General features: G+C 40.2%; 1 protein-coding gene across 4 annotated transcripts; it reads right to left on the bottom strand.

The window, feature by feature from the left end:
• Positions 1–118,587: 118,587 nt before the first annotated feature.
• LOC126175973 (nuclear receptor coactivator 5) lies at positions 118,588–274,603 on the bottom strand. Of its 4 annotated transcripts, none has more exons than XM_049923070.1 (10): positions 274,433–274,603; positions 274,097–274,269; positions 242,232–242,339; positions 229,044–229,251; positions 196,443–196,592; positions 196,233–196,277; positions 182,079–182,231; positions 168,538–168,737; positions 128,468–128,830; positions 118,588–120,443 (listed from the first exon to the last, which is right to left on the bottom strand). In XM_049923070.1, the coding sequence occupies exons 2-10, from the start codon at positions 274,251–274,253 to the stop codon at positions 119,845–119,847; spliced, it is 1,983 nt and encodes a 660-aa protein (XP_049779027.1). In that variant the 5' UTR covers positions 274,254–274,269; positions 274,433–274,603; the 3' UTR covers positions 118,588–119,844. The 4 variants fall into 4 exon arrangements, with proteins under 4 accessions (XP_049779027.1, XP_049779026.1, XP_049779028.1 ...); XM_049923069.1 differs by having other exon boundaries at positions 274,466–274,603; XM_049923071.1 differs by lacking the exon at positions 196,233–196,277 and having other exon boundaries at positions 274,466–274,603.
• Positions 274,604–288,358: the final 13,755 nt, after the last annotated feature.

Genomic DNA, 288,358 nt, shown 5'->3' with positions numbered 1-288,358 from the left:
CAACTGAGTCACTATGTTGTCTCCTCCTATGTACATCTCATGAAAAGAGCTTTAATGTAAAAATTAGAGAGAATTGAGTGCATACAGAAGCTTAGCAGCAATTGCTCTTAACTGCAAAACATTCATGACTGGAGCAGGAAAACAGGGAAATAGCAGTGGTGCACCAAGTACTCTCTATAACTCTAGTAACTGGTACAATGGGACGTACCCTCTGCTATATACTCTACAGTAGTTTGCAGTGTATGGACCTAGATGTAGATGTAGATCTTCTTCTCACACTGTAGAAAGCTTGACCTGCAAAAGAATGGAAATTTGTATTAAGAATCAATGATGAAGAAACTCCGTAAAATCTCTGTTGACACTACTGTGGTTCAAGTCTGGAATGACGATCAGCAGACAAGGACAAAACAGAATGTCTAAATACTAATATTGTGCCAATTTATAACATGTAAAATATGGCTTAGAATTCTGACACAGGTGTTCATTCAAAAACATGCACAATTTCATGTCAACAATCTACCATTTCCAGAGGTTTAAAAATACTGCACCATCATATGAATATAATTATAAACAGTATTAGCATTTGCAGTTCAAAGCTGCTAATGGCTAACTACCTCCTGGGAAAACTAGGCAGTCACTATAGTCGCTAATAACCAAATAATGTATTGGGTTCTGAGTCATGTAATATCTTTTTAAGGACCATTTTTGCCTTTGTTAGCCTGACTTCAAAATCACATAAATATTTATACAGGGTATATCAAAAAGGATCACCTCATTTGTACATGTCTATATTTCTGAAACTAATAAACACATACAATGAATTTTGTTTTTTGATGAACAGGGAACCTTTTCATTGGTGTTCAATATCCCCCTGGAGATGCACAGCATATGTCAGTGTGGCATTCAAATTGTTTCCACACTGCAGCGAGTGTGTCTCGAGTTACATCTTCCACAGCTCCTGTTATTTGATGTCTCAGTTCATTCATATTTGTTGGTAATGGAGGCACATAAACAGAGTCTTTTATAAACCCCCACAAGAAATAATCACATATAGTCAGGTCCAATGGCAAGGAAAGCGTTTCTGAAGAAGAGAAATTTGCTAACATCGAGTATAGATTTAAATGTCAGGAAGTCATTTCTGAAAGTATTTGTATGGAGTGTAGCCATGTATGGAAGTGAAACATGGATGATAAATAGCTTAGACAAGAAGAGAATAGAAGTTACAGAAGAATGCTGAAGATTAGATGGGTAGATCACATAACTAATGAGGAGGTATTGAACAGAATTGGAGAGAAGAGAAATTTGTGGCACAACTTGACTAGAAGAAGGGATCAGTTGGTAGGGCATATTCTGAGGCATCAAGGGATTACCAATTTAGTATTGGAGGGCAACGTGGAGGGTAAAAATCATAGAGGGAGACCAAGAGATGAATACACTAAACAGATTCAGAAGGATGTAGGTTGCAGTAGGTACTGGGAGATGAAGAAGCTTGCACAGGATAGAGTAGCATGGAGAGCTGCATCAAACCAGTCTCTGGACTGAAGACCACAACAACAACAGTCAGATCCAGTGACCTTGGGGGCCTGTAACGTAAAGCTGAATCATTTGGTCCAGTGCAACTGATACATCATTCAGTAATCCTTTAATTTAAAAATTCCTGCACTGCCAGTGTGACATGATGGCCGTGGCCATGTAAAACTTAAGAGTACGCTCTTTCCAACAGTATGTTGTTCACACACATATCTCAAATAACCTAACAATTATGATTTGTTTAAATGGGATTATTCTTTTTGATATACCCTGTATATACACACACTCTGCAAGAGAACTCTTTCTGCAAATTTATGCAACTATAGCAGGAGTTTGTACAGTGGTAGTATTTAACAATACTTCCTCCTGCATTTCTCACAGTTTTCAGATGTCAAGCAGGGCTAAAGCTAGATCTTGTGAATTTTTCAGTTACTCATGCATCGATATTGCATGTGATGACACTGTGTGAGACAAATATCATATGATTGTTTGATTAGTGCATGACAGCATATCAAGTTCACCGGTTCATCATTTGGCCAGCCCTAGTAAATTGCTGATTCCATTCCAGCCATACTTAAAACACAGCTAATATTTAGAGAACATACACACAGAATGGCATTACATATAAAGATTGAAAGAAATGTATCACATACAGAATTGCTGAGTTACAGATCATGTGTCTCAGTGCTCTCATAAGGAATTAGCCCCTCCAACTACATTATGCCACCATTCCTCCAAATCACTTCCTGAAACTGATGTTTACAAATTCAAAGCCTTAAGTTAAACAATTACATTCATGAATCTAAACCTTGCTGAGGTAGAGGTAGAAGGAGAGGAAAGGAGGAGGGGGTTGGGCTTACATGCCTCAACAATAGACAGAAGCCTATAAATGGAATGGTGTGGTATTTGTGGAGAGGCCAGACTAACCTGTGATTTCTGAAGACAGGTAGTAGTCGTTTTTGTAGATGAAAGGGCAACAGTCTGGATCACTGATGTGGCCTTGTAACATTAGCCATGAAGTGCTGGTGCTGAAAACAGCTGAAAGCAAGTTATTTCTCCAAAGGACATGCAGGTCTATTGTGTGGCTTAATCATGAGGACATCCTCTTGGGTAAAACATTCCAGAGACAAAACAGTCCCCTCTTTGGACTCCAGGAGGGGTTGACTCTGGAGGATGTTATCATCGGAGAGGCAAAACTAGCATTTTTTGGGTCAAATTGCAGAATGTTAGATACCTTAACTGGGTAGGTAGATCAGAGAATCTAAAAATAGAAATGGATAGGTTGATGTCAGATACACTGAGAATTAGTGAAGTGTGGTAGCAGAAAGAGAAGGACTTTTGATCGCACAGGTACAATATTATAATGACAAAATCAAACAGAGGTAGGGTCTAATTCAGGTATAGGTGAGTAAGCTATTAGGAACACCATAGTGAACGTATTACCATAGTGCAACTAAACCCAAAGCCAATACCTACCACAGTACAAGTATTGAAAGAAGGTATGATGAAATAAAACAAATTATTCTGACAGTTCAGGGAGGTGAAAATTTAATTGTGATGGAGGACTGGATTTGGATAGTAGGAAAAGAAAGATACGGTAAAATAGTAGAATATGGACTGGAGGAAAGTAATTAATGAAAGGATAAAATATAAAAATGAAGTATGTGAAAGGGAATACAAGCACATAAAAAATGAGACTAGCAGGAAATGCAAAATGGCTAAACATGAATGGCTAGTTGAAAAGTGCAAGGCTTCTATGAAGCATTCTTAAACAGAGCAAAGTTTGATGTTGACTATAGGGAAATTAAACAGTCTTTTGGAGAAAAGAAAAGCTCACATATGAACTTCAAGATCTCAGATGGAAGCCAGTACTAAGCAAGGAAGAGAAGGTTGAAAAGTGGAATCAAAGGCTATAAAAGGGAAATGTACTTGAAGTCAGTACTATATAAATAGAAGATGAAGTAAATGAAGATATAGTGGGAGATATGACACTATAAGAAGAACTGAACATACCACTGAAGGACCTACATGGAAATGAAGCCCCTGGAGTAGAAGATATTCCCCCATAATTGTCGATATCCCTGGGAGAGCTGGCCATTACAGAACTATTCCACCTGATGTGCAAGATATACAAGACAGGCGAATTTTCCCCCAGATTCCAGGAAGAACATGACAATTCCAACTCCAAAGAAACCAGGGGCTAACTGGTGTGAAACACATGCAGTGCAAAATACTGACATAAATTATTTACAGAAGAATGAAAAAAATGGTGGAAGCTGACATTGGGGAAGATCAGACAGGTTTCCAGAAAAATGTAGGAACTTGTGAGGCAAAACTATTCTATGATTTATCTTAGAAGATAGAATGAAGAAAGGCATATCTACATGAATATAGAAAACACTTTTGATAATGTTGACTGGAATATGCACTTTTTTAATTTTGGGAGCAACAGCATGACCAGTCACCGACAACAAAGTCCTGATGCTTCACCCACCCTGCCACGATAATGACTACGTCAGGTGTTGGTGTGCAATGGGCTTTTATAGAAAAAAAGCACGCTTGTAATAATAATAACATGTAACAATAATATATGTAGCCACTATAACACAATCATCTTACCGAGTGAGTTACAATGGTTATGTCTTACATTATATAATGATGGGGTAGTTAAATAAGAAAAACAACAAAGATTTGAGATTTATTTTATTTACATTTCATTTCAGCAATGACACATAGGCTGCATTACATCAAGGACAACAACAAAAAATACTGATTCCCTTTTTACAGTATTTCCCAAATAACTGTTTCTTGTATGCAGTAAATTCAGCAAGTATTTCTCTCAAACTGGTGAGAGTTCCTTTAGCTTCTTCTTTTGACACCGTATTGATGTATTGTTGTATATCATCTGCATGCACACTGTACATACAGAGATAGTTTACAATGTCTTTATACACTGTTTGAACACAAGGCAGCCCATCCTTCAGTATTTCCAGCACAAGGCATAGTGCCAACCTTAAATCAAACAAGTTTGTAAAGGTAGAGTGTTGCAGATAAATGGATCAATCTGCAGATGTCATCATGAGTGTCGCACTGTCGTACAATAATGTTATAGAAAGCGTTAACCCACGCAGTAAATGTCCAGAGATGGAGAATACTCAGAGATCATCTGTTCATTGATGTAATGTTGCGCACAACACACTTCATCACATTCCAGCTCCATAAAACGCACTTTAAAACTTCTCGATGCATTTTCAATCTCTAACACAACACGCCAGTCAATGTCCATTGAGGCTTCTATACCAATATTTAAGCTCTTTGAACCACCAGCTGTTAAAAATTATATGTTGAAGTGAAAAGCAGTAGAGCTATGTGTGTGTGTGTGGGGGGGGGGGGGGGGGGAGGGGGGGGGGGGAAACCAGCAGCTTCTCATTCACCACATCGAAAACCTGTCCTTGCAATAACACTGGAATGTTCTGAGGTGGTACATACATCAGAGACCAGTACTGACCTGCACCATGTGGTGTACGGCCTCCAGCACAGTTCTCCTGAGAGTTGGGGACTTGCTGGGTGTCTAAATCAATAATTAGGTCAAACAATAGCAGCTCGTTGTCTTGCTCCAGCAAGTGGGCTATGTGTGCTACGGGATCCCATGGTGCTGCTACTGCTGCTGATCCTGACAGACCAGAATTCACTACAAGTCCTGAATAGGTGATGGTGGCAGCTGCTGGTACAGACAGCCCAGAGATCGCTGAACAAAGAACAAGAAGAAGAAGAAACAATAAGAATCACTGACAATAACACAGAGTTGAACAAAGAAAGAGAACTGCTATATGCAGTAATAGTAGCAACGACATGTAATGAGTACTAACTTTTACACTTCTTCTGCGATGGAGAGGCCAATGAGGGTCTCGACTGCTGACTATGGGTCATGGTTCTTCTTCTTCCAGAGACTGACTGTGACTGCGAGTGGTGATCTGTTGCACTCACCTTATATTCCCTACATCACGATCATGTGACCGAAAATTAATTATTTATCGACTTCAGCAGTATTTCTGGAATGATTCCCAATCTGCCATTTGCCTTGGAAGGATGGAGTTCTCACGTGTGACGGTATTCCGCAAGTATTTACAGGGTAAATGCTGATTTGTTTGAGGTTCGGTCTGACCGCTGACTGATGGCACGTGCAGGCTCAGCAGGGCACAAAGAGCAACAGAGAAAGAACACCTGTTTCGACAGGAATTTCTCGGATGCTTTTGCTCGGGGATTAGAATGTCTTCCGTTCTGTCAGTTGCAGAGCCTGAGAAAACAGCTGCGCATGGTGTGGCCGCTTCTCAGGCTCTCTCAGGTGTGGTGCAGTGCAACAGCCTGTGCGGGCACCATTCTGTGCTGTCCAGTGGATGGCGCATGCTTTGCAATCAAACGATTTTTAACAGTGCAATTATATGTGACGGGTGTTTCATCATCGTATTCCTTGTGCGATTGGAATAAAAAAAAAAGCGATTGATTTAATTGCTTCTTTACGAGCCCTGCATCTTCCCAAACAGCAGAGAATGATGAGCAAGAGAGGTCCAAAACCTGCAGACTGATTTTTTTATAAATAAACAATAGACCTTCTGCTATGTAACTGAATTTCCTCTCATGAGATTCTTCCTCTCCAGGACAGAGCCATCAGTTTCCAGGGAAGGGCGAGGAATGGTAGGGGTAGGGGAAGGGGTTTGCCAGAGGCGAAAGAGTTCATTACTTGATCAATTTAATTAAGTAGTCAATCAAATTGATGGAGTGGGATGTGGCTATTTGAATAACTCAGGCCTGAAAGTGTACATGTATCACTGAGGGGGAGGGGAGGTTTTCTAAGGGTTGGAAGGAGGGGGGAGAGGATAGGGGGGGGAGGGAACAATAGGTTAAGGACCTGTCAATCAAAAGGAAGGATTATCCCCACGAGATCAACCTGTCAATCAAAAGAGAACAATATGAATTTAATAGAGGGAAACATTCCACGTGGGAAAAATATATCTAAAAACAAAGATGATGTAACTTACCAAACGAAAGCATTGGTATGTTGATAGACACACAAACAAACACAAACACACACACAAACTTCAAGCTTTTGCAACCAAAGGATCCTTTCGTCTTTCCCTCTCCTTTCCTCTTTCCTGATGAAGCAACCTTTGGTTGCGAAAGCTTGAATTTTGTGTGTGTGTGTGTGTTTGTTTGTGTGTCTATCAACATACCAATGCTTTCATTTGGTAAGTTACATCATCTTTGTTTTTAGATATAAAAGAGAACAATAGGTTTACTCCTGAGTGCATACTTGCCCCTGATGTAGGCAACCCACACTAACAGAACACCCTGATGCTGGTCTTGCACTACTACTTCCACCTGTATATGTACTTGCATATCTACACTCCAGTTAAAGTGGGAACCCAGTTTCATTATTTTTCCAAAACGTATTGCTGATTAACATGTTTGTATTAATGTCCAGAATCTAGATGAAGAGGATGTATATTGCTCCATAAGGTTGCTTCTGGCTAACAACAGGAGTTAATTTTCAGAGAGAATAATGCCAAGAGTAACACTGCAGTTCCTGGAGTCACTTCACTTCAAGTATGCTTCTCTTCAGAAACTTGTTGAGATTATGCATAAGGAGGACATGTATATGACCAGACCCACTTATCCAGACGATGCAAAGTTTAAGATTGTGATGAAGAAGGGGTCTTTCCATATGAATACCTTGATTCAATGTAGGGACTCCATGAAACCACATTGCCTGACACAACTGCATTCTCCAGTAAACTAACAGGCATTGCCGCAACAGATGCAGAGTATGAGCATGTGGTGAATGTTTGGCAGGAGTTCAGCATCCTTAATAGAGGAGAATGTGCCAGATTATACATCAATACTGATGTATACATGCTCTCAGATGTTTTCGAGAAACTCTAGTGTATGCCCGGGCACATGGCTACTGGGTGAAAGGCTGCGATTCATACGAATAAATCACGAAGAATTTGACAGGTCCGGATATGCGGGCAATAATCCATTTGAAATAACATCTCAGAACAAAAAGGTTATTGACCTGATGAAATCTGAGGTGAATGGTTTGCTGACTGTGGAGTTTGTGGAGCTCAGATCTAAGTTATACAGGTATCATGTAGATGCTGGTGCCACCCACAGGTGGGCTAAGAGTGTCCATCATGTGGCCTCAAAGGCTATCTTGATAGAAGATTACAGAGGTGCCTTCTCAAGGGCATTGGCACAGCTCCACATATGGTTCATCAGGTAATATTTGTATTGCTAAGCCATGAGGTAAATACTGCTCTTCAACTGAAAGTAGGGCTGTCCTATCACGACAACAAATGGTTCATATGTGGGCATAAGATCAGGACCCTCCTGTACTCACACTATTCATTAGTTATTGACTGTGTTGCTGTATATTTGTCAGTAAGCAGTTGGTGTGTTTATGTGCGTGTACGTGCAGAATAGTCTGATGGGTCGTTTGTCATAGTTGTGTGTGTGTGTGTGTGTGTGTGTGTGTGTGTGTGTGTGTGTGTGTGTGTGTGTGTCAGAGAGAGAGAGAGAGAGAGAGAGAGAGAGAGAGAGAGAGAGAGAGATATGGGGCGCTAGAGAGAGAGAGATAGAGAGGGAGAAAGAGAGAGAGAAATGATTGATTGAATGTAAATAGAGTAAGCAGAATGAAACCAATGTATATATTAAATGATGATCTGTCTAATCTGAATGAATTGTAAATATTGTATAAAAGAGTATATAGAAACAAAATGGGAAATGTAGTATTTAGGTCTAGATTAGTACCTGAGATTATTTCTTTATAGAGCTGAAAGAAACTAGAAAATCATAAATAGAAAAGAAACAATTAATGTAATTATAGTGAAAGAAATGTAAATACCGTAGCAAGTCAAAGTACTTGTTATACATGAAATGTAGAATCCAAGTTCATCTAGTTTTAGTACATATTGTATATGAGATTATTAGCTTAAAAGAAAAATGTAAGGACATCACCCACATCCATGCCTGAGGCAGGATTCGAAACCTGCGACCGTAGCGCTTGTGCGGTTCCAGACCGCCTAGAACCGCTCGGCCAACCTCGAATGAAAAGAGGCTTATGCACGGCTGAGCTAGTAATAAAAAACCATAAGAGAGGAGGAGGGGAGCTCAAATCTTATTGGTTCATTGGGTTTCCCCTCGCTGTGAAGGGTTGACCAACAATTTTTTGCCATGTGGCCACTGTAGAGTCACGTCCTTGAATATAACTCACACAGTTGCCTAAGTCTTATAGGGGGTTCCCTGGGTAACACTGATCAATTCCCGATGATTCACCAACATAGAGGGAGTGCGGGGAACCGAGGAGGCTGTGTGAGTAAGCCGATACCAGATGTGTATCTTGACACAGGATTTGATAAGATTATTATCTGAGTTGGAACGCCCATGATAGGGGTATCTTATTACAAGCACGCATTGATATCACTACTGCAGGCTGCCGAGATCCTGCAACTTTTCTCAATGCCTATCACAATGTTTTGGAAAAGGTACTCACCAGAAGTGATGTATTGCCCGATGTTTACCTGTCCCAGAATCCCCACTGCTACGTTACTTTAGTTACCACTATGTCTGTAGTCTTGAGCAGTGATTTCTAGAATTCCATTGTGATATTTATATTTATTGCGCCAGCCATTCTGATAAAGGCGAGAATCACGGAACTCTCCTGTTTTGTCTATTACTATCGGACATAATACGGAATTCTGTTCTTTTTTGCTGGAACCTCGATTGTAGTGTTTCATGTACTTTCGCCTAGATTACAGTTTTCAGGCACTCAAAGACTATGACGGCCCGGCTTGGCTGTCAGATTTTTTTACAAAATCTAACTGCTTTTCTGTATTTTTCTCACGTGTTTCGCTGTTTGTATGCCTATCTTATAATGCTAGGAAAGTTTTACTGCAGATTCGCTATTTTCTAACTTACTTGTAACTTCTACACTACTGGCCATTAAAATTGCTACACCACGAAGATGACGTTCTACAGACGCGAAATTTAACCGACATGAAGAAGATGCTGTGATATGCAAATGATTAGCTTTTCAGAGCATTCACACAAGGTTGGCGCCGGTGGCGTCACCTACAACGTGCTGACATGAGGAAAGTTTCCAACCGATTTCTCATACACAAACAGCAGTTGACCGGCGTTGCCTGGTGAAACGTTGTTGTGATGCCTCGTGTAAGGAGGAGAAATGCGTGCCATCACGTTTCCGACTTTGATAAAGGTCGGAATGTAGCCTATCGCGATTGCGTTTTATCGCATCGCGGCATTGCTGCACGCATTGGTTGAGATCCAATGACTGTCAGCAGAATATGGAATCGGTGGGTTCACTAAGGTAATCTTATGCGCATGGCCGTAACGGTTCGTGCAGCCACGTCTCGATCCCTGAGTCAACAGATGGGAAAGTTTGCAAGACAACAACCATCTGCATGAACAGTTCGACGACGTTTGCAGCAGCATGGACTATCAGCTCGGAGACCATGGCTACGGTTACCCTTGACGCTGCATCACAGACAGGAGCGCCAGCGATGGTGTACTCAACGACGAACCTGGTTGCACGAATGGCAAAACGTCATTTTTTCGGATGAATCCAGGTTCTGTTTACAGCATCATGACGGTCGCATCTGTGTTTGGCGACATCGCAGTGAACGCACATTGGAAGCGTGTATTCGTCAACGCCATACTAGCGTATCACCCGGCGTGATGGTATGGTGTGCCATTGGCTACACGTCTCGGTCACCTCTTATTCGCATTGACGGCACTTTGAACAGTGGACGTTACATTTGCAATGTGTTACGACCAGTGGCTCTACCCTTCATTCGATCCCTGCGAAACCCTACATTTCAGCAGGATAAAGCACAACCGCATGTTGCAGGTCCTGTATGGGCCTTTCTGGATACAGAAAATGTTCGACTGCTGCCTTGGCCACACATTCTCCAGATCTCTCACCAATTGGAAACGGCTGGTCATTGGTGGCCGAGCAACTGGCTCGTCACAATACGCCAGTCACTACTCTTGATGAACTGAGGTATCACGTTGAAGCTGAATGGGCAGCTATACCTGTACACGCCAACCAAGCTCTGTTTGACTCAATGCCCAGGCATATCAAGGCCATTATTACGACCAGAGGTGGTTGGTCTGGGTCAGATTTCTCAGGATCTATGCACCCAAATTGCGTGAAAATGTAATCACACGTCAGTTCTACTATAATAAATTTGTCCAATGAATACCCGTTTGTCATCTGCATTTCTTCTTGGTGGTGCAGTTTTAATAGCCAGTAGTTCTTGTATGATAAAAAAAATGAGGTTAAATATATTTCAATTCTTTCAATTTAAATCTGTGTTTCATACTAATATGTCGTGTTCCCCGTTTGGCACAACTTTGCCACAGGAGACACGAAAGCGGTCGAAGACGTCCGTCTTCTGGTCGGCTCCTGATCGTTGTCAGAAGGCTAGTTTTTGATTATGTAAAGACTTCTATTTGGAAAAGAACAACCTGGATTTCTTTACGTAATCAGTATGAATTTTATAATTATCTAAGGGACCTTTAACAATGAACAGTAAAAAAATTGCATTTGCAAATGAAATCATTAATAAATGGGGCAGCTATGAGTTGTACAGAAGACAAGGGGCGGCCTTCTGTACACGACCAGGATGCCGCAGTATTCTCTGCTGTAGTAAAGGCTGTTTGACATTTATAAAAATAATATGGCATGGAGGTTAAAAAAGTATAAAGGAAAGGAATATAATAAGAAATCTGGTAAACACTAAATATATTCAAACAATTCTCACAAGCAATTAGGGCTTATTTATAGACAATATAACTTACATAAGTACTTTTCTAAGCCTGCCCTGCCCTGTGCTGTCTCCTTGGTTCACGTTTTTGTCACAAATTACAGTCATTACTTTTCTCCTTCGTTAAAGACAATTCTTGCACTGTTCAACACCTTCATAACAATAACTTGCCGATTTACAGTTTCGAACATAAATTACTTGAATTTTATTAATTAATAATGTTGTCTCCATGCTGGCAAGACCGCTCACTTTTACAGCTTCAAGTCGACCTTCTTTACGTTTTCACATTACAAGCATAAGTACATTAAAATCTGAAGATCTACAAAAGTTTGTTACTGTCATCTTTTATTTAGATCGAAGCGGAACGTCAGTTCAGCTTCTGTTAAAACGTTTCTTTGACTGCGCAATCGATGTCTTAGCGTCCGCGCTAGATGCGCATCTCTACAATTATGTAAATTATATAAAACAAATGTCTTTCAAAGAATATGTCTCATCTCATAAGTTGATCATTTAATATAAAGATAGGTGAATGCCTTTCCAAGGGTACTCACAGCTTTCATACTTCGGAAATCCCAATAATATTACATCGCTTCCCGCGTGAGGAGTAATGATTCTGAAAGATCGTTACGACTCACGCGCAGTCGTAATATTATTGGATTCACGTACTTAGTGAATGAAGTATTTAAGGATCTCTCCTTGTAGGGAGCAAAACAAACATAACATAAGGCACACAGAATTATATACGTTTCACACTAAGTCGTCAAAGCTACTCACAGTTGCTTGATCATTAACAAACTTGGTCGTGGCATGATGCCATCATAAGTGTTCAAGGATTTAACATAGGTTCCTTTTGTCATTTACTCGGTTACATCAATAATCAGTAAAATATACCCACTTTGGCGTGCCGAACAGTTCACGCTCAAAACTTCATCTAACAGAAATCGGGAAAATTATTCATATTTCCTAGTATGCTTTTGCTCCCAGCAAATCAGATTTACATCACGTTTTGATAAGTAACTGCAGATACGTATTAACCAACGAGCCACGATCGTCAATACACACAATATACACACGTCAAGTCTTTTGAACCAATTTCCAAATTTCTTCCCCTACCGGGTAGGACAGAAAAGTAAGAATGCTAAAGAAGAAAACTACAATAGGATAGTGCAAGGAAATGAAAGATACGAAGATAGATAATAGGTGAAATAATCAGTTGAGCAAATTCATTCTTCGGCTCCACCGTTTTTAGTGCCATCCACGTGGCATAACTTGACTTCAGTATTAAAATGTCGCACAAATCCGCTTCCAAAGCATCTTCAAATACATCTCAAAATCACGGCATGCGGACATAGCAGAGGAATATAAGCAGATTATCTCAGTCCTCAACTAGGTATCTTAGTATCGAAGGTTTCTGCATGATACTCATGACATAGGAATAGTCTCTCTAAGTTTCTCCAATACAGGGCCTAATTATCATTATAAATGCATATTTCTTGACTGGTTGACTCATAGTAATAAATAAATCAAAGTTGCTCTCCAGTTGCGAGTACTATTATTCATTTCTTTGTACATTAACTATATGTTCATGCTTACACTCAGTGTAATCTACAGATTACAATGTATCAGTTTTGCATCGTACATGGTTCTAGCGACTTAAAATAGCAATCCTTTGAAAGCTTATCTTAGGTTATTACTTCACATATACGGACATTCTAGTCTGAATGAGGGATTTAAAGAAAACCTTTAGTACTTGGTAAAAAAAAAGGAGATTTGCCGTAACTTGAACTAAAGCAGCAGGTGGCACTTTGGCACATCCCTTACTCAATTCAACGACTGCAGCCCTCTATTGCTCAAGAAACTTAAAACTACCTTAAAACTAAGGCAAATCTTATTTTCCAAATACGTAGAGTACCTTCTTCAGTCACTTAATATCCTTCCAGCTCCATCATTACTTTGTGTCCACCTCACTCAAATGATTACGTCACCTGCAGAATACATGTACATGCTGTTGACTCACATACTTTCTAAACAGATCACACTCTTGTTTCAAGTTGCAGCTTAACATAATAAATGATATTTTTTTAATGTTTTTCATGGTACTTCTTTAGGTCTACATGGTGGTAAAGTCCTTTTATTCGTGCACTAACTGGATCTGCCAACACGTAGCAACCAATAGTGACTTCCTGACTATAACAAACGGTCCTTTGTATAGGTGTTGTCACTTACGATTTTTACGTAAGATGAGAGATGGTTTGAAGTGTGTCCTCAGAAGAACACGCTCGTTCAGGCGATACGACAGAACTTTATTGACATGCTTGTCAAATGCCTTTTTTCTTAAACTGGCATGAGATGTGATAGATATCAGGGCTTGTCTTAACTTATTATCTAGGTTGACTTCTGGACCTTGTATCTCGGGGATAGGATCAGTCCATTCATTGTTTCCTTTTGCCTGGAGTTAATTCTGAAGGTGTGAAACCGGTCGAAGTGTGCGGAAGATTATTTACAATCTCTTTAACGAAATCGACCCACCGTGTTTGCTGGTTCGGTACATAGGTGCGAATAAAACGATTAAATTCTTTGAAGACTCGTTCTGTCGGGTTACTTTGCGGTCTAAATCTTGAGATTAGAATCTGTCTAATACCATTATTGGCAAGAAACTGTCTCCACTCTTTTCCAACGAAGTTTGAAGCATTGTCAGACAACATGGTTTCCGGCTTACCAAAACGAGGAAAATAATCCTTTTCTATTCGTCTTATTAAAGATTCTGCACTGGAAGACTTCATCGCGTATAAACGCACGTGCTTAGTGAAGAGGTCTAACAAAACAGCAAGGTACTTGGCACCTCCTCTTCCTCTAGGAAGTGGACCCGCATAGTCGAGACTGACTATTTGGTTAGGACACTCAGTGTAGATAGGATTCAAAGGCAAGCCATTCGAAAGATTGAAGGGCTTTGCCTTCTGACAGATTAAACAAGTGCTTAGCAGTTTATGAATTCTCTTATGGAGATTGGGTACGTAGCAATAGGCAGAAATGTTTCTTTTACACTTCTCGGGGCCATAATGTCCCCAGGATAGGTGAGTGTACCATATGAGATATTCAACGTACTCCTCAGGAATACAAACACACCATTGCTCCGTCAACATAGATGTACGATGAAATAAAACACCATTGTGTGATTTATAAAATTTCGACAAACGATGATTGGGGTTGTCTTGTAGAAGCTGTTTGACACTCTTCCATTTACGGTCACCTCCTTGCCGAGTATCCATCTGTCGGCAAAGACGTAGAAAATAACTACGATTCAAGGGATCTTTCATAAGGAGTATCTTGTGATTGGAAGTCTGTTCTACAAATTCCGTAGGTTCCGGCATACCTTCCGGCATGCGTGACAGTGCATCTGCAACGATGTTGTTCTTGCCTTTCACGTAAACAATTTCGAAATTGTACTCCTGTAGAAATAGGCACCAGCGAGTAAGCCTCGGAAAGCTAAGAGCATGATGGTCGGAATACACTTATCGGATGGCCATAAATGTAATAATTAAAACGGCGGAACGCCCAAACAACTGCCAATCCCTCTAACTCTGTAACAGGGTACGATCTCTCGCACTCCGTCAGCACACGACTGGCGAAACTAACTATCCTAATCTCTTCTTTGTCTCCAGTTTTCTTTAGCTGGAACAAACAAGCGCCCAAGCCTTGAAATGAGGCGTCACAAGAAATGCAGAATTCGGAGTTCATATCCGGATGACTGAGGATATTGCTATTCAGAAGAGCTTGTCTGATTTTGTCAAAGGCTTGCTGACATTCAGAGGTCCATACCCAATGAACGTTTTTCTTTAATAGATTGTGCAACACTGGACTGTTCATGGATTGGTTTGGTATAAAGCGACGAAAGAAAGACGTTAACCCTAGAAACCCTTTTAATTGTCTTTTGGTGCAGGGCACAGGGAAGTTCCTTATTGCAGACAGTTTGTTAGGATCGGGAGAGATTCCCTCAGAAGAGATAATAGGACCAAGGAATTTTACTTCCTTTTTTAGAAATTCTGATTTCTGTAAATTGGCAGTAACGCCAAAGTTAGCAAACCTCACGAAGATTTTCCGAATCAAGTCAAGATGTTCCTCCCATGAAGTCGAGGCTATTAAGATATCATCGACATAGACAGTTATTTTGTCCAGTAAATCGTGACCTAAGACATGGTCAAGTGCGGCGATAAAGACACCTGAACTAATATTCAAGCCAAAGGGTACGACACGAAATTGATATGACCGACCCGCAATGATAAAGGCCGTGTACTTCCTTGAAGATGGCGACAACTTCACCTGCCAATAGCTACTTCGAAGGTCGATGGAGGTTAGAAATTTGATACCATAAAACCTTTGCAGTTGCTCCTCCAATGCTTCCGGTCGGGTACACACAGGAACAATAATTTTGTTGATGTTCCTAGCGTCTAGAACAAGCCTAACACTTCCGTCCTGTTTAAATATAGACAATAATAGGCTCGAATATGGAGAGTCAGAGGGCTCAATTATTTTCCAGTTTAACATTTTGTGGATTTCCTGTCGTACTGCTTCCTTGCGGGATTGCGGAACTGCATAGGTGGTTTGACAGTAGGTGCTGTGGGGGTTAACCTTCATGTCGAATACATAGTTGGCTATGATTCTCGGTTTCTTAGAAAACACATTGATAAATTGTGTCAACAGGTCGTATAGTTCCTTCCTTTGTCGGTCACCTATTCCGTCAGATTCATTAGCCTTCGTCAGTAATTCTTCATGTGTCGGTAATAAGTCAAAGTCTTCGTCCGCATCTCCTGACTCGTCTAAATAATTGAAATATTGTTGTCTAGATGTGAGCTTGCGGAGCTTTACTTTATGTTTTTGGCTGGACAACTTAACTTTGGTCCTCATAAGTCGAATCACTATACTCTTATCACTGGATCTGAGAGTACATGTACCTTCATACAAATCTATGATGACACGATTCTTACGTAGAAACTCCATTCCTAGGAGGCAAGGTACTGACAGATTTTTAACAACTAGAAAAGTACATGGTACGGTGTCTGATGCAAATCTCACTGGTACATGAATTTGTAGCGTCACCTTTTCAACTAAAGAGCCTACAGCTCCGGATACGGTACACCCTTGTACTGGCAATGACAGAACTTTTGCTACAGAACACACTTTTTTATATACACATAAAGACAAAACATTGATATTGGCACCAGTATCTATTATAGCGACAAGTGGTACATCATGAATATGAATCATAGTGGATGCCTGAACCTGGTTTTCCTATAAATCCTCACCATTCAAAACGTCATTCTCCTTCAGCTAGTCATCTCGTAAGTCAGTCATTGTCATATCGTATAAGGTTGATTTGCCCTCTAATGAAATCGCTCCCAACATGTTCCGCAGCTTCCCCAAGGAGGCAAGAAAAAGAGGCTGCTTTTAGTTTTCCACGTGTTCATTAGATTGAATTTTGCTCACAATTACTTTTGAAGTACCGGGCGGTCCGCTCGGTACGAAGTTTGCTTCCGTATTCCACCTAAGTTGCGAGCTATTTGCCGGAATTTCAGTCGAGATGGTGTGTGTTGGCGGGTTTGCTCGCGCATAATAGATGCGAGAATTTTGAGGTTCATGATTTTGACTTTCATAGTTAGTAAAAGGTGGAGGACTGTTCCTAAAGTTTGGAGCATACCGTTGTCTGTACTGCATGGAAGGATCTGGAGCATTTCTTCCTTGAGAACAGTGCTGGAATCTAGGCTGGTTACCATACTGCTGTTGACTGTTGGCGTTAATCCAACGTCCTTTTCCATTGAAATTATTATTATTTTGGCGATCGTTATTATAGTGATAGCGATCTTTGTAATTAACTGGTGAATTACCGTATTGCTGTTGTGTTGTCTGGTATATGGGGTGGTACCTGTTTTGATCCTGGAATTTATGTTTCTGCTTTCCGTTACGGCGATAGTAGTTGTTATTATCACACGGAACGCCGTGTCCTTTACTGTTGTTGAGTTGGTATGACATACCTGAGTCTGCGCCTACACGGTGTGGCTGTGTAGTGTGCAGGCCAAGATTACAATTACTCCGCGCACTTGCACGCACGTCTTCTTGAATCATGTCAAGGTTGTCAAGTACTGACAGAAAAGCCTCCGTGTCGTCGTCACTGACATTTACTAACTTCTCCCTGATTGATACCGGTAGCTTTGACTTAAGGATCATAATTACGTCCTTCGTGGAAATGGGCGTGTCCCAGTATTGTATTTTTCGCAGGTATTTCTCAAAGTAACTACGGAGACCAGCACTTCTCGTGTTAAACGGTTCAGCATTATATACTTCCTTTCTAAGGCGTTGTTGTATACCTGAACTCCAGAATTTGTTCAGAAATTGCTTTTCGAAGTCAGCGTAATAACGGCTTCTTTTTATTTAAGTCGTGTTGAACCTTGTTTTCTATGTACTGTTTCTTAGTCTCGGCCCATTCTACAAATTCTTTTCCTATCGTGGAACGTACGTTTGCTGCAGCATCATTCACCCTCTTTTCAATGTTAATTTCGGATAGCGCCTGTGTCAGGTCATTGACCTGGCCTTGCAGAGTGATGACATTGTCTGCAAGCTTGTTTACTTTAGCTCCGACCTCAGTGGACTTTTTTGAAACTTCCGTTGTAACTGCCTGGCAACTTTCGATTTGTACCTTGATGTCTTTGTGCACGTTACCTACTGTGCTCTCACATGCATCTACCTTCTGCAGAATACCTTCTATCCTTTCATTAACTTTAGTACTTAATTCCGAGATATATTCCACCGTGACTGTCCTTATTCTTGCCTCTAAGTTGGCATCAATATTATCTAACCTGTTTTTCATTGTACCAATCATGGTATTTAGGTCAAACCATTTTCGCTCTGTCTCCCGTTCCTTTTCCCTTTCTTTTTTTTCCTTTCTTGTCTATCTCGTTTTTGTAATTTATAAGCTTCCCTTTCCCGTTTCTCCTGTTCTCTATCACCTTATTCTTGTAATTTATAAGCTTCCCTTTCCAGTTTCACCTGTTCTCTTTCTTGAAAAAAAATTCTCATCATTTCAACCATCGAATTTTCTCCCGCTTGCTGTGACGACGATTGCTGTGACGATACGTCACGCACACCATCATCGTCTACCGTTCTCTCCATTCGCGAATCGGGTCTGCCTGTTCCCGTTCGCGAACGTAGTGGGTATGACTTGACAACTGTGTCATCACCGTCATCCACACTGTTTGTCTGCTTTCCTTTGTCATCTGCCATTTTTATTTTCAAGTTTGTGCCGTAACTGCTCAAAGAAATATTTCGCGGCACGCCGATCGTCAACTCTCAGATGCGCGCGCTGATAGTCAAACGTCACACCGCGGTAGGTGACAATTGCAGAGCTATACCGGGTAGAAGACAAGATGGCACCTAACTTTGAAAATAAGTGACAAACACCTACTAGACACTGAATCCTGCTATTATGGCATCCATCTTGTGTTCTTAACCGTAGCAACAATGAAGATGCTGATAATACTAACAAATAAACTTTGCATGAAGAGATGATCAGAAATGAATTCTAACTACGTAAATAAGCAACTCTGCAAGGAAATAACAGCGATAGGATAAAATGAAGCAGTAAGGAAAGAAATTCCGGAAATCAGTTTTTTTTATACAAGACGCGAGGTTTTATGCGTAATGAAAACCGTACTTACATCGGTCGTTTTGCGCACTGCTGTTATTTTTCGAATTTTCTTTTTTTTTCGCTTCCACGGTTTTGTTCAGTACTTCCTTTACGGCTTCCCGATGTCCACCGGATGACGTCATTAAACAATAACAGAACAGATTAAAAAATTTTTATCAGGTCCCTGTTCGGGCACCACATCTAGTATGATAAAAAAAATTAGGTTAAATATATTTCAATTCTTTCAGTTTAAATCTGTGTTTCATACTAAAATGTCGTGTTCCCCGTTTGGCACAGCTTTGCCACAGGAGACACGAAAGCGGTCGAAGACGTCCGTCTTCTGGTCGGCTCCTGATCGTTGTCAGAAGGAGGATAGTTTTTGATTACGCAAAGACTTCTACTATTTGGAAAAGAACAACCTGGATTTCTTTACGTAATCAGTATGAATTTTATAATTACCTAAGGGACCTTTAACAATGAACAGTAAAAAAATTGCATTTGCAAATGAAATCATTAATAAATGGGGCAGCTATGAGTTGTACAGAAGACAAGGGGCGGCCTTCTGTACACGACCAGGATGCCGCAGTATTCTCTGCTGTAGTAAAGGCTGTTTGACATTTATAAAAATAATATGGCATGGAGGTTAAAAAAGTATAAAGGAAAAGAATATAATAAGAAATCTGGTAAACACTAAATATATTCAAACAATTCTCACAAGCAATTAGGGCTTATTTATAGACAATATAACTTACATAAGTACTTTTCTAAGCCTGCCCTGTGCTGTCTCCTTGGTTCGCGTTTTTGTTACAAATTACAGTCATTACTTTTCTCCTTCGTTAAAGACAATTCTTGCACTGTTCAACACCTTCATAACAATAACTTGCCGATTTACAGTTTCGAACATAAATTACTTGAATTTTATTAATTAATAATGTTGTCTCCATGCTGGCAAGACCGCTCACTTTTATAGCTTAAAGTCGACCTTCTTTACGTTTTCACATTACAAGCAGAAGTACATTAAAATCTGAAGATCTACAAAAGTTTGTTACTGTCATCTTTTATTTAGATCGAAGCGGAACGTCGGTTCAGCTTCTGTTAAAATGTTTCTTTGACTGCGCAATCGATGTCTTAGCGTCCGCGCTAGATGCGCATCTTTACAGTTATGTAAATTATATAAAACAAATGTCTTTCAAGGAATATGTCTCATCTCATAAGTTGATCATTTAATATAAAGATAGGTGAATGCCTTTCCAAGGCTACTCACAGCTTTCATACTACGGAAATCCCGATAATATTACGTAGTGTAATTTCTTTTCGAGCGTTACAAGAACCAGATTGCGTTTATTTTCGTACTTCCTAGCAAGTGTAAACGGTTCGAAATTTCGGCAACGACATTAAATGTATATGAAGATAATAACTGTGCCCAAAGAACAGATACCATTGATGACCGTGCAGCTTCTCTAGAATAAATGATGATTAATTGAAACCCTCAGCTGCCGACAGGTGTTGTTGATACACCTTGATGGGGACAGCTGAAAATGTGTGCACCGGCCGAGACTCGAACCCGGGATCTCCTGCTTACATGGCAGGCGCTCTATCCATCTGAGCCACCGAGGACAGAGATGAATAGGGACTTATCCCTTGCACGGTTCCCGCGAGGCCCACATTTCCAACTGTCCACGAACTACATACGTAATGTTCCTGATAGATACTTTCCCATCCACTCATTACTCGCGCCCACTAAAGTGACTATTCCTGTAAGAGTTCGGGCAACCTGTGCGCATTCGCACAGACGACCATCAATGGCCGGGTAACCTTTAACTATATATGAAGATAGTAACTGTTCCCAAAGAACAGGTACCATTGATGACCATGCAGCTTCTCTTGAATAAATGATAATTAACTGAAACCGTCAGCTGCCGACAAGTGTCGTTGATATACCTTGATGGAGACAGCTGAAAATGTGTGCCCCGACAGGACTCGAACCCGGGATCTCCTGCTTAAATGTAGATTAGCAATGTCAATGATCCAATTTAGAAGTTATCGTCTTATTATCAGAAAGATCCTCCTATCAGAGCACAGAATAAGGTGAATATGTTCCTGTTTAAAAGACCCTGACTGAGAAGTGGTGTACCAACAGTCTCTTTCTACCTTCCCCAGTAACTTTCAAAAATTTGGCGTGCAAACGTATTCGCATTCTTTTTAACATCCAACTCACCTTTCACTCCCACAAGCTCCACTAAATGTAACTCGCTCACACAGACTAATCCATCGCTGTAAGTCATTCGTACCCATTCACTCCCATCTCCCCATTCTCATTCACTCAGCCCAGCACATTGTCATTATTTCTTTGAGTCTCTCTAATTGTCACTGTCTCCTGTCTCACATTCTCCTTCGTTCTTTCCTACTACTTCTGTCTCTTACTCTCACTGTTTCCCTCTTGCTCTTTCTTAATGCTACCGCCTCATCATTCCTTCTCAATGCTACTCTCACATCTCACTATCGCTGTCTGTCTATTCCTTGTCGTCATTTGTCATAGACTCTGTCGCTCATTATCATTGGCATTTATCCATACCCATCGTCTCCTTCTCTTCCCCACTGGCACTGTCTCCTTCACTGTTTTCCAAAACTCTTCTATAACTATCATCTATGTTGCACTGCCTCTCTCTCTCTCTCTCTCTCTCTCTCTCTCTCTCTCTCTCTCTCTCTCACACACACACACACACACACACATACACACTGCCATTGGCTCCCTTATTCTTTCTATACCACAATCACTGTTTACTATCTTTCAGTATTTATTACTTTTACATCTCTTTCCCATTGCCATGTCTCCTACTCTCTTAGCATACAAAAATTCGAATATGTTAAAATGCTAAATTTTTTGGGAGAGTTGGTAATGTGGTGTCACCGCCAGACACCACACTTGCTAGGTGGTAGCTTTAAATCGGCCGCGGTCCATTAGTACATGTTGGACCCGCGTGTCGCCACTGTCAGTAATCACAGACCGAGCGCCACCACATGGCAGGTCTTGAGAGACGGACTAGCACTCGCCCCAGTTGTACGACGACTTTGCTAGCGACTACACTGACGAAGCCTTTCTCTCATTTGCCGAGAGACAGTTAGAATAGCCTTCAGCTAAGTCCATGGCTACGACCTAGCAAGGCTCCATTAGCCTAACAGTGCTTGTATTTAAAAAGTCTGATTTGTATCGTCAAGAGCGATGTACCACAAGGATGAAGTAAAGTTAAGTATTAACGCAGCTACGTACTTTTCTTTATAGCATTCCTCACGTATCCTGTTTCAGACCTCACGCCAGCCGGAGTGAATGACGCGTGCCCTTTCGGTTACCTCGCATTGTGTCTAGACTGTCTTGTCTAGACACAACAGGTAACGTGTTGAGGAAGGTGGAACGAGGCAACTGGTAGCACACTTTTCAGTTAGAATCTTTTAAACAAGAGCATATTCGTCTTTTTGTGTTCTGATAGGAGCATTTTTCTGCTTATTCCCCGCTTTTCCCTGCTACAGCAGGGAATGACACTGGTATGAAAAGAACTTTATGGGTCAGTGAAATTTTCATAGTTTACTTGTGTGAAACTGAACTAATTTTACACCTCACACAGTCTGGAACCATGCGATCGCTACGGTCGCAGGTTCTAATCCTGCCTCGGGCATGGATGTGTGTGATGTCCTTAGGTTAGTTAGGTTTAAGTAGTTCTAAGTTCTAGGGGACTGAAGACCTCAGAAGTTAAGTCCCATAGTGCTCAGAGCCATTTTGAACCATACACCTCACACCGAATTTTACATGCACAAAAATTTTTGTTGTTCTTCAGTACTCGAATATAGGGTTCCCAGAGCCCTTCTGATGATAACGAAGACACTTTATAGAATATTTTTCCGTGCAACCTAACTTCATAAACTACGTTTTCGCCTGACATTTTTGGATGCGTATTTTACGTGAACAAGTAGGGTAACTTTGAACCTCTGTATGTCGGAAACGGATAAAGATATCAAGAAAATTATCAAAGTTTTTCGAGATCTGGATCTTAGGAATATATCGTAAATATTACAGCCAGTTTCTGTGCATAGCCGTCTTGGAATCCGTGGCTCGGTTTTGGTACCCAAAAACCATATTTTTGGTGTGTTTCTCGATAACGGATACAGGTTTTTGAAAACAGGTCGATGTTACTTCTAGGTAAATGCTTAGAGAACACACCATTAATGGTTCAAATGGCTCTAAGCACTATGTGACTTAACATCTAAGGTCATCAGTCCACTAGACTTAGAGTTACTTAAACCTAACTAACCTAAGGACATCACACACATCCATGCCCGAGGCAGGATTCGAACCTGCGACCGTAGCAGCAGCGCGGTTCCGGACTGAAGGGCCTAGGACCGCTCGGCCACAGCGGCCGGCACACCGTTAATATCTGAACAATTCCTTGCTGTTAGTTATTAAGATATCCTACTGACGGCGAAAAAAATTATGAAAAACGCTTTTTTTCGGATTTTCTTAGAAACTTTCTATGAAGTAAATGGTGCTTCCATAAGCTCCTTCAAGCACATTGTACATCGCATCCAACGCAAAAAGAACCAACTGATTTGCTCCGTTTGCTTAAGCTGAAGGAAGTGTGCAATATTCAAAAATTGACCCTTTGCTGAAGTATAGTTACACCAAGACGATAATTCTGTTGGGCATACAAATGGTCCCTAGTCCAAGGGCTATCCAAACCCTTGACCCTACCTCTCTACCATGAATAGAACCCGAGGTATGAGCACCGGAAGATCCCGTTTTTATGCGCGGCTTTTTGGAACATAGTGGCAGCGCATGCCATTGCAAGCGTACCGATTCAGACCAGTCGGCACCTATAGAAATTCGATCAATAATGCATTCCTCCACCGATTTTTAACAATACGGTTCTACTTTCTATCAACACACAACAAAAATTCTGAAACGAAGTGTTCCGAAAGACAACCTACGTCGTTTTCTTTTACTATCGGCTTTAAGTGAGTAGGAAATTGTCGACTTTTTAACTGTTACGTAAAGGGCTAGGGAAACTTATAGACAACAAACTAAGCTGCGAAAATGTTACAAGGATTGAGTCCGAGCAGTTACCTAAAGATGAAATGGGAAATAATGAAAAATATTTCAGGGATGTCCGAGAGTGACATTTGGGTCTGCATTGTCTTTCGACGGTAAAAAAATGAGTCACACGCCTACTAGTGTATTCTAAACCAAAATATCCGTACTCATTATACTCATGATAGGATAAGAAAACCTTCCACCTACGGATGTCCAAGGAATCGAACTTCCATGTATGAAACGGCTTCAAACGTCGATTACTTTATGAATGAGATAGTGAGTTAAATATTTGACGTTAAGCATGTCAGCGAGAAAAAGTTTGAAAAAGGTTCGAAATTATGTTCGTAGGTTGTTGGAAGTAGATAAGGCTTTCGATATCAAACACTGGCTGACTAAAGTCTGGCTAATTTCCTCTCCACTCTAATTTTTGCACAACTCACTTTTTGTGAGGCCGTATCCCCTGAGCTATGTCACACAATGATATAATTTTGCAGGTACATTCAACGGTGTACGAGGATACTGTCTGCAAAGTGTTGTTTTGAATGGAGTTACTAGTAAAAACGTGATAAATTAAAACGTCATGCCTGATGCTTTAGTTTTATTGCATGAACGGCGAAAAGGTAGCAAGCTTTTTTCTTTTTTTTCCTTTCATCGTTTTGGGGGTAGCCAGGGAGACAACGTTTCGAGGGGGTTTGAAATTATGTGTAAGGTTTTTGGGAGGAAGCTACGTACTTTCATTCTCATATACTCGATGAATTCAGTTTGGGTAATTTGAGCGTCCTTAATTACCATGCCTCAAGACATGTACACAGTGTCTAACGGCAGTACTTGTCTTACTGTATTAAAACTTTAACATGAGATTACACCTCTTAATGAGTAGATATCGACAGCATTTTACATTTTCACGTTCGCTCAGTAACCATACGAAATACTTCAAAATCACATTGTTCAAAAATGGTTGAAATGGCTCTGAGCACTATGGTACTTAACTTCTGAGGTCATCAGTCCCCTAGAACATAGAACTACTTAAACCGAACTAACCTAACGACATCACACACATCCATGCCCGAGGCAGGATTAGAACCTGCGACCGCAGCGGTCGCGCGGTTCCAGACTGTAGCGCCTAGAACTGCTCGGCCGCCCCGACCGGCAAATCACATTGTTGTTGCCCCTCTAAGTCATTAGATAGGCAACCTGCAACTAGGATTGTGCAGCGGTTTAGCCGCTTAGTGATACAGGTGCTTCACGAATCAGTTTTCTTTTTTTCAAAAGTCACCGAAAAATGCACGGATATTCCGTAAATCGGATAATCCGCATTCTAGTTATGAGGAGCCTGTGTCATACAAGAAAAGGCAAGGCATATGAGATGGTACTCAGAGACACCACACGCAGACAATTCCCAGTCATACGACCACAGATTTTCATACACAATATTGAAATAAACAGTCAATAAAATGTCAGAGTCGAAAAAAATAGATCACACCATACTCTTTGACTAGGTGACCAACCTGACATATGCTTGTCAGCAAAGTTACGTTACCTGCAAATAAAGTTAATATTTTTACTCAAAATATTCGTGATTTCTTTCGATCGAAGAAGTTATCTGGGATTCCGCGTTGAAAAGCAGTTGCTTGAAATGAGAGAAAAAGGATTACCACGGGAAGATGAAGAAATGTTGTGTAATCGCTGCATAACATTATTAGTAAGTCTAATTGAAGAAATAAAAAGCAGGTTACCAGAAAATTTGACGTTGACGAAAAAAATTTCTAGAACAAGTGTTGAACAAGCACTTAATCACAACAAAGAAAATTTAATTTGTACAATGGCTCAGTTAAGTAAAAGAGTAGAATTTATAGCAAGTGGGGATGATCAACGGCGACAAATTCATTTGTTGGACTGGAACGAGACCAAAGCTACAAAAAAAAATTTCTGAATCTCTGTCTGACCATGATATAATCTAACTTGTATCTTCCTGTATCACCCAATCTTTTCCAAGTATACCTCCTCCTCTGGTGATTCTAGCTAAAACTTGTTGCAGAACTCAATTAGTCTTTCTCCTCTCTCATTCCTCGTCCCAAGCCCACATCTTCTTAGCAGATAAACACGTAGCCATTGCCTGAGACGCCATAACAGTCTAGCGTACTTACAAATGTCCGCAGCGACCTTCGGGCACAGAACATCCTGTCAGAGAGGGAGGAAGGCCGATCGCCCACTGACGGGAGAGACGCCGCCGCCGCCCACGCCACCTCCACCACTGCCCCCGTCTCCGCCACCCGCATCCGGCCGCCCCCAGCTGACGCTCGCTTTCCCTGTTCTCAACAGAAAGTGTTCCAGGCGGCTGTTGCTGGTCGTTTGCGAGCCCCCCGCCCCCCTCCCCATCACAGGCACAACTACATCTACCACTGCATGGTTACTCTGCAATTGAGCAGATGCATAGATCTCCTTTCCGATCATTTCACTGGCTTCACTCTCCAACAGCACATAGGAAACATGAACACCTAGCACTTAAATCTTTCCGTGCGAGCTCAGATTTCTCTTATTTTATCACTACGGTCATTGCTCCCGGTGCAGCTTAGAATCAACAAAATGGTTTCACATTCGGGGGAGAAAGTTGGTGATCATAAGTTCGTGAAAAGGTCTCGCCTTTCATTCAACGTTTGCCACCCCAACTCACTTATGATATCCGTGACAGTCTCTCGCCTATTTTGTAGTTATACAGAACGATCTGCCATTTTCTGAACTATCTTGGTGTCCTCCGTCAATTCCATCTGGTACCGCGCAGAAATACTCTTAAGGGAGGACGGATGATGTAGTGTAGGCAGCTGCGACGGGCAGACCGAGAACTACAAAGTTCTCGATTCCAAACAGCCCTCGATTACTGACGTCGGTTCTCGGTTTTCAGTTCTCGCTTTGCGATGTCAGAAAATTGTTGACACAAGCGTTTATATTCCGACCAATCACAGTTAATGTAACATTAAGCTGTGCTTTGTCTCGATTTGGTAAATTTAATACAGAAACGTAGGACAGCCATGTAGCGTAGGGATTATACTGTACATTAGTGCTGTGGGTTTGAATCACGTCGAGTATTTTATCGTTCCGTTGGGGGGCTCTGAGCACTATGGGACTTAACATCTATGGTCATCAGTCCCCTAGAACTTAGAACTACTTAAACCTAACTAACCTAAGGACAGCACACAACACCCAGCCATCACGAGGCAGAGAAAATCCCTGACCCCGCCGGGAATCGAACCCGGGTATCGTTCCGTTGTCCAAAATGAGATGAAAGTTTTACGTTCTCAGTTATATACTTGTTTCTATTTTTAGATGCTGCCTTTTATTACAGGAATTCAGGCTACATCATTGATTTCGTCATTTGTTACACAAATTACAGTAGACGCTCGTTTAACCGAAGTAGCCAGTTCGGTTTAACGAAGTTTGAATTAACGAGATTTTTTTGTGCAAATGTACGACTGATTTCACTTTTTCTCTTGTTATCGCTTTTTCTCTCGTTACGGGTACCATCGAATGAGGATGGTCTATTTACATGACCTCTTACACTGTATATGTGCAGCCGTATTTCTGGCATTTGTTTAACCGAGAAATTTTATGTACTCTATATATTGTCAAATGCTTGCCATCATTTTTTTTTCCATCAATACAGTAACATATATACTGTGGAACACATTGTACCCACTGAATTAGTGCATTATGTAATACAACAATAATACAATAAGAAACACTTTAATGTGCTGTTCTTTCTGTTTCAATCAGAATACATATTTTAGTTTACAAAATTTTTATCCATTGCATATTTATTTCTATGCATTAATTGTTGTTTGTGAGGCTGTTGGTCGTTATATTATGGCATGAAACGCCAAGGAGACATGAGAAATGGCAACAAATCTCTCGTGCAACATCAGTGTGGGATAGCGGTGTTCAAAAATGGTTCAAATGGCTCTGAGCACTATGGGACTTAACTTCTGAGGTCATCAGTCCCTTAGAACTTAGAACTACTTAAACCTAACTAACCTAAGGACATCACAGACAGCCATGCCCGAGGCAGGACTCGAACCTGCGACCGTAGCGGTCACGCGGTTCCACATTGAAGCGCCTAGAACCGCTCGGCCACAACGGCCGGCTGATAGCGGTGTGATATCTAATGTGCGACAGTAAAGCATTATAATTCTCTTCAGCATCATCAGGAGAACTGATAACTGATTCTTTGTCAGCACAGATGTTATCGTCTGCCTGCGTCCATTTCAATATATTGACGATACAAGAGAGCACCAGTCTGGTGTAAGCCTGTAGAAGAGCAGCGTCAGAATCCAAAGTTACTTCACCATTACGCATAAGTTCAGATGTTGCATCATCGGTTTCCTCTTCAGTTTCAGCGGCGTTACCAGTTACGCTCCACTGAGGCGATTTTGATCCAATGGCTGCGGACGGCTCGTGATGTTAGCTAGTAAGAAGACAACCTCTTGTTTGGAAGTTCCAGGTCATCAAACTGATATTCTGAGAAGTTGTACAAAGTTCGCAAATTATTTCTTTTCCCCACAGCCGTTTCCTGTTGAACCTGCAACAGCCAACTATGGAAGAGAGATTTGGTCATCAAAGCTTTATTGTTACTGTTGTGACTTGGCAAGACAGCCAAGCCACTATGACCTGTAGCCGAAAGGCACGCGTCTAAGCTCACGCAGGCTGGCGTGAGGTCTGGAACAGTTATAGGAGTTTATAGTAGGAAGAAAAGTACGTAGCTTCTGGAATACTTAACTTTAATCCATAATTGGTGAACATCGGTCTGACGGTACAGGCATCACAAGATAAATAGCAAATGATAATGGCGCCTTGCTAGGTCGTAGCAAATGACGTAGTTGAAGGCTATGCTAACTATCGTCTCGGCAAATGAGAGCGTAATTTGTCAGTGAACCATCTCTAGCAAAGTCGGCTGTACAACTGGGGCGAGTGCTAGGACGTCTCTGTAGGCCTGCCGTGTGGCGGCGCTCGGTCTGCAATCACTGACAGTGGCGACACGCGGGTCCGTCGTATACCAGCGGACCGCGGCCGATTTAAAGGCTACCACCTAGCAACTGTGGTGTCTGGCGGTGACACCACAGTTACTCTCGTAGCGGCATGGCTGGTTGAATAGGTCGACAAATTTAAAACAAAGTGGATTTCTTGTGTTTTCCAATCACGAATGGTTTGAGCTACTTGGAACCATCAGAATTAAACGCAAGACCTTTGCCAGTCTCTCCTTCCTGCGTTTTTCTCCATGACATTTTCCGCCACTGACATTATAGTATTTTTTCAGGCATCAAGCTATATAAAACGCCGACTAGAATCGTATTTAACACATTTCTTGGGTGATACAAATGAGAGAACTTGGACTGAAATACCCCCGCCCATTCATTGGCATCCTCCTCGTTTACTCTGTGTGCCTCCCCAAAAACTCTGACAGCACTGTTTCCACGTCTCTGCTGAAACCACCATAGCCACAGCAATTGCACGAGCATTTTCTTGACTCTTGGGGCCGGACAACGGAATTGGCCGTGAGCGCATTGTTGAAACCATTCAAATAGGGAATCCTCCACTCCTTCATGTTTTATTCGCTTCATGCCCTTGCTATTGCCACCAAATGAGCAACTTACCAGACTTCCAGCTATTTTCTGTCTTGAATTTGTTATCAATGAGACACAAGACTTCGTGATCGGAAAGTGTTCTGCAATCTGTGTTTTAGTATTCTCTTCATTGTCCATAATTTTTTTTAATTATTACGGAAGAAAAGAATAAGTAGATTAGTAATTAGTTTCCTTTATTATTAAGTAATGAAATATTCACGATCAATAAATGAACATAAGATAAATGAATTGCCCGCATCTCGTGGTCGTGCGGTAGCGTTCTCGCTTCCCACGCCGGGGTTCCGGGGTTCGATTCCCGGCGGGGTCAGGGATTTTCTCTGCCTCGTGATGGCTGGGTGTCGTGTGCTGTCCTTAGGTTAGTTAGGTTTAAGTAGTTCTAAGTTCTAGGGGACTTATGACCACAGTAGTTGAGTCCCATAGTGCTCAGAGCCATTTGAACCATTTTTGATAAATGAATCAGCAAGTCAAGGGCAAGGACATACAAAAAGTTCTATAACAACAGTTAATTATTTAAATGAATTAATCTTCTTCAGACGAATCATTTTTGTCTGGGTCACCACCATCGTCGGTTTCAGATTGATACGATTCTTTGGTACCGATTTCTTTTACAACGTTTGGATTTCATATTCGTTGCAGCATTTTCCTTCCAACCTCAAACCACAGCGTATTCTTAATATAACAATTAAAAGATTTCACTTCATTCTATTCCCCTGCTTGTTTTTTATTACATTCATACTGCTCAATAGTATCGGCACTGGAATGACAGTATTAGCAGAGTAACTGCAAGAGTCGCCAATTCCTCGAATCTGGATTCCCCTTGAACATCTTTGAAATGCAAATGAATTTGTCGCCATTGATCATCCCCACTTGCTATAAATTCTACTCTTTTACTTAACTGAGCCATTGTACCAATTATATTTTCTCTGTTGTGATTAAGTGCTTGTTCAACACTTATTCTGGAAATTTTTTTCATCAGCGTCAAATTTTCTGGTAACCTGTTTTTTATTTCTTCAATTAGACTTACTAATAATGTTATTCAGCGATTACGCAACATTTCTTCATCTTCTCGCGGAAATCCTTTTTCTCTCATTTTAAGCAACTGCTTTTCAATGCGGAATCCCAGATAACTTCTTCGATCGAAGAAATCACGAATATTTTGAGTGAAAATATTAACTGTACTTGCAAGCAACGTAACTTTGCTGGCAAGCATATCTGTCAGATTGGTCACCTAAACAAACGAGTTTGGTGTGATCTACATTTTTCGACTCTGACATTTTATTGACTCTGTTTATTTCATTTAATATTGCGTATGAAAATGAAATATATGCGTAATCAATCTCGTTCGCATACATAGCGTGCAATAACTCTGCCATGTGACAACTTTCGCGCACTTTAGCTATGGAAAAAATGTGTTTTTAGCTCTGACCATTGCGTGTATATTCTTGATACAGCGGATTCTATTGATAACCACCTTGTCTGACACGCAGAACTATTTTTAAGAGTTTCTGTCCATTGTTGATGGGTTTGTATAGTTCCTTATGAAGAGGTTGTCTGTAAGAGGAGCGACTGAACTAATCATATGTATCTTTAATTAAAAAATTTTTCATGACTGTGATTAATTACCTCTCCAAAATGGTCGACCATACGTATACTAGTATGCATGGCTGTGAATAATGCAAGTCTTGCTTCTCCCTTTTTTTATTCGCGATGGGCTCTGACTTAAAAGCAATTTTAGGCTGCATAGTTAAAACCTGCAACAATTTACTTAGCCAAAGAGTGGTCAAAGTTGTAAAACCGATCAATGAATGATTAATCAATTAAAAAAAGGTTGTTTACCTTTTTATTTTGTTGATGCTTCTTTGACATCCCATGAGACTTCAAATCTCCATAGTGACTTCTTAAAACTGCACCAAAAAATTTGCACTTCTCTACCTGACTCGTAGTACTGTCAGTAACTTGAAGCTAATCTTTTAAATGTGGATCTTGAAGCCAAGAATCCCGAAACGTTTGCGTATATTGTTGTTTCGGCGTAGTTATACACGTATGAAATGGTGAAATAATATCATACATTAAGTATCACAATTGTACAGTGCACACCACGAACGACGACAGTCGAGTTACTTTTTCTGCGCGTCTGACGTGACGCACCCTGCGTGAGCCAACAAGCGCTCAGTGGTTATCCGAAGCGAGAACGAAATAAGTGAGCACCCATTGTTAGAAACCGGTTGCTGCACTCCCCCCACTTGCGCAAGCTGCCTTCACTCGTGAAATGAACTGTAACTAGGGCTACTAAATACTGTTCATTCTGTAGGAAATCCCCGCATGTAGTTTATCGAGTGTGATGGTTCGTTTGATGTCACCTTGTAATGCATCAGTATTGTCTTCGCAGTAAAAGTTAAATACTCTTTAACTCAAATAACGTAGAAATAGCATATTTCGAAACACATAAATAGCTTAGTTTGTTGAGAGATCGCATTTTCAGTAACTGAAACTGAATTCTAATAAACCACTATAATAATCCACCAGCCACTAGAAGCAATATTTCGCCACTTTTAGTGGAAAAACCACTAAGTTGGCAACACTGGGCAGAGAGCTCTCTGGATTGTTGCGTGGTGAGCACGGAGTGCGGCCTACTGGCCAACCCCTGTCTTTCCCCGCCTTTGCGTCTTACACTGTGAAAATCATACGTGAGCATCAACAGGGCGATCGGACAATTGCTGAGAAATTCAGTACATTACTGACAAGGGAACCTCCCCATCGCACCCCCCTCAGATTTAGTTATAAGTTGGCACAGTGGATAGGCCTTGAAAAACTCAACACAGATCAATCGAGGAAATAGGAAGAAGTTGTGTGGAACTATGAAAAAATAAGTAAAATATGCAAAATGAGTAGTCCATGCCAAAGATATGCAACATCAAGGATAGCGTCAGCTCACGAGCGCTGTAGTCAGCCGGCACGGTAGCTCAGCGTGTTCGGTCAGAGGGTTAGCAGCCCTCTGTAAGAAAAACAACTGAGTTCATCGATGAACAACGAACTTCAACGGATGTCTTACGACGTCCGGCCCGAGCAGAAGCAACGAACAAAAGCGAACAAAATGAGATTTAAAAAGAAAACAATAGTCTCGTCGTTAGCGTGAGCAGCTGTGGAATGAGAGGTCCTTGGTTCAAGTCTTCCATCGAGTGAAAAGTTTACTTTCTTTATTTTCGCAAAGTTATGATCTGTCCGTTCGTTCATTGACGTCTCTGTTCACTGTAATAAGTTTAGTGTCTATGTTTTTCGACCGCACCGCAAAACCGTGCGATTAGTAGACGAAAGGACGTGCCTCTCCAATGGGAACCGAAAACTTTTGATCGCAAGGTCATAGGTCAACCGATTCCTCCACAGGAAAACACGTCTGATATATTCTATACGGCACATGACAGGAATATGTTGTCGACCCAACTAACTTGTAAACTTGGTGAATGGGTAAAAAGATTCTTCTACCTTGCCCGATTTAGGTTTTCTTGTGGATGTGATAATCACTCCCAAAAAAGTGATGAAATCACAAGAATTTGTCTCATAAACTGCAACAAATGAATGCAACAGTTTCACAGTCGCACAGTTTTCCCTGTGCTCTGTCAAAACATAAGTTTTTAACGTTTTAAAATTTTTTCGTGTGTACACTGTCAAATCCTGCATATGTCCAAGCAAATCTGAACATGTCCTGGAACTTTGGAGAGCGAAGTTGATTGTGTGTGTGTTCCTGAACTTTGATAATTGTCTGAAAATAAAAAATTAAAATTTTCAGTCAACGGAAGACTTGAACTACAAATACCTCTCGTTTCACAGCTGCGCACGCTAATCACAGGACCACAGCGCTACTGAGCTGATGACGTCCTTAATGTTGCATATCTTGAGCATGGACTACTCAGTTTGTATATTTTGCTTTTTTTTCATAGTTCCACACAAGTTCTTCTTGTTTTCTCGATTGATCTGTGTTCAGTTTCTTAAGGCCTATCCACTGTGCCAACTTATAACTAAATCTGAGGGGGGTGCGATGGGGAGGCGCCCTTGTGAGGAAAACTATGTGAAAATCATAACGGAAAATACTGTAGTGCACAGCATTATGTATGTACATACTTTTTCGGTCTAGACGAAGAATAAGATATGGTAGGTATATGTAATGTGAGCACTAAATTTCAGATTGTAGTAGCTACGGTACGAATTATCCGAAGTTCAGTTTAAGCGGTAGATTTTTCGATACAGTTCAGTACGAACCGAGCAGCTGTATTGGTGGAGGTCGTGTTTAGGTTTGTTCTGCCCATCTCCGTCACGCATTCTCCGGCAACCAATGAGCGTGCAGCAGTGTTCTCAACGCTCTGCTGTGAATGTCGTAGCCAATGCGAGCATTAAACGTGATCGTAGCTAGTTATTTATTGAATTTTTATTCCATTTGTTTCGAGTTGTCACTGCTGATGCTGGTGATAAGCGACAAATTCTGTACAAGCAAACAAGAGACATAATCTATGGTATACACGCTCTTTTCAAACGCAACGCGCGTATATGGGCGTACCAGAAACGTAGCTTGGAAACGGCAATAATGCAATTCCCTTCCGAGTTTCGAGTCGCGCGAACTGCCATTCCTCGTGAATTAGACTAAAGTACTGGTTAACCGAATTTTTTGTTTATTCGATTTCAAAATAACGAGCATTTACTGTAGAACGTTGAACTGAAATATGTAATAAAACATACAATATAGTTGCAACATCAGATACACAGAATTAAAGTACGAAATGTTCCATTAACTTTCAAAACCGATTGTGAAAATGAAAGTGGAGAAAATATTTTGTAAACAAGTTGTGATGAAGATAACGAAGCTGTTTAAGACCAATGTACGTGGAGAGGCAAAAATCTCTGTGGGCGCACCGCAAATACGGGCAAATGCTGCCGGAGACTGTCACGGCGGTTGGGTTCCTATCTGTGGAGGTGTCGAAAGTCGTCAGCTGAGTAGTCGTTTGTGGTCTCGGGCTAGCGCCAGCTACGCCTGGAGCGGAGGTCGCAGTTCGAATCCTACTTGGACCTGGCTTTTAATATACAGCAGCGCCAAAGAAACTGGTAAAGGCATGTGTGTTCAAATACAGAGATATGTAAACAGGCAGAATACGGCGCTGCGGTCAGTAATGCCTTTATAAGACAACAAACGTCTGGCGCAGTTGTTAGATCTGTTGCAGGTTATCAAGAATTAAGTGGGTCTGAACGTGATATTATAGTCGGCGCACGAGCGATGGGACACAGCATCTCCGAGCTACGGTAGCGATGAAGTGCGGATATTCCCGTACGAAGATTTCCGAGTGTATCGAGAATATCAGTAATCCGGTAAAACATAAAATCTCCGACATCGCTGCTATCGGAAAAATATCCTGCAACAACGGGTCCAACCACGACTCAAGAGACTCGTTCAACGTGGCAGAAGTGCAACCCTTCCGCAAATTGCTGCAGATTTCAATACTGGGCTATCAACAAGTGTCTGCGTGCCAATCATTCAACGAAACATCTTCTATATGGGGTTTCGAAGCCGAAAGTCCTCCCGTGTACTCTTGATAACTGCACAACACAAAGCTTTACGCCTCGCCTGGGCCCGTCAACACCAACATTGGACTATTGATTGGAAACATGTTGCCTCGTCGGACAAGTGTCGCTTCAAATTGTATCGAGCGGGTAGACGTGTACAGGTATGGAGACCAATTCATGAATCCATGGACCCTGCATGTCAGCAGGGCACTGTTCAAGCTGTTGGAGGCTCTGTAATGGTGTGGGGCCTGTGCTGTTGGTGTGAGATGGGACCCTTGACACGCCTAGATACGACTCTGATGGATGACACGTATGTAAGCATCCTGTCATCATTCATCCATTCATGTCAATTGTGCATTCCAACGGACTGAGGAAATTCCAACAGGACAATGCGACACCCCACACGTCCAGAATTGCTACAGATGGCTCCAAGAACACTCTTCTGGGTTTAAACACTTCCGCTGGGCACCAGATTCCCCAGACCTGAACATTATTGGGCATATATAGGATGCCTTGCAACGTGCTGTTCAGAAGAGATCTCCATGCCCTCGTACTCTTACGGATTTATGGACAGCCCTGCAGGATTCGTGGTGTCAGTTCCCTCCAGTACTACTTCAGGCATTAGTCGAGTCCATGCCCCGTCGTGTTGTGACAGTTCTGCTTTCTAGCGGGGGCCCAACACGATAGTAGGGAGGTGCACCAGTTTCTTTGCCTCTTCAGTGTACGTGCTATTGCCAAGTGTATTCTCATTGTGGATAGAATGACAGTGGCAGACAACGTCATATTTCAGTTCGTTGTGCTGTTCATGTGTGAAAATATCTGATGGAAATAATGCATATTTTGTGTGAGTTAAATGCAATTATGAAATTTGAACGAACTTGTATGGCACATGCGTGTATTTCCGCATATCTTTTGAATCCCTGGAGTAGCCGCATCTGATTTGTACGTAGTATATTATTACTACGTACTATGTGGTCAAAATTACTGTGAGTGTGAGAACTGTGTGTGACTGTCCTGGCACACTTATAGATGGGATTGGGAGTAGGATGACAGCTGCATTAATCGAAAACCATCGATATTTTTGTCAAATAAACAGTGTTTATCATTGCTTTGGTGACTGACAATACATCTACTATTTATCTCAAAGTTTTTCGAGTAGAATTCTGTGGAACAGATAGTTTGGAATGAACAGAATTCTTTAGAATCTTCTATAGTGAACTATAAAGTAATCCATCGTGTTTCCATCCCCTTACGTTTTAAGAAACTATTCCCCTACATACACACGTACATGCATACAGCACAACTTATATATGTCGATAGGACCAAAGCCCAAAAAAATTAAACAGCAAAGTATGCGAAACGCCATACAGCTTACAGCTAACTGCAGGTGTGTGTTTGACCGTGTGGCACGGAGTAGGATACCAGTATTTATAAAAAGGCGACTGGGAGAAATCTGATTGCTAGCTGTAGGAAGAAGTCACTTTGTAATTATTCGTTGCACAGTGACTGACAAACCTATTACGGATTGGCGTAATACGGATGATAACATAACTTGTTATTAGAATAAACTACAAGTATATTTTTTTTCTTTGCAAGAATTTGTCCACACAGAACGTTTCATAGGCGACACAGCGAAGTTTGCCAAAGCAATTGCCGCCGCCGCCACGCTCTTAATACCCATAGGAACTTAGAAAAGCCTACATGCCCGGCTCGCAACTGGAAACTCGCCACTACGGACTCTGCCCTCAACCACCGCGTGGCGCTCACCGCGGCTGCAGCCATCAGCTACCCACTCTCCCCAACTAATACTGTACACATTTGACTCGCAATTAAGCCGCGTTTGCGAAGGCACCTTGTATTTTTAGTTCAGTTTACTAAATAACTCACGGAACACCTTTCATTGACAAGAAAATGGCTAAAATGTTACACTACTGGCCATTAAAATTGCTACACCAAGAAGAAATGCAGATTATATACTGGTATTCATTGGACGAATATAGTATACTAGAACTGACCTGTGTTTACATTTTCACGCAATTTGGGTGCATGATCCTGAGAAATCAGTACCCAGAACAATCACCTCTGTCCGCAGCTCCTGGTCGTGCGGTAGCGTTCTCCCTTCCCGCGCCCGGGTTCCCGGGTTCGATTCCCGGCGGGGTCAGGGATTTTCTCTGCCTCGTGATCACTGGGTGTTGCGTGATGTCCTTAGGTTAGTTAGGTTTAAGTAGTTCTAAGTTCTAGGGGACTGATGACCATAGCTGTTAAGTCCCACAGTGCTCAGAGCCATTTGAACCATTTGAACAACCACCTCTGGCCGTAATAACAGCCTTGATACGCCTGGGCTTTGAGTCAAACAGAGCTTAGATGGCGTGTACAGGTACAGCTGCCCATGCAGCTTCAACACGATACCACAGTTCATCAAGAGTAGTGGCTGGAGTATTGTGACGAGCCAGTTGCTCGGCCACCATTGACCAGACGTTTTCAATCGGTGAGAGATCTGGAGAATGTGCTGGCCAGGGCAGCAGTCGAACATTTTCTGTATCCAGAAAGGCCTGTACAGGACCTGCAACATGCGGTCGTGCATTATCCTGCTGAAATGTAGGGTTTCGCAGGGATCGAATGAAGGGTAGAGCCACGGGTCGTAACACATCGGAAATGTAGCGTCCACTGTTCAAAGTGCCGTCAATGTAAACAAGAGGTGACCGAGTCGTGTAACCAATGGCACCCCATACCATCACACCGGGTGATACGCCAGTATGGCGATGACACAACACGGTTCCAATGTGCGTTCACCGCGATGTCGCCAAACACGGATGCGACCATCATGATGCTGTTAACAGAACCTGGATTCATCCGAAAAAAATGACGTTTTGCCATTCGTGCACCCAGGTTCGTCGTAGAGTACACCATCGCTGGCGCTCCTGTCTGTGAGGCAGCGTCAAGGATAACCGCAGCCCTGGTCTCCGAGCTGATAGTCCATGCTGCTGCAAACGTCGTCGAGCTGTTCGTGCAGATGGTTGTTGTCTTGCAAACGTCCCCATCTGTTGACTCGGGGTTCGAGACGTGGCTGCACGATCCGTAACAGCCATGCGGATAAGATGCCTGTCATCTCAACTGCTAGTGATACGAGGCCGTTAGGATCCAGTACGCCTTTCCGTATTACCCTCCTGAGCCCACCGATTCTATATTCTGCTAACAGTCATTGGATCTCGACCAACGCGAGCAGAAATGTCGCGATACGATAAACCGCAATCGCGATACGCTGCAATCCGACCTTCATCAAGTCGGAAACGTGATGGTACGCATTTTTTCTCCTTACACGAGGCATCATAACAACGTTTCACCAGGCAACGCCGGTCAACTTGCTGTCTGTGTATGAGAAATCGGTTGGAAACGTTCCTCATGTCAGCACGTTGTAGGTTCTCGGATCTGTGTTCAATTCTTTCGATTCTTCAAAGTTCTCGATTTTGCCTATCTCTACTGTAGACATTGTACATCTGAAAACGTATGTCTGCAAATTCACAACTCACTGCAAATCGAATTCTCACGCGTAACAAACAAGTAAAGCTGCTCACACTGTTGGTAAGTAAGTGAAACATGTATTAGGTTGATACCTAAGCTCTTCACGGAATGTATTAAATCAGGTGCACTCCCGAAGTTATGGAAAGAAGCTAAGGTAAAAGCGGTACTGAAACCAGGAAAGGATGGAGATAATCCAAATAACTATAGACCGATCTCACTGCTTTGTACCTCTTACAAACTATTTGAGAGAATATTACTGGCCAGACTAGCACCATACATTGAGGCGAACCTCCCGGACTATCAAGCAGGGTTCCGTGTGGGAAGGAACTGCTGTGAACAAGTTTTGTCCCTTACAACATATATAGAGAAAGGCTATCAGAACAAGCTGAAAAGGGCCTGGTATTAATAGATCTTACATCAGGCTATGACACTGTCTGGACCGAAGGCCTACTGCTCAAGCTTACTCGAATTATCAAATGCAATCAGACGTACACATTACTAAAAAATATGCTGACAGGCAGGAAGGTCAAGGTGTATCTCCATGGAAAGAGCAGCAAAAGCACGGTCATAAACAATGGCCTGCCGCAGGGGTCAGCCCTGGCGCCGACCCTTTTTAATTTATACATATCTGATATGCCTAGCACCAGGTCGCGTAAATTTGGGTATTTGGATGATCTGACCATCGCATACCAACGCAAAAATTTCGAAGATCTTGAAAAAACATTGAGTGCGGACCTTGAAGCGCTGAACACCTACTACCTTAAGTGGCATTTGCATCCCAACCCCAATAAAACGACCAGTACTATAATGCACCTTAATAACAGAGCTTCAAGCAGGAAACTACTGCTTTCCCTGAATGACCGGCATATCAGACATGAAGATAAGTCCAAATATCTGGGAGTAAAATTAGACCGCACTCTAACGTTTAGCTCCCATCTGGAAGACACCAAACAGAAATTAAAATCTCGAAATGCCATTATGTCAAAACTGGCCGGAACATCATGGGGGTGCGGAGCTAATACACTAAGGACGTCAGCATTAGCCCTCGTGTACAGCGTGGCTGAATATTGTTCACCAGTCTGGGCGATAAGTGCGCATGTAAATAAAGTAGACACCCAATTGAAAGAGACGATGAGAATTATCTCAGGCACACTTAGGGCTACCCCATGTGACTGGCTCCCAGTCCTTGCCAACATAGAACCCCCTGATATAAGGCGCTCCATGGCGACCTCAAGAATATATAGGAAGATCGTACACAATCCAGAACTCCCTATACACCAAGACTTATCACCCATCAACAGGCTAAAATCTAGGTCCCCCTTTTGGAAGATTAGCAGGAAATTACAGGACTTCGACCCAAAGCTAGGCTAGGGGGAATCATGGCGCAAAGGGACACACAAGAACCAAAAGCTTATATATTACCCCAGCAAGAAGATAAATGGTTTTGATCTCCCTCGGAAGCTCTGGGTTGCCTTAAATCGCCTTAGAACAAGCATGGGAAGATGCAAACATCTAATGAATAAGTGGGGACTTGCGGAGAGTCCCGTGTGTGAATGTGGTGAAATCCAGACAGTGGACCACCTACTGGTGTGTGAAGTGGTAGGATACAGTGGTGAACTGAAGGACATACATTACCTGCCTGACCTAGCCATAGATTGGCTCAAAACTATAAGTAGCATTGTGTAGTGTTGTAATTTCCTGGTGGATTGTAAAGACACTGTAATATTTGCCTTGTATATGCCGAACGAATAAATAAATAAACCTAAGTTCGTAGCGTTTCTGTTTTGCATGTTGGTATTCCGGTTGTTATGGGTTTATTTATCGAGTGTCATTTTTTATTTGTAGTTCGCTGTTGTTACTTGAGTTTACATGTTGAAATTTTGTCATTTGAAGATCGTGCGAGGAGCTGTGCACGCTAGAAAATGGAATGCCAAGTAGAGAAATCGGAACGTTTCCGACGTATTCTTCTGCTTGAGTTCAGTATACGGGTGAAGGCAGCAGAGGCAGCCAGCAACATTTACTCCGTGTATGTCGATAATGCCATTGAACAGAACACGACAAGAAAATGTCTCGTTTTAAGGAGGATCGTTTTGACCTTAGTGACTTTCCGCGTCCAGGAAGATCGTTTAAAAGCATTAATCCACAATGCTCCAAATCACTATACTCGAGAACGGGAAAATGTAATGAACTGTGATCATTCCACCATCGTGCAACATTTGCGTGCAATGGGAGAGGTTCAAAAATCTGGTGTATGGGTACCGACTGCTATAAGCCAAAATCATAGAAATTTGTGGGTGGTCACACGTGCAATTCTGCTTAGTCATCATTAATCGGCTCGTGAACAACACCGACCATTTCTTTCCTGTATCATTGCTGGTTACGAAAAATTGTGTCTTCATGTTAACATACGGGAAAGAAAGGAATCGTTGAGCCCAAACAAAGCAGCAGCTCCCTGTACAAAGACCTGCGCGCACCTGCAAAAGATAATGTTATGCATCTGGTGGAACAGAGACAGTTTGATGTACTTCGAATTGCTTCCCCGAGGTGTACTGCTAACCTTTATTGTCAACAACGGAGACATCTTGCAGACGCAATCCAAGAACAACGATCAGGAAGACTGAGTGCATTCATGTTTCTCCACGATTACGCCCGCCCGCAATGTACTGGACTGACAAAAAACGCTATACAGTAGTTGGGTTGGGAAGTCATTCCACGTCCGTCTTATTCACCTGTCTTGCACCCTCAGATTCTCACCTTCTCCGCCCTCTATCGAACTACATTCAAGGAACTTCCTTTCCGGATGAAAATGCGATCCGAACATGGGTCGACGAGTTCCTCACCTCAAAACCATGGAATTTCTACAGTCGCGGAATCGTAAAGCTACCCCAGCGATAGTAGATTGTTGTAAATAGTGAAGGAGAATACACTGATGAGCCAAATCGTAAAGCTACCCCAGCGATGGCAGATTGTTGTAAATAGTGAAAGAGAATACACTGATGAGCCAAAACATAATGACAACCTGCTTAATAGCTTGTTTGTCTGTCTTTGGAACGAAATACATCAATGATTCTGCGTATCAGGGATCCAACAGTTTGTTGGTACGTTCGAGGAAGTACGTGCAGGCCCCTCTTTTCCACCGAGTACTCTGTGCTGCAGCACTGTGAACACCACTGAACAGGAACTGCAAATAGTCTTCGATAGAGAGGGCTCTCGATGCCATATGATGGTCACCCTTATCCCACCTCTGGTAGACACCTTCCAATGTGCGATAGGCATACATTTTTGAGCGTAGACCTACAAACTCCACAATCGGCAATCCATTCGATTCGTCCTTCATAAGAGCAATAACCTTGTTGTTCTGCGGAATAATAGCATGAGGATTATTGGTCGTATATGAGGACGTGTCTAATTCATTATTGTGACACCTAATTACTTCATATGGATCGCACTTCTTCACCCCATAGGAGAAGCTAACTGTATCCATACAAAGTAATTTAGGATCTGCGAAAAGAGTTTTCGCAAACCTATAATAAAAGCGGTACATGTGGAGTTTGAATAGGTCTAGTATGCACATCCCCACATAAATAGGTCTCGTAAACTCTACTGCAGTCTTCACCACCTCCACAGCAACAAAGTTCTTATTGAATATGGTGACCCGCTTAAAATTTGGTCTGGCAGTGCATTTTCTTATGCCATAACGCCCATTCCATTCGGTTCTAATCAAAATTTCTCATCGTTCCCTCAAATTCTCTATTGTTTTACCGAAAATCGAATTATTCATTAATTTATAAAAATCTTTCTCAAAGTCACATGTCACGGAAGCTCTCTGTCTCGTATTCAAATCAATATACTCCTTCAACCAGGGGGACTGCTAGAAGGAAATAGCATTGGTGATTCTAACCAGCTCCATACCCAAGCTGAGGCACTGCTGGAGATTATGACAATGAATAATTTATCTCCGCTTGTCCCCCAGCGTTGTCATCAGTTTTGGTGTGCAGCCTCCTCCTGGAACTAGTTGCTCTGGACACAGTGGCAAATCGGCGTGCGCATCACGCAAACTAATAGGGTATGTGAGTTCTGCCTCTACCACATGCCCTACATCAGAATCAGCTGCCATACCCCCTTGATTTTTCCACCTAATCCCTTGCATTCGTCTTCAGGCACCTATTGAAACTCACCAATTGGCAGTGATTTCTGCATGACATGCCCACATAACTTATTCATGCCGAGGTACACTCTTTGACATAAACTCGACCGGCGGCCGGCCGCTTCAGAGGCTAAGTCCGCGCCGATCGCGACATGGGACAAAAAAACTGGCCAACTCGCTAATTCTCTAAGTCCTGTTATCTGCACAATCTGGCAACACTGTAGACTGCGGCACTTCCTGGAGGAAAACTTGTCCCAAGATAGAGAGACTCTAGGCTGATTACGCCTGTGGTCTAGCGGTAGCGTGCGTTGTTTCTGTTCATAATGTCAGTGGATCGAGAGCAGCTGGCATAAAATATTTTTATAGCCTATTCTGTCTGAATGCTGAAGACGTGAATGTAATGGTAGCGCAGATTCAATCTATTTCGCTTTGTGACACACCGATATCAAAATTTTATCTAGTAACGATTTTGCGGCAGATTTCCTGCAGACTGTCCTCCTCTGGACGCCGTATGCGGCAAAGCTCCGGGATCCATTTGCTGACTACTGGCAGCGGCCGTGGCGACAGCAGCGGCGCTGCACTCCGCCGTTCTTTATCGAAAGCGCCTGCTACCGCTCATCGCTTTTGATGATTTAAAACGCTTTATTATTAAATGTTGCTTCACAGAAAATTTCTACAATTTCCATTCACGCTCTGATTAGTAGGCGGGTAATCGGCAAGAGCTGAGTATGGCCCGAAATTAATTTTATAGACTGGGACGAAATTAAACCACCTCACTACATTCGATGAATTTATAAATGCTTCATACCTCGTTTCTTTTCCTTTCAAACTTAATTATTTGTGCAACTTTTGGTCAATGTTTGGATGTTTTCGTCAAGCCAGAGTGAGCGTCTGTGGTGTAAAGTGTATTACAGTTCTTGTTTCATTCCTTATGGTAAGTCTATGCGATAAACTGTGTGAATACCTTGCAATGCAGGCTCTGTAGCAGTGCAGGCACATTGCACATTTGGAGTTCCATGTATGGGTTCATGAAGTATTTCTTGTTGATCGGAAGTGATAGTTAAGGTCATCAGATTTAAACCAGAAAAATTTGTCGTTTTGAAGGTTTCAGAGAACGGAAAGGAATTGCTAACGCTGGTGTTAGAAAACGTCTACAGTTAAATGCTATTGCAAAAATTTAGAAGATGGGAACTATATTAATGAACATGTGCACTTCATAAACAACCTTCCGACATGTTAGACCTATATGACGAACAAAGCTCAAATTTATATCGTTGACAGTCGGTTTGATTCTTTTCAGGACCTATTTTACAGTGAAGCACCTTGGAATTTGCAAAGCAGAAATCCATGATATTAACTTAATTTACTAAGTCGAAATCGGACGAAGATTGATGTTTAAAGGCATTCTTCAGATTTCGCATCAGAAATTTTTACTAGCAGTTTGCAACTCCATTAATTAAAATGGAAAATAAAAGGTTGTAGTCAGCGGCTTCTACCGTGATTCGAACTTATAGTACAAGCACTGCAACGCACAAGGGAACCTCTGAGCTAACGACACACTGGCGGCCAGAGGCGGACTGTAGTCACTGCGATGTTGCCTGAGCCTCAAAACGCAACCTTAAACACACAAACAGAGGAGGAGGAGATTACTGTTTTAACGTCCCGTCGACAACGATGTCATTAGAGACGGAGCACAAGCTCGGATTAGGGAAGGATGGGGAGGGAAATCGGCCGTGCCCTTCCTAAGGAACCATCCCAGCGATTTAGGGAAATCATTGAAAACCTAAATGAGGATGGCAGGGCGCGGGATTGCACCGTCGTCCTCCCGAATGCACACACAAACAGGTGTTACTTATGTGAAGAACGCCGTTCTTGGAGTCCAGAAATTAAATATACTTTCTAATTGTGTCATCTTGCAGTGGATTATATCGTACGAGTCTTCGATGTGGAAAACGAATGTCAAGTGAATTTAGCGAGGTAACGCCGACCTACACCCGGAAGTAAATGCACTATCAGAGTGTTGACAAATACTTGCTACGACGCTTCCATTTCTCAGCTCTCTGACGAGGCAGCTCTTCAGCGAAATGCTTTCCGTGATTCTCCGATACGGTTCTTCAGAGTGGAGACGCGCGCGCACGTTTTGTTTTTATGCGGCGTTCTCCCCTGATGGTTTCTGACGTCGCCTTGTGGGCTATGTATACATATGAGACATTCAATTATCATTAATCCAGAATGATACAAGTTCCAGCTTCCGGCGTGGAAGAAGGCTGTTGACGCTGACATTATATCATTTCAACGTAGGGAAAGCAAAACGGATCATTCAATGTTTCTCATTCAACATAAAGCATGTGAGATAAATTTCCGTAACGTTCATAATCATCTAAAAATACAAACGACGTAAAAATACACCGGAAGCTTATTCGAATTGAATATAATGTAAGATACCAAACGCTTTGCACCTCGATGTCGAATTTGTCCACTTGCAATCGTTTGCAGCATGCACGTAGAATGTCATGATTACCACGAGAATGAAGAAATGTGTTGGCAAGGATGGAAGCAAGAACAGACGCAGTCAACCAATATTCTATTCCTCATGGCATTCATTTCATTTGACACGTAAGAAGAGGTAAAGCGGGAATTTACTTTCGTTAACACGAAAGATATGCCGCACATATTCATAACGAGGAAGTCTGCGTCTTCATACGTTTCCTCCTTGAAATCTATATGCTCTATTATATACTAAGTAGCCCGATCATTGTTTCAGTAATGTTACCCTCTTGTTTGACCCCGTAACGATGAACAGATTCCAAATGCATGTCTCTGCGTGAAAGTAGCTGTTCGAACCCTTCCTGGGTTGTTTTTTGTGTTTTATTGCTTGGAATTCCTGAAGCAGATCACTGTGCCTTCCCCCCTCGTGGGTTAGGTCTCAAAACTAAACCGCTTTGTATCCAATGGCATAATATATTCATACAGCATCAACATAAGACTCTTGCGAATGAGAGAATGACAATAACAATCGTAACAAGAACAAGCAAATAATGAATGATGTTTATTCCAACGCAGAACAAGAATGGCTTTAAATATAAAAATCTATATCTATATCCATATCTATTGATCTTTGAGTTGGCACAATGCAAATATATTCTTAGCATTTAGTTATAGAATTTAGTTCTGGATGTTTGCAGAGAAAAGGAAAAGTCGGTACTTCTCGCTAGTGTAATATAATGTGAACCAGCAACTACCCTTTCCTTAGAACACGACTCAAGCAGGTCCTCAAGTAGGCACTGCTGCATTCTGTTCCCTGACATTGCTCTGATGACGGTTAATGCAGATAGTTCCGATTATGAAATACAAAACGTATTGCAGGTTAGTTCCTAGGATAGTAACATTAAATTTGCGTTGTAGACGGCACATGAACGCGACGACTATCCATATTACTCATCAATATAAAAAGACAATATTTTGGGAATTTAGCAGGATTACTCAAAATGAATTCTGAACTTGGGTGACTGACCGCACAGGTGCTAAACGTCGTCAAGAGTATACGATGTCCTAATCGCATTAGGAATATGAAGATCGTCTTCGACAGCTCGCAACTTTCACATTGCTATCTCCACCCTACTCCAGACAGCTCTCGGTGGAGTTGCACTACGTTGCCGATGTTATGGAAGGCCTTCAAACCGACAACAGACCACATATTGAAAAATACAAGCGAATTCTCTTGCAGCGTAAGCTTATTGTAACTAATCTAAAAATTATTGGAGAGGAACATTGTCCTATTCAAAAAAAGTAAAATGTTACACACTGTTGACGTCAAACGGACATTATCTATGTCCTGCCTTGTGTCCTACTCATCTATAATATCAAGTGTACTATGAAAATGATTATATATAATGGATTATAAGGTAATGCATTGATACCAGATGGTGGGGGCCGGATGATGTGGCCGTGCGGTTCTAGGCGCTTCAGTCTGGAACCGGGTGACCGCTACGGTCGCAGGTTCGAATCCTGCCTCGGGCATGGATGTGTGTGATATCCTTAGGTTAGTTAGGTTTAAGTAGTTCTAAGTTCTAGGGGAATGATGACCTTAGAAGTTAAGCCCCATAATGCTCAGAGCCATTTGAACTATTTAACACAAAATGACATTAAAAATTTAAGTTATTCACGAGCAGCTAGTTGAGAATATGTATGAACATTAAATGACACGACGAACCGTCTTGTTCTGCATATGGATTCAAACCCAGCTCATGCAGACTAAGCAAAGATTTCGTGACTGACGGAAACTAACAGTCATTCCTGATTAGGCATACAGAGAGTGATATACCTCGATTTTAGACAGTATCAGTTAGCAAATATCAACTTTAAATTGCATAACGCAAACATTTTTAACAGACGCGAATTCCTACACAGCATCTATTGTTCCTGTTAACGAACTACGAGAGATGTTAAATATTGCTTCTTCACAAGTAACTTACTTGAAATGCCATGAGGTAAAGCTGTGTGTTGGACACGGATTCGAACCTGGAACCTAATCGGATTGCTATCGAAGCACAGTCAAATGTGACATATCGGAATTTCGCGGCAGTAACTAGATGTTTTAACTGAAATGACGAGACGAAACATTAATTTTTTCCTTCCCAGGACTCCAACCCGGCACCTATCGCTGTTATATTCTAGAGAAAACTAACGTTAAATATGGGTTTGTTGCACCAGCAGTGACATGTGAGCATGTTTGAACTGAAATAATATGACGAAGAGTTCAGCGCTCACTGGGAATAGAGCCCCATACATATCGTTGTAGACTACACACAAAGAGACGTCAGCTACCGAATTTTTCTCCACCAGCTGCTCAGAATAGCATCTTGAACTTACAGTCATCTCGCGAATAGTTCTGTGTCTCACTGGGAGTTAAAAACGTCGGATATCGTTAGTGTTGACAGCGAATGAAAATACATTAAAAATCAAAATTATTATCCACCAGCAGATAGGTGTTCTCATGCTAGAGCTTGATAATACATAATTAAATCTTTAGTGCCGGGCCAGGATTCGATCCCATTCACGCATAATATGTGAAGGTGTTGAGGAATCTGCAGTTTTGAACAAACAACAAATTGTAGCTGAGCTGTATTGCCACGAAGGGATCAAATTCCGCGTTAAGGGCGGTCTGAGTTGCATTCCCAGTTCAGAACCAATTTTATCGACATACAGAAGCTCAAATAAAAGATGGAATAAGTGTCCTGTGACCATACATAGCGTTTGTGTCGTCACTTGAAATAAATAACTAGTATAAGAAAGGTTACTGGTGATAGAGTTTCTACATGTCGCCACTCCAGACTTTATTGGGGTTCAACCTACCGTCTACTTGGTAAAGAAGGAATATCATCTTTAATGTGAATTTTCAGACCACGCAGCCATTATATCTCCTTCACTTGGTGTAGCCAGGAGAGAATGGAATCTGTCTCTCCCTGTCTAAAATCATTGACTGATGTGGGAATCGAACCCACACCATAGGTATAACAACCTACCATCCGTCCAACAGATCACGAAATCCTTTTCTCTGCGAGTCATTTTTCTATCGTAACGCAGTTGCGCCACACTGGATGAGAATTCTGACACACAGGCTCCCTGTAATAATTTGCAGCATGTTCAGTAAATTCATTTACTAGGTTGACCGAATCACCATGAACTAGCTGCCTCGGTTACCCAGTGCATACATTCGACTATTTTGTAATCACAGAAATAAAATCACGTTACTGCCACCTACACACAACTGCCAACATTGTAGGATGCAGAAGTTTAAATAGGAAGTGTTCCTTTCCACTTGAGCTATTCTATTGCGCTATCTGTTACTAGAAAACATCGTTCAGTCCAAAAGAAAAGCTGTAACTGTTTGTCTCTCAGAAGTCAAGACATGGCCATATGCATAATCTCACAGTGCTGTGGAATCCAAAAGGTCTGGAGGAATAGTTGCCGAGCTCTGGAGCTGTTGTAGCTACGTGTCAGCTTGTAGCATAGATAAGATGTCGCGAGTTCGAATACATTCAGTGCTACATTTTTTAAAACGCAATTCTGCTCTCTGCTGAAGTTATCAATCTAATGGAACTTAGAACATAATTCCCTTCACTTCTCAACCCAAAGTAGTCGCTTGTGGAAAAAGGACTAACTACTGTGACATTTTGTTCTATTCTGGTTTAATAGACAGCAGGCAGCAGATACATCTCGAAGATGTGCAGGGAGAGCGCATCGTGCCATAATATGTCAGAAAAGAATTTTCTACATTAGCCGTCGTGTGGTAGTGATATTTTATTCTTCTTCAAACTTTGATTGACAGCTTTAACTCAGATCAAATTTTCTACATGCATGTAATCAATAAACTGCATGTGCATTGTCAGACTGTCATAGGTAACAACAGAGAATTCGCATACATCGTTGATGATTAATTTCTCTCTCATGTTTACTATTGTTTTAACAACACTAAAGGAAACCTTACGAAAATTGTGCACTGTATTATAGGAAATGAAATAAAACTAACCATGATAACCTTACGACGAAAGTATCTGTACACAAGCAAGCCTCTATCGACACGAATTAGTAAAATACTACTCACTTAGATTTTGATTGGGTCTGTGTTTAATTGGTATGCTGTGTCATACTCATGAGGTATGCAAATGTGGCATTTCATAAATATAATTACGTATTCCTAGAAACCCAAAATTCGCTTGACAGCAGCGGAAAGAGGCGTTACCTGTTGTGCAGCATTGTAAGTTTTTCAACATTGCACTGTGAGCTGAAAGCATTTTCTTGAGATTTCCTTATTGATGTTTGATCTGACTGCTTGTAGCTCTTTCACAGAAGGGATAAAAACGTTTCAGTTAGTGAGACTGGAACTGCGAACCGTAACAGACGCTGTTTCACAGGTCAGCACGTTACCACAGAGCTGGCGAGGAGGTATGGGTCACAGCGTCCTATTACAACGGCAATAGTAACTAGAACTCGTAAACCGCTATTTAAAGGTCAAGATTAGTTGCGATTTCCAGTTGCAACGACTTTCCTGGGCTGAAAACCGTAAATTTTCAATCTTTTGTTACCCTTCAAGCTATAATAACTCAGATTATTCAATGGAAATGACAGGTAAAATCAAGTGAACTTTGAGGCTTAATTCCGCGCACACCAGGAAGTAACTCGTCGATCACAGAGTTGCCAAACATACGTTGCCTTGTTGCCAAATCTCAGTTACAGTACCAGCAGGAAGAAGACGAACCGATGTGATCCTACAGCGGTCTGGGAAGTGACCATAGCTGGTGTCTCCAAGTCGCGGCTGCTACGGCCTGGAATACGTAATGCGTCTGATTCGCTTTCTGTAACTAGGTTTAGGGACTGGACCGTAGTTACTAATAATACTCAGAACTGACTGCAAACTGAGCATCATAAATCAGTAACTCTCATTGTTGTTTTTATATTTCTTTCGTAAGTGCACACAAAACTAAGAAAGTCATTCACAGGCGTTTTCGTGCCTCGCCGATAGTCGAGCACAACATACAAATAAAAATAAAAAAGAATGTGTGTGTGTGTGTGTGTGTGTGCGTGAGAGAGAGAGAGAGAGAGAGAGAGAGAGAGAGAAAGAGAAATAAAAAGCAATGAGAGAGAGTGTAAAAAATTGTTGTAAAGAAATTGAATCATGGTATTTAAAGAAATCTTTCATTAAAATGACACGTTCCACATCATTACAAAATGTCGTATTCAGGATCTATGGAACAAGAGTTAATCTAATGTAATCTAATCTAATCTAATCACATCATATTGATGATTAGCCACGAAGAGTCATGAATTACCGAAAGTTTTGCCAATACCAGTAACCAAATCTAAACTTGAAAATAAAAGACGACAGTTTTTGTAATAAACCGTGACTCCTATCAAGACCCTTTCATCCCTGTTATCTAACCACGAAAGATGTCTGATATACCTCCATTCTGAAGTAACAAAGTGTGCATGCATTTAAAGATGAAGTGCATGATGTGAAGTTCTGTGACGGAGATACGAACCCAACACGTAATCCGATTGTTAACTAAGAAAAATCAAATGTTACGTATCGGTTTTTCTTACGAGCCGCTAGGTGTCTGAATCTAAAATAAGGAGACAAACTTTTGTGCCTAAGCGACAATCGAACTGCACACCTACCGTGCATCCACGAATATAGCTTAAGTATCAGTTGCTTACTCATGAACAGTAAGATGTGTGCGTGTTTGACCAGAAATAACGACACTTGTTGCGATTGTTGGCAACACATGAACAGACATTGAAATTGCGCGTTAATTTTCACTAGCAGGTGGGTGTGCACTTGATAAAACTAGAAATGAAATTATGAATATTTTTGTACTGGATCAGGTTTCAGACCCACATACTTACCTTTGGAGGAGACCTAGAGAAGATTGCAGTCTTGGGAAAAGGAACGAGAGATTCAGATCCTCGAAAGAGGAGATACGAATTCGAATCACAGTCCAGCACCAAATTTTTAAACGTCTCTAGTTCAATCAAGTACAAGTAAAATAAGAGCCCTGTCCCTTTAAATGGCTATCGGTTCATCAAATAAAATAAAATTTTCTAATGTAAGTAAGCTTACTGGCGACTGTATTTCTTTTTACCATGACTTCCGCTGTGTCATTTCCCAACGTAAACCGGCTCTGCCCAGTTGTTAATGAAGGAACGTGATGTTTAATGCGGATTCTGGATTATAACGTCTTGCTCTTGAGGTTACCAGAGGTAAAATAAATCTGTTTGTGCCTCTTAAAAGTAAATGCCTGAACCCACCCATTGCACCTGTGATAGCTCGTTCCACCAGACCGTTGTGGCCACATTACCCAGCCCAAGGAGTGTGCTGTAACGGATGATGTGCTTAGCTTACAAAATTAGTCACGGTGGAAAAAATGCGAGTCTATTAAATGGTCAAGTAGAAGCAAGCTTCTGACGCAGAGATTATGCTATTCTCATGTCAGCAGGATGTAAAGACTCTTCTAGGCATCATAGGCAGAATGTGAAGCCATTTTGATTTTTCACAAATTCAGCAAATTTCTTAGTTCGAGAAAATCCACTGTGAAGTGTGAAGTTGCCGGATAATTCGATTATTACTGTTATTATTAATATCATTTTATTCATACTGCTACTGTACCACAAGTGCTTGAACATCATTTAGTGCCGTTTGGTCACTATAGAAGTAGTTTCCCAAGAACAGGTTCTTTCCCTGTCTACGGAATTCTTTTCATGTTAATATCAAATACCAGGAATTACTCGTAGATTACATTAAAACTAACGTAATTGACGAAGACGTTACTTGGTAACAAAAACGCACTGCCTTTCTTCATTTACTTTCGCCTAGAAATGGCTATCGAGTACTGACAAACCAAAAGGAAAGAGATCTTACTGCCTTCCGATATACGTTGCTGTTAGTTCTTCCACATGATTTGGTTGGCATGACCTGTTTCAAGTAGTGTATGACAGACAGTGTGAAACGTCCCCTTTTAACTATTTATACATATGAAACGTCCACTTAGAACAATTATACAAGCCTGTGCTTAACCTGACACACAATATTATTTAGCGCAACGCAATCTGACTTTCAATAACCCCTACAAAACAATGGCCCTGACTAACTTTAACCTATACCTTTTACAAATCACTTACCTCACAAAAATCTTCACTACTCAAGCTACTGCAAAACAGCGAGCGCCACTACTGCCAGCTAAATAAAAGATTCAAACCACTGAAGGTACTAACTACTGATAGGGATAGTTAGCAAATGAAAGATATTAATAGAGAACAAACAATGTATTTACCTTAATATTCATAATTGACATTCAGTCTTACAGATTATCAAAACTCCGCCATCTCTCTCCCCACGTCCACCACTGCTGGCGGCTCACCTCCAACTGCGCAACGCTATGCGCTGTTAACATATAGCTGCCCCTCTACAATGGCAGACAACAATGCAAACTAGCCACATACTGCACACAGCACAGCCAGTGATTTTCATACAGAGAGCGCTACGTAACGTTGCCAATAAGAAAACATAAACATCAAACTTACATAAAGAAAACATAAACAGCCTACTTACATAGCCCCCATGCTCCCCACAAAAAATTTTACAAATGTTTTTGGCCAGTGGCCAATAATGATTTGTTAAAATTTTTCATAATTACACTAACAAAGGTATCCAATGCACACACTTATTGATACAATGTTGGTCAAAAGCTAAAATTTTCTCACAGTCCATAAAGACAGTCCTGATCATTCATCATAATAGTAATTACAGTTTTTTTCACAAAGTCTCATTAGTAAAAGAAATTGCACACAGAGGTAGTGGATTTCCATGCAGTCTTGAAGAAGTAGTGTTGTCCTTCCAACAGAAAGACAGTGCTGACTCTTGACATGCTGACAGGTAATGGGCCACAACAGAGCAAACCCACAGCAGAGTCATTTGACGTTTTGAAGAAGATTGGTAGATAGGTCATCAAAGAGTAGACCCACTGTAGTCCTGGTAGAGATTGTGGTAGTTGTGGGCCACCAGAGGTGTAGACCCACTGTAGTCCTTGTAGAGATGGCCAGCAGCCATCTGTTGCGACTGTGCAGGTGCACAATCACCATTGAAGAGTCTTGCGGATAATAGAGCAAGTCCATAACCACCACTTGTGCACTCACAAAGTTTTTGGAATTGTCCTTAGAACCAGCAATGCTGTTATCCAGTCCCTTGCTGAATTAGTAACACACGTGCAAACACTATCAGTCCCTACTTCTCACATATTGTCCATATACTATGACCAACAGAAATGTGTGCAGTGAAATGAATGCTTTCAAGTTACTTAATTTGATTAACTGGCGTCAATTACAATTATATAACATAAGAATACAATTACAAAGATACAAAATACAACATTAAAGACATAACAATACAGATAATATTTGTAGTAATAGGGGCTTTACAAAAGAATAGAAATAAACATATACATCAGTGTTACAGGAATGATGACATGAGTACATACATAAAAGATCAGAATCACTTTTGAAACGTCAACTTCGCACATGAGCATTAAAACAGAATAAATAATGTCTAAACATCTTTACAAGGTAAATAACAGAGTATTAGAAAAGTTCTACAACATAACTGTCATCAGCTAAACACATAAAGACAGAAAAAAAAACACAAATACACAAGGGTACACAAACATATAGAGGGATGACACAAAAGGAAAGGACAGGGTTTGTTTTACTGCAGTATTTTGCATGGAGATCTCCCTTCGTTCATCATTATTCCCAAAAGTCCTATTTATACCTCCTTCCTGTATTCTATTCATATTTCTTTCAAACTAATTATTTCTGATTGTACAATACTCATTGGGGCCCAAATCTTTTTCATATAACTTCGCAATGCATTCTTTACCTATTCTCCATAGTCAGTTTTTTATATAGTCTACCCCCTCTTAAGCTAACTTAAATCTACTGAGCTCAGATATATATATCAAGGGACGAGGCAATGCAGCAAAAAAAATAATTAACACAAACATCAATGGCAAAATATAGAAATGGCAAAGCAAGCAGCATAAATTAGCAAAGCAAGTGCAATATTACAACTAATATAAGGCAATGCAGGAAACAAGAAAAACTAGCTTAGAAGAGTAACACAAAGTCAAATTCAGTAACACTATGCCTGACAAACAGCAGCAACTTATACCTAAACATGACATAGCTCAAGCAGAAAAAATATTACAGGAAACAACAATGCAGACAAGGGAAATGCATATTTACATCTTAATGTCTATGTAATTAAAGTGGTCATCTTAATGTCTATGTAATTAAAGTGGTGCACCATAACAACTTATTGTAAAAAAAATATTACCATGTACTTGAAAAGAAAATTTTGTTTTACTGTTGCTAGTTCCTTCTTATTGTTCTTTCCTTTCCAAGTGCTCCTTTTTTAAAGAATGTGGATTATAAAATAATTATTTAATAAATCTGTTGACAGAAAGAGTTCACATTAGCAAATGCATTTCATTTTATAAAAGCAATGCTGCAACACAGCTGGAAACCAGATATCAAATGAAATAAGCAATTACGCAAACCAAAGCATAAAAATATCATTCAGTAGTCATGTGACATTTCATTTCATAAGTTAATGGCTCTCAACTCTCGTAGAAAGACACTTGTCATAATCAGGTGTGCAGATGTAAAAATATTTCTTGTCATTTTGTTAGGCATTTCAGTAAATATCATACATTTTTAAGTAACGAGGGTGTCGCATTAGCGATGAAAGGCACATCCTAATGGCTTTCTTTTCTACCTGAGCGTCTGAAAAGGCTTGTTCTCCAGGTGTCTGACACACCTGGGTGCCCACGTCGCATTATGTGCAGGTGGTCACTTAACTTTCTTACGGAAATATTTACGACAGCAGTTTCCGCTACAGTGACAGTCTCATATAAAAATATTTCACAGGTCAAGAATTTGCGTTACAAATCTGTAGAGACAAAATCCAATTGACATAACAGAGTCCAAAAAATTTTCGTCGGCATTGTAATACATTCACGCATTTACATACATATCATAACTCTTAAAGTACGATTCTCGGTTTCCAACAACCTTTTTCACAAACCAGAGTCCCTAACCACTACTCATTATTCCTTACCTTATTCGTCGACACTTCTTCAATATTTCATCATAACAGATACATAGCATACTCAAATAACTCATATAGCATCAGCTTATTGATCATAAACATACCGCAACAGCATAATACACATAGTCATCGTAAAAATAACACCATAACACCTCAGTCAAATCTCAAAAACGTCGTAGCTTTCTGCAATTGTTTCAAAATCTAAAGAAAATTCTCTGCTCATTTCAGTAGTGTCATCTACCTCAAACGTACTTTAAAAATCATGATCTCACACCAAATACATCATTCAAAGCTTTCATAGTATCACAATGGTACCAAAAAATATGAACAGTTCACACAGTACAGACAAAATACAATTTCGTAAGTGTGAAGTTACCCAACTGTGCAATTGCGTAAACATCTGTCACTGACGTAGTAAAAAAGATTTGTCTCTCTCAGTTAAATGATCAGATAGCTGTGTAATTTATGTGTTAGAGAAATATGGTACCGATGTGTAAAGTTGTATAAGCAAATACCATATTAGCTAGGGCTCCTTGTGCTTGCCAAACACATGATACACAAAGTAGGCGTGTACCCCCCTGAGGTTTATTGTAATTATACCCTCAGGTGTTACAGATTTCAGCAATGGAATGAAATGTATTGCGAAAAACTTTCTTTGTAATTCAAAAATCTTTAAAAATAAATGTTTTAAGTACAAAATTAATCACTCAAATACGTGTCCTGTAGCGCTAAATGTGCGTCTTGCTGTAAGATAATCTCTGGGAAGTGTCGTAGTTATTGTCCTCCGAAAGCTAAGTTCTGCAGAAGTCAATGTACTTACCTCATGATAAACAAAGTGAAATGCTTTGCGTATAGATAACTTAGTTATTACGCTTATTGCCGCGATGAAGGAATTATTGTGCTGTAAAGTATTGTTGTGCTACGGAAAAGGCTGTCTCATTGTAGCTATACCACAAAAGTTACTACTAAAACATGTCTCACTTTATAGAAGAATTCAGAAAAAACTGTGCAGATATAAAACAGATACACCGCAAAAGCAACATTGTAAATTGTCACGCATTAGCAGCGTCGTGATAAAATCGTGTAGCTGTCACATAAACTAACCACTGTGTCATCTGGCATTTCACAGAAAGCACCTCAAATCCAGAATCCACTCGTAAGCAAACCAAAATGTTGCATGAAAATTTCATTAGCAGTGCTGGTATATGTTCTAAGTATGTAAGCCGTATATTCGTTATGTAATCGTGCAACTAACAAGGAAGAATGTATAAATAACAACACTGTGTCGTCTGTTCGCAATAACAATGCATTCGCAATTACTTGTCTAAGTTACCTATGTTCTTGACTGGATGGTTAGTTAACTTTAAAAACATAGTTGCATGTTAACAGTTTCTCAGTGGGACAAATTGTACAAGTAGCGTGAAGTGACAATTGCAAAGACTAAGTTAAAAAGCAGATTATCTGTCAATAAATGGTTTTACATGAGAAATGTGGTGTAAACCTTTACTCTTCCTAGTACGCAGAGTTTCAACTTCAACGCAATTATCATGTGGTATACGTCGGATTCTGTAAGGTCCATTGTAAACTAGAAAGAATTTGTGACTCAAGTGTTTCTTCTTATGTGACAATGAATGAGCTTTAATGAGAACTTTCTGACCAATATATAATTTCTTTGCATTTGCTTTACCGTGTAGTTTTCTCCTTTTGTCTGCTGCAGATTTTATATTTTTAAGAGCCAAATCAATTATGTCTTTGTGTCGAAGTTTACGTGTATTCGGGAAAGGTACAAGCTCTCTGATTCTGTTCGGAGGTTCTTCATTCTTCAGTACAAGAGTAGGTGGTAAAGCAGTGGAATCATGAGGCATTTCATTCAGCACATTTTGAAATAAGTGTAAATATCTGTCCCAATGCTGATGCTTTCTGTGACAATAAAGTCTGCAAAGCTTATTGATTTCTTTCATAATCCGTTCAGACGGGTTACAATGTGGTGAATACAATGAAATAAAAACAGGTTTGATTCTATGATTCCGAAGCATGCGTGACCAAACAGCAGATCTGAATTGCGGTCCGTTATCTGAAATGACTTTACTAACGTGTCCAACTTCACGTAAAAAATTTTTAACAAAGGCGTTGGATACAGACCGTCCAGTGGCTTTACGTAACGGAGTGAAAGAAACAAATTTTGAAGTAAGTTCAACAGCGACTAGAACGTACGAAAATCCATTCGATGTTCTGACAAGGGGTCCCAAGAGATCAACAGCAGCAAATTCTTTTAATTTAGAAGGAATAATAGGAAACAACGGAGCACGATGTGAGATAGTAGATGGTTTCGCCTTTTGACAAAGTTTACAAATAGACAAGACTCTTCGAATTCGCTTTTCCATATTGTTAAAATAACAAGTCGTTCGAAGAATATGATAACATTTTCGTGGACCAAAATGTGCGTAGCTGAAATGAATGTACCAAATGAGCTTATTAACAAAATCGTCTGGAATGCAAAGTACCCATAGCTTGTCATCAACAGTGCAGCGTTTGAAGAGTATGTTGTTTCTAACCAGGTAATAATGCCGAATCTGAGTGTGTGTCTTTTCATGCCATTTACTTTTGATATCTTTCCAAATCGGATCTTTATCTTGTTCATGAGCAATGTCCTTTAAAGATGTGGTGATGAAGTTTTCAAAGGCGACTTTCTGAATGTAAAGAATACTGAAATTTTTCTCGAGGTTGCCTTCTGTGTTACTTTTCTCAAGCCCAGCCGGTGCGCGTGACAGCGCGTCCGCAACAATGTTCTCCTTGCCGGGAATGTAGACTATTGTGAAGCGGAATTCTTGCAGAAACAATGCCCAACGTTTTAACCTATCATGATTTAATTTTGAAGACATAAGAAACTGTAATGCACGATGATCACTGTATACTTTTACGTGCTTACCAGAAAGAAAGAAACGAAATTTGTTAAATGCCCAAACGATAGCTAAAGCTTCTAATTCAGTAACGGAATAATTTTTTTCAGATTTTGTTAGCACTCGGCTAGCAAAAGCAATGGTTTTCTGTATGGTAGTGTCAGTTTCTATGGCTTCTTGAAATAAGTGGGCACCAAGACCGACTTTAGAAGAATCTGTGCTAAGGCAGAAATCTTGTGACAGATCTGGATGAGCTAGTATTGGCGCGTGAAGTAACGCTTCTTTCAAAGAATTGAATTCCAACTGTGCTTGTTCGTCCCAGTTCCAAATAGTATTTTTTCCAGTGAGAGAACAAAGTTTAGGTGTAACTAGAATTTGCATATTCAGAAAACGACGGTAAAAATTTACGAGACCTAGAAAACTGCGGACTTGTTTTTTTTGTGGATGGAACTGGAATGGCGCTAATTGCTTCTAACTTTTCAGGATCCGGCTGAATGCCTTCAGAAGAAATAATATGTCCCAAAAACTTCACCTTTGACCTACCGAATTCTGACTTTTCCAAGTTAACTGTAATTCCAGATTCTGCAAAAATACGTAACAAACTGTTGAGGATGCGGTTATGTTGTTCCCATGAAGCTTCTGCTATTAGAATATCGTCCACATATAAAGTGATGTTACGTTTTAAGAACTCAGGTAATATGGAATTTAACCCACGAATGAATGCTGCTGAAGAAATGTTCAAACCAAAAGGAAGTTTCCGAAACTGATAACAAACGCCGAAACAAAGGAAAGCTGTGTATTTTCTGCATTCTGGATGAAGTTCGATCTGATAAAAGCTGGATCTGAGATCAATGGAAGACAACACTTTTACACCATTAAAATTTTGAAGAAGTTCTTCCATCGTCTGCGGCCTGTCTGTTTCAGGAATGATGATAGTATTAATTTGTCTCGAATCTAAAACAAGCCTGATCGATCCATTCTTCTTCTCAACAACATGTAATGGGTTGTTGTATGAGCTTACTGCAGGCTCAATAATGCCGTCGACAAGCATAGATTGTATTTCTGTTCTAACACGGTCCCTATAATGCGCCGGAATTACGTATGGTCTAACACAAAATTTAGTATGCTCACGAACACGAAATTGGTATTGAAACCCCTTGATTGTTCCTGTTTTGTGAGTAAAAACTGTGGAATGTGCTTGTAAAATCTCAAAAAGGTCCTGCCTATCAGTGTCATTACAATTCTCAATTGTCTGAATTTTATTCTGAATTAACTCATTAATTTCAAATATGCCGTCGATGTCAACCCTGTCAGTACTTGCAGAGTGATTGTTGGTGTCTACTTCCGTAGAAAATTCCGAACTGTTGTCTAACAGAACGTAAAGCCGATTAATTTCCTCATCATGGTTTGAGAGCCAGTCTTCAAATTTCAAAGCTATTGACTTACCTTCTTTCTCTAAACTTATTTCAGCATCGTGAAAGCTTAAGATTGCTTTATATTCATTCAAAAAGTCTACTCCCAGTATAATTTCCGTCGACAATAATGGAACAATAAGGAAGTTCATAGAGAAGCTGTGGCTTTGACAAAAGAATTCTAAATTGGTTTGTTGGCGTACATCTACACTTTTTCCAAAGATTGCACCTTGTAATTTAATCTTACGTAACGGAAGTGTGGGGCAATCGTTCGCTTTGTTGCATTTGCTAAAAGCTGTTTCGCTAATTACTGAAATGGGACTGCCAGAGTCAAGTACTGCCGTAAATTTTACGTCATTTACAGTAATGTGAATCACAGGATATGCAATGTTGTTACGTGTTACGTCGTGTTCCTGGAGTAAGATGTCCCTAATGTCTTCCATTTTTACGTAATTACTAGCTACGGCAGCTGCGTCATCAGTTTCATAAGTACGTCTTGTGGCTGCCAGTGGTGTGAGTCATCGCCTATTGTCTCTTTGTTGGCGCGCGTCGTTATTGGGATTTGGAGGCCTAACTTCCACAAATTCGCCTTGCCGAGAGGGCCCAGCACTGTTTAAATCTCGCCAGTTCTGATGCAATTCAGGTCTGTCGTTACGATCATATCGTCTGTCGTCATGTCGGTAGATTCCATAGTTTCTTTCTTGTCGGTCACGTGGTGGAGAATTTCTCCTTGAATCGTAACTACGCGCTGGACCGTTGCGTCTAAAGTTATTCTGTCTCCCTTGATAATAGTTATTTTGGTTCCCATATTGTCTGTTTCTCTGATTGTCTCTGTGATAGTCATTACTGCGGAGAGGTGATCTTTCCCTGTAACTATTACTCTGCCAGTGGTTGTCATATGGGTGGTGTCTGTTTTGGTCACGATTTACGTTGTAAGAATAGGTTTGTCGTGGCCAATTATTGTTTCTGTCGTCACGGAATTGTGACGGATGTGACCTGTAATGATTGTTTTCCTGTTTTCGCATCCCGCGACTGTCTGTGTCAATTTCCAGTTCTTGTAACAGTCCCTGAAAAGCTTCAATGTCGTCTTTGCAACGTCCTGCTAAAATAATATGTCTCAAATGTTCGGGCAGTTTGATTAAGCAAATGCGGATGAGTTCTGAGGGGCTGTATGGGTTTGACAGGTATTGATTCTTGTGCAACATGTCTTCAAAATATTTGACAAGACTGGAAAATTCAGATTGTTCAAAGTGTTTCATCATCATGATGCTATGTTTTACGCGGTCTTGTGTGGCTTGAGACCAATATGCTGAGAGGAAGGCATGGTAAAACTCTCCTTCACTGTGGCAATCGTGAATGACCGATCGCATTCTTACAGCTGGTTCATTCTCCAAGTAGCCACACATAAATTCTAATCTGTGCTCCAATGACCAGTTGGGAGGGAAACAATGAGAGAATTGATGGAGCCATGCTTGTGGATGAATGTCGTTGCCAGAATTCTTAAATGTTTTGAATTTACGTGTAGTAATGAACAGCTTATAGTCAAAATCATCGTGTCGGCGAGTAGCATGTCGGTCATTGCTACGTCGTGTCGGCGGTTTCATCTCAAAATTCGGTGTACCTTGCCAATTTCTTTCATAATTACCGAAATGCCCTGTGTTATTATTTTGTGGCTGTTCCGTATTTCTATGTCCCTCTTCCCTTATTGGGGCGCGAGTGTCCTCTGAAATACGTAATTCTTGTATTACCTGTGTCAGCTGATCTTGTACTTCCCGCATTTCTCTTTTGTATTGCGTATTAATTTGATTCTGATTTTGTTTGAATTTTCTTATTTGTTCATACTCTTCTGTGTCAATGAAGGCTACGGGTCTTGTGTCATTCAGATCATCATCTACCTTTGTAGATAAATTAGTGACCTGATCCGAAAGTTCGGCTACTTTCTCTGATAATGAACTAATTTCCTCCATGTGTCTTTCTACTGTGTCCTTTAAGTTTTCCTGAGTTTTTGCAAGTTGCGTTACCGAATCGGTAGATGCAACTGAGTCAATTTTAGCCCACAAGGTCTCATGATTTTCATGAACAATGGTTTGCAGCTCTTTTATGGCTGCTTCGTGATTCTGTAATGCATTTTCATGCAGCGAAAAAATAGGTTGGAAATGCTCACAAATTTGTGTTTTTACGTCATTACAGACTTTTTGACATTTCGATTCGATTTTATGTAACTCAGTAGTTAAATCTTCACGTGTTTGTTCAAGCGTTTGTTCCAATGAGTCTAACTTTTGAAGCTTTTGCTGTGTTTGTCTCTGATTTTGTTCCACTGTGTCTAACTTTTGCAGATTTTGTCCCATTGTATCTAACTGTTGCTGTGTTTGTTTCTGATTTTGTTCCATTTTTTGCATTAATTGCAATAATAATGTATTAGTGTCTGGAATCTGTTTCTCTATGCTCTTTGGCAGTGCGTTTTCACCGGCAGCATTCACATTTTGACAAGCAGAAAATGTGTCTTGACTCATTTGAGAAAACGGTGAGGACGCAAAACCTGAATCTACAGTATTTGCAAAATTGTGTCCTATCATTTCGGATTCCCGAGGCGAGCTGTTGCCGACCGATCGATCGATAATGCTTCCCTGTTCACTACCTGTTTGACTGTCTACGCCATTGTTTGACGCCCGCTCCATTTCCCTATGCACAGTTACCAAATTACTACTTTGAATATTAGTTAATTCATTACATGGTGGCGCTAACACATTGCTTTCGTCTTCACTGTCGTTTCATAGTTTACTTTGGAGCCGAGTGTTACGTTTTTCACACGCCATTATTGAGACAATATTTCACACGATAACACACAAAAACACAATTTGAAGAGCAAAAATAAGAGAACACATTAACATAGCACTGAAAATAATATCTAGTTAATTGCAGCAGCGAAATACTTGGCGCAAAGCTACATGCATGCCACAACTGTTTTACTGTACAACAATGAAAGACTGCAACTACAAAGGAGATTCTCTCTACAATTACGCACTAGCAATAAACAAAAGCTACACTAAATACACAAACTACAAGAAAAAAATCAGAAGATTCCAGTGAGGTATCCTGGCAGGGTCGCCATATGAAACGTCCCCTTTTAACTATTTATACATATGAAACGTCCACTTAGAACAATTATACAAGCCTGTGCTTAACCTGACACACAATATTATTTAGCGCAACGCAATCTGACTTTCAATAACCCCTACAAAACAATGGCCCTGACTAACTTTAACCTATACCTTTTACAAATCACTTACCTCACAAAAATCTTCACTACTCAAGCTACTGCAAAACAGCGAGCGCCACTACTGCCAGCTAAATAAAAGATTCAAACCACTGAAGGTACTAACTACTGATAGGGATAGTTAGCAAATGAAAGATATTAATAGAGAACAAACAATGTATTTACCTTAATATTCATAATTGACATTCAGTCTTACAGATTATCAAAACTCCGCCATCTCTCTCCCCACGTCCACCACTGCTGGCGGCTCACCTCCAACTGCGCAACGCTATGCGCTGTTAACATATAGCTGCCCCTCTACAATGGCAGACAACAATGCAAACTAGCCACATACTGCACACAGCACAGCCAGTGATTTTCATACAGAGAGCGCTACGTAACGTTGCCAATAAGAAAACATAAACATCAAACTTACATAAAGAAAACATAAACAGCCTACTTACAAGTGTTTTAGAAAATCTATTGTTTCCCTTTCCAATAAACAGAAGTATTTTCATTCTTATCTGTCCAAGTACAAAATTTTCGCAATATTAGTGCAAATTTAATATTCGCTTCTATAATGTATAAAAGTATTTCACAGTCGCAAAACTCGCATCCGAAACGTTGACCTTACACTTAGTCGCTGACCATAAATTCTAGCTCAGAGTGACACCAGTTTAAATAACCTAATGTAGCGAAGACTGTTTGCCAGTGCTCTTTCTCACCGGAAAATACGCAATTGACTCATTTGGCTCCATAAGTACACTGTAACAGTAATTTCTGTGTGAAATTTGTCAGTAAGCTTTCGCCTTCCAACCGGCAAAATACGAAAGAGTACGGCCGGTAAACAATTCACAAACCACGATTTAGTGCCGATAAGACGATTACTTTAAACATTGTCGAAGCTGAGGGAATTTAGTTTCTGCTTAAATCGTCTTAAGCAGCAACGTTCACAGATATCTCAAATAGGAAAAAGCTGAATATCCAGGTACGAAGGTTGTAAAACAAACTTCCCACAGTTTGTGTCAGGTTGATCTTTTCGTCTGATAACACTGCTTAAGTATTTTGTCTAAGAGGTATCACAAGTAGTATCCCTGTAGCTGTGGGAATCATTGATTGAAAACGAGTTTAACACCAATGGGTACAGTGCTACTATATTTTCAAAATTATTATCAACCTAAGTCTGAGTTCATCCACAAACTGAGGCGTATTTATAATATTGAAGCTAGACTGTGTATCCTTGTCTTTCTTGAGTGGTCATTGGAAGGCGTTTACACACACGTATACAATACTATGAATACTTCGAACGCTATGGTTAAAGTTGCTCTCATAAACTACTTTTTTTTTTAAATTCTTCTGGGTCTTAAGCGTGCAATATGTGTTGTAGATACAGTCTCAGACCAAAAAATTGACCGCCGAGTCGTTCACGTAAGGTGGACAATACAGTCATGCTCCTCTCAGAATTCTATATCTGGCAATATGCTCGATCTAGCAACATGTAGACTGCGGCACTTCCCAGAGGAAGTCTTGACTCCAGTCTTAGTACATTACTCTTGACTACGACCGTAGTCTTGAGGTTAAACGCGAGACCAGCTAATATGATATTGTAGATTCGCTTGAATTACACTCATAGCTTCAGCACCGAGAGGAAAGGGGCGATAAAAATGTTGTCGATATGTGCTTTCGGTCGCCAGACGTCATATTAGCTGGTCTCGCGTTTTACCTCAAGACTACGGTCGTGTTCCATCACCGGTATGAATAAAATGATATTAATAATAACAGTAATAATCGAATTATCCGGCAACTTCACACTTCACAGTGGATTTTCTCGAACTAAGAAATTTGCTGAATTTGTGAAAAATCAAAATGGCTTCACATCCTGCCTATGATACCTAGAAGAGTCTTTACATCCTGCTTACATGAGAATAGCATAATCTCTGCGTCAGAAGCTTGCTTCTACTTGACCATTTAATAGACTCGCATTTTTTCCACCGTGACTAATTTTGTAAGCTAAGCACATCATCCGTTACAGCACACTCCTGGGGCTGGGTAATATGGCCACAATGGTCTGGTGGAACGAGCTATCACAGGTGCAATGGGTGGGTTCAGGCATTTACTTTTAAGAGGCACAAACAGATTTATTTTACCTCTGGTAACCTCAAGAGCAAGACGTTATAATCCAGAATCCGCATTAAACACCACGTTCCTTCATTAACAACTGGGCAGAGCCGGTTTACGTTGGGAAATGACACAGCGGAAGTCATGGTAAAAAGAAATACAGTCGCCAGTAAGCTTACTTACATTAGAAAATTTTATTTTATTTGATGAACCGATAGCCATTTAAAGGGACAGGGCTCTTATTTTACTTGTACTTGATTGAACTAGAGACGTTTAAAAATTTGGTGCTGGACTGTGATTCGAATTCGTATCTCCTCTTTCGAGGATCTGAATCTCTCGGAACAGTATAGTTCAGTCATTTCGTTCCTTTTCCCAAGACTGCAATCTTCTCTAGGTCTCCTCCAAAGGTAAGTATGTGGGTCTGAAACCTGATCCAGTACAAAAATATTCATAATTTCATTTCTAGCTTTATCAAGTGCACACCCACCTGCTAGTGAAAATTAACGCGCAATTTCAATGTCTGTTCATGTGTTGCCAACAATCGCAACAAGTGTCGTTATTTCTGGTCAAACACGCACACATCTTACTGTTCATGAGTAAGCAACTGATACTTAAGCTATATTCGTGGATGCACGGTAGGTGTGCAGTTCGATTGTCGCTTAGGCACAAAAGTTTGTATCCTTATTTTAGATTCAGACACCTAGCGGCTCGTAAGAAAAACCGATACGTAACATTTGATTTTTCTTAGTTAACAATCGGATTACGTGTTGGGTTCGTATCTCCGTCACAGAACTTCACATCATGCACTTCATCTTTAAATGCATGCACACTTTGTTACTTCAGAATGGAGGTATATCAGACATCTTTCGTGGTTAGATAACAGGGATGAAAGGGTCTTGATAGGAGTCACGGTTTATTACAAAAACTGTCGTCTTTTATTTTCAAGTTTAGATTTGGTTACTGGTATTGGCAAAACTTTCGGTAATTCATGACTCTTCATGGCTAATCATCAATATGATGTGATTAGATTAGATTAGATTAACTCTTGTTCCATAGATCATGAATACGACATTTCGTAATGATGTGGAACGTGTCATTTTAATGAAAGATTTCTTTAAATACCATGATTCAATTTCTTTACAACAATTTTTTACACTCTCTCTCATTGCTTTTTATTTCTCTTTCTCTCTCTCTCTCTCTCTCTCTCTCTCTCTCTCTCTCTCACGCGCGCACACACACACACACACACACATTCTTTTTTATTTTTATTTGTATGTTGTGCTCGACTATCGGCGAGGCACGAAAACGCCTGTGAATGACTTTCTTAGTTTTGTGTGCACTTACGAAAGAAATATAAAAACAACAATGAGAGTTACTGATTTATGATGCTCAGTTTGCAGTCAGTTCTGAGTATTATTAGTAACTACGGTCCAGTCCCTAAACCTAGTTACAGAAAGCGAATCAGACGCATTACGTATTCCAGGCCGTAGCAGCCGCGACTTGGAGACACCAGCTATGGTCACTTCCCAGACCGCTGTAGGATCACATCGGTTCGTCTTCTTCCTGCTGGTACTGTAACTGAGATTTGGCAACAAGGCAACGTATGTTTGGCAACTCTGTGATCGACGAGTTACTTCCTGGTGTGCGCGGAATTAAGCCTCAAAGTTCACTTGATTTTACCTGTCATTTCCATTGAATAATCTGAGTTATTATAGCTTGAAGGGTAACAAAAGATTGAAAATTTACGGTTTTCAGCCCAGGAAAGTCGTTGCAACTGGAAATCGCAACTAATCTTGACCTTTAAATAGCGGTTTACGAGTTCTAGTTACTATTGCCGTTGTAATAGGACGCTGTGACCCATACCTCCTCGCCAGCTCTGTGGTAACGTGCTGACCTGTGAAACAGCGTCTGTTACGGTTTGCAGTTCCAGTCTCAATAACTGAAACGTTTTTATCCCTTCTGTGAAAGAGCTACAAGCAGACAGATTAAACATCAATAAGGAAATCGCAAGAAAATGCTTTCAGCTCATAGTGCAATGTTGAAAAACTTACAATGCTGCTCAACAGGTAACGCCTCTTTCCGCTGCTGACAAGCATATTTTGGGTTTCTAGGAATATGTAACTATATTTATGAAATGCCACACTTGCATACCTCTTGAGTATGACACAGCATACCAATTAAACACAGACCCAATCAAAATCTAAGTGAGTAGTATTTTACTAATTCGTGTCGATAGAGGCTTGCTTGTGTACAGATACTTTCGTCGTAAGGTTATCATGGTTAGTTTTATTTCATTTCTTATAATACAGTGCACAATTTTCGTAAGGTTTCCTTTAGTGTTGTTAAAACAATAGTAAACATGAGAGAGAAATTAACCATCAACGATATATGCGAATTCTCTGTTGTTACCTATGACAGTCTGACAATGCACATGCAGTTTATTGATTACATGCATGTAGAAAATTTGTTCTGAGTTAAAGCTGTCAATCAAAGTTTGAAGAAGAATAAAATATCACTACCACACGACGGCTAATGTAGAAAATACTTTTCTGACATATTATGGCACGATGCGCTCTCCCTGCACATCTTCGAGATGTATCTGCTGCCTGCTGTCTATTAAACCAGAATAGAACAAAATGTCACAGTAGTTAGTCCTTTTTCCACAAGCGACTACTTTGGGTTGAGAAGTGAAGGGAATTATGTTCGAAGTGCCATTAGATTGATAACTTCAGCAGAGAGCAGAATTGCGTTTCAAAAAATGTAGCACTGAATGTATTCGAACTCGCGACATCTTATGTATGCTACAAGCTGACACGTAGCTACAACAGCTCCAGAGCCCGGCAACTATTCCTCCAGAACTTTTGGATTCCACAGCACTGTGAGATTATGCATATGGCCAGGTCTTGACTTCTGAGAGACAAACAGTTACAGATTTTCTTTTGGACTGAACGATGTTTTCTAGTAACAGATAGCGCAATAGAATAGCTCAAGTGGAAAGGAACACTTCCTATTTAAACTTCTGCATCCTACAATGTTGGCAGTTGTGTGTAGGTGGCAGTAACGTGATTTTATTTCTGTGATTACAAAATAGTCGAATGTATGCACTGGGTAACCGAGGCAGCTAGTTCATGGTGATTCGGTCAACCAAGTAAATGAATTTACTGAACATGCTGCAAATTACTACAGGGAGCCTGTGCGTCAGAATTCTCATCCAGTGTGGCGCAACTGCGTTACGATAGAAAAATGACTCGCAGAGAAAAGGATTTCGTGGTCTGCTGGACGGATTGGTAGGTTGTTATACCTATGGTGTGGGTTCGACTCCCACTTCTGTCAATGATTTTAGATAGGGAGAGACAGATTCCATTCTCTCCTGGCTACACCAAGTGAAGGAGATATAATGGCTGCGTGGTCTGAAAATTCACATTAAAGATGATATTCCTTCTATACCAAGTAGACGGTAGGTTGAACCCCAATAAAGTCTGGAGTGGCGACATGTAGAAACTCTATCACCAGTAACCTTTCTTATACTAGTTATTTATTTCAAGTGACGACACAAACGCTATGTATGGTCACAGGACACTTATTCCATCTTTTATTTGAGCTTCTGTATGTCGATAAAATTGGTTCTGAACTGGGAATGCAACTCAGACCGCCCTTAACGCGGAATTTGATCCCTTCGTGGCAATACAGCTCAGCTACAATTTGTTGTTTGTTCAAAACTGCAGATTCCTCAACACCTTCACATATTATGCGTGAATGGGATCGAATCCTGGCCCGGCACTAAAGATTTAATTATGTATTATCAAGCTCTAGCATGAGAACACCTATCTGCTGATGGATAATAATTTTGATTTTTAATGTATTTTCATTCGCTGTCAACACTAACGATATCCGACGTTTTTAACTCCCAGTGAGACACAGAACTATTTGCGAGATGACTGTAAATTCAAGATGCTAATCTGAGCAGCTGGTGGAGAAAAATTCGGTAGCTGACGTCTCTTTGTGTGTAGTCAACAACGATATGTGTGGGGCTCTATTCCCAGTGAGCGCTGAACTCTTCGTCATATTATTTCAGTTCAAACATGCTCACATGTCACTGCTGGTGCAACAAACCCATATTTAACGTTAGTTTTCTCTAGAATATAACAGCGATAGGTGCCGGGTAGGAGTCCTGGGAAGGAAAAAATTAATGTTTCGTCTCGTCATTTCAGTTAAAACATCTAGTTACTGCCGCGAAATTCCGATATGTCACATTTGACTGTGCTTCGATAGCAATCCGATTAGGTACCGGGTTCGAATCCGTGTCCAACACACAGCTTTACCTCATGGCATTTCAAGTAAGTTACTTGTGAAGAAGCAATATTTAACATCTCTCGTAGTTCGTTAACAGGGACAATAGATGCTGAGTAGGAATTCGCGTCTGTTAAAAATGTTTGCGTTATGCAATTTAAAGTTGATATTTGCTAACTGATACTGTCTAAAATCGAGGTATATCACTCTCTGTATGCCTAATCAGGAATGACTGTTAGTTTCCGTCAGTCACGAAATCTTTGCTTAGTCTGCATGAGCTGGGTTTGAATCCATATGCAGAACAAGACGGTTCGTCGTGTCATTTAATGTTCATACATATTCTCAACTAGCTGCTCGTGAATAACTTAAATTTTTAATGTCATTTTGTGTTAAATAGTTCAAATGGCTCTGAGCATTATGGGGCTTAACTTCTAAGGTCATCATTCCCCTAGAACTTAGAACTACTTAAACCTAACTAACCTAAGGATATCACACACATCCATGCCCGAGGCAGGATTCGAACCTGCGACCGTAGCGGTCACCCGGTTCCAGACTGAAGCGCCTAGAACCGCACGGCCACATCAGCCGGCCCCCACCATCTGGTATCAATGCATTACCTTATAATCCATTATATATAATCATTTTCATAGTACACTTGATATTATAGATGAGTAGGACACAAGGCAGGACATAGATAATGTCCGTTTGACGTCAACAGTGTGTAACATTTTACTTTTTTTGAATAGGACAATGTTCCTCTCCAATAATTTTTAGATTAGTTACAATAAGCTTACGCTGCAAGAGAATTCGCTTGTATTTTTCAATATGTGGTCTGTTGTCGGTTTGAAGGCCTTCCATAACATCGGCAACGTAGTGCAACTCCACCGAGAGCTGTCTGGAGTAGGGTGGAGATAGCAATGTGAAAGTTGCGAGCTGTCGAAGACGATCTTCATATTCCTAATGCGATTAGGACATCGTATACTCTTGACGACGTTTAGCACCTGTGCGGTCAGTCACCCAAGTTCAGAATTCATTTTGAGTAATCCTGCTAAATTCCCAAAATATTGTCTTTTTATATTGATGAGTAATATGGATAGTCGTCACGTTCATGTGCCGTCTACAACGCAAATTTAATGATACTATCCTAGGAACTAACCTGCAATACGTTTTGTATTTCATAATCGGAACTATCTGCATTAACCGTCATCAGAGCAATGTCAGGGAACAGAATGCAGCAGTGCCTACTTGAGGACCTGCTTGAGTCGTGTTCTAAGGAAAGGGTAGTTGCTGGTTCACATTATATTACACTAGCGAGAAGTACCGACTTTTCCTTTTCTCTGCAAACATCCAGAACTAAATTCTATAACTAAATGCTAAGAATATATTTGCATTGTGCCAACTCAAAGATCAATAGATATGGATATAGATATAGATTTTTATATTTAAAGCCATTCTCGTTCTGCGTTGGAATAAACATCATTCATTATTTGCTTGTTCTTGTTACGATTGTTATTGTCATTCTCTCACTCGCAAGAGCCTTATGCTGATGCTGTATGAATAAATTATGCCATTGGATACAAAGCGGTTTAGTTTTGAGACCTAACCCACGAGGGGGGAAGGCACAGTGATCTGCTTCAGGAATTCCAAGCAATAAAACACAAAAAACAACCCAGGAAGGGTTCGAACAGCTACTTTCACGCAGAGACATGCATTTGGAATCTGTTCATCGTTACGGGGTCAAACAAGAGGGTAACATTACTGAAACAATGATCGGGCTACTTAGTATATAATAGAGCATATAGATTTCAAGGAGGAAACGTATGAAGACGCAGACTTCCTCGTTATGAATATGTGCGGCATATCTTTCGTGTTAACGAAAGTAAATTCCCGCTTTACCTCTTCTTACGTGTCAAATGAATTGAATGCCATGAGGAATAGAATATTGGTTGACTGCGTCTGTTCTTGCTTCCATCCTTACCAACATATTTCTTCATTCTCGTGGTAATCATGACATTCTATGTGCATGCTGCAAACGATTGCAAGTGGATAAATTCGACATCGAGGTGCAAAGCGTTTGGTATCTTACATTATATTCAATTCGAATCAGCTTCCGGTGTATTTTTACGTCGTTTGTATTTTTAGATCATTATGAACATTACGGAAATTTATCTCACATGCTTTATGTTGAATGAGAAACATTGAATGATCCGTTTTGCTTTCCCTACGTTGAAATGATATAATGTCGGCGTCAACAGCCTTCTTCCACGCCGGATGCTGAAACTTGTATCATTCTGGATTAATGATAATTGAATGTCCCATATGTATACATAGCCCACAAGGCGACGTCAGAAACCATCAGGGGAGAACGCCGCATAAAAACCAAACGTGCGCGCGCGTCTCCACTCTGAAGAACCGTATCGGAGAATCACGGAAAGCATTTTGCTGAAGAGCTGCCTCGTCAGAGAGCCGAGAAATGGCAGCGTCGTAGCAAGTATTTGTCAACACTCTGATAGTGCATTTACTTCCGGGTGTAGGTCGGCGTTACCTCGCTAAATTCACTTCACATTCGTTTTCCACATCGAAGACTCGTACGATATAATCCACTGTAAGATGACACAATTAGAAAGTATATTTAATTTCTGGTCTCCAAGAACGGCGTTCTTCACATAAGTAACACCTGTTTGTGTGTGCATTCGGGAGGACGACGGTGCAATCCCGCGCCCTGCCATCCTCATTTAGGTTTTCAATGATTTCCCTAAATCGCTTCAGGCAAATGCCGGGATGGTTCCTTAGGAAGGGCACGGCCGATTTCCTTCCCCATCCTTCCCTAATCCGAGCTTGTGCTCCCTCTCTAATGACATCGTTGTCGACGGGACGTTAAAACAGTAATCTCCTCCTCCTCTGTTTGTGTGTTTAAGGTTGCGTTTTGAGGCTCAGGCAACATCGCAGTGACTACAGTCCGCCTCTGGCCGCCAGTGTGTCGTTTGCTCAGAGGTTCCATTGTGCGTTGCAGTGCTTGTACTATAAGTTCGAATCACGGTAGAAGCCGCTGACTACAACCTTTTATTTTCCTTTTTAATTAATGGTGTTGCAAACTGCTAGTAAAAATTTCTGATGCGAAATCTGAAGAATGCCTTTAAACATCAATCTTCGTCCGATTTCGACTTAGTAAATTAAGTTAATATCATGGATTTCTGCTTTGCAAATTCCAAGGTGCTTCACTGTAAAATAGGTCCTGAAAAGAATCAAACCGACTGTCAACGATATAAATTTGAGCTTTGTTCGTCATATAGGTCTAACATGTCGGAAGGTTGTTTATGAAGTGCACATGTTCATTAATATAGTTCCCATCTTCTAAATTTTTGCAATAGCATTTAACTGTAGACGTTTTCTAACACCGGCGTTAGCAATTCCTTTCCGTTCTCTGAAACCTTCAAAACGACAAATTTTTCTGGTTTAAATCTGATGACCTTAACTATCACTTCCGATCAACAAGAAATACTTCATGAACCCGTACATGGAACTCCAAATGTGCAGTGTGCCTGCACTGCTACAGAGCATGCATTGCAAGGTATTCACACAGTTTATCGCATAGACTTACCATAAGGAATGAAACAAGAACTGTAATACACTGTACACCACAGACGCTCACTCTGGCTTCACGAAAACATCCAAACATTGACCAAAAGTTGCACAAATAATTAAGTTTGAAAGGAAAAGAAACGAGGTATGAAGCATTTATAAATTCATCGAATGTAGTGAGGTGGTTTAATTTCGTCCCAGTCTATAAAATTAATTTCGGGCCATACTCAGCTCTTGCCGATTACTCGCCTACTAATCAGGGCGTCTGTCTCCGTTGCTTTTGAGCGTGAATGGAAATTGTAGAAATTTTCTGTGGAGCAACATTTGATAATAAAGCGTTTTAAATCATCAAAAGCGATGAGCGGTAGCAGGCGCTTTCGATAAAGAACGGGGGAGTACAGCGCCGCTGCTGTCGCCACGGCCGCTGCCAGTAGCCAGCAAATGGATCCCGGAGCTTTGCCGCATACGGCGTCCAGAGGAGGACAGTCTGCAGGAAATCTGCCGCAAAATCGTTACTAGATAAAATTTTGATATCGGTGTGTCACAAAGCGAAATAGATTGAATCTGCGCTACCATTACATTCACGTCTTCAGCATTCAGACAGAATAGGCTATAAAAATATTTTATGCCAGCTGCTCTCGATCCACTGACATTATGAACAGAAACAACGCACGCTACCGCTAGACCACAGGCGTAATCAGCCTAGAGTCTCTCTATCTTGGGACAAGTTTTCCTCCAGGAAGTGCCGCAGTCTACAGTGTTGCCAGATTGTGCAGATAACAGGACTTAGAGAATTAGCGAGTTGGCCAGTTTTTTTGTCCCATGTCGCGATCGGCGCGGACTTAGCCTCTGAAGCGGCCGGCCGCCGGTCGAGTTTTATGTCAAAGAGTGTACATTATATAACTCGAATCAAGGAATGCGTTGAACCTGTCACCCATCCGCGGGTTATTTGCCTTTGCATGCCTATGAACACATTGGCAAAGTTCCCCACGAATCCCTCACTCAAAGAAAAGAAGCATGTCAGCATCGGTCAATAATTCAATGCTGCAGTTCATTTTCTTGAGCATTGCGTCCCAAGACAACCCAGGTGCTGTGTAATAAAAGGTGGGATCCAGAGAATACGTGGTCATACATAGACTTCGGAATTTCTTGAAAACGTCCACAAGCAAGCGCATGTCCATGTAAAGCCGTGCGTACTCTCCTAAAGTGAGTGGAAATATTGAATTCCCACCAGACATTCAAGGCATGCTCATACTCTGCATCTGTTATGGCATTCCCTGTAAGGTTGCTGGAGAATGCAGTTACATCGGGTAGCCTGGTTTCGTCGAGTTTCGCCGTACTATCAACATACTCATATGGGAAGACCCCCTTCATAGGGACAAGTGGCTGGCCGCTGTGGCCGAGCGGTTCTAGGCACTTCAGTCTGGAACCCCAAGACCACTACAGTCGCAGGTTCGAATCCTGCCTCGGACATGGATGCCTGTGATGTCCTTAGGTTAGTTAGATTTAAGTAGTTCTAAGTTCTAGGGGGCTGATGACCTCAGATGTTAAGTCCCATAGTGTTCAGAGCCATTTGAGCCTAGTGACGAGTTGAAACTTTTCCTCATCGGGAAATGTAGCTCGAGTGATATGCATATCCCCCCGAGGTAGAGTTTCAATGAGTTTGTGTAGTGGCGCCTGCATAAGACGTAGCGTATCAAGGAAGCGGAGCGTAATTCTTGGCGTCATTCATTTGGAGAATGAAATGTATTTTTCGACGCTCTCAGGTAGGACACTGACCTGATCTTTCTCCAAACCGAAATCAGCAAAATGCTCAACTAGAGAGTGAGCGTCATACCCACTTAAATTATGGAAGAAAACGGGTCTGTGTCTAGGTAGCTTGTACTTCAAATTACACGAATTGTGAGCTGCACCATAGAACTTCCCCGTAAGATGACAGTTGTCCTTAGGAGGAGTTTCCACTATTCTATGTAATGGCAGTTGACAAATATGACAATCAACCGTGTTATTATACAAATCTTCATTCTCCTTCAATTTGGTCGTGGGAACATTGCCACTGTAAAGCTTATCAGCCTCCCATGGAAGTTTTTTGAGCTCAGTGAGCAGCCAAACCGCAGGGCTGTCCCTGACATAAGATTTGTAGCGATTAAGACTGGAATCATGACGATACAATTTGGTACGCTGCCGCATATGGTACATGTTTTTCTCTAAAGGTGGTACACGAAGCTGTAGGGCCACCTTCACAGCGGGTCACAGGAGCGAGGAGGCATTCAAAGACGGTGTACACAACAAAAGGACATCACTCCTGGTGGTGAGCATTCTTGAACTTTATGAAATTTTTGTCCTCAGTAGGCATAACAACATGTACTGGATCCTTGGAAGTGCAGTCTACTAGATGCACGGATAATAACTTGTCTGAGGAGAAATAATTCAGACACCTTAAGCAAATATGTTGCTTAAGTTCATGTTTATTTGTCTGGGTGGAAAGGAGTCGGGACATGTCTGACCCAAACATAGTGATAATTATCACCTTCAGAGAAGAGCAGCATGTTTACATGCAGCTCACGCTCACCTGCGCGCGGGAAAAACGAACACCTAAACCTTTCTGTTCGAGCTCTGATTTCTCTGATTTCATTTTGATGATCATTCCTACCTAAGTAGGTTGGGCTCAACAAAATATTTTCGCATTCGGAAGAGAAAGTTGGTGACTGAAAAATCGTAAATAGATCTCGCCGCGACGAAAAACGTCTTTGCTTTAATGACTTCCATCCCAACTCGCGTATCATATCTGCCACACTCTCTCCCCTATTACGAGATAATACAAAACGAGCTGCCCTTTTTTGCACCCTTTCGATGTCCTCCGTCAATCCCACCTGGTAAGGATCCCACACCGCGTAGCAATATTCTAACAGAGGACGAATGAGTGTAGTGTAAGCTGTCTCTTTAGTGGACTTGTTGATTCTTCTAAGTGTCCTGCCAATGAAACGCAACCTTTGGCTCGCCTTCCCCACAATATTATCTATGTGGTCTTTCCAACTGAAGTTGTTCGTAATTTTAACACGCAGGTACTTAGTTGAATTGACACCCTTGAGAATTGTACTATTTATCGAGTAATCGAATTCCAACGGATTTCTTTTGGATCTCATGTGGATCACCTCACACTTTTCGTTATTTAGCGTCAACTGCCACCTGCCACACCATACAGCAATCTTTTCTAAATCGCTTTGCAACTGATACTGGTCTTCGGATGACCTTACTAGACGGTAAATTACAGCATCATCTGCGAACAACCTAAGAGAACTGCTCAGATTGTCATTCAGGTCATTTATATAGATCAGGAACAGCAGAGGTCCCAGGACGCTTCCCTGGCGAACACCTGATATCACTTCAGTTTTACTCGATGATTTGCAGTCTATTACTACGAACTGCGACCTTCCTGACAGAAAATCACGAATCCAGTCGCACAGCTGAGACGATACCCCAGCTTGATTAGACGTCGCTTGTGACGAACGATGTCAAAAACTTTCCGGAAATCTAGAAATACGGAATCAACTTGAGATCCCCTGTCAATAACGGCCATTACTTCGTGCGAATAAAGAGCCAGCTGCGTTGCACAAGAACGATGTTTTCTGAAACCGTGCTGATTACGTATCAATAGATCGTTCCCTTCGAGGTGATTCATAATGTTTGAATACAGTATATGCTCCAAAACCCTACTGCAAACCGACGTCAATGATATAGGTCTGTAATTCGATGGATTACTCCTACTACCCTTCTTAAACACTGGTGCGACCTGCGCAATTTTCCAATCTGTAGGTACAGATCTAGCGGTGAGCGAGCGGTTGTATATGACTGGTAAGTACGGAGCTATTGTATCAGCGTAATCTGAAAGGAACCTAATCGGTATACAATCTGGACTTGAAGACTTGCCCGTATCAAGCGATTTGAGTTGCTTCGCAACCCCTAAGGTATCTACTTCTAAGAAACTCATGCCAGCAGCTGTTCGTGTTTCAATTTCTGGAATATTCCATTCGTCTTCCCTGCTGAAGGAATTTCGGAAAACTGGGTTCAATAACTCCGCTTTAGCGGCACAGTCGTCGGTAACAGTACCATCGGCACTGCGCAGCGAAGGTATTGACTGCGTCTTGCCGCTTGTGTACTTTACATACGACCAGAATTTCTTCGGATTTTCTACCAAATTTCGAGACAATGTTTCGGTGTGGAACCTATTAAAGGCATTGAAGTCCGTGCCAAATTTCGCGCGTCTCTAAATTTTAGCCAATCTTCGGGATTTCGCGTTCTTCTGAACTTCGCATGCTTTTTCCGTTGCTTCTGCAACAGCGTTCGGACCTGTTTTGTGTACCATGGGGGATCAGTTCCATCTCTTACCAATTTATGAGGTATGAATCTCAATTTCTGTTGCTACTATATCTTCGAATTTGAGCCACATCTCGTCTACATTTGCATAGTCAGTTCGGAAGGAATGGAGATTGTCTCTTAGGAAGGGTTCTAGTGACACTTAATCCGCTTTTTTAAATAAAATTATTTTGCGTTTGTTTCTGGTGGATTTGGAAGAAACGGTGTTGAGCCTAGCTGCAACGACCTTGTGATCACTAATCCCTGTATCAGTCACGATGCTCTTTATTAGCTCTGGATTGTATGTGGCTAAGAGGTCAAGTGTGTTTTCGCAACCATTTACAATTCGCGTGGGTTCGTGGAATAACTGCTCGAAATAATTTTTGGAGAAAGCATTTAGGACAATCTCGGAAGATGTTTTCTGCCTACCACCGGTTTTGAACACGTATTTTTGCCAACATATCGAGGGAAGGTTGAAGTCCCCACCAACTATAACCGTATGAGTGGGGTATTTATTTGTTACGAGACTCAAATTTTCTCTGAACTGTTCAGCAACTGTATCATCGGAGTCTGGGTGTCGGTAGAAGGAGCTAATTATTAACTTAGTTCGGCTGTTAAGTATAACCTCCACCCATAGCAATTCGCACGGAGTATCTACTTCGACTTCACTACAAGATGAACCACTACTGACAGACACAAACACTCCACCACCAATTCTGCCTAATCTATCTTTCCTGAACACCGTCTGAGACTTTGTAAAAATTTCTGCAGAACTTATTTGAGGCTTTAGCCAGCTTTCTGTACCTATAACGATTTCAGCTTCTGTGCTTTCTATTAGCGCTTGAAGCTCAGGGACTTTCCCAGCACAACTACAACAATTTACAACTACAATTCCGACTGTCCCTTGGTCCAAGCACGTCCTGTATTTGCCATGCATCCTTTGAGATTGCAGCGCACCCCGTACTTTCCCGAGGCCTTCTGACCTAAAAAAACCGCCCAGTCCACGCCACACAGCCTCCGCTACCCGTGTAGCCGCCAGCTCAGTGTAGTCAACTCCTGACCTATTCAGCGGAACCCGAAACCCCACCATTAAAAGGACGGGAGAGGGAACTGCCACTAGCCACAGGGTCTTCTCTATTACTAACACTATAACTACAACTAGTCGATGTATTTGGCGAGGTGGACAGGGGTGTGTGCTGTACCTCACGTGATCGGCGAGGACGTGACGGCGGAGGAGGAAACGCTGCGGAATCAGGCCGCTGCGAGCAGCCTGGATGCTGCAGCCCCAACCCGCTAGCCTGAGGGAGGGCGGCCCATGGACGCCGGAGCGATACTGTGGTGGGGCCTAGGGGGGCAGCAGCGACTGAGGCGGGGGCGGTGGCGGGGGTGGCGGTGGCCGCTTCCAGCGCGGCGACTAGCGGTGCTCTTACCGGCGATCCACGACTCACAGGACCTCATTTAGATGTTATAGCCGGCCGGAGTGGCCGAGCGGTTCTGGGCGCTACAGTCTGGAACCGCGCGACCGCTACGGTCGCAGGTCCGAATCGTGCCTCGGGCATGGATGTGTGTGATGTCTTTAGGTTAGTTAGGTTTAAGTAGTTCTAAGTTCTAGGGGCTTCTGACCACAGCAGTTGAGTCCCATAGTGCTCAGAGCCATTTGAACCATTTTTTAGATATAGTCTTCGCCGCCCCCGGTACCCGAGCCATGGCGTATTGCGGGAATTGTTCCCCCTAACACGATCGCTGTAGAATAATGAAAATAAATAAATACAACGTTCTAGACGTCGCCAGCTGTCGCTACTGCTGCAAGGAAAGAAAGGATGCTATTTGTAAGCTGTGTGAGTATGTGTATTACCTGTCTTGCTCTGGCTCCTTGACAGCTCCCTCATCTCCTCACGACGACGAAGGTCTCTCTCCATCTCCTCCACCCACTGTGGCATTTCACCTTCGCCTGAATTGGGGAGGGCCCATCGATTCATCCCCCTATATCACCTGCAACGTAATGATCTAATAATAACAAAACATACACACACACAGAAACTATGGGGAAACTATATATATAGATCTGCAACAACAAAGAATATACACCGTATTATTATACAATGCAGTTTAATTATGTATACACAGTACAATACGAAATTCCTAGTGAAAAAGTAACATTTATCGATTTTGGTCCCTATAAATCATCTCCAACAATCTTAGTCTCTTTGTTCACAATACATTACATATACAATGAAAGACATATATACGGCATACGATGATATTGTGCTGCTGGTGCAGTTCGTGCCACTGCTGTTGCTGCAGCTGCAGCAGCAGCAGCAGCAGCCACTGTTGTTGTTGCTGTTGTTGTTGTTGTTACTGCTGCTGCTGCTGCTGGTGCAGCTGCAACCCATGTTGTTGCTGCCACTGCTGCTGCTTTTGCCACTCAGATGCATCTATTACCCGCTGGATATATTCTGAAACAATAAGACATATATTCGATACGAAATTCTCAGTGAAAAAAGTTACCGTTATCGATTTTGAACTCTCGAGATTATCTACTGACTCGCTGGTCACACCTGTAGTGCAAAGATGGAATACAGACTTACAATGCTGCCGATGGAGCAGCTGGTGCCTCTGTGTCTGCTGTTGCACGATAGGGCTCATAGTATCCACGCTTTGGTGTTGGTGGATATGTGCTGTAACAATAAGAAGAAGAAATTGATCAAATGCTATGAAATTCTTAGTGGAAGAGACAGTTACCGATTTGAATCTATATTTACCAGATAATTTCCCATCATGCTCTATCGGTCGCTGCCTTTTGCCGCCACTGACACTACGGACGGTACTTGATGCCGCTGTTGAACGTTTCAGTTTTTGTACCTAAACTGGTAACACGCACGCAAGAAAGGAGCAAACTGACGCGTACGAGCGAGAACAAGACGATCGACTACACACTACAATGGTTGATGGAAGAATGAGGACGACTGGGGGCAGAATGGTCCTTATATACCCTCTGCCCCATCAACCCACCACTTCCTTCAGGGAAGGAGCCAATAGGAACAGGGCATTCTACCCCACCGGCAGGTGAATGCTTGTCTGAGCACGGTGGACGGGTTGGTGCAAGCCTCACCATGCTGAACAAGTCTGTGCCGGTCTGCGGGCACTGACTGTGTCCTGCTGGTTGTGGAATTTTTGCTATTCAACAAAACCGAACGTAAGTTTTCGCGATAGCTTTACGTTCAGCTTTTTATGTATCTAGGGTTACCACTGATATGTCTGCGTAAGCAGAAGAAACTAACGATCAAAGTCCAAAAACAATTTATTGGACTGTTCAATTAACCAAAACAAATCCTCCAAGCGTAACACCAACACAAAACAGTGATCCGTCTTTGAATCACAATTACATAAAAGAATAATATAGAAATCAACTGAAGTAATTTCCTACTAATCTCAGCCAGAGACTTCTCCGATATACCAAGCCTAATCCAAAGATCAGCGAGAAGATGCGAGCCGGGCTGCTGGGGCGGCAGCTATCCACGTCTGTGGCGGTCGATGAACTGCCGATGTGCGGCCGAGCGCCGGCCTTTATAGCGCTTCGGCGGATAGGTACCTCGGAACTATTTTCCATCACGGGGTTTGACATGTGAAAATAGTTCCGGGATCTGCAGCGACCTCTTCCTTATGTTTATGTGGGCGGGTAGTGGCCCCTGGTGGCCGCTGGTGTCTTTGCTGTGTTGTTGTTGTTGTTGTTGTGGCCGTTCATCAATATTGCCTGTCGGTTGTGTAGTGCATTGGTGTGCCTGCGAAGCGGGCAACCCGCGGCTGCAGGCTGTCATTTTGGTTGCTGATACTCTAGGCGCCGTGATGTCTGGTGGAGAAGGCCACAGTAGCCACAATTTCTATCTAACAAACGGGAACGTTTCCCTCAAATTGACTAAAAATGGACGTAATTTGGGAAGCATAAATCGAGCAAAGCGGACACTTCACTGAAGCTTACAATAGTAAAAGGTTGGAGCAAATTCTCCTTTTAGCTGTGAACAGCTGCAGATACGTATTTGTTTGCCAATGTCAGGCGCTAACATTTATTTTAGAATTGCTGTTGATTTTACTATGCCCAATGTCACGCTTTTTGTGGCTTTGGAAACATCAAACACTTTGCAGCTTAGCGTGTAAGTATAGTTCACCGATTTCAAAGACATGATGATTTTTAACGGTATAAAAAAAATGTATAGCATTTATTGGCCGGGATATCCCCTTCGACGTTCGGCTGCCGTATTGCAAGTCTTTTTAAGCGACGCCACTTCGACGATTTGCACGTCAATTATGATGAAAATTATTAACGGTATGATGGCACAGTTGCTAATTTCGCTGCTGTTACTAATTGCCTCTGTTTGAATGAATTCGAAACAACGTAAATGTCCAGTTCTTTACGTGCTTTCAGAGTGAATGTTTGATTTGTGCTTTACGTCAGGTAAATGATACTTAATATCTGCTATTCCACCATCCGCAATCTGCTTCATAGTCACGCCTCCCTTGTTTTACGAAAAAATTAACCGCTACACGACTCAGAATCACGTTCCTGTAAAGCTCAAACTAAAATGACATAAGGGAAGCTGACGGGGGCCCATCAGTGTGGCATCAACGCATTCGAGTCACAGTGCTTAACGCGTGGCTCATACTTTGACACACGTCAGGTGGCAAGTAAAATACACTCCTGGAAATTGAAATAAGAACACCGTGAATTCATTGTCCCAGGAAGGGGAAACTTTATTGGCACATTCCTGGGGTCAGATACATCACATGATCACACTGACAGAACCACAGGCACATAGACACAGGCAACAGAGCATGCACAATGTCGGCACTAGTACAGTGTATATCCACCTTTCGCAGCAATGCAGGCTGCTATTCTCCCATGGAGACGATCGTAGAGATGCTGGATGTAGTCCTGTGGAACGGCTTGCCATGCCATTTCCACCTGGCGCCTCAGATGGACCAGCGTTCGTGCTGGACGTGCAGACCGCGTGAGACGACGCTTCATCCAGTCCCAAACATGCTCAATGGGGGACAGATCCGGAGATCTTGCTGGCCAGGGTAGTTGACTTACACCTTCTAGAGCACGTTGGGTGGCACGGGATACATGCGGACGCGCATTGTCCTGTTGGAACAGCAAGTTCCCTTGCCGGTCTAGGAATGGTAGAACGATGGGTTCGATGACGGTTTGGATGTACCGTGCACTATTCAGTGTCCCCTCGACGATCACCAGTGGTGTACGGCCAGTGTAGGAGATCGCTCCCCACACCATGATGCCGGGTGTTGGCCCTGTGTGCCTCGGTCGTATGCAGTCCTGATTGTGGCGCTCACCTGCACGGCGCCAAACACGCATACGACCATCATTGGCACCAAGGCAGAAGCGACTCTCATCGCTGAAGACGACACGTCTCCATTCGTCCCTCCATTCACGCCTGTCGCGACACCACTGGAGGCGGGCTGCACGATGTTGGGGCGTGAGCGGAAGACGGCCTAACGGTGTGCGGGACCGTAGCCCAGCTTCATGGAGACGGTTGCGAATGGTCTTCGCCGATACCCCAGGAGCAACAGTGTCCCTAATTTGCTGGGAAGTGGCGGTGCGGTCCCCTACGGCACTGCGTAGGATCCTACGATCTTGGCGTGCATCCGTGCGTCGCTGCGGTCCGGTCCCAGGTCGACGGGCACGTGCACCTTCCGCCGACCACTGGCGACAACATCGATGTACTGTGGAGACCTCACGCCCCACGTGTTGAGCAATTCGGCGGTACGTCCACCCGGCCTCCCGCATGCCCACTATACGCCCTCGCTCAAAGTCCGTCAACTGCACATACGGTTCACGTCCACGCTGTCGCGGCATGCTACCAGTGTTAAAGACTGCGATGGAGCTCCGTATGCCACGGCAAACTGGCTGACACTGACGGCGGCGGTGCACAAATGCTGCGCAGCTAGCGCCATTCGACGGCCAACACCGCGGTTCCTGGTGTGTCCGCTGTGCCGTGCGTGTGATCATTGCTTGTACAGCCCTCTCGCAGTGTCCGGAGCAAGTATGGTGGGTCTGACACACCGGTGTCAATGTGTTCTTTTTTCCATTTCCAGGAGTGTATATATCACGGAGTAACGGTAGAAGTTATGTAGGGAACATGTAATAATCAAAAGCGTTCCCATGCCGATGACTATCAGTTTCATATAAACACCCAAGAGCACACTACACGTATTTCTTGATTTCACCAGCTCAAACACCCGGCAAGCAGTGACATTCCCTTTTCCCTTGAATCCATAGTTCTCAAGGTTCATTGTAGTAGCATATTAAGGAAGTAAAAGCTGTGGAATATATTTTCTAATGTGTAGCTACAACTCTGTTGTTGAACAAGCAGAGCTGCGCAGTCACAATCTCCCTTTAATAGCAATAACTGAAGCATGACCATACTTTGCACACCACACTCACTAACGCTCGTGAGAACTACGGCATTACCATATTCAAAGACATCCAGGACACACTTGAAGTTGAATAACTGAATGACGATGGAATCATAGTGATTATTCAGTTACATAAAGCTAATGCGCTGAAAGAGACAAACAAAAAGAAAATTAACTCCGAATGAACGTAGTCTAGTATATTTTGCACTTATAATGATTCTTAGCCAGGGGAAAATTGTGTGTGGTGGAAGCTATGCAGGGAACACACTGATACAAACCCCGACTTGGCTGTCTGAATATATACAAAAGACGCCACTGTGTACTGCCTGGACTTACAAGTATCGAAAATATGAAAAGGTTTCATGGAAGTGGTGAAATCGATAAACAGAAAAAACTCTAAGGCTTTTTAAATTGTAATTACATCCTTTATTCATCGACAAATACGTAATGGCAGGAGACTTCCTTGCAGTGCGAAAACGACACTCAGCTGGTGCAGTTTGGACGTATAATAAATTTTTTATATACCTATAACTGATAGTCAGAAATGTTGTGCTGCTGCTTGAACGTTAAGGTACTGTAGCTTATGTTCTGACATACGTTTGTGGGAAGTAATCAAACTACTATTCATGTAAAAACAAAAAAAGATTGAGTATGTCTAGTCGTAATGGACAAGGTGAATTGTGATTTCAACGCACTGAGAAGTATATCTGCACGTAAGTGGTGATAGATTCATTTCGTAACAGCTGCACAATATCAATGCAAGTGCTCAACTGGACCTGCTATAGTGTACAAACAGGGTGGACAATACGGCTGTAACAATACGTCCCCTCATCGGCAACCCTAAGCGTACCCTCGCATTTTCATTGTTGTTCAATAGATAGTGATGTTGATTACAGCACACCAATTCACGTTGGTGATGTCTTTCCAGGCATTATGTCTGCGGGTGCGGTATTCATTGTCACACATAGTGCCGGGTGCCTGTCCTTCATAACACTTGTTTGAGAGAATCTTGGCAGGATGCAGCATCTTCCAGAAGCACTGATTCGAAGACTTTGTCAGATAATTTCCTAGGACTGGGGCGAATCGAGACATATAGCCGGTGTGAGTGTAGGCATACCATACTTTTTTCGGGTGCTATACAGATATACAAACTGCTATACAGTTATAAGAGTCGAGGGACATGAAAGGGAAGCAATGGTTGGGAAGGGAGTGAGACAGGGTTGTAGTCTCTCCCCGATGTTATTCAATCTGTATATTGAGCAAGCAGTGAAGGAAACAAAAGAAAAATTCGGAGTAGGTATTAAAATCCATGGAGAAGAAATAAAAACTTTGAGGTTCGCCGATGACATTGTAATTCTGTCAGAGACAGCAAAGGACTTGGAAGAGCAGTTGAATGGAATGGATAGTGTCTTGAAAGGAGGGTATAAGATGAACATCAACAAAAGCAAAACGAGGATAATGGAATGTAGTCGAATTAAGTCGGGTGATGCTGAGGGAATTAGATTAGGAAATGAGACACTTAATGTAGTAAAGGAATTTTGATATTTGGGGAGCAAAATAACTGATGATGGTCGAAGTAGAGAGGATATAAAATGTAGACTGGCAATGGCAAGGAAAGCGTTTCTGAAGAAGAGAAATTGGTTAACATCGAGTATAGATTTAAGTGTCAGGAAGTCATTTCTGAAAGTGTTTATATGGGGTGTAGCCATGTATGGAAGTGAAACATGGATGATAACTAGTTTGGACAAGAAGAGAATAGAAGCTTTTGAAATGTGGTGCTACAGAAGAATGCTGAAGAGATGGGTAGATCACATAACTAATGAGGAAGTATTGAAAAGGATTGGGGAGAAGAGAAGTTTGTGGCACAACTTGACTAGAAGAAGGGATCGGTTGGTAGGAGGTGTTGAGGCATCAAGGGATCACCAATTTAGTATTGGAGGGCAGTGTGGAGGGTAAAAATCGTAGAGGGAGACCAAGAGATGAATACGCTAAGCAAATTCAGAAGGATGTAGGTTGCGGTAGGTATTGGGAGATGAAGAAGCTTGCACAGGATGGAGTAGCATGGAGAGATGCATCAAACCAGTCTCAGGACTGAAGACCACAACAACAACATACAGATATAAGAGATAACTGCACTGTTTGTGTAAAATGTGTATATATTGCAGTGTAAAGTTAATATGACTTACGTTGTGGCATAGCCAGAGAAGATGAGAGTGTGTCCTATTGTGAGGGATGCATAGATTCAGCACATCGATAACCCTGAGGGTATGAGAGAGATTTTTTTGCGTGGAAAATTATGTGCCCTATAGATACTGAGATTCATTCTAGAACCACATCCATCAAGAGGAGACATAACTTGTACATCGATCGGTATCAGACTGCAGAAGCAATCGTAATATTTAATTGTAGTTACACTGGTGACCATGTTCCTGGCTCCCAACATTCTTGTCAGTCTTGTCTGTATTTGATGATCTGTAGACAACATTTGCGGGGTTTAACTGTCAGTGTAATTTAGCGATCTGTGCAAAATAATTTTGCCACTGAAAGTCTCGTCTGCAGAAAATAATGGCGGACGGTGCTCCCACACCTGCAACAGCAGCTCTTTGATGTGGGAATTCAGTGACAAATGGGCTGTGCCGTTAGGATCGTGAGCAAGAGAGAAAGCAGCTTGTGTTATTCTGAGAATTGATTTCTGCAGTGTCTGCAAGGGTGAGTCACACTGCAAATAGGTCTTCGCTCCCGTCCAGTTGCGTCAGCAATGGTGCCTAGGTGAACACGTATTTCGACAGGAATTTCTCAGGTGTCAAGTATGAAAGGGATGTTGTCACCTCATGCCTGCATGACCCAAACGGGCACCTGTGCATGGCTTGGCAGCTGGCGGTACATCCCGACTTCTGGGAGCGTGTGCGGTAGTGTCCTGTGTGGTCCAGTGGACAGGGGGCAGAGAGAGCAGTGTGCATGCTCATTGGTGCCTTTTCTTTTTAGCGATCTTTGTTTAAACTATATTCCATCGATTTGACTGACCGATAGGATGCCATGAATTAAAAAAAGAAAAAAACTACCTCATACGTGTGAAGAACATCGATTTAAGTAATTTGCGTAAATTTTTTATATCAACGTGGTGTTAGCGGTACAGTAGTTAATGGGAGGGATTGCGTGAGCGGGTCATGTGGAGCAGAACAGCAGGTTAAGTGCAGAACACTACGCTAATTTGCTTAATTTTTATGTAAAACGCTGTACAATAATTTAAGGGGGTGGGTGACGAAGAAGAATGCGCGAGTTATGGCGTTCAAAAGCATGCAAAATTCGAAAAGTGTAATAGAAAATGGTGGGAGGTATCAAAGGTGATACAATAGTTTACGGAAATAGGAGTGACATGGGAAACCATTTAACAGATCAATAGGTTAAGTGCTGACAAATGACCAAACATTAGGTTAAGACACCCAGAGTACAGTGCCGAACATTAGGTTATGCAGCATGTTTGCCCCATATAATTGCTTCTTGCAAGACTTCCATGTTTCCAAACAGCAGAGAATGATAATCAAGAGAAATCCAACCTCCACAAACTGAAATTTTTATAAATAAACAATATACCATTGAATTTCCTGTTATGAGATCCTTCCTCTCCACCAATTCCCATATATTCCATAAACTGCCTTGAATCCTCTAAATTGATGAAATAAACAATATTCCACACACAGCAATCGATTTCCCTCAAAATGACCGATCAACTGAGTCTTTTTCCCGCCAATTTCCGGGAGGGAGGGTGGGAGTGGAGGGGGGATTATCAGAGGAGGAGAGGTTAATTAACTGATCAATTTAATTAAGTAGTCAATCAAATTGAAAAGGGTGAGAGGGGAGCATATTCCAGTAACTCAGACCTGAAAGAGTACCTGTAGCAGCGAGGGGGGTGGGGGTTGTGGGAGTGGGAGGGGTTGGGGGAACAATTGGTTAAGTGCCTCTCAAACAAAAGGAAGGATCCTTTTAGCAGAACAATAGGTTAAGTACCTGTCAATGAAAGGAGAACAATAGGTTTGCCCCTGAGTCCATACCTGCCCCTGATGTAGGCAACCCACACTAACAAAATCCACTGGTGTGGGCCTAGTCCCTCTACTAACATGGTGGTCAGGCAATGGGTCCTCCGGGTCCGCTTGGGAAATTTCCTATGCAGGAACTTGCAAACAGCCATTGACCAATGCGGCGGAGCTCCATTTTGTTGAAAAATGGTGTTGGGTTGCAAGTCTTGTATCTGAGAGTACAGAAACTGCTCCTACATGTCCAGATATACTGACCCATTCACTGTTTCTTCCACAAAGAAGAATGGTCCAACAATCTTGTCGTACATTAGCTCACACCACACATTTAGTTTAGGGTTATCACGAACATGTTCAATGACAACGTGCGGATTTTTCGAACCCCAAATCCGAACATTATGTCTATTAATCCTTTCAGATAGATGGAAGGTTGCTTCATCTGAGAATAAACATCTTTCCAGGAAGCTGGCATCCATATCGAGATGCTGCAGCATATCCACATCAAATTGTTGTCGGTATGGTTTGTCATTAGGCGTCAGATGTTGCAGAATTTGCACTTTGTGAGCACACATACGAAGATGCTGGTTAACTGCACGATGCAATGTTGATCGAGGTACTTCAAGTTTCCTAGATGCTTGACGAATTGACTTATGTGGGAAATGTTGGTCTGATGTCCTCCACTGGCTCTTCTGAAACTCTGTAACTTGCACCACCAGAATGTTTCAGAACGCTTCCTGTTGCCAGAAACTTCCTATACCATTCCTTAATTGTTTTCACACGACGATAATTTCTTTGCACAGTAATCGGCGATTTTGTTTCTGCAAACCACACTACTGGTTGCGCGTGCTGCTGTGGAGTCGCCATTTTCACTTGATGTGACTGTGCTGCACTCTAGCGAAGATACTTGACACTTCTGACACTCGAATATAAATTCTTTGAGATACTCTACAATGTGGTGCAATTTGCATTGTCGTATCTACTGTGGTTTTTCTCTTCTGGATCCTTGAAATCAGGGAGTTTTGAGTGGGACAGCCTGTAGTATTAACCATTTTTATGGAGCCCTAAAAAATTGACGTTTTATTGGTAAATTACGTACATTAAATGTCATCTGCTTACTGCTTACTTTGCAGACTGGAGACAACATTGTTTGTACCTTCCTCTGAACCATATGGTCACGTAGCTTTTCTATCTCTAGATACATAACTCTGTATATTAATTATTCTTAAAAGACTGTGACAAATTCTAAGTCCAAATTCAGTAATTTGTTTTGGGAAACCATTCAACTTTTAATTGAGAAATTCAAAATTACTGTTCCAAACAATGAATTTACCTATATTTCGATTATCGTATGGTATATAATTACCAACAACTCCGCCAAAGCCGGTCCCAAGCCCAGCTGAAAAAGGAGGAGAGGGAGGAGTAACACCTCGTCAAAACACCTTGGTTCACCTGGCCCAGATGATAATACCTTGTGAGGGCCCCTTGCCATTGATACATTGAAGACATCAATGGCAGTGAAGGCGGAGATGAAGATCATCGGTACGGAGGAACTGGCGGAAGAGGCAGCCCAAACCCACTAGCGTCTGTTTTGGAATCCAGCAGGTAGTGGTCAGCGTCTGTTCACCTAGTTGGTGCAGCTGCTCGATACTCTTCTTGATCTCAACAATCAAGTCGGAAACATGTAACCTTCATAGAAGATCACCACTAAACAAGTTTCAACTTGAAGAAGCATGGTGGAACAAAAGGAAAGAATTCCGTTACCCCAGGCATCAGCCTAGACTGAATCTTCCTGGTCACCCTATCCTGGGGGACCAGGAACGTCATACACAGAAGAGTCGGAACTTCTCAAAATCTCTAAGAGCAAAACAGAAAAACTTCATAGGAACTCTCAACACAAACACATTCTCCAAAGAATGTAAACTCAAACAACTCACAAATACTATGGAAAAATTCAATATAAAAATCCTTGCGATTCAAGAAACACGATTTACTGATGAAAATCATTTTGATTCAGGAAACTTCAGAATCTACAAAGGAAAACCTGCAGTCCAGCTGAACAAGGGACCCAAACAATTTGGCACAGCTTTCGTTGTGCACAAATCAATTACAGACTCAATAATAAATTTCCGTTCAACATCAGAAAGCATCTCGACAATCTCAGTAAAATCTGGAAACAAGGCATACGCACTGATAAATGCACATGCGCCCACAAATGATTACAATAGAAAAGATCCACAGGCAACAGATGACTTCTGGGAACTACTGGAGGAAACCTCAAATAAAATCCCTACTCATCACGTGAAAATTATGTTAGGAGATTTCAATGGACAACTCGGCAAAGAGAAAAAATTCAGGAAAACAACGGGAACGGCGAGAGACTGATAAACTTCTGCAAACATTTTGATCTTAAAATCATGTCTACACAATTCCTTAAACCTGTAAACAAACTTACAACATGGAAATCACCTAATTCAACTTTGGGTGAATTTCAGATAGACCATGTTGCCATATCTAATAATAATACCAAAGAAATACTCAACGTACGAACCAGAAAGGGATTTTTTTAAGTCAGATCACCATCTGCTGCAAATAAAGATTAGATTTCAACCTAACAGAAAGAAACCACCAGTGAACAAAACAATTAGAATTGATCCAGAATACCTTAAACTTAAAAAGAGGGAAACTCTCCAGGAAACTGGGCAATCAAACGCAACGAACTGGAAGGAAATTGCAGAAGTACTGAAAAACACTATGAAATTTGGCAAACCCCCAAGAAAGAGAAAACACAGATGGTGGAACAGTGCATGTGATGAAGCAATAGAAGAAAGAATTGAAGCTTGGAAAACTTTCAGTAGCAACAAAACTATAGAAAAATAGCAGGAATTTTTGAGAATACAAAAGAGATCATCAGAGGCAATACGAAGAGAAAAACGTAGATATGATATAAGCCGACTTAAAGAAATTGAACAAGAATTTATCAAGAACAACACCAGAAATTTTTAGAAAATTTTCAAAGAAAACCTAGACGGTATTAACCACATAATCTGAGCTTTCGCTGGCCAGATGGGTCACTGGAAACCAACCCTGAAAAGAACTGTCAAATTTTAGCTAAATATTTTCACTCACTTCTCAAATGCGAGCCTCCGACAGAACAACTAGATTTCGAAAAACCCACATTCAATCCCGATTCAAATCCACCATTACTTACAGAGGTAAGCGAAAAAATCAATTCTTTGAAGAACAACAAGTCTCCAGGGGAAGACTGAACCATAGCACAAGTATGGAAATTAAATGACAATAATCTCACACAAGCAACCCACAGAATTATATGAAATATTTGGGAAACTGAACAAATACCTGCAGACTGGAATTGTGCATTAATTCACTCTCTCCACAAAGAATGTGCAAAAACCGATCCAAATAATTACACGGGGAATTTCCCTGCTTCCTGTAATATATAAAATCCTTTCAAAGGCCCTGTTAAACAGACTAGAACAAGCGGGCCAGTTAATAGGGGAGTATCAGGCAGGGTTTCGCAAAGGTCGATCTTTCATCGGACAGATATGGAACTTAAAAACGATTTTGCAAATGAGAAGATGTAGAAATACTGTGGTAACTTTTGTCGATTTTAAAAAGGCTTACGATTCAATAGATAGACAAACATTATTTCACACATTAAAGGAGTTCAGGATTGACAGGAAAACAAGATCAATTATTCAACAGGCATTAACAGATACAACCTCCAAAGTTAAATTCATGGGAGAAACATCAGAAGCATGTCATATCCATACTGGTGTTCGACAAGGAGATGGAATGTCCCCCCTTCTGTTTAACATGGTTCTGGAAAAAATTGTGAGGAGATGGGAAAAGGAAATAAAAGGAATTCAGCTTGGGATTAAAAAAGAGCAGAGAATTAGGGTGAAGTCTCTGGCTTTCGCGGACGATCTTGCCATTCTAAATAACAATAGAGAGGAAGCCAAACTTGCATTGGAAAAACTATACGAAATCTCACAGAAAACTGGGCTACAAACCTCCTACGAGAAAACACGGTATATGGAAAACAAACCTGTAGATAATCTCCCCATTACTATTCAGTACGGGAAAGTGGCACAAGTTGCCCACTTCAGATATCTGGGAGAGATAATCCAACCATCAGGACTGAACTCAATAGCCAATGAAGATACAATCTCCAGATTACAAAAAGCATATAAGCTCACTTGGAATCACTATGTGGCGGTTTTCGTTACATCAACATCGACAAGTGCAATGAATATGGATGATACAATACTCTATGGTATTCTGCGGTTTGAATTCACTCTGTTTTTTTATCAGTTGCATTGATTTGATTTTGTAAATGACATTGACAATATTATACACATGTATAATGCATTATTCAAACTACAACTTCTCCCGGATAATTATTTTGTTCAAATTGCACAAGAATTCCACCTGACGTAGTGTAATAATGTTGGTTGTAAGCTGTGTTCATATCACTAAAATTACAGATCGTACATCAGAGCTTTTATAATTTTTTTGTCTTCGATGGATTTAATTATCCTTAGCAAATTGATCATGAAAAGGAACCACAGAATACCACCCGCACCCAACACTGACGTATGCTACCAGAAATATTTTTCTCCGTGATTCGTGCGTGGTTTAATTTTGGTCACATACATCAGCAATGAAATCTTGTTCAACAATAAATACCATCAGCACTGTTCTTAGAAAATGCAGTCTGATTCGATTAATTTTTTCTTTTGTAAATAGAATTCTGTACCACCGGTGCACATTTATTTCTTACACATCGGAATATTGAAAGTTTGCAGTTTCAAGTAATTCAAATTTGCCGCTGTAATAAAAGTTAAGATGGCGGCCAACAAAAGATAGAGGATTTCTTTTTTAATTAAGATTTTCCTTTTCCCAATAAATCATTTAAATTGATGCCACCAATAAAAAAATTATTAAATTGTTTTGAAAATTAGTTTAACACAAACCTATGCTATTTTCAACTAGAAATACAGACGAAGTTGCTATATAATCGCAACTAACAATGTCTCTGCTTCTTGCAGCTACACTCCTGGAAATTGAAATAAGAACACCGTGAATTCATTGTCCCAGGAAGGGGAAACTTTATTGACACATTCCTGGGGTCAGATACATCACATGATCACACTGACAGAACCACAGGCACATAGACACAGGCAACAGAGCATGCACAATGTCGGCACTAGTACAGTGTATATCCACCTTTCGCAGCAATGCAGGCTGCTATTCTCCCATGGAGACGATCGTAGAGATGCTGGATGTAGTCCTGTGGAACGGCTTGCCATGCCATTTCCACCTGGCGCCTCAGTTGGACCAGCGTTCGTGCTGGACGTGCAGACCGCGTGAGACGGCGCTTCATCCAGTCCCAAACATGCTCAATGGGGGACAGATCCGGAGATCTTGCTGGCCATGGTAGTTGACTTACACCTTCTAGAGCACGTTGGGTGGCACGGGATACATGCGGACGTGCATTGTCCTGTTGGAACAGCATGTTCCCTTGCCGGTCTAGGAATGGTAGAACGATGGGTTCGATGACGGTTTGGATGTACCGTGCACTATTCAGTGTCCCCTCGACGATCACCAGTGGTGTACGGCCAGTGTAGGAGATCGCTCCCCACACCATGATGCCGGGTGTTGGCCCCGTGTGCCTCGGTCGTATGCAGTCCTGCTTTTTGCCGCTCACCTGCACGGCGCCAAACACGCATACGATCATCATTGGCACCAAGGCAGAAGCGACTCTCATCGCTGAAGACGACACGTCTCCATTCGTCCCTCCATTCACGCCTGTCGCGACACCACTGGAGGCGGGCTGCACGATGTTGGGGCGTGAGCGGAAGACGGCCTAACGGTGTGCGGGACCGTAGCCCAGCTTCATGGAGACGGTTGCAAATGGTCCTCGCCGATACCCCAGGAGCAACAGTGTCCCTAATTTGCTGGGAAGTGGCGGTGCGGTCCCCTACGGCACTGCGTAGGATCCTACGGTCTTGGCGTGCATCCGTGCGTCGCTGCGGTCCGGTCCCAGGTCGACGGGCACGTGCACCTTCCGCCGACCACTGGCGACAACATCGATGTACTGTGGAGACCTCACGCCCCACGTGTTGAGCAATTCGGCGGTACGTCCACCCGGCCTCCCGCATGCCCACTATACGCCCTCGCTCAAAGTCCGTCAACTGCACATACGGTTCACGTCCACGCTGTCGCGGCATGCTACCAGTGTTAAAGACTGCGATGGAGCTCCGTATGCCACGGCAAACTGGCTGACACTGACGGCGGCGGTGCACAAATGCTGCGCAGCTAGCGCCATTCGACGGCCAACACCGCGGTTCCTGGTGTGTCCGCTGTGCCGTGCGTGTGATCATTGCTTGTACAGCCCTCTCGCAGTGTCCGGAGCAAGTATGGTGGGTCTGACACACCGGTGTCAATGTGTTCTTTTTTCCATTTCCAGGAGTGTATGATAAAACAATTAATACAAAATTATAATTAAAAGAGGAAGTGAACTTTCAATAATTAATCATAAATAGTTTTAACGCATTTGGTTCTATTTATTTTTACCATCAAATGAACATAACAGTACAATAATTTTACATTAAATGTTTTTCATGTAACAGACCGCAAATCGATTCGCGTCTTGCGTCGGCGATGTACATCAGAAGAAGACGACAAAACAAAAGAAAAGTGTGACATAGATTAACAAAGAATTTGAGACAAATATTGACTCTGTTTTACAGAATTATCATCTTTTTAAGAAATAATTACATAATTGAATGAATATTATCCACACGTTCATATTACACTCGTAATAAAAAAAAATCCTAAGAAATTTTGGTCTTATGTCAAAGCGGTTGGTGGATCAAAACAAAATGTCCAGACACTCTGTGACCAAAATGGTACTGAAACAGAAGATGACAAACTAAAGGCCGAAATACTGAATGTCTTTTTCCAAAGCTGTATCACAGCGGAGGACTGCACTGTAGTTCCTTTTCTAGATTGTCGCACAGATGACAAAATGGTGGATATCGAAATAGACGACAGAGGGATAGAGAAATAATTAAAATTGCTCAAAAGAGGAAATGCCGCTGGACCTGATGGGATACCAGTTCGATTTTACACAGAGTACGCGAAGGAAGCTGCCCCCCTTCTTGCAGCGGTGTACCTTAGGTCTCTAGAAGAGCGTAGCGCTCCAAGGATTGGTTCAAATGGCTCTGAGCACTATGGGACTTAACATCTGTGGTCATCAGTCCCCCAGAACTTAGAACTACTTAAACCTAACTAACCTAAGGACATCACACACATCCATGCCCGAGGCAGGATTCGAACCTGCGACCGTAGCGGTCACGCGGTTCCAGACTGAAGCGCCTAGAACCGGACGGCCACACCGGCCGGCTCCAAAGGGTTGGAAAAGGGCACAGGTAATCCCCGTTTTCAAGAAGGGACGTCGAACAGATGTGCAGAACTATAGACCTATATCTCTAACGTCGATCAGTTGTAGAATTTTGGAACACGTATTATGTTCGAGTATAATGACTTTTCTGGAGACTAGAAATCTCTCTGTAGGAATCAGCATGGGTTTCGAAAAAGACGGTCGTGTGAAACCCAGCTCGCGCTATTCGTCCACGAGACTCAGAGGGCCATAGACACGGGTTCACAGGTAGATGCCGTGCTTCTTGACTTCCGCAAGGCGTTCGATACAGTTCCCCACAGTCGTTTGATGAACAAAGTAAGAGCATATGGACTATCAGACCAATTGTGTGATTGGATTGAAGAGTTCCTAGACAACAGAACGCAACATGTCATTCTCAATGGAGAGAAGTCTTCCGAAGTAAGAGTGATTTCAAGTGTGCCGCAGGGGAGTGTCATAGGACCGTTGCTATTCACAATATACATAAATGGCCTTGTGGATGTCATCGGAAGTTCACTGAGGCTTTTTGCAGCTGATGCTGTGGTGTATCGAGAGGTTGTAACAATGGAAAATTGTACTGAAATGCAGGAGCATCTGCAGCGAATTGACGCATGGTGCAGGGAATGGCAATTGAATCTCAATGTAGACAAGTGTAATGTGCTGCGAATACACAGAAAGATAGATCCCTTATCATTAAGTTACAGAATAGCAGGTCATCAACTGTAAGCAGTTAATTCCATAAATTATATGGGAGTACGCATTAGGAGTGATTTAAAATGGAATGAGCATATAAAGTTGATCGTCGGTAAAGCAGATGCCAGACTAAGATTCATTGGAAGAATCCTAAGGAAATGCAATCCGAAAACAAAGGAAGTAGGTTACAGTACGCTTGTTCGCCCACTGTTTGAATACTGCTCGGCAGTGTGGGATCCGTACCAGATAGGGTTGATAGAAGAGATAGAGAAGATCCAACGGAGAGCAGCGCGCTTCGTTACAGGATCATTTAGTAATCGCGAAAGCGTTAGGGAGATGATAGATAAACTCCAGTGGAAGACTCTGCAGGAGAGACGCTCAGTAGCTCGGTACGGGCTTTTGTTTAAGTTTCGAGAACATACCTTCACCAAAGAGTCAAGCAGTATATTGCTCCCTCCTACGTATATCTCGCGAAGAAACCATGAGGATAAAATCAGAGAGATTAGAGCCCACACAGAAGCATACCGACAATCCTTCTTTCCACGAACAATACGAGACTGGAATAGAAGGGAGAACCGATAGAGATACTCAAGGTACCCTCCGCCACACACCGTCAGGTGGCTTGTGGAGTATGGATGTAGATGTAGATGTACATGTAGATATATATCGTGGATGTAATATTGCCCCTTGGGCTGATAAAAAAAAAAATAGTTTATTCACCATGTTTATTTATCATCACCTTTTTTTTTTTATCAGTCCACATAATCCACGAAGATTCATGTCCAAATATTTGACTTCAATGTAACTTGTCACAGAAAATTGTATTTGAATTGATAAAAAAAAAAAAACTCCGTGACTGTATTGCCTCAGAAATTGCTTCGGATACTTCCCGGATTATCTTATTCCCCTCCCCCATTCGGGTTAGCTGGAATCGAAAAACCGGGATCAAAACCTTCCAAGGGACTTCAAGACAATACACTCACCTACTATTTACAGTGAGGCTTGACATAATTGAGATTGTACATACTGGAACACGAATTTATGTTTCTGTCGTATGTGCGAAATACATTGAAGTTTTATGATTTTTTTAACAGTTTTAATACCGTTCTTGTATTAATGTTCGGTACATTAGCACCTCCTATTAGTCCTTTCTAAATACAAACATTTTATTGCAAATATTTTTTCATGTCTTTATGGCAATATAGCCCCTTCCTCTTCGTCCAGGGAACCGAGTAAGCTGCTCTACAATAGGTCTTGTGCGGGAATACATTCATTTTATACTGATAATCTTTTATGATACCAGGTTGTCCAACGAATATTTCATGATATTCAGACAATAATTCGGTCAATTGCTTAGCCTCAGAAGTATTAAGGCAAGTTGTCTCCTTTATTTTTTCTTGTATTGGTTGCCACGATGTCATTCGCATCGCTGGGTACATCGTTATTTCGGCTTGGACTATGTATCTGCAGGTGCTCTTGGTTCAACATTAACATCTTCTGTTTACTGACAGAAAGGTGTACCTTTTGCATTAATGGAAGGTTTGCACCGAACTCCCGATTCAACATCAAAGCTATCGGTCGCTGTTGGTGATTAAGATCACACGTCCCCCGGTCAAGATTAATTATACCTTCCTTTTCCCGAAGGAACTCACGTCCAAGTACCACTGGTACGGATAAGTTTTCTATCAATAGAAACGTGCATGTCAAGCGATCATTTCCTAAGGTAACTTCCGCCTGTGTCTGGAATTTTATGGTTTGTGTCTTATTTCCCAATGCTCCAATAACCTTGCAACTTGCGACGGGTAAGATCGGTAATTTTCCTAGTTGCGAAACCTTCTTGAAAAATTGCATATTCATTACGGATACATTTGCACCTGTATCAAGCAGAATTGTAGTTGGTATCCCATTTATACTCCCGGTGACACTTGCTTGAATTATTTCCTTTTCTACCTTATTAGAAATGACAGGTTCTTGATATAGCTCATCTTCTAATTTATTTCCATCCTGATATCGAATCATGTTTGTAATGTGCTTCTTCGACCTATTGCCTTCCTTGTTGCCCTCGGTCGCCTGGCGAAGGCCTACAGGGACCGCAATTAGTTTGTCGGCTTCAATGAATTTTGTTTGGTGTCAAAAAGTACCTCTGTTATTTTCTCATTTTGTGAATTTTCTGTTGTACTTGGAGGTGGCCTGCTTGTATCCCACCACGGTGGATATTGGCTGTTTGACTTCGGAATAGCTTGGACATAGTTTACCGGCTGGCCTGTATTAAAAGAACCTTGCGACGGTTGCCAATGGCTTGATCCTGGTTGCCGCCAATATTCGTTATCTCCGCGCATATTCTTTGGCTTATCTTTGTATGGACTGTTTGGTCTGTGATCATTCCGTCTTTTTCGGTTATTAATGTCACTATGAAAATTCTAATTCTGATTATGATGCTGCCTTGGATTACCATTCGGCTGTTGGTATTCTTCGGCTTTCCTATAATCCTTGTTATTATTATCGTTGTAACCACAGTCTTGGTTGTATTTGTTTCTATTCCTGTTATTGTTGTGATTGCTGTTTCCATAAGATTTATTTTTATTTTGTTTAGGACTAGCTTCGCCCTTATTTCCCTTGTTTGAATTCCATGAATTCTTTCCGTTTCGACTGTTTGTATCGCTGGTGACATCAGAAGTTTTTCTGGCGTCCTCCTGCACAAGATCCAAGGAATCGATTACAGACAGAAATTCTTTTAAGTCGCTGTCTGTAACGTTGAACAGTTTCTCTCTAATATGGATTGGCAGTCTGGCTTTTAGTACTCGTAATAAATCTCTAGTGGTAACTGGCTCATCCCAGCATCTGGTCATGTTAACATATTTTTCAAAATACTTCCTTAATGAACCTGATTTCGGATTATAGACTTCGGCATTGTATACTATTTTACGAAGTCGCTCTTGAATAGACGCTGACCAAAATTGATCTAAAAACGCCTTTTCAAAGTCATGAAAGGTTTTACAAGTTTCTGCGGCATTTAATGATGCATCACCAGAGATATGTGATATTACAAATTGTATCTTTTGTCCTTCTGACCATGATTTTGGGAGAACACTTTTGAAATTACGGATAAATACAGGGTGTACGTTTCTTTTCCTTTCTTCATTGAAGATCTGAAACTGACGATGCTTGATGAGACTCTCTTCATGCGTCAGAGTTGTTAGTAGCATTGAACTGCTATCATTTGCAGGTGTTGAATTTACCTTTTTACAAGTACATTCTACTTCGTTATCATGATTGTTTCTTGTTATCACGCATTGCTGTGGTAAAATCATTTGATTACCAAAGTCTGGTTTTCTTTGCGGCACAACAAGATTCGGTGTAGAATGTTCTGTGTACGTTTGCCTGTCAGCAGAAGTGTTGTTATTGCTGCATACTGACAGATTTTGTGGGTTACGGTTTTCAGGATACATCGCTCTGGCTATCTCGGTTTTGACTTGCCTATGAATTTCGGAAGGAATTTCTTCTTGCAATGTTTCGACGGCTGTGGCTAGAGCTTTGAATCTATTTTCAAGTTTATCGACATCAGCTTGAAGGCTGCTAACCCGAATTGGAATTTTCACTAATGGTTAGATCGTGGATTTCACTGCATCGATCTCTTGTTTCACATGATTAGTAATTGCACTATCCCGTTCGTTTAAAGTTTGATTGATCTGGCGGACAATTTCCTCATCTCTTTTAATAAATATGTTGTTGATATTTTCAACTAATTTCCTTTCCCTTTCTTGGTATTTAATTTCTTGTTCCTGTCTCTCTCTAGCCCTTTCTTCCCTCTGCTGGATAGTAAATTTTTCGAATAATGCTGTTAACATATCCTGCAACGGCATAGCTTGTGCGTTGTGCACTTGTGCCCCTGGGTCGGTACAAATAGTGTCTCTATTTTCTAACTGATTGACTGGTGGAGTGCCAGTTTGCTTCGGCAGCTCTTCAGTCTCACTACCTGTCGGAACATCATCTACAAAATTGTCATCGGTAATTAAATTCTCTAATGACTGAGTAGGAGTGCGAACAGATTCTTCTACAGGAGGATCTGATATGATTTCTACCTCCTTATCCTCGCTAGGTTTAACCAGTTTCCTGAGCCTAACCATTTTATCTATCGTATTTGTCTATGCGCCATTCAGTGTGTGGCCAATAATAGCAGCTTATAGGGTAAAAAGAAAACTATGAATTCTTTTAAGCATCTTCTAGCATTGTGGGATGCTAGAAATGTAGTTAAGGGAATGGTCTCGGACATTTTGCTTTAACGTGTATGTGAGTAACTTATTGGTAATGATAACCTAACCTGTGTAGTATTTGGGCCTACATTTCCGACAGCAGCCTATTTGCCTCTTTTCCCAGAATATTTCTCGGCAGTAGCTCTGTCAGTTTTTCAGGAATAACCAAACATAGCAGAATTGGAATGTACGTCTACTTTGATCATCTGCTTGATTTTACTTTTGAATTTCATTTTGAGGTTTTCAAAGTATATAAGTCTGTATCATGTTTTGTGATATACCAATAGTTAGTTACTTAGTTAAATGTTCCATATATCGTTTACACAAGAATATGCCTCTTTGGTGATTATTTATTAGTTTTTACATTTTTTAATTAAAGACAGACATTTTAGTATTTTTTTATTTGCTCATTACAGCAATAGATAATCTTCTGAGGAATAGGAGGAGTTATCAAAGTTTTCAATTTAGTTTCAAATTTTACTTTGCTGTGTGTGTCAGGCAAGTGAAAAAAACATTTAGTTGCAGAATTGTGAACCCTGTTTGTGCTCTAGACAAAATCTGTGTGTCATAATGAATGTCATTATTTTCTTCTAGTATTTTAATTATGTAAATCATTGATCCTGTTGGGGTCCAGTGGATTATTTACAACCCACTTCATGACAGAATAACTATACTGTGAAATGGATAGACTGCTACCCACACGCCGAACACAAGGCAGGCACGACGAAAAGAGAGTTCACATAAATTTTCAACCAAAGCTTTCTTGAAAAAGGGATTACAGCACACATACATGTTCATACAATCGTACACAGAAAATTCTCGCACACATGACTGCTGTCTCCGGCTGTTCTAACCAGGATCTTTCTTAAAAAGGGGGAGAAAATGTCAACAATCAATAATAATTATTGGCGACAGAAATTTAGGGCATGAATGCTGCCCCAACAATCAATGTGCTTACGTAGCCGCGTGTTGTGCGGGGCAAGACCAGTGTGACTCGGATGTCGGAGCATTTGCGAGTTGAGAGGCAACGAAAAAAACAGGAAAGAAGAGACTCTGGGTAAAGCAAGACAAATCTAAAGTCAAATGATAGAAATGAAAGCGTTACAATAAAAGTAAACTGTGCAACAATTATTCATGTATACAAAAGAAAATATTGCTTTAATTGCTCCACTCACGAACGAAATGTGGTTTCTTTAAACTTTAGATTATGATAGGATCAATTAGTTCATCTGTAAACTACGCAAGCTGACATTTGTGATGAAACAGCAACGTTTCCACACAATCAAAGCATCCAAACGGTCGAAACTGGGCACACGCACATCAGAGTGATGCCACGGGAAGAATGAAAGTGGTGAATCATGGAGGAATGAATGTGGTGAACATAATGTTTTGGGCTAGTGAAGATGGCGGACATCGGTTTCAAGTTTGTCATATAATGTCACCTCCCTTCTTTTTTTACCTCCATGGCATTACTACGTGTCAATTGAGTTCACATGGTGGCCACTAGGAGCACTGACGTGGTTACTTCTTGCCATGGCGTGCAGGCATTCCGTTGTTTAGTGTGTTACGTTTTAGATTATCCTGTTGTTGACTGCTTATTGAGACTCTTGCTCTTAGCATATGTCAATGAATTGTTTCCTCCAGTTAAGTTAATTCTATTTTCACGGTTCTTGTGGTTCCTATAATTTGGAAGCATTCTAATTACGGAAATAAAGTGTGCTGAATGTAGGAGCCACCTGAACGCCATTCTTCCACAACAAAACATGAAATTTAGCCGCAAGTCTCGCGCACAGCAAGATTTGTCATAGTGGTGACCTCGACGTGATTTGTGGTCCAAAATACGATTTACAAGCGTCAAGAACATCGCATTGAATAACAGAAACTTGTCAGAGGTAGCTGCACGAGTTCATCCTTCTGTACACCAATTAATATAGAGCTCAAGTGAGGGCAAATGGTTTTGATAGATACAGGATCTGATCTCAGCATTCTGTCATGGGACAAGCTACACAAATATCGCCTGGCTACCATGCTTCAACTGTCGGCTGCTAACAGCCCTGTTATCATGACGTACAGCAAGCAGAATTTGTGCTGGAGCTAAGTCTATGGTGTGCTTTGATATGGAACTTTGTAATTGCAAATGTGATGGAGTCTATCATCAGCGCAGACCTCTTGGGACGTTACTGCCTGATTGCCAACATCACCAATGCTCGGCTGCTGGATACCATCACTGCTCTGTCCATCACAAAACTTGCTCAGTTGCGTAAACATATTGGACTAAAATTAGCATCCTCTGTCAGTTGTTATAATTAGTGTACATCTGAACCTACGTCACTCTGTCACATACAATGCTAAGGCGGATCAGGCTGCCCAACCACTTCCCCGCTCTCACGAGGCCAGCAGGGACTCCCCACAGGTACATCGTGATACCGTGCACTACAGAAGGACCTCTGACTTCATGCAGGCCCAGACAATTAGCTCCTGACGTGTACACAGTTGCTAAGTCAGAGATTGACACTATGCTAATCTTTGGTATCATCCGTCTATCTAAAGAGCTCTGGTCGTCATCTTCGCAGTTCATCCCAAAGAATGCAGAATACTCCATGGCCACCATACAGCAACTTCCATGCTTTAAATGCAAGAACGATCCCAGACCATTACCCGGTACCTCTGCTACGAAACTATAACAACGCATTGTGTGGGAAACAGGTATTTAGCATGTTAGATTGGGCCAAAGCATACACGCAAATCCTGGTTGCTCAAAACCACATTCCAAAGATGACCATTATAACACTTTTTGGTTTGTTCGAAAGCTTCTTCATGACTTTCAGCCTGAGGAATTCTGCATAAACACGGAAACAATTCATTGAGTCAATGTTACGAGAATTACCATGTCGTTTCGCCTCCCTTGATGAAATGCCTCTATTCTCAGCAATGCCAGAGGAGCATGAGCAGCACCTCACTTAGGCTATCGAGCACCTACACGCATACAGCATTATTTTGAACATCTCTAAGTGCATGTTTGGACAAGCAGAGATAACGTTTTCGGGTCACTTTATTTCGTTGGAGGAACCACACCCTCTGCCAGAGAAAGCTGAAGCCAGTTTGAATGTTCCTCGCCAAAAGAAAGTGAAAGAATGGCGCAGGTTTCTTGGAGTGCTCAATTTCTACTGCTGCCATCTGCCACATGCAGTAGAACTTCAAGAACCATTTACAGCACCTCTGGCTTGTTCGAAAACAAAAGACAGGGCACCTGTGCAGTGGGTACAGAAATGATAGGCGCCATCAAGACTGCTAAGAAGAGCATAACTGAGGCCATTTCCCTCTCATCCTGCTTTAGATACCCCCTTTGCACCAGTAGTCGACGCTTGCCAGGTACCCACTGACACAGCACTGCAACAGAATGTTAATGAGACTTGGCAACCCCTTGCTTTTATCTCTCAGGAATTGTCTCCAGCACATATAACTAACTGAGAATTGTTGGCAGTCTATGTGTCTATGAAGTATTTCCGTCTGCAGCTGGAGACAAGAGTATTCACAATGTACATGGACCACAAACCTCTGACCTTCGCCTTCTGCCAAAACAGCAGCACCTCCGAGGCACTTAAATCAGTTGGAATTTATTCCTTAGTTTTCCTTCAACATTAAGCATACTTCGGGACTGAACAATGTAGTGGCAGACTGTTTGTTGCACATCGACATGAACACAGAGACAATCGACCTGGCTCAAGCTCAGCAATCCGACCAAGAACTCCAAGATTGCCTGAACAGTGCTATGGCAGATCTGCAGCACATGCTCATTCTCATATCAGAGGCAAACACTAAGGAGTACTGTGACATGTACAATCGTAAAGGTGGCACAGTGGTTAGCACACTGGACTTGCATTTGGGAGAACAATGGTTCAAAACCATCTCCGGCCAGCCTGATTTAGGTTTCCCGTGATTTCAATAAATCGTTTCAGTCAATTTCTGGGATGGTTCCTTTGAAAGGGCACGGCCAATTCCCTTCTCCATCCTTCCCTAATCTGAGCTTGTGCTGCATCTTTAATGACCCCATTGTTAATGGGACGTTAAACACTTATCTCCCCCTCCTCCCCCTCCAACGGACAAACTCACCTGTTTGTTCCAGCAGAACTGCACAAATGATTATTTCACAGCCCGCCCATTTTTGGTTAACCCTGAGTGACAGCAATGATGCTCTAGTCATTTCATATGACTTGGGATAAAAAAGGATTGCCATTAGTGGTCTTGTGCATGCGTGAATTGTCAACACAGCAAAGTTTCACATCATGTTTACTGCCAGTAGGCAAATCTTGTACATGACCGAGAGGTTTGGCCACATACAAACTGATGTCATGGGACCGCTACTACCATCAGAAGGTCAACAAAATTTGCTAACCATTGTTGATAGATTCACATGCTGGCCAGAAGCTATTCCTGCAGATAACATCTCCACCAAGATGCTACCTGCTGCATTTATGTCCAACTTGTGGTGTCACCGCCAGACACCATACTTGCTAGGTGGTAGCCTTTAAATCGGCCGCGGTCCGTAGTATACGTCGGACTCACATGTCGCCACTATCAGTGATTGCAGACCGAGCGCCGCCACACGGCAGGTCTAGAGAGACTTCCTAGCACTCGCCCCAGTTGTACAGCCGACTTTGCTAGCGATGGTTCACTGACAAAATACGCTCTCATACGCTCTCATTTCCCGAGAGTTAGCATAGCCTTCAGCTACTTCATTTGCTACGACCTAGTAAGGCGCCATTACCAGTTACTATTGGTGCTGTAAAACATGTACCGTCAAGAGCGATGTTCACCATTTATGGATTAAAGTTAAGTATTCCACAGCTACGTCCTTTTTGCTAGTCTAATTTCCTTGTTCTGTTCCAGACCTCACGCCAGCCTGCGTGAGCTAAAACGCGTGCCTTTCGGCTTCCTCTCAAAACCGGGTTTGCTCTCTTGCCAATCCACAACACAACTGGGTAACTTGCTTTGGATGTCCACTACATAAAACACCTGACGGAGGACACTAATTTGAGACCGATTTGTTTACACAACTCAGCAAGTTTTGCAGTGGATCACATTACATAATGAGTTATCATCCAACCAGTAATGTCATGGCTGAGCAGTGGCGCCGGTCCCTGAAAGCCGCCCTCGTGTGTCATGAATCTAAGTGGACGATGCCTCTACCATTAGTTCTGTTTGGCCTATGCCCCACAAGTAAGTCAGACCTCAACGCATCATCTGCTCAATTGGTCTGTGGGGGAACGCTGTGGATGCCAATTGAGTTTGTCGATCAAAGTGCCTTGAAATGGGACATATCACAATCACTGCAGTTCATAGCACATTTGAGAGAATGGATCTCGCATATGCAACCGCAACCAACGTCACAACATGGCATGCAGCAAACGTCCATCCATAAAGAGTTGAAGTGCGGTACACACATCATGCTGCGAAAAGATGGTGTCAAACCTGTACTCATGCCACAATATATTGGACCATATCGTGTAGCAGTGAGACAATGAAGAGAAACACTGTGTCTATTGACTGAATTAAACCAGTGTTAATCTTTAGATGATCACTTGCCCCGACACCGATCAACACTATTGTCCAACAGCAGACAGCCACCTCTCACAATCCCTGTATGCAGATGCAATGTCAGACATAGTCGAGACACCTGACGCACATGCTATACAACTCAAGGCCGGCGCCTGAGGCAACTAATGAAGACGATGCTCCACTTCCCCATATGGTAGGAACTGTGGGGTGACAAGTGGTCATGCAGCTACCATCATGCAATTGGCTGGCTGCTTACTATGTGTCAACTGAGTTCACACACACTCCGCTAGGAGCACTGATGTGATTATTCCTTGCTGCATCGCACAGATGTTCCATCGTTTTGGGTGTTATATTTTAGATTATTCCGTTACCACTTACTGATACTGTTGCTCTTAGTGTGTGTCAATGAATTGTTTCCTCCAGCTATGTTGACTCTATTTTCATATTTCTTGTGATTCCTGTAATTTCGAAGCACTAATTATGGAAATGAAATGCACTGAATGTAGGAGCCCTGTGAATGCGTTTCCTCCACAAGAAGACCATGAAATTTAGCTGCAAGCCTTATGCACAGCAAGACTTGCAACATCCCTTCTCTTGGATACCACATATTCTGGTTCTCTTTTTCACAAGAATCTGCTGTCTGATACATCAGTCTCCCCTGGTCTCTTCTACGGATATATCCAAAGAACATGATCCTTCTTTTCCTAATAGTGTCCAAGATCCTCTTTATCTGGCTATATGTACTGAGGTGACAGAAGTCACGGCAGCAGTATCATGTACATAAGATATAAAAGGTCAATGTGCTGGCAGAGCTGCCATTAGCATGCAGGTAATTCATGTGAAAATGTTTCCGGCATGATTACAGCCACATGACAGGAGTTAATAGTCTTTGAATGCGGAATGTTAATTGGAGCTAGATGCATGGAACATTCCATTTGGAAATCGTTAGGGAATTCAATATTCAGATCGCCACAGTACAGGGCTATTACAAATGATTGAAGCGATTTCATAAATTCACTGTAGCTCCATTCATTGACATATGGTCACGACACACTACAGATACGTAGAAAAACTCATAAAGTTTTGTTCGGCTGAAGCCACACTTCAGGTTTCTGCTGTCAGAGCGCTCGAGAGAGCAGTGAGACAAAATGGCGACAGGAGCCGAGAAAGCGTATGTCGTGCTTGAAATGCACTCACATCAATCAGTCATAACAGTGCAACGACACTTCAGGACGAAGTTCAACAAAGATCCACCAACTGCTAACTCCATTCGGCGATGGTATGGGCAAATTAAAGCTTCTGGATGCCTCTGTAAGGGGAAATTAACGGGTCGGCCTGCAGTGAGCGAAGAAACGGTTGAACGCGTGCGGGCAAGTTTCACGCATAGCCCGCGGAAAATTGGCTCGTGCCAGAACTGGAGACCGACAGCGCCGACTTCATCTTTCAACAGGATGGTGCTCCACCGCACTTCCATCATGATGTTCGGCATTTCTTAAACAGGAGATTGGAAAACCGATGGATCGGTCGTGGTGGAGATCATAATCAGCAATTCATGTCATGGCCTCCACGCTCTCCCGACTTAACCCCATGCGATTTCTTTCTGTGGGGTTATGTGAAAGATTCAGTGTTTAAACCTCCTCTACCAAGAAATGTGCCAGAACTGCGAGCTCGCATCAACGATGCTTTCGAACTCATTGATGGGGACATGCTGCGCCGAGTGTGGGAGGAACTTGATTATCAGCTCGATGTCTGCCGAATCACTAAAGGGGCACATATCGAACATTTGTGAATGCCTAAAAAAACTTTTTGAGTTTTTGTATGTGTGTGCAAAGCATTGTGAAAATATCTCAAATAATAAAGTTATTGTAGAGCTGTGAAATCGCTTCAATCATTTGTAATAACCCTGTATTAGGAGGATGTCAAGAAAACCAAATTTCAGGAATTACCTCTCACCACAGAAAACGCAGTGGCTGATGGTCTTCTCTTAACAACTGAGCAGTGGTGTATGCGTAGAGTTGTCAGTGCTGAGAGACAAGTAACGCTGCGTGAAATAACCACAGAAATCAATGTGGGACATATGTCACATGTGTCCATTAGGACAGTGCAGCAAAACAGCTATGGGCTATGGCAGCAGATGACTGACCCAAGTTCCTTTGCTAACAGCTCATCACTCACAGCAACTCTCCTGGGTTCACGAGCATTTCAGTTGGATCCTGTACAACTGGAAAACCATGGCTCGGTCAGATAAGTCCTTATTACAGTTGATGGTAGGATCTGAGTGTGGTGCAGACTTCACGAAGCCATGGACCCAAGTTGTGAACAAGGGACTTTGCAGGTTGGTAGTTCCTGTATAATGGAATAGGCTGTGCTTACATGGAATGGATTGGGTCCTCTGGTCAAACTGAACCGATCACTGACTGGAAATGGTTATGTTCAGCTACTTGGATACCATTTCCAACCATTCTTGACTTCATGTTTCCAAATAAAATGGTTCAAATAACTCTGAGCACTATGGGACTTAACTTCAGAGGTTATCAGTCCCCTAGAACTTAGAACTACTTAAACCTAACTAACCTAAGGACATCACACACATCCATGCCCGAGGCAGGATTCAAACCTGCGACCGTAGCGGTCATGCGGTTCCAGATTGTAGCACCTAGAACCGGGCGGCCACCCCGGCTGGCTTCCAAATAATGTTGGAGTTTTTACGGATGACAAAATGCCATGTCACCAGACCGCAATTGTTCGCAACTGGTTTGAAGAACATTCTTGACAACTCGAGTGATCGATTTGGTCACCCAAATCACCCGACACGAATCCTATCGAATATTTATGGGACATAAGCGAGAGGTGAGTTCGTGCTCAAAATTCTGCACCAGCAACACTTTCGCAATTATGGACGGCTACAGGAGAAGCACGGCTCGGTACTTCTGCAAGGGACTTCCAACAACTTGTTCAGTCCTTGCCACGTAGAGTGCTGCACTGTGCCTAGCAGGAGGAAGTCTGACACAAAATCGGGAAGTATCCCACGACTTGCCGCCACAGTGTAGCTCTTTCTTCATTTATCTTCTATATTCGCCATTTCTTGTACTTTAAGGTCCCAATATCCTCCATTCTACAAGTTCTAGTCTCGTATGTACTCCTGTTCTTACTAGGTTCAGATTTTCTGATGGATATGACTTCAGGACAGCTCACTGCCTAGTAATGTCTCATTTCTACATTGGTTGAAACAAGTCTTCTTATTGTAGATGTTAATAGTTCGCCTTATGCTAGATTCATTTTGTTTACTCTTGCTCCCAGTGCTTCTTTTTCTGCCAGAACAGTTTCTATCCAATCTCCTAGATATTTAAATCACTCAATCTTCTGAATTCCCCCCCCCCTCCCTCCCCTCCTATTGTCATCCATCTAGGAACTTGAGGAGTAGCAGTGTGGAGGGTGGCTCCACTTGCTGCAATTGCACTTCTTAAACACATTTTTTTCCCATTATGAGTGCAGTAAACTTGCTATAGTTACATGACAGGACTTATTTCAGAGAACTTAATTCCTCACTGTGTAATTTCAGAATTTATAATGGAATAATTAGTTTAATCTTTTAAATGAATTGTTATAAGATATTCAAAATTTTCTACATCTACAGAACGTGTGGAATACAGATTTACAAAGAGCAAATAGATGGTAGCTTCATTGGTTCAAAGGTGTTGCATTGGATAATTTCCTGGAAGTTGCACAATATTTCAACAAGACAGCTGCTCGCCATCTTATGCGGCTGCAAATTGTGACCCAGTGTGAGCACGGGCAGGGTGTTGGCACCTAGTTTATGTATGCAGGCTCCAATTCCTTGTCTATGTTGCTTCAATTCATTTGCAGCCGACACTGCCTTAGTACCGCCAATGCTGATTCCCTTGTGTTACTGAGCTGAAATCCTATGTCTCTGTTAATCAGGTCATTATTTGTACATATGTTGAATGCTTCTTTAATACTGAGCCCCAGTACATGGAAGCAAACAAAAGGATCTTTGTCTCTCAGTAGTTCGTGCTGCCTCCCGTGTCAAGACTATGTTCAGCCACAGCAAACTTTTCTGGTGTGACGTCTATGTACAATGCATCCATGCTTTAACAGTGAGACATGTGCCAGTGTATGATTTCCACACTGGCACAGGCTATTTTATATCCCTGGTTTCCTTAGATGTAGGCTGTCTTTAACAGAAACCAGCACTTTAACGTGTTGCAGAGTGGCTCGCTCATTCTATTATTTTCGTGATCAGCCAGCCACAGTCCTCTGCTGTGCAGTTTTAATTCCTTCTGCCTTTTTTCTCTATGTTGTTTTTGTTGCTGTGCTCTGTTTTCCGTGTTGTCTTACCATTGACCATGGGGCTTTTCTTCCCCCGGAATTTTTATTTTAGTGCTTCGCCTGACTGGTGGATGGTTTCACTATTCTCTGTGTTTTCATGAAACAAGGGACCGATGACCTTTGCAGTTTGGTCCCTTTAATCTTTAAACCAACCAACCAACCAACCATTCGCATTGGAGGGCAGAAGATACGTAGTATTTGATGTTTCTTGAACAGCCTGCCAATCTTAAAGAACACACCATCAACATAGGGTAGAAAAACAGTCCTCGTGGAGTTCTCTGTTTCTTCTGGCTGTTCTTCAGCTTTAGTGTATGCAGGTTGAAATGCACTACAAATTGGTTTATCAGAGTAAATGCTTTGTACGAACACCGAGTGAAGATGATTGAGCTCTGCTGATAGTCCCTCTGCATCTGAGGTAACACTAGACCTATGAATGAGAGCCATAATATACCACTGCATCAATTGGGTGATGGCAGCTCATAGATACAAGTCAGCAGCAGTTGTTTTATGAAGCACGCTGTGACCCAGAGAAATGTCTTCTTTTCTGTGGACCAAGACATCTAAGAACAGGAACTCTCCATTTTTCTCCACTTCCATGGTGAAGCTAATGCTCAGATGAAGGGAGTTAAGATGTTCCAGAAATGCAGGAATGATTGCTGCCACATGTGGCCAAACTACAAAGGTGTTGTCTTCATATCTCCAGAAACATTTAGGTTTCAACATTGCTGACTGAGTGCTTTTTCTTTGAAGTCTTCCATAAAAAGGTTAGCCACTATGGGAGACAACGGGCTACCCATAGCAACACCATCAATTTGTTCAAAATATTGTTCACTATATAAAAAGTAAGTAGAGGTAAGTACATGTTTTAAAAGATGTAATATGTCCTCCTCCAACTAAGCTCCATTAGTTGTAATTAATCTGCCAGATCCACTTATGTGCACAAAGACACATCAGAACTCACTAATACGTCAGCTGGTTTGAGAGGCTTCAGTAGTCATTTGAAATCGATCAAGATTCAAATGTGATGTTAACATTTTCCTAACAACGGGCTCAGAAAAGAAGCCTGATATTTTGCTAGGTAATATGACGGGGCTCCTATATTTCTCACAATAGGGTGAAGCAGAATCCCTTCCTTATGAATCGTAGGCAGCCCATAATGTTATGGTGGAACTGGCGATTGTACTCTTAAGCTCTTTTTCAGAATTTTCAGGAAACTGGCTGGATTTGAGGAGCACAGATGTCTTCCATTGTACGGCATCCGCTGGAGCCTTCTGGAGACAGCAATATGCTGAGTCCTGCAGTAAATCCGTCATTTTGACGACGTAAGATGTTTCAAGCAAATGAAATGTATCATTTCTCTCGTCTGCAGGTAAAATCACTATTTGCATCCACTACAAATACCTTGCTTATGAAGGATTTTATCAGTGCCACTGAGCAAGGTATCTTAACTTTCTTGTTAGACTGCTGAAGAAATAAGGCCAGAGACTTTCAGGACCATAACTAGGATGGCTACACCCAAGCAGAACATCAACACTGAAGAAAGAAAAGTGCTCCATTCCTTAAAAGAAGTCCATGAACTGGGACTTCATCATTAAAGAAGCAGTCAAAATATGTACAAGTAATAACCTGATTAACAGAGAGACAGTATTTCAACTCAGCAAGGCATGGGAACCAGCATTGGTTATACTACAGCGTCATTGACCGCAAATGAATTTGACTAAACACAGACATGGAATCGGAGTCTGCACACTTAAACTGGGCACCATGAATCCTTTCAGGAGCGTACATTATATTCGCAACATAGTTGCTACTATTTTGTTAATTTTCTCATTATCCAACCTACGGTTGAACACACTATTTTGCTTGGTGTAAATTGGCATCCTTTAAATGTGCTTTCTTTTGTCAATAACCAACATGTATCTCAATTATTTTGAAATTTATTCTTACATGTATCTATCAATGTCAGTAATGGGCAACATCACAAGCAGTTGAAGCACAGGCACCACCATATGAACATCTCAGTGTCAACATGAGACAATGGCCAATAGCTAGTGCGAATATCAGTCACTTTAGTTGTTTCGTTAATAGTATAATCTATAAATAGTGAAAATTGAACACTTTTTATGTGACATTAATTTGTATATAAATCCAACTTTCTGTTGTGTGTCAATAAGGGAGAAGATCTAACAAAAACGGGTTGCCACTGTCACAACTTCTCAGTGTAGTGGACGTGCTAACCTGTGATTAAATCACTTTACGAATTCTTACTGACAAGCTGATCATCACGATGATATGAGTGGCAATAAATGTGAAAAGGTGTCAAGCTAAATAATTCAGTGTTGCATCTATCATTTCAAACTTTGTTCAAAACCAGATTATAGCAAGCTACCAGACACCGGGAGGCAGCAGTGTGACAACTAAGACAAATTCAAATTAATAATCCTAGCTACCTTGCTGCATGTCATACACGGTCTCTACTAGGAAGAGACCTGTAGGCTTGCTGCAGCTGCTTATATCCGTAGTTGCATGGTTTGATTAACCGCTTCTTCTAATGAATCCGACAATATTGTCTGCAAATGCCAGTTTACCTGTATTTCTTTTTTCTAGCACCCACTCCTTTCACCTCCCATCACCATTCCCTGATCAGCTTACCAAGTACACAGTGAAAGAGCAAAGGGGGTAGAGTACTTCCCTGTCTGACTGGTTCTGATCTTTAAGGTCTCTCAACTTGACGTTGGATGTTGTGTTGCTTAACGTCTGTTTAATCAGTGCACTGTATATTCTATTCAAACTCATCTCCTCCAAAGTTTGGAACAGCATTCATCAATCTACTGAGTTACAGGTTTTCTTCAAGTCTATGAATGAGAGCACAAAACTTTTGCTCCTGCTTCTGAAATGTGATTTTTCAGATTCACGATGTATACTGCACATTACCTGCACTAAGTCTCCTAGGTATTCACCAATTTGTAGATTTAGTCTCTTTTCTGCTCCATTCAGCAATGCTTTCAAGAATATCCTATAGGTCACTGGTATCAACAGTATTATTCTGTGTTCCTACAATCCAACTTCTTCAATGTGTGTCAGATGTATTAATGCTGATGCCTACCCTTCTGGAAGCTGCTCTTACTTGTATTTATGTAACAATTTGATAATTGTATTCTCGTTAGAATACTTCAAAAGTTCAGCAATGATTATATCTTCTATAAGAAGCTGTTTTGTTGTTTAAGATATTTATGATGCTCTTCACCTCTTTTATAGTTTGTGGTTCTGAGTAGGGATTTGGTATTTTCTGGTTATCACGGAATATCTCAGACAGCACTTCACAGTTCATGAGCCGTACAGAAGTATCTGGCCAAGATCCAGCTGTTTTGCATATATCATCACATACTATCTCTCCTTCCTTGTTCTTAAAGATGAGGTTTTGGAATCATATCTACTAAGTTTTGAATGTCCTACAAAAGTCTTGTATATTGTTCTTTCAGAAATCCATTTCTATTTCAGTAAAGTGTTATCTCTTATATTTTCTCTTGCGATTCCTCATAGTTTTGACAATGTTTTTCCTTAGGCCTTGGAAGTTTTCTACACATTCTGGTGCCTCCTGAAATTAGCAATCAAGTTACATTTTACAACACTCTTCAATTGGTTTGTCTACTTCTGCAGACACCAATTTGTGTCTCCTCCTTTTCCCTAGGCAAACTGTATCCTTTGACCTGACAAGCAGTGCATCTATCAAGAGAAGTAGAATGAAAACCAAATACCGTCATAATACACAGTCCGTGAGATATGCGCCCTCTGTTTTTACATTTCGATACTGTCACCAATGTGGTAAAGGGATTGGCATAGTGCCACATCACAGGTGCACACAGTTGTTGGGTTATGACCTTGATTGCTGGCAACTGGTCTATGAGGTCTGTTCAAAACATTCCAGAACTTTCTCCACAAAATTTTGCTACACTTACCTTTTACTTATTGTGCATGGTCTCTTTGAAATACTCTCCTCCACAACTGATACACTGCTCCCAACACCATTTCCACTTCCGAAAGCAGTCTTGGTATGCCTCTTGAAGTCAAAGAAAACTATCAGCATGGCTTTGATATTTGACCTGACCTGACGAGCTTTTTTTTGTCTTTGAGAAATTTCCCCACCCACTGTGAAGACTGAACCTTGGTCCCAACATTACAAAGTACGCCTTAAGCACTCATCACCATAGACTTCCTGCATAATTTGGTGCATCTCTGTAAAAGTTTTTTTTAAGTTGCATGCAAAATTTAATGCAGATGCATTGCTCCTCTTAACTCCATCTCAAAATTCGCAAACTGTGTGACACAACGTTCTACTCAACACAGCACTGAACAATGACTTACAGACATACAACAATGAAATTTTCAGCAATTACACATTAAAAACAGGCGTGTGCAGAGATGCCATCCGAATTTCACTGACCTTCTAGTGGGTTCATCCAAGTGTTAAGATGGAGGCAAGCAAAGTAGTGCAGTTCTGGGAAGGGCGCACATCACTGCAAGATGATCTGTGTCCAGGACAGGCCCACAAGCCATTATCCCTAATGTGATGGGGGTGAACTGAAAAACTCGTCTGTATAAACTGACAAACTGTGGAGAATGAAATCATGTACAGGTTAGCATTAGCCATTGCTCTGTGCATGCCATCATCACGAACCACTTGCAATACCACAAAATTTGCGTGCAGTGGGTGCCGCATCACTTGACAGAGGGACAGAAAGTGGATAGAATGGCGTCAGGTCTGAGAAATCTGCTGTGACACAACAAAGAAAGGCATGCATTACTGTCCCATACTATCACGGGAGGAAATGAGGTGCCTCAATGTTTGTCTTGATCACACAATTCGCCGATGACATTGTAATTCTGTCAGAGACAGCAAAGGACTTGGAAGAGCTGTTGAACGGAATGGACAGTGTCTTGAAAGAAGGATATAAGATGAACATCAACAAAAGCAAAACGAGGATAATGGAATGTAGTCGAATTAAGTCGGGTGATGCTGAGGGAATTAGATTAGGAAATGAGACACTTAAAGTAGTAAAGGAGTTTTGCTATTTGGGGAGCAAAATAACTGATGATGGTCGAAGTAGAGAGGATATAAAATGTAGACTGGAAATTGAAAGGAAAGCTTTTCTGAAGAAGAGAAACTTGTTAACATCGAGTATAGATTTAAGTGTCAGGAAGTCGTTTCTGAAAGTATTTGTATGTGTAGCCATGTATGGAAGTGAAACATGGACGATAACTAGTTTGGACAAGAAGCTTTCGAAATGTGGTGCTGCAGAAGAATGCTGAAGATTAGATGGGTAGATCACATAACTAATGAGGAGGTACTGCATAGGATTGGGGAGAAGATGAGTTTGTGGCACAACTTGACAAGAAGAAGGGATCGGTTGGTAGGACATGTTCTGGGGCATTGAGGGGTCACCAATTTAGTATTTGAGAGCAGCATGGAGGGTAAAAATCGCAGAGGGAGACCAAGAGATGAATACACTAAGCAGATTCAGAGGGATGTAGGCTGCAGTACGTGCTGGGAGATGAAGAAGCTTGCACAGGATAGAGTAGCGTGGAGAGGTGCATCAAACCAGTCTCAGGACTGAAGACCACAACAACAACAACAACAACAACAACAACATAATGAAACCATTCGCAGAAAAGCAGTCAATTACACTGTTAAGAACTTTTGCTGCTCAATGCCCCCTCTAGATGGTGAGTAAGTGTAGCCTAATTCATACTGTCTTTGCAACATTAGACTTTCTAAATCAGCTCCAATCCTCCTTGGACACAGAGGAGAGTATGATAACCCATATCAAATCATCTTTTGAATACATGTAAAACAATCTAGTAAAATTAAACATAACATAAATACTACTAGATGTTCCCATTAAATGTGTGTCTATTGTGCATCAGGAAAATATAAGTCAGTCTGTATGTGGCAACAGAACATTACTCCTCCTGAACCAATATCCATTTTGTAAGGAATGAACTCTCATTTCATCAATCAAGTGCATAATGAAAATCAATATGTCATACCTTGCTGACTCGCAAAATCATTCTTTCTTTACAGCAATCCATGCAGGACTGCAATTGAGCACAGTAGCATTGTGCTGTTGTTGCAGCGCAATAACAAGGAAATTGTATTAAAAACATAATTTATGTAGATATTTACATTGAAGATATGTTAACTGTGCACACAATTAATTGATCAGGATTTTGCCAATGTTTTCAGTACGCAGGGCACTCAAATCTGTAAGTGGCCAGTAAATAAGGTATACTTCTGTTCTGTCTTTTTAAATACTAAAATATATTTCCTCTTCACAGATCACCATGACGAGAGTCGATTGCAACTTCCAGGACAAGGATTTGACAACACAGCATCTGAGAGCATACAGTGCAAGAAAATGTCAATTAAACAAGAGATTTTATGACAATTTGCAAAAAGGTTGGAAACCAAACTTTTTCAATAATATGTCCATGAATTCCATTCCTTCACAACCATAACACTTACACATCAAATGAAAACAGAGACATTCAATACTTTGGGGTGATGCTACAACATTACTTGCATCACACTGTGAAACCACAAGAGAAGCCTGAAGCAAGGGGTCAATCATAATGAAATGGATACTAGACATGAGAAAGCCAAAACACCAGTAAACTGACTTGTATTAAGAGTGGAGATAGTTAGGAAGAATGGATGAATACACTAGCCTGATGACAACAATGCAGTGCCTTTGAAGCATACCCATAGCATCAACGAACCATTAGTATTACAGATTATAGACACTGCCCCCCCTCCCCCCGCCCCACACACACACACGCACAACAAATCAACAATGTCTAACCATAAAAAACTAATTAATTAATGGGTACAAGAGTATCAACATTAATGTACAAAAAAAGAATATATTACATATTTTATTTTTAATTATCTAATAAAATGCTAACTATACTTCAGTATATGGTTACAAAAGAGATAAAACCATTTATTAATTTAGTTATGACAACATATTACACTGATAATGTAAATATTACTACTAATAAGTCACAGATACTAGTCAAAGCTTATCAGATTATTAGAGGAGGTAATCAACATTGAAGTTTGTCACATACCTCATTTTTGTTACTTTATTTATTTTTTGGAAATGTTCTCTGTTGATGATTTACAAGGACTTCATATACCACCAACATTATTCACTTTTTCATCTCTGTTCAGTACAACCCTCATTTTTATAGAGCTGTCCAGTTTTAACATATTTAACGTAACAAGGTAGTTCTTCAGAACATCGGAGGTCTGTCAGCTGAGGTCATTTGACAGTAATCTTAAGTACTTCACTAAATAACACTATGTCCACAGGCAGTATGCACACAAGATTTTTGACGTATTACGTTTCACGGTTTTGAATAGCTTTATCAAAACCTCACACATTTTTGTAAATTTATTTAAGGTTTTTGTAACACAATGATTTGTTGTACTGGTAACAACATTACAATGCTTTTGAGCTTCTTATAAAAGTGTCCCATCACAGTAATCTTTCCCACTTGGCAAGTCATAATATCCAGTCACAAACAGCTATGTTTTATTTCTTCATTTCATAACCTTCGTACATTAATTTCCTCTGTGGATACACCCATTCCATCCTGAACTTCAATTAAACTTCTTTTAATGACATATGGATTATGTTTGAATAGCTTAGCTTCAACAGACATTTCCATACAAGGACCAGAGTAAAAAAAAAGGGGGGCTTCCATCACAATATATCTTACATAAAAACTGGAAGCACGCAAACTTATAGATAATCCAGACGAGTACGGAAATGCCTTCGTAAGTAGAAGCTATGTGTAAGGCAATGTAATGTAGTAAAAAATATTTCCAGATTACATATTCATTTTCTTTTATTTTTATCATTTTTATATGACACTGGCATAACATCAGATTTAAAATAATCATAAAATAATACAAATGAAAAAAAAACAAATATAAATATTGTATTGTACAAAACTATTCGCATTTAAAGTACAACATTCACATGATGGATCTGTGTTTTGCGAGAAGAGAAAGTAATATCAAATATGCTGCAGGAAGGAATGTGCACATTATATGTCAAATAAAAAGGCAAGCATAGGGGAAAACATATTTAATGGTAAATTTATTGGGGTGTTTCCATTATCCCCACTGGGATGTAAACACACTGTTTTCCAATTGAATGGAATGTGTTATATATCCTATTGCACTTGACACACACACACACACACACACACACACACACACACACACACACACACACACACACAAACCGACAGACAAAAATATCAATGTCTATCTGAGAAGGCATGTGGAACAACATTATCTCTTCTATAAAAAAGGTGCTCTATGCAGCATTTAACACAGTCCTGAAAATTATTAATTCTTGTAACAGTTTATGTGCCTGGAAAATGTATGGTGGAAAGAAAGAAGTCATTTATTTGAAATTGAAAAATGATAAACATAGAAAAAATTACATTTATTTCTTCATTCTATACAATGAAATATTCCACAAGTAACATCCAGCAAATAAAATTTAACACTGGATTCGAATTTAATTTTATGTCATGATATTTTGATCTGAGATACTAAGCATTCACTCACAGGAATATGCGATTAAATTTTGCACAGCTGACGATGACAAAACCACAGATCTGTACACAGTACCTTCTGTTAGTATGTCGGCATTTTCAGTCACACACAGTATAAAAATTCTAAACAAATTTGTACTTTACTGTGGTCAGCTACTAAGTCAAGATATTTTACATGACAATTGAAAATTAATTATTTGTTAAGATTATCCACGTTTCATATGCCTGCAGCTTTGTGCAGCTATGTAATCATTTTTGTGCCAACATTCATACTGACACTGAAGCTGTTTATGAAAATTCACTATGAAGGGGGGGAAAAAACAAAAAACAAAAAAAAAAAACCACAAAAGAAACAATTGTCCATTGGAAAACAAGTCTTCTGTTGTTTTTTTTCCTTTCAAACAAAACAGTTTCTACAGTACTGGGGTCAGCACAACTACCATTAATTTAATTAAAAACATGACTTGGACTGCTTACAAATATCTGCATGTTTGCATGTTCTGTCTCAAGATATGAATTTCAGTATGTCACTTTTACATGAGAATTTATGTATGCAAGTCAACACACACAAACCACACGCAACCATCAAACACCCATCCACTCTCTCCCTCCGTTTATTTATGTATGTGTGCACTTTCCCTGCTAAATGGCTTTTTTTCTTCTCAGCATAACTAAAAAAAAGGAAAATACTATTGGCCACATCAATAGTCCATGAAACATTTTGTTAAAAAGATGCAAATATGACTTAACTTATAATGAGTGTCCTACACTGAATCCATGAACACCATGATCTAAAATAATTATAATAAAAATATACACTGTCATTCCTATCTACTTTATACCTACAAAGGTATGCGGGGAACAAGAGGATACAACTGACATATAAATCTAGAATCGTCGACCAGATGAGGCAAATGCCCCAAACAGTGGTTGTGCTGGTGGCGTACTGAGAGTGGACGAAGTGGATACAGTGACACTTTGGCCAGAAGCAGAGGTTGGTGTAATTTTGTGGAGCAGGTTGCCTTGCATTAAGCTGTCAAGTGCCTTTTGTACAGCCGGATCATTCAGGAGAGGTGCAGGAGTGCTTGGTTGAGAGCCACTTGACCAGCTGGATGGTGCTGGTGCTGACACCGGTGTGGGCGGAGGAACAGGGGCCAGGTTACTCATGTTGTTGAGATTACTCAAACCAGTCATACTGCTCATACTGCCTATACCGCTGCTGGGGTGGCTCATACTGCCAATACCACCGCTGGGGTGGCTCATATTGCCAATACCAGCACTGGGGTGGCTCATACTGCCTATACCGCTGCTGGGGTGGCTCAAATTGCCAATAGCGCCGCTGGGGTGACTCATATTGCCAAGAGCGCCGCTGGGGTGACTCATATTGCCAATAACGCCGCTGGGGTGGCCAGGAGTGCCACTATTTGAATTGTTCAAAATGTTCAGAATACGATGTTGTAAATCCACTTGCTGCTTTGCTGGTGGCTCTGTAAAAGAAGAAAGAGAAATGAAACTGAAACTGCATTACATCCTATTCACACGTATGAAATTAATTTGCCAACATTATTTCAGTTCCAGCTTATCTATATTAAAATGCTTTCATTTCTTTTCATTTATATAAAATTGTTTACAGCACTATTTATTTCGAGAATCAGTTTTTAATCCTTAAAAGAGTATGCATAATGCTGTCCATCATACACCTGTGACCGTAACACCTCTTTCTTTTCACATGAAATTGTCCAAGATATTTGCTCAACTCAGTTTCTTTACCTATAATGAGCATTTACTGTCACAATGCCCTAAAATAAGTTACTCAAAATAATGTTTCAACATTTTCATGTATCAGGAAAGGGTAGATTGAGTCAGGGGACAAGGAGGAAGAAGTGGTGGTGATTAAACAGCAACAAATATCGTTCCAGAAAGAAGGAAAAAGTGGCCTTCTATCAGCTTGGTAAAATAAGCACAGACAAATGAGAAAGCTATTCAACAGATGAGAGACTGAAAGAATGTATGATGAGAGAAAGAAAATTAAGGTGTGAAGTTTCCCTGGGGTATTTCTGGCTTTTAGATTTCTCGGGTGTTAACCTGGGTCATGTTGGTCAACTGCCAATGCGTCTAGGCATACACTAGGGAACTGTATGCATGGTAGAAGAGAGCCACCATAAACAACCTGAGTTAGGCACTGAACCCCGAACTAGGCTGAGGGGGGAGAGGGGCGAGTGGGGTGAGGGGGCAGAAGCGAAGTGTTCTTGTACAGTGAGGCCCACACACCAGGCGATACCACAGACTGCAGACTGTCATTTGCAGCTGAACAGCTTTACACCTACTACCACTACTACCCATTGCACAGTTATGGGGATGATTGAAGTGACTGGGGAGGGGGAACAGCCATAAATATAGGGCGCCAACACAAACAGAGCAATACCCATCAGAAATCACCTGAAGATGGGAATGAATCTGTTTGCTGAAATATCATGCAGAACTTACAATGTGACATGGGTGGACAACCAAAATGTATGAGATAAAAGAAATTATTCAGATAGCTAAAGAAGACAAAAATTTATTATCACAAAAAAGAAGAGAAGTAAAAATTGTAAGTGATCATGAGCTGAGAGAAAGAGATGTAAGGTGGTGACAGCTGGAGGACTTTTCCACACGGCATAATTCCGTCATTGCCAGCTCTCACTTTAAGAATCAGGAAAGAAGCTTGACAAGAACTAGAGACACTGGAAGGTTTCAGATAGACTGAATAATAATATGAGGAGAGACTTCAAAATCATATTTTAAACCGTAAAACATTTACAGGGGCAGAGAAGGTGTCTGACCGTAATTTATTATCATGGTTGCAATTACTTACAGAATAACAGAATACTGATAGAAGCTGACCTGGGGAGAGATCAGTGTGTGTCCAAGAGAAATGTACGAACAAGCACAGTAATAATGCTGATATGATTCATCTTAGAAGACAGAAGGGAGTGAGTGAGAGTTGTAGTCTATCTCCAACGTTATTTTATCTGTATATTAAGCAAGCTGTGAAGGAAACTAAGCATCAATTTGGAAGGGAGATTACAATTCAAGGAGAAGAAATAAAAAGTCTGAGGCCTGCCAGTGAGATTATAATTCTGTCAAAGACAGAAAGGACTTGGAAGAGCAGTTCAACATACTAGATGTCTTGTGAAGAGGTTATATAAGATAAACATTAACAAAAGTAAAGCCAGTGTAGTGGAATATAGTGTAATTAAATCGGGCAGTGTTGAGTACATCAATTTAGTCTAAAAGCCACCTTACTGCTTAGTTTCCACATGCTCACATTTCCCAACCAAATATTTACTACAATGATACTACAAGGCAGTGTTCTCTGTACCTAAGTAATCCACCTCAATACCAAACCTTGTGCCATGACAACATGTTGAATGCCCCTACTTGTTGCAAATTATCCATCACTCAAATTGGATCAAGGTGGAGCAGTCTCACCATAAGCACTGTAACAATTTGAGTGCACTATTACCGCAGAAGGAGAGGTCCCCAGCAGTGGGATTGACTTTTTGAAAGCATGCAGTGATGTAGGTTAATATCCCACGCACCACACCCTGCCACAACTCATCCTGGTGGGCCTCTGCAAGTGAGGTTTTTTTTAATAGCGATGATCAACAGCATTAAAAAGCAGTATTTTACTGACTATTTGCGTGGTGTAATGGATAGGGTACTAGTCTAGTCTAAGACCCTCACTTTAACTCAACCTTCCCACGTCAACTTTCCTAATAAAATGTATATTCTATACAACGCCCTCTACAGATGGATAAAATGTGCCAGGGTTGCTGTCCTGTATCCCTATACAACTATTATTAATTAAAAATTAATTAAAGAATTTTTTGATAGCTATTCTCATGCAGTTTCTTATAAAATTTAGCACCAATCAAGAGTAAAAGAAGTAAATAAAATGTCAGTAAGGTTGCCCAACTTTTTCCACGCAATAGAGAAAGGTTGCCAGATGAAAATAGGTAAGCCTGTGAGAGTAAATTAGCATCTCCAAGTTTCCTTATATAATCATAAATAAAATGCTGGTACCATATTTACTCGAATCTAAGCCGCACTTTTTTTCCGGTTTTTGTAATCCAAAAAACCGCCTGTGGCTTAGAATCGAGTGCAAAGCAAGCGGAAGTTCTGAAAAATGGTGGTGGGTGCCACTACAACTAACTTCTGCTGTCGAATATATGTAGCGCTACACAGGCATGCTTTGTAGGCACAAAGATAAATACTGGCACCAAATCCTCTGCGTCAGTAAATAAATTTAAAAAAAAAAAAAAAAAGGTGGAAGACGAGCTTTTTTTCTCCGGCCCGCATTTCGGCCACTGCATTTTCATACATTATCCAATGAAGTAAATACAAATTCCGTATTGTTCATCTTCGAATGTAGCAGCATTTCAATGTACTACGAAAATCCGACTGGCAAGACTGTTTGCGATGTTTGTCAATATGGCCAACTCTACGTTCTGAATTTTTTCCTACCTGTGAGAAGAGATGGTTGCTAATAGGAACTTCTATGAATTGTGAATCACATGCAGTATTCTCTTCACCATAAGAATAATACGAATTAAACATTTTGCCATGTATTGTTTCGTGTTTGCTGCTATCTCATTTAAATCCTGTCTGCCTAATAAACTACGAAACTAGAGTGAGACAACAGCAAACGCGGAAGAATATGCATATCATGCCATGTTTATATTCGTGTTATTCTTATGCCTAATAGTGATACAGTCAGAAATGAAGCACAGCAATTGACTAGATTTTTAAATCTAAGATGACTCTAATTTCTGTGCAGAATGTAATGTACTAAAGAGGCACCTGTAAAGATTTTCAAACGGAGAAAAATTTTCGCTAAACTCTCGTTCAGAACATCTTCTATCATACGCAGTGTATTATTTGGTTCTTGTTGTTCATTATCAAAGAAAGCAGCAGTGTAAGTAACAACAAATAGCAGTCTCTTGCCATTGTTTCGCTAATGAGACGATTCCTCTCTTCTTTTTTTTATTGTAAGTGGCGGTAGTGAGCACAAAAGCAAGACATGCCGCGAGCGGCGACAGGCCATACATACGCACTATCAGAATGCGACAAACAATGCATGACACAGTACAGTAATGCATTTTGAGCTTAGAGTGATGTTAACACCTATAACAAAGAAAACGGCGCTTATCAGATCAAAGAAAAATAAGCAATCAATTCAAACCAGATGAAGCACGTGAAAAAGGAAGGGTACCCGTATAAAAAGAGACGGAGCACCTGACGCGTAGCAATGGCTACCTGGTAAAGCTTAACTGCTAAGGTTACGATTTGAACCAAACTACTGTAGCTGTATCATCATTCATTTGACCTAAATTGTGTTTCACATTACAATGGACCAACTTTGTTTCGATTTGGAGATGCGGCCTAAAACTTTTCTCTCCCCTTGAATTTCGAGTCTCAAATTTCAGGTGCGGCTTAGATTCGGGAAATTTTTTTTTTCCTTAATTTCGAGTCTTCATTTTTCAGGTGCGGCTTAGATTCGAGTAAATAGGGTAATTTTTATTGTGAATAGGGTTGTCTTAGGAAAAATAAGCAAATCTTAGGGTCATCATGATTTTCTTTCTCCACCAGTGATGGTGAAGCTGTGTAACACTGTAGCTGTTCTGTTCAGTTCAGTTCAGGAACTTCCTCACAGTATTATTAAAATGATTAAAACAAGCATTGCTAACAATGGAACGAGACATCTCCGGTCCACTACTCTCAACTGATCTTTTTTTTTGTTGGTGTGTGTGTGTGTGTGTGTGTGTGTGTGTGTGTGTGTGTGTGTGTGAGTGTGAGAGAGAGAGAGAGAGAGAGAGAGAGAGAGAGTGAGAGGGAGAGGGAGAGAGAGATGATGGAGAGGGAGATGATGGGGAGGGAGAGGAGGGTGGACACTGACATTGCCACTAGCACCAATGCCGGCAAGTCCACATTAGCCGACACTGAAATCTCAAGTCCACACTGTATAGCCAACGCAAACCTATGTTGAAATAGTAGATGGATTTTACTTCTTACACCAGATCGCATTTCCTTCCACAAATCTTTGATACAATAGCTAAATCACTTCTCATTAGACTTTGTTCAAGTAAAGCTGCAGAAGTACATATTATATTTCACAGCTCTTCAATGTTTTCAATCAAGGATTCTGAACAACAAAGTTGACAATGGTTTGATATTCCATATATGATTACAGGACCTCCACAACCGAGACATACAAATTTTTGTTAAGTCCTAAGAATTATCATTATAAGGAAGCTTTGGATACAGGCCTCACAATATTATTGGGAGAGTGAACATTTGGTATCAACTTTGCAAATGAAGAAAGTCTTTATAACCTTTGGGAGTAAGTGCTACTCTTTTGCACTGAAGGCAACTCGCGTAAGAACTGAAAAAAATGATCATGAATGTCAACACGAAGAAGTGAATATGCGATTTATGTTTTGTATTAGCAAAATTAACCAACTTGACACATTTAGTACAAGCCTCCTATACTGATGTTTTAATAATTATCTGATCAATATGTATAATGTTTCTGAATTAGAAATTTAGTTGGCATGTTCACCAATTAGGACAAAAATAATAATGATATTAACTGTATCAATTGCACAGAATTAGCACCAAAGTAGAGATCCTCATTATGTTAAGTCTATCAGAATTTTAGGTGTTTACAGGCTGATCACACTGATGCTTTGTACACTAAAGGAAAAGTCAGACCTAAATTTTTTTCAAAAAACGAAACCTACAAAAGATCTTTTGCGTCACAAACAGATGAAGTCGACATTTTCATTGATGAAAAAACTAAGATGGTTCAAGAGCTTAATGCTCTATATATGACATAAAGCAGTGTACACTTGTTAACAATCCAAGATTTCGTATTTTCCAAATGAATGATTCAGTGAAGAAAGAAAATGAGCAGCTTTCATGCTGAATCTTGCAAATGGTACACGGATGGCTATTTAAAGCCAAGAGCCTTTACAAGTTAATAAAATTTTACATTATACAGGCAGGGAAAATAATGGTGAAATTCCTCAGTATCAAGATTTCAATACTGCTACTTCTGATGTATCATTTTCTGAAAAAGTATAATATTTGAACACTCTATTTTAAATTATATGATAAATTAAATTGTTTCTATTATAACTAACACATTAATCACTTTTTAAAGTTTTGATTCATTTTTTCACTTACATTTATTAACCCTATTATGTAAACAAATTATGTAACATTTGAAAGGAAAGTGAATATTATTTACATATCATTATTATTATTATTATTATTATTATTATTATGTTACACATTTACACAGTGAAAATTATTGTCTGCTTCCAAACACAAAACAATGAGTGTAGATATCAAACACCACAAAATCTTTTCCATATTTATTAATATTTTTCCTTCTTCGTCCTGGTCAACTAGTCAACTGTCAAGTCAACTGCTTCTTTCCCTGAGCTGTAACTGCCGCCCAATGCTCCTGCCTTCATTTTTGGTGTTTTTCTTTTCTCTCACGGGTTCAAGTCTTCCTGTATTCAGCTTCGGCTGTTCCTGGAAACATCTGTGCATTCATGTTTCCTTGAGCAGATCATGCTCATGGATACTTTAAGAAGAAATTTTAGGTCTCAAAGACCTTTTCCGACATCATTTCTGTGAACCATACGCCTTTGTTTTCTTATCTTGAAAGTAGGTTAATATACTTCCAGGGCTCACTCATGAGATGGACATGAAAGGCAATATTTCTTTTCTGAAACATGTCACTATCTTCTCCATGTGTTTGTATAGTTCACAGTTGTAATGCCTCCTTTGATGGGACCAGGATTGTTTGAAAAATCTTCCTTTCTTTGGTCTCATGTTTCAACATTAAACCTTTCTTTGTAACATTCTCTGCCACATATAAGGCCTACGGTATAATAACAGGGTAGGTATTGTCTAATTTTGGCACTTAATGAAATTGATCTCTTACTGTAGATACCTTTAGTCAATTGTTAGGCCATTTTCATTTTGCTAATGTGCAATACAAAGGCTTCTTTCTCAAATAGGTTATGCTGTATCCATTCACATAGGTATTTAAATGTTTCTGCAGGATTTGTTCACTGTGTCTTCAATTGGTTAAGCTATTTTGTTGCCATATCTCCAGAGCCTGAAATTATCACTAGATCAGCCACGAAGGCTAGACAATTCATAGTGGAATTTATACACTTCTAGGCTTGTCTATTAGTAATATTGTTGTTATTTATGTCTTTTTCTCCAAATCAGATTCTTGGCAGAAAGACTGTAGTTTTTATCACTTTTTAAATGCTGTTAATGTTCAAATAATTATTATTTTTAGTAATAGTATTTTTAAATCATAATTGTTACTACTATCAATAAAAATATTATTTACTCGAAAATGGCTTCTTGGTGATATAGTAAACTGTCTCTCTATTACACTGAGAAATAAGTATTCAAACTCTCTTTAACTCGGTAACTGTTTCACACAGCTGTTATTCTGCATCTTTCTCTGTTATAGAGGTTCCTATGTTTAGTGTTTCTCTGTTGCACTATATTCTCATATTACAGAAACTTATAGTTACAACAACCCTAAGATTCACCTACTTTTCTTAAGCCAACTGTATATCACCGTGTTTGCAATAAAATTATCAGCATTTTATATACAATTATATATGGAAATTTGATGAGGGTAATTTACTTACACTTGCTTACTTATTTCCACCTGGCAACCTTTCACTATTGCATGGAAAAAGGTAGGGAACATTATCTTAGTGTTTTATTTACATCTTTTACTCTTCATTGGTGACTGCAGAACTATCGCAAAAAATTTCATTTATTAATTTTTAACTGAAAATAGTTGTGCAAAATAATTTATTAATATTGACTGCACAACAGTATTTGTAAAACTGTATTTTTTATTACAAGATGTGAATCTTTTTTAATAGTAACTGTCAAACAAAAATTTAAAACATAGCCTACCTTCTGGACTCTCAATGGCTGTGCAGAACCAGCTGACACACCATCTTTCATTCCCGTTATATGTCACGGTGAGTGTAGACAATATTGCAACAAGAAACGTAAGTACACCACTAGCCCCTATCTAGAAATTTCCCACTTCCTGCAGGAAACAATGCTACTGTCAAGTATCTGTCCAATTTTGAAGTCTGTTAGATTCTGACTACAAAATAAATTCAGGCAAACTGCTGTTTAAAGGTGGTAGATGTTCATAAAAAGCTAAAGTACATGGTATAGATTGCCATGGTTAGCAATACAACAGAATTTGCTGCTCACTCACTGCTCCCCTCCTGGCAATTATCCTAACTCAGCCAAGCTGGTGTCACTGTTCACCTTCCTTACTGAGCTTAAGCAATTATGAAAAAGGTAGTCTGAGAAGTGAAAACCATTTCATTCCAACCAGCACTTAGGGATATAGTCATCAGTTCAGGTTGATCCAAGCAAACAAGAGAGAGTCTGACAAAATTACCTTTAGCTGGTGGCATGTCCTTAGCGTCACCAAGTTCAAGCTTCAGCTGGAGTTCTCTTTTGTCCTGAAGATAACGAATGATGCGATCATACTGAAGCACAGTCAGCTGTCTGTTGTCTGCCAACAGGTTTAACAACACCTGGATAGCTTCTGGATGCCTGTCAGACAGCGAAGGGCCTACAGATGGAGCTGCAGGTACCACTGATATAGGAGCTGGCACACTCGGCCCTGCACTCACAGGAGCAGTTGGTCCTTGAGTTGGTCCCGGAACCGGTGGACCAGCTGGTTTCTCACCACGCATGTGTGCCTTGAAGTCACGTTCTATCATTGGGATGGCATCCTCCAATGGCATATTTCGATGTTCTAGAAATAAACATGATACCGTGACACAGAGTACGAAAAAGGTAAAACAGCTGACACACACAACACAACAATTATCTATATTTTTAACACACCAAATCATTTTAAATTGAAACAATGAAGATTTGTTTCAGTACAGTACAACAAATGGCAAAAAAAGGTGACTAAAGTGCGAGTCATTTACGACGGCGGCCGTGTTTATGTTAGTTCTGCGCATCTGACGTCACAAAACACAGTCAGCCAATGAACAGAGAACAACGTTGCCAGAGCTTGACTGCAGTGCAGAGCACGGACGAGTGTCTCCAGTTTTAGAAACGTTCAGTCATAAATAAAGTAATTGAACAAAAGCAATGTCTTGATAGCAGACTTTCTTTTATAGAAAGTTTGGAAAAAGCATTCTTTATACCAATTGCTTCATATTCTATTAATTAATTAAACCAAACAAGCAATAAGCCTCCTAATTCCGGCGATAGCAAGGATAGGTGTTTGTATCATTCTCACTAACCGCTTTTTCGCAATAAAGAACAGCGGTAATTGTTTATTTCCTATGAAACGTGAATAATTCATAGTCGTACTAACAGTGTTTGTCGGTATTTTGCGTGACATTTTAAAGTGCTCCGTGAGGTCTATTGAACGACGAGCTGCAGTAGCGTAATGGTTAAGGTGTTTGGCTGTGAAGGAAAAGGTTCTGAGTGCAAACCTTGTTCGGTGCTTAATATTTTCTTTATTTAAAAACAATATCGAATTTTATTCATTTGAATGTAATTTTTTGAAATTTCTAGTGGCAACTAAAGTCGACCATATGGAAAGTATACGCTACGGACTTTTACCTCTGCAAACTCATCAAAATTTTGTGCAATGGTATACTACATCTAATGCTGCAAAATAACTGCGTTGAACATCGAAACAAAATTAAGTCATTTATGGGGGGAAGGTATCAGTCAAGAAGATGTGAAAAAATCAAATTTTTGGGCCAAATAGTTTTTGTGAAATCAAATGATAAAGTGTGTCAAAGCAGTCAAAACACCATGTACGTGTCTGCACAGGCAAGCAGTGCAGTGATGACAAAATCGCGCACAGTGCGGAATGTGGGGAGCACGTCTCTGTAGCAGTGAGAGGGTTAATGCGGCCGTGGTGGCTTTACTTCATAAACTGCGCACGCCCCCCTAAACATAAGTTTACGAACTATACTATGGCGCTGCTTCTCTTGGCGCGCGCAACTGGCAACACAGAAATCTCCCGGGTCTGGGCGGTCCTGTGCGAACCGCCAAGATAAAAGAATTGAATTATAGTAGATGACTAGTACATTCTTTGCTATCCAATATTAGAAATTTTCAACAAAAGTAAGTGGAGTATGATTCTAATTCTGATGGTAGTGGCTGAATTAATAGAACTCAGTTGTCCTCAAATGTACCGACTGCTTTTTGTTTCCTGCCAACTTTACCCTGCAAACTATGTTTGGTGCATTTCATGTCAATAAAGTAAGAAGGTTTAAAATTCAGTTACACATAGAAGTTTCACAAATGTTAACATGATATTTCTGCTTTCATAGATGTCTACACACTACACATACTGTTGCCTGTTGCCTATAGTTGATATGTGACCAAAAGGTAATCAATGGTAATCAACAACAGCTGATTTTGCTAATCCCATCAGTCACTTTGCCTGCTGTCTTCGAGTACCTGGGTAATAGCAATGTGATACAACATGTAGTAAAATTCTCAGCTGGACAATTATGAAGACACATAGCATATTAAATACAGAACTCATAATTTAAAGATTACTCTTTTGTAATTATGGGTACCTGAATTACTCTTTTACTTGATACAGTGCCAAAATTGAAAGATCCTACGCTTAACTAAACAGAGCAGAGGTGTTAGTGCTTTATGTCTTCTTTTGTTTTGTCCTGCTCTTGTTTGTGCACAACAAAAGACCTACCATTTGAAATGTAGCACAGGCATGGTGAAATATACGTGTTTATTGCTTTCACTCAAGAGTGACATTTATAGATGTGACAACACTGCTGTATACTGTCAAAGACTAATACTGATTAAGTATAATTTAGTCATATAACAATTTGCACTGAAAACTATGTGGAAATGACATTCTAGCTGTACATATCACTACGTCATTTGAAGTACCTCATAAGTAAAGCTGTCCTGAAACTGTACACTGGTGTGTCACCTGAATGCCTTACTAGGTATAGTCCCTGCCCTTCGACCAACCTAAGAACAGACTCTTTCAGCCACTTGTATGAGGATACACAGTTCAATGTGGATTCATAATTATGGTACAATTTGGGAAATGCATAAAGAATTAACAGAGCTGAATTAACACACCAACTTTCAGAAAAGAAACCACATATTGGACCTGTCTTCAACCCAAAGGTTTGTTTCAATATATCAATGCTATACTAGGCATGGTCTTATTGAAGTTGACATGCCCTCATCTTCCTGTGACCTATGAACCATTGTAAATGGAGCTGCAGTTTAAAATGTACCCGAAAAATGATGAAACGCCACGATTTTTCACATAAATCACCGTTAAAAATCAAAGTAGCAATAAGTGACAAAAAACAAAAGGGCTCATCCATGGACATTTGGCTCTGCAATCTGACACCCACACAAAATCTGAGCCATGCCGTATTTCAAACACTATAAGACTCGGCGAACTATAAGATGCAACTTAATTTTTAAGCAATTTTTAAAAAAAAATAATATTTTTATCATTAGACTGCAAAGCCAGACTAAAAAAAATTCTTAGGTTTATAAATCAGAACTAAACTTCAAAATCCCCAAAAATCATCATCTGAACTTTTCTTGGTTTTCTTCTTCAACAATGTTGTCCTCTTCATATATAAAATGGTCTTCCCTGCCATCGAGAGTATTACTTATGGCACTTCTTGAAAATTTAACAAGAATGTCTTCTCTCACTCTAGACCATGACTGTTTTATCCACCAACACACTTGTTTGACTGTAGGTCGTGTCAAAGCTCACTTCAGTGTGAATTCATTTTTGGTTTCATACACCATCATCCATTTGTTCCTTCCTGTCTCGTATACACTTTAAATGGTTTATTTACTGAGACATAAAGAGGTTGCAATTGTGAAGTAAGTCCTCCAGGAGTAACAGCAAGCTCTGTGTTTCCCTGTCTCAATTTCCTTTTCACAGAATTTTGACTACAAAACTGATCGACCACGAGAAGACAACTCTTCTTCAATAAAGCACCTTTCCTTCTCTCCCACACCCCGTTAATCCATAATTTCATACCAGACTCATCCACCCAACCCATGTCATGTATGTGAACAACACCTAGCAGTATTTCAGAAGGCTTTGCATTGTTTTGTGCTTGAAAATACTCACTTGATTAAGTTTAGTACCATCAGCACAAGAGGAAAGTACAACACTATAGTAATTTTTTTTTCATTACCACTTATTTTTATAGTTACAATTTTAGCAGCTTTCACAGCAACTGTTACTCGACACATCGAATGTAAGAGAAGTTTTGTTCGTTTTCACTACCTGGATTAGTTCGACACTGGTTTTCTTTCAATGTTGAGTAATAAAGCAATGGAAAGATAATATTCGCTCTTCATACTCATGTGGCGTGTGGCATTTTCTGAGATGTTTTGGTTGTGGTTCATATGCTAAGTCCATGGTGCTTCATAAACCTGTACTACCAACCAACTCCATCCTTAGTCTGTTAAATTCCACTGTAGCGCTAGCTTACAAGCATGTATTTGAATCATTTTTGTATTAATTTCAATGCCAGTCTGACGGTATCCTTGAATCCATTTCAATATTCTGTCTTCTAGTCTTGGACATTTTGCATTCCATCCTCTATTTGCATATTTAGTCTTCTTCATTTTTCTTCCGTTTTAATCTACAGTTCATAACCAATAGACTGCGGTCAGGGTTATAAATACAAAATCAAATATGGGTAATGCAGGCCTAGGTCTAATCATGAATTAAAAAATAGGAGTATGGGTAAGCTACTACAAACAGCATAGTGAACGCATTATTGTGGCCAAGATAGACATAAAGCCTATGCCTAATACAGTAGTACAAGTTTATATGCCAACTAGCTCTGCAGATGATGAAGAAATTGATGAAATTTATGATGACATAAAAGAAATTATTCAGGTAGTGAAGGGAGATGAAAATTTAATAGTCATGGGTGACTGGAACTCGAGAGTAGGAAAAGGGAGAAAAGGAAACATAGTAGGTGAATATGGATTGGGGCTAAGAAATAAAAGAAGAAGCCATCTGGTAGAATTTTGCGCAGAGCATAACTTAATCATAGTTAACACTTGGTTCAAGAATCATGAAAGAAGGTTGTATACATGGAAGAACTCTGTAGATACTAAAAGGTATCAGATAGATTATATAATGGTAACACAGAGATTTAAGAACCAGGTTTTAAATTGTAAGACATTTCCAGGGGCAGATGTGGACTCTGACCACAATCTACTGGTTATGAACTGTAGATTAAAACTGAAGAAACTGCAAAAAGGTGGAATTTAAGGCGATGGGACCTGGATAAACTGAAAGAACCAGAGGCTGTACAGAGTTTCAGGGGGAGCATAAGGGAACAATTGACAGGAATGGGGGAAAGAAATACAGTAGAAGAAGAATGGGTAGCTTTAAGGGATGAAACAGTGAAGGCAGCAGAGGATCAAATAGGTAAAAAGACGAGGGCTAATAGAAATCCTTGGGTAACAGAAGAGATACTGAATTTAATTGATGAAAGGAGAAAATACAAAAATGCAGTAAGTGAAGCAGGCAAAAAGGAATACAAACGTCTCAAAAATGAGATCGACAGGAAGTGCAAAATGGCTAAGCAGGCATGGCTAGAGGACAAATGTAAGAATGTAGAGGCTTATCTCACTAGGGGTAAGATAGATACTGCCTACAGGAAAATTAAAGCGACCTTTGGAGAAAAGAGAACCACCTGCATGAATGTCAAGAGCTTAGATGGAAACCCAGTTCTAAGCAAAGAAGGGAAAGCAGAAAGGTGGAAGGAGTATATAGAGGGTCTATACAGGGGCGATGTTCTTGAGGACAATATTATGGAAATGGAAGAGGAGGTAGATGACGATGAAATGGGAGATATGATACTGCGCGAAGAGTTTGATAGAGCACTGAAAGACCTAAGTCGAAACAAGGCCCCGGGAGTAGACAACATTCTGTTAGAACTACTGACAGCCTTGGGAGAGCCAGTCCTGAAAAAAACTCTACCATCTGGTGAGCAAGATGTATGAGACAGGCGGAATTCCCTCCGACTTCAAGAAGAATATAATAATTCCAATCCCAAAGAAAGCAGGTGTTGACGGATGTGAAAATTACTGAACTATCAGTTTAATAAGTCACAGCTGCAAAATACTAACACGAATTATTTACAGACGAATGGAAAAACTGATAGAAGCCGACCTCGGGGAAGATCAGTTTGGATTCCGTAGAAATGTTGGGACATGTGAGGCAATACTGACCCTACGACTTATCTTAGAAGAAAGATTAAGGAAAGACAAAGCTACGTTTCTAGCATTTGTAGACTTAGAGAAAGCTTTTGACAATGTTGACTGGAATACTCTCTTTCAAATTCTGAAGGTGGCAGGGGTAAAATACAGGGAGCGAAATGCTATTTACAATTTGTACAGAAATTAGATGGCAGTTGTAAGAGTCGAGGGACATGAAAGGGAAGCAGTGGTTGGGAAGGGAGTAAGACAGGTTTGTAGCCTCTCCCCAATGCTATTCAATCTGTATATTGAGCAGTAAAGGAAACAAAAGAAAAGTTTGGAGTAGGTATTAAAGTCCATGGAGAAGAAATAAAAACTCTGAGGTTTGCCGATGACATTGTAATTGTCAGAGACAGCAAAGGACTTGGAAGAGCAGTTGAACGGAATGGACAGTGTCTTGAAAGGAGGGTATAAGATGAACATCAACAAAAGCAAAACGAGGATAATGGAATGTAGTCGAATTAAGTCGGTTGATGCTGAGGGAATTAGATTAGGAAATGAGACACTTAAAGTAGTAAAGGAGTTTTGCTATTTGGGGAGCAAAAAACTGATGATGGTCGAAGTAGTGAGGATATAAAATGTAGACTGGCAATGGCTAGGAAAGCGTTTCTCAAGAAGAGAAATTTGTTAACATCGAGTACTGATCTAAGTGTCAGGAAGTCTTTTCTGAAAGTATTTGTATGGAGTGTAGCCATGTATGGAAGTGAAACATGGACGATAACTAGTTTAGACAAGAAGATAACAGAAGCTTTCAAAATGTGGTGCTACAGAAGAATGCTGAAGATTAGATGGGTAGATCACATAACTAAGGATGAGGTATTGAATATAATTGGGGAGAAGATGAGTTTGTGGCACAACTTGACAAGAAGAAGGGACCGGTTGGTAGGACGTGTTCTGAGGCATCAAGGGATCACCAATTTAGTACTGGAGGGCAGCGTGGAGGGTAAAAATCGTAGAGGGAGACCAAGAGATGAATACACTAAGCAGATTCAGAAGGATGTAGGTTTCAGTAGGTACTGGGAGATAAAGAAGCTTGCACAGGATAGAGTAACATGGAGAGCTGCATCAAACCAGTCTCAGTACTGAAGACCACAACAACAACATTTTTTTTTCAGTTCTTCTTTACTAGCCCGCCAATTGTGAATTGTTTTTTCTGTTGGTGGAGGTCAGAAATGCTGCTCAGCTGCTCTGTTTCCATGTTCTTCTGTATAGGCTTTTACTTTCAATTTATGGCCCGCACCATACAGATACTTTTTATTTTTTTCCATTACAAAACTAGCTACTAACAAAAATGTTGTAGTTACTGGTAACAAAAATCACTTTCAATTGAAATTCACTGGCACTGTAAACTGCAATGATGCATCATAGGCTAGGGTTGGGCAGGATGAGACAGTGTTAGCAAGCTTGTGAATCCCTACAATTCATGTTCATCAGTGTACTGTTGCTGCCAGTTGAACCCATTGTTTCCACATAGAGATAGGTTTCCCGTGGCATTGAATATACGGCTATCTTTAAGTCTGATGGGAATTTTAAACCAAACATGTACATTTTTATATTAATTTCTAGCATAAGACGCACATGAATTTTGAAGGCAATTTTTTGAAGGAAAAAGTGCACCTTATAGTTTGTAAATTACGGTAATCCTTTGCATAGACAGTGCACAGTACCAATGTGTTCCAAAACAATGCGCGCAAAAACACGATTTTTCAAGAATTCATATCTTGGGTTCTAATGATCACAGAGATATGGTGTCAAGTGTTTTGGATAGCCTTGGCCTCAAAATCATTTGTATACCAACCGAAGCAAGAGGCGTGCTGTAGTTATCATATGGACACCACACGGAAAGAAGGGGTTAAGTCCACTTTATAGATTTTGCAGGAGAGCAATTTTGAAGTTTAAAACTTTACAGTTTCCTTGGTTATTGAAATATGCTTTTGTAATTTATACAGTACATTCTTTAGAATTCCTTAAAAATGGAAAAAAATATTATTAAAAATTGGACCCTGGATGTCTTTTTATTCGAAAGTCTGTTTTTTAATTTCTTTGTGTAATGCACTAATTTGATTGTGAAAGTCAGAATGTAATGTGATATTGGGATGACACTTCACTATAAAACTTCCCTGCAACTCTCTTGAAAGTTCTATTCTTCTCTGAATCTAGAAATTATTGCACAAGATGTTCACAACTGATCAGGTTTTAGAAACAATACTGTTTATCGATATTCTGTTTTTATTTTGATTGAACTCATGTAAATTATAATGATTAATAACCCCATTTCTCAACTTATCTTTAAATCACCTGGTATAAAACTACCAACAATTATTCAATAAATGGTTACAACACATACATTAAAATATAGTTAATAGGAGGTAATTTCAGTTATCAGCATAAACCACAGTTTTTATAACCCACAGTCTTCATTTCTCTCACTTTTTACATATTATAAACAAAAAACACAAAACGTGTTTGTAAATTGACTGCTGGAAAGGAATATTTGTACAGTACTCTTTGGCCCCGTGTCACAGAACACATTCTTCAATTCTTGCAGATCACAATACTTTTCCTTGGCGATAGTTAGTAGTCCCATAACATTGGACATGTGACCTCTTATTAGCATAGTATCTCAATAGGTTAGTTATAATAAAGCAGGACTTGCTATTTCACACGCTGACATGACCTAGTTTCATTTAATTACTATGACTAAAGTCTTTACCAGCCTACCTTTGTAACACGGTGAAGGGAACAAAATCTCTCCTCCTTCAAGTTCTGGTTCCTCTTCAATTCGTCCAGCAAGAGCTATAACAACTGATGTGATCCAAGACTCGTTGTAAGTGTCATGATGTATGATAAGCCTTGGACAGTGACGATCTATCTTCATCTCCTTAATAAATCGTGGTGGGAATGAACATTTTGGTCAGTATCTTGGTTGCAAGAAATCAGTCCAGTCACGTATCATTGAGCCATCAACTTCAACAACCTAAGAAGGAATGGGTTTTGCATGTGCATCTTTAATTATGTCTGTCCAGTCGTTTGGGAGTTCAGCTTTTGTTTTACGTCTGATGAGGCCCATGTCTTTGTCACTTTCCAGGTATGAATGTCCTCTTACTTGGAATGTCACATGAATTGATTCAGATCGCATGATGGACAAGATAATGGATGAACTTGAAAAGGTTGTAGTAGTTGTTTTGAAAACCATACGAGTCACAGAAGATTTCCAAATTTTTAACCTCATGATCCAGACATGAAGTAACAATGATGCAGGAAAGAAACTACTTCATTTGAACCTTTCTTCCCCTATAGTTTCATTATATATGTAAAACCCTGCATTACTGTCTGAGAGTCAATGTTTATTAAATAGATAAAGAGAAAGCTGTCACTTATAATAGACAATGATGGTGTTAGAAGATTTCATTGGAAATCCATAAAAATCGATTCTGTGTTTGTAAACTTTCTGCTTCTCTGTTGAGACTGTCTTTTACACTGATAGAATGCATCAACAATACGGCGGTGCAGTTCATATTCAATCTTCTCTCTCTTAATATTACATTGAACGTGTGCTCTTTCTTTTCCATCTGTTGCATGTGCAAGTTGTGCCTCCTTTGAAAGTTACAGAAAATGGGATGTATCACTTCGAGGGAAACCGAATGAGATATTAAATATTTTACAATAAGTTTCATATGACACGGAACAAGTAGAATGTGTCTCTTGAAACATCTTTAACATCATCTTGATTGTGAGTTCATCAGGCAAATACAGTTTCTGTGTTTTATTTGTGCTGTAATGACACGACCATCCTTTAAATGACTTGATGCAAGAACAGATGTTCTGCTCTGTTTGTGTTGAAAGTTTATGAATCTGTTTTTCGTGTTTCCCTTATTTATCAACTGGCGCATCATGCCTTCATTTTTTAAGGAATTCCTGACAGTTTCTAATCTTTTTTTTTTTTAAATGCCATGCAGTGATATAAAGGCCTTTTGACAAACAGACAAATCTGTCACAGTACTGTCTCTCATTATTCTGACCTTATAATGAAATGTATAATCACGTAAAGTAGCTACTGTCTCATCTCTGCAGGTCCTTCGGCGCGGTACATTGTCAACAGAAATCAGTCCTGTCAGGTGACAACTTTGCTCATTTCAGTCCTTCATCAAATTGAAATTAGAAATTAATGTAGACTTCTCTGGATCAGTTAGCAAATCAGTAGAATTCTTCTTGCAGCTGTAATGCTCACCTATTTCACATGACATTGTTCTTAGCTTTTTAGATACTTCAGATTGACTACCATAGCTCTGTCTTTTTCTAGACTTACCACTGCAGCTTGACTCTGGATATTCCATCACCAGTTGAAACACCGACCTCAATTGGATTTTACACAAAATTCAATTCTATCTACCACACCACAAAGTGCTGACGCGATTTTCAAAGCTGCTCTGTCTTAGCACAAACCACGGCATGAAATTCACCTCCACAACAGCACAAATCAAAGAAACTTATGTCAAATCTGCTCCTTGTTAGCTTCGATAATAGATCTACACCTATATTCATACTCCGCAAGCCACCTGACAGTGTGTGGCAGAGGGAACATAAGAAAGATCAACGACGACATTGCATTTAACAATGTCAACAATGAAACTTCCAAAAAAGCAGACAAAAAAAAAAAAATCAATACACCTCAGAAATCCACACCTGCTGGTCTTCACCCTTTCTGTCCATGTATTGGACGGTCTCGACCTATTTTCTTCATGTGTATCATACTTCAATCTGGCTGCAACTCCATGACTATACCCATCACATTCATTTAAGTTCACCCAACTAAAAGTAAATCTGATGAACTTCATAATGATACCACTTAACTCATTTTCGTGAAATTTGGACTTAACCCCTTCTTTCCGTGTAGTTTTCATATAGTACACGGTGAAAATTTAAACATCGCCCAATTCCTCCAGCCTAGACAAATTGAGCAAATTGATTGATTATTTTACAGTAGGTGTGTTCTACAGAGGGCCTTAGGTAGCTTATAAAAGCACCATTCGTTCATGGACGGTTTAAAAAAAAAAAAAAAAAAAAAAAAAATACTTTTTGTATACAAAAGGTACCAACTCTGGTGATGGCCACTTCTATAATTTCTACTCACAGCAAATCGTCAAACTTTTTATCATATGCTCGTAAAATTATGTTCATGGAGAATAACTTTTTTTTATCATTATATGTGACAGAGATCCAGAGGTTCGAAGTTACTCTATTTATGCACATAAAATGTGCACATAATATCCGAAATGATGTGTATATTTAGTTTTAACTGATATAGTGAACACATGGCAAAGGGTTCTGAGGTCACCAAACTATGTTTTAAGTAGCAATTTTTTCCACCAATAAAATATTACAATGCACTGTCTCTATAATGGGCACTTCACGGCTATACATCCTGTAATGACCAGGAAATTGTTCAACAGTGACACCTGGTGGCGTAAGCAGCTTACAAAAAACTATCTTTCCATACAAAATTCCTTGAACATGAAAACCAAACAATGCATTTTTGGTATACTGTAGGTGTAGCCTAAAATGTTGTGTATTTTTATGTAAAGTAGTGTAAAGTGGACGTGCATTTGATGGGAGACGATTTTGTGTTAACCTTATATCATGCGTTCTTATTTGATGTTTATATGTGTCAAAGTCTGTAGATATTCCAACCTGGAGTTTCCGCTGTTTGAAAGTGTGCAGAAATATTGAAGTACCTAAGAAAACTGTCAAAACTTTACTTATCTACAGAATTTGTTTTATGTAAGGAGCACACCCTGCCGTAACATGGGAAAGGAAGGGATCTAGCTGAAAAATGATCCTGTCAGAGCACAAAAAAGGTGAATGTGGCCCTCTTTAAAAGACTGACAGAAAAATTGGGGACTAGCTGCCTCAATCCTCATTCCAGGCTTCCTCGCCAAAAATTTGGGGATTCAATCACATATGCACCTTTTTTGTGCTGAAAAAGCGTAGCACAGAGACAGGGACAGCGCAAGAGAGAGGAGACAGTGCCAGTGGGAGGGAAAGACAGAGGAAACTGACAATAGGATGGGGAAAGTGGCAGTGAAAGAAAAACAGAGGTGGATGAAGACAATAACAGTGGGAGATAAAAGAGATATTGATGGTCAGTGAGAGAACACACACACACACACACACACACACACACACACACACACACACACACACACAGACGCGCGCGCGCATGATAGGTGCAATCAGTACAGACGGGTACCTGTTGTTGAGGGACCAGACATACGTATGATTTTTGAAGAGGGCAGCAGTTTTTTCTGTAGTTGCAGGGGCAACAGTCTGAATGATTGGCTAAACTCGCCTTGTAACACCAACCAAAACGGATTTGCTGTACTGGTACTGCAAACAGCTGAGGTTAAGGGGAAACTACAGCTGTATTTTCCCAAGGGCATGCAGCTCTACTGTATTGTTAAATGACGATGGTATCCTCTTAAGTAAAATATTCTGGAGGTAAAATAGTCCCCCATGCGGATCTCCAGGCAGGGACTACTCAGGAGGACTTCGTTATCAGAACTGGCTGTTATCAGAGAAACAAAACTGGCATTCTACAGACTGGATCGTGATGTCAGATTCCTTTATCAGGCAGGTAGGCTAGAAAATTTAAAAATGGAAATGGATAGCTTAAAGTTAGATATAGTAGGAATTAGTGAAGTTTGGTGACAGGAGAAACAGGATTTCTGGTCAGGTGAATACAGAGCTATAAATACAAAATCAAGTAGGGGTAATGCAGGATGATAACAGAAATTATTCAGATAGTTAAGACAGCTGAAAATTTAACAGTCATGGGGGCTGGAATCTGATAGTAGGAAAGGAAGAGAAGAAAAAGTCTTAGGTGAATATGAGTGGGGGGGAAAGGAATGAAAGAGCAAGCCGGCTGGTAGAATTTTGCACACAGCATGGTTTACGAATCATAAACAAAGGCTGTATACATGGAAGAGAGCTGGAGACACTGGAAGATTTCAGATTGATTATATTGTCGCAGAAGAAGCTGAGTAGCGCCGTGGTGCAGTGGTTATGATGCTGAACTACTGCATGGAGGGTGAGTGAGTTCAAAACTCACCTGGACAGTACAATTTTAATTTCTATATTCGGTTCGAGTACATTCTAGAAGTATCCACAAATGTCAAGAATCATTGAACTGGAATGTTCTGTAGCTGCATGTGTACTGTATGTGTTCTGGCCGGAGGCAGTTCGCTCCGTGCTCTTGTATGTGCAAGTGCTGAATAAATCTTCATTAAGTGAAGTTAGTGTTCGTCACTCATCTAATTACACCTTCTTCTACGTGACATTATTCTGGTGGAGACACTGGGTATTGGAACTTGCGATAGCACGCATTATCAGTGGCAGTGCGCATTATCAGTGACACTGTGGCTCCCATCAGGCCGTGGCAGAGCCACTGTTTACATGGCGAGAAACCTGAGTTAGAGCCATATTCAACACATCGCAATCTATCAGAGACAGAAGAAGAAGGGCACATTACGATGACAGCAACTGTGTGTCACCGCATGAGACATCCTTCCAGGTTCTCTGGTGATGACGGCCAAGATCTAAACAAGTGGCTGAAGGTACATGAGTCTATAGCCAAATTTAACAAATGGGATGACACCGCGTGTTTGGCTAACATATTTTTCTATTTGGAGGGCACTGCCAAGCAATGGTATGAGAACAACAAGGAGAAGTTCACAAGCTGGGAAGTATTCCAGGTGGAACCGCACAAGTATTTAGGTGACACACAAGGACAGAAGTACAAGACTGAAGACAAATTAAAAGTGCAGGGCACAGCATCCAGGAGAAACTACACCATCCTACATTCCAGATGTCTTGGAGCTGTGTAAAATTGTGGATCCGAGAATGAAGTAGGAAGATAAGGTTGCACATCTCATGAAGGGTGTTGCTGAGGACATGTATGAAGCCCTACTCCTGAAAGAGGTTTCGACAACAGACAACCTCATATAAAAAAAAAAATTATAATAATAATAATAATAATAATAATAATAAACACCAATATTACACGCAAGAAGTTTGAACAGCTTCCAAATGTCGTATCGATGTCTGTGATGGAGGCAGCAACTGATTTCACAAGTGTTATTTGTCAGATAGTGAGAGAGGATGTTCAGAAGGTACTTGGATTGCACAGCGAGCAAAAAACTGAGATGCTTCAAGAGGTCATAAGAGAGGAAGTGGAACAGACATTGAACCCAATCTCTCGTCCTTCATTTCCCTTTAAAACAGTGAAAAAGTCGAGACCCAGGCAGAGTTACATTCCTACAATGCCGCACAAGGAACCTGTTTGGGCACCAAGGAATACTGACCCAGGATAACCAACCAGTATGTTTCCACTGTGGACAACCGGGACAAGTGGTGCGCCATTGTCGAGAAAGATGGCAGATATTTGATGAGGCCCGCGCCAGAAGACAGCAGTCAGATCTTGGCCGATGCCAACTCCGGGACGACGAAGATGAACAAGACGACGTGGGTGCAGGACGATGTACGACACCATCGCCGCAAGCTAGCTGCTGGAGAGGACGCTCTCCAACATGCCGATCAAGGTCTCCATCGTCGTCTGGAAGCTCCAGCCGATCACCTACCCACCTGCAAAACTAAAGGGTGCGACCTTCCTTGGTGGTGAGGCCACCAAAGCAAAAATTCCTCCGCTGTTGATCACTACAAAAATGATAGGAAACTACATTGATATCCTCATGGATGGCCAACCAGCCAAGCTCTTGTGGACTCTGGAGCATCATATTCAGTGATTTCAGAGAAGTTCCGTGCCCAGTTGCAGAAAACCGTATTCGTCGACAACAAAACATCTCTGCTGAAGGTGGCTAATGGGAAATATGTAAAACCTACAGGAAGATGTACCATTTGTGTGGGAATAAGGGCCATACACAGCCCTTAGAATTCATTGTCTTACAAGAGTGTAGTTGTGACGTCATTCTCAGATGGGACTTTTTGAAAGCTTCTCAGGCAATTATAGATTGTGGTCGTTCGAAGATTATGCCGATACTGTAGACAGGAAGATGCGCATCCGAGTGTGTGGAGACTATGTTTGCTGGATGATGTGATCCTTCCTGCAGTCAGCACTAGAAAGGTAAATGTCACGCATCATGCCATGCATCACCCGATGGATCTTGTAGTGGAATGTAAGATAAGCATACTACTGAAGAATAACTTGGTCATCCCAGCCTCTGTCATCTCATTTAAGAACAGATTCTGTGAATTGTGGATAGTTAAAGGATCTACTACCTCATCAAAGTTCGTCAAACTTTTTCTACAATAAAAATCGAAATGCTGTTATCTAATACTGATAAAGCTGTTAATACAAATAATACTCAAGACTGGTGTGGTTTCTCAATTTGATTACGTCTATTTTGACACTGTCTGCTAGATAAAACAAAATAGGCCTTTCTAATATTGCAGCAATTTTGTAACATACACCAAATAAATGAGACTGTTTTGGCACAAATGGTCATTTTTATAACACAACAGAAAATAATTCATGAAGTACCAATATCAAATGCCTATAAGCCCCTCTATCTCTTTGTTAGTATTTGTTTCACATCTTTATATGAGATTTTCCATTAATCATTTAGATCACCTATATGGTCCACATCCTTCATTGTTTTGTCCCTTTTGTTAGCTATCACTTACGTCTGTCATCTTAACACTTTCTCTTCTTCAGTGTTTTATATATACATAAATAAATATTTTCGTCACCAACTGTGCTAGTTTCATCTTCCTCCTATTATCTTGTTCCGTTTATAGTCCTCTTCTCTTTTTTATTTATTGATTTATTTATTCAACATTCCATAGTTTTAACGTTCGTTATTCGAGGTTTCCCAGCCAACAATCACTGCCAACAATCTCTTCCACACCTACCAGTATCATCCATTTCCGTCAATTTCTTGTTGCTGGCGATATTTTTGTGCCATTGGCTCTCTTTCTCTGCCACAAGGAAATTTTTTTGGGACATTTCTGCGCCACCCGCGATCTTTTTTGCGGCACTCGCGATCTTTTTTGCGGCACGCGCGATCTTTTTTGCGGCACGCGCGATCTTTTTTCGCCACTCGCTATCTCTGTTTTTGAGCAACGTGTGTTCCTTTCCCCTGATCTGGACATACTTGCTTGGTCTGGTCAACTTTTTCTGTATTTTTCTTATTTAGTGATCTTCCTTTGGTATTGAACATCACCAAGACAATTTCTTTCTTTCTCGTCCTCCCTCCCCGTTTTATTCCTTCTTATGATTACTATTTCAACTTTAGTTATTTAATTTCCCTACCCACCAGTTACCCACTATGTACCCTAATCCTATACCACATTATCTTCATTCATTCCGGAAACATGCATTCACCGTAGCCAAACTGCAATCCCACATACTTTTCCTCCGGTCCTGCTTAACCTTTGGAATTATCCCTAAAGGGCTTACCTTAAAAGTTCCCATCTCCGGGTGCAATTCCTCCTTCCACCAGTCTCTCCTGGACTTCCAGAACCTTCAATCCTTAGCCCTTACCCAACTTGTCCTGAATCTCTACACTACTTCATGTAACCACCACTCCCAACAGCTCCTATCTCTCTTCAAAGTCCTTCACCTCTCAAACCGTTGCTTGGAGAACACACTCAGGAACATCATCCTAGAAGCCAGCTGCAAACTTGAGTTCCATGCCACACACCACCTGAAAAAACTATCCACAGTGCTACTGCAACACCTAAGAAGTGGGGTCCCTCTCCCTATCCCTCACAAACACCAACCACAACAGAAACTTCTACAAACCCACCTCATAGCCAACAAACCTAGCCTAGCCACCCTACTCAATCTCCCCATCCCAGCACATACCCCACACAGACCAAATCTCAACTATAACCGCAGTCAAATGCCACATATCACTAGTTCCAATTCAGTCCTAAACCTCTCATCCAGATCCCTCTCTCCTCCAGAGACATTTGTTCTATCAAAAGGCTTAACCTTTAGCCCCACACCTAAATTCAACCACACTGCCCTGGTTAAAGATCTCCTCTCATTCACCCGGAACCTCAACTGGAAATATCACTTCACTACCCAAACACAGCCCCCAAATACTAGACCCAGTGTTGAACCCTGTCTAGAACAGTTCCGACTGCCTTCCCAAAGGGATCCTCCTCCCCTCCCCCAAAACCATCCCTTGCAGACATTTCAGGAATTCCTCACATCCAGTGTTGCCTCCCAGTCCTTCTTGAAGAACATCCCGACAACCCCCAACATCACCCCAGCTGAATCCCGTGCCATTAAGGAGCTGAAAATAGACCGCTCTATTGTCATCCTCCCGGCGGATAAAGGCTCCACAACTGTCGTACTTGACCGTGTGGAGTATGTGGCAGAAGGACTGCGTCAACTCTCCGACACCTCAACCTACAAAGCTGTTACCCAGGATCCCATTCCCTCCATCCAGACTGAGCTGCAAAAAATCCTAAAAATCCAAGGTCCCTCACAAGGCCTCACAATGGCTTCCATAGACTTACTCATTCCACCTGAGCCACGTACCCCTACCTTCTACCTATTACCCAAAATCCACAAAGAGAACCATCCTGGCCGTCCCATTGTAGCAGGCTTCAAAGCCCCAACCGAACGTATCTCAGCTCTGGTAGACCAGCACCTCCAACCTATCACCCGCATACTCCCATCCTACATCAAAGACACAAACCACTTCCTAGAACGCCTCAAATCCATTCCCACTCCTCTCCCACCTGAAACCTTTCTTGTCACCATAGATGCTACATCCCTTTACACAAACATCCCACATACCCATGGTCTCTCTGCCCTTGAGCACTACCTCTCCCAACGCCCACCCGAAGATCTTCCAAAAACCTCGTTCCTTATCACACTTACCAACTTCATCCTCACCCATAACTACTTCACTTTTGAAGGCCAGACCTACAAACAAATCAGGGGAACGGCCATGGGAACCAGGATGGCTCCGTCCTATGCCAACCTCTTCATGGGCCGCATGGAGGAGGCTTTCCTGAAGACCCAACAGCTGCTTCCCCTGGCCTGGTATAGGTTTATAGATGACATCTTTATGGTCTGGACTCATGGTGAAGAAACACTCCTTAATTTCCTCCATAACCTCAACTCCTTTTCGAATCTGAATTTCACCTGGTCCTTCTCCAAAACCCAAGCCACCTTCCTGGATGTTGACCTTCATCTTGTTGAAGCTCACATCCACACCTCTGTCCATATCAAACCCACAAACAAACAACAGTACCTTCACTTTGATAGCTGCCATCCATTCCACATCAAACGCTCCCTTCCCTACAGCCTAGGTATTCGTGGCAAACGCATCTGCTCCAGTGATGAATCCCTCAACAATTACACCAATAACCTGACCAGTGCTCTCCTCTCCCGCAACTATCCTGCAGACCTTGTCCACAAACAGATCTCCAGAGCAATACATTCCTCCCCGTCCAATAACAATGTTCCTACCCCCAGACCACACAGAAGCATCCCCCTTGTCACCCAATATTATCCTGGCCTCGAAAACATCAACAAATTACTCCGCCAGGGATATGACTTTCTCAAGTCAACCCCTGAAATGAGATCATCCCTTGACAAAATTCTCCCCACACCACCCAGAGTTGCCTTTCGTCGCCCCCCTAACCTCCGTAACATCCTTGTTAAACCCTACAATATTCCCAGACTACCTTCTCTACCCAGCGGTTCCTACCCCTGTAACCGACCCCGCTGCAAAACCTGCCCCATGCATCCCCCCACAACCACCTACTCCAGCCCCGCTACTGGTAAAACATACACAATTCAAGGCAGGGCCACGTGTGAAACTACACATGTCATTTATCAACTGACATGCCTGCACTGCACAGCCTTTTACATCGGCATGACAACAACTAAACTGGCTGAGCGCATGAACGGACACAGACGAACTGTCCGCCTAGGTGATGCCCAATACCCAGTAGCGGAGCATGCCCTCCAGCATAATTCTAGGCACCTAGGAACCTGCTACACTGTATGTGCCATTTGGCTTCTCCCACCCAACACCAGTCCCTCTGAACTGCGGAGATGGGAACTTGCACTCCAACACATCCTTTCATCCCGCCATCCCCCTAGAATGAACCTACGTTAAACAACCTCACTCCCATTTACTCTTCAGTCTTCTCCTCTTTCCCTTTCCGCTTTAGCCATTCACGCATCTTTTCATCCTACATAGTTGTGTTTATCTTTACATTATATACCTCTTTACTTCTGTATGCATCCTCTTTGGTTTGAAGCTGGCACAGTACTTACAGTAGAATATCTTTGGCTTTCCTCTGACAATCATGCCTTGTGATATTATTGGATTTACTTCTGTATGCATCCTCTTTGGTTTGAAGCTGGCACAGTACTTACAGTAGAATATCTTTGGCTTTCCTCTGACAATCATGCCTTGTGATATTATTGGATTTCAGACATTTTGCATATGAGAAAAGGACAGCCACCAAGCTGTAGTTTGTAATGATACTAAGCATGACAACACGAGAGTAAAAAAAAAAAAAAACGAAATCTGTTTATAACGTTCGCCTACACCAAGACGCGCGGCCAGCGTTTAAAAGGTACTTTTAAATACTATGACTCGCTGGGCGCAGATATTTAAAATCATTGCCGCAGCGCTTGATAGCAAGAAGCTGCGAAACAGAAGAAAGAACAATTTATCATTTGTTAGGAAAATTCTAGAGTCTTTATAGTTAGTTGTACTTCTGGTCGCCGATATGTTAACATGTACTTCATTACCTTTAATGTTTGGTTGCCGACTTGTTAAGACGTGTTGTGTAGCACCGCTACAAGTTTAGTGTGAAAAACCACGTTATCATCAAGAAAGAAAACGCTTTTGTAAACTTAGTGACGAAAAAAAAATACTTACGCGCACGCCAGGACATTTAATTTTTACAAAATATCACACATACAAAAGCAGCGATTGTTGGACTGATCCATGTATGAGAAAAACATAAAAATGTAAGTTTTGTATTCATTGTAAATTTGGTAATGTTTATAGTTTAACGCCTTTCTTCTTTGAGAATATACTTTTCCTCCACTATACAGAAAATCTATGCTTATTCTTTTCTTTAAATTAACCACAAATAATGTTTATGTTTAAATGAACTTTGTTACAGGTTCGCTCTTTATCGCGGTGTGTCGATTGTATTTGGGAGACCATTAACGTGTTCAGTTTACGATCTGACAATTTTTTTTACAAAATTTCACTGTTTTGCATTCATTTCCAATTTTTTTTATTATTCAAATAGGTCCCTTAGGTAATTTCATTGAAGAGTCTGATTGCGTGAAAGCAATCCGGGTTAAGAGGTCATTTGAGAAACTATTTTCACGCAATCAATCCGTACGTCTCCTAAACACAATCGAGAACCGACGCATCATCGATCATTCATTAATTTTTCTCTTTTTCCAAGTCGTACCAAGAAACGGCCAAGGAGAACTGCCGTGAGTACGCAATCTAGTGTTAAAAGGTTGCATTCTTTATCTTGTCGGCAAACATTGCCATGAATTATCAACATCAATGTCATATTTGGTTAAATGTTAAAAGCCAAAAAACCTTTTAACGCTAGAGCCTCCATCCTTGCTACCATCCCTATTTTCCTTTCCCTGTTGCTTCATAGCCTGGGTTGTGAGTAACTGAATCTCCTTTCCCTTCTTCCCTTTCTTTCCCCTCTCTCCTCCCTGATGAAGGAACATTTGTTCCGAAAGCTAGGAATGTAAATTTTCGGTTCTGTTTTATGTGTATCTATCGGCTGTACTGAGCTGAGGTAAGTACTGGCCAGCCCCTCTATCTCTTTGTTAGTATTTGTTTCACATCTTTATATGAGATTTTCCATTAATCATTTAGTATCCAATAGGTTGTAAGTTATACTAATAATTTTCCACTTCTGTTTCATATTGTAAATAAAAACCCGGGAAGCTACTTGAATTCCTGGCACCACAGTGGAAAGGACAGATATACTGCATGATGAACGCCGTAGACAGCTAACACAGAAAGTGAAAGCATCACGAAGTGTAGTGCTACGCTATTAAACTGTAACTGAACCACAATGAGTCAACAGATGCTCGAACATTGTCCACTCTAGTTTAGTGAAAATAAGCACTCACTGTACTCATGTATTAGTTGTTAACCTCAAGAGAATGTAATTTCTGAATTCTATCCTCTGAAGTGTGAAATGAACATTCACTTTATTGTTATAAGCAAATATGGACCAAACTTAAATATGCACATAAATGTTAATCTTGGTATTATGGAATGAAGTGACTGATGAACAAAGAGTGAAAAACTATTTTGAAAAATGATAAATATCTGATATATGTTTATAAATGTAATTTCAATTTATGTACTTTGTACGCCAGTAACATTATGTAAATGTCACACCAAAAATCACGAATATCTCATGAGGACAAGAGGATCGAGGTAATCCTTCGGCATTCCCTGTCTCCTCATGGGAGGCAATGTGATATTCGCTATTTTTGGCTTCATTAAAACAGCAAATAGTTAATACTTTCAGCTAGAAGGCAAATACTTGTTTATAAAGAATGATTAATGTATAATAAGGCGTCGCATAGCGATGGTGGAATTTCCTAAATAAAGTAATTCATCGTCTTCGGGCGGCAACATAAACAGAAAAATACGGATAGATATGCGATCCTTCACTATTTTCTTCGCTGGAGAACAAATGAAGCCTTGAGCACTATAGACTTGTACTGTTTTTCTTAAGTAAGACAGACGCAGATTTGTGGCGGTCTGATCTAATTTTTTACTAAATAAATAAAAACGTGTTCAGTCTAAGTTTGAGTAAAGTGTAACAAGAAGAACTGTTATAACTTATCGTGACGACGCACGAGCAACTCAAGAGGACAATGGCTATATAAAAGAGCACTCAATGGACATGAAACGGACATAAAAATCTACTGTCATTGTAGTACTAAGCTTAAGGTACGAATATAATAGAGGGAAACATTCCACGTGGAAAAAATATATCTAAAAAGAAAGATGATGAGACTTACCAAACAAAAGCACTGGCAGGTCGATAGACACACAAACAAACACAAACACACAAAATTCTAGCTTTCGCAACCAACGGTTGCCTCGTCAGGAAAGAGGGAAGGAGAGGGAAAGATGAAAGGATTTGGGTTTTAAGGGAGAGAGTAAGGAGTCATTCCAATCCCGGAAGCGGAAAGACTTACCTTAGGGGGAAAAAAGGACAGGTATACACTCGCGCACACACACACATATCCATCCGCATATACACAGTGTCCTATCCTATTCTGTTCTGTCCCATCCTATACATTCCCTTCATTTCCTTTTCCTCCTTGTGATTGTGTGGCAGCAGACACAGTCCCCTAATGTGGACAGCGGAAGATCCTTGGAAACCAGAACGACATTGATGCACATAGGCCTTACTGCGAAGGGATGGATAGCGTTCTGTAGTCGTGGTGAAGACAAGCTATCTAAGGGGTAAGGCCCTGAAATAAAACCTTGGCAGGTGTCCAGGCCATGAGGTGGCAGCCCCACCAGGACACTCGGGGCCTGTGGGCTGATAACCCGCACCACCAAAAAACACATATCACAGAAACTAAAAGGAGAAACAGCCAGATGGATCTTAAGGATATGACCTTTGGCCTGAAAAGGAAAACCCGTATCGGTTTTTGGAATGTAAGGACGTTGAGAGAGGCAGGAAGGTTAAGACAAGTTGAAAAAGAGATGGAGAACTATCGACTAGATATATTGGGACTAAGTGAAGTAAGGTGGCCAGAATCTGGGGAATTCCAAACACAAAATGGTGGAGTGTTGCTGTATGCGGCTCAGACTGGTGAGGACGCGATGCACAAGAATGGTGTAGGGCTCTTACTATCTAAAAGCAGCAAGAAGAGCTTACTGGAGTGGAAACCAGTCTCAGAACGGATAATAACCGCACGCTTTAAAACAAATGTGCGATATGTCACTGTAATTCAATGCTATGCACCTACTGAAATAGCTAAAGGAGAATTAAAAGATGCATTTTATACAGAGCTTAACGGAGTTCTTAGACAGATAAATTCTAGGGACATAAAAATTTTAATGGGTGACTTGAACGCTAAAGTTGGTTCAGAAAATGAAGGGCTTGAGCATATCACGGGCGTGCATGGCATGGGGATCAGGAATGTAAATGGTGAACTGTTGATAGCTACATGCGCTCAACATGCCCTAGTCATTGGAGGCGCATTGTTTCCACATCGTAACTGCCATAAGATAACATGGGTTTCTCCAGACCACATTACCGAAAATCAAATAGACCACATAGTCATAAGTCACAAGTTCCGACACTCTCTGTTAGATGTCAGAAATAGAAGAGGGGCAGACGTTGGAAGTGACCACCACCTAGTTTTGGCGGAATTCAGACTGAAGATAGTGGCAAATAGAACCAAGCTCAATCATAGGTGCAAGAAAATAGAGGTGGCAAGATTAAAAGACCAACAGATCAAAGAAACATTTGCCCTTGAACTACAAAACAGATTCCAGGTCCTCTCTGAAGAAAACTTTATGGAAGAGGGAATTGAATCGTGCTGGCAAAAAATCAAGAACTGTTATTTAGATATGGGAGAAAAAATCCTAGGATTTAAGGCACATCAAAGGAAGGAATGGATCTCCGATGCTACGTGGAATGAAATCAGCCACAGGAAAGAACTAAAACTTAAGTTAAATTTTTGTAAGACAAGAGCGCAGAAGAGCGAAGCGCATAAAGAATACATGGAGGCAAACAAAAAAGTGAAAACATTGCTACGTCGAGATAAAAGGAAATGGATAGATGAGCAAGCAAAATTAGCAGAAGAGGCAGCAAGACAAGGAAATATGAAAGACCTCTACAACATTACCAAACGGTTGTCAATGAAGAACTTCAGACATGAAGGACCAGTTAAGAACAAAAATGGTGTGATGCTTACAACTCAACAGGCACAGCTACAGAGATGGGAGGAGCACTTCAGGGAACTGTTAAATTGTGAAGACAACCAAGAGAAACAAGTACGAGATGTTCCAGAGAAAGTCGAAGAAGACCAAAATATAAATTTGCAGTGCCCCACAATGGACGAAATTAGGATTGCCTTGAAAACACTAAAAAATACAAAGGCTCCAGGCCTAGACAACATAGCACCGGAGCTCTTAAAAGCCGATACTGAAAGTACTGTTAAAATGCTCCATTCTTTGCTGAAGCATATTTGGCTTGAAGAGAAATCTCCAAAGGAGTGGAAAAATGGCTTGGTGGTAAAGCTCCCAAAAAAGGGAAATTTGTCAGACTGTAACAACTGGCGTGGTATTACATTGTTGTCAGTGCCCAGTAAGGTCCTCACCAGAATTATTTTAAACAGAATTAAAGAATCCCTTGAAAAGCGACTGCGTAAAGAACAGGCCGGTTTTAGGGCACAACGCAGCTTTGTTGATCTTATTAACACTCTTAGGATCATCTTAGAGCAAAGCAAAGAATTCCAAGCAACCATGTACCTGGCATTCATTGATTTTCAAAAGGCCTTCGATTCCGTGAAACATAAAGTGCTCTGGCAGGTGTTGCGGAAGTATGGCATACCACAGAAAATCTTAAACATCATAAAAGATCTATATGATGGCTACGAATGCTGCATACTCCACAAGGGAAATATGACAGAGCCCATAAAAGTAACAACTGGAGTCCGGCAGGGTTGCATTTTGTCACCAACACTTTTTCTACTCATTCTAGACTCTGTTATGAGAAGAGTCACAGCAGGCAGGAGACGAGGAATCCCGTGGGGGATCCACGAACGTCTGGAGGATTTGGATTTTGCAGAGGACATAGCTTTATTAGCTCCAAGGCTGACTGATATGCAAGCTAAATTAAGCTTGCTGAAAGAAGAAGCAGAGACTGCTGGCCTCAAGATAAACACAGGCAAAACAAAGGAAATGAGAGTAAATTCAGGTAACATGGAGATGCCCCTGTTAATAGGTGAGCAGCGAGTGGAGACTGTCAACTCATTCCTGTATCTGGGTAGTATAGTGGCGGAAGATGGCGGAGCTGGAGATGACGTGAAAAACCGCATTAAAAAGGCAAATGCTGCCTTCATACAATTGTATCCAATATGGAAAAATAGGAATATCACATACAAAACAAAAATCCGTATTTTTAATACAAATGTGAAGGCCGTCCTGTACGCCAGTGAAAGCTGGAAAATGGATAAAAAGATAACAACCCAGTTACAAAGCTTCATAAATAGATGTCTTCGACGCATCATGAATATCTGGTGGCTAGAAAAAATATGTAATGAGGAGCTCTGGCGAATAACAAACCAGATACCTATAGAAGACCAGATACGAGAGAGAAAGTGGGGCTGGTTGGGGCACATCTTGAGAAAACCAGATGGAGCCATCGAGAAAAAAGCACTGGAATGGAATCCCCAGGGAACAAGGAAGAGAGGAAGACCAAGGGGCACATGGAAGAGGACAGTGGAAGGGGAAGCAAAAAGAGTTGGCAAGACCTGGGCAGAATTGAGGCAAATAGCCAAAGACAGAGACGGATGGCGAGGTCTCCTGGATGCCCTATGCCCCCATAGGGGCCAAAGGAATTAAGTCAAGTTAAGGTAAGATATATGTTTTAGTTATAATGAATATTTGTTCTGGAAATACTGAAACATTTAGCAGTGCTCATTCCTATCATCTCCTCAGTATTATTTTCATTTTAATTATGCATTTTGCTAAGATTACAGACGCCAAGATCAGCAGTCCAATGTGCATGTTACATTGATAAAAAGAAAACTGTTTCATCGTCTTCTTGCATCAGCTTTAATATTGAATTTCCCTTTTGTGTGATGTTGCAGTTGTTTTTTGTGCCCTTAAGAACCTTCTGGTCCCTTAGGAAATTGTTTTGTCATAACAATAACTTCACAACCGGGTATGATCGTACCTACGATCATGAAGTAATTAGAAAGACGATAATGCAATTTCTTAATCAATAGCACGCTAGTTGTGACTGCCTCAAGCCACGCAAAACTGCAAGTAAAAACTATTCACATTTCATAATGCAATATTTTATGACAATGGTCAATCCATGATTCTTACGCCATTTGTGATCGATAAAACAGTAAGCGAAATCTCAAACACCACAGGCCTACATTGATGTTTTAAGCACCTTCTTGCTTCCCACTGTTGAAGAGCAATTCGGGGATGGCGATTGCATCTTTCAACACAACTGAGCACCTGTTCATAATGCATGGCCTGTGGCAGAATGGTTACACGACAATAACATCGCTGTAATGGGCTGGCCTGCACAGAGTCCTGACCTGAATCCTATAGAACACCTTTGGGATGTTCTGGAACGCCAACTTTGCGCCAGGCCTCACCGACCGACATCGATACCTCTCCACAGCGCAGCACTTCACGAAGAATGGGCTGCCATTACCCAAGAAACCTTCCAGCACCCGATTCAATGTATGCCTGCGAGAGTGGAAGCTGTCATCAAGGCTAAGGGTGGGCCAACACCATACTGAATTCCAGCATTACCAATGGAGGTCGCCATGAACTTTTAAGTCATTTTCAGCCAGGTGTCCGGATACTTTTGATCACATAGTGTGTGTTACTACACAGTGAATATGGCAATATCTCTGCCTTGGGTAAGAATTTATAAATCTGTACTTTTCTTTCGATATAACGACGCTCTGCGTCATAATCATCATCATCATCATCATCATCATCAGTTATCTGCTATATTAGCAGGTCCTTTGCCTCTCCATTTTCTGCGATCCATTGCTTCCTTCTTAAGGCTGCTGTATGTTGTACCGTCCATCATGTCATCCAGTATTTGGAATCTCTTCCTTCCTCGCTTCCTTTTCCCTTCTACATAACCTTCTAAAACTGTTTTTATCAGTCCGTCATTCTTTCTTAATATATGCCCAATACAATTTCTTTTTCTTCTCTTTATTACTTCTAGTAACTGTCTTTTCTCTCCCACTCTTCTCAGTACCTCTTCATTTTTTACTCTGTCCATCTAATTTATTCTTTCCATCTTCCGCCATGTCCAGATCTCAAAAGCCTCCAGCCTTTCTCTGTCTTTTTTCCTCATAGTCCATGTTTCAGCGCCATATAGAAGAACACTCCATACTAGACATTTTATGAGTCTCTTTCTGAGTTCTCTGTCCAGACCGCTGCAGAAAATTCTCCTTTTCTTATAAAAGGCCTCTTTTGCCACTGCTATCCTTGTTTTAATTTCTGTGGTGCACTTCCAGTCGGTGTCTATCCTGCTTCCAAGATACTTAAAATTTTGCACCTGTTCTAGTGTTTCTCCATTCAGCACAATTTTTATTTCCTTATTTCCTCCTATTGCCAATACTTTTGTTTTATTTGTGTTAATTTTCATTCCATATTTTTTTCCGTTAGTTGCAATGGTGTCCACCAAATCCTGTAATTCTTTTTCCTCTGTGGCTAGAAGGACCATGTCATCAGCAAATCTCAAACACCCTATTCTTCTTCCTCCAATTTCTACTCCTTTGTCATCTAATGAGCATTGGTCAATCATATTTTCCAAGTACAGGTTGAAAAGAGTATGTGATAAACAGCATCCTTGTCTTACTCCTTTCCCTAGTCTGATCCAGTTTGTACTTTCTCCTCTCACTTTAACTGAAACTTTATGATTAAGATATAATGAGTTTATAAGTCTTCTGGTTTTCCAGTCCACTCTCTTCTCCCTCATAATAGTCGCCAGCTTGCCCCAAACCACATTGTCAAATGCCTTTTCTAAATCGATGAAGCACAAATATAGGTCTCTTCCTTTTTCAATAAACCTTTCTCCTAAGATTCGTAGGAGCCCTATTGCATCTCTGGTGCCCGTATTCCATCTAAAGCCAAACTGCTACTCGCCGAGATTCTCCTCTATTCCTTTTTCAAGTCTTTTATTAATTATTCTTAACATCACTTTGGCTGCATGTGAAATGATGCTGATTGTCCTGTGCTCACTGCATTTCTTGGTTCCTTGTTTTTTCGGTAATGGAATCATTACTGTTGTCAAAAAGTCCTCAGGCCATTCACCACTGTCATATATTTTATTACATAACCTCAATATTTCTCTTATTCCATTGTGGTTCAAGCATTTTAGTATTTCTCCCGGTATTGTATCTGTACCTACTGCTTTACCATTCTTCATTGCATCAATGGCAGACTTTACTTCTTCCATTATGACGGTCAGTCCTTTCTCATCACTTATACTGTTGTGTGATTCAAGTTCGAGAGTTTCTGGTTTGCTATTTGTGTCATACAGCTCTTTTATATATTCTTCCCATCTCTGGAGGACATCGTCACAATCTTTGTACACTACCTCTTCATCTTTACTCAAAATTTCCATAGTAGCACTTCCTGCTCTGTTTTGTTCCTATGTCATAGTCTTTACTCTGTTGTATAGTAAGTCGTATCTTCCCTTCCTGTCCAGTTCTTCAATTTCATCACATTCCTCTTTTAGCCATTTTTTCCTAGCCTGCTCTGTTTCTCTACGCAGTTCGTTATTTAACCTTCGGTATATCTTTCTTGCATCTTCAGTGTTCTTGTTTTTCAATTTTCTTCTCTCCTCCATCTTGGAAATAATTTCTTGTGTGACCCATGGTTTTTTTGACCTTTTCCCTTTTACATATCCTATATTTTGCTATCCTACTTTAATGATTCCTTCTTTCAGCATATTCCAGTACTCGTTGGCATTATCAGGTGCTTCTTTGTCTCGTAATGTGTTTAGAAAGTCCCGAGACAGCATTTCTTTAATTTGTTCTTTGTTGGACTTTATCTTCTCTAGATCCCACTTCTTCACCATTGCCGCCTTTTTCAGTTTTTTCATTCTTATTTCCATTTCTGCCATAAGTAAGTTGTGGTCACTATTAATATCTGCACCTGGTAATGTGTGCACCTTCTTGATTCCATTCCTGTATCTTTCTTCTACCAGTATAAAATCGATTTGGTTTCTGTATTTATCCCCTGGTGATTTCCAAGTGTAGAGCCTCCTCTTATGGTTTTTGAACCATGTGTTTGCTGCTATCAGCTGCCTTTCCCTGCAGAAGTCAATTAACCATTCACCTCTGTCATTTCTCTTTCCAAGACCATGACTGCCTACTATGTTTCCCTCTTTCCCTTCTCCCACAATGGCGTTCCAGTCTCCCATTACTATTTTGCAGCATTTTTTATTTTCGTCCATTATTCTCTCTATTACATTGTACGTTTCCTCTACAATTTGGTCATCATGTTCTGAAGTTGGCATATACACCTGGACAATCAGTAAATCTTTTTGTGCTCCTTTCAGCCTTACACCAATAACCCGGTCATTTGCATAGTCTACATATTCCACACATTTAGCCAATTCCTTTGTCATAATCATTCCTACTCCATTAATTCCTTTTACTTCTCCTCCTGAGTAGTAGAATACATATTCATCTGACTGCAACACTCCATGTCCATTCCATCTTACCTCAGCAACTCCTACGAGGTCCATATGATTCTTTTCCATCTCTCTTTTAAGGTTTTCTAGTTTTCCTGCTTGTAGCAGAGTTCTGACATTCCAGGTACCAATTCTCGTTTTGATTTTTTGCCTCCTTTCAAGTTGTCCCCCCCCCCCCCCCCCCCCCCCCCGAGATCCGAATACGGGACTATTTTACCTCCGGACACTGATTTAACATGAGAGGAAGCCATTTTTTGTGCATAAAATGGAGACTGCATTATGCAGGGAAGATAATCTGCGGTGGTATTCCGTTGCCTTCCGCAGTTCTGGAGGCCGCCCGTAACATGGGATACAGACGCCTTTTGCAGCCGCCCGCTCCGGGTCAGACGCTGCATGAGAAGTATAGGTTGGAAAATGAAAGACCCCTAGCCCTCAAAACCTAATAGTGTCAGGGTCGGAAAAGAACAAGAGCTGACCGAGGGTGGCCAGATAGGAAAGATAAAAGTGAGGAGCCTGGCATAAGTAAGTGGAAGCAATGCCAGGACTCAGCTCGGGGCCCCGTGGTCGCCAGCCACGTATCACTAGGTGTGACTCCCTGCGTCATAATACTTGTGCATAATGTAAATATATTTTTTGGTGATATGTTTATTCTGGTTAGGATTTTCAACTCTGCAGAAAATATTATTCAGATGGCATATGACTAAAGTGATAATATTTCATCACTAAAAGAATGCCCTAGCGCAGGATCAACATAGCTCATCTCAAACCAACACTTTTTCGACTTTTTTCACACCTTTATCTCTCCCTATATACTTTTATTTTTTTATTTTCACTTTAGTCTCATGTTACCCTTTCCACCTTCTAATACCATGTCAACCTCACACCATCCCTACAACGACCCCATTAAATTTTATTACATTCCCTCCGCAAACATGCCTTCACCCTAGCCAGATAATGCTCCCATATTTTATTTACTCAGGCTTGTCTGACATTTGGCATTACCCCCAAAGGCCTCACACTCGAAGTTCCCATCTCTGGCTGTAATCCTCCTTTCCATCAGTCCCTACACAAGTTCCAAACTGCACAATCCATAGCCCTCACTCGCCTAATCCTTCACCTATACATCGACTCAGCCAATGAACACACCCGTCAACTCCTATCCCTAATCAAAGTCCTCAGTCTTTCCTCTCCCACATCCACACCGGCTGTTCATAGCATCCTCCTACAGGCCAACCGCAAATTAGAACAGCATGCCACCCTCCACCTCAAAAAACTATCCAATCTCCTGGTTTCCAACCTCCGGAAAGGCAACTCACTCACCATCCACAACCTTTCCAACAAACCTCAACCTCCTCTCATTGCATACAGACCCAGTCTCTCCCATCTACTCAATCTCCCACTTCCAGCTCCACTCCCCCCCAACATCTCAAAATTCTAGCCAACACAATGTGGAACCACAACACCCCAATTCAGTAGTTAACCTTTCCTCCAAACCTCTCTCCCAATCCGAAACCTCTGTCCTATCCAAAGGCCTCACCTTCAGCCCCACTCCCAGATTCAACCAAACTGCCCTTGTCAAAGATTTACTGTCCTACACTTGTAGTCTCTGCTGGAAATATCACTTTGCCACGAAGAAAAATAATCCTGATCCCACTCCTAATGATCCAACTCCCCAAGAAACTATCCAAATTGAACCCTGCCTGGAACAGTTCCGTCCTCCGTCACAGCGGAACCCACCTCCGCTTCCTCAAAATCACACTCTCCAAACCTTCCAGGAATTTCTGACTTACAGCCTTGCCTCTCAATCTTTCTTGAAAAACCTTAATCCTACCCCCAACATCACCACAGCTGAAGCCCAGGCTCTCCGTGATCTGATAGCTGACCGATCCATCATCATTCTTCCGGCTGACAAGGGTTCCACGACCGTGGTACTTGGTCGTCGGGAGTATGTGGCTGAGGGACTGCGTCAGCTTTCAGACAACACTACATACAAAGTTTGCCAAGGTAATCCCATTCCTGGCGTCCAGGCGGAGCTTCAAGGAATCCTCAGAATCTTAGGCCCCCTACAAAACCTTTCACCTGCTCTCCTACCTTCTACCTACTTCCTAAAATTCACAAACCCAAACATCCCGGCCGCCCCATTGTAGCTGGTTACCAAGGCCCCACAGAACGTATCTCTGCCTACGTAGATCAACACCTTCAACCCATTACATGCAGTCTCCCATCCTTCATCAAAGACACCAACCACTTTCTCGTACGCCTGGAATCCTTACCCAGTCTGTTACCCCCGGAAACCATCCTTGTAACCATTGATGCCACTCCCCTATACACAAATATCCCGCACGTCCAGGGCCTCGCTGCAATGGAGCACTTCCTTTCACGCCAATCACATGCCACCCTACCTAAAACCTCTTTCCTCATCACCTTAGCCAGCTTCATCCTGACTCACAGCTTCTTCACTTTTGAAGGCCAGACATGCCAACAATTAAAGGGAACAGCCATGGGTACCAGGATGGACCCCTCGTATGCCAACCTATTTATGGGTCCCTTAGAGGAAGCCTTCTTGGTTACCCAAGCCTGCCAACCCAAAGTTTGGTACAGATTTATTGATGACATCTTCATGATCTGGACTCACAGAGAAGAAGAACTCCAGAATTTCCTCTCCAACCTCAACTCCTTTGGTTCCATCAGATTCACCTGGTCCTACTCCAAATCCCATGCCCCTTTCCTTGACGTTGACCATCTGTCCAACGGCCAGCTTCACACATCCGTCCACATCAAACCCACCAACAAGCAACAGTACCTCCATTATGACAGCTGCCACCCATTCCATATCAAACGGTCCCTTCCCTACAGCCTAGGCCTTCGTGGCAAACGAATCTGCTCCAGTCCTGAATCCCTGAATCATTACACCAACAACCTGAAAACAGCTTTCGCATCCCGCAACTACCCTCCCGACCTGGTACAGAAGCAAATAACCAGAGCCACTTCCTCATCCCCTCAAACCCAGAACCTCTCACAGAAGAACCCCAAAAGTGCCTCACTTGTGACAGGATACTTCCCGGGACTGGATCAGACTCTGAATGTGGTTCTCCAGCAGGGATACGACTTCCTCAAAATCTGCCCCGAAATGAGATCCATCCTTCATGAAATCCTCCCCACTCCACCAAGAGTGTCTTTCCACCGTTCACCTAACCTTCGTAACCTCTTGGTTCATCCCTATGAAATCCCCAAACCACCTTCCCTACCCTCTGGCTCCTACCCTTGTAACCGCCCCCGGTGTAAAACCTGTCCCATGCACCCTCCCACCACCACCTTCTCCAGTCCTGTAACCTGGAAGGTGTACACGATCAAAGGCAGAGCCACGTGTGAAAGCATCCACGTGATTTACCAACTGACCTGCCTACACTGTGACGCTTTCTATGTGGGAATGACCAGCAACAAACTGCCCATTCGCATGAATGGACACAGGCAGACAGTGTTTGTTGGAAATGAGGATCACCCTGTGGCTAAACATGCCTTGGTGCACGGCTAGCACATCTTGGCACAGTGTTACACCGTCCGGGTTATCTGGATACTTCCCACTAACACCAACCTATCCGAACTCTGGAGATGGGAACTTGCCCTTCAATATATCCTCTCTTCCCATTATCCACCAGGCCTCAATCTCCGCTAATTTCAAGTTGCCGCCACTCATACCTCACCTGTCACTCAACAACATCTTTGCCTCTGCACTTCCGCCTCGACTGACATCTCTGCCCAAACTCTTTGTCTTTAAATATGTATGCTTGTGTCTGTATATGTGTGGATGGATATGTGTGTGTGTGTGTGTGTGTGTGTGTGTGTGTGTGTGTGTGTGTGTGTGCGCGCGCGCGAGTGTATACCTGTCCTTTTTTCCCCCTAAGGTAAGTCTTTCCACTTCTGGGATTGGAATGACTCCTTACCCTCTCCCTTAAAACCCACATCCTTTCATCTTTCCCTCTCCTTCCCTCTTTCCTGACAAAGCAACCGGGGGTTGCGAAAGCTCGAAATTTTGTGTGTGTGTTTGTGTGTTTTTTATTGTGCCTATCTACCAGCACTTTCCCGCTTGGTAAGTCATGGAATCTTTGTTTTTAATATAAAGAATGCCCTTTTGTAGACATCCCTGATATTGTAGGTGCAGTATGTTTTAGATCAATTTCTGTACAGTCTTTTCATGTAACAAAATCGATCATATTTACCCTATGATAAGGGGCCCCTCAATATAAATGAACTCAGGGTTTTGAAGATACTTTTATATTTTTTTCTTATTTTTACCAAATACTGTCTTATCAAAATTACAAGTTGTGTTATTGACAAAAAATATCTTCAAATCTAACAAAAAAGCCAACATTATCAGTTTTACATTTATGAAAATTACTGGTTGCTTAAATTGCGGCATTAAAAAAGCAAATAAAAACTAATAAATTACAAGGATATTTACTTTCAAAACATCCCCCCACCCCTACCATCTAATGCAGGGCTTAACAACTGGCCGGTTTCGAGCGTGAGTACTCGCGTCTGCTCAGACACGTGCTCGCGAGCAGGTGCAAGGTCGCGGAGTAGGGAGGGAGGGAGGGAAGGAAGGAAGAAATGCGCGCGCACGCTTGAATAGGGCTGCAGCGTGCCTATTGAATTCGCGCCGACTGTGTAACGTTTTAAAGTACTAAGATCAGCTCAGATAACAGTCACTTCGCTGGTTAAGAATCATGTCAAGTCGCCGTTGTGTAACCCCAACCATGCTTTCGCAGTTCAACCCCCATTGGGATGAATTGTATCGGTTTACAGAAAAAGATGGTGTTGCAAAATGTTTAGTATGTCACAAAACGCTGAATTCTTTTAGGAAATTTAATTTGCAGCGACATTATATGTCGTACCACGCGAAAGACCACGGAAGACCAGATCGTGCACAGGAAGTTATTAAACTTAAAAGGAAGCTATCCGAAGAAGATCTGGACGACGAAGAAAAATCAACCGAGGCAGCTCTCAGAGTGAGTTACAAAATTGCTTCGCTTTTAGCAAAAGCCCTGCGCCCCTTCACTGATGGCGATTTAATAAAAGAATGTTTGGTAGTTGCAGCGGAACATTTGTGTCCATCTCAAGTTGAACAGTTTCGGATTGTGCCATTATCTAACATGACCATTATGCGTCGCATACAGGACATGGCAGACGACGTCCAGAGCCAGCTTGCAAATCTCTGTAAAGATTTTATGGCGTATTCTCTAGCTCTGGACGAAAGTGTTTATATCACTGGAAAAAGCACAGCTTGCCATATTTATTAGAGGAGGGAGGAGCTCCTCGATGTAGCAGCCATGAAGAACACTACAACCGAAGGTGATATTTTAAGTAGTGTTGAAGAAAGTGTTGAAAATATAGGATTGTCATGGAATTCTTTAGTTTCAGTGTCTACAGACGGTGCACCAGCGATGACAGGGAACAAAATCAGGTTTCATTGCGCTGTTGAAGGAGAAAATGCAAAAACTGAACATGCCGAATGAAATAAGGGGCGTTCACTGTGTGATCCACCAGGAAAAATTATGTGCAAAGAGTATCGCTCTAAAAAATGTGATGAGTGTTGTTGTTCGTGCAACCAATTATATAAGGAAGCATGGGCTACAACACAGGCAATTTAAAAGCTTTCTTGAGGATGTAGAAAGCCAGTATGGGAGCCTGCCTTAATATAGCGAGGTCCGCTGGCTTAGTCGTGGCGAATTATTAAATCAATTTTTTTGCTTATTAGATAAGATAAATATGTTCATGGAAATAAATAACATGTGTGTTCCTGAATTGAAAGAGCCTTCATGGAAATGTGATCTCGCGTTCTTAGCAGATTTAACTAGCCATCAGAATGCTTTGACCATTTCACTACAAGGTATGTTGTTTGTTGTTGTGGTCTTCAGTCCTGAGACTGGTTTGATGCAGCTCTCCATGCTACTCTATCCTGTGCAAGCTTCTTCATCTCCCAGTATCTACTGCAACCTACATCCTTCTGAATCTGCTTAGTGTATTCATCTCTTGGTCTCCCTCTACGATTTTTACCCTCCACACTGCCCTCCAATGCTAAATTTGTGATCCCTTGATGCCTCAAAACATGTCCTACCAACCGATCCCTTCTTCTAGTCAAGTTGTGCCACAAACTTCTCTTCTCCCCAATCCTATTCAATACCTCCTCATTAGTTACGTGATCTATCCACCTTGTCTTCAGCATTCTTCTGTAGCACCACATTTCAAAAGCTTCTATTCTCTTCTTGTCCAAACTAGTTATCGTCCCATGTTTCACTTCCATACATGGCTACACTCCATACAAATACTTTCAGAAATGACTTCCTGACACTTAAATCTATACTCGATGTTAACAAATTCCTCTTCTTGAGAAACGCTTTCCTTGCCATTGCCAGTCTACATTTTATATCCTCTCTATTTCGACCATCATCGGTTATTTTACTCCCTAAATAGCAAAACTCCTTTACTACTTAAAGCGTCTCATTTCCTAATCTAATTCCCTCAGCATCACCCGACTTAATTTGACTATCCTCGTTTTGCTTTTGTTGATGTTCATCTTATATCCTCCTTTCAAGACACTGTCCATTCCGTTCAACTGCTCTTCCAAGTCCTTTGCTGTCTCTGACAGAATTACAATGTCATCGGCGAACCTCAAAGTTTTTTTTTCTTCATGAATTTTAATACCTACTCCGAATTTTTCTTTTGTTTCCTTTACTGCTTGCTCAATATACAGATTGAATAACATCGGGGAGAGGCTACAACCCAGTCTTACTCCTTTCCCAACCACTGCTTCCCCTACTGCTACTACAAGGTAAAGATCTGCTAATTACTCATTTCATAGATTAAATATGAGCTTTCAAAATGAAATTGACACTTTGGGTGAGTCAGCTGGAAACAGGAAATCTAGCTCATTTTCCTAAATTATTATCCATGCAAGATGTTCAGAAAGACTGTGAACGTTATTCACATAGTTTAGTTGCCCTTAAGCAAGAATTTGATCAACACTTTCAAGATCTGACAGCACTAGACAGTGATTTTGAACTGTTCTCCTCTCCATATTCGGCGAATATTGAAGAGATTCGTCCTGAGCTGCAACTAGAAATTATTGACCTGCAGTGTGACAGAGAATACAGAGACAAATTTCAGAACAAGAAAAACATTTTGGAATTCTACAGACACTTCCCTCAGGATAGATTTCCTCGTTTGCACAAACTGGCAGCTACAATTATATTAATGTTCGGTTCCACGTATGTTTGTGGACCTGACGGGATACCAATGCGATTCTACACAGAGTACGCGAAAGAACTTGCCCCCCTTCTAACAGCCGTGTACCGCAAGTCTCTAGAGGAACGGAAGGTTCCAAATGATTGGAAAAGAGCACAGGTAGTCCCAGTCTTCAAGAAGGGTCGTCGAGCAGATGTGCAAAGCTATAGACCTATATCTCTGACATCGATCTGTTGTAGAATTTTAGAACATGTTTTTCGCTCGAGTATCGTGTCGTTTTTGGAAATTCAACATGGATTCCGGAAACAGACCCAACTTGCTTTATTTGTTCATGAGACCCAGGAAATATTAGATACAGGCTCCCAGGTAGATGCTATTTTTCTTGACTTCCAGAAGGTGTTCGATACAGTTCCCCGGTGTCGCCTGATAAACAAAGTAAGAGCCTACGGAATATCAGACCAGCTGTGTGTCTAGATTGAAGAGTTTTTAGCAAACAGAACACAGCATGTTGTTATCAACGGAGAGACGTCTACAGACGTTAAAGTAACCTCTGACGTGCCACAGGGGAGTGTTATGGGACCATTGCTTTTCACAATATATATAAATGACCTAGCAGATAGTGTCGGAAGTTCCATGCGGCTTTTCGCGGATGATGCTGTAGTATACAGAGAAGTTGCAGCATTAGAAAGTTGTAGCGAAATGCAGGAAGATCTGCAGCGGATAGGCACTTGGTGCAGGGAGTGGCAACTGACCCTTGACATAGACAAATGTAATGTATTGCGAATACATAGAAAGAAGGATCCTTTATTGTATGATTATATGATAGCGGAAAAAACACTGGTAGCAGTTACTTCTGTAAAATATCTGGGAGTATGCGTGCGGAACGATTTGAAGTGGAATGATCATATAAAATTAATTGTTGGTAAGGCGGGTACCAGGTTGAGATTCATTGGGAGAGTCCTTAGAAAATGTAGTCCATCAACAAAGGAGATGGCTTACAAAACACTCGTTCGACCTATACTTGAGTATTGCTCATCAGTGTGGGATCCGTACCAGATCGGGTTGACGGAGGAGATAGAGAAGATCCAAAGAAGAGCGGCGCGTTTTGTGACAGGGTTATTTGGTAACCGTGATAGCGTTACGGAGATGTTTAACAAACTCAAGTGGCAGACTCTGCAAGAGAGGCGCTCTGCATCGCGGTGTAGCTTGCTCGCCAGGTTTTGAGAGGGTGCGTTTCTGGATGAGGTATCGAATATATTGCTTCCCACTACTTATACCTCCCGAGGAGATCACGAATGTAAAATTAGAGAGATTAGAGCGCGCACAGAGGCTTTCAGACAATCGTTCTTCCCGCGAACCATACGCGACTGGAACAGAAAAGGGAGGTAATGACAGTGGCACGTAAAGTGCCCTCTGCCACACACCGTTGGGTGGCTTGCGGAGTATAAATGTAGATGTTGATGTAGAACTGTTCTCTGTAATGAAATGTAACAAGACGCGCCTGAGAAACGCATTGTCTGATCGAAATTTAAACTGCACGCTGCGCCTACAATGCAAAAGAACAATTACTCCGAACGTAGATGCAATTGTAAAGGGCAAAAAGTACAAGATAACCGAGAATCCCACACTTCAGTGACACCTTTTATTGTGTAACAGTTCACAAATTAATACGAATGTAGAGGCATACACTAAGATAATAAAATTACGTGGCACGTGTACATTCTACTTTATTTGTTTCATTTGTCGCAGTGATAATTCGTGAGTGATATCCCTGCAGGTGGCCGCGGATTTACATTGACTGGCGGCAGCTGTTGTGTGCCGCACGTGACTCTCCCCCCTCTCCGCTCTGGTCCGGTAGTGGGGGTAGCGTGCTCGCACTGCTCCGTACTCACGCCTTGCTGCTCACAGCTTGCTCCGCGAGCACGTATGTTGTGAAGCCCAGTCTGCGCGATCACATCATAATTATTGCCATTATCTTTCATTTCAAGTTTAGCCATTTTCATCACCCTCACACACACAAGACCATATTTATTTTAAAGGAAATGCCACCTTTATTTCGATAACTTCTTGGTTAATCGAGAAGCCTGCATTGAGTTTCTCCTGCACATACAGCACAAATAACTGCTTCAGGGCACGAAATCTTACCTTCTGAAGTCCCAGAAAAATTTTTGTGAAGAACTAAAACAAAGGAAAATCCAGGATGGAATAGTGACATCATCATGTGTGAGAGTTGCTGTGTGTGTGTGTGTGTGTGTGTGTGTGTGTGTGTGTGTGTGTGTGTGTGAGTGAGTGAGTGAGTGAGTGAGAGAGAGAGAGAGAGAGAGAGAGGAGAAGAAGAAGAAGAAGAAGAAGAAGAAGCAGAAGAAGAAGAAGGCAGCTTTTTGGCCGAAAGCTTGCTTACTTGTTTAGCAGTCTTTTTGTTGTGCCTGTCTGCAACTCAACATATCATGTAGAACTAGTATCCTTTTAAACACATTCTTCATCTTGTACTTACTTCATACAAACATTCACTTCATTGTCAGTGAATTTCCATACTGCCATGAACTTGTTTATAGGCTTTGCTTCATTAATGACTATTAACTCAAATGTTAGCATTGAATGGTCTATGCAAATCATTTGTGAACTCTTAGACCCAGTTACCACAATAAAGCCTTGGCTACGATTTGCATATATTGTTGATCGCCAAAATTTACTGTCGTTACAACTCTGAGAATGAAAGCTAATTAAACACTGCAGTTACTTTTACGACTGTTACTGCCATATATATGCTAAGATAAGAATGACAGGAAATGTAACTAAATTTCAAATTAAAATAACAATGACTATTAATTGAATACCTGTGTTACAGAATGTATTTTTTAAATGATGAATTTGATAAATATCATTACACACCAGTAAATAGTAATTGTAAAAATTAAAACAGTCCCTACACTACAGTTACTCTATAGTTATAGAATGAAATTACACACTTTCAGAGACTTAGCTGGATCCATACAGATATAATTTTATGAATATAAACTGAAGCGGTGAACGAAAATTTGTACCAAGTCCGGGAACCGAACCTGGATCTTCTGCTTACCAGGCAGGTGCACTAGCCACTAAGCCACCTTGGCACAGTGGTCCACACAACTGCACGGATTACCCTGGCACACCTCCCTCCTTGATCCAAATTCTCACTGCCGCCACAGTCTACTTTAATTCCCCCTTACACACAAGCAGAATTGCTGAGGCTCTCCATGTTGTGGAATAACACCTCAGCATTGAACCTTCATGGCTAACACACCTGCCTAATAAGCACAAGACCCCAGTTTGATTCCCAGCCTTGGTAAAAATTTTCACTCACTGCTTCAGTCTATAGACATACTCTATAAATATTTGAAATATTCTGATGAACTTGAAAGTCACAACACCAAGGAAATTTAAATACGAATTCAATCTACATTCAAACATGAAACAAAGAAATACCTTGTGGCAAGCCATGAAGAATGTTTAACGTGAGACTGCGATGCTCTTCATTCTGTGGCATAACCACTATTGCATACAATGTTCCACGGCTTGCTATATTTGCCAGTACCCTACTTAGGGGCACTTCCTCATTTGGGAATAATAAATCAACAGTAAGACCAACTCCTTTCAACCAGTGTTCAATATATTCAGCATATTCCCTGAAACCAGACAAAGCATTGCAAATGTACTTACACAGCAGGCAAAAACCAAAATAGAAACAAACTTGGCTGCCAAAAAATGCGAAAATGCCATATATGCTTTCACCAATCAAATTTTGAATGATCTGAATAACAGAACACCACCCATTGGCATTTTTTGTGATCTCTCAAAGGCTTTTGATTGTGTAAATCATGAAATTCTGCTAGACAAGCTCAAGTACTGTGGCATGAGTGGGACAGTGCACAAATGGTTTAATTCGTACCTAACTGGAAGAGTGGAGAAAGTTGAAGTAAGTAGTTCTCATAATATGCAAAGATCAGCACATTCCTCAAACTGGAGAACTATCAAGAATGGGGTTCCACAAGGGTCAGTCTTGGGTCCTTTGTTGTTCTTAATATATATTAATGACTTGCCATTCTATATTCATGAAGAGGCAAAGTTAGTTCTCTTTGCTGATGATACAAGTATAGTAATCACACCTGACAAACAAGACTTAACTGATGAAATTGTCAATACTGTCTTTCAGAAAATTACTAAGTGGTTCCTTGTAAACGGACTCTCACTGAATTTTGATAAGACACAGTACATACAGTTCCGTACAGTGAATGGTATGACGCCATTAATAAATATAGACCTTAATCAGAAGCATATAGCTAAGGTAGAATATTCCAAATTTTTAGGTGTGTCCATTGATGAGAGATTAAATTGGAAGAAACACATTGATGATCTGCTGAAACGTTTGAGTTCAGCTACTTATGCAATAAGGGTCATTGCAAATTTTGGTGATAAACATCTTAGTAAATTAGCTTACTACGCCTATTTTCACTCGTTGCTTTCATATGGCATCATATTTTGGGGTAATTCATCACTGAGGAATAAAGTATTTATTGCACAAAAGCATGTAATCAGAATAATAGCTGGAGTCCACCCAAGATCATCCTGCAGACATTTATTTAAGGATCTAGGGATATTCACAGTAGCTTCTCAGTATATATACTCTCTTATGAAATTTGTTATTAACAACCAAACCCAATTCAAAAGTAATAGCAGTGTGCATAACTACAATACTAGGAGAAAGGATGATCTTCACTATTCAAGATTAAATTTAACTTTGGCACAGGAAGGGGTGAATTATACTGGCACTAAAGTCTTTGGTCACTTACCAAATAGTATCAAAAGTCTGACAGATAACCAACAAGTATTTAAGAAGAAATTAAAAGAATTTCTGAATGACAACTCCTTCTACTCCATAGAGGAATTTTTAGATATAAATTAAAAAAAAAAAATATTAATAAAAAAAAATAAAAATAAAAAAAACACAAAAATGAAAAAGTTGTTATATTAACTTAAGTATGTTGTTATAATGGAAGGAAACATTCCACGAAGGAAAAATATACCTAAAAACAAAGATGATGTGACTTACCAAATGAAAGTGCTGGCAGGTCGACAGACACACAAACGAACACAAACATACACACAAAATTCAAGCTTTCGCAACAAACTGTTGCCTCATCAGGAAGGAGGGAAGGAGAGGGAAAGACGAAAGGATGTGGGTTTTAAGGGAGAGGGTAAGGAGTCATTCCAGTCCCGGGAGCGGAAAGACTTACCTTAGGGGGAAAAAAGGACGGGTATACACTCGCGCACACACACACACATATCCATCCACACATATACAGACACAAGCAGACATATTTAAAGACCAATATGTCTGCTTGTGTCTGTATATGTGTGGATGGATATGTGTGTGTGTGCGCGCGCGCGAGTGTATACCCGTCCTTTTTTCCCCCTAAGGTAAGTCTTTCCGCTCCCGGGACTGGAATGACTCCTTACCCTCTCCCTTAAAACCCACATCCTTTCGTCTTTCCCTCTCCTTCCCTAATTCCTGATGAGGCAACAGTTTGTTGCGAAAGCTTGAATTTTGTGTGTATGTTTGTGTTCGTTTGTGTGTCTGTCGACCTGCCAGCACTTTCATTTGGTAAGTCACATCATCTTTGTTTTTAAGTATGTTGTTAAATTAACTCAATTATGTCTTGTATTGGAAAATTTGACTCGTTCCACATCATTACGAAATATCGTATTCATGATCCATGGAACTAGTATTAATCTAATCTAATCTAATCTGACTATACTGTTTCACTACTGGATTGACAGGCAGCATTTTCTTTACCCATATTTGTGAAACTACTGGATATTTCTAAAATGAATGTAAAAAATGAGAGGGCTGGTAGAGTGGGTCATAACAAGCAACTTTCGCATAACAACCCATACCCACAACTCTTAACATTCATCACCAGGCATCATTTAACAGCGTTATGCACTGCCAGGAAGGTAGCATATAATGTGTCATCCGAGTTCACATGGTAGCAGGTCAACGTTTTGATTTTCTCAGAGACACTGAGGCAAAAGAAGATGGGGCTCATGTTTTGTGACCTTTATTTGAAAACAGTAATAAAAACTGCTCGAAATTACATCATTCTGCTTGAATGCATTCCAGAAAACAACATCCAAGAGATTATCACACCCTTTCAAACACACCTGGCAAAGTGGGATTACATCAGAAGCTGGCATAATTCACACTATTAATTCTTCATCTGTCTTGACAGGTATTTCATACACAACAGATTTCAGGTGTACCAAAACAAAACAAAAAATCAAGGGGCATCAAGCATCGACGGAACATGCAAGCCATGCCAATGGTCCACTGCACCCTATCCAATACCATCAAAATGATTTCACACCCCATGAGAGAAGCCAGCAGATGCACCATCATGCCAATACCATATATGCTGCCACAGGTGAGTGGAGCATGTTCCAACAACTCAGGCAGTGTTTCCCTGACAAATTTTAAGTATCTGCATTCAGTCGTTGGGGGAGCATCCATGGACCAATCATGTTACTGCCTAGCAAACCAGCCCAAATGATGATGGTGAAGTGCTCTTGGTGACCACAAACAAAGACAGCTAGCAGATTTTTCCTTGTGCACAAATGTTGATTGTGGTTGTTGAAGATACCTTCCCTTGTGAAGGATGGATGCCTCATTTGTAAAAAGTACAAAGTGTGTGAATTCAGGTGGAATGGCACACTTCCACAAAAACCACATGCAGAAGTCAATGCGGCACGGAAACTTTTCTGGGTTAAGGGCTTGAGCTTCTTGAAGGAAGGAAGGATGCAAATAATTTTCATTCCACACATGACAGACCGTGGATTTGGAAAAGCAGGAATTTTTCCTTATTGCCCCGATGACAGATTCCAGAAGACACAGATACATATGATACTGAATAACAAGACGTTTCTTGGACAACAGCCTTCAAAATGCCACTGAAATAGGTTCACTTTAATCTAACAGAAGGAAAGTCATGGCAAGCAAAGCACTTCATGTTAACTCCACAAATGGGTACCGTTATAAGGGTCTGCAATGAAAATGATACTTACAGTACTGAAAGCAAGGAGTCCCTATCATGTGATTCCGATTCTACCTCCAGAACACCTAACAGTGATACAGAACATCAAGAGTCAAATTAAAATGAAGGCAAGGTAAATATATACTTGATGGAATAGATGATTTTATTATTGAGTAAATATGTTTCATGCTGATAATGTCATAGACTTACTGAAACTGATATTTGCTTGTAAATTTTCCTGAATACAAGTGTTTTTGAAGCAGTAATTTTGAATTCAATTAACCTACAAAAACTTGTTTCGGATAGAAAATGTAATATGTTGTTGTGAATATACCAATATATTTTTTTTAAGCTTCAAAATAGTGATTGGATTCCAACTTGGTATGTACATACAAAATAAATAAAAATTCACCTCACCTTGTGAGGTGAAACCAGTCAACAATTAAAATAATAAGCGCAATTATGAATAAAAAATTAACACGTGAATGTACCATCATCAAGGTTGTACAGTTAACACTTCAAATTTGTATTGCAATATCACTACAGTAAATGAATGATATTAAAAACCCGATTCACTCCAGCTTACAATACCATCAACTCTGAAAGCACTAAGGAGGAAGGGAAAATTTATAAATGAGTCGTTTTAACATCCATTTAATGCTGTTGGGACTGGGACTCGAAAAATTGACATAATACGTGGGTAAATGGTAATGATAGGAGTAACTTCAAAGTTCCACCGTTTGGGTTGAAATGGCAGTGATAAGGTGACATCCTAGTAAATGTATATCTGTATGTTTTTACTAGCTCTTTGATTTCGTGTCTGGGGAACTGTGGTCAATTCAGTTCTGTAAGTTCTACCTTTTCAATGTTACCACGTAACTTCAATGCTCCAGCACTGAAGCCTGTAATGGATCTGGGAGATGTAATTTTTTTACCGTATTTATCGATACCGAATTGTAAATGTTTTCTTATATTTTTGTCAGGAGTTATTATAATTTGTCTTATTATATGTTAATTTACTTCTGTTTTTGAGAGTAAAAGCATATTGATTACTATTAGAAAATGTATCGAAGAATAGCAAAGAGACTGATTACAAGTGGAAACTTGTGAATTGTGTAAAATATCTTTGACGTTGGAGTCGTCTTTGACTATAGTCAGTCGGCAGCTAACTCTTGGTGTGTGTTGACGGAAGAACAATGTGAAGGTCGCCGTCATAAATAATTTTGAATTATGTTACTATTATTTTTGTATTAAATAAAAAGAAGAAACTACATTTGAAGAAACTGTATTTGAAACACCAAAATGAGAGAAACACGTTGAACCACGTCTTTTCTGCAGCCGACAACGATGCATTGTGGAATCATACTTAGACAACTGAAGCCAAGACTAATATCGCCTTGCAAACGTCTAACGGAAAAGGTACTGTCACGAAATATGGCAAATTTAAGTAAATAAAAAATAGTGAGCATATGTTAAACTTGTGTCGTAGCCGGGAAAACATATTTCAGTTGTGGGCTGTAGCCGGGATGCCATATTTCAAGCCAAACAATCATTTTCTCCAGAATGAATTTTCACTCTGCAGTGGAATGATTAAAACTGTATGCCAGACCAGGATTCAAACCTGGCACCTCTGCTTTCTGTGGGCAAGTGCTCTACTGACTGAGCTACCCAAACACAACCCATGACCCATCCTCACAGCTTTACTTCCACCAGTACCTCATTTTGTACCTTCCAAACTTTACAAGTTCTCCTGCATAACTAGCACTCCTGGAAGAAAGGATACTACAGAGACATGGCTTAGTGACAGCCTGTGGGATTGTTTCCAGAATGCATATTCCCTCTGCAGCAGTGTGTGTGCTGATTTGAAATTCTGAGTGCTGGTCTGACACATGGTTTTAATTCACCAAGAAGAATTGTCAACAATGTACGCACGCAAAGCACGAAACATTTCTCTTGTTTGGCCTTTTACAGCAAACCCCTGACCAAGAGCACAACTGATGTCCTATAAGTCACTTAAAGTGTCTCATGCAAGACCAAAGGGCCAGAGTATACCTCTTCGAGAGTACCTGGAGTATGAAAGCTAATGCAAACTCAGCTTATAACATATATATTAATCAACTGAAATGTCATTTAACAGTGACTGGATTGCGTTGACACTGGTATCAAAAGTAGTTTGAACAGTTTCTGTGCTGAAAGCGAATTATTTACAATTGTATTTATAAAGCCAAAATTCATCCCACTGCAAGATCTTTTGCTATGTAGGGCGGTTGTTATGTTTCACATACTTGTCCAAATAGTGCAGTACTGACAATGTATTCTTGTGCTTTGTCACTGTTTATATTGATCTAATTCCCAGATACAGTTTTTGTAATTGTAAACATGCCGAAGCACACAACTGCTGCCAACGAGGGAGCATGGGAGTTCAAAGCACAAGGTCTTTATGGCCTGATGAAGCTATAGTATTCTATAAATACTGCAACAGCATGATATCATGGGACAGAAAAGATATTGTATTAAACTACATGCAGAGGAGAAGCACAAATGAAATAGATCAAAGAATTCTATTGCGCAAATAAAGCTGTTTATATAAGCTGGTTCATTGTTGGCCTTTGCTACCATCCAACAGTGATCTCTATGTGACTTACATGGTGAACTGGGTGATTCTTTGCATTGTGTTTAGTTTCCCATTTGGACTTTGCCTGTTATCTGCTGCTGCTGCTGCTGCACTATTGCTTGGGCCGGGAATAGGACAGGTTTTCACCTTGTGACCTGCCTGGCTCAGCAAATGATGAAGTTATCTGTTTCCATGTTTATGATGCCACATTTATTTCATGTAACTGTATCAAGTTTTATGTAGAAATAAATGTCAATTGCTGTCTGCAAATATGGTGATGACATGATTGTGAGATAGCACAACCATGATGGTATTTTTGAACTATGAAGTGTTGGGAAGCATGGAAACCACTCAACAGTTAATGTAACAACTTCAGCAGCAGACAGCAACAGCACAGCACTTTCAAGAACCACTGCATAAAACTCATCAATGGTGTCAAGTCCTGCCACCCCGGTGTTTCTGCTGTTTGACAAAGCAAAAAGACAATGAGCATCTCCCAAAGGTGGATGACACTTCATGGAGGCAAGTCAACATACATTTCTTTGTATCATGTAGTGCAGATATCTGATTCATTCACAGAGACTTCAACCATTTCATTAGACAGTATCTGTCATCCTCTCATCAGGCAGAATATGTGCACTGCTAACTGATCATTTTGCATCAGAACATGTATATGGCAGCTGCTGGACTAGAACTCCTCCAACACAGGGAAAGAAACTCAACTTTACACAGCCTGGGTTATGGAATTACCAATATTGAGCCACACCTGTAATTTCAGGTGCATTTGTGGCATATACTGCACTGAAGTTCTTTTCTACATGCTTTACTCAAGTCAGATATCTCCCAGTACACTTTCTCAACCACCTACAAAGTTTTAAACTCTCCTACCTAAGTCCACTTCTGTTGATCATTAGAATGGAAAGACAGCACCGTGACCCATCAAGAGTATTTCAACCACAAGCCCTCCAAATGTTGTTTGCCACCAGTGCCTTTTAAAGCATATACACATAGAACACCCCACTACGATGCTATCTGCCAAATTGCTTCGAAGCAGGACAATGCGGAAGTTTACTGCGTACACCTTTGCAAGTCCGCTGCCTGGAACAACAACGCGACAGCTCAAACAATTTTCAACCAGTGGCAAAATGCTCTGGAGCACAAAAAGGCAAATACATTCCTCTAAATGATTGACAGAAAAGTTGCGAACCAGCTGCCTCAAACCTCATTCTGCCTTCCCCGCCAAAAACTTTTGGCATGTGAACATATTCGCACTCTTCCTTCCTTTTAGCCAGTCTCTCTTCATGGTTATGCATTCGTACCTACTGCCACTGCCTACGTGTCTCTTTCTCTCTCCCCCCCCCCCCCCCCCCCAATGTCTCTTTCTTTCTCCACTTGATTTACAAGATATCCCACAATCACTGTGTCCTCTTTCATTTACACTGTCTTCTTCTGCCTTTCTTCCCCAATGCCACTGTCTGCACCATACCTCAGCAGTACAAAAATTCTGAGGAACCAACTTATTTTTTCCAATTTACTCACATGTTTAAAATTTCAGTTCAAAATACGTTCACCTGTGCGTCAATTCGAATTCGCCTCTCTTTTTCATTCCCACTCTCTTTCACAGCCACTTTCTCCCTCTCACCATCACTCCCCCCCCCCCCCCCCCCCCCCCCACACACACACACACACAGGCACTATTTCTTCTCTCTTCCACAATCACTCTCTCTCTGCTAATCTCTATCAGCACAAAAAAAGCACGAATATGTTTGCATGCCAAAATTTTTGGTGAAGAAGGTGGAGTGAGACAGCAGGTTCCCCACTTTTCTGACAGTCTTTTAAAGAGGAGAGTATTTGTCTTTTATGTGACCTACTACAATGGAGTGTGCTGCTTATATAAAACGAGTGCTATAGTTCAGTAAAGTTTTGACAGTTTATTTACATACTTTAATACATTTATATACTTTGAAAATAAGAACAGAAAATAAGTATGCATTAGACAAGGTTAACACAAAATCATTAGGTTTACATTTCTTCTGGATACTTTGCTAATCAATCGCAATTCATCGAAAATGCCAGCCCTATGATTTGTATCTTAAGAAAGTAAAAATGTTATTAGAAATATTTTATTAAATTGGCAGACTTTCCAGTTTTGCACAGATTTTGGCAATCATCTTTAGTTATTTTTAGGTACATTATGACCCTTTTTAGGCCATTTTTTTTTACCGCTTTGGGCATATTTGTATAGGAGTTAATTGCCCATTATACAGAGAAAGTGCATCGGCAATAAATGCTGATTAAAAACTTAGTTGGCCAACCTCAGGACCCTTGTGATGACCCTAGTATCCTTGCCATGCATTCACTATTTTAGTTACAACTACATTTATGCCTCAGATCAGATATGTAACTTCAAAGCTTTGGATCTCAGTAACAGATAATAATACTGTATGAAGTTATCCAAGAACATCAATTTAAGAACATACGGAAAAATTTTTGACAATCTGCCATGAACAGAAATTACAGAAGTGGCCACCCTCACAGCTGGTACTTTTAATACCCACATATGATTGTTTTTTAGGGTTTTATAATGAACTGCTCACGAACGAATGGTGCTTTTGAGAGGCACCTAAGTCCACCTTACATCACATATAATGCAAAAGAACTGATAGATTTGTTCAATTTGCCTGGGTTGGAGGAAGTGTGTAGTGTCCAAATTTTGACCCTGTACTGAAGGATAGCTACTCCGATAGGTGTAAAAATGGTCACTAGGCCAATAGCTATCCAAATCATTTGACCTCTTTATCTCTGTGATCAATAAAACACAAGATACGATTCCCTGAAAAATCATGTTTTTGCACACAGCTTTCTGCAACAGACTGATACCGTGCATGCGCCAGTTACAAGGACACTATCTCCAAACTAATACTGACATATTAGACGATTTTGCAATTGCGAATAATGACTACCATCAGCTGTAGAATGGAATGACGACAGTGAAAATCTGTGCTGAACCGAGACTTGAACCCGGATTTCCCACTTACCACGAGCAGTGACCTTACCATTTGGCTATCCGTGTACAACTCACGGCCAAACCAAAACTTCCATATGTCGTCAACCATACGTCGGGTACCATTCACAGGAATAGTTACTTTTCTTTTTGGTACAGCTGCATTAGAATCCCTTATAAATCAGTCAAGATATGACCATCATGACATTCTGCGCTTTGGGCACTGAACAGTATTGTATTGTATTGTACTGTATTGTATTTTTTATTGGTCCTGTTGTCTACATAGCGGCTTATGTATAAGACATTGGACAAGTCAAGTTATAAATATACAGGCTGAAAGTCATTTCAAGGCATACATATTTAAGGTTACAATAATACACTTTACACGTAAGTATTTATATAACACATTTCATAAATTTAAATATTCTTCAATGAGGTAAAAGCAGTGATCCTGTAAATATGACTTTAGAGATTTTCCAAATGTACCGTATTTACTCGAATCTAAGCCGCACTCGAATCTAAGCCGCACCTGAAAAATGAGACTCGAAATAAAGGAAAAAAATATTTCCCGAATCTAAGCCGCACCTGAAATTCAAGACTCGAAATTCAAGGGGAGAGAAAAGTTTTAGGCCGCACCTCCAAATCGAAATAAAGTTGGTCCATTGTAATATGAGACACAATTTAGGTTGAATGAAAGACGATACAGCGACAGTAGTTTGGTTCGAGTCGTAAGCTTAGCAGTTAAGCTTTACCAGGTAGCCATTGCTATGCGTCAGGCGCTCCGTCCGTATTTATACGGGTACCCTTCCTTTTTCACGTGCTTCGTCTGGTTTGAATCGATTGCTTATTTTGCTTTGTCTGGTAAGTGCCGTTTTTTTTTGTTATAGGTGTTTACGTCACTCTAAGCTGAAAATGCATTACTGTACTGTGTCATGCATTGTTTGTCGCATTCTGATAGTGCGTGTTCACGGCCTGTCGCCACTCGCGGCATGGCTTGCTTTTGTGCGCGCTACCGCCTCTTTAAAAAAAAAAAAAAAAAGGAATCGTCTCATTAGCGAAACAATGGCAAGACACTGCTATTTGTTGTTACTTACACTGCTGCTTTCTTTGATAATGATCAACAAGAACCAAATAATAGACTGCGTATGACAGAACATGTTCTGAACGAGAGTTAGGCGCAAATTTTTCTCCGTTTGAAAACCTTTGCGGCCGCTTCTTTAGTACATCAAATTCTGCACAGAAATTAGTCATCTTACATTTAAAATCTAGTCAGTTGCCGTGCTTCATTTCTGACTATATCACTATTAGGCATAAGAATAATACGAATAAAAAAAGACACGATACGTATATTCTTCCGCGTTTGCTGTTGTCTCACTCTAGTTTCGTAGTTTATTAGGCAGACAGGATTTAAATGAGATAGCAGCAAACACGAAAGAATACATGGCAAAATGTTTATATTCGTATTATTCTTATGGTGCAGAGAATACTGCATGTGATTCACATTTCATCAGGTTCCTATTAGCAACCATCTCTTCTCACAGGTAGGAAAAAACTCGGAACGTAGAGTTGGCCATATTGACAAACATCCCTAACAGTCTTGCCAGTCGGATTTTCGTAGTACATTGAAATTCTGCTACATTCGAAGATGAACAATACGGAATTTGTATTTACTTCGTTGGATAAAGTATGAAAATGCAGTGGTCGAAACTCGGGGTGGAGAAAAAAAAAGGTTTTGGCGCCAGTATTTATCTTTGTGCCCACAAAGCATGCTTGTGTAGTGCTACATATAGCTATTCGACAGCAGAAGTTAGTTGTGGCGGCACCTACCAACATTTTTCAGAACTTCCGCTTGCTTTGCACTCGATTCTAAGCCGCAGGTGGTTTTTTGGATTACAGAAACCGGAAAAAAAGTGCGGCTTAGATTCGAGTAAATACGGTATTGACCTCAGTGATAAGCTTTATAACAAACTTCTTGAAAACATAAAAGCTAACTCCCATGTGAAAAGCACCTTTTTGGCACAGTGCTGTGCTGATTTGAGTCATATGTTAAGTTTCTGTTTTGTCTGGTAAAGTGTTCATATATATCACAGTTTTTTTGCAGTCTCCAGTCCTTGTCTATTACATTTAATTTAAAGAAGAAAAGTGTTTCCATAATGTGTACACATGGTAATGGAGGAATACCAGATTTCTTAAACAGTGGTTTACAAGAGTCTCTAGGCATGCACCCAAACAAGATTCTAATGGCCCTTTTTTGTAATTTAAAAGTGCTATTAGCTGTTTTAGATTTTCCCCAGAAGGTGACCTCATATCTAAGACGAGAATGAAAGTACGCACGATATGCATTCAATACTGTTTTCTCACTACAGCATGATTTTAATGAACAAAGAAGGTAACACGTTTTGCTCAGTTCTGCATTGAGATATTCAATATGCTTATTCCATCTGATGTTACTCTGCAGCCAAAGTCCTAAGAATTTGGTTTCAGTATTGTTACCAACTGGTTCGTCATTGATAGAGACTGATGGGATAAACATGTCCTTATTAGGAACATTGTGGAATTTTAGAGCAATCGTTTTCTTACTGTTAACCCATACCATCACAATCTTAGTGGTGGCACTTATTTATGAAAACATTTTTGAGGGTCATATGTAAACAACAGGTTAGAGTTTCCCGTTGAAGTACCTGTTCATGCCATTCAGTAACCTATCCTTTGCAGAGAAACCAGACTCTTGTTTCTCAGTTGAAAAAGGGTCTAGGAACCAAAACAAAATTAGGCTCATATTTTGCTCAAAGCTTTGGATGAATTTGTGTTGCTGATAAACTGTCCTAAGTTAAGTTTATCCGCTGAATGAAATATACACACATCAAAACTACTTTTAAAAAGACAAGTGAACAAAACTATTCCAGAAATCAGCAGGACACTTGACTTACATTACCACATATCACAAACACAACAAAAACTTATCAATGTAAGTGCCAACTCCCTGCCAGGTTGAGGAATATTCTACACACCTCATGCACACTTCTAAGCTCATTCAAAGGCATTAATAGAGTTGGTCTTCAGCAAAACTGTCTGAGCATTAGTCACAAAGGCTCTTGTTTACATTCTTTTTCAGGTCTTGAGTTGCTTGTATGCAGCATGTAGAGTAGGCTGAAAAACCAGTCTCTTGACACAAGGCTAGTATGCATCAACAAACTCCATCCAAGCAACTATACAATGTACATTATGCCAGCAAAACTACAATTTTTTATAACATCCAAAAGGTTTGATAAGCAAATCAGTTTCATTCTACAGTGACTATAAAGTTCCCAAAGTTGAGAGAGAGAGATGTTACAAGGCAGCTGACTAGTAGAAAGTTCAAGCAATACTTTTCTATCAGTCACAATACTTCTACCTGCAGTATGAATGCTATACTTGTAAGAGTAATGTCACTTTCAGAAATATAGTGCAATTCATATTTAAGTAATTGCAGTAAATATATGCTTTTATACAGTTACGGATGTAGGTAACAATCATTCTGTGGTACCCACAAGATTAAATGTAATGCCTCGTAAATTGGAATCAACTTAAAACATACTTTCACTACAACATTCAAAACTGTGATGGCATAACAGCAGAACGATTGCACCACTGATGAATTCACTTGGCATCACATAACAGCGGAAGGGTTGCACCATTGACTGAATTCGAGAGCAAGTGTTACACTATAAGTGCGAGAAAATAATTCCCTTAAAATCCACATAAATATGCTACAAATGAAGACAAGGTTTGAGCCCCCAGAATTTAGCATCAAAACATAAGGAATGTTAACTGTGCATATGTTAGCACAGTATGATTAAAGTGGAGCCATTCTCTGTAATTTTTCACTGGCAGCTGTTTAATGCATTCTAAGCACTGTGCACTGCTATGAGCAGTGTGAAACTTTGTATTGGCATATGGAACTTTTTCTGATCTAGTGACTTCCTAATAATAATAATAATAATAATAATAATAATAATAATAATAATAATAATAAAACTTTCCTGATAAGACACTGGTTGCTTTCATCAAACTATGTAAAACTAAATCAAGCTTAATTTCTATTAATGCTGACCAACCCCCCCCCCCTCCCCCCCCCCCCCCACCTTGACCGAATATTGTCTTGTTTAGTTTTTATTGAAACCACAAAAATAACAAAATGAACCCAAATGGAAAAAAACTGAAAAACTATGCCAGAAAAATACTGATTCCTTTATTAGTGTTCGTCCTGATGAGGTAAGCAGACACAATTAGCCTAAAATCCAAACAAGCAGAAAACCCTGCATGAGAAATGTAGACTCACCTCTGACTCTTGTTACAGACAATTATTTCACAATCATTTGTCCGGTCCATTGGCGGAATATTACTTGGTGGTCGGACATCTTTAGGTGGAATGTTCCTTGGTTCTGCCATTCCTGGTCTGAAAGGTGCACCACCAAATGGAGGTTGCTCCTTCCTGAATGGACAAAAATCAGGTCGTTTCCTACTAAAACACGACAAGATTATATAATAAAATGAAAAAAGTTCAAAAACATAAAATTTCTGGCATACATAATTATTATAAAAGTGAACATAATACAACACTGACCCTGTTTATTTACCCTAAAGAGATGTATCAAAATATCATGAACTACAATTATATACAATTACATATATTCATAGCCACTATTTATGAGGCACTACGTCCTGTACAGCTAACAAAAAGCATATGAAGAAGTAAAAAATTATATTCCTAACATTTGGAAGAGAAAAAGAAACAATTGAGGGAAGTGGGACAAGGGAGGCAAATCAGTAAGGAGGCAGATCACTAAGGACCCAGGGAACCACAAGGTATTACAGAGATGGGTGCCAGAATAATTGTCCATCTGTCTTGCTGTGAACATTTCTTTTTTATGTAATCATCTGTTATCATTCAGTTGAGAGGCAAAATATTAAAAAACAAAAACATTAATGAAACTGTGCTGTGAAAAGTCTATTACGTGGTAGTTCATCACAGTTTACCACTGTTTCCTTGCATCAAACACAGCTGGAAATGTTAAAAATTTGGGGCTGCTACAAATATGTAAGCTGTTACAGCTAGTACTCCAAAAACAAGCTCTGTTCACGGTTTCAAAGTGAGCAATGAAGAGTAGCAGAACTGGCTGCAACAGTATACTCAGTAAACAACTGTAGGTTCAGCTTTCCACTGCTCTAAGCAGTCAGCTTGTTTTATTGGGTCATTTTGTGCATTTCCTTTTGTGTTTAGTGTTTTATACTGTTCATGTGCAACAACTTAATATGGTTTATTTCACTTTGTCTCCCAATTCTGATAACAGCTTTGTTTATGTTAGTCACATTGCACGTGTACTAGGAATATTGTCAATGCTAATGCTTTCTTCACCTTCAACCTTATATTCGATCACTTTAACATGCTCATTTCGTACACAATCAATAATGTCCATGTGTGATCCTGAAGTAAGTTTTTTGTTCTCAACAACTGCCTGGCAGTTCAAGATCAATAATGCATTATAGATCATCATACACAGACGAGATGTCACTGCTGCTGAAACGTGTGTGGCTTTGTTTTCTTCATCTGTTGAATATGGTTGAATGGAACACTTGTGGCCAGACTGGTGCTTTTGTTACGCCAGGTGTACTGAATATGTAACAGTCTTCAGATTTATAGATTTCAAGGACATTTCAATCTCATCTAAATTTACTGGTGAAGTGAGCCATTCATGGGGATAAGCCTTGCATGCTCATATGATAAACCAGCAGCTGAATTAATGTGTTTTTAGGTGAAGCCAATTTTGTATTGATGATGGGATTACATGCTTCAAACATCTCGGGCTTATAATCTAGCCTATACAAAGAGGTTTCAGCTTATGCTACATATATCATTTGGACGTGATTAATTCTGTCTTTATTTGTTTAGGTTTCAGCTTATGCTACCTGAATCATTTGGATGACATAATTCTCTCTTTGTTTTCAAACCCATCTCATTTCCTGGACATTTTACATGGAAGCAAGTGCCATTTCATAACAATTATACACTTGAGCACTTAAATTTACACATACCATGGCTCTGAGTAGAATTTAAGGACAATGTGAAGTATATCCACCATTCGTTGGCAGCAAAAAAGTCTTGTTTACTGGCTAAATTGGAGGCGAAATTTTGCAACTTGGGATTTAATAATTGGCTCAGAAAGTGGCACACCTTCACTTCACTTTATTAAAAGTATTCATACAGTATTTGCCACATTCAATGTCTTTTCATAGTCCTGTCCTGTTTCTGTCCATTACCACACCATTTTCAACTGTGTTTGCAAAACTTCTAAGTTTAATTCATTCTTTTATCCACACATTGATTGTTCTGTCAGATACAACACACTCACATGTTAAGCTTGTTTTTGCATCATTCTTCACGTGATCAATAATTTTTAGTTCATTGTTCACGGAACATGCTTTTTGTTTCTATGAGATTGTGATAAGTATGTCCAAATCTAGACTTTGACTTAAGAGAAAAGTGTGAGGTCATCCACATGACTGTTAAAAGGAATCCATTAAACTTCATTTACATGATAAAATCAATCAAATCAAAGTCTGTAAATTCAATTAAATATCTAGGAATTACAATTACAAACAGCTTAAAGTGCAAAAAACACACAGAAAATGTTGTTGGAAAGGTAACCAAATACTTGTTTTCTTGGCAGAACACTTAGATGCTGCAACAGGGTTTTGGAGTACTGTTGGGTGGTGTGGGATCCTAACCAGATGGGATTAACGGAGTACATCGAGAATGTTCAAATAAGAGAAGCACATTTTGTATTATTGAGAAATAGGAGAGAGACAGTCACAAACATGATATGGGCTTTGGGATGGACTTCATTAAAACTAGGGCATTTCTCGCTACGGCAGGACTTTTCACAAAATTCCAAATACCAACTTCCTGCTCTGAATGTGTAATTATTTAGTTGACGACAACCTACACATGGAGAAATGATCATCATAATAAAATATGGGAAACCAGAGGTCACCTGGAAAGATATAGGTATTTGTTTTTTTCCGAGCGCTGTACGAGAGTGGAATGATAGAGAATTATTGTCAAGGTGATTCGATGAACCCTCTGCCATGCACTTAAGTGTGATCTGCAGAGTAGCCATGTAGATGTAGATGTACATGTGCATTATGGCTCTGCTCAGTTCAATTATTGTCAAGAATTGTTAGTAATTTTGCAGATTGCGATAACAACAACTGTGAGGTGTGTATTAACATTTTAAAGCAATGATATAATAAGATAAATCCAAAGCTGAATTTAGTTACACCTCTCTCTCTTGGTTATTGTTTTCAGGGCTTGAAGGTTGCAGGGATAAATGATACTACAAAAATGCTATATGCAGACTGTAATAAGATCTATACAACATACAGGGTGATTCAAGAAGAATACCACAACTTTAGGAATTTAAAACTCTGCAACGACAAAAGGCAGAGCTAAGCACTAACTGTCGGTGAATTAAGGGAGCTATAAAGTTTCATTTAGTTGTACATTTGTTCGCTTGAGGTGCTGTTGACTAGGCATCAGCGTCAGTTGATGCTAAGATGGCGACCGCTCAACAGAAAGCTTTTTGTGTTATTGAGTACGGCAGAAGTGAATCGACGACAGTTGTTCAGCGTGCATTTCGAACGAAGTATGGTGTTAAACCTCCTGATAGGTGGTGTATTAAACGTTGGTATAAACAGTTTACAGAGAATGGGTGTTTGTGCAAAGGGAAAAGTTCTGGACGGCCGAGAACGAGTGATGAAAATGTAGCACGCATCCAGCAAGCATTTGTTAGCAGCCCAGGAAAATCGACTCGCAGAGCTAGCAGAGAGCTGCAAATTCCACAATCAACTGTATGCAGGATGGAGCGCCACCACATTGGCACTTATCTGTCCGTAACTACCTGAACGTCAACTACCCGAGGCGATGGATCGGCCGCCAGGCAGCCCGTGACAGAGCACTTCATCACTGGCCTCCAAGAAGTCCTGATCTTACCCCCTGCGATTTTTTTCTTATGGGGGTATGTTAAGGATATGGTGTTTTGGCCACCTCTCCCAGCCACCATTGATGATTTGAAATGAGAAATAACAGCATCCATCCAAACTGTTATGCCTGATATGCTACAGAGAGTGTGGAACAAGTTGGTGTATCGGGTTGATATTGCTCGAGTGTCTGGAGGGGGCCATATTGAACATCTCTGAACTTGTTTTTGAGTGAAAAAAAACCTTTTTAAACACTCTTTGTAATGATGTATAACAGAAGGTTATATTATGTTTCTTTCATTAAATACACAGTTTTAAAGTTGTGGTATTCTTTTTGAATCACCCTGTATAATCCAAATCCCCGGTATATTGGACTTTTACTATCTTTTGTAAAATCAGCTTAACACAAGATGCTAAAATTTCCTGTAACTACACCCCCCCCCCACTTTTTTTTGCACCATTTCATAGTTTTCACAGAAATTTCTCACACAAAAGTTCCTACAATAACTCTCATGTTTTAGCTGATCAATCCAAAAAAATTATTTTTTGGCCTGTTATTACAGATGTACGCCCAGAAGGCAGAGAGATATTGAATCAGCTGTTAATTTTAACAATGTGTGACTGAAGGAAGGCAGTCCTCCTCTGCTATGCTCAGCACAGTATTCTATCACTGACAAATAGGTCAAATGTGAGCATTTCTGACTACTCCCCCTCTGTTTACGACCTGTATTTTATGAGTGACAGTTGCTTGTGTGATTGTACTTGAGAATTGTCCTCTTTCTATGGCTGTTACCTTCCACTATGTCAATGGACTCCAACATCAAATAATAATCTTGAAGATTTAAGTTAATCTGTGCATTCAACAACAGCTGCTACAAAAGAAGACTCACTATCTGTCCACAGATTAATTGAAGAGTATGTACACAGTACCTGTCAGTACATTCAGTCAACTCTTACCACTAGACAGAGACCTCTTCTAAAACCAAATTTGAGTCTTCACAATCAGCTCAGAAACTAAAGCCAGAGCCTACAGATTACATCAATACATGCTTGAGAGTACTAAAATGAGTCACTAGACAGCAGTGTGTGCACATGCTGTTTCAAAACTTTCTTTTAGATGAAAATTGTGTCCGTTTGGGACTTGAATGGGTCATAAGTAGTATCTGCAAATCTTGTTGGTAAGACCACTTACCATGAAAAATAGGATTCCGGGTTTGCTTCCGGGTTTGGCACAAAGTGTAAATCTACAGAAGTTTTGCATGCTTAAAAACTTAATTTAGTCAACAAAGAAGCAAACAAGTGTTACAACTTTTTCAAATAACAGTCAGCTCTAAAAAAACATGAGCTATAAAGAAATGTGGAGAAAACAATGACATACACTTTCTTTGCTGCAAAATAGATACCTAGCCACATGATCACCTTACTAAGCTACATCCGAACGTGTTGGTTAAGACACAAAAAAATTTAAAAATTAATTTGCATTTATGCCAGGATGGTATGCAGTAGCAGTATGTGGCGTCTTCCATCGGAAGACTGATTTGATGTATCCCTCTATGTTACTGGGTAGTCTACCTTGTGCATCTCCATTTCGGTACCCACTTCTGTAACCTACATTCACCTGAACCTGCTAACTGTATCAAACATTGACCTACCTCTAACATTTAGGACCCACACTTCCTACATAAGCAAATTTAACTATTCCTTCATACCTCAGGATGTGTCCTATAAACTGATCCCTTCTCAAGTTTTACCAGAGCACTAATCTCTCCAACTCAATTTAGTATCTTTAATCAATCTCTGCCCATCCAATCTACACCATTCTTCTACAAAACCATGTATCAGAAGCTCCTTATTCTCCTAGTATGTGCTACATGTCATCCAGTTTCACTTTCATACACAACCACACTCCAGAAAAATACTTTCAGGTGAGACTTCTAACATTTAAATGTACATTCAATGTAAACATATTTATCTTGTTCAAGAAAGCTCTTCTTGGTATTCCATTGCGTCTTTGTTTGTAATTAGTTATTTTCTTGGTCAAATAGTAAAACTTATCTGGCATCTCCTAATCTAATTCCCTCAGCACCACTCAATTTAATTCATCTACACTCCTGCACCCTTCTTTAACTTTTGTTGATGTTTGTCTTAAAACACTCTTTCCAAGGCACTACTCATTTTGTTCAACTGCTCTTCTAAGTCCTCTGCCACAGCCACCAGACTTAGAATGCCTTTTTTATTCACAGTTTTACTGATTGTGTCTGATGGGTTTATGATAGTTAAATGGTTTTGACTATAATTATCATCATCACAAGTAAAAATACAGAAAAAAATGCAAAATTACTACGAAATATAAACAGTTGTTACTACATTAAAAAGTACAAGATAGAGGGAAAGATATACCCCATATACTGTTTCAAAAGTAACAAGCCACGTGTCATCTAGCACCCATTGTGGTCATTTAAAATCAAATGGCTTGTTTGCTTTTATGTTGTACATTAAAAATGGAACAAAAATTTTTAATATTTTTAAAAAGTCAATTTTCTGATGATATCTTGTGTCCAGTATGTTTGCCGGATCATCTGATGTAGTGTGGCTGAAGAAGATGGTAGCTATTATATGCTTTCAATGAACAAGGAGGGGGGGGGGGGGGGAATATCACACACACACACACACACACACACACACACACACACACACACACACTTAGCTGGCCAAATCCTGTGTCTTTAACAATTATTGTGTTACTTATGTGGCTCAGTTTCTTTGCTTTTTATACATTTATATGCATCCCATTGCAGTAGTGAGCAAATATGGTGACTTCATTTTATCAGAGGAGTTGCCCTTATTTATCCAAATTACCTTTGGATATTCTAAACTGCGGTTGATTATATTTCAAATAATGAAAAACAATGATTAAGTTATAGTTTTCAACATAAATAACTTCTTAAGTTGTATTTATTACACATGTAACCCAAGAAAGCACAAGGGCACACTATGAATATAATTGTTCCACTTTTAAAGTATGATGCATCAGGAGGCACAGCAGCTGATTTTAAATGACCACAAGGAGCATTAGATGGCCTCTGATGATTCACTTCTGCAACAGTATTTTTATTTTCTTCTCTTTACCTTGCACTTTGTAATATTTCTATAACCGTTATTATTTAATAGCAATTTTGCATTTTTGTACTTTTTGGATTCTTTGTTCTGATGATGCCTCATTAGAGTCTAAACTGTCATAAGACCATCAAATGCAATTAACACATTTAGGAATAGAAAAGTATTTTTAAAAACCTACTGGACACTACCATTTTACTATGTGAAATTTCACTGAACTTACAATGCCAGCAGAAAACTATAAGTTTGTATTCTCCCTTGTTTCCTTTACTGCTTGTTCTACATACAGCAGGCAGGCTGCAATGCTGTCTCAATCTTTCTTCTGCTACTATCTCTCTTATATGTCCTTAGAATCAAATAACTGCAATCTCATTTTTGCAGGAGAGTGATTTGATAAATCTGGCAAATTTCTCTGGAAGAATAGAATATTTTTTTTATACCTTCATGATTTGTAAGTTTGACTATTCCAATCATCACACATAGAATTTCAACAATGTACAATGCACAGTTCCTTGTTGACAGCCATCGTAATTGGTCAGTGTTTCAACTGTAATTCAAAATGGAGAAATCCAAGTTCCATGCTGTTATTAAACATTTTCATTTGAAGGGTTGGACTCCCGCACAAATCAAAACAGAATTGGATGAAGAACATGTGGACTCTGCACCATCATTGAAGACCATTTACTTTTGGATTAACAAATTTAAACATAATCAGGTAAGCTCTGAAGACAAGCTTGCTCCAGCCATCCGACTGAGGTCACCATAAAGGAAACCATTGACAAAATCTATGATACAGTAATGCAAGACCACAACATGCTGAGACTGTAGGCATCTCAAGTATGTGAGTGCATAGTATCCTGTGTGGAGAATTTGCTATGTAGAAGCTGTGAGCAAGGTGGGTGCCACTATTGTTCACAGTCAACCAAAAGTGCATCGGCCACATTTCATTTCAACAAAGACCATTTTGTCAGCTAGCAAGGTGATGGCCACTGTTTTTTGGGATTCTTGAGGAGTTACCCTCATATATTACTTGGAAAATGACACGACTATAACTGGAACCTATTATGTTTCATTGTGGGATCATTTGAAATTTGCGTTGGTTGAAAAATGAACAAACTTCACACGCAAAAAAGTGCACTTTCACCTGGATAATGCACCATCCCACACATCAGTGGTAACAATGGCAAAAGTACATGAACTGGGCTTTGAATTGGTTCCTCATCCACCCTGTTCACTAGACTTAGACCTAAGTGACTTTCCAGTTCCCTAACTCGAAACTTTGGCTTGCTGGGAACAAATTTCCATAAAATGAGAATATGGTAGTTGCAGTCACCAAGTATTTTGCAGAGTTTGACAGGATCAATTTTTCTAATATTATGAAAAAGCTGGAGGATCACTGACCAAGTGTATATCTCTATGACTGTGTCAAGAAGTAAGGAGAGTTGCTTACAAAACAAACTTTTTTTTTTTTTTTTTTTTTTTTTTTTTATCATCAGGCTTATCAAACCACCCTCATACATGTTACAAATAACTTTTTGCTTTCTGTATTTTGTTCCTGCTAATTCAGAATTTCAAAAGAATGTACTCCAATCATTAATGTCCAAAGCTGTCTCTAAATCCATAAGTGCTTTCATTGGCAATGCCACTCTTAACAGACCATGTATTTCTTGAAGTGTCCCAAAACAAGACACTTCATATCTACAGTACTATCCAAAAGCAGCACCAGGTAAGATTTTTTCCTTCCTCAAAGTGAGAGGAACTGTCTGTGGTCATCCTTCTGAATCTCTTGAGATAACTGTGTGTATCTTCAACAAATATCTGAAGACATTTCCTAAAGAGAGAATTTGGAACTCTCACTAAGTTGTTTTAGAGGATGAAAGCTAAAGTATAGTAATTCAAGAAAATATAAAGATAATGATAAGTTGCTATCATTACTACCTTTCTGTAACTACACTTAACATGTGTTTTTGTCAGGTAAGCATTGTCAGTGGTGATGGTGCAGGATTTTTGTGTAATTAAATTCACAATTTTTTTCCCCTGAGACATGGGTGAGAAGTTTCCTGCACCTTCATTTCCATGTATAAAAGGGTAATTGTGTTGTTTATTTGTGTAATGTTAAAGGGTTTGTTTCAAGTAACACACAGGGCTGTATTTTTGAATATGGTATTATATGTTAGCGCAAATATTTGTTTGTGTTGTACTGTTATTTGTTTGAGGTACTCCCTGGACAGTGTGCGATTCCTGGACTTTACCAGAAGACACCCTTACATTACAAATATGCTGTGGAGCTTCCAACACAGCATGGATCGCTGAAGCGACACTTCAGAGTAGGTGATGTTCAGAATGGCTAAGGAAGAATGTATACTCAGAGATGTATAGACGAAATCAAATAGAGAAGCTGTTGGTCTGTTTCAGAGCAGTTCAGGTATCCACACTGAAAGTACATTTGTAACTGTTTGCACAATAAATGTGATAAAGAATAAACAACACTTCAAGTTTAAAACTTAATATATTTTTACACTTTTGGTGCCCAGTATACTCTCAGTGGTACTACTTTGCTCTTACTTTACCCAAGTGTTATCTGATTGCATTTTTCATTAATTCTTTTTTACAACTGTGCAGTAAAACCAGTATAATACGTAGCTTGTTCACAGCAATTTCAACTTTATTTTGCTCAGACTGGCAGAATGACTGACTGATTGACTAATCAATATCAAACTGTGTGATAAGTAGTATAATTTGGGAAAAAGTTCCCCAAGGCCATCACAGATTTTGATGGAATTTTATGTTAATGTTCACACTTGTTCTCAATGAACACTGGTACAATTTTACTTTCAGCAATTTAATGCTTGTAGAGATTAGTCATTTGTTTGACCCTATAGCGCACCTTTCAACAGTGCATCCCCCTGAGTTTTCCACAATTTTGAGAAACAAAATTACGCCATCCTGTACAACTTTGTACATTCTGTTGCATGAAATAATAATTAAAAAGACTTTGTGAGCAATTTTCACATAGATAATTTGAAGCAAAATCAGCAAAAAAAAAAAAAAATGTCTGCCTGAAAAAGATGTTAAGTTTAGCTTTTTATATGGTATGGATACGTGCATGAAGCATCTGAAACTTTGCATGTGATACTCAAGGTCTTCAACTATAAAAAATTATTCTCCTACTGCCTTCCAATAGTTTTCAAACTCAAGTTAAATCTGAAATTTTTTTTTGTAAAAATGCCAAAAATGGGTACTTTCAGCCCACCCTGTCATTTGTGACTAAGTGTTTTCTGCAAACACTTTTAAACCACTCTCATTACAAACATACTAAAAAATAATGACAAGGTGACAGTGCAATGAAAATGTGTCCATATTCTGCTGGTACTCAAATATGACATTTCTTATTTTTTACAATTGTTTTGTAGTATCTAAAGAAAATAGCAGCATATGTCCTAATGAAGAGGAAGTGAGATTGAATCAGAAAATAAAAAATTGCAAAAAAGTTGTCTTTTTTATTTTTGAACATATCTAACATGTTCAGCTCCATAGGATTCTTTTTATAAAAAATGAAAGGGAATTAACAATCTAAGATTTCTCTCTTTTGTGTCTCGAATAATTTGAGGTAGTCACTTGAGTTTCCCAGCATGGCTGTTTGGAATCTGTGAAAAGTGTCCTGGACCAGAAGCTCCATCATCTGCAGCTGCTGCAATTTCATACAGCACGATCCACAGATATTACTGTGTATCAGCATTATAACCACAACAATCAGGTCACTCTGGACACAAAGCAAATGGTTGTAGATGAATTTAATGAAGAATTATGAGCAAAACTTTGGAGTCTGTCAGGCCAATATTACTGCTTGAAAGTCTCTCAGGCATGCAGCCGGATTGTTTGGTCATTGTAGAATGAATTTTTGATGGTGTAACGTGCTGTCATCAGGTTCCCCAGGTATGGACTGTGCAATGTGCTCGCTGCAGTTGCGGGGGTAGCTTGCACTCTGGAGTCGAGTGGCAGTCCTCAGTCTGTGCTCCACCTTTGCCATGCTCTGTGTTCTGTTTCCACTGCGTTTGGAAAATTTTCAGTGCCAGAGCCCACAGTTGACTACGTTGAAATACACTGTCCTCAGTAGCTGGCTTTTGATAGCGTTCTTGCATAAATAGTTCCAACAGTGGAATGTGTTGTGCATAATTTTTGTATCTTCGTATTTCATTTTGCGGTAGGTTTCAAGGCCATGTCTAGCAACTGCTGATCTTGTGGGCTGATGGAAGTCGGTGTTCCTTTTACGTTCCACACACTTTTCTTCGTTTGTGCAAATGCTTTGTCCAACATTTACATTCTTGTACTCATGTGGTATGTAACACACTCCACATTTCTGGAGACCCAGGTCATCTTATAGTGTCCTTAAAAGAGACTTCGTCTTTGCCAGTGGGCGGTACACACATCTGATATTTTATTGTAAATTTCTGTTGATCTTTCCAGATAACTTGCCTGCATCTGGAATGCAAGCTACCTTTTTCGGCTGGCCTTTGTAGGGTATTGGCTGTGGTGAGATCTTTTGGTTGAAGGCACACTGAATTTGGTGTTCACTATAGCCATTTTTCTAGAATACATCCCTGAGGTGGTCCAGTTCCAGTTTTATACTTTCTTCATTGCAGATAACATGAGCTCTGTGGACCAGTGTGTTGAGCAATCCTTCCCTTTGCGATGGGTTATAATAGGTAGAGTGAAGATATTGGTCAGTGTGGGTTTTCTTCCTATAGACATTGTGTCCCAGTGTTCTGTCAAGTTATCCTCATACCGGAAAAATCAAGAATGGCAGCTGACTGCTTTGCTCCATCTTCATGGTGAACTGAATTTGGTTGTGGATAGAGTTCAGGTGTTGAAAGAAAACTGAAGCTCATCTTTCCCATGGGGCCAAATGATAATGTATCATCAACATACCTGTAAAAGACTGTTGGTTTTAATGGTGCTGAGTCTAGTGCCTTGTCCTCAAAGTCTTCCATGTACATATTGGTCACCACAGGTGACAGAGGACTACCCAGAGGCAGGCCATCAGTCTGTCCATCAAAAAGAAAATATGTGGATATAAGCCCAAAACTAAAAAGTTTGGTGAATGAGGACCCAAATTTCTTTTCAATAAGTTCCAGTGATTCCTTGAGTGGAACTCTGGTGAAAAGTGACAACACTGAAACTTACCATGAGATCTGAGTTTGTCATCTGAGTTTTCAGTGACGTTCCACAAACTGGACCAAGTTCTTGTGGTGCTCAAATGTGCCAACCAATGGACTCAAAACTAACATCAAGTGTTTCACAAGCTGGCATGTTGGCATTGCTATTTTACTCACTATTGGTCTTCAGAGGTGTGCGTTCTTTATGCACCTCTGGAAGTTAGTTTTCACATGGCTTAGATTACAGCCTTCCTAATGAAATTTGTTTAAAAGAGCTTGCACACACACACACACACACACACACACACACACACACACTTAAAACTGGGCTCCCATTTTTTGGCATTTTAACAAAAACCATCAGCTTTTTCCTCAATTTGTGAACTCTTGGAAAGCAGTAGGGAAATAAAATTTCATATTCAAAGACCTTAATGACTGAACCTACACAAATATCAAACTGACAACCACGACACTTGACCAACGTTTTTTGGGAATACGTGTAAATGTTCACACAAAATTCCATCCATTATGTTTATGCAGGAACCTCTAAACCACTTGGTACGTAATCATCCAATAGTATTACAGAATGAACGAAGATAATGTAAAACATCTATATAAAGCAAGAGCAACACCAAACTTTGCTGATTGTGCTTTCTTATGAGAAACAAACACATGGCTCAATATTCTATGTACCTACAATGATGCGCCAAAACATTATGATCACTGCCCACCACAAGTTTGAATGGCACATGGTGACACTGCAGGTAAGTGACATGGTAAAGAAAGTATATAAGCAGAGCAGAAACTAACTAGGAATCCTTCTAGCAACAGCACAGGGACCCAAATGGGGAAATCCACATAAGCGAGAATGGGTAGATTGTTATGCCCACTGGGAATCATCATCTCGGAAATGGCAAAGCTGATCAGCTGCTTGCTCGCTGTCATGAGCATCTATGAAAAGTGGTTGAATGACGGTGAAACCACAAATAGGTGACAAAGTGTTCGACATCCATACCTCAGGATAGGTGGTGCTCTGTGGCAGATCCGATAACAGTGTAAATGCTAGAGCAGGAACAAGTCTTTCAGCACACACTGTTTAGTGCACATTCTTGAACATGGGGCTCCCCAGCAGATGATCTCTAGATGTTTCCATGTTGACTCAACAATATTTTCTACAACTGCAATGGGAATAGGATCATTGAGACTCGACTTTGGATCAATGGAAACGTGTTGCCTTGCCAGATAAATTGTACTTCTTCTTACACTACTCTGTCACCCAAGCAAATGGCTGCTTGAACCGTGCAGCTGCCATGAGTACAGGCTGGTGGGGACAGTACTACGCAATGAGGGACATTCATCTGGGCTTCCATGGGATCTATGGTAGTAACTGAACGCACCAACCATGAAAACTGTGAACTACAAGAACATTATTACAGATCACCTGCATTCCTTCAAGCCTGATGTCTTCCCTGATGGCAATGGCATCTTCCTGCAGGATAACAGTCCATGTCACAAAGCCAGAATCTTGTTACAGTGGCTTGAGGAGAATGATGGTGGACTGACGTTGATGTCCAAATTCATCAGATCTGAACCTGATGGAACACATGTGGGATGCTATCAGGCTCCAGCTCCGCACCCACAAACCATAATCCCATAATTCACAGGAACTGCATGACCTGTGGGTAGACACCTTGTGACACATACCTCCGGAAATCTACCATGAACTTTTCGAATCCATGCAATTCAGAATTGCTGCGTACTGTGTTCCAAAAGTAGACAAACAACTATTAAGCAGGTGATTATGTTTTGGCCCATCAGAGTATTTGTTGCACAAAGGATTATGTAATTATCACTAACAATAAAATCAACAGTACAATTATAACAAAAATAAGATAATTTTCAGTAATTTGCCAAGTTATTTAACATCCTTTTTCTTTCTTTTCCACACAGAAAACAAATATATAATCTATAAAATCATATCAAAAGTAATTTTAACAGAGTTGGGAGAAACCTCATCTGATGTGTGAGATGGATCTGTTATACTATTATGTAGCACAAGCTTCCATTTCAAGAAGTCAGGTTTCTCTTCTAACAGACTAGATTAGACACGAGGAGAAGGTTGTAAAGTAGGGGGACGGAGTGGAAGTTACAATCTGATGTACAAACTGCTGTCAAGAACTGACCTGACAGATGTAGCTGACACTTTACTCGAAATGGCCATGCACTTCCTACCAATAACAAAACAAACTAAATCAGTCCACATACACTGACTGCATTAATATGTTAACACCTAACAATTATTCATTGTTTTGACACATTAGTAACAGAATAACAGTTATTTCACCAGTTTATTGGATAAGTAAAGAAAACATAATATCAATTGCATTCCTTACCCAAAACTGCCAATTCTGTCGTCTCTTGTTGGACCGGGCATGAACTTATCTGTGTTTGGAAAGACACCATCGTTCCCAAAACCAGTGTCTCGCCCACCATAATAACTGCGATCACGATCTGTTCCACCTTTATTTGGGTAACTCTCAAACCTAAGAAACAGTAAAAACACATATCTTGTAATTTAACAGTCAAAATACAGAGAAATGGTTAAACTATTTGCAACTATTTTGGGCGTGCACGTGCGTGCGCACACGCACACACCAATGTTTTCACACTGGAATGCCTGAAGTTACTTCAACCAAACTCATGGCATGAGGAATGGACGAAAGGCAAAAAAACATCTGATAGTGTTAACCAATAATTGTCATGGTAGCAAGGTTATTTGGTGACAGCGGCAGTGATTATGAAAGCCCCAAAGACAGGAATATATTGAAATAACAAAATAATTAAAAAATCATACAGAACTGTCAAATTAGTTATCAGTGTCACTAGAGTGATTGGCAATAGTTTCAATGATGGTCAGGTCCAATTTTAGTCAAATCAAATAAACGTAATTCCATAAAATATCAGGAATATTTTTTTAGAAACAAACAGGACTCTGAAGAGCTTCCAAATATGAACAAAAAATGAAATAAACTATTCTCTCGTGCCTTGGCTTTGGTAACTAGTCAGCATAATACAAATAACTTATCAACATTAGATAATGAGCTATTCTTAGAGAAAATAAATACTGCAAACACCACTGTGTTATTGATCAGGGTGATACATATTTCTGAACATGCAAACAATAGCATGTATTCTACATAACCTCAACTTCCAAAAATTATTTCAACAAGAAATAGGGAAAAACTGAAAATTGGAAAAACAAGAAGGTGAAGTGTACATACACTGGTTGGCTCCATGGAACCAAGGTGCAATTATCTAAGTTTGACATTGCATCTGCTTTGGGGGGGGGGGGGATCTGGAAGTTATATTATTCTTGAAGAATCAAATTATCCAAGATCGCTAGCAATTCTTTTTATTACTTTGATCGGTTTCGACAGTTCTACAATGTCATCATCAGATCTTGTAACATTATTAGTTGTACGTGCTTGTTACAATATCAAAAGTCACACAGCGATGTTGTGTCAAATAAAACGTGGCAGAGACCATCAGCTTGACACAAATAAAATAACACACAATTAAAACATACAACATGTGCTGATGTATGTCAGGAGAATAGCACAACATACATGTTTTATATGTGTGTTATTTTATTTGTGACAAGCTAATGTCCCCTGCCATATTTCATTTGCTGCAGCATCACTACGTGACTTTCAGTACTGTAACAAGCATGGACAACTAGTAATGTTACAAGACCCGATGATCACAGCGTAGATCTCTCAGAACCGGTCAGAGTCATAAAAAACTGCTAACAATCTTGGATAACTTGATTCTTTAAGAATAATAATGCAATTACCTCTTTATGAAGGAACATTACAATTTTCTGGAAGGCATAAATTCACCTGAGCTCTTTAGTAAGTTTGCCTGTCAGCTCTGCTTCAGTTGTTCCTGTCTAAGAAACACTTTCAGGGCACAGACTCCCTGTTATTAAGGGGAGTTAGAACACCCTATATCAACAATGTTAAATTTTGTTACTTGGTCTCCCTGTCCATCACAAACCAATGTAGTTATGCACATGAAACTCTTACAGGACAATACACAATATGTTTTTGGTCTGCTTAACTAAAATCATTGCATTTCAGATAGTGGTTTTGGAAATACAATTTTTTTTACTATATGGTTACAATTTTTGTATACTTTTTTGGACTTCCTACAAAATAATTTTAATTACCCTAAACATTATGTTTTATTGCAATTCAGTAGATACAGTATACCTAGGTTGCAACACACTCCAAAATCTGAGTTATCTATTCCTAGTAGTTCCCACGATTTAGGGAATAATGCAACTGAAAGTGTAAATTTTCAGAAACATTGTTAAAGGTAGAAATGAGTATATCATCCTCTTGACCATTTTCCATGGATATCGCTCATTTCTCCCTTCTGAACACCTCAGTGGCCATTTCTGCTGCATATTGCGCTCTATCAATGAGAACCTTATCCATCTGCTGAAATTTTCTGATGCAATTTACTCCAAAAATAAATCCGATATGCTGTATCGCTTTCACCGTACTAATGTTGCCACCATTAAAAGCAATAACAGAATCACAGACCCCCGTTTTAGTGTCTTTTTCCAAACAAAAGATTTTTTGGTTTGCGAGTCCATATGAGGTTGTTGAAAGACTCATTTGAATTCTGAGTCTGCCCACGTAGACACTCAACAACTCAGGATGTGCCACGTCTCTGTAAATGGGTTTTATGACTACTGCTGGGATGAAATGTTTCTGGCTGTATGAAGTATTGAGTATTGGGTGTCACGTCATTTGCACTACAAATGTGGTCTGGGAGTCAGAGTTGATGTAATGGTTTGCCATCTGTTGACAGTTTGTGGAAGAAGGTAACCCATACTGCCTAAAGCATTCTCAACAAATCATCAGTGTGATCCTAAAGGCTGTCCCATATTTTAACTATAATTCATCAATTTTGTCTGCTAGCCTTCCCTTTACGGTTTTATGACCAGAAAGTTTCTGTTTCTCAAACTTAGTTTCGGTGTCCTCAGCATGGTGCCCATTCTCTTTTGGACGTGATGCACACATTCCTGTTTTGTGATAATCTTACCATCATAAGGCTGAGCTGCTACAACACTATTGTATGCTTTTGAATCTCCATCACATAAGAATTCAGAATAACACACACCTGTTCCATTCATGGATTGACTGAAAATTTCAAAAGCTGCAGAAGTCATCCTTCCACTACATGTTCCTCTATAGTTCCTTTCACAGATATGTTCTACTTGGTTCACTGATTTTCACTTATAACGTTTTGTCAGAATCTAAAACTCTAGTACCTTTCCAGTTTCCGCACTGATCACCCCAACAGAATTCTTGGAACTTCTACATACTACATGGTTTTATATTACGAAAAGCTACCGTTTTGTTTGCTAAGGTGCTACAGATAGAATCAACATAATTTTACCTCTGTAATACTGCAATCCACAGTCCTCTACATAAAGAGTAATTTTATTTGAGCTTTAAGTAATTCACGTAAATTTTTTAACTTTTTATACAGGTGCAAACAATATTTAAAAAGAAAAAAATAAAATATGTGCCATTTGAATTTATGTGTGATTTATGTATCATTTTATTAAGAAAATTTTAAATTTTACAATGGGATACAAATCTGAAAACCTAAAAAAATTTCTGTTCTAACTCCCCTTAAAAAATTACATTACTGGATGTTGGCTGGAGACCTGGAATTGCACCTAAATTCAATATCTACCAAATCAGCTATTAATATAATAGAGGGAAACATTCCACGTGGGAAAAATATATCTAAAAAGAAAGATGATGAGACTTACCAAACAAAAGCACTGGCAGGTCGATAGACACACAAACAAACACAAACATACACACAAAATTCAGCTTTCGCAACCAACGGTTGCCTCATCAGGAAAGAGGGAAGGAGAGGGAAAGACGAAAGGATTTGGGTTTTGGGTTAATCTTTACATAAATTATGATACCGTCACTAACTCAAAATACCATATTGTTCCAGAATGTAGATGTTTTGTTTATTTCAGGAACATCTGTACATGAAGACTGAATGGCTAGAAAATATTACCTTCTATAGGATAGACCATAACTCAGTTGCCTCTAGCAATCTTTAGATTTTGTTTTGCCTAGCATAGTGAAAGTCAGTTGTAAACTTTAATAGTGAGTATTACCAATAAGTCAGTTGACACTAGTAGCTGAAGTTATGTTGCTTGTTGTTATCTGGAGAAAAATGAATAGAAACTTAACTACAGAGCAATGTGTATTTGATCTGCAAACATGAGTGAAACGTGACAATAACTACAGTGATTTTTGTCTTTTGTTTGTGGAACATTTCTCTAACATCCAATCTCCGTCTTCACAAGGTATCCTGAAATTAAATTGAAGATTTGAAGAGATGGGTCATTTGCAGAGTTTCCTCATTCAGGCAAGACCAAAGTCTGTTACTATTGAAGAGTGTCTCAATGTTGTCATACAATGTTCTGCCCAATCACTGACTATATATATCAAAAAAAGTGTTTGAGTATGGAATAGCAAGAACATGCCTTAACAATTCAGGAAAAGGTGATGTGAAGACCTTAAAGGCCTACTTTGATTCAAGCCCTAGAAGAAGATGAAGTATGGAATTCTGAGAGTTGTACACAACCTGACAAGAAGCCCACCTCAGTTACACAAAAGCATTCTTTGGAGAAGCAACTTTTAAGGTGAATGACGAGCAAACAGATACAACTGAGTCTAGTGGGATCTATATGGACAGGGATTATCAGCGATGGGCTAATCGGGCCTTACTTTTTTAAAGGTAATTTCAGTTTTGTAAATTACACATATATGCTTCAAGAAATGTTGTTAGAACTGGAAAAGAGTCCCCTTTTTTAACATCTGCATCCAGTTAAGAAAAAGTTGATATGATAACAAGATGCAGCACTCTGCAATGTGGTGTTATTGTGAGAGACTTTCTAAAAGATAACATTGATGAATGAATTAGCAAATGAGGTACTGTTGAATGGTCTCCATGATCCCCAGACATCACACCCATGGATCGTTCAGTTTGGAATACACTAAAATATTAGGATGCGATTGTATGAGAAGGCTAGTTTGCTACTCATAATGTACAGGAGATGGTGCGCCGACAAGCACAAAAGACATGCTGCTAAACATGTGAGCTTTGGCCAAAAGGCCTTCTTATAAAGTAGGCAACACACTTTAGAAGGCATCCTTTTGGTCAAAATCTCACATGTTTAGCAGTCTTTTTGTTGTGCCTGTCTGCGATCCAACATCTTCACCATATGTTGAGTAGCAATCTATCCTTCTTATAATACCGTCATTATTCCATCCTGGATTTTCCATTATTTAAAATATTAGTTAATCCTGTCAAGATTTATGATGTTGAGAATTGCAAAGAATGAATTCAAGCAGTCTGGAAACCTACAGCCATGGAAGGTTTGTGACAAAATCTGTAAATCCGTGTAGAAAAGGTGCAGCAAGGTCTGGTTAGAACAACAGAAACCACTTTAAACATTTTTTAACTCTTCATATATTTCTGTGTTGATGATAAATTTGTATTTGCATTTGTTTAGTATTATTGCACCAAACAAATTTTTGATGACTGAGGTATGGCCCGCCCTGTATTGTGAGCAGCTTGCAGTTTCACAGTAGTATGCAAAGATCTTCTGCAGTTGTATCCATCAAATTGTCATTAATTTCTTTATGTATTAGAGCTACTAAAACCGTCATAAAAATAAAATAATATTGCTATACATAAATTAGAATAAGTGATCGAATTTTTCAATACAATAATTCACACTAGGACCACTAACGAAACACATATTTCTTATAACTACGTGCAGCCTGTACAGCAATCAATGTGGTGGCACCATTCAAAGTCATAAAAGCTGAACCATGTCAAAACATATCTACATCCATACTCCGCAAGCCACCTGACGGTGTGTGGCGGAGGGTACCTTGAGTACCTCTATCGGTTCTCCCTTCTATTCCAGTCTCTTATTGTTCGTGGAAAAAAGGATTGTCGGTATGCTTCTGTGTGGGCTCTAATCTCTCTGATTTTATCCTCATGGTCTCTTCGCGAGATATACGTAGGTGGGAGCAATATACTGCTTGACTCTTCGGTGAAGGTATGTTCTTGAAACTTCAACAAAAGCCCGTACCGAGCTACTGAGCATCTCTCCTGCAGTCTTCCACTGGAGTTTATCTATCATCTCCGTAACGCTTTCGCGATTACTAAATGATCCTGTAACGAATCGCGCTGCTCTCCGTTGGATCTTCTCTATCTCTTCTATCAACCCTATCTGGTACGGATCCAACCTATACAAACAAGAACCTTTCTGGCACACAGTTTTAATCTGCCATGAAGTTTCAAAATAGCTCACACACTGCTGCAGAGTGAAGGATCCAGTCTGGAAACCTGTACAACCACGTCAACTATATTTTGGGACCAGAAATGTTATCTAATGCATAAAGTCAAGCACTTTCAAAACAGAGATGTTATTATTTAGAAATGAAAATGTGGAAATCTGAGAAATGAAATTAGCTTGGTTCAACACAGTAAAATACAGATTAACATAATGCATCAATGGAATGATCTGTCATTTGACAACTATCCGTAAGTTACAAGAAATTTCTATAGAAGTTAAGCATATACGTATTTTGAATGCATGTATTTATTCAACTTTAAGACATACGAATATGAAACTTTACGGACATATTTACGAACCTCTCAAGTTCAGATTATGGCCATGTTCAATATGTCCTCCATCAGCGACAAGAACAATATCACATCGATACTCTAATTCCACCGATACTCAGGCTAGCATGTCCTTTGTCACTGTTGTTATGGCAGTACAGATTCGGTTCTGTAACTCTTCCAGGTTCTGTGGGAGTGGTGATACATTAACGTTGTCCTTAACGAAACCTCACAGGAAAAAGTCAGAGGGTGTCAGATCCGGTGACTGTTGAGCCCAGCTGAGACATGCTAAGTCACCAGCTCCTTGGCGACCAATCCAATGGTTCAGCAGAGTTTCATTCAGATATTCACGCACTTGGCGACTCCAGTGAGAGAGTGCCCCATCTTGTTGAAAAATGAAGTTGTCTTCCTGCAGCCTTGGAAACAACCAATTTTGTAACATAGCGAGATACTGCTGACCATTATGGTGTTTCCATCAAAGAAGAATGAGTCGTAAACAGATGATTGGGATATCACATGAGACACATTGACTTTGGGTGAATCTTGTACACGTTCAATGGATGCATGAGGTTTCTGTAGGCCCCAAATTCAATCAAATGTTCGAAAGCAGTTTAAATTTGTGCAACATTTTCTTCAGGAACACGAGGGCAGGCAGGACTCTTTCCTTTACATACACATCCTGTATCTAGAAACTGTCGATACCATCTGCAAATGTTCCACCCCAGTAAAATACAGATTAACATAATGCATCAATGGAATGATCTGTCATTTGACAACTATCCGTAAGTTACAAGAAATTTCTATAGAAGTTAAGCATATACGTATTTTGAATGCATGTATTTATTCAACTTTAAGACATACGAATATGAAACTTTACGGACATATTTACGAACCTCTCAAGTTCAGATTATGGCCATGTTCAATATGTCCTCCATCAGCGACAAGAACAATATCACATCGATACTCTAATTCCACCAATACTCAGGCTAGCATGTCCTTTGTCACTGTTGTTATGGCAGTACAGATTCGGTTCTGTAACTCTTCCAGGTTCTGTGGGAGTGGTGATACATTAACGTTGTCCTTAACGAAACCTCACAGGAAAAAGTCAGAGGGTGTCAGATCCGGTGACTGTTGAGCCCAGCTGAGACATGCTAAGTCACCAGCTCCTTGGCGACCAATCCAATGGTTCAGCAGAGTTTCATTCAGATATTCACGCACTTGGCGACTCCAGTGAGAGAGTGCCCCATCTTGTTGAAAAATGAAGTTGTCTTCCTGCAGCCTTGGAAACAACCAATTTTGTAACATAGCGAGATACTGCTGACCATTATGGTGTTTCCATCAAAGAAGAATGAGTCGTAAACAGATGATTGGGATATCACATGAGACACATTGACTTTGGGTGAATCTTGTACACGTTCAATGGATGCATGAGGTTTCTGTAGGCCCCAAATTCAATCAAATGTTCGAAAGCAGTTTAAATTTGTGCAACATTTTCTTCAGGAACACGAGGGCAGGCAGGACTCTTTCCTTTACATACACATCCTGTATCTAGAAACTGTCGATACCATCTGCAAATGTTCCACCCATTTGGAGGATCAATTTGGTACCTCAACCTGAAACGTCTTTGCACTGTAATCATGGAATTGCACTTCACAAACTCGAGAACACAAAATTGTTTCTGTTGTGGAGTAGCCATTTTAAACATATGACGGTTACCAAGCAAAACAGAAGACAACTGACATCTAGTGGCTATTAATAGAGACTAGACTATGTATTCGTTTTGCCAATAGTCGAGGTGAGGCAAAGCAATCGATAGCTTTGACAAAATAATACTTTGTAATATGTATATTATTTTTGAAATGCCCTGTAATTGTCCTATACTAACAACAGTACATAAAAGAAATTACATTCCAAGATGTTTTATGGATGTCACTCCATCTAGATGGACACTTGAGAATGGTACGAATACTGAAACAAGCTTTTCATAAAACCATGTAAAAACAGTGTATGTCCATCCACTGGCATTCAACTTGTCTAAATGGCAGAACTCTAGGTGGTAACTGGGTCAAAAATTCATTCTAGTCTGGTTCAAATCCCAAGAGTCACACTTCTGTGCAGAGGAGGGGGGAGGAGGAGGAGGAGAGTCATCGTTATCCCCTCTCTCTCACAAAAAGAGAATGTGCACACTTTTCCATGCATAGTACAGGGTACCCAGAAACTAGGTATTAGTCAAACTTATTACTGTATCTTTTATCACAGTAATATAATAATGTCGCGTGACTACGGCCTCCCAGCGTGTAGACCATACGCCTGGTGCAAGTCTTTCGATTTGACGCCACTTTGGCAACTTGCGCATCAATGGGGATGAAATGATGATGGTGATTAGTGTTTTAGGGCGCACAACGATGAGGTTATCAGCGCCCGTTCCCAAAAGAAATGTTGACGAGTGCAGCCAAGATCTGTTAAACAAGGATCAATTCAGAGCCGATCTTTGCGAGAATTGTACATGTTTAAATTGCAAGATTGGACACAGCACCTCAAAACAGGTAGATAAAACTAAAAATAAAATAGCAGTACAAAACAGGTAAAAATAATTAACGGAGGCTGAGTGACCACTTACAAATAATGGGTGACCAAACCGCTTTACAGCACATTAAGATCTCAATCCCAATATTTTGGGAAGAAGTCCAGACATCACACAAAAACATAAAACTCTAGCAACACTTGCCTCATTATTAGTTAAAATAGTGGGCAGGTCTGGTGGGAAACTGAAATCTTCCCTCAAACCCGCATATAAAACACACTCAAGTTAAAATATGTCATATCGACACCTATGTCCCACATGTCTGACACATTGGCGGCTCCTCACGACGTAACAGAAAACCATGTGTCAACGGACAATGTTCTATTCTAAGCCATGTAAGGGCTACTTTCTCAGCTCGTCGTTGTCGGAAGGAGGTGAGCCACGGTCGGACAGAAGCCTTCACCGCTCGCAACTTATTATCCCTCACTTCGAGCCACTGAGCCTCCCACCAACACATGACCTTTCGAGTCACGAATGATGATGTTGCCTGCAGGCGGACGGAACAGCAAGCAGGAGGTGGGATGGAGCAAGCCTCCTTGGCAGACGCGTCTGCAAGTTCATTTCCAGGAAGCCCTATGTGCCCTGGAACCCAGCAGAAAATTACATCCTTACCCTGCTTTTGCAAGAGCAGGAGTGCGTCCCGCACTTCGTGCACCATCCGATCTGCTGGGCACATCTGTTCAAGAGCGTGTAGAGCACTTTGGGAATCGGAGCAGATGATTAATTTCGTGCCATGATGTCGTCGCATATGCTCTAATGCTTGCAGAATGGTAAACAGTTCTGCATAGTAAACTGAGAACTGCTCTGGGAGCCCTGTCCTACGGACAGTATCGGGAAACACAGCAGAGCAGCCAATAAAATCCCCCTGATTAAACCCATCCGTGTAAACAGTAATAAAATCTGAATGGCGGTCTAAATTCTCAGTAAATTTAATTTTAAAAAGGTGGTCCGGGGTACAATACTTCTGGTAAGCAGCCAGATCAAGAAGTAATCTTGGCCTTTGTACTAGCCAGGGAGATCCCCTACTCCATCCCTGGTGGAGGACCTTAATGCCCTCCATGAAAATGATGATGATTAGGACAACACACATTTCTGTTAACTTTTTTTTTTTTTGCATATTCTTACTGGCAGAAAAATATATGCACATTGTTGACAGCAATAGCAAAAACGCAATCAGCCAAGAGGGTGTAGAATTGCATGGTCAAACAATTGAAGTTCAGGCGCCATGCGTGCCTACTGCAGAAGGTTCAAGTAGGTCAGAGATGAGTGTCGCAGGTGTGACAAATGGTAGCGATGCTCCACAGCAGAATAACCTTGATGACACAATGTTCACAACTGACGAGACAATGTAACGCATCTCCCAAAGACATACCGCTCATGAATGAAACATCGGAGAGTGATCCAATGAATCTTGGCAACATGTTACAAACATCACTTTTTCACAACACAAACATTAGCTTGGAAATTACAGGTGAAAGCAACCACAGTAGTTCAACTGATGCACTGCTATGGCAGTTATTGTCTAACATAAACATGAAATTTGATAATATGAACACCAACTCAGTGACATGAAACACAATATGAACACCAATTTCAGTTATATGAAACAGCATATGAATACCAAAATTGATAATTTGACACACAATCTAAACACCGTCACGAAAGATCTAAATACAATGAAACAAGAACAAAAACAAGTATTCGAGGATTTGCAAGAAATCTCTCAGAAATTCAATGAATTAGCTAAAAATTTTCGCACTGAAATCGACGAAAAATTGAATGATATGAAAAAACAAGCAAGCAAGAAGTACTTTCTGAAGTTAACAGTAACATTACAGAGTTAAAACAGAAAGTAGATTCTTTTGACAACCATCATGACCGTGTAGAGCAACAGATAAAGAAAATCACAGATGGAAACACAAGCATGGAAGCCACACAAAACCAGTTGTGTTCGACAGTAGAAAAGGTAACCACGGTCGTTAACAAACTAAATGAAGACTATGAAGGTGTACCTTAGCTGTAGAAAAGCTTACTATAAGGGTAGCAACAGTAGAAGTTGACTCAGCATGTGCTGCAAAGGAGAGAGAGATGAATAAAAATCTGAGTGATATCATTAGTCAAGCTAAAGCAGGTACATTAGATAAGGGTAATAACATTGCAGAGAAGTTAGCAACTGATTGCAATTCACACACAGATGTAGTAGAAAAGGCTATTCAGAAAAAAGAAAATGAATTAGTGAACAAGGTAAACATTAACCTACAAGCCGTGGAAGATAGGATCCGCAATCTTTAAGAAGAAAATATTACCGGATCTCAAAATAAGCACATAAATAATACACAGGCTACAGTTAACAAACTGCAACCTGTCAGTATTTATCCACAAATTGTCACAAGTCCCACAGCAGATATCAGTGACAGTTGTAGAGTGCAAACTGTAAACATACCCACAACTCCAATACCTCAGCAATTACCAACCGGAATTACAGGTAACTACAACATAAATACTACCGAAAATGCCATGTATCTATCAACTATTTTTGCAGACAAAGGTTTGCTGAGACATTGACAGTTTCCTGCATTCACTACCAAAGGTAAAAGAATGAATTCCGTAGTATTAATCAGTGCTTTTCCTCATATTTCAACACAACTGGACGGAAGTACAAAAATATCAGATTTGCCGTGAGATATACGCGAGGTGACATTCTTTTATGGGCAACTGAAGTGGCCGAACAATTCACGATTCTGTCAGTGCTTGATTCTATCGGCTTAATCTATAAGGAAAGACGTGTACACAATAAAGCAACAGAGTGTCAGGCACAACAACAACATAGATATGTAAATCAGTCAGTAAAACATTATCTAAACACACAGCAAGGATAGTACACACAACAGCAAAGTTACATACCCAGAGGTAGCAAGTATGGTAATGGGAACAGAAAAAACAAACGATTTAAAAGAAGTTTTGAAAACAACAGGAGTAACTTCAACGCATGAGTGAATTAAAATCCACCATCACATGGCCCTATGCCGAACACGAACAGAAACAGTCTGCTGCAGCAGTGGCCGACACGTGGCAACAATGCCACGCCTTACGCTGTATCGCAGCCGACCTTCGGGCAGCAAAATATGGCACAACAGCCAACGACACAAACTGGTGAAGTACCCACACAGTGCAACTAACTGAAATTACTCCAGGTAATGAATTAAGTCACACTACACCGTCAGAAAACACCAACTGGTTGTAGCTAAGCCCCAGACTATTGACCTCCCTGGGAGTGGGGGAAAGCAAAACTACAAACATGTTTTATAAGGTTTGACAAACAAAGTGACATCAAGGATGATTTGTATCAGCATGAGTTAGATGCAACAGATGAGGTCCAGGAGGAACAAATACAAGCAATCATTAAGGTGAGAATATTTAATATTGACACACAGATAATTTTAGATACAGTTTCAACTAACAACATAATGTCAAATGCATTTTTCTGTGAATTGACGAAGAGAGGCAAATTCCCAAGCTTTCCTGTCCAAAATTGAAAGGTGTAAACTGCTACAGGCATTAAGAATACTTGCTTAAACATCAGGCATTTATTCCATTACAAATTGAACATTTTACAGTGAAGTGTAATTTTCTTATAATTGACAAACTTCTAGTTAATTGTCTTACTGGCATGGACACATTTTGAACATGCAAAAATAGATTGACATAGGTAATGGTAAATGCCACTTTTACATAAAGGATAAGGTTTCTTCTATTGATTTAGTCAAAACACCTGATGAGAGTAACAAAAACAAATGCAGAGTCAAATGTAATAGTACAACATTCCATTCCAGCTGTATATTTCACAAAAAAATTTGATGCTGATCAAGAAGCAAACACTGAGGTTAGTTACGAAATGGTAGAGCAAAAAATTAGTGAATCACAGATACTAAATGATATGCAATGACAAGAACTTTCTAACTAACTATGAATATAAACATGAAATATTTTGTGTAATGTCATATCCTATTCCATGGGAAAAATGAGAGACAGTAAGGGAAGACATCTATCATACGATTATATGGGTACAACCTTTATTTTCACTCTATTTTAGTCCTATATTATCAGTAAGCAAACCAGATGGCTCTGTAAGATTAGCTCTCGATGGTAGAGGTGTCAATAAGATTATAGTGCCAGTAGACATAAGACCAGACAACTTGGACGAACAGCTAAAGTTTTATAATACAAAGCACTTCAGTATACTCGATCTGAAGACGTCCTACTGGCAAATAAAGCACAACGAAGAAAGTTGAAAAATACAGCATTTGTTTGTGTGGCGCAGAAGTTATGAATTCTGTGTTCTATCTTTTCGACTGAACATTAGCGCAAGTGTGTTTATACCTGCACTGGACACGGTTTTAGGACCAGAATTGCTTATCAAAGCCACTGTCTATGTAGACGACCTGCTAATAGCCACACCTATTTGGTTAGAACATATCAGGCTCACTGAACAGGCACTTCAACGATTTGCAGATTATGGAGTAACAGCAAATTTTAAAAAGTCTAGTTTTGGTAGGGAGCAAGTCAAATTCTTAGGACATGTGTGCGCCACAGCAACTGATGAACAGTGAGGCATTGCTCACTTGTTACGAAAAAATAGGCCTTGGTTATGGGACAATAAGTGTCAAGAGGACTTTAATAACATTAAGCAGGCATTAGCCAATGCAAACATTCTTAGCCTCCCTGATATGTCCAAGGATTTTTGTCTATGCACAGATGTCTCATCTCAAGTGCTGGGGGCATGCTTGTTCCAGATGCGAGAAGAGAAAGGTAAAGAAGTACCCAAGGTCATCAGTTTTGCTAGTCGCACATTATCAGAAGCAGAAACATCTTACTCTGTGTCAGAATTGGAAAGTTTAGCTGTAATATGAGTATTTAAAAAGTTTGAATATTTTTTGTGGGGCAAGAACAGCAAAGTTTACTATGACCATCGGTCACTGTCATTTATTTTAACATGTAAACTATTGCACCATAGATTAGCTTAGGTGGTTTCCATATTAACAAGAAATCAATTTTGAGATCATTTATAGTAAAGGAAGTCAGAATCTTATTGCAGATGCCTTGTCCATGTTACCACAAGGTTTAGAGGAATTTGGTGAATTAGCAGAGCAAGATGCAGAAATCTAAACGTTATTAATGCAAGGTACAATCCAACAGTCTGATTACCATAAGTTTTACAAGCAAATGAAAATTATGCAACAGCAAGATAGCAGATGGACTAAAGTCATGCAAAACCTTAAGCAAGATGAAGGTGGAAAGGTAAGCAAATGGCATCAGGAGTACAGGGTCGTTTTGTTTCATAGGAAACATGAAAAATCTGATCAATGGTGTGTGTGTGTGTGTGTGTGTGTGTGTGTGTGTGTGTGTATTCCTGAAGATTATGTCGACGAATTTATACGACATACACATGAAGTATGGAGACATTATGGAAAATGTACAGAAAAAATTCCAACATTTTGTTATTTTCCAAGTTTGAGAAGGCAAGTCCTACAAGTATTAAGGAAATGTGCAATATGTCAAAAATCAAAACAGTCCAATGTGCTACTGAGCTACACCCAACACACACAAAAAAAACCTCTACATATAGTATCCCAAGACATAGCTAGTCCGTATCCAAGAAGTAGAGGAGGAGTAAGATACGTAGTAACACTATACGATATTTTCTCGAAACATAACAAAATGTATGCCACTAAAAATGCCACAGAAACAAATATCAGGAAGAGAACTGAGGGAGACTATTTGAGAAGAGTAGGTAGACCTAAGACTAACTGATAATGCTTCATATTTTGTTGGCAAAAGTGGAAACAATTTATGACCTCGCAAGGCATAAAGTACATACTGGTAAGCTTTTTTCACCCAGAAGCAAGCCCCATAAAACGAGTCTTTAAAGAATTTAACTGGTTTATTAGGACATACACCCCTCACAAACAAACCCGATGGGTGGAATACGTAACTCCTTTCATGCAAGTTGTCAATAAGCTTCCACATTCCTCAACAGGTTTCACACCTTACGAATTGATGATCCGGACAGAACAAACGAATGAGTGGGAGTCACCCTTAACATCGGTACCCACTACAGAAAACACTGCAAGACAAAATTAAACAAGCCATGATTACACCAGAAAACCGATCCGAGTATAAAAAGAAAATTTATAATAAGAAACTGAAACGTGTTACACAATTTTTTGAAGGGCAACGAGTCCTCTTAAGGACGCACCCTAAATTGACAAAATTTGGAAAGTTGAATAAGAAGTGGAAATTTCTCTATTCAGGACCATATATCATTTCCAAAATACCATACCCTGGGACGTACAGATTAGTCTATGAGAAAACAGGGAGAGACAAGGGTCTCCACCCTCACAAAGATATAAAAGCTTTTATAGACTGATGGAGCTAGGTAGCATTTTTTTCTTTCTACCACAAGATAATTGTACATAGTGTACAGAACTAAATGTAATTTCTCTTCTGGAGTGTATTTTAAGATAAAGTAATGAGTATAGGCATAATTAATTCTTTTTATTTGTACACGTAGGCACAAAATTAACAGCAATGATAAGTAATAAACTGCTTCATGTAAAGCGAAAGTATAAACAAAATTAGCTTATGGCTCAGCTGTCCGCACTCAACAACACACGCTGACGTCAGTAGTAGGAGAGGGGCATTGACCTGTGTGCATGTGCGACAGACTGGCAGAAGGCGTAACCAAATAGGAATGCAATATGTACTTGCATTTGACTTAAATACAAAGTAAACAGAAATACTACGCAATTACATCTACTGCCTGAGAACTAAGGAACCTATTGGTATAAGTAGACATAGATTTAATTAAATACTACGCTATATACAACATATTTACAAGCAAAAGGAAGCATTATGAAAAATTATACAAGACGTGTAATCTAAGGACCAACAACAAAATACCGTAAGAACTGTCAAATAGTTTTCTTTGCAGAGCAAATGATCATAATGGGTAACAGAATAAACAAATGTCTATGAATTTAAGCAAAGTGTGGAAATATCTGCGGACGGATGTAATGACCAAATGTATCAGTGGCCACCGAGCTCCATAATGCAATTAGTTTTATGTTACTTTTAAGATTTTTCTTTCAGCAACCAGTGCATCGTCACGGCACAGAAGAAGAGAATTATGTCAAGAATAGCAGGTACCAAATAAAGAAAAGGACTGCACCTTGAGTAAAGAATTTAGTTATACGGATATTTATACAAAGATCATAAGACAAATCAAAAATGAAATATGCATCATCACAGTGTATCTTCGTGAAAATTATCAGTACCTGCTCACTGCAGAGTACACATAAACATTTAAGCATGAGATTTTGCAAAACTAATTAATTTTTATCATGTCACATGAAAGCTTGAATAATGCCATTTCCAGATATTGGAGAAAGATAAGTCCATGGTGGTTAAAATGTCATATTTCACAACACTAAGTTGCCAGTGAATTGAAGTAAATAGCTCTAGCATTGAAGAAACAACACAATACTACGTGAATGATTAGTCAGTACACATTATTTTCATGAAACAATAGTTCCTTGGCAACTAGTCCATGACTGTACGAGTAATATTTCCTCATAAATCATTGAACCAGTACATGAGAATTTCCTTTCTTCGCTCCCAAACATCCTATTTCAAATGTTTTTCTCCCTCCTCTACCTAAGAAAGAAATGAGCTCCCATAAGTGATAAAAGCCTATCTATAATGAAGTATAAATGTATCGTATGCTTGTATTGTATCATGATAACGGGTATGTAATTAATTTGTATGTCATGTAAACGAAGAGAATTTGAAGCTAACAAACAAACTGTAGGAACAGAAGCTAGTTAATGAAAATTTGGTATAAGCTATCATGTTATGTGTATCATTGTAACTCAACACTTGTATGAATTTTCATTGGAAACCAAACTCCATGTTAAGAAATGAACTTTAAAGACAAGCAATTTATACTATATTTTGGAAGGCTATATGTGTCTTTCAACAAGTGGATGGTCAAGTGGGGTGACATGAACATGCGTGTGCAACAATATAATGTCTGAGTATCATGGCTCACAATGCTTGACACATTATCAAGTGAATGATAGTTGTTCCAGGCAGTACTTACCTCATCGACGGATGCTGTTGGTCGGGGTTCTCTCCACTGAAAATGCGAGTATGATGGGTAATAATGACACATGGGCCGTAAAAATGGAGACCTTCTGCCACAGCGTCGGATTTTGAACGATAAGTACACACCCATGGCACCCAGAATGAACACAAACGCCACGGCAATTCTTCAATATGTGACACTCAGGTGAAAGTGTGACGCTCAATGTGAAATTGACAATAAGAAAACCAAGTGCACACACGTGCGACGCTAGCATCTAACATGTTGAGCGTTAGCATCTAGCTCTTAGCCACCAAATTGGCCAGTGCGCAAGCGCGAAACCTAGCAGCGAGACTGAAGCAAACTAAACATTGTCAGAGTGCTGAATTCAAGTATGTAATGGACTATCATACTGTGTATATAATCTTTTAATTTCTTGTGGAACTCTAACATACATAGGATAAGCTGACGTATTCATTCTGTTAAATAAAAGAGAAGCCGTCAAAGGGCATCGTCCCCTACCGGTAAATGTAAACATGTACAGGGGGAGGGGGGGGGGGGGGGGGGGGGGGGGACGGTCGACCATAAGCGTTGGAAAAGACATTAATTATAAATGCACGGTAAGGTGCAGACAAATGAAAAAACCTTTTTTTTTGGGTACATGATTTTGTTTCACACTCTTGTATGTAGAAGTTTAGTTAAGAAGTACCGTGCGGCGAATGATGGGCTATGAATGTTTTGTATAATACACGTTTTGGAACAAGAAAAAATTTGATACCACTATTAAGTATTTTTTATTCAAGTGAAGTGAAACCAAGGTGGATTTTATTATTTATGACACACACTGGTGTACTTGGAGTCCACTGCCTGCAACTACAACTGAAATGTAGGAGAAGTAGTCCATAGCCTAAAAATTCATACAAGTATAGAACATTTTTAATAACGCGATCATATTATCCCCTTTAAATGTGCTTTTTATATGTATACATATATATTTAATAATATTTATTGATATGAATATAATAGAGGGAAACATTCCACGTGGGAATATTTATTAATTTTTTGTTACAACATACTGCTCATCTTACCGTTCATTTTAGTGTATCTTTTCACAATTTATATTTTCTGATTTAAATGCCCCATGTTTCATATAAACCTGCCCCATATATCACATATGTCCAAGTGTTTATGCCATATGATAAATTAATAAAAATATGCCCACGTCTTCGAACTGTATCAGTTCCCTCAAGTTAAGAGCACTCAAACACCACACACCAACTATCTACAAGTGCAACTGAACCAGAGCAAAGGGTCAAATCATTTGCAGTGCCAAATAATGTGGTGTCAAGTAAAAGTAAGGCGGCGTTAAGCAGGGCAGTGAATAATACATGTTTGTTTTGTTAGTTTTTTTCTTAACCGATTCTGTATTCGATGTGATTATTATGTCTTTTACACAGAAAATTAGTGTCAAGCTCAGTTTTCAGGATCCAAAAACAAAAAAGACAAGTACCTGCACTTCAAGGTGTAGTGTTTTACACCTTCCCTGGCAGTGAGATAACACAATCCGTTTAAGTTTTGTGGTTAAAATGTACTATCTGCTTTATTATTTTTTTGTTCATGGTTCTTTGATATTGCTTAGGCACTCATTTGAGCAAATATATTCCTGCTGGTGACTCACTTTCATTTGTCAATAATGAAAGGAGGAAAACAAAACATGTCAAGTCTTCATGCTCTGCTGACAGTTGTGATGAGAACATTTTGTATATGATGTTGCTCAAAACAGTGATGAGTTGAAATAAAAAAAAAAAAAAAAAATTGCGCTGCCTACATTACTTAAAGATCAACTACTGTTAACCCCACATGTTACAAGTTCGTCAGGAAAACAAAAATAAAGTGTGGAGAGGAGATAGCCAATTTGAAAATATCTGATATTTTAGTTTCAAGGAAATGAGGAAAGATTTTAAAAAATTGTATGTATCATTTTCTAATCTCATTTCCTCAGCACCACTTGATTTGACTACATTCTATTACCTTTGCTTTACCGTATTTACTCGAATCTAAGCCGCACTCGAATCTAAGCCGCACCTGAAAAATCAGACTCGAAATAAAGGAAAAAAAATTTCCCGAATCTAAGCCGCACCTGAAATTTGAGACTCGAAATTCAAGGGGAGAGAAAAGTTTTAGGCCGCACCTCCAAATCGAAACGAAGTTGGTCCATTGTAATATGAGACACAATTTAGGTCGAATGAATGACAATACAGCTACAGTAGTTTGGTTCGCGTCGTAAGCTTAGCAGTTAAGCTTTACCACGTAGCCATTGCTATGCGTCAGGCGCTCCGTCCGTATTTATACGGGCACCCTTCCTCTTTCACGTGCTTCGTCTGGTTTGAATCGATAGCTTATTTTGCTTTGATCTGATAAATGCCGTTTTCTTTGTTATAGGTGTTTGCGTCACTCTTAAGCTGAAAATGCATTACTGCACTGTGTCATGCATTGTTTGTCGCATTCTGATAGCGCGTGTTTACGGCCTGTCGCGGCACGCGGCATGGCTTCCTTTTGTACGCACTACCGCCGCATACAATTAAAAAAAAGAGAGGAATCGTCTCATTAGCGAAACAATGGCAAGAGACTGCTATTTGTTGTTACTTACACTGCTGCTTTCTTTGATAATGATCAACAAGAATCAAATAATAGACTGCGTATGATAGAACATGTTCTGAACGAGAGTTAGGCGAAAATTTTTCTCTGTTTGAAAATCTTTGCGGCCGCTTCTTTATTACATCAAATTCTGCACAGAAATTAGTCATCTTAGATTTAAAAATCTAGTCACTTGCCGTGCTTCATTTCTGACTGTAAGAATAATACGAATATAAACATGACACGATACGTATATTCTTCCGCGTTTGCTGTTGTCTCACTCTAGTTTCGTAGTTTATTAGGCAGACAGGATTTAAATGAGATAGCAGCAAACACGAAAGAATACATGGCAAAATGTTTATATTCGTATTATTCTTATGGTGAAGAGAATACTGTATGTGACTCATATTTCATCAGGTTCCTATTAGCAACCATCTCTTCTCACAGATAGGAAAAAATTCAGAACGTAGAGTTGGCCATATTGACAAACATCCCAAACAGTCTTGCCAGTCAGATTTTCGTAATACACTGAAATTGTGCTACATTCGAAAATGAACAATACGGAATTTGTATTTACTTCGTTGGATAATGTATGAAAATTCAGTGGTCGAAACTCGTGGCGGAGAAAATAAGCTAGTCTTCCACTTGTTTTTTTTTTTTTTTATTTTTTTTTTTTTTTTTTTTTTTTTTTAATTTATTTACTGACGCAGAGGTTTTGGCACCAGTATTTATCTTTGTGCCTACAACGCATGCCTGCGCAGCGCTACATTACATATATTCGACGGCAGAAGTTAGTTGTGGCGGCACGTACCAACATTTTTCATAACTTCCGCTTGCTTTGCACTCGATTCTAAGCCGCAGGCGGTTTTTTGGATTACGAAAACTGGAAAAAAAGTGCGGCTTAGATTCGAGTAAATACGGTACTCTTATTGATGTTCATCCTATAATCTCTTTCCAGGACATTACCACCTCCGTTTAACTGGTTTTCCAAGCTCCTCGCCGTCTCTGGCAGAATAACAATGTCATTGGAAAACCTCACTTTTTTTCTTTCTGCTCACTGAACTTTAATTTCTTTCCCAAATTTCTCCTTTGTTTCTTTTACTGAATGCTCTTATCAGCCTAGCCCCCAGGTAATTTAAATGAGAAACCAGAGTTCTGAGGAATTTCAAGATTTAGCACTGTAAATGACTCTTACAGAGATAAAGTGGGCAGGGTATATACACAGACAAGAAAAAAAAGCCCAGATTTTTCCGGCTATCCCGGTTCAAAATACACATTTTTCTGGGTGAAAATACACTTTTTCCTTGGAGCTGAAAAACTTTTCAATTCTTTGAATGGTAAAGATTTTATAAACCAACATGGAACTTCCCAGTACATTAGGAAATGAAACAGAGCATAAAACATGTTTTGAAAATATCTTTGATGTGCGGCAACCTGTGCACTGCACACTTTCATATTACGAAACTATAAATATGAATTCCACCAAACACAGTACGATAATTTCTGAACCACTGATATAAAGATAGCGATGTGAATTTGTCAGCCAATCATAGCTCGTGTCACACGACCTCGCCAGTCAGTGACAGCAGACTCTTTAAGCATAGGACACGTGATGTAGTCAGATAATAGCAACATGACTTTCAAGTAGTGCAAACAAACATATGGGAAAAGTTAATTGTTTAAATTAACATCCATACAGTATAGTTACAAAAAAAGTTGGTTAGAGTGGTCCAATGAAGGCCATAAAATGTGTGTGTGTGTGTGTGGGGGGGGGGGGGGGGGGGCGGCGCATATATACACACACACACACACACACACACACACACACACATATACACACACACACACATATATATATATAATATTGGTTTTTTTTTTTTGCATGGAATGCTTCTCAAACCACCATTTGCAATGTTTTCCTGCAACCTGTTAGAAATAGGTTTATTTGAGCAGATGCACGTATGCAGCTACGGTCACTTAGGAAGCCCGTGTTTGGTGTTTGCTTTGTTCACTTACCGTTTGCCGCATTTCTGTTTGGAATTTTGTGTGTACTGGGGAATCATGTGACCACATGCAGCAATGTGGCATGTTGTTCAGAGAGAACATACAGAGTTATTATACTCAGAGAAATTGTTTTATCACATCCTATCCAGATATGGAATGCAAAATAAGAAAGCAATCTTTGGCAAAATTAAACTCTACAACTCAAAGTACCCTAATTTTTTCCATGTGGTGACTTTAACTTAAGATTATTTTTACTCACACTCTGCAACACTATTATTTAGCATTTTCAGTCAGGTTAACATCCACATAGCACTACAAAAAGCTAATAAAAATGAATACAAATTTCTTGCAAAAGTAAAAAAGAACAGTTGTTTGTATACACCAGAACTTAGGATAGTAAGTTACAATAAGTTTTTCATTACAGTTTCAAACAGTAAAAAATTAATAAGGTTATCTGAGAAGCTAAGAAACTGTACTGATGACAGTTTATATTCTATGCCAGGAATAAATATAAAGCCATGTGTGGAGTTAGAGTGATAAAACACGTTGTGCTGCCAGTCTATAATTTATCAACAATAGCTTTCTGTAAATTTATGATGTAAACACAAAAATTAAGAAATAAAGTCAAGCATAGAGTAGGTGTTGAAATGTGTCTTGTGATCAAAAAGCATTTTGTTTCACAAAAGGCAGATTTGTAAAATTCTACTAAAGCTGTCAATATATTTGAAACAAAACATTTTATTCAATACTACTGACTAAATTTGCCTGCTTAGTCATCTTAAAGTGAACATTTATGTATGATATATGTTAAAACAAAGATGATTTGACTTACCAAACGTAAGCGCTGGCACGTCGATACACACTCCCTTAAAACCCAAATCCTTTCGTCTTTCCCTCTCCTTCCCTCTTTCCTGACGAGGCAACCGTTGGTTGCGAAAGCTAGAATTTTGTGTGTATGTTTGTGTTTGTTTGTGTGTGTATCGACGTGCCAGCGCTTTCGTTTGGTAAGTCAAATCATCTTTGTTTTTAGATATATTTTTTCCCACGTGGAATGTTTCCTTCTATTATATTCATATCATTTATGTATGATCATACATATACAGCATTCAGAGATCTTACAGTACCGGTACGTCATAAAAGAAATGGGATCAGAGATTACTCCAAGAGCATTGGAATTTCGTAAACCACAATGCATAATTCATCTTAAAGTTTACATTCATACTTCCAGATTCACAGTAACGTAGGCCCCTACCTGGTATTAAGCTTTGCAATGTGGTTTTCAGATTGTTAATTCTTTTTGGAGTATCAGTACTGTATTGTCTCATGTTTGGATCTCTATTATGGCATAATGCCATAGGTGAAACAAAATATAAAGGTGCAACTGAAATTCAGTGGACAGTTGAAACTAGCTAACAGTGTCGAATGAAACACTTCATTTCAAATAAATGGATTGCCTCTGCAGAAAAGATTAATAAAAACCAGATTTCTATAGCAAACAAACAAGAGTCCCATGGAGATTATCCCCCACCCCCGTATCACTGACTGCTCTGCGCATGCGCAAAAGTGACAGCTTAGGCAAGCCAGGAAAATTTCTCTGGGACACATCTGGCTGCTTGCTACTACTGCTCATACAGCTGTCAGCCACACTTCAAGCAGCCAGAAGCAGGAGAAGGCACTGCACATACGCGACTTTAGATCTGCGCATTTGAGCCAGCCCGCTGCCAGTAGTTTAAACAAATCTAAAATTGTGAACAGTTGTGGCATCACATCTATCGAATGCAGTTTGTTGTTATAAAGTATTGCACAGTCTTTGTCCTAGAGCCTTTGAGACATTTTGCTGTCAGTACGGCTTGTGTCTGCACTGTGTTTTGCTGTTGTAAATGGCGAATTTTCTTTGCAACGGAAGTTTTATTTTGGAGTCATTCTCTATTTCACGTTTTATTGTTGCAGGATTATTCTGCAGTAGCAGGCTAAAGTAAAATTCTTTGTTAGAGTATTAGTTCTCACCAGTCAAAATTGCAAAAAATTAACAGAAAACTAATGCAACAAATAATCCCCTGAACTCTAGAAAGTCTTAGGTTTTTCCAGTTTTTTTCCCAGATGAAAAAATTCCCGGGTTTTTCCCAGATTTCCTGTATATCCTGGGGCATTTACACCCTAGTGGATGATATGCACATAATAATGAGCAATACATTTTATTTCACACATGTTCAACTGCCACTTAAAAGAAACACCTGTACTCCATAAGGGCTATAAAAATTTTAAACATTATATGAAATACATATCACTGTAGTAATAATCTACTGGAGCTGCTTTTGAAATATTTTATTTACTACTACTGGTTTTGAGTGTTAGCTCATTCTCAGGTGGGTCCTAGGCACAATCAAGATATAACCTGCATACACCGTGTTATCTCTTACGAGTTGTCAGGTGCATTTTCTCTGGTGTTTTGGCAGATATTTGTAATTTTATTTTCACAGCGTGTAACTGGAATCAGCAAAAACAAATACTTCTCACCCCATTTCATGCAACATTTAGTGTCAACAGAAAGCATTGACTTGTTTCATGTTACAAATAAAATGATTAAAGCAGAGTTTTACATACCCTTTCAAAAGAGCAGTCCCATATTAGTCTAATGTGAAATTCGTTTTGTCAATATGCTACTTTATTGTAGGCAATTATGGATTTAATACATCATCCACTGAGAACTTTGATGAAATTTTTATCAGTTATGGATAATTTACAATTAAGACAATCCTAAATTTTATGTATGGTATAAATCAATTTTCATCCAAGACATACATTTAATAACTAACCGTATCTCTGAGACACAAACTGTTATAATGAGTCAGGCACAAATATGGCAGAACAAAGTACATCATAACTGAAAGAACCATTTTATAATGTATGTAAAAGTTACAAGTACAACCAAATCTTGTACATTCAAGCTATAGGCTCCATCTCTCTGAGTATCAAATGCATCAGGAACATTTCAATACTTCTAAAGCTTCTCACATCGACTGATGGTGATGTGACTGTGAAGTAGAAGTGCAAAGAAACACCCATAGCTACAGACCTTATGTACTGGCAGACAGGGACCATCAAGAACTGTGAAGGGTGGAAAAAAGGGTCACACAAAATCAACAGAAGGTACTACTTGTAAGTATCAAAGTTCCGCTAGCAGTCCAGCTAGCACGACTGACTGGGGAGTTAAGAAGAATTGGGTACAATGGTCAAGCAGCTCCTTGTAAGCCACACATTTCTGTAGCCAATGCTAAATTATGGTATGGAGGTGTTTATAGGGTGATTGGAGTGTGATTCTCTAATTGCACTTAAGAGAAAAATTAATGCAAATGGACACGAACACATTTTACAGCATTGTGCACTGCGTACAATTCAGAGAACTTCACTGTTTACATCAGCATGAAGGAGCACCCTGCCATAAAGCATCATCTGTGACAATAAAATTTCTGAAATGGATGGCGTAAGGAGAGCCCTGACCTGAACTCAATGGAACACCTTCCAGATGAGTCAAAATGTTAACTTCATTCCAGACCTTAATGTCCAACTTCACTACCCACTCTGGCTTTGGCTCTTGAGGAAGAATGGGCTGCCATTCCTCCACAAACATTCAGACATCCCACCAAAAGTATTCCACCAAAGTTCCAGCCATCATAAAAGTGAAGGGTGGACACACTCCATATTAATATCCACTAATATGGTCTCTGGATACTTTTGCTCATATAGCATACACTTGCAGTCGTCGCTGACCGATCTTTCGTCTGGCCTAAGGTCCATAGACCTGAATATTCATGGGAGTGAACTGTCTTTTTGTTATGTTCCTTAAGGACTGGAATTCCTTGCTAGGAACTATAGTAAATAGCTTGGCAATGCACAATCTACTCAAAAGACAAACTGCATCCTTCAACTTGAAACTATTTCATGGTAGTTAGGAAAGAATACACAACAGAAGACACATTTCAATATAAAAATTCCATGACGGCTCAGAGTAAATCGCCGTCGATTTTAGCTCTCCAGTCGGCTGGTGTGGATAGCAGTTTGACACCTGCACTGTAACTCTAATTAACACATGCACGCACACAACACAACCGACATTCCACAACACTGCACTATTCCACAACTCTGCACTGAGAGAGAAGCATGGTTCAGTTGCTTTATCAGCTGCCTCAGGGGAAGCAGAGTGCCGCCCAGGTACTGTGAGTCCCGCCCAGGTACTGTGCCAAGTGCACGCACAGTCAAGATCTCATGCCTGTTAACAGCAGTTGTGACAGGTGGTGGCAGTGCTGGTGCCAGTACAGACTGGTTTGCTTGTTGAATGTTGGGTGGTCGCTCATCATGTGGAACATACGCTGGTTTTACTCTGTTTACAGAGGCTGTAATAGGCTTGCCATTCGTCAGTATCTTGAAGGTGTGCATCCCTCACTGCAACACCTTGTGGAGGCCAGTGTACAGTGGTTGCAGTGAAGGTCCGATTCCGTCTGTGCGGAGCATGATGTGGATGCATGTCTGCAGTTCCTGTGGCATTTCGGTGGTGGGGTGTCTTGCCTTAAAGTGCAAAGTCAGGCAACACGTTCTCTTGGCCAAAGTCCAAAGTCACTGGTATTGGGACTAGTGATTGCAATGGTTGTGATTCTACAAACTCTTCAGGTAGGTAACTCCAGCAAGGTTTCGCTATAAATAAGTAGAAAGCCAAAGGTTGCCACATACCTTCATGTAATTGTTGCCAAACAGCCCTCATCATTGTTTAAATCACTGTTTGGCTTATGTCAACTACTGGTGTGAGGGGTACTTCTAAGTCCAGGATGCACAAGGGGCGCTGCATCAGTTATGCTGAGCCTTGCTGCTTCAAAAGGCGAAATCATGGTGTCAGTCCATGGACTGGTGAAGTCCCCCTTGATTTTTGGACCGACGAGCCTGTAATGCTGCCAAGTTCAGCAAATGCCAACGTTACAAATTAATATTATGAAAAAATGCCATAGTAACCCCTAAATGGCGTGTGTATGAGTGTGCCATCTGCAAAATGGCTTTTACTTTATCAGGCAGAGGAAGCAAGCCTTCAGATTACATTCGGCGTCCTAAAAAGACGTTCTGTGGCTGTTCAAAAACACACTTGACTATATTTATCACTACACCATATTTATTTAGCCATTCCACAACTTGCATCAAATGTTGCTCAACCTGTCTCACAGCTGACATGAAGATGAGGATGATATCTAAATATGTAAAAAAGAAGGGTAGTCCTTGCAAAACAAATTTTAAACCAATGCCAAATTCGTGCAGCATTTCGGAATCTAAATGTCATACACAGACTCTACAGTAAACCTAATGGGCTAATGACTGCAGTTTTTGGATCATCATCATCATCATCTGCTATGGGTATCTCAGTATGTGCCTTAGCACAGTCTGGTGTACCATATAGTTGCAATCTCGAAGTAAAGGAATGGGATACTGATCCGGCACTGTCTAGACATTTAGGACATGGTAATCTCCATTGTTTCTCTTTAGCACAAGATGCAAAGAGGAGGACCATGGACTACTGGATTGACATGTAATTCCCTCTCTCTGCATGGCATCAAATTCTGGCTTTGCTTTATCATCACTCTGGAGCCATATGTCATGGTTGACAGGAGACTGGTGGGCCATACTCAGTCTTGATGTGATGAACAGTATCATGACATTCCTCTTTTGGTGCTCCTAGGGGTAACATCAAAGCCGGGAGCCATCATGGTAGTTGCATATACTCCCGAACATTGACCTACACAACATTGGGTGACTACTCTGTTGTACAGTGATGGACGTCAGATATCAACAGACTGGTTATGCCATCAATCAATCATTTGTTTGTATGCCGTCACCAATTGTGCTTTTTCAATGTTCAGTAACAGGTGGTAGTATGCTAACATATCAGCACCAATAATGGGTTCTGTGACATCCGTGATTGTGAAATCCCATACAAACAGCCACAGATCTCGTTCCATCCGATTGTCGCCATAGATCAGTATCGAAGAGTTGTTCACAGCAGATAGATAGAAGATAGTTCACTGGCCTACGACAACACAGCAGTCTCCAGGGAAAGATGTACATGCCTAACCCAGTATCCAACAGATATTTGTAGCCCAGCTTCTGGTCACTGACAAAGATGTCACTTGTCAATTAGAGGCATCACCTACAGCCAACTGTCGCTAGTATTTTGGATACGCACAAGGCAATGCACACTTGTGTGCCTGGTCCCTGAATCTCTTACAGTGCCAGCAAATGGTGTGTTATTCACGGATAGATGTTGACGAAGTAGCCGAGGAACATCATCTAGATCTGCTGTGCTACCAGCTTCTGTTGCCGCTGCTGCCTCACCAGGATAGTAACTCGTCAGTCCTCTTTGTAAGGGCCTCTCAACATTAGCCATCAGACTGTCATAAGCTGCCCATGTGACCACTACTGAGCTACACTGCGACAGTGCGCCAACTGAGGTGGAGAACATAGTCAAAGGAACTGGATTACTCTGCTTTATCGAGACCTCACTGCATACAGTGACCAACACACTAATTAGGGAGGAACAATAGCATCCGCAATTCTGTCGGATAGCTCTGTCACCTGTTTCAGAGGCACCTCCTATAGCTTTCACTGGTGGCAACAGACAACTATTCCGCAATGTGTGCAGCAGGTTGCCTGGCACTGTTTCAGCGTCCACCTTAAAGTGCAAATGCTATAAGTAATGGAAAGGTTTCTAGTCCCCAAGATCTTCCTTTTTTTTCATACACTTTGGCCACGGCAGGGAGGGGAGGGGGGGGGGGGCGTAATTTTGCCTTCCACTCAGTGGCGTAACACTGCTCCAAGCTGGCTAATGACCAAAGTGAATTTGGTGGATCTGGTTGTAATATCCATGCACAGGACATTGGCTTCCACTAGTGTGACCCAAAATCCTGGGTTGTATTGACAAAGCAGGGATAGACGCAATGCAAGCTGTCAAATTGATGGCATTATCGTCTCTGATGATTCCATATTATCAGATCTGATTTAGTGACACACACCTGTTGTTTCCCACGCTAGATCACATCAGAGTCACCACTGACCACTGCGGTCATACTAAGTTAATCATTGTGGACTTATCTGTCATCTAGCCTGAGGTTTGCAGAATTGAATATTAAAGGGTGTGATCTGTCTTTTCATTCTGTTTCATAACGACTAGAGTTCCTTGCTGGAAACTATAGTAAATAACTTTGTGATAAACAGTCTACTCAAAAGACAAAATGTATCCCATAATGTGAAACTATTTAATGGTATTTACGAAATAACACACAAGAGAACATACATCTCAATATAAAAGCTCCAAGACGCCTCAGAGTAATTCGCCATCGATATCAGCACCCCTGGTGGCTGGTGCAGAAAGTTGTTTGACAGCTACAACACAACCAACACTGCATTACACTGCACTGAGAGAGCAATACAACTCAGTCGCTACATACTAACAATATGTGGATTGTATCTATGTACTGCTTGAAAATGCTCAATACTGGTAGTATCTAAAAAATAAGCTAGCCAAGTGTGAGAAAGACTTGCAATCTAAGGGTTCCGTACAAACTCAATTACATGTATAGACAGTTAATACATCCCAGTGTAACGAAACAGGCTGTACTGGGTCGTGTGGAGTTCCCGATACAGAATATTTCATAGTATGCGATACACGCTAAAACAGATGTGGGTAGTGTATAAGGAGTCTTCGTGAATAAGGTCACTTAGTGCAACAGTGTGATATAGTTATAACGAAAATGTTACAATGTGTCACAGACCAGTTAATGTAAAGTAATGTACAGTTAGGAGAAGTCATTATCACTCTGATATGAATTTCAGGATGTTTTCAAGAGAGAGATCAAGTTCTGGAATCAGTGTTAATAGAGCATAAATGTCAGTAACCTTCATTCAGTTTTATAATTATAATTCAATTAGAAAAATTCATTGTTTACCATAATGCAAATTAACTGTGTAAACCATTAATTTTCGAAAAGCTTAACATTTATGTATCTTTGCAAGTAAGGACAACATATTCTTACGGAAATCACCAACTAAAAATCTGCAATTAGAAATTCAGTGCAATGTCCACATATTACGAAAACTAGAAAAAGATTTGTTTAAACTGGAGACATAACCTAATTCAGAAAGACAATTTGTATCATAAATAATGTCAGAAGAACGATTCATCAATTTTTTGTAACATGATTTAAAGATTTAAAGATTTTGTGATGTATGTAATTATTCCTCATTTTAGCCTTCAAATGCCGTAAAAGGTCATTTTGAATGTTCGATTTGTAATTCTGATGATGTAGAAATATTACCAGCTCAAAATTGTTTCATAAAATCGCATAATTAATTAAATTATGTAAAGATATTTGAGAATGTTCTGGACTGAATAATAAGAACTTAATTGTTAACTATATGTATGTTTCAAAATTGCACTTGTAAAAGACTGTTAATTTCGGAAATATGCATTATCATTGTTCTCGTTTTAATTTCCACTAGAACTATGTTATGTCAGTTTGCTGGATTAACTTATAGCAATTGTAACATCAAACATGAAATAACATAAAAATGTCAGAGAACGTAATTGTTGAAAGATATATAAGTACCCCCTGTCCAAAGCCTTTGAGTAGTGCAGTTGGAGTATTAGCTGGTGTGTTCCGGATCCTGTGAAGTTGGGAGACAGTCAGCTGTTGTATATATGTTTGGAAATAAACAAGTGTTGCCAACAGATTAATTGGTGTACATCTGGTAGTGTCCCAAGACTTTCTGCAGTAAAGTTATCAACTCTGAAAATGTAAAACACGGTACGATCAGCCGTACTATGTTAAACCTGAATTGATGGGATTGCTATGTCAGATTTGGTGAATGGAGCTGGTGTGAGAAGTTACGTTACATTTGACATTGGAGCTGGGCTTCTTAACCTGGTTACGTTTTAAATGGTTTGATGAACTGGGATAGTTACGTTTTACCAGGAATAGAGTATTCGACAATTCGTTACTGGCAAGATAATGACTAAAGTTATGTAATTATGACAGAAAATTGCTAATAGATACTGAAATCTGATATACCTCTTCAAACCACAATGAATTTTGGAATTTTACCTGGGGGCTTAAATTTCCATCAAAACTAAAAGTTTCCTAATAAATATTTTGAGCGTGTGTGTGTGTGTGTGTGTGTGTGTGTGTGTGTGTTTTAGAGAGAGAGAGAGAGAGAGAGAGAGAGAGAGAGAGAACAGCAAAATGAATAACTACAACACTGGTATCTACAAGGTGATAGTGATTACGTATTTACGCCACCATAGCTACTTCGGTGTTATCCTCACCCATAATCAGGTGAAATTGGGGCCAAATACGGGTTAATTAGTTTGTATGAAAATCAAAAATTAAATTCAAATGATTATTTGAACCAGATTTGTAAGTGATAACTAAAAGAAAATTAATAACACTGCTTTGTATATTGAAGCTGGAAAAAAGAAATTGCTGATAATCATACCTCTTATAGTGCCTTGGCTTATTAGTGGTAACTTGACTTTCCAAGACAAATATAGAAAATTTGCATTTTGGGGTTTGGTTTTAAAATCCATGTTGAAATTTAATACTTTAATCAGACAAGAAATATAACTGTTGCTACTGTAAAAGTATACTGCGGTGTCTACGCATTCTATGGCAACATTAAGTAGACATTGTGGCGAGCTCTGCACAGTAATCAATGGGACCAAAGTTTACACACTCACAATGGTTGTCTGCAGTGCTCGGGTTATTTAAGCAATCTCTTTTACATGATCTATCTGTCACAGCAACTTTTTAGATTATGACATACAAATGCAATAGACTCCCAACCTGGACTGGCATTAGCTACTACCGGACCCGTCTGCTCTGGGCATCTCACCAAAAAACACCAAATTTAAAAGTGTCTCCTTAGGTTTTAGGAAGTAGTGTGGCACAAGAGGAAAGAACAAGAGGATCTGTGATGATATCTGGCAAACGGATTGTAGATTTTAGTATATGACAAATTTCAATTGATATGCCTACCCATTCCCGAAAAAAGTGGTCTAGACAGGCAGACAGATAACAAATGAGAATTGTTTCCTGTGATGTAACTAAAAATTAACCATTTTCGGATTTTTCCCATACCTGTGCTGTGAATTCTGACTCCTTGGCAAATTTCATGATTCTAGGTTAAAGATAAGTGAGTGCGATTGTGAATATCAAAATATGTGACATAATGGCCTTATCTTATGATTCCATTGACTGCCTTAGAAGCTTAAATTTTCCATGCTGCCAAGGGACCATAGATCTTAGTACATAGCATAAATTTCAACTTGATATATTTATCTGTTCCAGTGAAAAAGAGGTCTTTAAGAGTTGGACAGATTGACTGACAAACAAAGTGATCCTATAAGAGTTCTGTTTTTACAGACTGAGGTATGGAACCCTAAAAAGCAGTTCTGGTGAATTATTATTACAGCAGCAAGCATTTCATAAAAATTGTTAAGGCTGCAGGACAGCATATACAAGGAATAAAGTAATGTGGTGAACTTTTGAAGGACTGTCATAACAGTAAACTGACAACTTCCCTATATAACATTAAGAAGAGACATTTTCCATAGCTCTTAAACAATACAGGTGGGGATGATGTGGAGGTTTGTGTATGAGATGAGATGAGATGGGGTGGGGAGTGTATTTTTGGCATTTTTTTCAACCAATTAAAGAAGTACCAAATTTTACCAATTTCATTCAGCCACTTGAAAACAAAACTAGTGGAAGCTTTGCCTGATATGTACTGCATCTACAGTGCAGCAATCGCCAACAGCCCCATCAGCACCGACTACAGACCAGAACAAACTGATACCTTTCATGCTCCCTCTCCAGGTCACGGTCACGATCGCGGTCTCTGTCTCTCTCCCGGTCCCTCCAGTCGGGCCTGTCACCGCGAGACCTGTCATCAACAGGTGATCGGTCCCGGAAAGAGTCTGCGCGATCTGCCGAATCTGCTCTTCTTGGACCCGGTCCATCATTTGGGCGTGGTCTTTTGCCATACACTCTTGCAGGATTCACCTCTGAAACATATTATTTTTCATGCAAATATAAACTGGTGTCCAACAAAGCCTAATCAACCTTTAAGGTTCACTAGTTTAATGTATTATTTTAGGTTCACTAGTTTAATGTATTATTTTATTTGGTAAAAAAGTTTTACATACATAACTTTTCTGTTATTAATTCTGGTAAAGCAATTGTTAACAATAATCTTTATGTCACATACGACAGTCTAACATGTGTTTCATGTCAGCATTCAATTTACTATCAATGAATGGTCATATAAGAAAGCAAGACACAAGCCTACTATCAGGGCTGTTATCAATGAAGCATCTGAGCACATTAAAGAAACGACAGGTTGAATCCCAATCTACTACACCTTTTAATGTGGCATTAAACTACATAATAGGATACACTCCTATGCAGAAAGATCCTTCATGAGACAAAACCTAACACATTATCCTTTCTCCTTAGGATATTAGGTCAACAAGGTGCACAAGAGTCTTTGAAGAGTCTGGAAATGGACATCTCAGCCAGTACCCTTAAAGGGCAAAGCAGTGGTTCTGCACCCTGGTCAGAACTACATCTTTATTTGTCAAAAATTTTAAACAACTTTTCCAATGTGATCTCGCAGGTATTATTAGTGTGACTAATGGTGTGCTTCAAGTGTTCTGTTGAGTTGTTGTTTCCGTTTTATACACAATTTCGAAGACCAACCTAGTGGTCTTCTTCAGATGCTGTGGGTTTGCAGTTAGGTGCACCTGCCACCTGGACTCCAACCAAACTGGGAACTATTGTTGGTCTCACACTGCCATTTATAGCTGAATTCTATCCTCTATGCCCACTGCTCCCTTTGATGCTCTTTTGTTTTTTAGAGCCCCCCTCAAATACTCCGTGGAAGGCACATTCTCTTCGTGTTTCCCAGTTATCACCTACCACGCAATTCCACTCTTAGTAGACTTTCTGCCATGGTCTCTTTTGCTCTTTTTACCAATGCAGTGCCACTTATACTTCACTATCCAAATGGCTGTGAGCTTCTCTGCAGCTTGTCAGCACTTCAAATTCTGCACAGCTGGGAACCTTAACTACAGATACATGTGTCAGAAGCATAATCCTTCGCGCTAATTTTCCTGGTATTTTATTGTAAACAGGTGACAGCACTTTATACCATTTACTTTGCTGATCACCCACCTTTTTAGCATCCTTTTTTAGCACAGTTCTTTTCAATTGATGGAGCCAGACAGACAAGTGGGCACATTTTCATAAAGAAGGGAGCTGTTTCAAATGGCAGTTAACGGTAAAAATTGAAGATACAGGACTTCAAAAAGGAGTAAAATACTGTGGTGTCACCGCCAGACACCACACTTGCTAGGTGGTAGCCTTTAAATCGGCAGCGGTCTGCTAGTATACGTCGGACCCACGTGTCGCCACTATCATTGATTGCAGACCGAGCGCCGCCACACAGCAGGTCTAGAGAGACGTCCTAGCACTCGCCCCAGTTGTACAGCCGACTTTGCTAGAGATGGTTCACTGACAAATTACGCTCTCATTTGCCGAGACGATAGTTAGCATAGCCTTCAGCTACGTCATTTGCTACGACCTAGCAAGGCGCATTTATCATTTTCTATTTATCTTGTGATGCATGTACCTTCAGACCGATGTTCTCCAATTATGGATTAAAGTTAAGTATTCCCGAAGCTACGTACTTTTCTTCCTACTATAAACTCCTGTAACTGATCCAGACCTCACGCCAGCCTACGTGAGCTTTAACGGGTGCTTTTCGGCTTGGCTTGGCTGTCTTGCCAAGTCACAACAAATTGGCGACGAGAATTTTGCGTTCGTATTGATTTACTTGTGTAATGGCTTCGCCACATTCTCTAGATGTACTGTCCGAATTTTATCGCTTACAGAACCAGCAGACGCAAGCCTTATTGGATGCCCTTGGACAGCTCGTCCAGGGTCAACGTGCACTGCAAAACGATGCGGCAGCCGCCGCTCCACCGATACCGCAGACACAACACGCAGTTGCACCACCTTTTCGTCCTTTTGATGCGGCACTAGAAAGCTGGACGGAGTGGTCACGCCAATTTGGATTTCATCTCGCCGCCTACAGAATTCAAGGTAATGAGCGGCAGCCTTATCTCCTTTCTTGCGTCGGAGTGTCCACGTACCGTGTGATATAGTGAAATTATTTCCCCGACGCGACGTAGCAACTCTGTCCTACGAAGAAATTTTGTCTGCATTAGATGCATATTTCAAAGAATCAGTCAATGTAGTTGCAAAACGGTATACCTTCTTTCGTACAAAATGTACGGCAGGTCAGACTAATAGGGAGTGGGTTGCAACCTTGCAAGGCCTTACTAGGGATTGTGCTTTTGAGTGTGAATGTGGACTCCCTTATTCAGATACTATGGTGCGTGATGCAATTGCACAGAACGTTTCTGATGTTCGTATACGGGAACAGATTTTGAAACTAGTCAATCCCTCCCTTCAACAAGTGATAGACATATTGGATCGGCAGGACACACTTGACTTTGCTCAGGAATCATTTGAAACTTCGCCACCCGTGTGTCAAGTTAACCGGCCCGCCGGGCGAGCTGCACGGAACAGTAAACAGTCCTCGCACCTGGTCGCGCCAAAGCCGCCTGGCTCTCAGCCACGTGTCCCGCTCCAGAATGCAAATGCAGTGAAATCATGCCCGCGGTGTGCTACTAGACATTCGCGTGAGAATTGCCCGTCATGCCAGGCTACTTGCTTTTTCTGTAATAAAAAACGACATGTTCAAAGTTGTTTGCCAGAAAAAGCTCAGATCGGACACTCACAGTCATTCCAGGCCCTTTGCTTCAGGCTGGAATCGGAATTGAACCAAGGATAATCAGGCTCGCGACACTTCGCCCATGGAAATTCATGTAGTTCATACCACTCCGCCCAGTGTTACTCTCTCTAACAGTGACTGTGTTCATTCCACAACTAGTGTGCGTCAACATCGCCGGAAATCCCGTCGAATCGCAAGTGATTCTGTACCAGTGTCAGTTCACGTTGCACGAGACAGTCGCTCTTGTCGTCAGCAGGACAATAAACTTTTTGTTGATTTGGACATTCACGGTAAAGTGATACCGTTCCAGCTCGATACCGGAGCTGCAGTTTCATTACTCAATCAGGACACGTACAAACAGCTGGGCACACCTCCGTTGCGTGCCGCAAATGTTAAGCTCACTAGTTATTCCGGACAGGTGATCCCTGTGTTAGGACAGTGCAGCCTTCTGGCAACATACAAGGGACAAACAAAACTTGTGTCATTTTACGTCCTTCGTTCTTCTGCTGCAGTGAACTTGTTTGGTTTCTGTTTATTTCAGTTGTTTAACTTATCTATAGTAAATCAGGTCCTATCAGTGAACCAGACTGTGCCTTCAGCCAGTGTATCTCGTCTATGTGAAGAATTTGCAGACATTTTAGCACCGGGCCTCGGTTGCGCTAAGAACTATAAAGCACATTTGGAACTGAAAGTCAACGCGCAACCGAAATTTTTTAGAGCGCGCAATGTTCCCCACGCATTGCGTGATGAGGTCGCAAGAACATTACACGATTTGGAATGACAAGGTGTAATTGAACGTGTGCAGGCTTCTCTCTGGGCATCACCCTTAGCAATTTTGCAAAAACCTTCCGGAAAATTGAGACTTTGTGTGGACTTCAAGGCAACAGTGAATCCCCAACTAGTGACTGCTACTTTTCCTTTACCCCGCCCGGGTGAATATTTTTCGAAGTTGGACCTAGCAGATGCGTACTTGCAAATACCGGTGGACGAAGAATCCCAGCGCGTTTTGGTGGTTAACACGCATCTTGGTTTGTATCGCTTCAAACGACTGCCATTCCGGTGTGCATCCGCCCCTGCATTGTTTCAGCAATATCTACAAACTGTTTGTGCGTCGGTCCCTACTGCAGCAAACTATCTGGAGGATATAGTGATCTCCGGAAAGACGGACGAAGAACATTTAGCCAATCTCACAACATTATTTCAGGTCTTGCGACAAAATGGTCGTCACTTGCGGAAGGACAAATGTGTGTTTTTTGCTCGTGACTTGCCATATCTGGGACATGTACTCAATGCCCAAGGCATACATCCCAGTCCCGAGCACCTCCGTGCCATACAAGACTTGCCTTCGCCGCAGAATTTGAAGCAGCTACAGAGTGTGCTGGGAAAAATCAATTACTACCATAAATATGTGCGCCACGCCTCTTCCATTTCAGCTCCGCTTCATCGCTTACGCCGTAAGGGTGTTCCATTTGTCTGGACGACGGAATGCGAACGCGCCTTTCGCCAGTTGAAATCGGCGTTGCTTTCCAATACTTGCCTTACGCCATTCGATCCCCGGAAGCTCCGTTTGTTGATGGTGGATGCATCGGAATTTGGGATCGGTGCTGTGCCTGCGCACAAAGATGGTTCACACGATCGCCCTATTGCCTTTGCGTCCACATTGTTCACGTCTGCGCAAAGAAATTATTCACAGATCAAGAAACAAGCATTGGCTCTTGTATTTGGTGTTACAAAGTTTCATGATTTCTTGTATGGTCGTCACTTTACCATCATCACAGACCACAAACCTTTGACATCACTTTTTCATCCGACCAAGCCTGTACCTTCACGTACAGCGCAGAAATTCATTCGCTGGTCTATTATCCTCTCGCAGTACCGCTACGATATCTTGTATCGGTCCACTGCTCAGCACGGAAACGCCAATGCGTTGTCCCGTTTGCCTGTTGCTGAGGATAGAGCATTCGATTCCTCCGAACTTGCTTGCATGTTAATTGATTCGGAAACCGGTGACGTGTTCGAATCGTTTCCAATTGATTTTCGTCGTGTAGCTACAGCCACAGCTGCCGACCCTGTCCTTGCTACCGTTCTGCGTTTTGTTGCTGCGCAATGGCCCTTGTCAAAGACACGCATCGAGGATCCATTGGTTCGCCGATTTTTTGCTCACAAGGAGAGACTTTTTGTACGACACGGTGTTTTGCTGTTGCGTTCTGATAATGATCAGTCCAGGGTCGTGGTCCCACATTCGTTACAGTCCTCTGTCTTACGGCTTCTCCACCAAGGACATTGGGGTATAGTGAGAACGAAACAACTTGCTCGTCAGCACTGTACTTGGTTCGGAATCGATGCTGCGATTACGAATATGTGCACTTCTTGCATGGCGTGTGCCGAACAACAATCCGCACCACCACGGAAATTCTTTGCATGGCCAAAATGGCCAAAAGCCACTTCCCCTTGGCAACGCTTACACATCGATTTTGCTGGTCCATTCTAGAATGCTCGATGGTTGGTTGTGGTCGATTCATTCAGTAATTTTCCTTTTGTTGTCCGAATGTTTTCCACGACGTCATCTGCCACCATCCAAGCGTTGTCCGCTATCTTTTGCATTGAAGGTCTTCCACAGACTATTGTTTCCGACAATGGCCCACAATTCATGTCCGCAGAAATGCAGTAATTCTGCAAGGCCAATGGTATTCAACATCTGACGTCCGCGCCGTTTTCGCCACAGTCAAACGGTACCGCTGAACGTTTGGTCCGGACTTTCAAGTCACAGATGTTGAAGTTGAAAGAGTCGCATTCTCGGGAGGACGCGTTATTGCTCTTTTTGTCCTCGTATTGCTCTCAGCCCCCAGATGGTCGCTCGCCAGCTGAGTTCCTTCACGGTTGCCCTCATCGCACCTTGATGTCTTTGCTACATCCGCCGCATCAGGTTCCTGTGCAGCGGCAGACACCTGCTTTTGCCTCAGGCAATCTTGTCTACTACCGTAACTATCGAGGTTCACGGCGTTGGCTCGCAGGGCGCATTCTTCGCTGCCTCGGCCGCGCGATGTATCTGGTTTTGGGGGCCTCTGATGAGGTGCGTCGGCATCTCAATCAGCTGCGCCTCTGTCGTCGCACGGGATCTGCCGCTCCCCGTCTGCTTTCAGCGACGGTGCCGTCTGGACAGCGCTCTGGAGACCCATCTACTGGCTCGCCTCATCCCCAGGTGTTACCGACGCTGCCTTCCATTTTGCTCCATGGCGACGCGCCACCACCGCCTGTTCTCCCGCCGGCGACGCCCGCAGTGGACGCGGCGCTGCAACCGCCGGGCGCCTCCCTGGGTCACGCGCCGCCAATCGCTTCCCGTGACCCGTTGCCCTCCGCCATGGACTTCTTGCCCGCTCCGGACCACATGGCGTCTTCACCCGTCGGGTGCCCCGACCCGATGGAGGTTGACCCTTCGGCCCCTCCTGTCAATATACGGGCGCATACACCGCATGTTGGCGTGCACCCAGGAATAGGTTTTCAGGCGTTTCCTAGCTCCCCTCGGACCGAATGGCAGGGTGCGGGTGGCACAGCCTCGCCTGTTGTTAGGCTCCCCACCTCGTCGCATATGTCAACATGGGGTCCTCCCCACGGCGGGCGGAAGCCTTATAATACAACCGTACGGCGATTTGCGGGGGAGGAATGTGGTGTCACCCCCAGACACCACACTTGCTAAGTGGTAGCCTTTAAATCGGCAGTGGTCCACTAGTATACATCGGACCCGTGTGTCGCCACTATCATTGATTGCAGACCGAGCGCCGCTTTTCGGCTACCCAACATAGGGGCTTGGCTGTCTTGCCAAGTCACACAAATACGGTGAGAGCATTTTTGGGAATACTCTTTACCTTAGAATATCTCCAAACTAAATAACTGTAATGCCCAGGACTTCACGACTCTTTGTCATAAAATACTTTGCATTCTTACAAAAGGAGACATTCCTAAAACTATTTGTTTATGAAACATTAATGGCCAAACTTCAGAAAATATTTGAGCAGACAATTTTTCTCTCAACTTTGAATGGCCATAGTAACCAGACTATTCAACATTTAATCATGCAATTTAGAGGTATGTTTTTACACTTGGCAGTGAGTTGATGCAGCAAGTTTCAAAGAGAGAACACTCTGATCTAATACATAATCATTTGTAAAAAAATGATAAAGATCTGCAATGACACACACAATGTTTTAATCATCCTCACTTCAATGAGTGCAACACCTCAAATATAGTTTCTAAGAAATTGCACAATTACATTTGGTAAGTGTTGGAATAAACACATCAAATTTCAACAATGTTTAGGTGGGGACTCTAGATCAGTTGGTATGGAATGACCCTGCCAAGGACTGGGCATGCGGCCAAGAGGCTATAGCAAAAGATCAATGGTGAAAATGGGCCAACAGCAGTGCTATGCATGCACTTTGTCACCAGAACAACATCCTCTGAGACAGGAGTCTCTATCAGCTGCGCTCCTGCAGCAGTTGGTAGCAGAGTCCTGCTTCAACATGGTTTGCATTTAAATTCCCAGAGAGGAGAAAAAGAAAGGGCAGCTAAGTGGTAAAGTCAATGAGGCTCTGTACGGTTACGCCTCACAAAGGGCAAAGCATCGTTACCATACAATTCAAATTTTCTTAAATTGAGACTGCTTTTTGAAGTTGGTGGTGAAGGTTAACACGTATGGATTGGAACACATCACTTATAAAAAAAAAGCTTCTTCACCTTTAAGTTTTTCCAATTTCCTCCACAGCTGATCCAACACCATTGACATAACACTTTGGTGTGGGTGGGTTTTAGAAAATAAATCTAACAATCCCCACATTTTTGAGTAAGCCTAAAACAACTGGACAGCACCAAGTGCACTGCATGATCTCTATCAATTCCCCTCCTCCTCACTCCAATCCACAACCACTGCACGTAGGTCATCTGAAAGTTAATTTATTTTTAATTGGGGGAGGGGAAAGCAGCAGCTCTATCTGCATACCTGAGAATACGTATAGTTATACGTTCAAGAGGAGCAGGGAATGAAAGAATAACTTTACTGTGAAATGAAAACAAAATTAACAAAATGAAATTGTTTGGAACTGCATATTTTTTGCACACCTATGGAATTAAAATTAGCTGCTAGGTAACATTCAAGACAGTATCACTCCACGTCATGTACTGTGACAAACTTGGACCCTCCTGAACATGCTGTCTACATGATAGTTGAGGTGCTACTGCTAAAGTGCGTCCCACTCTTCGATGGCCAACTTTCAGAAATTATCCAGTTTGTGAGGAAGGTTATTACAACAATTCACAACAAGTTTCAATGTTCAATCAGGTCCATGCCGGCAGAGACAGCTGGCCATTCCATTTCATTCATTTCTGCCTCCTGTAGGAAGGAGTTCAAAAGTTAAGCATCGGGTACTCATGCATTATTGTCCTGAAAGGAAACTACGGCTGAAGTTTTGAATGCAGGATTGAAGAACAGATTTAAGGACCCTTTTCTGATACTACACAGCCCTCAAACTATCCTCAGTAGTGATGAGAGGTGTTTTACATTCCTACAAAATTCCAGACCAAAACATGACTGCCCTGTGCCTTTTCTGAACCAAAGGAACTGCGTACTTAAGATGTGTATTGCTACCTGGTTACCTCTACTCTCTTCCACAATGATCATCAAGCATCATACAAATTCTGAACTCATTGGCAATGGGAACCCAACACCAATAACCATGTTCCCTTCCAAGTGTTCTGTTGCAAGCCACCTTCACACAATGTGTAGCAGAGGGCTTTGTGCTGTTTGCACATATCGATGAAAACTTCAACTGGAAGAAGCCTATTACTGAGCTTCTAAAAACAATTAAGTTCACTTACTTTTGTTCTTCGCATAATTAGTAATCATGGACACAACAAATCAACCTCCTGACACATTTTGCGTATTTCCACACAATAATGTCCCGTGGAATAATTTTCTGGGTTAACTCGTCACTTAGAAAGAAAGTACTGATTGCACAAAAGTGAGCAGTAAGAATAATAAGTAGTGATCACCCACTGACATCATGTGGGTATCTCTTCAAGGAGCTAGGCATTTTAGCTGCATCATCACAATATATACATTCACTAATGAAATTTGTCATAAATAATCCATCACAATTTGATAAGAGCAGTGATGTCCATACCTACAACACTAGAGGGAAACATGAGCTTCATTACCAATTATTAAAGCTGTCAGTGGCTCCGAAAGTAGTTCAGTATGCAGCAACAAAAATTTTCGATCACAACATAAAACACCTGACATGTAGGAAAGCAAGTTTTAAATCAAACTTAAAATTATTTCTCCCAGACAACTCCTCCTACTCCAGTGACAAATTTCTATTTAAAAACTGATATGGGGGAGGGGGGGGAGATTTAAACTTTTTTTTTTATTGTTAATACTGATCCCGCATAAATATCTTGTGAACTGACTTGTTCCACATTTTGATAAAAGAATCGTTCAAACTATGTAATAGGTGCCTAGAGGCTGAATTGATTATGTGGAGACAGATGTGTAATATCTGTGTAGACACAACCTTCCCAGTTATCTCTAAAAAGGCAGCACAAAGTACTGGTGTATTCTCCTCACAGTATCTACAATCCACAATTTGTAGGTAGTCGTTACATTTTCCAGTGCTGCTGACCACAGGTGATCACTACAAGGCAGATTTTCAGCATTATGCACTTCATGATAATAGCTGAATCTTTATTGCCATGGTATCGCCAATTCATTAGGGTATTTTCCACGATGACAACCCTTCTTATTATAAACTGACAATGCATGCACGGGTTAATCTTGAAACAAATCTGACTTATGTTGACAGACTGAACGGTGTACACAATCCACATTATTCGTTCACCATCGAAGACACAGCACACATTGTTGAAATGAATAAGGAACACAGGTTTACTTTTACCATCATTACACAGACGGTTGCAGGTAGTGATTTCTTGTGGTATAAGAGACTGATAAAGAGGTTTGCAATTAAAAAAAAAATTGCAAGTGCAAAACTTTATAAGAGATTGCCATCCTCAAGCTCCTTGCAATGAAGACAAAATCCTTGCTTTCTGTAACAGACTGTTACATTGCAGTGCATAAGAGTAATTGCCTAATACTTTCTCGAACTTATGATAGTAGTAGGGGGACTAGTGGCATGCACTCCGAAAGCCATCACCATTTCTCACCATATTATAAGATAATATTGTTTATGGATCATTACTGGATGCAGTAAGCATTAATACTACTGAAAACAATATAGAGTGGCCATTTTATCTTCAGTTGGTAGTGTACATATTTGTTCTAGAAAACATTCAGGGCTTTTCATTTCAAATATAAGTTCTGACTTGGATTAGTGTATTGGTAGAAAGATTAGGAGCTAAAGAGCTAATCAGATTTACAATTTTTTTGTTACTACTCTCCAGCTCTCAAACAAGACCTTCACCTCCTATTTTGTTGCATACATGAGAAATTCCAAGAGGAATGTAGTGCGACATATCGCTTTGGCGACGTGGCATGTTCCACAAGCATTACTGAATCAACGAATTATGATAATTGCCATAATAAGTTTATTAAATTAATCAGTTGGTATAGCCTGCTGTTTAAAAGTTTGTTTTATCTATGTACATTTATTGTGGAGTGGACAGTCACAGTATAGCTGCAAGCCGGATTGACGATAGCAATCTTACTGTGTTCATGGTATCTGCTGGTTGCGTGGTCTATTCCGTGTCATCGAGTTCTGCCTTGGGAAACATGAGGCAAGGCATGGAAGAAAAACGGCCATGACAATCACAATGGCGTCATGAGAGCCGGAGAGAATCATATTTATTTCAAGAATTTGGATACTGCAATGCACGTTTAAATTCCAGACAACCAATACAGAACATTGCAGACATCTTGCATTGTATTGCACTTAAATACTAGTGCTGCCAATCTTTCACATTTCCACATCTTCACATGAACTTGACAAAGTCACACTGTAAAAGTTGTGACCAACCCTTTATCTTACTCTCATTTCCACTCTTAAAATGTTTCCCAAATCTGACCCACAAAATTAACTTTTAATGTTGTATTTGTTAAAAGTATGTCAATGTGTGATCCTACAAAGAGGAAAATATGCTGCCTGAAATTAATAAATACAGCTGAAATTGAGTCAGTGCAAACTGATCGATCGCTTACAGTTGCAGTGGGCTGGGTGAGACAGCTTTGTGAGCTTACCTCAGTCAACACAATGTGATCTTGTAAAAGTCTGTATGACAATGCCCCAGTGTTGTCAGAGCTCTGTAGACAGCAACTCTTTTCACCTGCAGCAGTTGGTGCTTCACAGTTAAAAGCTGGCAACAGCATAGCAAGCTGTCAGGGAGCTTCTTGCTTAGTCTTTATTATATGTACTTCTTGTTGCTGGAAGCTCTGTTTTTGTTCTACACAGGATCATCCTTTTCAGAAACCAGCACAATCCCCTTGGTCCTCCAGCAGAAACTAGTGTCACTGAAAGGACCTTGTATGGCCCTGCTACAGTGAGATGCCTCTAAAGTTATTTAACTAGTTCTGTTTCCCTTTTTTATTTAGCAAATGTTTCATTATGCTTTCCCAGTCACAGCAAATTTTGTCCATGTTCCAAATTTCTTGCAACAAGTGCTGTAGGTTGCTGAGCTTATGTAGACCTGCATATTTCCACAAATAAGCTTTGTAATCAGACTGTTGTTTCTGACTGTGTCTCGTGATCAGCGTTTGGATTTATTCTTTCTGCTGCAAGCTTGTTTTCAGTTCAGTGTGTGTCACTGGCTGTTTAAAGAACTAACCCAACAGTTGGAGGTTTTCATTAATGTTGGTTACAAGTTTCTCATCCTTTTTTAATAGGAAAGTAGTCTTGTTTAAAAGTGTTTTTAGAAGTATGAGTACAATATATCATCATATTAATTTCACACAAAACTTGATTATAAAGACTTTTAATTTCTCTCACATAATAATGAATAAATATTTAGGTGAAACCATGACTGAGTAATCAAATTGCCAAACTACAATTGAGCAACTGCTGTCCATGTGAGTAATGTGGCAATCTGAATTCAAATGAATAGACTGCTCCAGAGAATCTTTTATCGAGAACTAGAGTCTCACTGAAATTGCAATGTCTTCAAGTTAAAAGAGAGGCGCATGGAACCAGAGCTAGCCATCGGAAATGAACTGTTTCGCCTTCTTCTTTTACTGGTAATATAGTAATTTAAAATGACACAGTAACTTCAATCACATTTCATAGCATCTTGGCATGCAGCTTAATGTTATTGATGTGCTATGTGAAAAGATTTGTTTGGTCCAGGTTCTGGGAAAAATAATTGTACTCACTTCATGTGACAGACAACACTGTAGTAACAGAACCAGATCAAGTGACTCTAGCGAATGATAAAAATTTTACAGCACACTCTTCCCAATCTGCCCAAATATTAGGGACGAAATGCTATTGGAACTCTCTCTAATCAGACTAGCAACGCCAAAAGCTAAGATTTAACACTAACAGCAGCCGTTTTCAATTAAATTCTTTTTTCATCTTTTGGCATTTGAGTGTCTATGACTGCATGATAAAATTTTTTATTGAATTTATGCACTCCGGTATCAGTTACCAATTATGCTCTGCTTTAAGCTATGTTGATAAATACATGAGGCTACACTTTGTCACTAATTAAGCTTTGCTTTAAACTATGTGTATAAAAATATGTTGCAACATGTTTTAACCCTCAGCTTATCAAGCAAAAATTTATTAAGCCAAGTAAGTGAAAGTGAAACTTGATTACTGACTGATCCAAGAGTATATAAAACTTAATGACTTAATAAACCATTTTACATTATTTTTAAATGTTATTCCGTTCTGCATCCCACAGGTGCAAGGAATGTCTTACCCAACTCTGCATGAAATTATTAGAGGCATTCAAGATCTTTGCTGGAACGTGCACACACGCACGCACGCACGCACGCACGCACACACACACACACACACACACACACACACACACACACACACACACACACACACTATCTACATGCGCTGACAAAGGAGTGAGACAGAATACTACACACACCATACACAAAAATCACATCGTATCAGTTTACTGGATATTACTACATCGTCTACCTGTAGTACCGGAGGCATATCAAAACTTGCATACCAATTTTTCTGCCTCGGAATAATGATCCGTTTTCATTTCTGATTGCTTCGGCTGCGCTACTGTCTCTTTCAAATTGCACAAAGCCAAACTTCCTGTTAACAGAGATTCCTGAAAACATACCAACATATATGTAAAAATGAAAATATAAAACTGGGTATATTTTGTTATTTACAAGAAATATATTTAACATGGGCAACTTGGGAAAAATGCAATTGCTCATTGTGAACTTTCCATTATGTCTAGTTTTCTTACGCTTTCAATATTTTTGCACCTGATGAGAATTTCTTCTAATTTCATCTTTGTCTTATACCCCATCCAACAATCCATTCACAATTCTTTCCTCTCAATTGCTTTTATGTCATTTGCCTTCCACATTTACCTAACACCATACTCATCCTCCACTATCCACATCCTACAGCCCCTTCTTTATAATCAATGTGTTACCTCTTCCACTCTGTTTCCAATTATTCTAAAGCCATGAAGGAATCCATTACTGAGAGCTTGCTCCCTCAGAAATTCCCGGCTACATTACATCACCTTAACCTATTCCCAAAAACCTGTTATTCTTTACTAACAAATGCAAACATTTTGCACCCAATAATCATAAAGCCAAAATGAAGAAAAAACTACCACTTTCTTCTTTTATCCTTGCTGAACTAAACCACACAGTCAATGTGCACAGTGTACTTCAATTTCCAACAAAAACAGTGCCAACACAAAGCTAACATGATCAACATACTCACAGTGTGAGGCGATACACTGCTTAAGACACTAAACTTATTCTTCAGGGAACTAGGTTCAAATCCCTACTGAGGCTTCCTAATTAATATTTTCCCATCATTTTTAACTACACAACAACTTCCTTTCTTGCCGTGTCCAGTTTTAATTCACTTGGTAGCATGTGGCTGTTTGTCCTTCATAATAATAACAAAAGGAAAAGCCAACATTATTAATGGAGTCATCTACAAACTTGAGATACTGCAGTCTTATCAAGTCATCAGTTCATGAAAGTTCCATTGAAGTGATAAGCTACAATGATTTTAAAAACCGTAGACTGCAGCACATGGTTTTCTCCAGAGCAAAGACTATCTCTGACATCTAAAATGCCAATGGAAAATTGAAATCCAATCAACACAGAGCACAACAAAAAAGAAAGTCAATCTAATATTGGACAATCCAGGATAGGGTATCAGCCTTCATCTTTTCTAAGAAATCTCCATGGAATTCAGATACAGCGTAAAAAATTTCCTGAGTGGAGCTATGAGCTGTCCTTCGGCAATAGCTATGAAGAACAGACAAGTAAACAAATATAAGGCTAACATTAATTCAACATGGATACCAACTATTTCCAAGCATATTTAAAATAAAAAATAGCATATGACTATCAAAACACCTACATTTATATTACAATCTTGCTAACAAAAAGTCTATGTTAAATTCCTGGTAGCAACTAAAATTTTTAGTGTCACAATTTATACAAAAAAAAAAAAAAATCACTTGATATAAGGGAAACAACCCCCCCCACACACACACACACACACAATATGGTAATTCAGGAGATATATAAAAACACACATATTCAAATGCAACCTTGTCAAAATTGCGAAGCATTCTGTGAAAAACTTTGAGATTTATGACTTTGTTCAAATGAATATTAACATCTATTCAAACAAAAATGTGAATGTATGGTGTTAAAAATCTGAAATTTCTAAGTTCTTCACCGATTGCTTTAAAATTTTGACAATGTTGCACTTTTTTTTCTTAAATACATGTGTAATATATAAATGAGAAACATTATTATCAAAAATCTTGAAAAGTTCTTGACTGATTTACAGAATGCTCCAATTAACATTCAGATGGGCATAGTAAACATGTAGGTTTATTTATGGCTTATTGGCTTATGTTTAGAATACCACTACAGAATCTAAATGTGCATTAACAATAAATAAGGTTCAAGGTCACGGAGAGGGCAAAGAAGAAATGGACAGAGGTTGGAGGGAATGGAGATAGGATGTGGAGAGAAGATGATAGAGAGAGGAGGTGGAAGAAGTTGGACAGAGAGAGGGGAAGGAGAAGATGGACACAGGAAAGGGAGAGGAGGTGAGACAGACAGACGGGGGGGGGGGGGGGGGGGGAGAGAGAGAGAGAGAGAGAGAGAGAGAGAGAGAGAGAGAGAGAGAGATGGTAGTGGACAGAAAGAGGGAGAAGGATGAGGAGCTGGATAAAAGGAGGGGTGAGGGAGGAGGAGGGAGATAGTATATCCAATTTCCGCACATATTAGAAATGTGTTCTCTCTCTTTAATTTCTTTTCCATTTACTGAGACTAGTCATAGCAATGCAAGGTTGGGAACAACTAGTAATGTATATGTGCCATGATTTTAATAACAACTTCAGTGTGGCTGCACCCTATGTCTGAAATCTTGAAGGAATCAGGTAAAGCTGTGAGGAATGACGATAATGGGCAGTCAACAAGATGTGTAGCATGCAAAAAGTTCAGAATTTGGGTTTGAAGGGAAGTGTGTGTGAATATCTGAAGAGGACACACACACACACACACACACACACACACACACTTCTGGAGATATATGTACGTTTACATATTTGAATTATATGTTACAAAATTTTACTACTGAGAGAGCTTTGTTGGATAGTTACACATGTACAAGGAATATGGAGGCCAGTTCTAAATTTAAAACTACAGTGGTAAACCATGAAATACTGGCTATATGTCATATCACCTTCAATAATTGAACATGCGAGTTTTCCATTAGCTAGACTGTAATGCAAGTGTAATTAACTTGATAATAATCACATATATTTTTGTTCCAAAATATGCTTAGAAATGACATTGTTAGCACCCATGTTGAATTAATGTTAGCTTTATGTTTGTTTATCTGTCATCTCTTCTGTAGCTACAGCATAAGTTGATATAAATTCTGCAGGCATAGCTAATGTTGTATATATACCAAGAACAATTTTCAGTAAATTATGTTTATTGCTGTCCAGTACCACTGCCACAAACTTTTAAAGCATATATACACCAAATAGAGAAAGAGGACCACACAGCAACCAATACACCACTGCTCAATAACATTAAGCCAAAAAGCATGCATGCATTATAAAATAACTTAACTGCATCTTTGAAAAAGCTCAGAAATATTTAGAAAGTCCTAACTTAACAGGTAAGAATACCAGACATACAGATCACTCTGAAAGTTTCTTTGAGAATTACTTATTGCTGTAACGTCAAAAAATAATAAATTACGGCTGTACTCAATATTTTCTTTAATTACAAAAGTACCGACTACAGAAGCACTAAACACGAATCCAATGTGTGCACCACAATGTACTGAGTTGTTGTCGTAAAGCTAGTTGAAGTGAATACACCAACATGTAGGTTACTTTACATTTTCAAACTGGATCTGAGTATAAACAAGTGAACAGAGTGATTTCATTTTAGCACTTCTCATTCCTTGGGTATGATCTTCCACTGCATCAATGAATTCACATAACTGAGTAATTCTGTTGAATACAAAGGCCATTACAAGTATCCATGAACAGGCACTTCACAAGTTGTGTTTGGATGATGGCTGGAAGGAAAGCCCACCTCTAACAGTACAGCGAGTGTTGAAAACTGATGAGCTGTAGATGCTACATTATCTAATACAAATAATGTAGCATTTGTGGTTCAGTCAACATATGCTTTATATGTCTAGCTCCAACAGCTTTAAAAGTATATTCAACGTTACCTGGCAAAAAAATGTTATCGATTAAACCTACAGACAAAGCAGGCAATCCTGTGTCTACAGCAAATCTTACTGTGTTTATGCAGCAAAAGTGAAGGTAGCAAAAGTGTTCAAATGAATAATATGCAAACACTTAGTGGAAGATTGTCACACAGCCTCAATTACACATGAAGATAGAGTGGTAATCTAATCCAAAAGAAGGAGTACTCAAGCATTTTTCCTTCCCATGCTCCATGTGTGTTTACATTCTTGTCATTTTAGTGCAATTGTGATACGGCATAAGCTACACGTGCAATTCACTTTGCTACGTACAGCAGTTGAAATTTTTATTTCTATGTAAGCTGTTTGCTATTATTGTGCTTGTTACATGGCTTGTGCTCACAATGTGTGTGAAAGAGTGAATATATTAATACAATCGTAATTATTTGGATACAGACTGCTTGGAACTATGTTCCAGCATGTTAGAGAAGTCAATAACATCACATGTAATTACCCTTATGATTTCAGTTTTAAGTTCTGATATTCTAACTTTGATATATTTTATTTGGAGACTTTGCTTTCAGTGTGTCTGAAAACGACAGAATCTCGAAACTGAAATCACTTTAAATATTTTCAACAGCCACATGCAGAATTCACCATCCAATAATTATTTGTCAGATATGTATCTGTTCCACATTCCTGCAGAAATATGGTTTTCTGTTCCGCAGTTGCAGTATTATAGAAAAATCAAGGAAGAGTTTAGTTTCCTGTCAATGACCAGGTCACTGGGGACAGAGCAAAAGCTCAGACTGGGTAAGGAGAGATGGAATTTCACTGTCCTTGAAAGGGAATCAACTTGACATTTGCCTTAAGCCATTTAAGAAAACCATATAGAAAAACAATGCAAGCAATAATGAATAAGTGTTTCTTTTAACTGTGAATACAATACAAGTTTTTTACAGTTTCTTAAAATATATGCAAAATGTTTCAATAATATTTGCAAAAGTTACCCATGTCTTGCCTTACATTTTTCTTTTCCTTTTTTCTTAGCACAAGAGTTTACAGGAAACAGGAACCGTTTATACAGATTTATCTCCATAAGGTCTTGTACCAGTGGCACCTCAAACCTTTAGGATCCTAAAGTCATTGTGCATTGCATTGGAGGTATTTAGTAAAAAAGTTACAGGATATCTTTGTTTTCATTTGCAACATCTACACCTCTTGGGCAAAGTAGTTGTATAAATTCAGTTCAAAAAGTCCTTGAAAATTCCTGGCAAATTAAAACTGTGTGCCAGATCAGAACTCACATCCAGCAAACATTCCGGGTCCAAGTCCCAGTTTGACATACAGTTTTAATCTGCCAGGAGGTTTCATATCAGCATACACTCCACTGCAGAGTGAAAAATTCTGCTCTGGAAATGATCCCCCCCAGGCTATGGCTAAGCCATGTCTCTGCGATGTCCTTTCTTTCAGGACTGCTAATCTCACAAGTTTCACAGAACTTCTATGAAGTTTGGATAGTGGAAGATGAGATACTGGCACAAGTAAAGCTGCGAAGACAAGTCTTGAGTCATGCTGGGGTAGCTCAGTTTGTAGAGCACATTCATGCAAAAGGCGAAGATCACAGATTCGAGTCCTGATCTGGCACAACGTTTTAATCTGCTAAGAACATCAGCAGCAGACAAGTAGTACCTACTATTAATTAGGAATATTATGACCTCCAGTAGGAATCCAACCTTTTAACATTTCAATCAGCACTCACTCTGCTACAGAGTGAAAAATACATTATGGAAAAGTCACCATTTGGGCATTTTACTGCCCACAAAGCATGCTTTCTATTTCTTTACTGACTGTGTTACAGCTATCTGGTCATCACGATGGTGTGTGTGTGTGTGTGTGTGTGTGTGTGTGTGTGTGTGTGTGTGTGTGTGTGTGTTACTAGCTAGCCTCTTCCCTTTCTATCTTACCAAGCAAGGCGGTGCAGTGGTTAGCACAATGGCCTCTCATTTGGGAAGACTGCTGTTCAAACCCCATCTCATCACATTGATTTAGGTCTTCCGAGGGGTCTGTACATCACTTAAAATAAATGACAGGAAGGTTCCTTTAAAAAAGAACTCCAAATTTCCTCTCCCAAATCCGAGCTTGTGCACCATCTCTAACAACCTCATCGTCAAAGGGACATTACACCCTTTTTCCCGTTTCTGCCACTCAAATGTTGCACTACAGTTATTTAAGACAGTGAGTGATCTCATATGCAGGAGGATGAGGTTTGCTCTGTCTGGACATCTTGATCTAGGTTTTCCTCAGTCATTTCATGCCGGTGCAGGTTCCTTCAGCAAGTCCAAAACTGAACACCAGTCTCATTCACTTAATAAATTACTGTTGTATTTTATGTATATTTGAACTATCTATTTTTGTTGTATTGTGATGACAAATCCTATACAATTGTGTGACCGTCACTGGATGATTAAAAAATACAATAAAATGTCTTTTAAACATCACAGATAGAGAAACTATGACCAGCAACGTAAAACATGAGTGTGAGAAATTTCATGTAATTATACCTTTGCAGAGAAAATACATTAGCAACAGTGACATTCATTACTCCACATTAAGGTTGCCTTTAGCATAAAAGAGGATTCACAATGCTGCAACAAAAATTTTTAATCATTTACCCAGTGATATAAAATGTCTGGCAAACAGCAAAGTAAAGTTTGGTAACACTCTGAAAAAGTTTCTCCTTGACAACTCCTCCTATTCTGTAGAAGAATTTCTATTATTGTAATTTGTAAAAAGTGGTGGGTAGGAACTACTAACATCTTTTCTCATTTTGCAAAAATAAATAAAATAAAGATATAATAATTTAAGAATGTTCAGAATGTAACCATACATACAAATTAATTTGCAATGTGACTGTATAATGACTCATTCCACATCACTACAATCTATAATGCAAAATGGTTCAGGGAACACGATACTAACTATTTTAACATTCTCATATTAAACTCCACAGGAAAACTTTGCAGTGAAAAAACTGGTGTAATGTTGCTTTAAGATTCACTGTACAAATGAGTACTGAAATTATTGAAATTTCAGCAAAATAACCTCTTGTTGCTGTAATCATCTTCAGTCTGAAGATTGGATCAATGCAGCTCTACAACTAGTCATTGTGTGAAAGTTGCTTCATCTCTGAATAGTTACTACAACCTATATCCATTTGAACCTGTTTACTGTATTCATCTATTGGTCTCCCTCTACAATTTTCACACACGACACTTCCTTCAAATAAAATGGACAAATTATCAATGTCTCAGAATGTGTCCGTTCAAGGTCTGTCACAAATTTTCTCTCTCCCCAATTCTCTGCAGTACATCCCAATTAGTTACATAACCTCACCACCTCATCTTCAGCATTCATCTGCAGCACCACAGTTCAAAAGCTTCTATTTGCTTCCTGTCGGAACAGCTTATTGTTCACATTTCACTTCCATGTAACATTACACTTCAGATAAACACGTTTAGAAAAAATTTCCTAAAACTTAAGTTTATACTACACGTTAATAAATAGCTATTTTTCAAAAATACTTTGCTTTCTATAGCCAGTCAGCACAATTTTATATCCTCTCTAGTTCGGCCAACATCAGTTTTTTGTTGCCCAAAGAGTAAAACTCTTTTTACAAATTTTAGTGTTTCATTTCATAATCAGATTCCCTCAGCATAACGCGATTTAATTCAATTACATTCCATTACCCTTATTCCATTTTAATCTCATTGTATGCACTCCTACAAGACACTGTCTATTCCATTCAATTGCTTTTCCAAGTTCTCATGTCATCAACAAACATCGAAGTCTTTATTTCTTTCTTTGACATTCAAAACCACCTTTTTCACGCGTTTAAACAGAAATAAGCGTTTTCTTGTTCTTTGTCTTCATTGGTTGTTATATTTCACTCCAGATACATACCCTTCCAACATTCAACACTTTACCTATTGTTAACGACGAGGTAGGTAGAGTTTTCTGCATGTCGAACACCGATTTGTCAAGTGGTATTGTCTGATATTGTATCCCAAACATCCATTGACTTTTGGTTAATTCCCCCATTTTTATTGTTGCCTTTTAAATTATTGTGCTACCATCTTTAATTGTTGATTTTCTGTACCTTTTGACAAGAAATGTCTTACGAGCACAGTGTATAATAAATTGCAATTGTTTCAGAGAAAATGCCTTTTTTCCATGCTGTACATCGAAATTTTTATTTTTATTTATGCACCCAGACACGTTTCGCCTTTTTTACAAGGCATCTTCAGTGGGTGTCCTGAAATATTACATGATTTGTCCATTTTTACACATAGGTTATGGTTTCACATCTAGGTTACAGATTTAAAAACAGTGCCTTAACTTTTTTTATGAAATGGAAAGGTAGTTACATGTAACTACTAATTCACTGCATCCAAGCAAACTGCTTTTCCTTATCTGGCAACCAGGTGGACATCTTACAGTTCACTGTTTACGTTACACATCACTGTAACTGCCATCTTTTTAATACAGAGTTTCATTTGTTTTCCTAAGTGATAACAACACACTTAGTTTCTGCATTTAAAAAACAGACAAACACACACACAAATATTCAAGCTTTTGCAACCCATGGTTGCTTCATCAGGAAAGAGGGAAGGAGAGGGAAAGTCTAAAGGATTTGGGTTTTAAGGGAGAGGGGAGACATTCCAATCTCGGGAGCGGAAAGACTTACCTTAGGGGGAAAAAGGGACAGGTATACACTCGCACGCACGCACACACGCACACACAGATATATATATATATACAGACACAGGCAGACATGTGTAAATGCAAAGAGGTTGGGCAGAGAGTCTGTATATGTGCAGATGGATGTGTGTGTGCGCGCACGCAAGTGTATACCTGTCCTATTTTCCCCCCTAAGGTAAGTCTTTCCACTTGCGGGATTGGAATGACTCCTTACCCTCTCCCTTAAAACCCACATCCTTTCGTCTTTCCCTCTCCTTTCCTCTTTCCTGATGAAGCAACCATGGGTTGCGAAAGCTTGAATATTTGTGTGTGTGTTGCGTGTTTTTTATTTTATTGTGTTTATCAACATACCAGCAATATATTTAAAAAGAAAGATGATGAAACTTACCAAACAAAAGCGCTGGCAGGTCGATAGACACACAAACAAACACAAACATACACACAAAATTCTAGCTTTCGCAACCAACGGTTGCCTCGTCAGGAAAGAGGGAAGGAGAGGGAAAGACAAAAGGATTTGGGTTTTAAGGGAGAGGGTAAGGAGTCATTCCAATCCCGGGAGCGGAAAGACTTACCTTAGGGGGAAAAAAGGACAGGTATACACTCGCACACACACACATATCCATCCGCATATACACAGACACAAGCAGACATTTGTAAAGGCCTTTACAAATGTCTGCTTGTGTCTGTATTCATCTATTGGTCTCCCTCTACAATTTTCACACACGACACTTCCTTCAAATAAAATGGACAAATTATCAATTGTAAAGGCCTTTACAAATGTCTGCTTGTGTCTGTATTCATCTATTGGTCTCCCTCTACAATTTTCACACACGACACTTCCTTCAAATAAAATGGACAAATTATCAATTGTAAAGGCGTTTACAAATGTCTGCTTGTGTCTGTGTATATGCGGATGGATATGTGTGTGTGTGCGCGCGAGTGTATACCTGTCCTTTTTTCCCCCTAAGGTAAGTCTTTCCGCTCCCGGGATTGGAATGACTCCTTACCCTCTCCCTTAAAACCCAAATCCTTTTGTCTTTCCCTCTCCTTCCCTCTTTCCTAACGAGGCAACCGTTGGTTGCAAAAGCTAGAATTTTGTGTGTATGTTTGTGTGTCTATCGACCTGCCAGCGCTTTTGTTTGGTAAGTTTCATCATCTTTCTTTTTAGATATATTTTTCCTACGTGGAATGTTTCTTATATATATATATATATATATATATATATATATATATATATATATGTCTGCTTGTGTCTGTATATGTGTGGATGGATGTGTGTGTGTGTGTGTGTGCGCGAGTGTGTACACGTCCTTTTTTCCCCCTAAGGTAAGTCTTTCCGCTCCCGGGACTGGAATGACTCCTTACCCTCTCCCTTAAAACCCACATCCTTTCGTCTTTCCCTCTCCTTCCCTCTTTCCTGATGAGGCAACAGTTTGTTGCGAAAGCTTGAATTTTGTGTGTATGTTTGTGTTCGTTTGTGTGTCTGTCGACCTGCCAGCACTTTCATTTGGTAAGTCACATCATCTTTGTTTTTAGATATATTTTTCCTTCGTGGAATATATATATATATATATATATATATATATATATATATATATATATATATATATATATATAGAAACATCCCACATGGGACAAATATATTAAAAAAGATGCTGTGACTTACCAAACGAGAAAGTGCTGGTAGACAGACACAATAAAAAACACACAAACACTCACACAAATTCCAAGCTTTCGCAACCCACGGTTGCTTCATCAGGAAAGAGGGAAGGAGAGGGAAAGACGAAAGGATGTGGGTTTTAAGGGAGAGGGTAAGGAGTCATTCCAATCCTGGGAGCGGAGACTTACCTTTTGGTTCTTGGACACTTGGCATATTATTCACCTTTCCCTACAGTTTGAGATGTGACACGTCAGTTTTGATAAAAAGAATATATCATGTCTTGTGAGCCTTCACAATGATGAATGATGCTTGTAAGATTTGAAGAGGTTTGCGGTATGTGCAGGTGTGATGAAAAACATGAGAGCATTAAATCTAAAAGGTGGGACAGTGAGTTAGCATCTCCATCTGCTGTGCAGGCACTTGGTCCTTCATGTTGCAGCTTGGAGGTGTTTTGCAGCTACAGAGAAAAGGGTTATCACGACAACAATGTAAGAGGTGTGACAAGTAAAAATCTAATGAAGTGTCCATTGTATCTTGTCTGAACTAGGATGATGCACACATCAGTCAGTTGTAACAACATATTTTTTATAACAGTGAAAGTTACTGTGAACAGAAATAGTGAGTTTTTCTATTAAGAACAGTTAATACAGGAGTTCAAAATTGAATTCTTCTGCATTATTTAGATAGTCTGGAAGTCTTTCAGCGCCCAAACAAATCAATGAGAGACAAAGTTCATAAACGGCAGGAACAGAGTTATTTGGCCTTGGTCTGCCAGTCTGAAACAAAAAGACATCAACGTAGGTGACCGTCAAAATGTTCATTAGTGCATGTCATCATCGAGGCCATGCAGGTGACACAATTTTCACAAATCACACTTCCTTGACCACGTTTCATTTCATTCGGTGACCATGACATGGAGGTGTTGATGGAAGAGAACAATAATTGGAACAAGTTTCTGAGAAAAATTTTTGGGTCAGAAAGTGCAAAAATGTGTAGTTGCTCTGGAGAACTGACATCAACAACAGAGAAAACGTCTGAGTAGAGACATGATGCAGTTCCATGGATCACCTGACATACACAAGAAACGTTAACTTCATATAAATTACGAAAGAAGAATTTTAAATTTTAACACAGAGTTAGACAATCATCATCATGGTTGTCTATAACAACAAGATCAACAACTGTAAATACACCCATGCTAAAGCAATACAGGGCACAGCAATAGAAGAAAATTTGTTCGATGACACAGAAGGTTTCCTGTTTGGGATCTGAGGACAACAGGTCTGGCTTCCATTGTCAAGAAGAACATACTAACCAACTCTAGTGCCTTTATCTTTTCTGAAGTCAACCTGTTCACCATCTAACAGATCCCCAATGTTTTCGATCCAGACTTCTGTACGTAATTTTTGTCAGCAACTTGAATGCCTGAGCTGTTGAGCTGATTGTGCAACTACTTACGTTTGTCTTGCTATCTTCAGAAGTGTCTACATGAGGTATGTGTGCAAAACCCAGATGGTGTGCCCTCAATCTCACAGATTCTACACACCAACATGAACAGTAATTTGGTTGCCACTTCATCCAATGACTAGAAATTCCAAACGAACGTCACCTATTCCATCTGCCTAGTTTATTAGAAAGTCTTCCAAAGCTTTTTCAAACTGTTGACTCCAATATTGGACCTGCTTTGTCTTCTAAATTGACTCCCATGGCTTCTTCTATCATGTCAACAGATAGTTCCTTGCCATTCAACGTATTCGTTCCACCCATCTGCTCTCTCTCTCTCTCTCTCTCTCTCTCTCTCTCTCTCTCTCCCCCTCCCTCTCCCTCTCCTCTCTGCTAACAATGAAATTTTGGTTGTGCTTTGATGGTATCTTTTTTTTTTTAAATTTCACTGAAGCTGTTTTAACTTCTTTATGGCATCATCAATCCTTCCAATGACCATCCACATTTTGATTTCTTCACATTTTTTATGCGGCCATTTCACTTGGTTTCCCTGCACTTCTTATTTATTTAATTCCTTAATATCTTTTATCACTGTATTCCTGTCATTTCCTGAATATTTCTGTACTACTTTCATTGATCAGTTACAGTATTTCTTCCATTACAAAAGTTTTCTTCACAGTTACCTTCCCTGTGCCTATATTTGTCTATCCCACTTCTGACTGCACTTTTTAGAAATGTTCTTCCCTCTTCAACTGAACCGCCTACCATAGTATTCATTACCATATTATCCACAGCTGCAGAAAACTTCCAAAGCACATAATCATTCCTCAAAACCTCAGAATTCCAGTGTTTCACACTTCGACTTTTCCTATCAATTCTCTTAAAACACAACCCACTCTTCAACATTGCTAAAATGTGATTTGAATCACTCTGCTCCGGCATACACCTTAGAATAAAGTGTCTGACTTTGTTGTCTCTCTCATCATATTGCAATATATATTTCTGTATTTACCTCTTCCTCTTGTGATTCTTGAACAGTATTTGCTTGAAATTAATGCACAACTCAATAAGTCTTCTCTTCTTTCATTCTTATTGCCAAATGCATATTCTCCCGTGACTCTGTCTTCTGTTCCTTCCCCTACAAACAGCATTTTAATTCCCAATGATTATCAGATTTTCTGCTCTATTTACGCACTGAGTTACCCGTTCATTCAATGTCACACACTTTCCCCCTGTATTCAGCCTCTGCTCACAACTTCGGCTTGTATACTTGAACTACTGATTTTGGCTTGGTTCACTGCTAATTCTTACGTGAATAATCCTATCATTGTTCACATTACTTCACTCTCTGACTTATCTTCCTACTGATAAAAATTAAGTGTATGTGATTTCTATTCCAACAGTATTTTTCTATTATATTAACAACAAATAAAAAAAGAGCCAACAAATTAAATAAATACAATGTAGTGTTGACACCAGAGCTATGTACTGAACATAATGTGAACAGTTTCATATGTATCAGAAAGCCTGGCATTATTCTTTACATTTATCAAAATATGTCTTTTAAATTCAGCATTCAACACCATTTTCACACATCATTTGCTATTTGACTCACATGCATTCCCACACCAAATTTTCATTCTGGTTGGTTTCTTTGTGTTGGCATCCGTGAGCAAAACACTGAAAGACACAGTACAAAGACTAGCAGCAACACACATGAAAGTAATGCACTATGCAGAAACAGATGAAAATATCAGATACTGTTTGAATAAAGCTTTGCCAAAGAATCACAAACTACTCACATCCAACAAATCCTACATTATCAGACCCAAACACATAATAATGGAATGACCAAGTAACAGTACCAGTAATTTATTTGTCCAAGACATTTTCAATGCTACAGGATCTGCTTGTAATACAAGTAGAAAGTCACATATACTGACATATGAAAACTGACATATGCGTCATGAGGAGAGGACAGGATTATGCAAATGCACAGTATTTTCACAGAAAAGCTCAAATAATGTGGTATCAGAGTTGCCGCTGTTAACTGGTTTCCATCCCACATAGCTAAAAGAATGCAGAGAGTAGCATTAACAAAACCCGAGGAGATAACACAATGAAACTGCATCTTCAAAATAGAGAATAACCACTACTTGTGTACCACAGGGACCAATGTTGGCTACACTCTTGTTATACCTCTGATTACACGGAAATCGTTGCTACAATCCAAATAAAAATGCTTGATATTCGACATACAAGGCCCTTAGACCACAAATGTGGTAACTAACATTATTCCTGTTCCAAGATATTTAATGATTTAGCTGTCAACAGATAGATGATCATGCTTACAGCAGAAATTTCTCCTGCTACCTATGTGGCTGCTATGTGTGTTACAAATTACACCATTTGTTCTGTTAACAGAATTGTTGGACAAGATCCAACCCTATAAAAAGAGGGAAATACGAGTTAACCACTTGGGGCATGGCACTACAGCAATGGCACATCAGCTGCCAGCTATGACTGGTTACGGATCTCACAACAGGGAGTGGACTATCAACACTGACACAGAGAGGTCTTGCCCGCTACAGCTGGCGGCAGTAGAATGGGCTGCCGGCAGTGTCCAACAATGGTATTATGGTAATAACTAATACTACAAAGAAAATTTAAAATATACATAAAATTTTCTTGAAAATTACCAACAGATTTTCTGTAAATGAATTAAAGTAAAATGCATGAAGACACACAGAGGGACCACACGAACATGCTGTCGACACAACATAAGCAAACATAAAATACTGCTCAGAAATAAGTGGAAAGACCTATTATTATTGTCTCATTACTAGGGCCCGGATTTTAATTACCTAAAAAACAGTGAAATATGCAAGCATTTATGACCTGAAACTTACATAAATATGACCTTAAAAAATAAAATAAAATATGGTTCATACCCCTGTAATAGACCTAGATGCAAGACCTGTCCCATACATCCTCCTACCACGACCCACTCCAGTCTGGTCACTAATATTACCTATCCCATCAAAGGCAGGGCTTCCTGTGAAACCAGTCATGTGATTTACAAGCTAAGCTGCAACCACTATGCTGCATTCTAAGTAGGCATGACAACCAACAAGCTGTCTGTCCGCATGAACAGCCACCAACAAACTGTGGCAAACAAGTGGACCACCCTGTAGCTAAACACAGTGCCAAACATGATACCCCTCATCTCAATGACTGCTTCACAGCCTGTGCCATATGGATCCTTCCCGCCAACACCAGCTTTTCTGAATTGTGCAGGTGGGAACTTTCCCTGCAATACATCCTATGTTCCCATAACCCTCCTGGCCTCAACCTTCGTTAGTCACTGTCCAAACCCATCCAGCCCTCTCTCTGTTCCCATTCCAGCACTGCACAGCCGTCCTTTCACCGCCACACCCAGTCTTTTAATTTATTTTTATTTCTCTCCTTTCCGCTACTTACCCCCTCGACCCTCTGCACCTTCTCTCCTATCCTCCGTCTAAACTGCAACATTTCACTGTCCACCACGCCTACCATGCTATCCCTCCCCCTCCCCGTCCCAGCCTCCTCCTTACCCCCACCCAGTCGCCACTCCCATCATGCACTGGTGCTGCTGCTCCCAGTGTAGTTTCAGCTCTCTGAGACTGGAGATGTGTGTGCAAGTTGCGCTTGCCCTTGTGTGTGTGTGTGTGTGTGTGTGTGTGTGTGTGTCTACTGCTGACAAAGGCCTTAATGGCCAAAAGCTAGGACTGTGTGAATGTTTTTATTGTGCCTATCGCGACTCAGCATTTCTGTTATATGGTGAGTAGCAACTTTCCTTCTCTAATATTGTTAAATTCCATCCTGGATTTTCCATTGTCTGGCTTAATAGAAGTTAATTTAAAGCATTCTTGTTTGTTTATTTATGTTTTTATTCACAAAATTCACTTCTCAAAATATTGTAAGTATAGTTCTTTCTTCCTGTAGGGTTTGTGGCTAATTTGCACCTATTTTTTGAATGTCTGAATATTTTATTTTCTAAACACAAAGTACAGTGAAAAGATCGTCTATCGAAACAGTAAAACAATGTTTTTATTTCTACACAGTATTTAAAGCGTTTCACATTATTTAATACCGTATGTCAATATTCAGTATCTGCAAAGTTGGACTGGATCACAAGGTGCATTTTCAGGTTTTCCATTATCAAAGATCTACAGTTGTCGCTGAGGATAGCTTTGCACCTGGAAAAGCTCCTCTCCACTTCACAAGACATCACTGGAGCGTATTTGAAGGCAGCCAGGTCACTGGAGTTCAGCTCTGTTTCAGTATCTTCAAATGTTGTAGCATTCCCTCAAAGACTGTCACTAATTTTGCACAGTGTAGGATATCCATTGCAACTTGGGCTTTCACTTTGTCAGCCACATGATCACGAGCTCGACCCAACTCACTCTGCACATGTTGCACAATACTCGAGGCCTCACATAGCTGAGTGCCAACAGCTTCCAGTCGTTTGATGGCTTTTGATATCACTGAAAAATTGGCGTTGATGTATGCCAAGTTTCGAGACACTGTATCTGTAAAAACTTATTTCACAATTTTGATAGCATTTGATGCATGGCTATCAAGCTCACAGAAGATTGTCTTTATTTGGGTGTAGTTCGTGCAGTAATACTCAGCAGCTTTAAGCCAAGAACCCCATCATGTAAGAACAGGTTTAGGTGAGACCCGTAGCGGAGCCTTCACATAGATTTTCTTGCCACAGGAAATTAATTCGTCCACGTCAGGGTAATTTGATCGCACCTCTTCGGCAACTCTGTGCAATGCATGTGCAAGGCAAGTGGCGTACACCATACTGGGGTAGAGAATCTGAAGCCCTTTGGCTGCTTTAGCCGTATATGAAGAAGCATCTGTTACAAGCAGCAGAACATTGTCTCTTTTCACACCATCCGGCCACAGTAGCTTCAGGGAGTTGTCAAACAAAATAGCAATTGTCAAATTGTTTACTCTATCGAGAGCTTCACACGTTAGTAGGAACATATCTCCAGGGCCATCAATTTTTAGAACACCACCAACAACATTTGCAATATATCACCCACTAATATCCGTAGTTTCATCTATCGACAGCCAGATCGTATGCTCAGCAATAGTAATTCGTATTTTGTTGAGCACATCATTGTAGCATACAGATAAATAGTTCTTTCTCAGTGTAGATTCATCTGGAACTGGATGTGTTGTGTACTTCTCCAAGAACCGTCCGAAGTGTGGATTCATCAACTTTTCCAATGGGATGTTGCAGGACACCATCATCTCACACAAATCCTTGCAGAATGCTGCACGGTTGACGATTGACCTGTTTGTTCAAATAATAGTGTTTGCCTGCTGTTATTTTCAGCACTTCGTTTCACACAGCTGTTGTATTTAGCGGTATTACAGTGTTGTTGCACATTAAAGCACTTTTCTGCACTAACTTTAACTTCACACAATTTACAAAATAATATTTTCCCATCAGTACTAAAGAACTTCTCTTTAAATTCTCAAACATATCCTCCCAACTTCATGCTGTCGGAGCACTTTGCTTTAGGCATGTTGAACAAGGCAAATGCTGTATTCAAACTGGTTACTGGGAACACCTGTGCGACTGCGATGATTATTACAGTAAAAGGCGCCTTTGTTGGCTCAGAGCGTATTGTCGACTCTGCACAACAATGTTTTATGTTCACGAAACGACTGTTGTGGTACACCGATTTTCTGCTACAGTCCTCAGAAATAAAGCCGTGTACTAATTTATCTGTTTATCTTCGAGGGCCCCTACCACCACGGCACAGTGCATCCCCAGGTTGTGGATAGGGGATACGGCCTTCAGATATGAAGGGTAGCTGCGAATACAAAAAATAAGCAGTCACAGACAGCCGGTGGGGAGTAGGTGATGGCGTGATTAACCATCCCTGTTTCTTCTTCTCTTACTATCAAATCTATTCATCAAGAATCAGCAACATTAATGGGCATGGGTCCCTTTGAAGTAAAATATTCCGGAGGTAAACTAGGTTCCCATTCTGATCTCCGGGCGGAACCTACTTCGAAGGGATTCAGGCCGAAAGGAACTTTCAGGTTGGGAACATGGAACGTTAAAAGTCTGAACAGACCAGGAACATTCCAGACATCATTAGACGAATTAGATAGATACGATGTAGACATTACAGCTATTCAAGAAATTCGGTGGCAGAGGGAGGGTAGCATAAAGAGCGGTAACTATACATTTTTCTATGGAGGTGCAGAAGCTCACAGTTTCGGAACAGGTTTCGCAGTACAGAGAAAAGTGCTTCACACAATCAGAGATATAAGGTTCATTAGTGACCTACTATCAGTTATAGTGTTGTCTGGCAGGTAGAATAGACTAGAAGTAATTAATGTACACACACCAACTGAGGACACTGAAAAGGTTGTTAAAGATGGCTTTTATGAAGAACTAGATCAACTGTGGGATGAGTTCTCCTCATATGATACAAAATTAATCATAGGTAATTTTAATGCGAAGATAGGAAAGGAGGAAGCATTCCAGCCTACAATTGGGAAAGAAAGTTTGCATAACATTTCGAATGATAATGGCACAAGGGTGGTTAATTTTGCTGTTTCAAAAGACATGATTGTTGAGAGCACATATTTCAAAAGAAAGGACATTCATAAAGCAACTTGTGTCTCTCCGGATAGACACACCCGTAACCAAATTGATCATGTTCTTGTAGATTGGAGATGGCACACTAGCATAGAAAATGTTAGGACTTTCTGGGGAGCAGACTGCACTTCTGATCATTTTCTTTAGTTGACAAAGTTCACCAAAGGCTACCTACAGCAACATCAAGGTGTCACAATGCAGAACTTGTTAGGTTCGACACTGACAAGCTAAATGATGAAAACTTTAGAAGGTACATGGTAGAAATTTCAAATAGGTTTCATGCTCTCAGGACACACGAAGATCAAGACGAGGATGTAAATAAACAGTAGATCACTGTGAGGAATAATATCAAAGAGGCAGCGAAAGTCACAATAGAGTCATTCCATGTCAAATCAACACACATATTTTACCTTACCCTCTTAGATTTTGCTGAAAGTTGGTGTACTTATAGTGGGCACTGAGACTAAGAAAAATACCAAATTTCAATTTTTTATCTCAAACCATTCCTGAAATATGGTTATGTAAACTTTTCGAAAACCAGCCAAGAATGTGTGAACGGACTTTTTTTAAATTGTCCTAGGAGCTGCCCTAATTGAGCTAGAGAACTGGGAAAGGTGTCATTTTGCAGCATTTTGCATGCTCTTTCTAGGGATATACAACAAAACATAGCTTCTAATTAATAACCTTTTTCAAAATACTAATTATTATTTTGATTTAATTTTTTTTTACAAAAAGTACATAATTGAAAATTTTCAATATATTTCCATAACTACTTCATACTATTATAAATCACATGGCAAAATATAAATCTGGGATGATGATGGGTTCATTGTTAAAAAAAAATTTATTCCAGGCTCTTGTTTTTCACTAACGGCCCTAGTTTGACCAAATTGACCTTTAACAAACAGGAATTTCTTTAAAATATACTGAAAGGTAAGTAAAAAAAGTATTAGAAATATCAAAACATCACCTTATTAAACCAAAACTAATCAGCATATTTTATAATTAAGTTGATTGCTTATTTTAATTTCATACAACTTCACTAACAGTATATTAACTGATATAACAAAAACAAGAAATTGAGCATTTAACTACAAACTGAAGTAAAATATGAATAAGTACAAGTATCTACATAATAGTTCTGGTCCATGCTGTTTGAAATGGAACTATTAAACAAATTAAATATGTAATGCTTGTTGTTGAGTGACAGGTATCCGCACATAGCTAAATATAACACAATAGGTACTAACAATAATTTTGAAACAACTTTCCATAAAATATACATTACCACTAACCTGATACAAAAATTAAGTTTTGAGTTGAAAGCAGTTTCCCAATAAATTGTCTTGGAACTTCACATATTACATTTTAATAAAGCTGACTGGGTTTGGTTTACATACTTTCATTAAGAATGTATGTTCTCCCTGTCGGAGTAAATGGATTCAGTTTTGTGCGAACATCCACAACAGACACCCACAGGACATCTGCATGTGCAGGATAAGTGAATGACTTAGCTGGTCCACATGGATGAAGAAAAGTTATTTTCATTTCATCAAGTTCTTCGTTTTTCTCTAAAATGTACCCAAGCCACCAGTTTCTGCCATATACCGTGGTGACATAGCCTGATACATCTTGTAACTCCAGTTTGTCTGGTGATGTAGTTACTTCCCTCTCCCAACTCTGCATATGACCTGAGAAGTATTTGACTATTAATTTTGATGTAGTGTTGGGAATGAAAGTGTGAAATTGCTGTGTTCCTTTGATTGTCAATGCCTCTTCAAGTTGGCTTTTTAAGAATATTTCTGAAGCAGCTTAGTCTTCTTGAGTGGAATATGCAAAATCAACATTTGTAATATTATCTACTGCCCACTCAAATAGATCTCGTGCGGTTTGGATCTGATTTTGGTATGGCCTTTGCAAACTTGCACGAGCTGCCAGTCTCTTTACTGAACCCCCTACTCCATCACAAGGCTCTTTCCCATGTGCTGTGGCTGAAAAGTACCACTCAGCTTTTATGTTGAAGTCTTCCTCATGAAGGCAAAGGTTCAGGAAGTTTTTCTTATTTTTATACTGAGCGGCAGAACCGTCAGAATAATAGTATATCTTTTTTTTAATCTTTTGAAATTTATTTGCTAGATATGAAATTAGCTTCTTTTGAAAGGTGTAAACTGCAGTTGTATTGTGCTCCAGGCAATCAGAAACAATGACAAAGCTCATATTCTCAATTTTGTCTTCCTGTTTGTAATATATAACAAAAGGATGAATGCTAATCTGTTGTCTTGTCCAGTGGAAACTCTGAGCTTCATCCTGTAGAACTATACTACAATTTTCTGAAAAATCACATATGACAACAAATTCAGATTCCATAAGGTTTTCTCTTGTGGAGTTAAAGGATGTTCGTTGTTGCTTGGCAATGAAGTCATGCCGAATCAAAGTCAACATCTTACTACAAAATAAATCTATGAATTCTTCAGAAGTTTTCTGAACAATTTCCAGATTACATTGGTCAACTGACATCCACTGTCGGAACTGAACTTGTTCAATTAAGTTTTCATGAAAAGAGTCTTTTAAAATTTTACGTATGACAGTTTCTCCTGAGAAGTATTCACAGTTTCCCATGTTGCAATCAACTGATGATGGGTTGCAAAGCATTTTTGCAATGCACTGCTTATAATTGTTTAAGCTGCTGTTTGTTACTGTATTTAGTTTGGCATTTTCTATCATTAATTTATGTTTTGGTGAGCTGTGCACACGCAAACAGTGTGTGTGCCACTCCGGCCAGCTAATACACAATGTTTTGGTCTCAACTCAGCAAATTTAGATAAACCTATTTTTATGTTAGGGAACTTATCTTTAAAATGTTTGTAAGCTTCTTTAAGGTTACACAAAATAAGTCTTTTTGATATTTGTGTTTTATTTCCACTTGTTTCTGTAATAGTCACACAATCTTTAATGCTTGGCATTGCCCTGCTAACTTCATCATTTTCATAAAATGAATGTACAGTTTTGACAGTTTCTGTTGGTAAACACTTCCCTGGTTTTGGGTTTGGACCTTCCATGAATCCTCTCTCTTTCAAAATTTTTTTGGACTGCAGAACAATGTAATTAGGAGCATTAAATTCCCTCATTATTTTCCTGACACTCCACTTTTCAAGTAAACTTGTAAGAATCATTAGTTTTTTTTTTTTTTTTTGCTCTACTTATAGAATTTTTAAAGTTTCTTTTAAGATTTTCAAGAACGGATTCATCAGTATCAGTATCTGACGAAGAAGTTTCAGGAGCAACAAAATGTTTACGTGTCATTGATGGGATTTTCTTCACTTTTGATTTGGCGTAATGCCTAGATGTTAGTTTTCTCTTGTCAATTGGGGACTCACCTAGTTCTTGAAGTGTTGTGTTAAATGTTTTAACAGCTACTGAAGTTGGAGTGAAGTCAGGGTCTTGGTCTCGGATGATTATCTCTGATCCAGAAGGTTCTTCTTCAACACTTTCATCATTGATGGGCTCTGGTGTATTTTTCAATTTGGTTACATCTTTCCTACATTTATCACAAATCTTGGCACCAGTCGGTATTTGAGGAAATAATTTGGGCATCCATGTTATGACATTTCTCAGTTTTTTTCTGTCTCTAAAAAATGATTTGACTTCTTCAATGGATTACAACACTGCACTCTTACAGCACTGCACTTTGTACTTGGTTCCATATTTATACAAAAACCACTTATAAACTTTCCTTCAATGTATATATTTACTTGGAAATGAACTATTAAATATAATAGATACAGACTGGTCAACACAGAGGTAACAATTGATTTGCACTAAAACCACAATAAAGCACAATAATGCTGTAGGCACACAAAGCCTTAAAAGGTAACAATCCAGACTACATCATCTCAACAATGGATCCAGTCTCTGAATTACTGTACAGACATCAAGCCCTATGTATACGGTCCTCTACTGACGTACTACCTTAAAGGTCTGTTTGGTCAAACTAGGGCCATTAGTGAAAAACAAAGAGTCCGGAATAATTTTTTTTTTAACGATGAACCCATCATCATCCCACATTTATATTTTGCCATGTGATTTACAACAGTATGAAATAGTTATGGAAATATTTTGAAAATTTTCAATTGTGTACTTTTTGTAAAAAAAAATCAAAAAAAAAAATTTTAATTACCATTTTGAAAAAGGTTATTAATTAGAAGCTATATTTTTTTGTCTATCACTGGAAAGAGCATGAAAAATGCTGCAAAATGACACCTTTCCCAGTTCTCTAGCTCAATTAGGGCAGCTCCTAGGGCAATTTAAAAAAAGTCTGTTCACACATTTTTGGCCAGTTTTTGGAAAGTTTACATGGCCATATTTCAGGAATGGTTTGAGGTAAAAAATTGAAATTTGGTATTTTCTTAGTTTCAGCACCCACTATAAGTATACCAACTTTCAGCAAAATCTAAGAGGGTGAGGTAAAATTTTTATTTAAAGTGTGTTGATTTGACATGGAATGACTCAATAGGTACAATTAAGAGGAACAGGATGAAACCGTGGTTTGATGAGGAATGCAAGAAATTGGTAGAGGAAAGGAGAAAAGTGCGATTAGATTGGGATAGAATGGGAGACAGAAAGCGAGAGGAGTTCTTAAACTTGAGAAGGGAAGTTGGTCGTAAGCTACGGGCAAAGAAGAGGGATTAGTTGAACAATCAAATTACAAAAATGGAAACAAACAGTAAAACAAAAAACATTAGGAAACTTTACCTAGACATAAATGGGTATATGAAGGGCTTCAAAGTTAGGACAAATGCACTTCGAGGGGATGCTGGGGGAATACTGACAGATCCCAGTGCTATATTAAGTAAATGGAGGGCGTACTTTGAGCATCTATTAAATGTACACCAGGAAGCAGGAAATGAGCAGGCGTACGAAATACATACAGCAGAACCCCAGACACCTGAGCCAACGTTAAAGGAAGTAAGAGATGCAATCAACAAATTGAAAAACCATAAAGTACCAGGATGACATTGCATAACTGCAGAATTAGTTAAAAATGGGGGACAGAAATTGGTGGAAGTAGTTCACAAAGTGATAACTAAAGTATGGAACTCAAGAGATGATACCTGAAGAGTGGCAGGAGTCGATTCTGATCCCAATTTTTAAGAAAGGTGACAAAATGAATTGTAGTAATTATAGAGGGATATCGCTATTACCAGTATGTTCCAAAATTTTCTCGAATATTCTGCTAAGCAGGCTTACGCCATACGCAGATGAAATTGTGGGGGATTACCAAGCCGGCTTTCGGAGGAACAGATCAATAGACCAAATATTCACCCTGCGTCAGATTTTGGAAAAGAAATGGGAATACAATAAACCAGTTCATAATCTTTTCATTGATTTTACAAGAGCATATGATTCAGTATTGCAGTCAAAATTGTACAGAATTCTTTTGGAACTTGGAATACCAAAGAAGTATGTTAGGCTTATAGAAACGAGTTTGAGAAACACAAAAGGTAGAGTACGTGTGGGGAAAATGGAGTCAGAAGAATTTGTAATAAAGAACGGACTTAAGCAGGGACATGCCCTGTCTCCGCTACTTTTTAATTTAGTCCTAGAATATATTGTACGAATGGCAGCAGATAATTCAAAGGGTGTGGATTTAAATGGAAATATTAAGATGTTAGGGTATGCAGATGATCTAAACATCATTAGCGATAGGAAAGAATCGGTAACAGCAACTGCGAATGCGTTAATCAAGGCTAGTGAAGATGTAGGTCTAAGGATAAGTGAAGACAAAACTAAATACCTGGTTACTACTAGAATGCCAACAGCAGTAGATCACGAAATGTTAATAGTTGGAGACATGCAGTTTGAAAAAGTGAACACATTTAAGTATCTAGGCATGGACATCACTTCGAGAAATGAGATTGAATCCGAACTGAAGAAGAGATTGCGGGCAGGAAATGCGTGCTACTTCTCACTGAATAGATTACTTTCATCCCGGATATTGTCTAGGAATTTAAAGATTAGAACATACAAAACTATTATTCTACCAGTTATGCTGTATGAGTGTGAGACTTGGTCTCTCACTGTGCAAAATGAAAAGCCATTTTAAGTATTTGAAAACAAAATTCTGAGGAAAATTTTCGGAGCAAAAAGGGATGACATTAGCGGAGAGTGGCGAAAACTGCATAACAAAGAGGTTCACCAACTCTATTCAAGCCCTGACATAATCAGTATTATTAAATCACGTAGGCTGCGATGGGCGGGTCACGTAGCTCGAATGGATGAGGGCAGGGCAGCGCGCAGAGTACTGGTAGGGCACCTAGAAGGAAAACATCCTGTGGGGAGACCGAGGCGTAGATGGGAGGACAATGTGAAGGCTGATTTGAGGAGCCTAGGTATTGAAGGTGAATGGAAGGAAATAGCCCAAGACAGGGACAGATGGCGAAAATACGTTGTTGCGGTAATGGACTCTCGAGTCTGGTACGACCAGTAAGTAAGTAAGTAAGTAAGTAAGTATCTTCCATAATAGCATGTTAAATATTGTCTCGTGAGCAACCTATTCATTTTCTTATTCGTGTGTCCCTTAAAATACGAGGAAAATGGTACATGCATTTTTGGCAAAAGTTGTTGGAAATATGACCTATTACATTAAAAGTTAGTCGCAATATGACCTATTACTAAAATTTGTTGAAATATGACTTTATATGCACAATCAAAATACATTTTTCAACACTAAAATGCCTAGATTTGTGTATAAATTGTTCTAAAATTCACCCTATAGTTCAGAAAAAAACATGACTTGTCATTAAAATCCAGGCACTACTCATTAGGCCTACCCACTGGAAAGTTGCAACAACTTAATCTAGAAGTATGTCTGCAGAATGCTTTCAACCTGAATGATCACATAAAACTAGTTGCAGGGTAGGCAGTTGCTAGGCTGAATTACAGGAAGAATCCTACAGAAACTTAATACATACAAGAAATAGGTGGCTAAAAGACAACCTCATACATTTAATTCAAAAGTACTACTCATCAGTTTGGGACCTTAAGAGATATCTGCAGAATTAATAGAAGACCCAAAGGTAACCCAACTGGAGAAATTTCAGCTTATATGCAGGCAGATCAACAGTCACGTGGATCATTTGTGGATGGATTGACAATGGTACACTTGTATGTTCCAACACATATAAAACGCAATAATGCCGTCACTACATACTCATGTCAAAAACCACAAATAAAAATAAAAACAACACAAAAACCTCTCACTCCAAGAATAAAATGAAACCAATGGAACAAGTGCAGGAAATAGGAAGTTTAGGGTGGTGACAAGCTAAATATGAAACACTGCACCAACCACACAAAATCTCAACTTACAACATGACACTACAGCCACAAAACCAACATATTATATGTTTCACTTGACCTATATAGCTCAAACAAAGGCCACAATGCCAAAAAAACAACAATTACAACTCCGAAAAGTGGAATCTGACATTTCTGTTGACCAATATAGCTCAAATGCAGCTTACAACACCTAGTGGCAAACTACTAATTTAAAAAAATAATATTAATAGAAGAAACCACAAACATCACACACCTATATAACACACAAAATGCCACCCAAAACCAAAACCTTAACAACTCAAAAGCCTCAAAATCCCCATACTCCCTAGACCATTTAAAACAGCCAAAATACCAGAAAAAATTACACACACACACACACACACACACACACACACACACACACACACACACACAGAGAAAATGACGACCACAAAAGTAAATCAGACCTAACAAAAACATCAAATGCACAAACAAAAGAAAAAAATAGACATAATAATTCACTGAAAACAAAGCAAAAACTTCCAAATCCACGTTACAGCACTGATTACCCAGACTTAAGTAAACCCACTCAAATGAACCAAATACCACATGTTAAACTCAACAAGTCAACATCCAACACCAGAGGGCACCATCAAAAACAACACGATGTCTACAAACATGAACCAACTAAAAACACCATTCCATATCACATCACACACCACAACACTACTATGTCACAGGTTAAAGCAGACAAGTAGAATCGGATGCTTCCCATGACACCTGTCATCCTGTAGTGTGAATTGTCTTGCACGCTACAGATATATTAACAGTAAACATGCGCTAAAATGATAAAATACTGCCAGTTCATATTTATTTCACACTGCTGCTCAATAGCAAAGGAAGCAGTGTGCTCAGACTTCACTAATCTTCACCAAAGTTGCTGGCTCTTTGGTCGTATGCCTATTTGATAGAAGCAAAGAAAACCTTTAGGAGGATTTCTATTTCAAGCCTTCAGGAGGATTTCTGTCTCCAATAGCAGTCAGTGAATAGAGCCTACAGCGACAGTGATTACAATGAAATTATTGCTTCTGTTACCCACCTTAAACTATGCGCAACACATCTGACTCTCTATGGCCATACTGCAAAGTACAAAATATTAAGGTTACACTGTGTTAATCATAAGAATAAATCTGATGTAAACATTACACCACGTATTCTTCTGCTTTTGCTGAATCTCATTGGATTTAGTTTCACACAGAGCGGAAGCCTTGCTGTGTCCAGCACAGTCAAGTATGATCGAAAGTATACATTTTATGTTGTGTTACACACACACAGACTGAGCGATAATGGGGGACAACAGATTTACTGGCACATCTAATTTTGACAGCATGGACCAGCTAACTGGTCAAATTAACATGCATTGATGTGAGTGGTTGCAGTTCAGACGTAGAAAGAGACAAGCAGAGAAGCAATATGGCTTCAAACATCCTTTAATTTTTAAAGAAAATGAAATTATTTTCAGGAAGACACTAGCACTATCACATGCTTCTTAGATGACCAGACAGAAAGCACAAAACACTCTTGTTCTCACCTAAAACAGTATTCTAACTACAAAGAAGAGTGATGGAAATTGCTAACTTAAACATAGGGTAATTTTTCTAAGCGAGCTATGTGTGACACAAAAGCATACTGAAGGGATTTCACTGCATTGTTAAATACTGACCCCACTGAAGGGATTAATTACAGTCAGTCGTCTGCTAACTCTTAGTCCTTCCTTATCTGAACTCAATAAATACATTTCAGTTCTGGAACTGCCATCTGCTACATTGATAATGAGCTGATCAACAACAGAATCCATGAAGCCACCAAGGCATCATATTTTCTCCTCTTCTTTTACGATATGCCATTCTACAACCCATTAGCGTTCAGCAGTGACATGTGAAAAACCTGTGTGCATTAGTTCCAGTCTGGCAACTTAACAGTCTTGTCATTTCTCAAGACAAACCTCGTAACTTGGCTCCAAATCAGTTCTGTTGGGTTCATATTGTAACTGTACAACAGGAAATGTAAAAATGCAGCATTTGTATGGGAGTGCCTGATGCTGTGAAAATGATTGTTTTCATGTTTCTATGACACTTATCATTCCGGCTCATGTGAGACTACATCTAAGATATAAAACAAAGGACATAGCCAAAATAATGAGTATTTTGTTTTTCAGTTTTGACCTAAAAAAATTAAACTGCTACATTTTCTTAATTTGAGCAACATTTATTAATAATTTTTCATAAAATATCGATAAGTAAGAATTTACATTTGAAACGAAAACAGCAATTCTGCATGAATTATAAACGAGAAGATATGTATTATTTACAAAAACATGTACATGAATTTTACAAGTAGATGTAGGTATTTCAAATGGAGGGGGGGGGGGGGGGGGGATTGACCAAGGCCTGGGCCAGATCTGAACCAGCGAACCATGAGGTGCACCATATTATCAATCTAGTATAGTAGCAATTCCACTGTACATCTAATGTGTATTTGTATCTCAACAGTATCAAATACAGTCCATCAGAAACCTTCAAAGGCAATTTTTTCTGTAAATTTATATAAAAAACGTTAAGAACAATCTATTCTCGGCACTCTTCAATCGTGTTCCACAAGCATGCTTCACTATGAAGCAGGAAGCAGCCTCAGCCATTTTTATACTGCGTATTAGCAGCCTGACAATCAGAGCACAACAGTACAGGGACTGTGACTGCACATGACTTTTTAAATAAAAACTACACAGGTAAAGAATGAGTAAGAAAAAACGTTGACGGCTGTTAATACATTAGAACATCTTAAAAATTCCATTTAATGTAACTTAGTAATTAGGTATCTAATACATAGGAAGGACTTACTTCCATTTGTGTTTATTTATATCAGGTTTATTATTATGATGAACAGATTACAGTGTCAAGGCATCACTTACAACCATGTCGAGAAGAATTCAAATAGGCTATGTGTTTAGTGTAGGGAAAAGTATACAAATTACTTCAGAAAATCTTATCTATTGCTCCAAGGTCTGCACATTACAACTGTGGAGGAACAAGTTTTCTACACATACAAAAATTATTGAGAAAGAAATGACATTTCCCTAGTTTTGGCCATGATATTTCATTTCCCCACTTTTAGCCATCACATATTACAACAAAATTGAAGTTTTAAACACATGTAGAATCCATTTTATAGACAGTAACTTGCTCCTTATACCAGCATATACGAAAACACACACATGTACATAAAGTAGGTAAAAGTTACAGCAATTGACTGGAACGGTAAAACAATTAGTTGTTAAATATTGGCTTAGAAACTACTTAAATTACCATCCAGACAAGCACTTCTCCTATGCATGTCAATGGACCCACGAAAATTTGTTTTTGGGATCATTCTTCTCACATTGAGGGCAAATCTGACAATTTCCCTAAAATATCTTTAGTCGTTATATTAAAATATCCAATTTAAATGTGTTTAAGACAAATTTTATGAGCATCAAAACTTTTATTAGAAAGTATTTTCATAAGAACAACCACATACTATGTTATCATCTAAACTACTGGCGCCGTCCGTTCTTCCTCCTCTTAAGAAATTGTTGGCCTGTCACCTACCTGTTTTCTGTTTACCAATGGCTTTCAACTAATTCCTTCATAACTTCTCTGCTCCTTTTTTAATGCTCTTTTTCCTGTTTTTCTTTCCTCCAACTCATATTTTACCCACTTATCATCAGTCACTCGGAGGACAGCATCAAAATGTTTTTCTACGTACTAAAATTACTCTTAACTCATCATTTGAGCAATATGATCCACACTGACTGTTGAAATCATGACAGCAACCAAATAATGAGATTGTCCGAATTTTCATTTAGTGTTTTTCAATTTTCATTTTTCTTTGAATAAATAAATTGAATAAATACAGGTTAACAATAGTGTTTTTTAATAGGTTTTCAACTTTCATTCAAGCTCACTCCCCCACTTTTAAAAATATTATTTTGAACGTTTTAATTCAAAGGCAATCAAAACATTTCAACTGCGTATATATACATTGTGATAGAAAGTTTAAATTTACAAGTTATTGCCACTACCTAATTTACTCAGAAAATAAATAATTTACAGTAAGATGCAAAACTTTAAATTTGCTCTCCTGAGTAAGTTGAATTTTGGACCAGTTTAGGGGGTACATACACTGATCACGAGAAAAGTACCTATTTTTGAAGGAAATGTGTATTTCTGAAGATACAAGCATACAATGCAAAAAACTTTTGCTTATTGAGTTCGAAAGCCCACATGTCAGACAGTCGCAAAATTTTAGAAATGTCTAAATGACTGCCAGCAAAAAATGACATTTTCCTGATTTAACATTACTTTCTACAGTCCCTGCCAAATCTCGCCATCTTCCCTGTAGTTTTCGTCAGCTTCATCTCGTTGTACCCAACACAATTCCCATTTTCACACACCATATCATTCTTCAAAAGACCTTGTTACCTAGTCCATTGTATTGAGCTTTGGGTGTTCTCCGTAACATGGTATAAATCTTCCATTACAAAGTCACTCTGGAAAATTTCTCGCCATTTTGGCACACACAGTAATATGCGATACTTAAAAACAGACAGCCTCAACAGGAAAATTTAGGTTGTTGGGCGCACTGATCAAGATACATAACTGTGAGCAACAGGGACATGTACCACATGCAACATTATGCAAAGCCAACAATAGCTATCATGGTTACGATGTACGAAACTGTAAGCATTACCTATGGGTAAGGAACTCTGTGAATAAATATATTAAAGTGTCTGCAGCATCCTGTCATAGCAACATGAATAAGTTGGTGAAAGCACACAGTTAATTTATATATTTTTATTTTTTTATTTTTTTCAGCCATATGAAAATAAGTACTTTTTTGGTATTCCGTGCAAATATATGCTTATATCTTCAGAAATACACATTTTCTTCAAAAATAGGTATTTTTCTCGTGATCAGTGCATGTACCCCCTAAACTGCATAAGGTGTCTCTAAGAAATTCAAAATCTGTACTTTCAGTAAGTTTCAGCACAGAGCTTTTCCTTAATAACTGGAAACCCCGCGTTCCAACATTCTATAATCCCCCAGAGATTCTTATGGAGATAAACTAGAAATTTTAATAATACGTGTTTCTTGGAATATTGTAGTTTGTTTACATTTAAAACTTTATTCCCCTATAAATAGTTTTCGGCACATTTTTAACTTTGCTGGGAGAATATTGAAATCCTTATTCTTTGGCTGTCTCAATATCCCTATAAATAATGGCCAAATATCTTTGAGTTAAAAAATGCTACATTTTCATATTTTCTACTGCATATTTCACTACGTTAAAAGCACAGATATGGTAAAAATTATGTATCGGACACCCCTTGAATTTTTCAGTACTGCGCAGATCTAAACATTACACTTCACTACCGGTCAACCCAACCAAACTTATCTTCCAATCTAACCTAGACGTTCGGCCGCACTACAGATCAGTCTGTCACACAACTAAGACTTCTGGACAAGGGGGGTCCAATGCATAACTTTAGCTGATAAAATAATGTGAGTTGCCACGGCTATAGGCTACTATCAATTAGGTCTATGTTGTTAATAATACACTGTCATAAGGGTAGGATGGGTTGATATTCAAAACACTTAAAAATTCACTAACTACATCAAAATAATTGTAATTGTATTAATGGCAAAAACTGGAGCCTTGACCCCATTCTGTGGAAGATAAAATTTGCTGTCAAACTGCTATAGTGGCAGTGAATAGTTGCTACCACTTTGTGACACGACACAGCCAACTAACCCTGTCCATGACTGCAGCTCTGTTAACTGCAGTTCCATCATTCGCACAATATAGTCATCACAGCTACAACTGCTGGCCTGCTATAATACAGTCCTCCAAATACACAATCTTCCTAGAAAAGTACCACAAAAACGTAGCTAGCAACACATGCGTAATTAATGTGCAATGTTATCCATTGTAAAACTACAGGAATATGATTTCGGCCAAAAAGGTTGTAGAGCCGCAAAACGTGCTTCCAAGAGCATAACAGCACGGTGTAGGTGTGCCACGGCTTCTGACCAATCATCGCGTTTGTGTTAGTTTACATCCGACTTATTCTCACGATCAGAAAACCACAGCTACCAGATCTACGGTTCTCAATAATTGTGTGGCCTATTTCTTAAGCACTATGATTTTAAGCATAAATTTTATAACAGTAAACGAAATAGTCAAGACTTACCAAGAATTGGTCCGTACTTCCCAAACCTTTCTTCTATATCTTGCTTTGAGACATCAGTTGGTGGTATATTTCCAATAAATATTCTAGAGTTGACGGTTGTCGGATCAATCATCATATTGTGAACATCACCTTTCATCACCTGTTCTCTGTAGCTCATTGTTACTGCCGAAATGCTGAAACGCCAAGAAGACTTATCTACACGCTTGTAAACACACGTAGCTTTTCCTTGTTTATTCGAGGTATTTCCGAAAGCAAAGACACCCGGTAACTACAAAAACTTAAAATGGCTTCTAAGCGGTGAACGCAATCGATTATCAAATACCCTTAAATTACTACCTTCCTTATTTGAAAACGGCAGTAAACACTCACTCAGCTTTCCCGAAGGTTGCACAACCTTTTATTTCGACTGCTTTCACACCCCACAACAACAAATACCTTTTACAGGCCTCTAATTTGGACCTACAAACAACGCTTTACGGAACAGCATTCCAGAGATTATATGACATATCTGCGCGCTGAAACAGAAGTTCCACTGTGCACAAGGGCTAGTTATTACTCACAAACTTCACATCTTTACAAATGAACGTCTTTGGAATAATTCATGCTAAGGATATCGTACTGGAGTGCGATTTATGTTCATGTGTTTGTTGAATCAGAAACAAAGTAAAATTATCAATTATTCAATAGATTTATTGACATAGGTCCTAAGAAATACTAGGATTTTGTAGCGGCACTGGTGCACACTACATATGCCGGAATTTCCACTCATCAGGATGTGTACTGGCTAACGTCGACGTATATCTGCGTAAATGCTAATACCTATACAGCATAAAACATGTTGAACAGTTATTTCCTCATTTTTCATTTTGGACGAGCGAACAGACTTCGATCAGACACTCAAGAATCATTCTGGTTCTTTCCAAACATGGTGTATGGATTTCAAGGTAGTGGCACTGCGGCACTTGCTGGTTAGGTCAGGGATCTCTATAGTCTGTAGATAGAGATCACTGCTCCAGCTGTGAAAGTTGTTACCGTCTGATATTTGGAACGACACTAGCGCCCCTAGCGATAGAAACCAATCCTCAAGATTAATGTTTCTACTTAATTAACAAAACAGTTATTATATTTATCGTTCCGTGTATCAGCAAATTACCAAGAGACATGACTTATTAGGTAATAAACATAAAAGCAGCTGAATCTTACGCATGCACGAAGAAATACTTTGGATTACGTGTATAATTGCAGTTTACTCCGCTGAAAAGAGAATGTAAACAAATACCGTATATCATTTATGAGAAGTTGTATGGAGCCTGCTGATTCGCTCATTCTTCCATTCCACTCGACTTACTAATCGGGAATATGTTTCTAAATGTAATTACTTTTGCTTCAAAATGGAATGTGTGGCAGATTCTTGGCGTTTGTGCTAAGATATAGCAACAATTGTGGAACTGGTTTCTTCAGTGCTGGAAAACAGTTTTATTGCTTTTGAGGTTTTATTATGACGTCTGTGTGGCTTTCCCTACTATAGTTGTGGTGACTTATTTGTCACGTTAATTAATCAAAATATTGTATTCCATACAAGTTTCCTATGTTCCTCATTCACTGATTTGGCTAGAAATGTAGAGAAGAACAGTTTACGTTTCTGGGTAGGTATGCGACTTCTTTCTGCAAAAGGTCAGCCCTTCTGCTGTTTAGTAATTTTTTTCGTAACGTGACATTCTTCAGTAAATATCTGTAGGTTACAAGAGCACTCAGTCTTCAGGCCACAAGTGGCCCATCGGGACCATCCGACCACCGTGTCATCCTCAGGTGAGGATACGGATAGGAGGGGCGTGTGGTCAGCACGCCGCTCTCCCAGTCGTTAAGATGGTTTTCTTTGACTGGAGCCGCTACTATACGGTCGAGTAGCTCCTCAATTGGCATCACGAGCCTGAGTGCACCCCGAAAAATGGCAACAGCGCATGGCGGCCTGGATGGTCACCTTTCCAAGTGTCGGCCACGCCTGACAGCGTGTAACTTCGGTGATCTCACGGGAACTGGTGTATCCACTGCGGCAAGGCCGTTGCCAGGTTAAAAGAGAACTGTGAATAAACTGCGCTGTAACGTACCGATTCATACAAGGAGGTAAAAAAAGGAGGGAGGTGTCATTACACCACAAACTTGATACTGGCATCCGCCATCTTAACTAGCCCAAAATTAGGTTCACCTAATTCACACCCCCTTAGTTCACCGCGGTGACACTTCCCGATGTCGTTACCCTCCCATACCCTTGCCCAGTGTCGACCGTGTTGGTTACTTTGATTGTGTGGAGACGTAGTTATTTCATCAAACATGCCAGCTTGCTTTGTTTACGAGTGTATTAACCGATCCGATCGTAATCTAATGGGATCACATTCATTCTTAAGTGCAGGAATTCAAGCAATATTTTCCTTTGTTGGTAGATTGATTTTAGGGGAGGAGACCAGATAGACAGGTCAACTGTCCCGTCGTATAAGGGAAGGATGGGGAAGGAAGTCCGTCCTTTCACAGGATCCCTCCCGGTATTTGCCTGAAACGATTTGGGGAAAACCTAAATCAGGATGGCCGGACGCGGGTTTGAACCGTCGTCCTACCAAATGCGAGTCCAGTGTGCTAACCACTGTGCCACCTCGCTTGGTTTTTCTTTTGTATACCTGAATTATTGTTGCACTGTTTACTTTCATTGTAGTGGTTTTATTTCTGTCTCTTGACTTTAGATTAGCCTTACTTTACTCAGTGTTTGTTCTTTCTCTTCTTTCCTGTGCTTTTCATTGCCTTCCAAATCGCAAATGATCCGACATTCGAGCCACACAGTATATCAGTGGTCCGTCCCCGCATAGCGCACAGTTATGTAACCGCGCTGATTGTCGATGAGGCAGCATCTGGTGCCCCAAATTCTCTCACCGATAATTATTATTCATTGTTCACTTTTCCTCCCCCTATAAAAAAGATTCTGGCTAGAAGAGCCGGAGACAGCAGTCATGTGTGCGTGTGTATGATTGTATGAATCATGCTATCATTACTAAAAAGTTACTTTCGTACATGTTAAAGCAAAATATTCGTTTTAAGGGGTCTTAAGCGTTTGAGACCATGTGTGCTGTGCTTCCTTTCTGAAGATGGCTTTGGTTGAAAATTTATGTGAACACTCTTTTCGTCGTGCCTGCCCTGTGCTTGGCGTGTGAGTAGCAATCTATCCGTTTCACAGTATAGTTATTTCGTCATGAAGTGTATTGTAAATAAACCGCTGCGCTCCAACAAGAACAGTGGAGATGAATAATATGACATTCATTACACCACATTAAGGTTGTCTGTGTCACAAAAAGGTACTGTTACTGTAATGTAATTTGATGGGTAGGAATTACTGACAATGTCTACCTGTCTTTTATTAAAAAACGTAAAAACTAATAAATAATCAGTATGAAGGCATATTAAAAAGACTACTGATGTCAGTATGTAATGACTCATCTCATATCATTGCGGAAATGATACAAGGTACATGAAGCAAAGTAACTAACTATTGGTATATCACAAAGCGTGGTATAGACTTATATACTTTGAAAACCCCAAAATGAAATTCAAAAGCAAAGTCAAGCAAATGATCAAAGTAGAAGCACATTCAAAAATTGTGCTATATTTGGTTATTCATGAAAAAATGACAGAGTTATTGTTGGAAAGGTAGGCCTACATCTTCCACAGGTTAGGCTATAATCACTAAAAAGTTACTTGCGTACACGTTAAAGCAAAATATCCATTTTAAGGGGTCTTAAGCGAATGAGACCATCCCTTTAACCACATTTTACAGCATTCCACAATGCTGGGAGATGTTTAAAAAATTATATCGTTTTTTTACCCTATAAGTTGCTATCATTGGCCTACTGAATGACACATCAGAGGTAAGATTTCAAAGTGAGAACATGGCACTGACAGTCTAATAAAACAAGAAGTCTATTCCGCACGGATGTATTACCTCTATGCCGTTCTGTTTCTTTGACATTTCAATATCATTCACTTTGTTGACATGCACGAGATACGACAGCAGCCCTTGCTTCTTTCCTCGTTGCACTCATTTATGGGCTAACAAAGAACTCGTAGGTAAGTTTTTTGCAAACATGAACATTAAAAATTATGTGCATACTAGTTGAAAGCTGAGAGTGCAAGGAACAAGCAGCAGCACCAGTAAGCAAACAAGCATTGGTTTCGGAGTTCCAGTTTCATTTGCTATCGATACAAGGTAAAAGTGGAGTTAAATGAATTATGAAAGCGTGCTTTTCACATCGCCTCCTTCTGATTCTGATTAACGGAAATATAGCAGTAAAAAACAAGTTTCGTTAACGAGGCCAAATCTGTCGTATTACTAGTTCAAATATGCCTTCAAGAACAGAAAAACGTTCGAAATTGCCTTCCTGATACTACGTTATTCATGTTACCTCTATACGTTGTAGAATTTAAAACAGTTGTTGCGCGCACACGACAGAAATAATGAACACGCAGCATTCCTAAACAGTAGTCGGCTTATGTTTTGGGTACTTAAAATGGCCGCAAGCCCCACCCACTCTGGTTTCAAAACAACGTACAGCGTAAGTCTGTAATGCCACCTTCCTTCTTTTTGTATATCCATGGTTTCATACCTTCCAGGGCCGTAGATATCTAAATAAAGACAAACGTAGAGCAATATTTTAGTTAGTACCGATTTTTATGGCACTACATTCGCTCCCTATTGTAAAAACTAATGTAATTACAATAGCCACATATAAGATACCTCGACTTTATTGTCAACAGAAGGGTAAAGATGATGCATTTACACCTGTGCGACCTATCTTGCGCATTTGGCGCAAGCGACCGTTGCACGAAGACGCAAGGCGGTGAATGCTCCAACGCAAAGTCACGCATGTCTCTGAAAAGTGCGCACGGGTCACCCTTTACATGCGCAAACAAAGTTGACACTCAGCGCGGTGTCTGACGGAAGCGGTTGTATATGGGAAATGCCTTTACGGTCGCTCCCAGCAGCTACCGCGCCGAGTGTCAACTTTGAGGATACAAATAATACACAAACCAGACGAGGAGACACGTGCCTCTACTTGTGTCAGGTAAGCACAGCCGCAAGGCACACAGATGTAAACGCACCTTTACCCTCGTCTCACGAGAATTACTGCAAACGTGGAGTCTTTTTGACGTCACATGCAATATCGACAATCGATAGGCCAAGCGCCGTATTTATTTTGGCATATTTAGCTCTTTTATATGATAAGATGCAGTATGTCGTTTGAAGACAGAGGTGCAGTGAAAACGTATCACTAACACATCACCCTTATAATTAAATGTCTAACGGGAGACAGTCGACAGCCTTGCAGCCTTCGCCTCTCTGTGAGACAGGGATGCTCCTTGTAAACGATACTGTACGGTGTAGCATTAGAACGGTTGTTGTACGGTCTGTGACACCACCTCACGGGTTTTTCTCTTGGTGGTATCGTTTTTAGGTGTACTGCGTATGCTGATCTGATGTTACCTTTTCGTGACGAACATGATGTCACAGAACCAAGGATTGGTTAGCCGCTTACGATGAAGCCTCGAGGAGCCATATAAATGTAAACAAACCAGTGGCGTTGAATATTGGCACTGGATGACACCTGCAAGCGTCGCCCCATTCAGACTCTGCGATAAAATCAGCTGTCTTGTTATTGACTTCACAGACGACATCCAATACGCGATGACCCTTAATTAACAGAGCCACTTGCAACGTATCTGTGCTGGACTTGAGGATCATCGACGCCGTGTTTTGGACCTTCATCAGCGGACCTAACTTGTTAATGTCCATCAGGCATCACGAATTCCACATCTAGCGCAAACGCTACCGCTGCCTAAACACATAGCGTCATGGCGGTGTTCGGTTCATTTGTCAGCGTGGGAATGATGTTTGAGGTTCGATACGACTCCCTCACTCTTGCTACAGAATGCGGCGGACTTGGCATTGTCAATCTACATGATTGAGGAGTGTCTCTATGCAATGGTATGCAGCTCGATCTCTGCCACCATCTTCCCTTGACTCTCCGATGGCGCTTACTGAGATAGCGGCGTCGTTTTCCTATTTTGGGAGATTTTATCTGTTATCTATGGGACATTAAAAAATGGTTCAAATGGCTCTGACAAGGGAACATCCCTATCGCACCCCCCTCAGATTTAGTTATAAGTTGGCACGGTGGATAGGCCTTGAAAAACTGAACACAGATCGATCGAGAAAACAGGAAGAAGTTGTGTGGAACTATGAAAATATAAGCAAAATATACAAACTGAGTCGTCCATGTGTAAGATAGGCAATATTAAGGGCAATGTGAGGCGAAGAGCACTGTGGTTTCGGGGTTAGCGTGAACAGCTGCGGAACAAGAGGTCCTTGGTTCAAATCTTCCCTCGACCGAAAATTTTAACTTTTTATTTTCAGTTTATGTGAAAAACTCTTATGTTTTCATCATTTTTTTGGAGTGATTATTACATCCACAAGAAAACCTAAATCGGACAAGGTAGAAGAAACTTTTCACCCATTCGCCAAGTGTACTAGTTAGGTGGGTCGACAACATATTCCTGTCATGTTACGCACATGCTGTCACCAGTGTCGTATACAAAATATCAGGCGTGTTTTCCTGTGGAGGAATCGGTTGACCTATGACCTTGCGATCAATTGTTTTCGGTTCCCATTGGAGAGGCACGTCCTTTCGTCAACTAATCACACGGTTTTGCGGTGCGGTCGCAAAAACACAGACACTAAACTTATTACAGTGAACAGAGACGTCAATGAACGAACGGACAGATCATAACTTTGCGAAAATAAAGAAAGCAAAATTTTCAGTGGAGGGCAGATTTGAACCAAGGACCTCTCGTACCGCAGCTGTTCACGCTAACCACGGGACCACGGCGCTCCTCGCCTCACATTGCCCTTAATATTGCCTATCTTACGCATGGACGACCCAGTTTGTATATTTTGCTTATTTTTTCATAGTTCCACACAACTTCTTCCTGTTTTCTCGATTGATCTGTGTTCAGTTTTTCAAGGCCTATCCATTGTGCCAACTTATAACTAAATCTGATGGGGGTGCGATGGGGATGTTCCCTTGTGAGCACTATGGGACTTAACATCTATGGTCATCAGTCCCCTAGAACTTAGAACTACTTAAACCTAACTAACCTAAGGACAGCACACAACACCCAGCCATCACGAGGCAGAGAAAATCCCTGACCCCGCCGGGAATCGAACCCGGGAACCCGGGCGTGGGAAGCGAGAACGCTACCGCACAACCACGAGATGCGGGCTATGGGACGTTCACCCTGCTTCTCGCTTACCAATAGCCAGTGACATCTTTCTCACCCCAATTCTCCGATAGTCACCTAATGTCGTCGAATTGACATACTACCATTCATTGGAAGGTAGTGTGGCGCACAGTCAGCGCATAACGCTAGACGCAAGCGTTCAGACGTATGTTCGATCTGGTAGGTGACGGTAAAAACAAGAAAGGAAAATAAAATAAAAGATTGCTCGAGAGAGAGACTGTAGGATCCATCGTACCGATTCGCCTTTATGTGTGAACAACAACTGTCAGGACACAGACGAACACCGGCTGCACTGTGGGCCGGCGGAAGAGATACGGTATCTTGTGCGTCAAATTTTGGTTCCCTTTTTACGAACGTCGCCCGCTTATGTCGATTCGCGCACCGTTCTATATCTGGACGCTGTTTATTATCCCTTTCCACTCTGGCTCGCACAATCGTGCGGGTTCGATTATAAATTTTTCGTGTTTCAGCTACATCACGTTCCTGCGTCATTCCAGACTGCAGTGATGATGCGAGCTCCCAGCTTCCGTTTGGCAGCTGTTTGATTTCATGCTGTGACCACCAGAGTACAACAGATCATTTAAAACTTCAACGACAAGACAAAGCCATGCGTTACCGAGATAAATGAATTATGTTTTCCTACATTTCATTAGTTTAAGAAAATTCCTGTATCATTTTAGACTGAGAATCTTTCACTTAAGGTGTGTAAGGTGTCAGGTTCTGGCGCTGCAGTCCGGAACCGCGGGACTGCTACGGTCGCAGGTTCGAATCCTGCCTCGGGCATGGGTGTGTGTGATGTCCTTAGGTTAGTTAGGTTTAAGTAGTTCTAAGTTCTAGGGGACTTATGACCTAAGATGTTGAGTCCCATAGTGCTCAGGGCCATTTTTTTGTAAGGTGTCTAGACACTTCCATGAAATGCTACTTGCATTTTATACATGTTTGAATTTTGATTAGCACGATAACACGATAATGCTGGTGACTTCTTGAACAAACTATCACTATGTGAATTTTTTCAGTATTTTTACCTGTTTCTACACGTAATAATGTATGGTAATTGGTACGTATCAGATAAAATTTTAAGAGATTTCCTCTCAGGGTGGAAATAGATATAGGAGGACGAAAAACAATGCTGTCACGCCATTTATTATTTGTTTGGAGGTGTCGTCATAGGACTCAAGGAGTTTTGGAACTATTTAAACGATTGTCTTTGTACTATTGTCAAAAACTCTAAGTACAACCAATACTTTTCGAACTTCTTGCGGAGCATCTTCCACAATCCGCCCTGTAGCTGGGTCGTTCACGGCAAGAGATAATTTTGATACATTCACACGCAGAAGATTGAACAGATGACGGTGCCTGCACGACATTATGAGAAGAGATGCCATGAAGATGGAGCGGCGGCGTCCGTGAGCATCGACGCCACATGTCCGTCTTCCACAAGTGTTACCTTGTGTTTGCTTTCTTTTTGTCACGCAAGCAGTAGCTATCCCTTCTTCTTTTAAAATCTTGGCGACAGGAGCAGGTAATGGAAAAGGCGTCCTCGTAAAGTGCGGAGCACTGGGAATAAAGAGATAATTGAACTTCCCAACTCTTCTATCTCTTGTGGGAACCATCGTCGGCTGCGATGACATGGGGAGTGGAGTGGTTGCCTGCAAGGCTGGCGAGAGTTGTCCAGGACTGGGTTCGTCGTCTATTGGCTGCATGGTTTGGGAGGGTTGCCTCAAGCTAACCCGCCCCTCACGTATCTCGTCTCGTAGCCTTAAGCTGGAGTCGGCATTTCCCACACTAGTTTCAGTCTTTCCACTGATCCTTTACTGGGTTTTCCCATTTTGCAGAGTGTGAAATGCGGGTTTACTTCACCACCAAACCTGGTAGGGTCCCATATACAGCAGCTGAAGAGGCATCCACACGGTCTCAGTGCGCAGCATGACGTACAGACTATCATCACATCGTGCAAGGAAACAAGTTGTGAGCGATGATGCACAGCCATTGTTTGTCCAATCTTTGCCAAGTAATTCTGAATGCTCTGTACTGTACCGACAAGTGGACCTCCATTTGGTCTGACAGCAGTGCAGAAGTAAGAAACTCTGCTGGGATCCTTGACAGCTCCCCATATACTATCTTAGCCACAGCGGCGCCGATATCAGCCTTGTAAGTCGTCCATAACACCAACAGTGCAAAGGAATCGCTTCAGGCCAACTTTCTCGATGGCACATGAGAACTGCTTTCAGCATGCGATGGTGTGGGTCCAATTGCGAGCATCTTTCCTAACCAACGACAACACGAAATGTTCCGTTACCATCTTGACAGTGGTCATCGCCCCTGTGTTTGTCAGACTGCGCGCACTGCCGAACTCTACCTTTCAAACCAGTGGTGTGATACAGCGGCGCGCTGCCTACCGAGAGAAGTTGCACCATAACTTGATACCACAACCTGGCACTTCTAACTGATGGAATCGCAGGCTTGAAGACTGATCTGTCAGTAAGTGTTGCAGTTCATGATTTGCCATTTGTAACTTTGTGAGTTCGTCGTACTCCAGGGTCGCAACCACGTCGCACAGAGGAGAGGTTGTCAGCCAGTATGTTTTCAGCACCCTGAATACGTCGAACATCCGTCAACGGACTGTCGCGAACACAAATTTGGTGTACCTGAACTGTCAAGGTAGCACTTATCGCTTGCGTTCTGGAATTCCGATACAAGCGGCTTGTGATGTGTGTAAATTGTCATTGGACGGCCTTCGACACGAGGACAGATGTGCTTCACGCTCTCAAAATTGTCAACAATTCCCTATCGTAGGCTTCTTTGAAAAATAGCGAATGGTGTGCCTCGTACCGGGTGACACTGCTTGCTCAAGACTGTACTGTAAAGCGGGGAAGGCCTTTTCCATCTCTGAAGCCCACTCCAGTAAATATTTAGTGTAGTGGTCAACAAGAGCGTCAGGGAGAGGTACCCGAATAGCTGCAGTTGCAGGTAAATGGCAGCAGTAAAAATTCACCGTGGCTGACTGTCAATGCAGTTGTCGGTAATTCCTCGGATGTGGCCAGCTTACGCAACAAAGCCAACTTTTCCGGCACTGAGGCGATTCCATCACGTTGAAACTCTACAACCGAGAAAGGTCAGTTCACTTTTATCCACCATTCATTCGTTAAATACCACACCATAGACTTGTAACCTTTGCCATATCTCAGTCACGTGCTTGACATGTGATTCTGCAGTAGCGGAGTATACCAAAATGTTGTCGCGATACCGAAAACAAAGTGGCGATCCCTACAGCACTTGATCTATGCACCTTTGATGGGTCTGAGCCACATTTTTAGGATCAAAAAGCATGAACATCTGTGGAACTGTTTAAAATCCCACTGAATTTACCACTGTTGGATCCACTTGTGTGTTGGGCTTACATAAATCCATCGAAAGCACAAGATATGAAAGGGAATCTGCTTCTAAGATAGGCAAGGAAAGGTCTGCCACTACAAACGTTCACTTGATGAGTAGCAAAACCGAAGTGAATTACCAGCTCCTTGCAACCCAGCGTTCTGATACTAGAATTATTGACAGCTGCAGTGTGTGACATTGCCTAATGGCTACCGCTGAGAAGCAGCTCTCCAAACAGCCTGATGTTTCTCATACTTTAAGTAATTGGGCTAAGCATAGACCTGTTTAGAAAAGAATAGCTAGATGTACTCATAGGATCGAGTCACACGTCTGTACTTTCATGCCCAACACCTAACTAGCTGCACTGAAGCTGTGATTATGCACTAAAATTTTCTATGCATTGGCTAGTATTGTGAAATAATAAAATAAACAGACATAATAAATAGTGATAAATGAATAATTAATAAAAAGTGTTCTTTGCTAACATGTGTAATTGATGTAGACGACAGAGAGTTATGTTGAATAATATTTATTGCAGATAATAAAACTCAGATAAATGGAAAGTACAATACAGACAGAAATAACCTTATTAAATGCAGTTAACTTGCGTTGAGAGAGTTATGAGAATGGTAGCAGAATCCAAAACCTAAATAGTCATCCAAGATGCACGTCCATTTCGTAATCACAACACACGAAAATTCACCAGCTAAAAATAGTTCAGGCTTCAAGACAGTGGTTTACAAATTAACACATGTGACATAAGAAGTATAAACACATACTTTGTCTATTCTCAGTTCCATAATGCAATAAAAAAAAAGAGTGTCACAGTGGCTGTTCACTGCCCAGAATCAATCACCTATATGACTGAATCATGCATGTTGCTACAGGCAGGTCTACCTTCTTCCAGAACTAATGTAAAAGTGGCTCCTTCAACATCTAAACGAGAAACTTTGACCACTTCCTGCACTAAACTAATATGTTACAACAATATTTTAATAGATCAATGTTATAAACATTCTGTCACATTCAGACCATTCACAGTAATTACAAATAAAAGTTTGTTCATAGATAAATAAGGTAATATTCTTGCACAAGTGCTATCATGTTAAATGACAACAGATTGTTACTGAGTATTTTTTAAACAATGATTCATACCTGCTTGACAGAAGCATCTGTAGGCACTCTTTTTTAATGGTGGCGTCAGCTAACACATACAATTGACCCCCTTTGATGTACCATGATTCTTTATAGCAGTTGTAATCAACATTTAAATAAAGTTACTGGAAAAATAGCAAAATATTTCCTAAATAACTACATAAATACGACAATCGAAAGGGTACAGTACCGCCCGACATTGAAAATAGGTACAACATTCTTCGTTATTCTTGTCAGAACAACATATTTTTTGTAATAATAACTCAATTTTACTTAATACACTTAAGCCGGATACCAGTGTAGGAAAGAAGGACAATTTATTTATTTCATTGATCACATGTGCACTCCCACAAAATAAATCCCTACATCCAATTTGGTGAGATCTGTGAAATGAATGAATGTATGGTCGCCTGCTAACTGCAGATAGTGAATGTGCAATATATGATGATCTTTGAAACGGACCTTTGGTCACCTTTGGTGGAACCAAAGAGATTAAATTTACCTGAGCTTTGAGCGCCTGAAATGTGGCTGACCAATACGGTAGCATGGTGCTCCCCCACCTCGGCGGAGGTGCGAGATGACCTGAAGAACGGCCATGTTTCAGCACTCTGGCGCTGGAGCTTGTGTTGGTAAGACCTGTCTTAGGTGTGCTCCATAAAGACAAAAAGAGTGAAGAGAATGGTATGCATGTGAAATACTTAAGAGTAGTTTGGAATAATTATTTCTCTATTTCAGAAACTTTGGGGGGGGGGGGGGTTGGAGAATTAAATGAGGTAATATTAAGGGGATCATAGTGATCTTCGGAAGTGACCAACGGTCACAATGAAACCACGTGTAGCAATAAGTTGAAATACTAATTTGAATTACTGGCGTGTGTACTATAAGTTGGAAATATTTAAGAAATGGCGTGTGCAGGACTTGAAATTAGAGACGAAACTTCCATGTGGTGAGTACTGTGTGAGTTTCAATCTGTGTATGAGACAAAGCATAAAGAGAAGTACTCATTCAAGGTATCAGTTGAGGAGTCGCGTGTGTGACGAATATGATATTAATATTACTTTGCGTGTTATGTTTCCGTGTGACGCTTGATTCAAACTCTAATACTCAGAGAGAAGTAAGGTGAGTCAGCCGTCTATCCAGTAACGCCACTTGGCTTGCATTGCACAGGAAGACATGTATATCCTCCACAGTTCGTAGTAGGAAAGAAAAGTTATGAAGTGGGGCAGTGCCTTGTGAAACTGGGATGAATACTAATTGAAGTGGGAAAGCTGAAAGTGAAGGGATTCTAACGTTGTGACTAATCTTTGTGATGTATTATATGTTGCCAGTGTGATGTATTTCATGTAATTTAAGTGTGTGTGGTTTGCATGGGAGAGTAGCAATATAGGTTCGAGGCAGTGCGTTATTCATGTTCCTTTTTGTACCGCTCGGTCTGGAGTAAATTTTCGTGATGATGGGTATGAGAATCGAAGTGTGAGATATAGCAAAACATCCACCATCCTATCCAGAAAGTGCACTGTAGCGTTAGATAATTACGAGACCATAAGATAGAGAATCACCAATGTAAAACCATGCCCACTGGGCGGAGTTTTTCATGTGTAATTGTTGTATAAAATGTAATGGTGTGTTTAGGTTATCTTTGAATCATAATAGAATTTATCGGAATAAAAAACTTAGTGAAAAGAAAAAAATTGGTGGCCTTGTTCTTCGAATAGTGTGTAGTGATGAAATCCAGAATTTATAATCTGTGCGCCATTCATATTCAGTGCGATGGCCACGTGTTGATCAAAGCCATTGGGTAAGAAGGAAAGTGTGGTATTGCCAGTGCATAGTGAACAATCAGAGTTGTGTAAATTACTAATAGTCAGATGTGCATTATCCGTTTCCGTTGCGTAATATTCAAACAGGAGAATAATTTGTAGCTTAATTGTGAGTACTAGAGCTCATAATCAGTCATTGATGTTACTCGATAAATAAGAATAAATCCACTCGCTTGGCAGACCACTCATCTTGCACGCCCGACTGCTTGATGCCACAGTATGAGCAAGGTATGTGGGTGCCTCTCAATATATGAGGTATTCATACTGTAATCATTTGCTATGTTATTGTGGAGAATTTGAGGCTCTGACAGACACTTGCATAATGAAAAGGTATAGAAAATAAATCAAGAAATTTAATTGATACAGACACGCAACTTTCAGGGATGATAGTTATAGTGCAATGCTATCATATGATATATCCCTTCTATATCGAGATGGAATTGCAGTTAGAACTATACATTCAAGTTGTTTCTGCTCGTCTCACAGTGTCCGCGGGCACCAGAAGGAGTGGTGACGAGGGGTCGGCGACTGGAAGTCGTGGCTTAAACCTGTCCGAAGCAGCAGTAACAGGGAA

The sequence above is a fragment of the Schistocerca cancellata genome, chromosome 3, assembly GCF_023864275.1.
Source record: "Schistocerca cancellata isolate TAMUIC-IGC-003103 chromosome 3, iqSchCanc2.1, whole genome shotgun sequence".
In the NCBI taxonomy this organism is placed as follows: domain Eukaryota; kingdom Metazoa; phylum Arthropoda; class Insecta; order Orthoptera; family Acrididae; genus Schistocerca; species Schistocerca cancellata.
Note: the sequence above shows the minus strand (reverse complement) of the source record. Positions and strands in the feature narration are given on the sequence as shown.

What these genes read in the sequence shown, in the direction of transcription:
- LOC126175973 (XM_049923070.1), bottom strand. Translation starts at nt 274,253, where the DNA reads ATGAGCTACAGAGAACAGGTGATGAAAGGTGATGTTCACAATATGATG. An exon ending in GACAGAATTGGCAGTTTTGG is followed by an intron (nt 196,278 to 196,442) that starts GTAAGGAATGCA and finishes TGTTATTGGTAG; the next exon opens with GAAGTGCATGGCCATTTCGA. An exon ending in GTGTCAGCTACATCTGTCAG is followed by an intron (nt 182,232 to 196,232) that starts GTCAGTTCTTGA and finishes TTGTCCATTCAG; the next exon opens with GAAGGAGCAACCTCCATTTG.